General features: G+C 46.6%; 10 protein-coding genes and 2 long non-coding RNA genes across 31 annotated transcripts in view; 4 read left to right on the forward strand and 8 right to left on the reverse strand.

Moving 5' to 3' along the window:
• The first annotated feature begins 13,390 nt into the window (after positions 1-13,390).
• Positions 13,391-32,292, forward strand: LOC119448234 (glutamate receptor ionotropic, delta-2). The gene is made up of 7 exons (XM_037711650.1): positions 13,391-13,512; positions 14,011-14,101; positions 15,469-15,627; positions 22,142-22,289; positions 22,678-22,895; positions 24,174-24,463; positions 31,965-32,292. The coding sequence occupies exons 1-7, from the start codon at positions 13,391-13,393 to the stop codon at positions 32,290-32,292; spliced, it is 1,356 nt and encodes a 451-aa protein (XP_037567578.1).
• Positions 32,293-35,620: 3,328 nt separating this feature from the next.
• Positions 35,621-47,608, reverse strand: LOC119448237 (acid-sensing ion channel 2-like). The gene is made up of 10 exons (XM_049665142.1): positions 47,345-47,608; positions 45,317-45,463; positions 44,519-44,673; positions 44,107-44,213; positions 43,780-43,940; positions 41,072-41,176; positions 40,616-40,739; positions 39,765-39,837; positions 37,896-37,968; positions 35,621-35,875 (listed from the first exon to the last, which is right to left on the reverse strand). The coding sequence occupies exons 1-10, from the start codon at positions 47,606-47,608 to the stop codon at positions 35,621-35,623; spliced, it is 1,464 nt and encodes a 487-aa protein (XP_049521099.1).
• Positions 47,609-52,388: 4,780 nt separating this feature from the next.
• LOC119448239 (degenerin del-1) lies at positions 52,389-58,741 on the reverse strand. Its single transcript, XM_049666784.1, has 9 exons — positions 58,606-58,741; positions 56,930-57,090; positions 56,244-56,348; positions 55,810-55,936; positions 55,057-55,135; positions 54,554-54,605; positions 54,454-54,488; positions 54,273-54,342; positions 52,389-52,626 (listed from the first exon to the last, which is right to left on the reverse strand). The coding sequence occupies exons 1-9, from the start codon at positions 58,649-58,651 to the stop codon at positions 52,480-52,482; spliced, it is 822 nt and encodes a 273-aa protein (XP_049522741.1). The 5' UTR covers positions 58,652-58,741; the 3' UTR covers positions 52,389-52,479.
• A 3,123-nt stretch (positions 58,742-61,864) lies between these two features.
• Positions 61,865-71,714, reverse strand: LOC125944628 (acid-sensing ion channel 4-A-like). The gene is made up of 3 exons (XM_049665143.1): positions 71,611-71,714; positions 65,415-65,766; positions 61,865-62,119 (listed from the first exon to the last, which is right to left on the reverse strand). The coding sequence occupies exons 1-3, from the start codon at positions 71,712-71,714 to the stop codon at positions 61,883-61,885; spliced, it is 693 nt and encodes a 230-aa protein (XP_049521100.1). The 3' UTR covers positions 61,865-61,882.
• Positions 71,715-78,100: 6,386 nt separating this feature from the next.
• LOC119449498 (cullin-associated NEDD8-dissociated protein 1-like) lies at positions 78,101-156,951 on the reverse strand. The gene is given in 30 exon segments (XM_037712681.2): positions 78,101-78,575; positions 87,329-87,475; positions 95,556-95,727; positions 95,801-95,872; positions 96,884-97,077; positions 101,656-101,876; positions 102,383-102,450; positions 102,620-102,723; positions 103,433-103,527; positions 103,657-103,724; positions 105,395-105,553; positions 107,348-107,433; positions 108,183-108,297; positions 110,327-110,412; positions 110,741-110,874; positions 112,930-113,061; positions 124,564-124,681; positions 125,337-125,430; positions 126,597-126,806; positions 137,611-137,807; positions 139,555-139,591; positions 139,593-139,710; positions 142,752-142,852; positions 145,625-145,787; positions 146,925-147,051; positions 152,475-152,744; positions 153,623-153,735; positions 153,921-153,988; positions 154,268-154,369; positions 156,777-156,951. Coding segments are annotated over 30 exon segments (3,747 nt in total). The 5' UTR covers positions 156,819-156,951; the 3' UTR covers positions 78,101-78,441.
• A 1,979-nt stretch (positions 156,952-158,930) lies between these two features.
• Positions 158,931-164,587, reverse strand: LOC119449500 (adenylate kinase). The gene is made up of 5 exons (XM_037712684.2): positions 164,253-164,587; positions 164,145-164,190; positions 163,137-163,327; positions 160,793-160,960; positions 158,931-159,246 (listed from the first exon to the last, which is right to left on the reverse strand). The coding sequence occupies exons 1-5, from the start codon at positions 164,382-164,384 to the stop codon at positions 159,025-159,027; spliced, it is 759 nt and encodes a 252-aa protein (XP_037568612.1). The 5' UTR covers positions 164,385-164,587; the 3' UTR covers positions 158,931-159,024.
• A 229-nt stretch (positions 164,588-164,816) lies between these two features.
• LOC119449499 (ATP-dependent RNA helicase DDX24) lies at positions 164,817-167,116 on the forward strand. Its single transcript, XM_037712682.2, has one exon. It carries the CDS (start codon positions 165,012-165,014, stop codon positions 167,079-167,081), a length of 2,070 nt encoding a protein of 689 aa, XP_037568610.1. The 5' UTR covers positions 164,817-165,011; the 3' UTR covers positions 167,082-167,116.
• A 3,540-nt stretch (positions 167,117-170,656) lies between these two features.
• On the reverse strand, positions 170,657-179,890 carry LOC119449502 (protein archease-like). The gene is made up of 9 exons (XM_037712687.2): positions 179,656-179,890; positions 178,408-178,432; positions 178,308-178,318; positions 175,707-175,738; positions 175,522-175,600; positions 171,485-171,567; positions 171,322-171,374; positions 171,143-171,179; positions 170,657-170,760 (listed from the first exon to the last, which is right to left on the reverse strand). Exons 1-9 carry the CDS (start codon positions 179,747-179,749, stop codon positions 170,671-170,673), a joined length of 504 nt encoding a protein of 167 aa, XP_037568615.1. The 5' UTR covers positions 179,750-179,890; the 3' UTR covers positions 170,657-170,670.
• Positions 179,891-179,963: 73 nt separating this feature from the next.
• Positions 179,964-190,908, forward strand: LOC119449501 (succinate dehydrogenase [ubiquinone] iron-sulfur subunit, mitochondrial-like). Its single transcript, XM_037712685.2, has 8 exons — positions 179,964-180,119; positions 180,695-180,769; positions 183,249-183,307; positions 183,732-183,875; positions 184,423-184,501; positions 185,804-185,920; positions 186,992-187,216; positions 190,666-190,908. The coding sequence occupies exons 1-8, from the start codon at positions 180,054-180,056 to the stop codon at positions 190,756-190,758; spliced, it is 858 nt and encodes a 285-aa protein (XP_037568613.1). The 5' UTR covers positions 179,964-180,053; the 3' UTR covers positions 190,759-190,908.
• A 25,519-nt stretch (positions 190,909-216,427) lies between these two features.
• The window catches only part of LOC119449503 (uncharacterized), a 205,141-nt gene continuing 133,210 nt past the window's right edge, over positions 216,428-288,358 (forward strand). For 5 of the 20 annotated variants that reach the window (XM_049665251.1, XM_049665250.1, XM_049665256.1 and 2 more), the window contains exon 1: positions 216,432-218,465. In XM_049665251.1, coding sequence (XP_049521208.1) covers positions 217,977-218,465 — 489 coding nt within the window. In that variant the 5' untranslated portion in view covers positions 216,432-217,976. Of the gene's footprint in view, positions 218,466-288,358 lie in introns of all 20 variants that reach the window. The other 15 variants (XM_049665249.1, XM_049665261.1, XM_049665264.1 and 12 more) reach the window with 7 other exon arrangements.
• Positions 254,922-258,810, reverse strand: LOC119449504 (uncharacterized). Its single transcript, XR_005191215.2, has 3 exons — positions 258,001-258,810; positions 256,737-256,939; positions 254,922-256,354 (listed from the first exon to the last, which is right to left on the reverse strand). It is a non-coding gene; the product is annotated as an uncharacterized LOC119449504 (long non-coding RNA).
• Positions 262,618-269,068, reverse strand: LOC125944654 (uncharacterized). The gene is made up of 2 exons (XR_007466329.1): positions 268,989-269,068; positions 262,618-262,870 (listed from the first exon to the last, which is right to left on the reverse strand). It is a non-coding gene; the product is annotated as an uncharacterized LOC125944654 (long non-coding RNA).

Genomic DNA, 288,358 nt, shown 5'->3' on the forward strand with positions numbered 1-288,358 from the left:
TGTAATAGTTTTTTCCAAGCTGCCTTCCTTCGCCTATAGTCACGCGAACAGTCATCATTCCACCAAGGGGAAGAATTCGTTTTAACTGATTGTATAACAAATTGAGATTTTTCCCGCGAATCTTTTAAAACAGAACAAATGCTCAGTGCTTTCGATTTGAGATTAACATCAGTCAGAGAAGCCAATGCGGATCGCAAGGAATTTTGAAATTTACTGTAGTTTATGAAAGTACGCGCATTATAAAGGCAGGAGGTAACTGGACGTAAAATATCAAAAATGATCGGTATGTGGTCGCTATTTGTGGCATGATCAACAGTCGACCAGGTGGCCAGGGAAATGCTTGAGCTTGCAAAAGTCAAGTCTAAGGCAGAAGCAGCCTGACCTCTGACGAAGGTAGGTCGTCCGGAATTTGCGCAGGTAAGACTATTGTCCTGGGACCAGTTCCATAAGCGATTGCCACTCTGATCTGTTTTTAATCCCCATGTAATATGGTGGGAGTTAAAGTCCCCAGCTAGTAAAACATCTTTTCCGCAAGTAGTAATGATAGTATCCAAAGGGCGCGTGTCCTGAACACCTGAGGGAAAGTATGCATTGGCTATAAAAAATGGCCGACAGGATGGAAGGCTTATGTCTAACACTAGTATTTCGTACTCGGAGGACAGTAGCTTTAGAGCTATCTTCGCCTTATGGCAAATTTTGGAAGATATCAGTGTCAATAAACCACCTCCTCTCGAAGATCGATCTAATCGGAATGAACGATAATTTTTTAAATGAAAATTTCTATCTGGTGTAAGCCAAGTTTCTTGCAATAAGATAATATCAGGATTTAACTGAACTGTAAGACAATCTAAATCTGTATAAGCAGCAAATATCGAACGACAGTTCCACTGTAATACTCTCAAGGATCCTATTTTGAAGATAGTATTGCAGAAGCAACAACCTTCTCCAAAATGTTCTCCTTGAGAACTGTACTGGGCGGAGACTTTTTGGACTTGTTTTGAGGGGACATAGAAGAAGCTCGGTTCAACGGGGACCGGCTGCGTTTTTGAGCCCGTGCATCCAGGTCAACGTCTGTGGAGACGTGCAAATCAAGAGTATGTTGGTCAGGTTTCGAGGAAGATGCAGAGTTTTCATGGCTGTTTTCAGAGGGAAGAGCGCCAACGTTATTAATATCTCTCGTTTCTCTAATAGATGGAAGTTTAGAGGTGTCTGGAGACATTGCCGTTGTTAACTGCAGAATATTAGCGATCTGGGTATTGACTACCTGAGATATGCATTCAGAGATGCTGACTACCAATCGCTCCATTGCGTTGGCCATTGCTTTTTCAACTGCGGCGTTAATTGCCTGCGTAAGAGTCGCGTCTGTGAAAGAAGGATGACGAGCAGTAACACCAGCATACCCGTGAGTCCTCTCCTTAATAGTGGCAATAGCTTCTCTCCTAGAACACCTCCTTTTATCAATTATTTCCAACACCTGCGTTTCTTCTACTCGAGCTGGACAGTCTGAATAGTCAGCAGGGTGAGATCCATCACAAAGGCAACACTTCTGATCTTGGGATGTACAATCACTGTTAGAGTGACCCTCACCACATGTGCAGCATCGTAGACCAGATTTACATCCGCCAGCACTATGGCCATATCGCCAGCAATTCCGGCATTGTAGAGGACGTGACGCCAGCGCATCGACTCTGAAGACTAAAGGCCACGCTTTAATTTCCGATGGGCAAGAAGTGCCTGCAAAAGTCGCAATCACTGACTCAGTGGGGACTCTCTTATTGTCCACAACGCGATTGCAGCGGCAAACAGCTACCACGCCTGCCATAGAGAGCTTCTCCAAGGTCTCCGATGGACTTAGTTGCGAGTCGACTCCACGTACGATGCCCTTTGTGCATGCAAGATGTGGCGGAATATACGCACTCACCGGGACGGAAGCAAATGAGGAACACTTAAGCAGGTCCGCTACACATGCCTGGTCTGGTGACCTGCATACAATCCCTCCTCGACCGAACTGCCGGACATCAGTGATGCTCTGGTAGTTGGGAGTCACAGCATGTAGTTGTTCTTGGGTAGCTTTAGGGTTGTTCAATCTGATAGAGGCCCCACCCAAGGGCACCAACGCGACGGGAATGCTGCTCACGCCGCTGCGGAGAAAGAGGTCTAAAGGTAGATCATCATTCTGTAGAGATGCTGACCAAGGGGAACTCCCCTGTCCAGGAGAATTCCTGGACATCAGTGCAGTCGCAAACGTATCACAATGAAGAAAATGGGCTGCTTCAACCGAACTGAAAAGAAAAGAAATAAACACAGATATCAACAAAATTAATGAAAACTACCCGGCACTTGACCAACCCGGCCCAGGGGGCAAGCCAAGGAGAGAAGGAGCCAAGGAGGCAGCGGTGACGTGACGCGAAGGAGGCAGCGGCGAAGGAGGCAGCGGTGTCTGCATGGCGATGCCGAAGCCCTTTCTAGCTTCTTCCTTCTCTTCTTCTACTAGCGAAGCTGATGATGACGATGACCTTAAAGTCATTGGCACCTACCCCAGTGATGCCAACTCTAGAGAGAGAATAAAACCTTTATTAGTGAAAATTAATAGCCGTTTTGTGGTCGGACCTCCTAGTCCGGAAGACCATTGGCTTTCGCCGCCGTCCGCGCTCCGTTGACCAGGGCTTGTTGCTGTTCTGGGTCCGAGCTGGACAGGGTCGCCTCCCACTCGACTATCGTCGGATTATGGTTGGCCGATATTTTCGGATTCTGTTGGCACGCCCAGACCATGTGGTATAACGTGGCCATCTGGGGACAGAATTTGCATTGCGGATTATACGTGATAGAATCTAACTTTGATAATGCATAAGGATTTGGAAAGGACAATGTTTGTAAGCGTCTCCATGCTATACCTGCGTTGCCTTATCTAATTTGGGATCAGGCGGGGGTAAAGTGCGTCTACTCAGCCGGAGGTGTTGTAGGATGTCAGAATATGAAAGCAGGGGCTGAGTTTCGTCCTGGTCAGCGAGAAGTTGTGCTGTGGAGGAATCGGCGGAGTCCCGGTGTAGAAGTTCGCGGGCGGAGGCATGAGCAATCTCATTGCCTCGAACTCCCGCGTGCCGTGGTACCCACAGCAGCTGTTTCCACTGACCCTCTTGACGATTGGCCGCAGCCTGTTGCAGTATTGAGTGTGCGAGGTGGCCGACTTGACCTCTTGCGAAATTGCAATACGCCGCCTGGGAATCCGTGAGGACAAAGGCGGCTGTTGGATTACGCATGGCTAAAGCTATACCGGCCTCTTCCATGGCTGTGATGTCTATACCGGTGGCCGAGATGCAGTCTACCACCTGTCCCCTGTGTACAACGGTTGCCGTGGAGCGGTTGTGCAGGGGTCCGGCGGCATCTACAAAGAAGGCACCTGCTTGATCCGAATACTTGTCGTAGGCTTTGGCATGGCAGCTCTCCTGCCAACTCTAGAGAAATTTCCCTTGACATAGGAATTTTAATTATGCACAGTGCATAATTATGCAATGCATAATTATGCAATTATGACATATGGACATATGACATATGGAATTATGACATAGGGATTTTAATTATGCACAATGCATAATTATGCAATGCAGAAGCAGAGCTACGGGCTGTCCATCGGGCCCGCGACGCAGCAGAGAGGCTCGGCCTTTCTGTACCGACGTGGGAGCGGCCCGCTACGTGCTGACGCGCGTTCCGAGGGACCATAATAAAGTTTTATCATGCCAAACCATACCATAGGGATTTTAAGCCTTGTTTATAGAAATAGGTATATTTGTCAAAATTAAGGAAATTTTGCGTAGAGGCATTGAAATTATAGAAAGGCTGGCGTGACGGCGTGTTTTGATTTCAGTGACAGCACATTACCTTGGCATTAGCATGCGAAGTATACTTTTGATCGTACTGCAGTGCAGTGAACGCATCTCGCCAAGTATATAGGGCAGGCTGCAGATGCCCTGGAGTTTGTAAGAAAGCGCTGCTGCAATTTTTGCCGTTCTTATCTCTGGCTAGCTGTGCTGTCGATGACTCTGTGCAGTCTGAATCAAACATTTACCCAGCGGTAACCGACGAAACAAATGCATATGCTGCAACACCGGGTTCGAGTCCCGGACCAGGACGAATTTTTCTTCAGCTGCGAGAGTTTTCTTTCGAGTAACCCGTATGGGTTTCCTTTGTAGCACTTGATACGATTGGGTGGATGTCTCATTTTCCCTTTAACACCAAACAAAGCAGCACGGGCGAACCTGGGCGTTAGCGGACGCACATACCTAGTGCCGAGCGCGACAATACGGTCGTAGCGCTGAACAACCGACTGTTCCCAGGACCGCCCATAGGCAAAGAAACATCGGACAGGGTCCCAGTTCCTATGTGTATTCACATCATTGAGGTTGGTGTTGTGAAGTGGCACACTGCTTTGACATTGTTGCATTCTGTAAGGGAGGTCCGGTGCCCAATTTATTCACAATTCGATTAAAGTTCCTTGTAATCTTGGCACCTCGCTCTATAAAAAAAAAATTGGACAACAACAAAGTATAAACATGCTCACGTCTTCTGTGAATATGTTAAGCAGCAATCATTTTTGTTAACATAAGAACTTGCACTGCGGCATCATTTCAGCTTGGAGTCAGTGACTTCATTATTTGATTATTTTAAAACGAGCTTAGGAATAAATTTACACTATAAAATTTGTAGTCTATTTTCATAACACAAAAAATGTCTTTGCGGAAAACGATATTGACAAACTAACAATCACAGTTTTCATGAACCTACGGAAATCCATGATTTTTTTTTTATATAGGAGATAGGGTAAAACTGGCTTCGGAGGTTGGCAGCACTGCTAAGAGGGATTGGCCAAGAATCAGGCATATTTTAGATATGTGTTAAGGGAATAAATTTAGAAATCAATAATTTTGATGATAAGATAAAGAGAGTACAATACAAGACGATTTAGTGAACACTAATTCTGATAGTGCGCACAAAAAGAAAGAAATATGATATTTATAGTGATAAAAAAGACAATTAGCAAAGAATCAAATGATTAATGTGATTAACAATGAGATCGATTAGATTCACAAATGAATTGGACATCTCTGTGCGGGTGTCCAATCAAATTTTATTATTTATTTAGTTTGCAGGCATAGAAACAATCACAGATACGAGGAAGAGAGCTAACTGGCAACTGCCACCAGGTGGGGCACGACGCATGTAGACTCTAGAAGAGAAAAGGTACATAGAAAAAGAATAGTGAAAATAAGAACTGGAGAGATATTAGGAGGGAGAAGTAATAAAAATATGGGGAGGGGAGAGAAAAACAACCCAAGAATAAAACTTGCATTTGCGTCACACAATTATCGGGTGGCACTTAACGACCAGCAAATGGTCCACAAATTATCGCAAGACTGGAACAAAATGGTAGGCTATAATCGCTTACCATTTTTCTCCAAGCATTGAAACCCCGAAAGACAGCATCACCGAAGAGTTCAATGGCAGGCCGAGCTGTCACAATGTAATCTGCTATGTGATTTTCCTCAAGGAGCAGGAACGCCAGCAGTCCAATAAATAAAGTTCAACTGTTTCTAATTCGCTGCAAAAATGGCACAAAAGATAAAGCATTTGCTTTGCCTTGCTTTGTTTTGCTTTGCTTTTTGCTTTTTGCTTTGCTTTTTGCTTTGCTATGCTTTGCTATGCTTTGCTATGCTTTGCTATGCTTTGCTTAACTTGTTCTCAAGCTACGGCGGATTGGCCAAGAAGCCGGTGATCCTTCAGCCAAAGGGATGAGTACGTCCGGGAGTAAGAGCGAGAGAAAAAAAGGGTTTATTCTACATATTTAGAGTGGCTCCAAATATGGAAGCCCACTCCATGGGGGAGCACTTTGAAAGTCTCAGCTCACTACATGTCTGAGCACATATCAGAACACGTCAGGACATACCCACTGAACCAAATGTGCCTACTTAAAAGCAGTCGTCTTCCCTAGTTGACCCGACTAGGGAATCTGATGAACTTGGCGCGGCCAATCAGAGGGGTCGTATTGTTCACAGAACTCCGCCTCTAATGTGTGGGAATCCTTGGGTCCCATAACAGCCGCACGGGCAGCGAACGTCGCGTCAAGCGCATGCGTGCCAGGGAGAGTTGGGAGAGGGGAAACTTTCCTTCCGCGGGCGGCGCGCGGGAATGGATGGATGGATGGATGGATGAGGCTGAACCCTTTAAATCGGGCGGTGGCATACGCCACCTAGCCATGGCTATTAACATAATTTGTACTTTGTGGTGGGTGAAATTTCACCCCTGCCTTAATTTTATCCACCAATCAGATAACCTCTGTTTGGTTATTTCTACCCGCTTAAAGTCTATTTTGCCTTCACTGTCCCTAAACCCCAATGCTTTGAAAAAATCAGCCCCGTTGCCTTGCACTGTAGGGTTAAGCCCCTTACAGAAAAGTATGAGGTGTTCAGCCGTTTCCTCTTCTTCTCCACACGCACAGCACAACGTGTCTATACCTTGGTACTTGACTCGGTACATCTTAGTCCGCAATACTCCCGTCCTGGCTTCAAACAACAAAGAGCTTCCCCTAGAATTATCGTAGATATTTTCTTTGGCAATTTCTTGCTTGAAAGTTCGGTATGTGCCCAGTGCTGATTTCGTCTGCATCCCTGTTTTCCACAGACCCCTCTCTGTTTCCTTAACCTTTTTCTTAACCGCTGTTTCCTGGTTTGCACCCCTCCTGCAGTCCAAATATTTGATTGACAGTTTTCTGGTCAGCTTCCTCCATTTTGTATCAACATTCCTCATGTACAAATAACTGAAAACTCTCCTTGCCCACCGCTTTTCTGCCATCTCTCTCAATCGCTCCTCAAATTCTATCTTGAATCGCAAGCGCTATCAGCGCCACCGGGTGGGTCACGTGAGATCCCGCTGATATCGCCCGGCTCTCTTTGGTCTCCAGCAAGCGGCGATGGCGGAAGTCTCCGCCGCCGCTCCCGTATTCCCGCACGTGGTTAGTCAACCGCGTTCTTGCCGCGGCAAACGCCGCGGCCCCCCCGTATTCCCCAGTTGGTAAGTCGGAAGCCCTTCTTTACCTAGTGTATTATTCTCTTCGAGGGAACCCTCAGCGATGTCAACTATAGCTAGCTGGCCTGCTCGAAGTGTTAGTTGCAGTCGTAATAAATGCTTTCCGAGTGTACACGTGGTTGTCGTCTATTGTTTCCTCGAGCTTGTACCGGACCGCGGTTGATGCGCAGGCATGCGCCAACCGCGGGGCTCGGTGTGTCGAGGCACAGGGCCGTTGGCATCCCCACATATCCCGACATTTTGGCGTTCCCAACGTGGGGCAAGCTCTTGGAAAACGGGACGACGATCTGTCCGGACCAGCGTTAGGCCTCAGCCGAAGGCGTGATTGCTAGCTAGATCTGTATGTGCTTTCTTGAGGGCGAGTTAACGCTGCGCCAGTGTCGCCGAACTCGTGTAGACGCTGAGATTTGCAGCAAGTTTTCTTTTAAGAGTACGCCCGAAGCGAGTGAGTGCAGCAGCCGGCGCGGTGGTCGATTTTCCCCTGTACATATGTAAATAACCTCCTTTCTGTATCTTTGGCTCTGGGAGCCGGGCGCCGGAAACGCTGGCTAGGACGTCAGCGGGGCGCAGTCCCAGGAGTCTGCTCGGAAGCTGCGGGTTGAGCAGCGAGCGAGGACCACTTAGCTAGGCCTGCATCTCCTCGCGGCGGCTCATTGGAACCCTTTATGGGTCTTTTGTGGCATTGGTATCCGTCATGGACGCGATTAGGCCTAAGGCTCTGCGGAGCTGCCGGTCGCATGTTCGAAGACGACCATGCCATGACATTTAGCGCGTGCAACCGGATTTGCTAGTTCTACTATACTCGCCCGAGCGGAGAAACCTCGTTCGAAATAGAAAGCTTATTTTGTTCAGATGAACTCAATATTTTGCGGGCGGAATAACCGAAATCGCGGGGGACCAGAGAGCGCTTTGTTCTTACGAGCATCGTCCACGTTCGCGCTGTATCGGACCGGAAAAATTCGGTCGAAGCGAATAACTTCATTCAAACGAACTGGATTGTTTTTTTCTCGTTGCCGCATAAAGCTATGCGGTAGACGGGTGGTTCAGCATCGTGTCAGACGGCCGACGCTGCGGCGGCCTCTACTGCCTTAATTCTAAGTGTTTGTGGAGTGCATTTGAGCGACTTTGCAGAACGAGTGAAGCCGCCTCGACTTGCTATTGCGGCCATGGTCCACGTCCCTGCCTGCTGTCTCGGCCCCTCCCTGTTCGCGGCCCGATGCAGCAGCACATGGCAGCCACGAGGAGGGAGGCCTACCATCATACTCCCACGAGGGTGCGTCGGTGCGAGGTTCATCGTGCCGGCGCGCGCGCCGCTTCGAGAAAGTCCTGACCCGCTGTTCCTGGGTGGACATTGCGGCGCGCATCTTGAGGGCAAGCCATCTTCAGCCCCCGTCATCGTCAACCACTGTGACGGCTGCCACATGTGGGCGGCCGCCACACAGGACTGTGCTACCTATCAACGTGGATTCGGACATTTCCTGCCGGAGTTTACCATCGCATCTGCCCGGATACTTTGTCAATGCCGTCGTTCCAGCGATTTCTCCGCCGTAGGGCAATATTTAAGGGTGGAGGGATGTGGGAATCCTTGGGTCCCATAGCAGCCGCACGGGCAGCGAACGTCGCGTCAAGCGCATGCGTGCCAGGGAGAGTTGGGAGAGGGGAAACTTTCCTTCCGCGGGCGGCGCGCGGGAATCGCAAGCGCTATCAGCGCCACCGGGTGGGTCACGTGAGATCCCGCTGATATCGCCCGGCTCTCTTTGGTCTCCAGCAAGCGGCGATGGCGGAAGTCTCCGCCGCCGCTCCCGTATTCCCGCACGTGGTTAGTCAACCGAGTTCTTGCCGCGGCAAACGCCGCGGCCCCCCCGTATTCCCCAGTTGGTAAGTCGGAAGCCCTTCTTTACCTAGTGTATTATTCTCTTCGAGGGAACCCTCAGCGATGTCAACTATAGCTAGCTGGCCTGCTCGAAGTGTTAGTTGCAGTCGTAATAAATGCTTTCCGAGTGTACACGTGGTTGTCGTCTATTGTTTCCTCGAGCTTGTACCGGACCGCGGTTGATGCGCAGGCATGCGCCAACCGCGGGGCTCGGTGTGTCGAGGCAGAGGGCCGTTGGCATCCCCCCATATCCCGACAAATGTTGCATCCTCGCCCTCGCATTTGCCGCAACTGCGTAGCAGCCATCTGGGAAACCGAGATCGTCGCCGTTCCCACGGTAGTAATTCCACGAACTTAGCCCCTCGCATCAATCAGTGGCATCTCCGTGACGGTCAGCTTGTCATGGTCGGTGTCGGGTACTGTCGCCGTCTGGTTGGCGCTGATGAAAGGGGCTACCTCGATGGAAACAACCAAACAATGCGCTCTGCCGATTCGGGACGCCATAGTGATTCACTTAATTTGGGCCAAGATTTAAAAATATGGAAATGCTATGTAGCTGGACAGAACCACGGTAATGTTGTTTGCCGTGGCTTAGATGTTCAGATTATTTTTAGGATTCCACCTAATTACATAATTAGCCCTAATTAATTAATCAACTCCTCAAATAATATAATTAGATGAAAAGTGTCAATCAGAAAATTGCAGAGCAACATGAAAAACTCCCGATACAGCTTCCTGTTGCTCAATACGTGCTACATAAAAGTGTTTTTCCGAGTGTGAAAGATGCCCGCGAATACACGCAAAGCGTCTGAGAAACACTGTATATATATCAGTCATCGAACCATCGTTGCAACGTGCTTCGTATTTGTATTAAATGTAAAACCATTGTCGGGAATGCCATCGTCTGCATTACGCATACGCACCCCGCAATTAAAAACATTGTGTGTCGCGTCTGTATACTACAGAGCGCTCCAAAGAGTGTCATGATGCTTTCGATTTATTCGTAATGGCCGTGGCCAATTGTACGGCTTTGTAAGCGTCACCCTGTAATTAATTCAGTGATACGGCTGGCCAAGGGTCGTTGGCGACATGTTCGTAAATCAGCAAACCTTAAGTTTCGAGGAACGGTCTGCGCCTATTCAGTCGCGAAGGGTGGTGCCCTAGATGTGGACATCATTTGACGAAGGAACAAAACGCATCGATCTATAGAGAGGCAATTCGACGAAGAATATTTCAGTAAATCTCATTTACGAAGTCACCAGCGATAATCCAAACAATAGCCGCTCTGCGTATCCCTTGAGAGAACACTTTTTTTTTTTTTTACGTTCCTTAAGGCCGAACACGGTTAACGTATTATTGATGGCGTAAAGGTGATGGCGAAATGAGAGAAGTACTCGAATAGAGTAAACATTTTTCCCGTGCAAACTTCTTAACATATCTTGCTGTTCGTCGTATCCTGACCAAAGTGGTGTACGTGCACCCCCGCGGAAGTGGCACCGTGTACACAATGTGGTATTTTTGCGCAAGCTAAGACACATGATAAATACAAATGATCAACGACGTGCCTTGTACCGAATTCGTATGTCGTATAACAAAAAAAAAAAAAGGAAGTACCAAAGAGAAAGCAACTGGGGCCATTTCTCGCTTCCACCACGTGCTCATATGAAAACGGCATAAGTTCGAGCTAGGAAGGTCAGTATGATTTGCATTTAGGCATCGGGGTTAATGACTCGGAGTATCGTGCGACATATGATTGATTTATGTCATCTCAAGAGGAACAAACAACCTATTTCTGCTAACGACCAATATGTGTGTCTATCACGGAAGGAAGATCAGATGAACATGCTTATATGAGTGCCGAAGCAAAAATGGCACTTTTGCCATTACATACCCGAGTCCGCAAGGATCTCTTTACACACGACCATTCGTATGTTCATGCTCATGAGGAAGCACGTGGACAAGTGCCCCAGCAGGAACAGCGAAAATCATTTAGGTCACAGCGTTGTGAAATACAAAAAGCCGTGGATATAGCTCCACTCGTGGCAGTTCAGCTATAGGACTTGCAACTCAGACTGCTTTCGGTTAACGCGGTAAGTGTTTTCGATGGGGGGCGTCAAAACTAGTGCATTGATTTCTAACTGAGCAGTTAAGATGAACTGACAGCTTGGCAACATTCATCAATACATTAACGCTTGTCGGATGAAGATATGATGGAACGCACTGACGACGTTTAGGTTTTGCTTTCTATAGACAAATTATCGCCCGCTCTGTTTATTGTGTATGCTCGATTACCGGTGATGAAAAACGTACAGAGTACGCACTTTTACTATTTTTATTGAGATATCAATTATATGGACACTCCAAGCACATTTCTAGCGTCGCCGTCGCCGTGATGTTCCGTAGAAAGTCCAAACACGATAACATCGTCACCGTGCGCCGTACGCTGTACGTGCGACTGCAAGCTTGCGAGGGTCAGCCGAGGGTCGCGGCTCAATCTTATGCGCGCGAGGGATGAAGGCGGGGCGGAAGCGCGCCGTCTTCTTTCGCGCGCGAGGAACGGACGGGAGGCGAGGCAGGAGGGGGCGACTACAGAGGCGGCTGCTGCTGACGGCACGGCCGCGCGGGCGCCGTATCTTGAAAGCGATCTGCGACGTGGACAAAGCGCGCCCGCGCGGGCCATATCTTCAAAGCGATCTGCGATGTGGCCAAAGTACGCCACGTCGAGTGCCGGCAGGTTCGTATGCGCTGTGCTTTCGACGTTGAAGCGAGAGACAGCACGAAGGCCAATTCGCTCGCTGCTGCTGCCGCGCTTCCTAACTCCAGCGTTTTGACAGCGAGTTCATGTCTACCTGTGCGCGCGTGACGCCGTGCTTGTTAATTTAGTTATATTAAGCGAATGTTTACAAGCTTATACGGCCGATAAAATTAATATCCTTACTTTGGATAGTTGTCTACTAATTTGCTATCGCAGTCGATGCGTCGCCTTTCGGGCAAGACTAGCTGCGACATTTTTTTTATATGCGTGGTTAAATTGTTGTCGATGAGGATATTAGTAGAGATGTTCTTGTTTCACTCATGGCTCTTTCATAAATTCGTACCACGTTGCTTGCCGCCGTGGGTCCACTGTTCTCACGTCTCTCTCTCTCTCTCTCTCCTTGCGTTTTATTTTTGGGTGAGCGAGGCTAGTCGCATGCCTTCAGTGAAATTCAATTAGGTGCACAAATGATACGTAATCAAACTCTCGGACCAAAGAGCACAGAAGAACTCAAAATTTAGCCCGGTCCTGAACAATTCCAAATGTGCCCGAGCTAGAGTGGGTCTCGGCAAAAAACTACGCCCGTCTTTTGTCATCTCCTGCTGAAACGTATAACTACAAAGCACGTTTTAAAAACATTTCGCTACCTCATTTCTCACAGCTTCACACTTCGTTATGATTTATTGCCGCAGATGAACACTACTCAAGAGGTGTTGAAAGTTTCCTTCATACCAGTGAGTCAAACAGTTTTCACGAGTATATATAATCTCACAAGAAGCTCTCTGCACGCCTGCGCAGCATGTTGCGCTGTTTAGACCAGGGGCGTGCTGTAAAAGTGCACACACATTTTGTGTTCAGAACGTCGTGTATTGTTCTTGTCTTCATTCTTTCGTTATCCACGCTTTCATTGTGAGCTAACAGAACCGGCTCACAACCACTAAATATCCCCGCCGTGGTTACTTTGTGGCTATGGTGGTGGGCTGCTAAGCACGAGGTCGCGGGATCAAATCCCGACCACGGCGGCCGCATTTCGATGGGGGCGAAATGCGAAAACACCCGTGTACTTAGATTTAGGTGCAGGTTAAAGAACGCCAGGTGATTCAAATTATTCCGGAGTCCCCCACTTCCGACGTGCCTCATAATCAGATCGTGGTTTTGGCACGTCAAACCCCATAATTTTTTTTTTACTTTTTAAGCACTAAATATTCAAGCTCCGCATTGCAGACATATTACGCTGAGTTATGAAACTCAAACTTCGCCTTTGATTATTCTCAGAATTATTCGCCAACCACCACGGTGACTCACTGGCTATAGTGTTTCATTGCCAACAATATAGTGAAATAAAGAAAGAATAAAACGTTCATGCGCTCATATATCCACTCACCATCAAAAATAACCAGAGCTATACACTATGGCGTCTCTCATAGCTCATCATTGAGACGTTAAACCACCATCAGTCAATCCTTCTAATTAATCTCATTTGGCAAAGAACGCTATCGGCACCCACCTGCATACTCGTACTTGTACCACAGCCCCAACTTATGGTACGGTGCATTACGGCACTATATCCAACTGGCTTCATGGAAATACCAGCCTCGCATGCAGCCATTCGAACGTTAGCGCTCCCTTTTCTTAGTGCGCAGAAAACGGACGCATGCCCAGTGCTCATGTATTGACGCACAATGAGGACGGCGCTAATGCAGTGGCCTCCGTACTTGACTGTCGCTTACCGCGCCGACAAGCTGGCAGTGGGCGGGCCTATGGGTCAAGTACTGGAAGCCCTCACGACCAGCCTGAATATGACGTGAGTTCAGTTACTTCCGTTCCTCTCTATTGCTTTCTATTTCCCCGAAGTAAACTTCATATGTAAGTCAGGAAGGATGCGGCCTTGACTTATAATTTAGAGCACTTCATTCATGGTTGGAAGTACTGCTCAAGTATGCTATGTGTGCAAAATACTGAAACTCGGTGCACGTGCTTCCAATATGCATAGATGTAAGGGAAAGAAATACAAGCTTCCCACTAGCGTACGACTTTTTCTTACGCGAGGGAAATGACACTGAGAAACAAACCATATGACTTCAGTCACATTCTGTTTAACCATATCACTTTGGTCATCAATTTCTAAGAATTGCGAAAAGCCGCAGCGCGGGAATGGCTGCATGAAAGAAACATTTGCATGATAACAGGACACCGCGGCGTCAACTCTTGATGTTTCATGCTTTGCAGTCATGTAGAGTCGCCATTTGCAAGTGTGAGACAAAGCAAGTGGTACAAATGAAACGTTCTTCACTCGGAGCAGGTTTGAAGCAATACTTCCGTCGGATGGACAGATGGGAATCCGGCTCCCAAACGGCTCTTGGACAGGTGCCGTCGGCAACGTCCAGAGAAAGGTACGTCTGAGACAGCTGATTACTATATTTCATATATTAGATGAAGGTTGTAATTAGCACATAAACTTGCTCTCTCCGCACGCGTGCAACTTGCTTACTCGATCGTTCGCAGACAAAAAGAAATGTGCAGAAACCATCGACGATGATTGTCAATGTAAGCGAATAGCAAAACAAATATGAGTTAGCCACACCACGCAATTAATAAAAATATATCTTTAACGTAAGGTGAGGAAGTTTGCATGCGTGCAGGCCTGGCATTCAGATGCAGAGAGAAAAGTGAAATCAAGCACACAGCACACACCTTCCTAAGGAATCATAGCGTAAGTTCGAAGGAGTCATCGACCATCTGAAAAATCTCAACGCCGCCGTAAACGTGAAACATATACACAGTTACTAATTAAAAAAGATAGAGAGAGAGAGATAAAATGATAACAGAAAGATCGGCCGCTAAAATTAACTTGAAAGATTCAGACGTCCTCAGTACGTACAATGTGGTCCTTCAACAATTTATAGCAAATCATTTGATGTTAAAGACCTGTGTTGCGCGATAAATACTACAACAAAACGCGTATTTAGCCTCTAGAGGACGAGTTAGAGAACATACTGTGTCACCGTAGCCCCATAGTATCCTGGTACCGAACCACATCATTTGCTGGCAGCAGTATGTTGGCTTAGGCCAGTCAGGGATTGCCGAGACTCGGATTATTTAGCGCGATAACGACGAAACACGGAAACACAAGAAAACAAGAACACACCCCCAGGACGATGCGCATAGTCGTGTGTGTTGAATATTGTCTTGTGTCTCCGTGTTTCGCCATCCTCATCAGCTTCAGCAGCCTTATTTATGTCCACTGCAGGGCGAAGGCCTCCCTGTGGTCTCCAATTACCCCTGTCTTGCGCTTGCTGATTCCAATTTCTGCCTGCAAATTTCCCAATTTCGTCACCCCACCTAGTTCTCTACTGTCTTCGACTGCGCTTCCCTTCTCTTGGCACCCATTCTGTAACTCTAATGGTACATCAGTTATCTACCCTACGCCTTACATGGCCTGCGCATTTTTTGTCCGGCCATATTTTTCGCTAAATAACACGAGTGCCATTTTCTGACCTATAGGGGATGTGAGAAGACTGCTTTCAACGATTCCCGTTGCAAACACCAAGAGCTACTGTTTAGTTTGTACATTCAGGACTCTTTCTTAACGCACATTTGGGGATGAAAATTCTTCGTACGGTGCACAATCAGTTGCGAGATCCTTTTAAACAGCAGCTGTTTTAGCCTTCACGCAATACAACTATAGCTCTAGTTTCAACATGCTGATTCACAGACCTTGCAGACATGCTATCCTTACCCCGATTGCCCGCGTGTACAGGAGGTGGACATGACCATCGTGCCCATGATCCAGTCTCACAGCCGCATGACGGTGGGTGAGTACGGACCTCCCATCATGTACGTGCAGTTCGGCATCCTCTCAGGCAGCGGCGAGAGCACCTCCAACGTCTTCGGATACATACTGACCTTCGACTGGAAGGTGAGCACGACTGCAACTGACCCATGCTCGCGACGCGCTGAGCGGTACACGTGTTTCCGCAAATGAGTATGTAGCCCGTTCACTTAACGCTTGTCCACGCCACTAACCGCATGACACTGTATCGTTGCCGCGTTTTAGGAGCGAAGCTCCTTATAGCGGCACCCGTTCCGTCCCCGTCGTCGTAGTAGTAGTGTGTAACCAGTCTGAGAAAAATGAGAAAAAAAATTCCGAAGTTGTGTCCGTAGCGCGGAATCGAACCAGGGACCCCTCGCTTCCGAGCGCGCGGCGTTAGCCCACTACGCCACGAAGCGCACATAGACACACGCACCACGATGGCAATAAATACCCAACATTAACGAAAGGCCGCGTTTCTAGCGCGTTTCTAACGCGTTTGTGCTAGCGCGTTACGGCCCGTGTAAGAAGCTGGTGTAAGACGCTGTGGCCTCTCCGCCTTACCTTCAACGCGTTTCGAACGCGCTGCCCAAGGCGGTGGCAAGTCAAGTTCAAGTCGAGGAGCGTTTATGAATACGGGGGGTATAGGCACCATGCAATGCAGTTTGGCTGTACATGTCGCGCCACCTAGCAGCGGCGGTGAGCACCCGCGAGTAGGTCCTCACTGCCATTTCACCTTGGTCCGTACTGCGCTCAGGCGCCTAAAAGCTTCCTTTTCCAATTTTTCAATGGATTCACCGCGACCACTCGGCAGCTCCTCCGTAAGAAGTGTGAACAAAAAGAACATGCGCATATACTGCTGTTTTAGGTATTTTGACAACCGTGAAGGGGATGTCGGCATCAAATTGTGCCGCTTCCCTTCAAGACTGTGGGGAGAAACCCGGCGGCTGAAGGTGGATCGTCGCGGTTCGGCCCGTCAAGAGTCGCTCTTGCGAATTTCTGATGAACTAAGACGCAAACGCAAACTTAAAAAAAGGATAAAAAGAAAAAAAAAACACAAGGCAGCATCCGTGAAAACGCACAATAAAGCGACAACTGCATAAACACGCGTGATCTGATTCCCGCTCTTGTAAATTGGTTTTGATAATTGTTGAGCTATTCTCGCTCCAAAACAAATGCGCAGTCGTTGTTATGTGTCAAATCTAGCTTCGTAAGCACTCCACGTTGGGCCTTTGTACGCACTGTAGTTCTTGTTGTGCATTAATAAGTTAACGTGCAGCTCCTTTCTGCGCCTGGATCAAGACGCGACTGCTGAAACCGGGCTCATTCATGCCGATGCTCTCTCGCGTTTAGAACAGAACTAAGGCTGGAGTGCACCGCAGCACACATCGAGTATTCGCAAATTAGCACTTCTCTCGCGCACGCTAGCACACATTTATTCAGTCTTGGTGTTGAGTGTCAGCTGATTGCTCTCTGTTATGTTTCAGCAGTGATGACCTCTCACACTGGAGCGCGAATGACAACACCAGACTATGTTCGAGGTACTTTGTCAACGGAGAAAAAAGCTCCATAATCTCAGCAGTCATGTGATGGCGTCGGCAAACGCGGTGCACATTCCGGCATGTGTAAATGGCTGCGTAAGACGCTGTGGCCGCTCCCCCTTACTAGAGAGTACTGCACGTTTCTAACGCGTTTGTGCTAGCGTCCCCTTAAGCGGGAGATCCGATGATTCCCTCCGGAGCTTCGCCCACTCATCATCATTCACCCCGTGGATATGCTGTGATTTTTTTATCTTTACGAGCTCCAAGGTCATTTTTAAAAGCGAAGCTTTTCTTTGCGAACTTCGCCGGATTTTTGTGTTGTTGTTGTTAGAACGTTTATTAAAATAACCATAAAACGTTTCCACGCTCAGGAAATGAATTCATCATGGCGGAGGGAGGGGTAAAATAGAAGGTTCAAATATTATTATTCATTTTTGACTCTTGTAAAAATTGTAGTAACGACTGAAATATGAGGCGCCGTCTCTCGGGGGGACCAGTGGGAAGGCGCCAGGCGTCCAAATCCTGAGCCCTAAGAGTAGGGGTAAGGGTGGCTATCGCTCTTTCCGGTGCTCGGCGAGATCCGAGCAGCCCCAGAGTATATGATTCTGATCCAGCAGCTGGTTCCCTGGACAGGAGTGGCAAGTGGCTGATTGCCAGGTCTGGAGGGGCATCATGGCGCGGCGGGCTGGTGTCACTGCTGTCTCCGTGACGATGCGTCGCAGGCGTGTGGCCTCAGCACGGGTAAACTTCCCCGGCAGGGGCGTACGATTTTCCGGGAGGATGTTCCGGAGCGCGGCCCTTCGAGCAGCCTTCGCCTCTGCCAAGACTGTGTCCGGGTCGATGGGGTATGGGTCGTCAGGCACTTGTGGACGCGTCTCTGAGGGGCAGGAAAGAAGCTTCCTTGCCAGAGAGTCGGCCATTCGGTTGCCAGCGACCCCAGCGTGACCTGGTACCCATGCGAGGCGGATAGTGTGGCCAGCCTCGTCGGCGGTTCAGATCGCCTGTTGTATTAAGTGGACAGCCTAATTGCGCGAGTCCAGCCGGGCGCAGGCCTTAATGGAGGCCTGCGAGTCTGTATAAACTGTGTGATGAGTGAAGGCTGCGAAAGGAGGCTTGAGGACGGCGTCACATACAGCGGATATCGCAGCCAGTTCCGCCGTTAATGGGTCGTTGCTTTGTGACCGTGGGTGCTGCGGCGTGGCTGTTCTCTAGCCGAATAGGCCAACCAATTACAGCGGAGGACGCACGCCGTACGCGCGCTGCTGGGTTCCTTGCACCACCACCGCGCGGGTGCGCGGAGGCGAATGAACATAAACGCATCATTTTGAAAATGGGATATAAAATTGGGAAAAAGAGCATGGAGCGAAGAATGGCCAGTCCAAATTCGAACGCTGAATAAATAAATACAGTCACAAGAGTCAAGAAAGAACTTGGCAAATGGTCAAGCAAAGAGTGGTAATCTAGTGAGCTTCAAAGTGTAATAATGGAAGAGAAGGAAAGAGAAGCACCACGTTTGTTGGAAAGAAAAAAGGAAACCGAAAAGCTGGTGCAACAGGGACATAGGGGAAGCGACAGATGAACGACAGAAAGCATCACGAGAGCATAGACAGGCTTGCCTCAGGATGAGGTAGACGAAAAATGGGAAATATAACGGTAGTAGTAGTAGCACAAAAACTTTATTATATTTACCACCTTCTCGCTTCGCAACGTTTTTACATAAATACACATTTGGTGCCACAGCTAAACGTCGCCTCCCCTCTCTCCCTACCCCCCCCCCCCCCCCCCCCCCCTAAGCGGCCTTTCGCCAGACGCAAAAAGTCGCGTTTGCTCTCCGCCGCGCGTTCGCTCACCGTGAAAGCGCGCGTCCCTCCCGCACATACAGCATACGGCGCGCAGCGGCGATTTCATCACCGTTGGACTAGGGAGCCTACATACAACGCCGTTTTAAAACGGCGTTGCATGTAGGCTCCCTACGTTGGACTCCATACGGAACCTCACGGCGACGGCGACGACGGCAGAAATCCGCTTGGAGTCTCCATATAATTGCTATCGCCATAAAACGTTGGGAGGAGAGAAGGTGGTAAAGAATTCCCACGCTGCTCGACGAGTGTCCCGTTTTTATCTCGTCGAAAACCTCCGAGCCGCCCCCAGAGGCACCGGCAACAGTCACGTACCAACGCCGCGCGCGTTCGGAGCGAACGCGGGCAAAACGCCGACGGCGTCGACAACCGTTCTGCGCGTTGCTGGAGCTGCTGCATGTCCCAGTTTATCTATACAGTTGATAAAGCTACTATCCTTACTCCGTATAGCTCTCTACTAATTTGCTATCGCAATTGATGCTTCGCCTTTCGGGTGAAACTGCGGCATTTTTTCGTTCCATCGCTCTTCTACAGCGCAACATCGCATCAACTTCAGCAGCACTTGTCCGCATTGTCCGCATTGAAGTTGCAGTGTCAGGACGAGAATAGCGTCCTCAGACAGTGGTTGTCTGCCAACGCCGCAAGTCCTGCAAGAGTGCCTTGATCATTGAGTTGGTGTCAGGTCTCGAGTAGGCAATCCGTGCTTCATCACAGGAAGAGAATGCCGATCTTGCCTCACTGTCAGCGAGTTCATTGCCAATTACACCACAATGAACAGGCAGCCATTGAAAAGTGATCAAGTGGCCACCACGCTGGGCACTGTGATGAAGTTCAGTGATTTCCAGCACGAGCAGGTAATATGGTCCTTTCTTTAAAACGCATTTTAGCGCCTGCAACGCTGATTTGGCATCGCAGAACACCGTCCATTTATGAGGTGTCTGCGTTCTCATAAGACGGACAGCCTCCCGTATTGCCGCCAGTTCCGCAGCCGTAGATGTTGATGTGTGGTCCAGTTGAAATCGCCGGGTAATGCCGAGTTGTGGGATATCAAATGCAGCTGCTGTGGCAGATGCTGTGACCGAACCATCGGTATATACTTGTACAGTCCCGCTATATTGTTACTGAAGTATTGAAGCGCCAAACAGACGACACAAGAAGAGACACGAACTCTTGTGTCGTCTGTTTGGCGCTTTAATACTTCAGTAACATGCACCAACTAGCCCAACAAAAGGTTCCCATTATATTGTCACGGGGATTCACAAGTACACGGGAGAGACGGAATTGTATATGAGAATGTATACAGGCTGCTGCTAACCAGAGAATGGCTGACAGCATCTCACGCGGCATGTCTCGTCTTCTTTTTCTTCGCGTAGCACAGCTATCCTTTAACCGCAGGCTCATACGCAATGCCTCGTAACAATATAATGTAAATATATGGGACAGGGTGAGCGGCTGGGAAGTCAATGGAAGAAACGTGGTACTTCTTCGTAATTCCACGTATTTGAAGCCTCGCAAGTGGTTATGGTATTGTCCAGGGAGGTGTTTCAGGTATGTTGGCGGCCTGGAACCTTGCAGGTATCCAAACGTGCGTTGAACCATGGCAAGCAACAAAAGCACATTAGTCGTGCCGTTTACAGCCGTTGTTACCGCTCACTGAGAATGTGCTGACATTAATTAGCGACCGCAGTGTTATTCTTACAAGATCTGTGCTGATGAACTGTAGTTGGTGCCCCCTTTCTCTCTTTTCGAGGACACCGTTTTTCTTGCACTACGCGTGTCCTGACATGTGCGTATTACACAGTGTCTAGTAATAACAGCGAGCTGCCCTAACGGCCCAAGTGGGAGCTTCAACAGAAAGCGTGATTCTGCGCTACTCTTCAAACGTTTCACCTGCAGAACGCAACTGGCACGGCCGAGCTCATAAGTCCAAGGGCGCTATAACCTAAAATGATTTCAAACTCCTGACGTCAAATTTACGTAACCATCGACGCCAAGCATCGGGCGGTTAGCCGCAGCGTTGTCCGAACAACCCAATCAAACACTCTCCTCGTTTATAGGAGGTCCCCTTTGTTCACTTTCAAAACGAATAACATTGTCTACACTAAGCGGTTTTTCTTATCTAATTGGCTGATAATTGGCTGACAAGAGTCGAGGAGCACGCTCTAATGGAGAGGGTTTCGATGGGGCCGAGCCACCACAGTGAAAATAGATAACCGCATGAAGAGGGTGGTGCCGGCTTCTCCGATTGGTCCGCTTCGCCTTACTTAGCTTGCGGTGGCTCGTCGAAAATCGCGGCGGCATGCAACGGAAGGACAAGAATGCCGCTAAAACGGATCCTCAGCAAGGAAGAGTTGGCATAGCGATGTCGTATGCATGTCGAAAGGGCTCGATAACGTTTTACTGCCCTGCAAAAAGGTTTATCACGCGCAAATAAATACATGCTCACCGGCAGGTGCGAGTAGCGAGGGCCTGAGCGATCGGCGGACAGCCATCTTCTATTCCTTTCGGAACGGGGTAGTCTGTGGCTATTCAGAAAATTTTTCAGCTTTGTTCGGTATATTAATGCATTTTTTTTTCGCGTACACGTCACTTTGAAGTGGTGAGTTTTCGCGGTTTTGTGAGGTCACGTGACAGACAGGCGAATTGGGCGTAGCCAGAAAACATTGGACCAATAGCAGAGGGCTAATGGTGAAAAGGCGTCGAATCAGGAATAATTATTTTTCTTTTGTGCGGTTTAATCATGCATAATCAGTGTGCACACGTTATATAAGATGGGGATCGAGCTATCGTGGTTTTCGTGACGTCGTGTGACAGACAGACGAAGTAGGGAGTGGCCCGAAAATGTTTTGGCCAATCGTGGAGGCTGATTGCAGAAATTGGAATCAAAACAATTTGGAATCATTTTACGTTATAGCGCACCAAGCGTCTCTGCCGAGGTACCCTTTAACATAACGCAACTCGTAAGTCGTAGCAATGTTCTCGTGGGGTGCGCCGACTGAAAAGTGATTCAGTCGGCGCACCCCATGATTCAGTCCACGATTCAGTCGGTGCCCCTCGATGGTCTCCCATCTCCTGCTTAACAAGGTGCATTCGACGTACGCAAGTTTTACGAACGCGCTACCTTACATTCGCCATCGTAGGTTGTTAACTCACTTAAGGCAGCGGCTGTTTCCAGGAACGGCCGCCATCATCGCTGATACTAATTACTAATCTCCTGCGCAGGTTTGGGCTCTCCTTGTCAGCGCCATGCCCGTGCTCGCACTGCTGATAAGCCTGTCGGAAATCATCGTTCACAAGACGCCATGGAGGAAGATACCACCGAGAGTGCACGAATGGGGCTGGGAACTCTTCGGGAACCTGCTCTACGAAAGTGCGTAAAGGCCGGCGCTGCTTTCGTTTCATTTTGGTATCACTCGCGCACACATTGCACATGTTCGTTAGACAAGCGCTTAGTCACCATTGTTGCAGGCAAGGAACGCAGTAGCACTGCATGGTGTATATAAATAGGTGTAACCATCGTGTAACATTTACCTTATTGTATTTCCTTCGAAAGTAAAAGCAAGAAGATTAGCATGCATACACCTGATTGACCATGCATGTCGTTTGAGGAGTGCAACGACCATTGGAGCTTCACTTTTGAATCGTAAAGTCAGAAATCCAAGCACCGCCGTTAATTCTGCATCCTAATCTATAGTGTCCGTGTTATACCAGTACACACTTTTACGCACTAAATCACCTCCTGCCGCCCTATTTTCCAGGTTCACCGCGCAGCCCCGCACAGACGTCTGCGCGCGTCGTCCTGACGGCGTGGTTGCTGTCGGTGCTGGTGATCGCCAACTCGTTCGCCGGACATCTGAAGTCCAGCATGGCCATCAAGAACGAGCCGGCGCAAGTGGACACCATCCACGACGTAGTATCCCGGCGCGCCCTCAGGCCGATCGTCTGGAAAGGATCGCACTACGAGGCATTCCTATCGGTCAGTCCTAAAGTGCAAATACTAGAGGATGCCGTTCTATTTCAAGAAGAACACTCAGAAGCAGTAATTTAGTGTCGCTTTTTACAAATAGCATGTGGCCGTGCTCGGAATAATGTCACAAATCGCCTCGTAATATGGACAAAATTTTACACGGGTAAAAATACCCGCTTTGTCAATTGCTCTAAATGACAACCACGGTTAATATTCTCTACAGAAAGCAAGCCACACCTTTAAGCGTTGTTTTATTGCGATAGCAATTATATGGACACTTCAAGCGGATTTCTGCCGTCGGCGTCGTCGTCTCCGTGAGGTTCCGTATAAAGTCCAAGGGCGATAAAATCGTCGCCGCGCGCCGTATGTGCGAGTGAAAGCGCGCTATCACGGAGAGCGAACGCACGGCGGAGAGCAAACGCGACTTCCGTCGCGAGAAGCCGGGGGGGTATGGGAGGGAGGGAGGGGGGGGGGGGGCGACGCTGTGCTGCGGCACCAAATGCGTATCTTGCAACTGGGCGCAAGGGGAACTGGCCACTCAAACTCCCATGACAAAGGAGGAAAGCGGGAAGGCAGCGCGGGAGGGAGGGGGGGGGGCAGCTTCTACTCTGCTAACAACTGTGCTTGTACTTTGCGCCAGTGCACGCTGTCGCGCGCACCGTATCTTGAAAGCGATCTCCACACGGCTCTGGCCTTTGTATGCGCGTGCATTCGCCGCTCAGTTTCCGTTGAAGCGATAGACCACACGAACCTTCGCTCGCAGCGGCGGCTGCGCTTGCTGCCAGCGTTTTGACAGTGGTTGTCTGCGGTCATCGAGTGTGATCTATTCATGTTTGCTTGTGCGCGCTGACACCACGCTTGTTAATTCAGTTAGTAAACGAATGTGTCCAAGTTTATGCAGCCGATAAAACTACTATCCCTACTTCGAACAGCTCTCTACTAATTTGCTATCGCAATTGATGCTTCGCCTTTCGGGCGAAACTGCGACATTTTTTTAAACATGAAACAAACTTAATTTATTCAATGTTTTCTATTACATGGTATATCGCAAGTGCGTTTCAATTCAACCAACCTTCGGCTCGCGCCGCCACCTTGAAGTCATTCCTTACGTGCGTTGAGACAATTAAATTATAAGCTTGGCTTTGTAACTTGAGTCGAGTATAGTATATATTGCATGATTACATTGTGAAACGCGACTGGACGAGAAGGAAATGACTCACATTATCATGCATCCCAGCCAACTAGACCCGCCAGCGTGCTTTAGCCGAGTTTAAACAACATGCGCAGACTGCCCGCTCTCCGGCGCTGAGTTCGCTGTGGCGCATGGTGGCGCGCACCAACGGTTCCCAGCTGGGGCGCGACATGTTCCGCGACGAGCACATGCGCCAGGTGGTGGAGCGCCGCGCCGTGCTCATGGTGGACCACATCTCGCTGCAGTGGCGCACGGCCGCTTTCTGCCGCCGCACCCTGCAGGTGCCCAGCTTCCACTTCGCCCGCGAGCACGTCGACGAAAACCCGCTCTCCTTCCTCATGTCGCGTGCCATGCGCAGGGACCTGCGCCGGCGCGTTTACTCAAGGTACGTGTGTGCGCGTGAATGCATGCAGTACATATGCGAACCGCCACCGCTTAATGCATTTTGCGATGTGTGTTCAATATCTGCAAATTGTGGAGGTACTATCGGCGTCAAATGAAACGCGAACAGCGGAGCGCGTGGCCGAAGTAAAACGGAAGGTATAGTGCGCACCGTCCAGTCATCACCATTAACAGGCGCGTACATCCGGTTTGACCGCACTGCGATGTTATGCTCCCCCTTTTCGTTTCCGTTCTGGTTCTCTTTTAGTTCAAAGCAAGAAAATATACTGGCGCAGTTATGATGATGGCGCCAACCATACCACGCGCACCGCTGTTCACGTTTCACTTGAAACCGATAGTGCCGATAGCACTTACGGTTTCGCCGCACTGTGCGATACTACTCGCTCTATGCTGCGATATTTTGGCCTCTTTATTCTTCGATTTTTATTTTCTCGCTTTCAAGTAAAAGAGAACCAGAACAGAAACGAAAAATTGAAGGACACTTTGTGACTTCCAAAGTGTGTTCGGCGAAAGCCTGTGGCCATTCGACTGAGTATGCCATCTCCTTTTTTGTGTATTACACACCCAGTGGAAATCATGTTATTTCTGAGAGAGTGTGAGGAGGAGAGGCCACAGCTGGCACCGTTCCAGGGCACAGACGGACGGACGGTCGGCCGCCACCGCTGTGCCATCACGTGATTGCTGAAGAGTGTAAGGGGGAGAGTGGCGGCGTAACTGTTGCTATGCGCCGCTGTACCATCACGTGATTGCTGAGAGAGTGTGAGGGGGAGAGGCCACAGCTGGCACCGTTCCAGGGCACAGACGGACGGACGGTCGGCCGCCGCCGCTGTGCCATCACGTGATTGCTGAAGAGTGTAAGGGGGAGAGTGGCGGCGTAACTGTTGCTATGCGCCGCTGTACCATCACGTGATTGCTGAGAGAGTGTGAGGGGGAGAGGCCACAGCTGGCACCGTTCCAGGGCACAGACGGACGGACGGTCGGCCGCCACCGCTGTGCCATCACGTGATTGCTGAAGAGTGTAAGGGGGAGAGTGGCGGCGCAACTGTTGCTATGCGCCACTGTACCATCACGTGATTGCTGAAAGAGTGTGAGGAGGAGAGGCCACAGCTGGCACCGTTCCAGGGCACGGACGGACGGACGGTCGGACGCCGCCGCTGTGCCATCACGTGATTGCTGAAGAGTGTAAGGGGGAGAGGCCACAGCTGTGGCGGCGTAACTGTTGCTATGCGCCGCTGTACCATCACGTGATTGCTGAGAGAGTGTGAGGGGGAGAGGCCACAGCTGGCACCGTTCCAGGGCACAGACGGACGGACGGTCGGCCGCCGCCGCTGTGCCATCACGTGATTGCTGAGAGAGTGTAAGGGGGAGAGGCCACAGCTGTGGCGGCGTAACTATTGCTATGCGCCGCTGTGCCATCACGTGATTGCTGAGAGAGTGTAAGGGGGAGAGGCCACAGCTGTGGCGGCGCAACTGTTGCTATGCGCCACTGTACCATCACGTGATTGCTGAGAGAGTGTGAGGGGGAGAGGCCACAGCTGGCACCGTTCGAGTGCACGGACGGACGGACGGTCGGACGCCGCGAGTATGAGCCATTAAAGGCTTTCGCCTTAAAAGAGGCAGCATCACCTCGCAGTGCGGTCAAACCGGATGTGCGCGCCTGTAAATGGTGAGGACAGGACGGCGCGCACTACCTTCAGTTATGCTTCGGCCACGCGCTCCTCTGTTCGCGCTTCATTTGACGCTGATAGTACGTGCCGACTTTTTCTTGCATGTCGTTTACGGCGGATGATTTTTCTCGGACTTATCCAATCTTCTTGTTACTAATCTTTGAATGACTAGTGCATGGTGGTGCTTTATGGGCATATTTATCAATCGCTGAAACGGTAGAACATCCCGATTTGTTCCAGTGCTTTTTTTTCTGGTCAATTTGATTGTCCAAAAATATTTGGAAAAATTTATTTATTTCCGGGATGGTTTTAACCCTGACGTTGTTGAACAGTTGAACAATTTATTTGCTGAGAACCAACCAGCGATAAAATAAAGGCCAAAATTTCCAGTAACGTCCCAAAAAATCAATCCGACGACCAGCCACGATAGCTCACCAACTGTGGCGTTCCGCGGCTGAACGCGAAATCAGCAGGTTCGATGTTCGCTGCAGTAGCAGCATTTCTACGGAGGCATATTGCAAGAAAGCCAGAGAACAGACAAACTAATTCGGCGATATACATGATGAAGCTTCGTATACGTCCGAAAGCTGCACAATTAGCAATGAGAGGTGCCGTAGTATATGACTACAGATATATATTGATAACCCGATATTCTTCAAACTATACAGATAAATTTAAGCAGATATGACAGTTTTTAAGCATTTTAGCTCCCGTTGTCGGAGACCCTCAAGTGACCTTGAGCCAAAAGGCAGAGCCGTTATCCAGGCACTCAAACGAGAACATGCGGGCATCGTTGCGAGAACAAAACGAGATCATCCGGACAACCAGTCAAAAGTTAAGAAAATGCAGTCTCTGGCCTCCAGCCCTTTGTACAGGACCACATAACATACGCTCGTTACTGCCCAAACAAGTTACCAAATATATTGCTTCCGAGTAGTTCCTGTTTGTTCACAATATCACTCAAGCTGTGACTTCTAGTAAGCTGAAGTTTTAATTGTCATTTCCAATAGCGACGTTCAAAAGGCAGACACAGGGCACCATACACTTGATTGTCATATTTTAGCGCTGAGACAGGGTGCTCTTTTGAAAGCGAGCCGTCCGCGGGCTCCGCGCGGCGAGGGTTTTGCGTCGCCTCGAGTGATGGCACCACGCTGCGGGGCACTTCCTTCAGGCGCTTTTCTTCTAGCTGGGCAGTGCGCTCTCTCTCTCCCCGGCGTCTTTCGCTGCCTGTCGTGCCGCCTTCAGCCGGTTTTCTTCGTCTAGCTGGACAGTGTCCATATGGAACAATGCACAGTATGGGGTGCTGCTGTGGTGTGGTGTGGTGGGGTGTGCCGTTGCGAACTTGCACTACACCCATTTTAAGATTGTGGCTAGTATCATCTACAACCAGTCTGCTTTGCCGGTAGCCATTTCATGCTTCCATCTACTCTCGTTTACGGGAGAGCGAGCAATTTATGTATTCCGTCACTTCTGGAACGTGGAAGTCACAAGCTGAAGTAGAACCAATGCTCTCCGTGTTCTGCAGCAGAGTGGATGGAGAGAAACTTCGCTGCACGCTGAAGAACTGAACTGAACGCAAAATGCGCGGCACCAGTAGCACGAGCTGATGTCACTATAGGGGATCATGTTGAGCCTTCTGGAGAGCCGCATACATTAAGGTAATATAGGTCGACTTAATGCGGTCAGACGGTGTTTGACTGTGATGATGTGCCTTGAATTTATTTCTTCGCAAGATGCACTAGTAGGCCCAGGCGGCGAGACCCTACGATGACATATATGTGATGAATGAAAGAAAACGACGCCGACGACGACGAAGTGTGCACGCGTTCTTTCGCGAGTGGACCACGCATTGGAGTGATCCCGCCAAATCAGCGATGGCCCAGTGGTATTCCGAAGATGCATCGTGTCACGATTGGGTCACGTATGGCGATGGTGGTGGTGGTGAAAAACATTTATTTGCTGTATTTACAAGTGAGAGATAGGGACGGCCTTAAGGGCCGACCCTTTATAAACTCTAGGAGGAGTCCCTAGTCCGGGACCCCTGTGGCTTCTGCAGCGGCGCGTGCCCTGGCCACGAGGGCTATCTGGCCCTCCAAGGTCGAGCAGCCGAGCAGGGCAGCCTCCCAGCTCTCTCGGATAGGAGGGGAAGGGGAGGGGATTGGCGGGACCGCCGGGTTTGAGGCACATGCCCACACCATGTGGAAAGGATCCGCGAACGGATGATCACAGTGCGGGCATTCCCCGGAGAAGGCCGGATTGAAATGCTTAAGTATCGCCGGGCACAATATTGTGTTGGTGTATAGACGCAAGAGCCAGCGCTCCTCCGTCTTAGTCAGGCCCGGTGCCGGTGGCGGAAATCGGAGCCTATTCGTTTTGTACATATCCGTGATGTCTCGAAAGGAAGTTACCAGATTAGGTTCTGGAACGTCAGGCGATGGAAGGCGAAGCGGGTCCCGGGAATTAAGCGCTCGGGCTGAGACATCGGCAGCCTCGTTACCACCTAGCCCTGCGTGGGCCGGAGTCCAGATGACGACACGTGGATTTGGGCGGCCTAAATATTCACAGCGCTTGAGGACACGAGCGGCGTGAATAGTGATGCGACCTTTAGTAAGATTTTGACACGCACTCCGCGAATCGGTGATGATAATCCGAGATGCGGGGTCCGCAGCGGCGAGGGCTATGGCCACTTCCTCCGCGTGAGTAATGTGCGGCGCTCGAAAGGTGAGCCCTTGAACGGGTACGTTTTGATGGACTACGGCTGCTGTGTACCACCTGCCATGGTGAGGGCCGGACGCGTCCGTGTAGAAGACTCCAGGGCGGGACCCATAGCGTCCCTGCAAGGCGGTAACCCACGCAGTTCGCCTGCCTTCGTAAGTCCCCCTATAGCCATGTTGTAGGGCAGAGGCTGGATGATCAAAGCACCACGCCAGTCCTCAGGGATTGTGGTTCGCTCTTCTGTATGGCGAGCACGTGATGAAATGCTTCGTGGCGAGACACGCGCCTAGTCAGCGGGAGATGCAGGACAGCAGGCCGAAGTGTCGGACGCCGACAATCAAGGCTCCAGGGAACGCGGCCGTCCATGCAGCTGTCGCCCGACCGTTGTCCTTGGCCAAGGCGTTCGCCAGCACGAGTACTACAGCTCGGAGCGTGGCGTGGCCTGCTGTGCTACCACTTGCCGCGAACATTGCGGATCGCGGGCAAGGCGTCTCCTCGGTCAGCTGTTCGGCGGAGCACCGTTCGTGGCCTGGCTAATGGCCGCATATGCGCCGAGAACTGCGGCTCGAGCGCCAGCTGTCCGCTGGGCAGGCTGACCGTTCCTGCAGCGTGCACTGCGGCTCAGATGCATGCTGACTTCTGAGCGTCAATTCCCGATTTGTCAAGAGCCATCTTCTCCTCACCGTCCAACATCGAGGCGTGTCCGACGTCGTCACGTCATCGCCCCTCACTCCGGCAACCTCTCGTCTCCTGTTCACGTACTGTGAGCTCTTTCGAACTGTTGGTTTTTTGGACTCCCGTTTTGAACTTCTGCAGTTACTCGGCTTCAGGTGCGTGCGCGTTTGCAACGGGCAGCAATCTTGACATCAGCATATCTTCAAGCACAAGGCTTGACTGTGTCAACCGAGAAATGCGCATTGGTTGCATTCACAAGGAAACTTATGACACCATACCCAGTCTATATTAATGGACACACTATTGCCTACGGAAAGACCCATCGATTTTTAGGTGTAACAATCGACCGCAATCTTTCCTGGAGCCCTCATTGCTCGTACCTGAAGAAAAAACTGTCGTCGATAGCCCAGGTACTGAGATTCATGTGCGGGAAAACATGGGGCACATCTGTACGCTCCATGCTTCAGTTGTACAGAGCTCTATTTCTGGGATACCTACGCTACAGCCTTCCAGTGTTGTCCAATACGTGCAAGTCAAATGTTCGCTCGTTGGAGAACTTACAGGGCCAAGCATTGCGCACTTGCTTAGGACTTCCTCGCGGCACGTCAACACCTGCAACAATCGTCCTCGCCAAAGAACATCCGATCCAAACATACGTTGCAGTGGATTGTCTCAGGGCGCATATCCGCCATCTTTCCCGCGTCCCCGATCATCACTTGGCGTTCTTGCCTTCGCAGAGACCTCGTTCCACGTTTTCTGAAGTTATCGTCACCAATCCAGATTGCCTTCCATCAGGATACACCCCAGCAGCAAGGCCTTCATTACCCTTGTGGTGCCTGCAACAGCCTCAGGTTCGCCTATTCCGGGAGTAAGTATTCCGCAAGTATTCCGTTAGTAAAGAAGAAGGCCAATCACCCAAGAATAGCTCTTAAACAGATGAAGCTGCTATTAATGAATGAGACCTACTGGGACCGAATTCGCATCTATACCGATGGTTCCGTCTCATGTACCAGTTCTTCAGGTGCCGTTGCCATTCCGGCTACGAAAACCACACTCAAGTTCAAACTGTCACACGTGACATCAACAGCGGCAGAGCTTGCTGCCCTGCGTGCTGCTGTACAATACCTTCTGCAAGAGACACCTCAGAAATGGGTCATATTTTGTGATTCTAAGGCAGCACTACAGAGTCTGCATTTTGCCATTTATCACAGGACTCATGAGCAGCTGGTATACGAGATAAGAGAAGACCAACATCAAGCTATCGCTAAAGGGCATGAAATTATATTTCAGTGGCTACCGGGACATACCAGCATGGCTGGTAATGACCTCGCCGACGAAGCCGCCCGGTCTGCTCATCTGGAAGGCCGACCAGTCCCAATCCCCTTATCCAGGACCGACGCTGCAGGAAAACTTCATATGGTGTCTAAAGCTATGACATACAAATATTGATCTTCTCTTAACCTCCCGAAGTGTCATCTCCACAAAATTGACCCATCCTTGAAGCTACAAGTGCCATCAAACATTTCCCGCTCTGAGGCGACAGTCCTGTGCCGCCTCTGGCTCGGGGTGGCATTTACAAAGGCCTACTCATTCCGCATTGGAATTGGGGATACGCCCATGTGCGACTCTTGTGGAACTACAGAAACAATTGAACATGTCTTATGTCTCTGTCCCCAGTTCGACGTCGAGCGTGAAGCTCTCCGGACAGCATTGAACCGGCTGGACTCTCGACCATTTTCTGAAATGAAGATCCTTGGACCATGGCCGTATGCGTCGATGGCACAGAAAGCCACGAAAGCCTTGTTGCACTATCTCAAGTCGACAGGTCTTGGCGACCGTCTGTAGACTTCGTGCGAAGTTTCTTTGTGCGCGAAACTGTGCTCTCTCTATTTCTTTCTCTCTCTTTTCATCCCTATACCCCCTTTCCCCAGTGCAGGGTAGCAAACCGGACGTGCGTCGGGTTAACCTCCCTGCCTTTCCTCTCTTCTATTTCTCTCTCTCTCTCTCTCTCTCTCTGGACTCCCATCAGCCTTAGTTCTTCTAGTACATTATGTTTGTCATGTCATGTGCCGTAACGTTCTGTCCCGGTGTAGTTTGGCTTTTGTTATAAATGTTGTTTGCATTTTGCATCCCGAGTCAGACTGGCTTTTCCTGCGTCCTTTTTCCTCATCGCGCGGCACGACAAACAAGTGTGACGAACGTCTTTTCGTAATTAATGCATTACAATATACATCAGTTTGCACTTGTCTTGTCCTGTGGCCTGTTCTTTTGCGTCGTCCAAAGCACTCTTCGACGCATAACGTCGCAGTGAAGCAGCGTTAATTACAGTCCGTTTTCCACACGCCAGCTGGCCAAGATTACTTCATTTGTTAACCCATTGATCGCGTACATAGCCACTGCGCGGCTACCGTGGCTTGGTGCATGCAGGATTATGTGGATGTACGAAAGCGGCCTGGTGAGCAAGTGGATGGCCGACAGCCTGGGCGACTGGCAACGCTGCGTGCGGCAGGCGGGAGGCCACGCCGCGGGCGACCTCAGCTTCACCGACACCCTGGCCAGCTTCGTGCTCTGGGCGCTGGTCATGACGGCTGCCGCGGTGGTCTTCCTGGTGGAAATGCTGCACCCGCGCTCTTCCGCGCAGCGCCCGCAGAAGCAGCCGCCTGAAGGCGCCAGGGTCACTCTTGTCCAGCTGAGGAGGTCGCGGATTCCGCGCTCTAAACTACCCCCGAGGCGGCTGACTTTTGCCAAGATGTGACGAGCCCACACATCTGTGCTGCATCACTGAACACTGGGTGGGGTGGGGCTAGAGGGAGGCGCGTGCCGCGTAAGCACAGTCCGGTCTTATCATTTCTATACCATCGCGTGAGCGCATACGAGCGACGCGCCTTCCGAATCAAGGCCCATATTCACCAAAAACTATCACGCTAGAATAGTGCGACAGAAAAAAAAAATCAGATAATCCTGATGCTGAAGATATTCGCGAAAGCGGCCGGCCAGTGGCGAAGAGCGCTTACTAACGAAAAGCTTTGTGATTTTTTGGCCCTAGAAACTACCACGCCGTGAGCATAATCTTGGTTTGAGCTGGTCAGTGTGCCACACTTCAATAAAAAAAAAAAAAAAAAAAACGTTACGAGGCACTTAAGTCTCCTTACGTGCATTGAATACGAAAGCATTCGGGCGTGTCGACTATATCGACGTCCATGTCACGTGACATTGTCACATGACGTCATCACTTGGTCATGTGACCTTGCGAATTAAGGTTCTTAATTGGTCACGTCTTTATCTCACATGACGTTATCACTTGGCCATGTGCTCGAATTGGGTAACGTCAATTTTGAGGGAGGGCCACCCAAAGTTTGCGGGTGGGCCACGTAAATTGCGGGAGTGGGCCAGGTCGGTTTTGAACGTGGATCAACTCAATTTTTGAATTGGGCAAAGTCAATTTTTCGGGTGTGCACCACGGCATCCGTCTGACGCCGTGGAGTGGGATTTCGCAGTGCAAGCCGCAGAAGGCCCAGCGCCGAGAACGTGACGTCATCACTTGGTCTCATGGGTTTTCTTGTATCGGATGTTAACGCCGGACGCTCGCCGGTTTTTACACTTCATGCGGCATATAAGGCTTTCGCCTTAGTAAAAGGCGCAAAACAGACGCGGACGGAGGATAACTTAAAATGGCTACCGTCCTGTTGTACGTGTTTCTCCATCCGCGTCTGTATGGCACCGTTTATTTTTCCTGAAGTGTAGCGTGCCGTTTATCGAAACCGACAGATAGCAATACATGGGATTTTCAGCTCTATTATATACATTTCTTACGGTACGGGCTTCTACTCAACCGTGACAGTTGATCTCATATACCTAGATAAAACATTTTGTAGTCATTCAACGGTGTTAAACCGTGCATGCAAGAGTACATGCAAAGAGACGTGAAGAGTGTTTTTTGTACCTTAATGATGTTTCAAGGACGTACGTATAATGAACGCTTGCCGTTTAATTTTCTGTTTAACAAAAACTGTCGTGTTATGCTATACACAAAGCTGTACTGCACATTATGACATATGCGGTGTACAAGATACACTAGTAATATGAGCAATCTAAATGTGAAATCAACTGAAGCAGCAGAGCAATGAAAAGTGTGAATAAAAGGTATGAGTAACAAAACGATACATACGTACGAGCATATAACCGCTACTGCACTAAATGAATAGCAGGACTCACGAAATGTTTCTTGGTTATTTGCACGTAAATTGTGGGCTAGCGAATGACGTGCCCGTGTCAGATGCATCTACACAATCTTTGAATGCGCTTTGCGTATAGGCTATCCTGAGAAGTGTCATTGCAAGAATGACCTTGCGCAATAGCGTAAAGCATGGTGAAAGCTGAAAATGCTCGCAAATGCGCGGAAGCATTGTGGTAATTTATACATATCGATACAGAGAGTATTAAAGACAAGAGGCGCTGCCTCCCTCAGTTTTCTGTGATATACCACGACTGATGAAGGAAAGAGGAGTTAAATATAACTCGCCGGCGTTCATCTCTCTGCTGGGTGTTTCCCGACAACCATGACTTGTCTCGTACTCGAGGACACAACAGCAACAGCAAGCGTACGACGGTTTTCCCAAAGAGAATTCACTTTGAGATGGGGTATTCCCGACTTGGTATATACCGGGGCACCGGCTGTGACTGACGCATCGAGCGGACGTTTGCGCAGGCTGGGAAGCAGGATATGAAGAGGCACAGGCAAGCACCGCGGCCATTGACCAGGTCATTTTGAATCGGCGCCCGTTCTGGTCAGGTCACCGAGTCGAATCAGCATTTGGCTTGGTCAGCAGAGACCATCTTTGCACGCCGAGTGCTGATGACCCGTGCTTTGCAGTGGCATAGCCCCAGTGTCCTGCCTGGGCGAGGCAGTAACGCTGTTCACAACAGTGCTCCCGTAAAATTTTCATGTGCGCGAGCAAGAGCTATGGTCTCGTGGGCCGATCCCGGAGATGTGCAGAAAGAGTCCAAGCTCAATGGCACATACCCCTGTGGATTCCGGGTGGTGGGCTCCGGGACGGGGCCGGTAACGTGCCCTTGAACTACCCTTGTCACACCTCGGACCCCAAGAGGTCCCAGGCACCAGGAATCCGCGTCGACCATGTTTACGTTCGCACCTCCCTCTCTTTGTCGGCGTTCCAAGCGCTTGCGTATCTAGTTTCCTTCCGCTCTCCCATGGTGGCGGTGCCGTCGAAGCGTCACGCGTGCCAAGTTTCCTCCGGCTCCTCGGGGCGGTCCAATTGTCCACGCGAATGTATATAAACAACCAGAAATACAAGTTGCCGTTCGCTTGGCGTTTTGCGCACGATCTTCATTGGTGATGTTTGCCGCCCGCTGGCGAAGATTGCATTCTCGCCTGTGTTCCTGCCGTCGCTCTTCGTAAAGACACGTTGCTCCTCAGGAGTCCTGACTAGCTATATACGCGAATATGATGGAATAATATAATAATAACAGAGGTGATACGAGAATGTGTGTGTACCTATCGTCACGATGACATTCGATCAAGACAATAAATGTATTCGCACCTTTGTTCAAAATTCTGTACCACCTCTGTATCGTGTGCTAAACAGCTTCGCTGATCATCCCCCTTCGCAGAGCGGAATGGTTCATGATTTTTGCTCTAATTTGGCATGACGGCATGGTGGCGATAATAGAGCTACTACAAAAACGAAACCACGCATGCAGCTGTGAAGCCCCCTATATACACGTTGGTGTCTTATACCTTTCGGCATAAGACACCAACGATTAGCTGTAGGGCTCGAGTTCATAGAGCACACAAGGAGTACACAACTCAGCCTTTCTCTGTCACCATTTTGGGCGGTCTTTAAGGGTGACCATCAGAAAGTGTGCAGAGTGTAACGACACGTTCAATGTGCTTATGTACATCAGGCCTAAGAGAAAGAAGTGAGGCTGTGATGAAGCGGGGATATAGCGTTTCACTCCGCACTATACATACAGGAACGGTTGTTCAGTCACGCTGTAGCGCGATATCTCTTCGGGCAGCAGGTAGGTGTAAAGTGTTCAGTCGAGGTGTACGAGGTTTGACTTCAGAGCGCGTACATGGATGGCTGTGTAGTGACGGGATACCGCGGCACGGCCTCTTCGGGCAGCGGGAAGCCACGACGGCGCAGCGGTGCCTGGCCGCGTCTGCGCTGGCGGTTCCTCGTGTAGCGACTCCAAATGCCCGATAGCGACGAGTACGCTCCGTCTACGAGCACGTCGAGCACGTGGAAGATCTGCAGCGACGAGTAACCCAGGTAGACACCCATCAAGCCGCCGATGTTGCGGAACAGGTTCGATAGCTGCACAGAGCAAGCAAATATGTAATTTTGTGTGTGTGTGTGTGTGTGTGTGTGTGTGTGTGTGTGTGTGTGTGTGTGTGTGTGTGTGTGTGTGTGTGTGTGTGTGTGTGTGTGTGTGTGTGTGTGTGTGTGTGTGTGTGTGTGCGTGCGTGCGTGCGTGCGTGCGTGCGTGCGTGCGTGCGTGCGTGCGTGCGTGCGTGCGTGCGTGCGTGCGTGCGTGCGTGCGTGCGTGCGTGCGTGCGTGCGTGCGTGCGTGCTCGGAAGATACTTTGCTTAGCAGTTTCTATTGCGGCATAATATCACATAGTCAGGAAAGGAGAAAGCGAATTGAAGGTGAAGTAGAAACCCTGACTCCCGAAAACAGCCCCGGTTGAGAGGGGAATATATATCCTTCGTACCTGGGTAAGAAGTATATCCTTATCTTATACCTACCTCACCTGCACTTATAGTCTGGTGGTTGGTTGTAGGGTGGAGACGTACGTATGCAGAAATTACAACCCGGATATGCATTCGGCCTCCGCCAGAGCGAACGTTTTCTATCTAAGGCACAATGCACCTACGTTGTTTATGTTGGCGACGTCTTCTATGGCTTGCTCAAAGCACTTGGAGAAGGCTCGTGCCACAATGCTTCATGCCTATCAGCGTTCGCTCACAAAAGTGGAGTATCCCCTGTGGCGATGTGCTATTACCCTCTTTTGTATGTCGATAATTTACCCAGCCGATAACAGCCATCGCTTAATAAAAAAATCCCTCAAATTTATATAAGGAAACCAAGAGCTCAATAAGTTTTTTCAGTACTTCTATCATGCCCGGGAACGTACGAGAAACAAACAAACGCTAATGTTTGGGCCGCGCTTACTACGACCGTGTTATTGGACCAGTGACCTTACTTCCCTTGGTTTCGATTACTAGGGCCCGGACATCTGAGGGACATCCCGCACAAAAGTGCGACGAAGTGCAAACCGCTCTAAACATCTAGCAGCGCCCGTACAGATCGTGAACGTACAGCGCGACGGTTATACGCGGACGTAGACAGGACAAGGGCAAGCGTGAGGGTACAGAGTGGACAAGGACAAGCGCTTGTTCTTATCCACTCTCTACCCTCATGATAATGGATCACTATCTAGTCCAAACAACCCGGCCCGTACAGAACTCGCCGAGTATCCGCGTGGAAATTTACTGAAATTGAAAACCTTGATAAAGTGAAAGCATCTTGATATCGCGAGTCTAGTTCCTCATTTTTTTGTGTTCTCTCCTCTTTTCCTGAAATATTTTTTTATGATGGCTGTTCCAATTCGCAATCGAGTATGCATTTTTTCAGACACCTGATAATATCAGGTGTCTGAACAAATGCATACTTATCTCTTGTCCGCATTTTGATTGCGAATTGGAACAGCCATCATAAAAAAAATATTATCAGATGTCTGAAAAAATGCATACTCGATTGCAAATTGGAACAGCCATCATAAAAAAAAATATTTCAGGAAAAGAGGACAGAGAACACAAAAAATGAGGAACTAGACTCGTGATATCAAGATGCTTTCACTTATCAAGGTTTTCAATTTCAGTAAATTTCCACGTGGATACTCGGCGAGTATCGGGATTCGGGATCGAATCCCGGCCACGGCGGCTGCATTTCGATGGGGGCGAAATGCGAAAACATCCGTGTACTTATATTTAGGTGCACGTTAAAGAACCCCAGGTGGTCCAAATTTCCGGAGTCCCCCACTACGGCGTGTCTCATAATCAGATCGTGGTTTTGGCACGTCAAACCCCATAATTTAATTTAATTTTTTATATTAACATAGTGGTTTGTGCAGATGGCTCTCTGATTAGAAAAGAAATTAGGTGACAAGAACTCCTTTTTTTTTATTCAGGACAGCAGCCTTATAATGCGAGGGAAACCCTGCTGTAAAGGCGTTGTTAGGGACAAACGAAAGCAAAGATGATAAAAAAGAACTTCCATGCATCATGAATTCTTACGTGCAATAACATTTGTAATTTGCCATTCCGTTCTTACCGTTAGCTTCGGCTCTTTACTCTTGTAGAGGACCTTCGTGCTTCTCATGAATACCACCACCCTGACGTGAATCCTGCGAGAGGTTCGTCAATCACCGCGAGCATAGAGCATTGTTCGCGGAGAAGCGGGGCGCGGAACCGCCATATAATGGACGCCCAGAAAGTGAGTCCAGATAGCCGCAAGGTAAACAAAAGAATGCCTTATGCGTATACGGACTAGGTACCAATGATCACCGATTGACATAAAACAAGAAGCTCCGAAAATAGCCTATCCCGATGATTTCTGCATGAACACAGCTTAGCTACGCGGATTGGAAACAACCAAAAGCTGACGCAATATATCCTTCAAATCGATGGCGTGGTTAAGACAGCATGCAGAACTAGAATAGTAGAATTAATATAGAGAGCATAACCATCTCCAACATTCTAACTCACGCTGGCTTGGCAGGCGTGTATGTACCGAGGTCTTTCCTGTGGAAGCACTGCTGTGGAAATGGTGCGTTCGCTTGTTCTGCAGTATATCAGTGCATCATACTGCGTTTCTTGAACTATTCTATGCTGTAATGTACATCTCTTGCCCGAATTCCTTGAAGCCACATTTCCAACCCAACAGACTGTAAACAAGTCAACGAAACACGGCAAGTTCAGCGGAGAGCTGAATCACAGGCAAGCACTTCGGCACTTCTTTATATGGCAGTGACGCCATCATATATACATTCGAATTCCGGTCATTCGTGACCGGATACTTACAACGACCGAATGAGAGAGCGCTCAAACCCCTAAATCAAAATTAATCCACAGCTCTCCACTATGGCGTCCATGGTGGTCAACAGTGGAGCTTTGAAAAGATAAACTGCATAATTTATTATAAAATGCGTACGTTCACGATGTCGCTACTCTTGTTAGCAAATTCTCAACCTCACCCCTTTCCTTCCCTTGGCGGCAGAGACAGTTCACTGTCTTCGGGGTTCATCTGAAAGAGAGAAGAGTGGAGGGAAGAGGGGTCATGCAGCTCTCTACACGGCGTCCGCTAGAGCAAAGCGAGCATCACAAAGATGTTGGCTTCGTCATCACGCTTAGCACGAGAGCCCGCTCATCCTCATGCCAGTCCTTCCTAGAGCCGGCAATCTTATTACACGGTTTTGAGCCGGCTCTTTCGCTTCAGTGCATCAAAGGGCTTAAGCAGTGATTCTTGTTTAACGCTTGCCTATCTGCTGTACAGGGAAGTTTCTAGACACGAGAGTGTTATCCTTCGAGAAATTTGTCATGCGCTGCCCGTCTATCAATTGCATTTACTGAAGCGACAGAGGAGTGTAGGCCTAAAAAATTGACCACATACATGTGTATGCGAAGCAGTGTGCTGGTCAGCTATGCTGCGAGACGCCGAACAGAGAGCCGGCTTCTGCCGACGTTGGAAGTCACTTTCTGGTGTTGTATATGCTCTAGTCACTACTATGTTTGCTATCATCGGTAAACTCGCATGAAAAAAAAAAAAAAACTACGATATATTCGCGATTTAAAAAATGTGGCTACACCACCGGAAAGGGACCTTCAGTCACAGTACAAGATGCTTACGACTGGGTGTCGAATGGCACTTCCGGGTAAGCGAAGAGTTGGCCAAACTAGTCATTTTTGAACATTTACATTAAATTAAGTACACGTAAAAAGTATTATCCTACCACTCGGCTTGTCCACGTAAGTGCGCTTGACGTCGTCTGGTAATACTGAACCCTGCGGATAAACAATGCGAGTTGCCGTGAGCCTCTCTGAAAACGTGTTCAAACAGTATATAGCATTTGTTGTGACTGGGCAGATACATAACTTTAGTGTGAGGAAACCATCATTACAACGCGAGGAGTGATCGACTTACTCACAAGCCGTCAGACACTTGCACGTGATTATTTTCCGGTCTATTTTCGCTTCGACGGATCTTTCGCAGTCCCCTGAAAAAGCAAAGGTAAAAGAAATTGTTGAATGCCTTCATTTAGGAAGTTTTTGGGGTTTTTTTTTTTTTCTTTTTGCAGTGCCTGCCGCCAGTGAAACGTGCGTGCTAAATAGTTGCACGAGGTATCGTATGTGACTGCCAGCCCTCTAGCATGCGATACAATTCACACACGCAAGACGCAAAATGCGTATATATGAATTTCGCATGCAAGCTTGGTGGGACTCGTGCGCATATTTCGTGTACTATTCACATAATAAATTAGCCCTTGTATGTGAGGGCTGGTCTAATATGAAGCAACAATTTACAGAAGAGTGAGTTTAAACTCGCATCATTTTACGTGACAATTGTAGTTCACTCGTTGAATCTGCCTAATGGTACACTTGGCGATTTCCACGCGAAAAAAAAATAACACTATAATCAACATTCTTGGACGCAAACGATGGTGCGTTTTCATATCGGGCTGCCCTAGCGACAAAGCACGCATGAGTTCCGTGGCGTGCGCACCGCCAGCAAGAATGAATGTGACCCACCATTCTTCAGCGATAAGAAGCGACTGGTTGCGTTGTTGAAATGGCTCAAAGTGATGAAATTATGCAGTTTTTCGAAACAGCGGAGTTCAATGCTTAGTGAATCTAGCTTATGCAGACAACATCAACGTGAACAATGTAGTAAGCACCAGTCAGGCGTCGAACATAGTTCGAACTTATCCTATTGGCTATGCCGGCATATGCTTCCTGTCGGCACATGCCATTGACGTTAGTATAGAGCGCATGTACCTCGCAGGACGTCCACACAGACTGGCGACTCCATAAGTTGGGGTGCAAACACCCTGATGTGGTTGAATGACCGGCATCCGCATTTCTCGAAGATGTGCACTTGGTAGCAGTACTCGTCACAGGCCTGCACAACGAATGCACGGAACTGCGTGCTTGCACGTCACACGTATGAAGTCGTCCAGGCCTATCACTCATCGTAAACGCAGCAGCCGATTGAGTGTTAAAATTGCTTCGCGGTTTAACCGTCATGAAAACATCTGTATTCGCGTCGTTACACTTCTAACAACTCACATTTAAGCCAGCCGCGCTGAAGCTAATTACCTCTATCACGCCCAGTGTCTTCGGGAAAGAAGAAAAAAAAGGGAAAGAGAAAGAAAGGACTCACAAAGCGACCGGTTCATTCTAAAGCAGTATTAATTTCGAACTACATGCAAATTTGCATATATGCATACGTACCCGCTTTGTGTACACTATGCCTTTGACAACATATTTTGCTAACTCCGGGGGCCAGTGATCTTGGCAGGGATTTTTATACGGTTCCTTGAGGTTTTTAGAAATCATCTGAAAAAAAAAAATCATATTCCGTATATTTCGCCTGCCAATCTTCATTCTTTCTACTTGCGACCTACGACTGCAAAGGAAGTTCTTCATGTTATATCTTCGCTTAAGTCTACTGGACCTGGCTTAGACTCTGTTCACCCATCTCGTATCAAGTTAGTCTCTAATGAACTGTCTCCTATCATAGCAGATATTGTTAACAAAATGTTTAAAGCAGGCATATTCCCCAATTCTCTGAAAGTTGGTAAAATAACACCTGTTTACAAAAAAGGCGATCGCGAACTTCTGAATAACTACAGGCCTATTTGTATTCTTTCATTTTTTAGTAAAATAATTGAACGACTAGTTCATACACGTTTATCATCCTATCTAGCAAAATTTAATCTACTATCACCTAAACAGTATGGCTTTCGGCAGGGTTGCTCAACCGAGCTTGCGCTTCTAACCTTCACCGATAAAGTCAAGAAGGCAATCGACCAAGGCTTGCTGGTTGGAAGTGTATTTATAGATTTAACGAAAGCTTTTGACACCATTAATCACCAAATTCTTATACATAAACTTGAATCTTACGGCATAACTGGCCCGCCACCTCAGTTTATTTCTAGCTATTTAACCAATCGTACTCAAGTTGTTCAGATTGACGGCAAACTCTCATCTGCTAAAAACATAAATCTAGGCGTTCCTCAGGGCTCAATTCTAGGCCCGCTACTGTTTCTACTATTTATTAACGACCTACCTAACGTTTTGACAACTACTGACTGTATATTATATGCAGACGACACGACTATTTTTACTTGCGCTAATAATGTCGACGAGCTACAGCGAAATGTTAACGTTGATCTGCATAACATAACTTCCTGGTGTCGAACGAACATGTTGTGCATCAATCCGCTAAAAACGGTTTTCATGGTTTTTCATTCTTTCCCGACACTAATTTCGAAATCTATATCTGTATGTCTCGACAACAACCTAATACCAATATCTGATAGCACAAAGTTTCTAGGCGTAGTTTTAGACAGGCACCTGAAATTCAATCTTCATGCGCAGTCGCTTGTACGTAAGATTTCTTTTGGAATACGCGCCATAATCAAAACCCGCTCATATTTTCAGCCACACATTATCCATTCCCTTTATCATGCGCACATTCACAGTCATTTGTCTTACTGCATATCAGCATGGGGTAACACATACTTCGCACACCTCAGCCAACTTCAACGCCTGCAAAATCAGGCGCTTCGACTCATGACTTTCAGCCATTTCCAATCCAATGCAACGCCACTTTATTGCAGTTTAAACATTCATCCTGTTCATCAGCTCTTTCAGTTTAAGTTAACAATCGTGATATATAAGTTATTTCGTAATATTGCACATATAGATGGCTTTATCATTGAAACTTTTGTAAATACTAACGTTACTAGGTTCTCTGAACTCGATAACCGCCTTTTACCTAAAGTGCGCACCAACTATGGTAAGTTAACTACAACATTTGCGGGAATCAAACTGTGGAATTCTATTCCACATACCATTAAATCATCACCCACAGTACATATATTCAAGAACCAAGTTAAGAAATATTTTTTACAACTCTCTTCATCCTAACAACAGACTTTTGTGATTGTTATAATAATAATTGACGTAGCTATAATACTACATGGTATATTACCCCCATTTTTATTGCATTGTTAACTTGAATTGCTTGTTTATTACAGAAGTTTTCTTTGCCATTTTTTTGTCTTACTAAACAGCCTTATATTCTTGTTTTTCGCACTATACCTTATTTTTTCTAATTGTTTCTAAAAGCACCGTAACCAGTGCTTGATCTATATCTCGTTTTTTTTTTTTCATGTATGGGAGTCCCCCTGACAGTTTTTAACTTTGGGACTCCCTGTGTATGTACTAATTATGTATGCACTTCTCAGTAAACTGATATCGTTGATGAATAAACTTGAATGAACCACAACTTCAGTACGTGTGGGCAGACGTAAATTGCCGTGTGTACGTGTGTTCGGCGGAAACGTCGTTCAGATCAAGCACAAGAATAGGTTAAGAAAAACCGTAGAGTTCATTTCTCTTAATTACGCGTTGTACCTCTTTCATTACGCAAGGTTCCATTGCACGAAAAGACGAGCGTGGCCTATGAGGGAATTATTGAATGTGTGAATTGGATTATTGAATGAGTGACTGTGTACGTACTAAAATGTTGTGTTATCTAAGATGTATTAATTGTGTTAAATTGTATTGTCTGGTATTCTATTATTTTTGTTAACAACTGAAAGCGCTGACTACTGGCAAGATGCTGCGTTAACTGCGCTTGAAGTGTGACTGATTATGTTATGGTGCATGCAATGGCTGCCAGTACCACGTACAAGGGCAACACGCCTAAGGGGCAGAAAATTTACTGAATGTACAAATAAATGCAGAATAAACGTTATTATTATTATTATTATTATTATTATTATTATTATTATTATTATTATTATTATTATTATTATTATTATTATTATTATTATTATTATTATTATTATTATACACAAACACTGTATATAAATGTATCACCTCGCAAGGCGATGAGAGTTACAACCATACAGTCACCACACGCCTCTCACCTTTGATACTCCTATGTAAGTTGTGGCGCCCGGCGGAGCGTACACAGCGTTGTCAAAGACCTCCTCCTGAGCCCCGGCCTGGTGGACCATGATGTAGAAGCCAGCGTCCACAGTGAGAGGAAGGAACTCCTCGGGTTCCATGTTCAGGGACATGCGTAGACCTTTAGAAATGTGGAACACCGAAAAGGGCTAAAATATCTCAAACGGACAACGAATATTCTAAAATCGAACTCGTTTGAACTACTTTCGACATGGAGTTCCATAACTCGTATTCGCGACACGCAAAGTGTACAACGACGTTGCGATGGAAGTGGGGCTAGCACTTGCCATTTTCGGGATCCGACATCTGCATCGCCTGCCAGCTGAAGCGACTGCTGTTGCAGCCGAGGCAGTAACAGTTTCCGTAACGGGGCACCATTCGTATCTCTAGGATCCTGTGACAACGGGGAAGAGATCCAACAGAGGACTCGTCATGAACAAGAAGAGCTCAAAGTACGGCATCGCCACTGCGGTGCGAGCAGTGCGCACGTATTAGAGCGCAATTAGCTGCCTGCATGCATGAGAGCGAGCGAAAAGAAAAGCTGTAGCAGCTCTAGATGAGTTAAGCAAGTCGTTGATGACACAGTCCACGATAGGTGTAGTACACTAACAGAATGTGATACCAGAGAGTGCACGACCTAATCAGACCTACCTAACTAACCATCACGTTTGAAATGAAAGGGAGACGAGCGCTGCTCACTTGGTGCTGAGACAGTCCCCTTCGTGGACGCGGCACACCTGGATCATGTCTTCGAGCTGGTGGCCCAGTTTCTCGGCGCGGCTGAGGTTTCGCCGCTGCTCCTCCGAAATCCACTGCTTCAGCCGGTTGGACAAGGCGATGTCGTCATCGGTCAGCTTCACACAACACAGGACGCAAAGTTAGCCGAACGCTTACTTCCATGCAACTTCCAACTAAAATGGTGTGACAAGTTTGCCAACTGCGAAGACCCTTAAAAAATATCCGACATTTTAGCAAAACCCGGGCGCGCTGCAAGAATGGCATTCGGAACTCGATCTCGACGTTCAATCAACACAGTGCTCCCGACATAGCTCTGTTGCACGCTTTCGAACCTTGTGCGTCCCCAAGCTGCACGATAATTCAGCCTTCTAACGGAGCACCCATCCCGCAGACATTTGGCGCCTGCAGTTTTGCTGTGCCTAAACAAAAACTGTTGCTTTGTTTGGCAATGTTCGCTTCTTCATATAATGTAAGAGTAACCGTGATTGCGCAGGCTGTATACACGCGTGACAGTTGTCACACAATTTTGTTTGCTCCGGCGAGAGTATGCTAATTTTGAAACATATTGAGACAAATATTCAATGCTAGCGGTCAAAATTAATGTCCATCATATATCTTGTGCCGAATGATCATTTATTGAGAAGTGATTACAGGGATTCAATATTATAAGCAAAGCCTTCAACGAGCCCTCAACCAACCCGCACTATAAAATGATCGCTGCACCATCCACTGTAGAGGTTCTATTGCATGAGTCCTTACAGTGACGTTCCTGTTGGGCATCGAGCAGAGCTTGGCTTGCAGCGCCTTCTCAATCTTCCCCTGGAAGCTCTCCTCGCTGCACAGCACCGACTTCCTCCACGGGTTCATGTTGCACACAGTGATCGCTGGGAACTGGACTTGTTTTTGCTGGGTCACAAAGCGGAGGGGCATCATTTAACTGACAGGGCTGCAAGGTTCATGCAAGACCAAGGGATCAATGGATACCGGACCAACAATGAGTGAACAAGGGGAGCTATAACGTAAAATGATTCCAAGCTGTTTGGATTCCAATTTCTGCAATCAGCCTCCACGATTGGTCAAAACATTTTCGGGCCACTCCCAACTTCGCCTGTCTGTCACGCGACCTCACGAAAACCGCGATAGCTCCCCATCTGATATCACGTCTGCACACTGATTATGCATGACTAAAAGAAAAATAATCATTCCCAATTCGACGCCTTTTCACCATTAGCCCTCTGCTATTGGTCCAATGTTTTCTGGCTACGCCCACTTCGCCTGTCTGTCACGCGACCTCAAAAAACCCCGAAAACTCACCACGTCAAAGTGACGTGTACGCGAAAAAAATGCATTAATATACCAAACAAAACTGAAAATTTTTCTGAATAGTCACAGACTGCCCCGTTCCGAAAAGAATAGAAGATGGCTGTCCGCCGATCGCACATTCCCTCGCTACTCGCACCTGCCGGTGAGCATGTATTTACTTGCACGTGATAAATCTTTTTGCGTGGCAGTACACGTTATCGAGGCCTTTCGGCATGCATACATCGCTCTACGGTTTTCTTATGAGGCACGCCATAGTGGAGGGAAAATCGCCCATGGCGCATTATTTACAGTAGCGGGCTCCTGTGCTTGAACCTGGCCCTCGGGCAATTTATCTACACACGCATATATATATATATATATATATATATATATATATATAAGAAAGCCTTTGTCTGCAAAAAATCTTCGTGCCGTATTGGAGAAAAAAGATTCTTCACGGGCCTTCGTTTTGTTGCTTTTCGTACTTTGATTGGTCAGATCCAGTGTGTTTTGTACCACGTACGATCTGATAAGTGTCATACAGTCGAATACCCTGAAGTGCTGTACCGTGTAAAAACGCCGTTGGTTCATCACATTCATTTGCAAGTGCTACCTGATCGCGTGGCTGGAGTCTATTAACATTTGGCTGCAATGAACGCATCCCCACCGACATCAGTAATTAAGTCACCGTTAGCATACATAATTCAGTGCGTGCTATAATCTTTCCTGACATACTGCTCAGGAAGTAGGCAGCTAAACTGATGAGAAATTTCTCTTGAAAGACAGCATGATAGTGCCGCACTTCGCCCTCACAAAACATAAACCAGCCCACCAACACACCATTTTCAATCTTTCGTTTAGTTTTGTGTTGTCATGCCTTCAGCAGCAGCAATATTCTCGTAGGTTAAGCTAGAAGCTCATCTTACAGCAAGATTTCATATTGCGCACAGGTCAAAGCGCGCTCCTTGGCTATACAGCCGGTTGACATGCACCCGCTAGTTAGTGCACAAGCGCGCAAAACACTTATTTAACTCATACACTACACGCGTCCCATAGTCATAAATATATGCAAAACAACATGCATCCTCCGAAAATAAATGAAAAAGAAAAGAACAGGCGCAGACCTATGTGGAGGTAGCGGGCGCGTACCTCTGCATGACACGGCTAGTTGGGTGAGTTGGTTTAGCATTACGAACGTTTAAATGCGTTTAACAGACGTGGACAATAAAAATGACTGGACACATGATGCGTTACGTGTACCTCGTCATTTCTATTGCCCATTTCTGTTAAAAAAAGGACGGGACACATGATGTGCTACGTGTACCTCATCACCATTTCTATTGCCCACTCATGTTAAACGCATTTCAACGTCTGCGTGGACATGTCCATATGATCGCACGTGTAAGGCAGAAGTGAGCAGCGCTATACAAGGACAAGGACTACACAGCGCGCCAACACACAAAAGACGTCACACGAAGTGCATGCCTCCAGGATCTCCTGGTTGACGCGGTCGTCGTAGGCGTAGTACTCGGTCAGCAGCTTGTGCGTGTCCCGCATGGTGAGGACGAAGAGCACGGCGTACACGGCAAGCCAGGCGAGTCGCCTCAGAGGGTGCCGAAAGCCCAGCACAAAACGCAGTCCCGGCAGGCCGGACTCGTCGAACAGCAGCCGATAAGTGGTCACCGCGTCCTTGAGCTGCGCCCACACGCCCGTCAGCCGGCCGCTGGTCTGCGCCGGCTTCGGGGCCATCGAGCTTAGCCATCCTGCGTTTCCACAACCTTGTTGCTCGCCAGCTAGCTCATGTTGGCTCACCGATAATACTTATGCGCTGCTGTGCGAAGACTCCGCTACATGGGAAGGAAACAAAAAGTACACGGCACGGCGCAGACTACTATTTATTACGGGAATCAAAATCGATTGATTGATTGGGTGTTGCTTGCTTGCTTGATTGATTGATTGATTGATTGATTGATTGATTGATCGATTGTGTATGATGTCCCAAACCAACACAGATGCCGAGAAACGCCGTAGTGAGTGACTTCGGTTTAATTTTATTAGATGGTGTTCTTCACACCCAATGGTCAGAGCACGAGTGTTTTCTCCATTCTACCACCATCAAAGTTCCGGAGTCAGTGGCCGGGAATTGAACACACCATGTCGTGATCACAGAAAAAAATGTCATAGTCACTCTCCAGAGTCACCGATCAGAGAAACAACGAGCGACGAATGTGGGCTCACCGAGGCTTCGGTGAGCACACAGCCCACGGACCAGCCTAGGTCTAAGGTTTTAAGTCACCGTTGCCCCTTAGGTATTATGGAGGAGCCAACAAATTATACCAAATAATGACACGTTTAGTATTTGCGCAAATTCTCTCCTCCCTTCACCGCAATACTAAGTGTATTCTTCATGGCATTACACAATTGTACTGCGGTGAAGCCATCATAAAACGCATATGAGACTTGCGTTTTGCGACGAGAGATTTTCCCGCTTGCCTGAGCAAGAAAAAAGCGTTTTTATTTGTGTTTTTTTTAACGCAGTAACTAAGGCAATTACAAAGTCTTATCTCAGAGAGCGTGCTCTAATGTCTCGCAAGTGCGACTGTCGGTCACCCCAGTGCGAAATTAATTCAAGAAGCGCAACGTTTCCTACAACCTTATAGGCGGTTATAGGAAGCGTTGAATCTACGCGGATTGTGAAACGCGCTTTGAATAATCCAAGAAGAAGGAACATTCAAGGACCATCCTCGCCGCATATGCTAAAATGATTAATCGTTTACGAATGAACGCACGTGATGCGCTTTTATTACCGGCTAGCACGATGTTTATGGGCGCGTCTTAAACAGCCGAGGGTAACATGAACGAAGCAACGATTTGAATGATTAATGATGTTTAACGTCCCACAGCCGCGCAGGGGCTATGAGAGACGCCACAGTAGAGGTCTCTAGATTAATTTCGACCACTTGCGGTTCTTTAACGATATAAGTACAGGAGTGTTCTTGCGTTTCTCCTGAATTGAAATGCCGCCGCCGCGGCCGGTAATCGAACCCGCGACCTCGTACTTAGCAGCACCAAGTCATAGCCACTAAGCCACCGCGGCGGGTGGCAATAAAACAGGATAGAAATAGCAATAACAAACAGCTAAGATTAATTTAGCTTTGAGATCAGGTGGGGAGGTCAGAAGCGCTTGATTCCTGCTACTCCATTCAACTTCTATATGGGCTAAGATGTGAGTGATGAAAACCACTTGAAAGAAAAAAAAATCTGATAGACGTGGAAGAAAAATGAAAAAGAAGCAAATAGTGAAGGACTGAATGTAACATTTAACCGCGACATTTAAAAAAATACATTACATCACATTTGAGTACTCTGAGGCTAGCTAGGTTGCGCTGAACCAAGAAATGTCACATATTACGTGATGCCCTCAATGCGGTGACTGGCAAAACTGACAAATCTCACCTTTCGCTGGCGTAGTTGTTTCCTTCTCTAAAGGGGCACCATGACTGGTGACACGAATTCGACGATCCATCGGAGGAAGCGTGGGTACCCAAGCAAGATGGACGGAATAGCCGATGAATACTGCAAGCTTAGACCGCCAAGATGGCGACGACGGGGATTCAGGTCGACTGTATGGGTGCTTTGGCATGCAGGGTTTCATGGCAACACCGAAACCCTGCACTGAGGCTAGCCGCACATGAGTCAACTAAAACAGCAGCAAATAAAAGGTGCCCAATGCATTCGCTGTTCTGCGAGAGTTACTTAGAGGTAAAGGATAATAGAAGAATCAAAAATCGATGCTCCAGTGGACTTCAGTCTGCAAAATCGACCTCTGCGGCAGATACGCCCACCACACGCCTCTTAAACTCCTCCCATAAAAGCATGGCGGTCAGCTGTCAATACTAAAACGGGGAAAAAAAGAAAGAAAGAAAAAAGAATATCGGGTCTATTTTCCTGATACCCTGATTGTTCAGCTGCTATAAAAATGGCGGTGTGTACCAAGGCACTGCAAATTTTTCCGGTGCCAATGAACAAGAACATTCGCTAAAATTTGGTTCACAGTTTTCAGATTGTGTGTACACCATGGTGTCGTTATTTATGAGTATGTTTTAATGTAACACCGAATTACAGTTTAATTAACAAACACATTACTTAATAAGCGCCAATAAGTTGGGCACCCGGTGCAGTTAATGAAAAATAAAGTGCAGGGCGATTTGTAACTCCTTAAAAAAATGCCGGGCATCGATAATGCGAACTACAGCTTTATGAATTGCGTTGTGTGTGTCCCGTCTTAGCCATTTATAAGTATTTGGGGTGAAAAATGAAAACCGCGAAGGCCAGCGGCCGATAAACGAAGAAAGTGTTGACAATGTCTGGCAACGAGAAATAATAAGCTGCAGTAGCAAACGCATTGTAGAGAACAAACTCCACAGGCTGACAACCGAGATAGAGGCACTGGGAAAGTGCAGATCATTTCCTTTGGTTAGAAAGCAGTTTCAAAGCAGGATCGATTGATTGATTGATTGATTGATTGGGTGAGTGGAGTGAGTGAGTGAGTGAGTGAGTGAGTGAGTGAGTGAGTGAGTGAGTGAGTGAGTGAGTGAGTGAGTGAGTGAGTGAGTGAGTGAGTGAGTGACAGACAGACCCCGTGAACGAGGCGCGGACGCCGGACCAAATTCCAAAGCCGACTTATCAGCTTCCGAGAATAATCCCACGAAAGCAAGGACAATTAAGAGTGGGCCCTCTGGTGCGCCAGCGAACGCCGGTTGCTGTCCAAAGACCGAGTCAGAGCCCAGAGTTGTCAAAACACAACAAAATATATTCTTCACACAAGGCAGTTACACACACACTTGCACACTTAGGCTAGACACAACACAATACAATTCAGATGGGTATTCACAAAAACACAGGAAATAATTAACGACAAGCACTAAGAGTCCCACACGTAAAGTACGAAATCAAATGGAACACGAAGTGTCCAATCGTATTCACCCGTGCTGGTTGGTCTTGGAGTCAGACGATCTCGGCGTAGCTCGGGGCAAATCTCGAAGAAAGAACTTCTTCCGGAAATGCAGACGCTCGATGAACTCGTCGAATAGCTTGCCGAAGAATCCCCTTCTTCCGCAGACGCTCGGTCTTCACGTTACATCACTTCACCGGTGCGGGCTGAACTCCCTAACTCCACTGAACGATTCTCGCACGGCGGTTATATAGCTTCCACAGGCATTCTCGAACATTCTTATCGGAGTCGTGATCTCGTAGCATGGCCAAAGCTTGGAAATCTTCGAGTCTTTTCTCGCACCTTCGACCGCCGTCGGAGTGTTGTCGAGGGGGGGGTGATGACTCATGCTGTTGGCGCACGCTCACGCTGTAGTTCTCTCTTTCGACTCGCCGGGTGAGAAGGTGTCTCGGCGCGCACGTGTCCTTTCTCTCTCTCTCTCCGGTTAACGTCGCTTCGTCGAGTCTCTTCTAGACGTTTCGGCGCCATTGTTCGCGTTGTTGTTTGAGGCGTATGCGCTCTCCCCCTCTGTTGAAGTTGCCGCGGGGCCTGCGTGTTCTTTCGCTGGCTTGCGTGACACGTGTGGCGCGCGCTTGGATTAAGCGCTCTTTTGTGACAGAGTGAGTGAGTGAGTGAGTGAGTGAGTGAGTGAGTGAGTGAGTGAGTGAGTGAGTGAGTGAGTGAGTGAGTGAGTGAGTGAGTGAGTGAGTGAGTGAGTGAGTGAGTGAGTGAGTGAGTGAGTGAGTGAGTGAGTGAGTGAGTGAGTGAGTGAGTGAGTGAGTGAGTGAGTGAGTGAGTGAGTGAGTGCATTGCAACTTTCCAGTGGCCGAACAGGAGCACTCAGAAAAGCTTGAAACGAGCTTTCACGAGCATTCTCGTCGGCACAACAGAAGCTCGGCGGCACAACAGATACCAGCTCGAGCACACGCAAGAGCGCTTTTAGTGCACCTCTAAGGGCTTCCGTTCGCTCAGTCCATGATGGCCGTCCATTATTAGCAAACGGGGAGCCGATGTCAGCCTGGAAAATGATGTTCCGCTCTAACAAATCGGACAGGAGGTATTAAAACTCAGTATCTGCAAAACCTCATTAAACGCAGCAATTATTGAACTAATTCAACAGCCTGTGGTTGCTGCAGTTGCACAGATACGCAAAACTGTGATAAAGTAGTTGCGTGTAAGGAACGCTTTATTTTGCTCGAAGACGGTGACTCTACTCCCGATCCCCTATAGTCTGGGCGTAAGCATACTGTTGTGATGGCATGCTCATTGTCCGTTAATATCTGTAAGTGACGAATAACGGGATGTTTCTGTTACCAGGGCCCATATTCTCGGTCGATAACGTTTGTAGATAATTTCGCAATTGTGTGACACAACGTCCAGCGCGGCGTTTCATTGGAGCGATGGGCATTCTGGCCACTGGCTTATCCAATGAATACGCACTAAAAACGATACCCCTGAAAGTGATCGACGGTGTGAACACGGCCTCGTATGGCGGACACAGATGAGGAAGCAGTTTCAGCTCATATGGGCGAAAAATACATATTTTATTTCTTTGGAAGGTTCACGAAATAAGCGACAGCGTAGGCTTTTTCTCGTGAATAATTCCCGCCGGTCAGTCGCGGCAAAATCAATTCCAACGCTGGCGCCAGTCCTTCGTCGAGATCCACTGAAGAAGCGCCGTCGCCAGGGCGTCGACCAGGCTGAGTAGTAGCAGCACGGATATGCCCAGGTACATGCCCATCAGGCCTCCGGCACGGCTGAGCACAGTGGCGAACTGCGTATCGCAAGATGACTGGCTCAAGGACACTCACACTCGGTGTTCCTTTTACTGTGGAATTCAGTAAAAGGAGCACCTTTTGGCTCCTTTACTGTTTGCTCCTTTACAGTTAGTAAAATGAGTAATTGCTCCGTTTACTGTGGAAAAGGAACGTACATTCACAGAAACGTATACAGTCGTGAGCCCTGTGATAGGAGACACCGAACGTCTTTTCAAGCATCTATACGTGGCGTCCAAGTACACGCCCCAGCGATGGCTCCCTCTGAATGATCGAAACCAATCCCAGGTGCTATGCTTTTGCTGCAGCTACATGCACCCAAAGCGATAGCAGGAGCCGGAAACGCGTCATGGCTGCCATGTTTTGGACATCAGCCATTGCACCTGATGCGCCGACTCCCCTGGTCATGTGAGCATGTACCAAGTAACATTCCTGTCACGCCGAGCATATATGTACTTGTGTGATGGCAACCTCGTTTTCAATGCAAATTCAAATGTTCCCTTTTATATTGATCACGGCGGTGCTGCACTTTGGGAATTATTTGAACACGGAGTCCTTGTGAGAGGCATGTTAATGGGGAAACGACGTGCAATTGAGTCGACCTGAGCGGTGTGCATCTAGCCTGCTGCACCGTGCTGCAGAAGAACTCAGTTTGGCGTAATGTCAGACAAGGTAAGGAAGATGAGAGCGGAAGGTGTAAGCGAAGATGATGATGAAAGAGCTGCACAGTCTGCTATAAGTGGTGTCCAAAACCCGACGTCTATGACCTGTTTCCGACTCCCACATTCGCGTGCGCTGTATGCAACCAGCAAAAGCATATCCTTTAGGATTTGAATCTGTTATCCAGAGGGCGCCACCCCTGGGGCGTAGATTGAGCAACCTGCGCTAGCAAGCGTCACAGCGTATTCTTCACCTTAGTGGACAGTGAACGACGCTACTGAAGCCTAGTGCAGAGAATATCTGCGGCGTACTTGTTTTTCGCAGTTGTTCGCGCCATGGACGTGTTTCAATGAACGAGCAATCACTGTAAGGCGGTAATTGTATCTGCCACAAAACTTGGCCTCACCTTCAATCTGAATCTGAAACGCGAAGCACTCGATTCTGCGCCGTTCCTTCTTAAAACTTGGAAGTTGCGTCTTGCCACCATACGTCCTTGTGCTTAACCGAAGTCATACAGGGTCGCAAGCTCTTGTATTACGAGAGTTGTCTCACCATATACTGAGCAGCCATACCACCAGTGCACTTTCAAACGTAAAGAACCAAGACAAACAGAGCATGTAAACGAAAAGTAGATTAAGCCAATTTCTAATGAACAATTGAGATGCGTAACGATGACGAAATACATGAGGGGGGGGGGGGGGGGGGGACTACAGAAGAACGGCTAAACATTGCCTGTACGTCATTGAGTTTTGACCTCCTTGTGCTTTCCGGGTTCTGGAAATGAACTCCTACCGAATAATCAGACAGCGCTCGACATTACTGAAACTAAACATGAGCGCGAAAGTCACCTTGATACTCTATAGCGGAGGAATAAGAACAGTAAACATTGTTAGATATAACACTCATTCATTTCCTGTACTGCTGTTCTGGCTCGTTAAAAACAAGACGGCCACCTTATCGTTACATCGTTGCCGGTCAGTCTTACCTGCACTTTAGGAACCCTTGCTCTGACTCGCGTCCGCAGCGACTGTCGATAAACGGTGACCATTGCTTGGCTGCTGTCAAAAATGTCAGGAGCCGTAGCATTTGTAACATACATCCATTGAAAATTAGGAGCATTCCTCAGAAATGAGGAAGCCGAAACATAGTTTCGTAATTGCACTGACCTGTTATTGGCATGGTGACTTGAATAATTCAACACCTGTGGTTTACATAGCGAAAGTACAAAATGCACGTCAGCTGAGAGAGAAAGAGAAGTAACCTTACCTCATTCTTGCGCAAAGCCGTAGCACTTGTTGAAGTCTGGTACTCAATATCCCTGTTTAAAACGAAGAAAACAATGTTCCGACGCAACCAGCTTTCGCTTCTGTTGATCATTCATACACTCGAGCTGCTGGTTCAAAACGAGGGATACACAAACAGTAAAACGAAGTACGTACGTCTTACGCATGAATAAGACATTCCTAAAAAGTCAGTGCAGCGCGCTCGGCCATTTATTAATCTGAGGTCGAGGACACTTATAATTGTGTACAAACCTTGATGAACAAAAGGCGGAGGTATGGGTGGGAAGGAAAGAAATGTTATTTGCTGTGTCCAGCTTCTCAGGCGACTATATTCGGCAAATCTAGGCAATTTAATCAGTGATACCATTTCTCACATATAATGACTTTCTTTTCTTCTTCTTCTTCTTCATCCATTGCAGACAATTCTCAAAAGCAATGTGATTCTGAAGTTCCAAGAGTGGGTAAACATTACAGAGTCGGACTTACAGGCACGGCTGGGAGCACTCGCACTTGACGCCTCCACGACCAATTTTCATTTCCATCGCTTTTGCGCACGTGGCCAGTCCTGAAGACGAAAAGTTCAAACTCAGTCTAGCTTCGATTCTATTAGACATTTCACTAGTGACATCAACCAATATTAAGTCTTTGATAAAATTGGTAACCGATAGAATTGGGCGTTCATGAAGTTTTCAACGTGCCCAATCGCCGGCCTTCCGTTGTTGAACTGATCGATCGATATATTTATTGGTTTTCCTGCGTAACGTATTATGAAAGCGACATAACGTAACGTTTTGCAGCGGTGGTACTGGCCTCAAGACGTTGTCAGCTCTTATGACAACAAAAATATAGAAACAGCCGATGTTACACAGCCGGACACTGGGCTATGGGGAACTCCTGTGGGGAACGTTCCGTATTAACTATGGCCATTTCGGTTTCGTTAACGTGCACCTAAATCTGAGTACACAATCATTCTTGCATTCCGCTCCCTTCGGAATTCGGTGGCTGCTGCTGAAAATCGGGGGCCTCGACCTCCCGTTCAGTAACCTGCAGACATGTCGTAGGCATGCATGCAGCCGTCTATAGACATCGACAAAAAGGACACCATCGACAATAATGGCAAAAGAATTGCGACGCCATCAGCAGCTACAAATATTGCCAACATCAAAGGCCAAATAGCAGCAAAAACAACAACAATCTGCGAGGGCAACAAGAAAAAACAACGCACTATGAAGTTTTTACCTGCTGAGTTTCCAGTTGGGCAAATGGGAGCGCCGTTAATGGAGCCTCTGTCCGGGCGGATGTAGAGGGAAGAGACGCAACCGCAGGCTTCGAAGATCCGCACTTGATAGCAATAGTCACGGCATTCCTGTCGAGAAAAATAATATATCGTACATTCGCAAGCGGGTTATTTATCCTGTGGACATAAAACCAGGGCGTGCCGCGGCTTCTTTCCTTAAAGTGTACTTCGTAATTAAATAATTCCGCTTACAGTACATTTCCGACGTCAACGGACATACATGCTCGCTCGTTCGTTCGTTCGGCCTATTCTCTTTTTTGAAAATCATCGTCGATTGTTTCGCAAAATTCCATTTCATACCGAATGATTTACCTATAGGTTATAAGTCACAAAGTTACATAGCCTTGCTGTGTTTCTATACATGAACTATACTCACATGTGCGGTGTAGTGCTTATCACTGTCGACGTAGTCACTGATCTCAGGTGGCCACTGACTGCGACACGGGTTCTGGTAGGGATGACCCAGCCTACGAAACTCAGCCTGCGCGGGAGCATAACACGCACACAACTGACACTGACCGTAACGCTCGCGAATGAGGTTAGCGTGAGCCTTCAACCTTTTATTCAAGGCAGTTCAATCCAGTTGAACCTTACTCAGCATTTTTTTTCTGCAAAACAAACAGGAAAGCTGATTTTCAAACGGCCGTCTAATCTGCTACATATGCATGCAGTACTGTATAAACCACCACTACAAAGAAAGTCTATCGCGAGTGTTAATTGTCGTTCCCTTTACTCACATGTGTCTATTTCCGATTGTCTACTATATTATCAACTAGTAATAATTAGCCAAGCGTGTCCCACGTAATATGACAAGCATCAGCAAGGCGCAATAGTGGTGCGCTGTCGACCAGGCAGAGCATGTTGTGACGTAAGCCGCATCGAACCGCGACGCCTTCCATTTGAGGGTGCAAATGTACTTCGGAGCTACATAGTGTCGTTGTAATGGACGCTTCGCTTCCGCCCTCTGTGATAAAGGATGACAGGTGCAGTGCGCGTGCCTGTGTGACCTTTGGAGCAGAGGTAGAAAATGCGTCTGTAGCCGTGTCACCCTACGAAACTTACGCGGTCGACGGTTATGTAGGTGGAGAAGCCGGGGGCCACCATTGTGGTCTCCATGGCGACGTTGATCTCGCTCCACGGGTGGTGCACCATGATGGCGAAACCGGCTTCGACGCTGAGCGGCAGGTACTCATCCAGCTCCGCGTCCAATATAAGGGTGAGCCCTGCGTGCACACGGGAATTATGCGCCAAAGGAGACGAAGCGGAGAATCATGACGAGTCGACACAAATGTCATTTGTTCAGTCCTTTATACAACAATGCGACCTTACTGCGCACAGCTTTATGCAAACCGAATGCGAGCATGTCGAGTCAGTAATCGGGCTCAGATGGCGTGACTCGACGGAGTTTACAATAACTCGTGACGCTCCCATCGGGCCGAGATTGCAGCGGCAGCCTGCGTCAAGGCGAGATGATAAACACGCGCGAGCCTGTTTCTTAGTCTGCAAATTGTCGACCCGACCCGCCCCTGCTTCGCGTGCGCCCTCGCTCAGACCAACAGGCTAGCATTTCCATGAGCGGAGGTACATTTTAGCCCGACAAGCGAAGTACACGCGCTTTTGTCGAGTTCCAGTAAACGCCTTGCACAAGAGAGCAGCGGCTCATCATAGTTTTAGAGCCAAGCTCTATATGACTACCCCGGCAAATTTTCTGCCTCCGTGCGTGTAGACCGTCGCGTCCAGAAAGAACTATTCTCGTCTCCAGAGCTAGTGTAATTTTGAGTTTCCGCGTAACAGAATTACGTTTTCTCGTATGTTTAAATTACAATCCGATGCTATCATGCCTGCAGGTGTGTGTAAGCCGTACTTTACAAATTTTGTGACGCACTTTACTTTGAGAAATTGAATTAGTTGAATAACGCACTTGCGCCAGACGGAGGGTCTACTAGAATGAGGACATATGCTGCACTCCGGCACACCTGCGTGCGCGCGTGACGAACTTGTGCACGCGATGCATCTGTCCTTCATGAGTGTGCGCTCTGTCCGTTGCATCGGTCGCGCAGAGTGCTGCGACCGTAATCGACATCAGGGCAAGACTGTTAAAAAATTACAGTGACGGTCACTTCGTGAACGCGGGTCACGCGCAAGCGAACGGACGCCGCGAACGTGCACCGCGGCGTCGAATCACGAACGAAAAGGACGCGAACGAGGTCGCGGACGCTACATTGATCTCGACGGTGCGACGCCTTGCGGTGGTGGCGCTTGTGTGACGTAGGCAACAGCTTCGCTGTACATACACTTTCACTGGGCGGGATGGAGTCGGAATTGTTTCCATGAGAGCTCGTGCCCCACTCTTCTGATGAAATTCAGTGTCACATCATTCGTCAAAAGGGCACTGCACAAGTACACACGTTTATTTGGCGACCATGCAGTTGCAATAATCTTTACCGAGTGACATAGTAAAGGGTGGCGCGGACGGATTCCGGGAATGAAGGAAACAATGTGCTACGCCAATTCAATCCCGTGAGCTTCGAGCACGTGATTCAAGCCAGTTTAAACACGTACACTGCGTTTGGCCGAGTTGGTTCTTTACGTGAGGCCAGAATGTGCGTTGCGCAATGGCCTTTGCGCAAGCGCCTTTCCACCCAGAAAAAAAGGCTGTATAATATCGGAAAAGTGAGTTTCCAAGATTGTGCAGTATGCCTGTAACACGCTTTCCTCTAGTCGAATGACATTCTTACCATGTCTGCATCCGACAGTCATGTCTGTGACGTACTCTGTGCCCATGTTTGGATAGCAACCCACGCAGACGCAGTCTCCGTAAGCAGGCACCGACTTCACACTCAGAACGCTGAGCAAACGTTTACAGTGACGTTAAGATTTGCTGGACTCATTACACTACATGCAAAAATATAGTGTAAAAAGGCAAAAATACTGTCTAACAACGGTTACAAGAACTTTCCAAGGAAGCGCACAAAAACAAAATTTGGAAAAGCTGCAAGAGAATTCAGCGTCGAACATACAGGGTGCTTCAGCTTAGTCGGGCCAAACTTTAAAAAGTCCACTTGTGACTTGCGCGCATGCAACCAACTTAGTATTGTTCCCTGTCCTCTTGAGCAACTCAAAGTATCTTTCATAATGAGCTTGAGTAATTAATTAAAAATAATTATTTAAGCAATTTTTAAAGTATCAATTTAAACGCAAAGTCTTAAATGTAGAAGTTGTAGAGCACACTGAGAAATGCTCTACAACTTTTTTTCCGTGATGATAGCTGCAGTGGTTTTAATTTTTCCGGGCTGCAAAGAAAGAGCACGAGAGTTTTAAAAAAAGTACCACATGAATACGCACTTACGCTCAGCAACATTAGGGCCCTCAAACACGCCACGAAAAAATGATCGATGCTGCACGCAAGCCGAAGGCATGGAGAGCAATGAGCAACTGAGATGGATCGAATACAATGGTATTGGCTTTCACTTTTGCCGAAACATTGTGTCGGTTGAAGCGATGGGATATGTGATAAATTAGGTATGACAATTCTTGAAGCTCTACCAGTGTTTTTGTTGTTGACAGGCCGCGTGAAGGCCGAGGAGGTTTTGGCGGCGGATGGCGATGTATCGGAAGCGACTGGTTTTTGGCCATCGCCGATAAATTTTTATCTTGCAGCCTATCCATGCCTTCGGTCTGTGTACACATTTGATCCTTTGCTGGTAGAGTGTTTGAGGGCACTAATGTCGCTGCGCGTAAGCGCGTAGTCAAGTGGTTGTTTTATGCCGGGGTCACCAAGCCGCGAAACGTAGTGGTTAGAACAAATACGAGAAACCAGAAGAGTTCCACAAACATGTGGAAATCGACGAGTCCGCGACGATCGCGCGATTGCGCCACAAACGCATTTGCAGAGAGCTACACAGACGCGTGTATCAGGAGGTACTGCATTATGGCGGCAGTGATGGTCTTTCGATGCCGCATTCGAAGCGCTGGCATTACCAACGCCACCTTGGCGTTCACCGTACTCGCCTCCGCTTATGAAAATGTTTCTTTGATCGCGGAGGCTGCAATTGCACGCGCTGATGACATGCGATTCTTCGCTTTGTCTTGCGCGTTGTACACAGTGTGTGTTATCGCTTGTGCTGTGTAGTAGTGCTTCCATATGAGGGCGACTAATGTGCCACCAGGCGTCAGCGTGGGTGCGCCTAAAGCAATAGCGTAGTGAAGACAAGTGGATTTTTTTTTTTTTCAAATATCGCGCACTGTACTTACAGCCCGAAAAATAAATCAAAAGCCACAGTAGCTATCAGCAGGAAAGAAATTATTTGGATATTTATCAATAAGCTGTACAACTTCTACACTAAATATTTTACGTTTGAATTATTGCGTTACAGGTTTGTTAATTAATTATGGTCAATTAATTAGCTAAGTTCATAGTAAACATACTTTGAGTTGCACAAGAGGACAGCGAACAAGACTAAGTTGGTTGCATTCTCCTGACTCACGCGTGGATTTTTTTTTTAATTTGGCCCGACTTAGCTGAAAAACCCTGTACAGTGAAGTTGAAAGAAGGCTTTAGCTCGGGGCGAACTCCGATTTTCCTATTCAAATACACGTAAAACGCAGAAATGTTTTTATGAAACAACCGCTGAACCGATTTGAATGACATTTATTGAATTTGAGAGAAAGGGGTAAATTTTAGTGATCTAGGAGGCACAATTTTGATTTGGGACCTGCAATGTTTTTGAAAAATTGCCTAAAATGTGTAAGCTCAAAAAAAGGGATCAACGAAGTTTACGAATCCGTAACTCTGCATCAAAAACAGATATCGCGGTTCTGTAAACTACATCCGTTAGAGCACCTAAAGCGGAAAATTTTGATTTATTAACTTACAGTCTACATAAAATGGTAACACTGTTTACAAGGCTTTTGCAAAATTCCTACTCAGAAATAAGTGGTATATTTCAGAGCGGTGCATAATACATCAATTTTGTCCGCTCTATATGTCTTAATAGATGCAGTTTACAGCACTGTAATGTCATCATTTATTACTGAATTACAGTATTGAAAACTTGGTACTAGAGTTTTTTTTTCTATTTTGCAAATTTCAAGAACATTGTAAATAATGACGGTATGAATACAAAAAATTGCTTCCTACCGTCACCAGATCTTAACTTTTCCTTTTAAATGCAACCAACCTCATCCAAATCGCCATGGTAACTGTCGACAGAAACAATTTCTCTGTTCCTACGTATTAGGTAGGAGCTTTCGAACTAAAGCTACCTCTTAAGAAAACCGCGACATTCGAAGCACGCTCATCATTACAGTACTTTACCATAGCGTCAGCGTTCAATTGACTATTACCGGTATACTGCCGCCAACTGCGCATGCGTAGTCGGCGGCAGGTGGTTTTGATAACGTTAACGATAGAAACGTAACGTTACGATAAATTACTTGAAGACATAGACTCGCGAAATCAAAATAAAATATAATATTGACGCGAAGTAAGCTGCCCACTAAGGCACCGATCGTCAGAAGTCAGCTGCCCACTAGGCACAAGATCGCCAGAGAGAAGACGACGAAGGGCGCAGGTGTGCGCGCGTTCTCTTGAATGTCGGCCATCATTAAAGAAGGCTATTCTCTTTCGGCGAGCTCGAATTAATCATCATCGTGACATTTCTTCGTGCCAATATTGACATCTGTACTTGTTAATCTTTCACCGGTGACCGCTTTTCAGCGGCTAAACAATGCGACAACTACAACGTGACAATACCGATTCCTGACGTAAGAATATACGCTCGAAAAATAAAAATAAAACATAATGTCAATTCCAGGATCAACATTATAGTTTAATTTTATTAGGTGAGCCTGTGTTTTACTTCAGTTCCTTCCTCGCCACACAGGTATCCGTCGAACAATGTAAATTGATAAACTACAGCACCTGCACGCGCTAACATTCCACTCGCCACTCTAAGTGCGCCGTTCCGTAAACCTATTCTCAAATAAACTCTTTTTAGCTTGGGTATCAAGCTACTAATGCCCTTTTGTTCCCGCGAGTAAATGCGTTGCCGCCGTCGCATGTGCGGGCAGCAAAGCGGCCATGAGCGGCGTATACTCAATCGCCCTGCAGTCTTGGCCGTTGAAGGCGCAGTGTTGCAGCATGTTGTCCACTTGGTGTCCCAGGTGAAGGTCCGCGTATCGGGTGTTGCGGAACACTGTCCGGGTCCATTCGGCCAGCTCTCGCTGCAGTTCCAGATCCTCCTTGCTCAACTGTAAAGTATAGCATGCAAACTAACTAATAAAAACAAGATTGTAATTCTATCGCGAACTTGACACAGGGCCCACACTTTCACTTGCACATCCCTCCAAGAATGCAGTATTAATGCTCTGCTCTTAAGAGATGACACATGTATCCTCTAGGGAGATTTGCCATGCAGGAAAAAATTTAGAGGCTAGAATCAAAAGTCAATATTTGCAACAAAAAACAAAAACAAGAAACAATTGAAGCGCAACCTTAATAAGAGAAAAAAGAAAGTAATAATTAAAAGACAATGTGACAAAAAAGAAACGCGGAAGCAGACAAAAACATCTCTTAGCAACGAAAAATGCTTCGATGAATTTGTCCAGTGTGGCGCAAACTACTCCAAGGTTTCGGCCAAATTTTAGGCGCCAGAAGAAGTGAAATTTGGGTTCGATTGTGGTTTCAGATTCATTGTGGCGTCTTAGGCTCCAAGCAGAGTACAGATGAAAGAGGGCGGTCAATGGCAATGTTGTCCGCCCTATTATTTTGTGTTTTGCTTTACGCCAAAGGCACCACGATGATTCGGGAATCAGCGCTCCATTCTCAGATTTAACTCTGCCTCTGTGTCTACTTCCTGCGGTGATTTGCGAGATTACAAGAAATATACATATAATGATAATAACAACTTAACGCCTTTAAGAAAAAGAGACACCGTGCCGTTATTCTTGAGCAAATCAATTTCGTTGATAAAATTAGCGTCTTGGAAGCTAAAGGAAACAAACGAAATTTTCGCAGAGTAGACCTGTGCAATTGAGTAAACCCTGTCGAAAATCAGTTGCTGGATGCGCAGACGTGACGTTGGCGCGAAGTTTTCTGGCTGCACCTTACCATCTCATCTTCCCATGTTTTCTTGTCATATTGTCTCGTTTTGCTGTTTTTGTGTTATTCTGCTTTTCTGTAAGTGGACCAAGCACCACAATCAAACGAAGGCCACCTAGTCGAAACGTGGTAGGCCAAGCTCGCCCTCGGGGACCTGGAAGACCAACGACAACTCGTCGCCAGGGCCAGGAGGCCAGTCGAAGCCAGAGAGTTCCTGGACTAAGGAACCTTCCCACCTCAGGGTGATACCAGGCCTCGCTCGGGACACTGTTTCTACAATAAACGTTTCTTTCTCTCTCTCTGTAAGTGGACTTTGCCCGGAGGAAGAGAAGCCAGTTGAGAAAACGCTATTGCTAATGTGTCTTGCAAACTACCTATTTTTTACAGTGATATAATGTGCAAACACCGGTGCCATTAGTCCATGGCACAGCGAAGTAATCGCACGCATCTCCAAAGCGTCACCGCTGAAATTACCAGAACGAGGCCGGCAACCGACATAAGCCCGACATTCCACAAGGTGGTTTTCTTAAGCTGCACATCTGTCTAACAGACAAAGCACGCTTTACAGGGGAGTAGTACACTGGCCGTGCGATCCATTCGTAAACCGAACGCTGTCAATTGAAGTTACACTTCGTTCATTTATTATCGCGATAGCAATTCTGTGGACACTCCAAGCGCATTTCTGCCGTCGCCGTGATGTTCCGTATGACGTCTAAACGCGATAACATCGTCGCCGCGCGCCGTACGCTGTAGGTGCGAGTGAAAGCTTGCGAGGGTCAGCCGACGGTCGCAGCACAATTTCGCGCGCGCGAGGAAGGCAGGCGTGGCGGAAGCGCGCCGTCCTCTGTGGCGCGCAAGACACGGGGTGGGTCGTTCTATTCAGGCGGCTGTTGCTTACGGCGCTGCAGTGGCGCACCGACCGGGGGGGGGAGTGATTCGGGTTGTAACCCCCCCCTGAGGCCCACTTAGCCCCCCCCCCCGCCCCCCCTTTTGTTTAACCCCTTTTCTTTCCTTACGCATCTGAGTACTGCAACTACGATGCAAGGCGCGCAATCGTCTGCACACTCGTAAAAAGCGCATTTTTTGACAATGTCCCGTGAAGAAATCGAAATTAGTGCTGTTTAGATGGTATTGGCAAACTGTCAACCCACCCCCCCCCCCCCCCCCCCCTGGCAGAGATCCTGGGTGCGCTACTGCGGCGCAGCCGCGCAGGCGCCGTATCTTGAAAGCGATCTGCGACGTGGACAAAGTTCGCGCCCGCTGGGCCTTATCTTCAAAGCATTCTGCGATGTGGCCAAAGTAGGCCACGCCGAGTGCCGGTAGCTTCGTATGCGCTGTGCTTTCGACGTTTAGTTCGCGTTGAAGCGAGACACAGCACGAAGGTCAATTCGCTCGCTGCTGCTGCCGCGCTTCCTTACTCCAGCGTTTTGACAGCGAGTTTCCTCGGTCATCGAGCGAGATGTCTTCATGTTTACCTGTGCGCGCGTGACACCATGCTTGTTAATTTAGTTAGTAGGCAAATGTCTGCAAGTTTATACGGCCGATAAACCTAATATCCTTACTTCGTAGAGCTGTCTACTAATTTGCTATCGCAATCGACGCTTCGCCTTTCGGGCGAAACTGCGACTTTTTGTGTGCTTCACTTGTGCACAGATGCTTCAAATCCACCCCACGGCATACCCTTCACGCTGCCCGTGGTGTTCCGAGAAAGCCACTCTATTCCACATTACATGGGCGTGATCGTGCAATTACTGCCTTACCCCCCATCCAACACCCGAAGCGCGGAGCGGTGGGAGTCGCTGTTGGCCAGCGAGGCCTTGGACGATCAGCTTAGCCTGATTGACAGGGCACGCAGGGCGGCGACGGCAAGCGGAGCCCTGGACTGAGGCCCCCCCCACCGCGAGACCAAGAGCCTCCGATCTTCTAAGACTCACCGCGAATCTTACCATCGCTCAATAAAAGTTTCTATCCATCTATCCATCGACGTAATCGACTCACTTACAAAATATATTTTGCTCAGGGCTCACGTTGACTCAAAGTCATCAAATTCTACTCTAGCGGACTCGTTCAGACTCAGACTCACGGGTCGGTCTGAGCCTGAGTGAGTCGACTAGTGAGTGAGTTTGCCGACCTAGTAGACAGGTGAAGATGTGATGCAGCAACCACGTGGGGCATCTCTCCGACCTATTTTGAGCGTGGAGTCGTCCGGCCTCAACGCGTCGTACGCTTTACGTCGCGCAAAGACACCGCTGCTTTGCTTTGTTATCTGAATATGTGCCCTACGGTATCTGCTTTTAGAAGTTAACATCACAAAACACATTCTGGTTGCGAAATCGCACATTTCGAAACGTATGAGCTGACACCAGGCAACGCCACGCTGAAAATTCGCCGAAAATGCGTTCCACGTGGTCACCAGTCGCTTATACAAGGGACGCCGAGCCTCACCGCAATGTTCGGGTAAGTAGTGGAGTTGCAGAGGAGGCGTCTCCAGCGCAGCAGTGCTGGGTCGAGCGCGTGCAGCGGCCGCCGGTGGTGGTCGCAAAGCGCCGACCGGCGCACCCGGTTCACGTTGCACACGGTGACAGCGGGGAAGCTGGGTCGCGCCGGCTCGTGCACCGACACTGTTACGATATCGTCGAAGCGCAGGTAGTCGGTCACGACGGCGCTTAGGTCCTGCGTCAGGAGCGCCCCGAGCGACAGCCACACCAGCAGCCACGTCACTCGCCGCAGGCGAGGCAAAGGCGCGGGGCTCGCAACCAGCCGAAGACCAGGCACCGAGCTACGCCGCAGCGCCGACCTGGACAAACGCCGCACTCGTCCACGCTCCTAGTCCTAACAAGAGCGCGAGCCTCGCTGGTATTCTAACGCGGAGTTCATGCGTAAGTCGCGGTTTTATTTTACACAAAATAAAGAGCGTTTTCATTTTTTCGCGAAGCAGAATATGATTATGAAAATGTAAAGGGAGACGCGGAAACACAGAGGCCTCGTAAGCAGAAACGCGCACATATATATAGTATATGAAGAACTAAACGGCGCAGAGTGCTGAAAGCTGTGGTAAGTGTACGGGCTATAGTCGCACTAGCAGCTTCGCTGGCTATTGGGTTGTGATTCTGCAAAGTCGCACATGCCTGTCGGTAAAATTGAGCGATCGTGATCATTCTACACCAACTGTACCAACCTTGGCGATCGACCATCTGCAATTTCTTTCTAAAAGTGGGCGTTAGCTTACAACACGAAAAGTCATTCCATGAAATATTTTTAGCGAGAAAGAATTTCAACAAGCTCAAGCGCCATCCGAACTTTCTCGTAAGCACCAAAGTACCCACCATAAAAGGCGTTGCCAAAAACTGCCGTTCCTCTAGTAAAAAATCAACACTTACCTTTCTCAGGAGACTGAGGATAGGCCTCCCACTTAAAATTGCATACATCGATTATTAGCAAATATTCCGTTTTTAAGCCTTTACAAATGGAACAACTTGCTTATATTTGAAATTTCTACAAAAATTGCTTCATACAGAAACACAAATTTTATACAAGCTCCCTGCGGTCCCCCTTTATTTTAATAAAAGTTTTCTCTCAATATATAAACAAGGTAAGTGCCCAGGAGCCGTACCTTACGCCATAAATGTCTTTAGGCAGATATATTGCGCAGCAGTGCGCACATACGATGATTAATATGCAAGAGACCCATGTCTGCCTATGTATAGCCGCCACTTGAACACAAAGTCGGTCCTAGCGAAATGCGCAAATTAACGCTCCTGGTGGTGCATTGTATTGTTTCCAAACTGAGAAAGCTTTATAAACTTACTTTTTGTTCTGAGCAAGAGAAACATTTTTTGAAGTTGTAAAAAAAGATTAAGCCCGCAACCAGACGAGGACTGTGAAAGAAGACGGGAGAAACACGAACGCTTAAAGCTCTTTTTTTTTTTTTTTTTTTCACGTCTCACCAACACGCCTAAACAGCAACATTATTGAATTTGCTTCGTCTTCGCCACAGTCTTTTGGCAGCAAATGTAAAACGTATGGACGCGAGCGTTCATGTCCCGATAGAGGGGTGTATATAGGAAGCCCGCACTGCTTCTAAGTTAATTTCTTCAGCCTTCATCCATCCGTCCGTTCGTCCGTCTGTCTTCGTCTTACAATGTTGCGGTATGAATGAGCCCATCAGCGATCAGACTCGCACTTTGCATGAAGGCACCCTTGGGTGCCAAGCAGGATGCTCAGAGTTTCTTGCTCGCCTGAGTTTGCTCGGTGGCAGTTAGTGAACAAAGATAGCGCGGACCGTGCGGAAGCAGCAGACAATAAAATGTCGAGGTAAAGCAACGCATGTCAACACACCCTGCGCAGGTCGCTTCCGCGTTTCGAACACAGAAGACTGGACAATGTTACGCGCCAGCGCCGCTTATTGTTATCAGCGCTATCCCGCGACTGTCCAGCTATTACACACTCGGCGCAAGACACTTGCCACGCCTTTCTGGGGCTCCTTCCGTCGGCCATTATCTCTCTATCCACCGCCGAATGCGGACATCGCAGACGTGGCGAATTCTCATGCCAACCCTTTCCTTTCTTTCGAAAGCGTTAAAAGATTTTAAAAATATATGTAACTTACTTGCACAGGTAAATGCACTGCGTGGAACGATAAACAAATGAAGGAAGGCACCGACGATTCAACCACGTGACTCCTTCTTTTTCGGCTGCCCATGAGCTAACGCCCATGAGGTAACGCCCATGTGATATAACCCAAGAGTGAATCTAGATAAGCCAATGAAACTGCCGAGTGTTGCATTTTATGTCTTGATATCATTAGCTCATTCATCTGAGGGTGTCGCCATAACTCGAGGAGACCCCGAACTATGTCAAACTCGGACCTTCCTGCATAGCACCCATGAGTCCCTATTTTCGATGAATCACTTTCGGGGATCACTTTTGTGCCACGCTATGTCCAGTTCGATGTCTTGTTGCCACTGTGGTTATTATGTGAATGGATTAGTCAGTATAACCACGCGCTTATATCATCCTCGAAAGTGATCGATGGGTAATGCAGCCTCTGCTCATCGAACCTCCTGTCAGGCTCAATATTTGCCGCTCCACAATACGCCGCTTAGCGCGGAAATCACCCAATCATAGCTAATAACCCTGCCGCGTGCTGAGTCGTAGTAATAGCTCATACTGTGGCATGGCCGCATGCGTTTGCCTCCTTTGCTTCAAGCACTATGCATGGCACGACGAAGTGTTTGAAAGAAGAGCTCAGTAGTAGGCGATACTTTCGACACTCGGACATGCACGGTCGTCGTGTATATACAGGATAATTCAGCAACACCGTGCCGCGCATTGCGTTTGACGGGGCCGACTACATAGTTCTTAAATATGCGATAGAGGAGGATGGCTTGGGACAAGCGGAGGAAAATTGTATGGCTTGCTCGAAATTTTAAGTTTTCTAGCAAATTTCGCGCGAAATGCAGCCGCAACAGAACTTAATTTTAAAAATTGCGCAGGCAATTATAGCTTTGCTTAATGGAGAGTGCCAGAATATTCCTTACCGTAGTAATAGTAACGCTGATGGCATCTCAATTCGTGCAAGGCTCTGGAAAGGGTGAACCAGCTGAACTCCCGTCGAAAGATCTAACTCAAGAAGTATGAAGCTAAGCATTCGAGCACCGTACCACAAAACGCAGCAGTGCATGGCAACGAATTCATCTCGCACGGCACCGTCCCATTTCCTGGAAACTTGAACGCTTGTCATTAATAATTGCGCATGAACGAATCCGACTAATGCCTTCCCAAAGAAAGCGGTAGCACGTCTGCATCACGCGAGAAAGCGTTCCCCGGCTTCCATTATTCACGTGACCTGCTCAAAAAGCTCGCACCCGATCCGATGTTGGGCAGTGCCGTATTGAGCAGTTAAACGGCCCGTGATCGAACGACAACAGTTCAGCAGTTTATGCGGCTAGCTCACCAATCTATACTCCCTTCCACAACAATGTGTCGTTTTGCGGCAGCCAATCAGGAGCGTGATCATGTAAATACACAAGTCCTCGCTCCACGTGTACATCCTACTAAGCGTCTAACATCTGTTCAGCCTCAGCGCGCCCTCCCACACCAGTGAGAGATTATTATGAAAGAGTTTCATGCGAGCCGAGTCGCACGAATCGAGTTCACGCGACGTTCGATTAGCCGAACGTTGCAACGCAGGTGTAAAAGAAAACTTGGAGGACGCTTAAGCTTCGCCGTTAAGAGTGGAACGCGATAGCATTGGAAGATCCCTGACTGCTTCTCGTGCTTCCCGACAACTGCAGCTTATCTATAACCGTAATGCTTACGAGGAAACGCGGGCAGCGAACGCTATAGATGCACGAAGGCGAGCTTTCTGGTAGAAACACGGCCTCTTGCCTGGGCCGATCCCGGAGGTGTGCACAGCCGCCAAAAAAATTGCATCATTTGCAGGTTTCTGTTATTGTTTCGCACTTTTAATAATTACGTCTAAGAATATTTAACCTAAAAGGCATGCGCTATCGGTGTTTTTTTTTTCCATTACATTTGTTAGTGGGCTATCATTCTCAAAATTCCGAGGAATAACATTGTCAAGAATGTAAGACAAATTAAGGTATGAGCAACTATAGTGATACTATTATCCTTACTTCGTATAGCTCTCTGCTAATTTGCTGTCGCAATCGATGCTTCGCCTTTCGGGCAAAACGGTGACTGGAACTTTTTCCTCTCTTTTGGTCACGGAAAACGGGTACGCGTTACAATCGAGGGCGCGTTAGAATCGAGTAAATACGATAAGCGTTTCTTTTTCAAATTTTCGTGCCGAACATGCATATAACGAAATCCTCTTGATAACGAAGTTTTTCGGGAATTTGTCAATTTCGTTATATCCAGGTTTAACTGTAGAATGGTTTGGCAATATAAGCCTGGTAGAATGGTTTGGCAATATATTATCTGCTTATTAACGCTTTCACGTTAATAAGCAGATAAGCAGACTCCCAATAGGGAGGGTGTCTTCTCGTGACGAAGAAGCGTGACGACCATGGGATGACGACGCTGGCCGGAGTGGCAAAGATGGTGTGACGACCATGTGATGACGACGGCGGGGTGACGACCATGGTATGACGGCGATGGTGTGGCGCCTACTGCATGATGACAACGTGATGGCGACCCTGGAAGGATACCCATGGTATGGCGGTGATGTAACTAAGGGGATGACGACGACGGCGTGTCGACGAGCATGAGGACAAAGGGATGACGAAGGTGCAATCACAACGACGGCGTGACGACTAATATATGACAATGGGTCGACGACAGTGCAATCGCTGCGACAAAATGACGATGATGGAGCGACCACGACGACATGATAGCGACTATGCGATGACGACGCAATGGGCCTCTTCGATTTTCCTCTTCTGGCTACGATTTTTTTTTTTTTTTCTTGGTTGCTCCGCCCACCGCGCGACGCACTTCCGCCGCGCGTTCGTTTTACGGTTCTGGCTACCCGCGGGCTGCCAGAACCAGCCAGGACGATTTTGGTCTGGCTGCTCTCTGGAAATTCTCTGGCAAAACAGGCGATGAGCGCTCGCCGCCATCTTTGTGGGGACTTGACGGATTGCAACGTGGGCGCTTGAGGACTTTTTCCTCGCTCAGCCAACTGGCTACGGTTGCCTTCGGGTTGCATTACTTATAGCGTTAGTTTTCTAAGGTTCTACCAAATCGTTTCGCCTTGCGAGGCGGTGCCATACGAGCGGCGGCGCATCATTTGAAGCTGTCTTTTGTGTGTGTGTGTCCTGTGAAGGCTTCTTCACAGCCGTGAACAGCGCGCCGCGCTCTCGATCATGCATGTATGCCATCTGCATCGTGTTCCGCGTAAGCTGTAGTCCGCGAAGTTGTAGACGCTCATTCCCACACATTGCGGTGCCTTTTCAGTTCATCTTTCTCTGGTGGCATCCCTTTTCATTGCATCTCTCGCGTATATGCGGCGACATCTCCTTTTTCTGCAGTTAGCGAAGGCGTTGCAGTTAGCCCGTGTTCGTTCCGTCTCTCCGTCGTCTGCTTGGGTGGCCCGGTGGCAGCTCGAAACCAATGTGTTCAAATTATAGGCCATTGATGTTAATAAAAAGAATGCACTGATTGAATAATGACCGCACGTACGCTAGCTTATTGCTCTCATGATCGACCGATACTACTTCTCGTGTGCAACTTCTCGCTGGTCACAGGCGGCGTGCATTTTCATGTGCCAACCGCAGCCCCATCTCCTTCAACACAGGGGCCAAAGGGAAGCAGCAGCAGCAGCAGCTAAAACAAACTTTCTGAAATCGAATTCTAGCTTGTCGGCACGAAGTTTTATGGGTATAAGACGTACCCGATATCAGTGGTTTTTCGTGTCTTATGAAATGATGACAAAACGGCAACTCATGAATGTCGCCCGTGGGCGACATTCATGTGAGCAGGCATCCTCGAGCGATCGCTTTCACGATCACGCGCGATTTCGCGTCTTAAACATCGGACGCGTCGGAGGCCGTTTGCTGTGCTGTATACAGTGCACTGCGCGTCCTATGCCGAATAGCGCGAAATCTCGTAAAAGTGATCGTATTCCCGAATGCAACTATATATTTTCAAACTAGCAACGCATAAATGGGCCGACTACGACGAGCGCGCGTTGGCCACGCCGGCCGCGGCCAGCGTTGGCCACGCCGGCCGCCGGCCGCGGCCACGCCGGCCGCCGGCCGCGGCCACGCCGGCCGCGGCCATCTCGCGGCCAGCTGGCCCGGCGTTCGATTTTGCAAGCTTCGGGTGTCATCGGTTGCCTCTTACCGTTACCTGGAAAAGCCAGGAGTGCGGCGTAGCGCGTTCACGCCGGAGAAAAAAGCTAACAAAGCGGAAAGGCGTCGACAACAGCAACGTAAATACAGACAACATGAACGCAGACAGCGAAAGTGGGACCGTGCAAAAGCGGAGAATGCATCGAAGGACCATGAGTCCGAGGAAGAACGTCACCGTTTGCAGTCGCTCACACCGGAGAAACTTCAGGCAGCTTCAGGCTTCAGGCGTCTTGCCGCTCCTCCACTCGGCGGTAACATGCAACATAACAGCCTGCGCCCTCCTCTGCGCCCACTACAAAACCTTCTAGGACACTGTAGCCGGACCAAGAAGAGGGACGCAGGGCCGTACCAAGCTGAGACCACGCCGTCTTCTTTCTTTGGGTTTTATGTTGTCTTCTGTCAGAGTACCCCAGTGTACAGTCTAATCTTGATCAGTTTAAACAGTAAATAGACCAACATAATATGTCCCCCTGTCATTCAGAGTTCGTCTGTCTGCCCCTCAATGACGCGTAGCGACGGCGCGTAATTTGGTGCTACAATGTCACAGGAAAGGATATCGGCAGCCTTAAATCGTATGTTTCAAGGTCGCTGTGAGGTACAGAAAAAGTGAGCGAGCTCGCCTCGCGCTCGTGCCACTACTCGTTCTTCATCTCCAGAGCTGGCTCCGACGCCGCTCATCAGGCCAGCGTTCCCATATTGCCCCTCGCGCTCAACGCCCGAGGGAAAGGGCAACAGCGGCACTGGGGAGGAGGAGACAATTGTCAGTGGTGGCTTGGGAGGGCGTTGACGGAAAGGGTAATGTCGGCGCTGGCGAGGAGGAGAGAAATGTCAGCAGCACCGCAGGGGCGTTGAGGGCAAGCGCGGTGGCGACACTGGGGAGGAGGATGGAAATGTCAGCGGTGGCGCCCGTAGAAAGTTCCAGAAACGGCGGCAGCACGGGCGCCTTGTATACATCGCCGCGTGGGCTCAGAACTTCATTCCACGTCGCTATGGGTCCAAATAGGCTTTCGCCTTCATATTCTTAGAAAATTATAGCATCCCCGTAATCTTTTTTCGCCTGTGTCCAAGCGTTCGTTTCAAGACGCTAAAGCCAGCAAAGGTAAATATGCGTACAAAAAAAAAAAAAAACGTACAACTACGCTCTTTGTTTTACGGGTTTTATTTGGTTTAACGTAAGTCACCACGAATGTATATAAAAACCAGAAGTGAGTACTGAGTACGAACTTTATTGAGGTCCTGAGGAGAAAGAATTAAAGCGGGGCCGGAGGTCCCGCCAATCAATCCGGTGGCTACACCCAGGTCGGGGCCGGTAGACAGAGTCCTTCGGCGACGGCCCGGGCCCTCTGGACAGCCTTGAGCTGAGCGATGAGCTCTGTACTTCTGAGCGCTGAGTCCCAGGAGGACTGGTCAGGAAAGTCCGTGCCCGCGTTGGCAGGGCACAGACAGAGCATGTGTTCGAAGTTGTTGTATTCGTGGCCGCAGTGTGGGCATGCAGTAGGAAGGTCAGGGTTGATCCTGCTTAGTGTTGTTGGTGTGATGTATGTCCTAGTCTGCAACTGTCTGTAAGTGACGGCCTGTGCTTTTTTGAGCTTTTGGTGAGGAGGAGGAAAAATTCTTCGTGCAAACCTATGATTTGAAGTGATTTCGTGGTATGATACGAGCGGGTCTTTGTTGTCTAGATCCCTGCAGGCTGGGTTGAAGCGAGGGGGCGGACCGCAGACGCGGAATGTGAGTTCTCGCGCCAGTTGGTGTGTCCGCTCGTTCGGATTACACTCAGGAGATCCGGAAATGTTGCCCATGTGGGCCGGGAACCATGTGGCGTGTGGGGACGTGAGATTGTCTCCTCCCGGTTCTTGGAAGATTTTGTTGACAACCGTAGCTGCTTTCCTAGAGACGAGGGCCGCCGAGAAGGTTCTGATGGCTGTTCTTGAGTCCGAGTAAATGACGGAGGCTTCTTTGCAGCTTCGAAGGGCCACCGCGACGGCCATTTCTTCTGCTTCGTGAGTGAAGTTGGTAACCACCGTGGCTGCGTTGACGAGTGAGCCATGGGCGTCCACCGCAGAGACCGCGTATGCGCCTCGATTCCAATATCTGGCCGCGTCAACGAAGAGGACTTGCGTTTCGTTACACTTGATGTTATCAAGGATTGCCTTCGCTCTCGCTTTTCTCCGTCCTTCGTTGTGGGTCGGGTGTATGTTTCTTGGTATTGGATCAACGGTTATTGACCTCTTGGCATTTGTGCATGGTTGCGACCTCTCTGGTGGCATGAAGAGGGGCTGTATGTCTGCTTCTAGTAATATCTCGATGCCCGCCTTTGTGAGTGAGAGCCGACTAATTTGGGCGTTTCGCTGTGCTTCAAAGAGTTCTGTTGCCGTGTTGTGTAGCCCCAATTGGAGGAGTCGTTCCGTGCTAGTGTTTCTAGGGAGGCTTAGGACCTTTTTCAATCCTGTTCTGATTAGTCTGTCGATTTTGTTCAGCTCCGTCTTCTTCCAGTTGAGGAAGGGGGCGGCGTAGGTTACGTGGCTGATGAGGAAGGCATGAAATGCTTTCATGAGGTTGTCCTCTTTCAGTCCGTCCCTTTTGCTGGCGACCCGGGATATGACCCTGGTGAAGTTGTGGGTGCTCTTTGTGATGCGCTTTAGTGCCTCCGCGTTGTCATTGCTGTAAGCCTCAATGACCATGCCCAGGGCCTTAATTGTGTTACACCTGGGGATGTTTCCTCCGTCCCTGGTGTGTAGGTGAACGGGGAGGCAGCTAAGGGGCTGTCTCTGCCTGGGGCCTTGTTTGCACAGGAGGAGCTCTGATTTGCTGGGGGAGAGCTTCAGTCCCGTGTTTGTAAGGAAAGCTTCCGTGGTGTCCAGCGCTTGCTGTAGGTTCTACTCCAGAGTGCCTAGCGGGCCGCTCGTGGACCAAATGGTGATGTCGTCCGCGTAAATCGCGTGCCCTACCCCCGGGACTTTCGAGTTTGTTTGCGAGATCGTGCATTGCGATGTTGAAATGAAGCGGCGAAAGCACTGACCCTTGCGGGGTGCCGATGTTACCTAGCATGTGCTTTCTGCTTCTGATTTGTCCGACGTTTATGGTGGCCGTTCGGTTATCCAAAAACGATCTTACAAAATTACAAAAAACGATCTTACAAACCAGAAAGACAAGTTGCCGTTCTCCATTTTGAATTTCACTTCTCTTCTGTCGTAGTAATGGGGAGGTCTTAGTGCAGTGTGCTAAACAGCTTCACTCGTCATCCACCTTCACAGAGTTGAATGGCTCATCATTTCTTTGCTTCACATGAGTTCTGGCCAGTGTTACGCCAAAAAGTTCATACCATGTTGTCACGCAATCTGTATGTGACATAAATTGCATCGTGAGTTTCTACAAAAATAACACAACTACCCAGCCCGAACCTCACATGTATGACGAGCCTTTGTCAATTAAATATAAACGAAGCGAGGTCCACTCATCACTTCTCGCTGTTGCCCTGCGTAGATTGTCAGGTAACTCAGGGATTGTCAGGGAGCAAACAGTGCACAAATGCAGCAGTAATATTTATTGCGATAGCAATTATATGGACAATTCAACCGGATTGCTGCCGTCGTCGTGAGGTTCTGTATAAAGTCCAAGGGCGATAAAATCATCGCCGCACGCCGTTGCGCGAGTGAAAGCGCGCTATCACGCAGAGCGAACGCAAGGGGGAAAGCAAACGCGACCGTCGTGCGAAAGGCCGTGGGGGTATGGGAGGGAGGGAGGCGGGCGACGCTGTGCTACGGCACCAAATGCTTATCTTGCAACCGGGCGCAAGGGGAACTGGCCACTCACTCTCCCACGTGAAAGTAAGAAAGCGGGAAGGCCGCGCAGGAGGGAAATGGGGGGGGGGGGGGCAGCTTCTACTCTGCCAACAACTGCGCTTGTTGGCTCTGACCTTTGTATGCGCCGTGCATTCGCCGCTCAGTTTCTGTTGAAGCGAATAGAGCGCACGTACCTTCGCCCGCTGCTGCGGCGTATGCGCATGCTGCCAGCGTTTTGACAGTCGTCTGCGGTCATTCAGTGTGATCTATTCATGTTTGTGCGCGCTCACACCACGCTTGTTCATTCAGTTAGTAATAGTCGGGCCACATTTTCCAACGCACGCTACACATGTAATGCAGCCCGGATCGGCAGTGCAGCGCTACAGCCCTTCGCACGCGCTGCCCACGGGAAGCGCTTCTCATCAACACCACCGTTTCACACGCGCCTTCTCGTGGTCATCGAGGCTCTCTTCATGTCGGTCTACTTACGCCGCAGCACACCTGCTTACTTAATCAGCTTATGTTTACTACAATTCATATTGCTACAAAAGCCGCTCACCTTACTTCGTATGACATTGCTGTGTTGCTATCGCATTCATTGCTTCACCCTTAGGGCGAAACTGACATTTTTTCTTTACTAAAATGTGTATTGTCAATATGGTGAAGGGCTTCTGTCTCGCTAAGATGTACATGTGGAAGACCACTTCACATTTAATGCTTAAAGGAAAATTGTTTCTGGCTAAAAAAATGTATTTGCAACAAGGACCTTCCTGTAAACTTTACACTTCTAAATACAAGCACTAGTAATTGATGATTACCAAGGTTCAACATCCTAAGATTCTCCTGAGGTGTGTTATGCTGCACAGCACAACATTGGGCTCCAATTAATTTCAACCACATGCACTTCACACCTACATCCGACACAGTTAATAACCTGGATCTCTGCAACCTTATTAAGCACAGCAGTGCGACTCTGCAATTTACCGTGAAGTTCATAGCACATAATTCACTGCCCACTCATAGAGCACAGCATGAAAGCATTTCCTAGCACTTTTTTACGCTCTTTTTCACCCAGTGGCAAGTGCATTAAAAAATAACAGAGCCAGCAGTCCCTAAGTGTAACCTTGGCTTTTTAGTTGATGCCCCTTTAGTACTGCACCCAACCTCCTCTCTGGTGTAACGAGTTGCAAATCAAGAATTTCAGAGATCAGGGCAGTCTAAAACTTCACATTAGTATGCAAAGTTTAAAAACCTTGTGCACTGCAGGATCTTAAGCTTTTGAGCAAATGCATAACTTTTGTCCAAGTCGGCATCTCTACCACAGCAATGTAACTGTTTTAAATGGACAGAAACAAAAGATTAAGCAGCTAATTTTATCGCCACCTTTTCAACATAGTTGTGGTTGGCCACCTTGCGGACATCAGGCTCAAGATGATCCTGCGTTGATTTTGCTAGGTCACTTTGGTTCCCTCTATTTTACATATTTTGAAGTTGTAAGCTGTCCTGCCCAGGTGACACACACTAGTACACCGACATGCAAAAACCAAACAGACACAAACCTTGCGCTCTATTTCACGCTTACATGTCAGCATCCCTGTGTGTCATCTAAGCAGCACAATCTATGCCATCAAGTCATGTCATACCAACAAAGCCCTATCATTAGAGTCGATCCTGGATATAAAAAAACCCAGGACATATGGAATTATTGCTTATATCGAACTGTTGTAACTTCCCCTTAGAAATTCCGTGCAAAAGTAATCGAACTCCAGTTCACCGCCACACTCGATATATCAAACACTGTGCCATGCTGTGCTCCTCCAAGTATGCAACAGATTTACTTTAGTTAGCTCCACTGCTACATAGTATATAATGCGGTGAAGCTTGCCGATAGCAGAAATAACTGCAGTGCAGCAAAGCATACTAACTGCGGCCGTTACCAGAAAGAGGATCCCGATGCTGCTTCAAGAACGCAAAAGGCCTCCCAGTCGGATACACACGTTCCAAGAGAAAGCATGGAAGCCACTTTCGAATCTTAACAGCATCTGGTTGGTCAACTCCTTACCAGTGTTTGACGTTTGGCCGTTATAATGGCGTACTGTAATGGGCACGCGGTCGGGCACGTTCACGTGCAATTCACTGTGCAAGTGTGCTGATGCCGGCACAGTGAATATCCATGCAGGCTGGTTTGCTTCCCTACAGCATACATTTCTACTACATTCTGAAAACGTGCAACCAGCACGAGCAAACCTTGTGCATTCGACGCGGGCTTGTAGGAAACAAATCAGTCAATTCCTGGTTGTCCGAGACTTGCAGTTTTCAGATAAGCTTCAGATAGGTATTTTATAATTTGAACTATCGATATATCGAACAATTTTGTGATCCCCTTCGAGTTCGATATATCCAGGATTAACTATATATATATTTCAAAACATGCAAAATAACCAGTATTTCAGTTGCAACTTGACGCTAATGTCTTTCTTGTGCCACCCACTTGCGAGCAGCTTTCTTTCCGTTTTGAAGAACCACAAACACATTCAGGATGAGACAAATGGTATGATTCACACCAGCAGCCCTATTACGCATGTATTAAAAAAAAAGTGTAAACAGAGGCTGTCCAGGGTCATGTGTAAACTGGCAGAGGGGGGCGCACTTTCCCTTGAGTCTTCACAACAGTCAACAAGGCAACAACTTGGCTCCCTTGTCTTCTCCACTATACTTTTGGCGACACAAACAAACCCATGACACTTGGTACACACGCACACATGCCAGCTGCCCTATTCATCAAGAGAGTGCACAGCTCAGGCATGCCCACTATGAACAAGGCCGGTGACATGAGCGCGGTGCGCCAGCAGTCCTGGATGCCACTTGGGCTTTTCAGCTGATGTCCATCACATTTGCAGAGTCCGTGACATTTGCACTGGTGTCTTTCTGTATGCTTTCATATAGAGCCTGCAGATCTGGTGTAGACTTGATGTGGGAAAGGAACTCATTCAGCAGTGGGTTTTTGTCTGGAATGCAAACAGAAGTGGCACCAATAAGAGTGAGCTCGCAATGTGATAGCACAAACACCACCAGCACTATACAGTGATCCTGAAAAGTGCAAATGCGACACATATTCTAGAGTGACAGAAATATTGACCAGACATCACAATTGTATTGCTGAGATACCATATTTAACCACATAAGGTCCGCACGTTTTTATAAATTTTTTTGCAGGGAGCAGGACTTGCATGAGGCAGGCTTATGGCGACTTACTGAAGCCTCAAACTGCACTCGGACTGCTTATGAACATTTTTACTACGTCCTCGTCACGTCCACTGCCCTATAGTTTGAAGAGCCTGCTGCATCAACGTTCTCCGAAAGCTGGTTGTCCTCCATGCCATCCATTACTGCTTGAGATTCCTGTGACCTTGACACTCTTGAGCCTCGAATGAAACAGTATGCCACGCATTCAAAATCGACACACACACTTCTTGCAGCAATGTCCTCTTAATGTGGCGGAAAGTATGATGCAGCTATACAGTGCATCAGCACAGCTGATACAGAGCATACTGGATCGATGACGTGTGATAATGATCCAGTGGGATATGCTGATGACGATGCCTTCGTCGGCATGACAGTAACTAGTACCATCTAGTAGCAGCATGAAGAGGTTACCCAGCACATGCGTATGGACCTAACACTTAGCGAAATGTTTTTCCAAATTGTTGCACCCCAAAGGGGGTGAGGGCTTTATACAAGAATGGGCGTTGCACAAGTAAATACAGTAATATGAGTATAGTGATACCAGGAGTGTGCATGGCGTATATGTGCATTAATATATGTACTGAGACAGAAAAATACAGTAGAACCTTGTTGTTATGTCCCCAGGCATACGATTTCCCGGCACCAACATTCACAATCGAGAACGGAAAAATTACCCTATACAGTTATGCTTCTTTTTTTTTTACCAGTTAATATGTTCCCAGAAAGCACAATATTTTGGCACCAACGTTCAGTATATCGCCAAATTGCGAGTGTATAATACGCCTTCCGGCTGCTAGATCCCATGTGAACAAGATAAGATGCGAGGCACACGTAATTGAGAGCAGTAGCCACCCGCAACGGCATCACACGTCACCATTCAAAGCAATTGCCACCAACCCACTGCGATTAGCATCTTTCTCGATGTATTTCCCAGCATATGAGGCATAATGCTATTGGACGCATACTGCACGCTTTTAATAGGCAATAGCCCAGACACACCGCCGTCCCCTGCTGCAGGCAGCGCAAAGTGAGTGTTATGTTTCACTCTGGCGGCATCATGGCACCGTATTCGCGACTCCAGCAATTCATGCAACACCTGGCGGCAAGTGCACAAAACCTCACATGAAGGTCAGAGCAGACGCTCTGTTCGTAGCCGTAGTAACGGTAGTACTGCGATCGGGTGAGCTTGTAGAATAATGGAGCTGCCACCTAAGAAACTCTAGATGGATAAGCAATTCTGCTGCGTTTCGCAGTTTTCATCAGCCAAATAGAAAGGCAAGTTTTTTTCTTTTAGAAGTTTCCCCTTGCACAAAACGATCGGAGCTGAGAAGCCACATAACTTGCAAATCTCTGCATCGCAAAGCTGTTACGACGGCAATGTTTGTGCTCTCGACATTTTGCTCAGAACAGTTTTCTTTTTTTCCAGGCAAAGATCGGTTCAATCTTAGTGTGAAGAGAACATGCACATGTTGATTTTATGACATGTTTTTTGCAGTAAAGTGCTCCAGCGAACTTCAGGCAGTTTGCGTTGAGATGCGCCATTGTGATAACGTTCAGCACGAATGTTGCAACATGCAGTTTCATGCGAGAACCAGCGTGATAATGCAGTTCGTGATAAAAATGTCTCCACGGCACTCAATCTTTCTATGAACGAGCTTGCTGTATCAGATACATGCAGCACACAGGTACATCAGCGAAAATTGTAACATCGGAGTTTTAGGTGCTCTTGAGTAACGTCAGTAAATCGTTCTGTGTTATTAAGCAGAACACATACGCAGCAGCATGTAAAATAACTACTGGGTGGCATAGCAGTATGGCTTCTTTGTGGCCTCGACACACTACTGGATTAATCAGTGCAAGTTAGTAGGCGCTCATTTGAAAGTGTGTAATTATATCGAAGCAACTGTTATCTCATAACAGTGTCTGAAGGAAATGGGCAATTCAGAGGCGAACACTGCTTCGGCCATTTAAAATTCAGGATACTTCTAACTATATAGCAACATGCAAAATTACTGAAGATTCACACATCAGTTTACACAGCAGCCATAGGCAGTGATACTAAGAGAGTGGGGAGCAATCAGTTACAATCAGGCCATGCACAAGCCAAACCTGCACATGCTGTGCAAATGTGTGTTTTTATTCTAAGCAGATCCTCCGGTTTCATTTTTCTTGTTCCTGTTCTCTACAAGAAAAACAAGGGCCAAACCACAGCTAGGCGAAGTAGAAGTCATCTTGCGTATATTTTGAGTGTAATATGATAACAGAAGCTTTAGTAGGCAAAAGTAGCGGGAAAGCTTCACCGCAGCCCCGTCGCACATGCCGATCAAGCTCGCCTTTAGATTCGCTCGCTCCTTAGAATGAAGAGAGCGTGAAGAGTTAGCACCTTCGCCAGACAAAAAAGTGCTTGCTTGCTGTGCACTTATGCATATGTGCAGTGGCAACAGCTCATTGAACTGATCACCGCGCTGCTGCGGGCCACAATGAACATGCTGAACTACAAGTCGCAAATTTTCAGCAATCCTGGCATCGCCAGCGTGAAATATCTGACTTTGCTGGCCACGGCCTCACAGCTAGAAACGCTGGACTATATCCATGCCTTAAAGGGATACGGACGCAAAAGTTGGCGGGTGTTTTTTGTATTGGAACAAAAGTTGAACTGTGGAAATAGACTAATACAGCAGGGTGCTTTGAAAGAAAGAACGAGAAACATCTTGTTTTGATTTTCTGTTGCACCTTGCCTCCAAGCGGCCGCCGGCAGACGCTGAAATTTGACGTCATAACGCCCAACCGCGAACGCTCGCGCGGCCAAGGTCGGACACAGCCGTCGCAGTGTTTCCAGGGGTGTCGGTCCCTCGCAGCCTTTCGGCGATTTTCGAACGTGGTCCGTCTGAAACATTATCACTGTCGGCGCTCCACGCAGGTGGTGCGTCTTACATGCGCCTTCCCATGGCTGTCGCTTGGTATTGACGCGTTCGTCGCGGCAGAAGGAAATGCCCAGACACTGCTGTTATAACAGCATCGTCGGCCGTGACACGCCATCGCACACGTTTCCCAAAGACGAGAAGGTGCGTAGACTTTGGATACCTGCCTGTCAGCCATCACGCCCAGCCTGGTGACCTCTAAAAATGACTTCATTTGTGCGCACCACTTCGTCGATGATGCTTATGTGACCAGCCCGGCTGTGCTGAAAAGCCTCGGCATGCCGCTAAAAGGCAACGCCTAAAGCCCGACGTTGTGCCATCGGTCTTCTCACGAAAACGCAAGAGAGAAATGATCAGCGGCGCGTTAGAAAAGAGGAGGCGAAAAGATGTAGGTACTGTTTTCGTTCACTTGCAGCCTTCTTGAGCAGCGTGAAGGCGAGGCTAGGACGAGATGCCCGAGGCTTTGCCAAATGTTGGCAAAGCATAGTAAAACAATACAAGGCTAGCACACGCAAGCACGACTCACGGGATGAGTGCTACATGGCAGCGGGGCAGACCACTGATCTCCACTAGGGGGTGTAGTGGAGGTCAGTGGGGCAGACACACACACAGCTCTGCTTCTCCACAGGCTAAAAGCGGGAAAAACTGGGGAGAATGCCCGACAGGTGCTGCCATCTGTCGGTCGGCTGGCGAAGTGGACGTGAGAGTCTCGGTTGCTCCCGCCGACGGCATAAACTACTATTCAGTCATCCATGCAGTGCTGAAGTACCCCGCAGCTGCCTCGTCTGCGTGCGCTCTTGAAAAAGCAAGTTTACAGAGGAAATGACAAATAATTCTTGCACAAGTGTCTGGTGCAGAGCAAAATCGTCGCGCTACTGTCCGCGAAAACCTGACCGGCAAAGCCGCCTGTTCTTCTTTGTCGCTTGACACGGAAGGCTCGTAACCGTAAGCGGTAATATTTCTTGCCAAGTTGGAATGGTCCTCGTCTTGAGACGTGTACTCATGGCTGGTAGAGGCACCAGAACTCGAATCCATGCTCGCGATGGCGGCGGCGGCGGGCTTCGAATGACCGCGGCCGGCCGACTGACTACCGACAAGGGTGTCATGACATCATACCTTCCAACTCCCGCGAATCGGGCGGCGAGGTGTGCGCCCACAAAAACACCAAAAATAAAGCCATCGGCTCAAAAATGAGCGAAGTGATTACTTCTTTTCGGTGTAATCACACACTGAGGATTCATTTCCAGCATTTTCGTAAAATTTTCAGATTTTGTGTCCGTATCCCTTTAACAGTGAACTGAAACAGCAGAAACATGCCTGCACTTTTCCAAAAATCCAGCAGTACACGAGTACTTCGCCTCCAGGACCACTGGCCCCCACAATAGTAAATCAGTGTTTTTCATCGTAATCTCGTGCGGGTCCGCTGTCACACCAGACGCTTGTAAACACAGCGCGACCACTTCAGCTTCATTTTAAAATTAAATTATGGGATTTTACGTGCCAAAACCACGATCTGATTATGAGGCACGCTGTAGTGAGGGACTCCGGAAAATTTGGACCACCAGGAGTTCTTTAACGTGCACCTAAATCTAAGTAAACAGGTGCTTTCACCGCAGCTGCTGTGGCCGGGATTTGATCCCACGACCTCGTGCTTGGCAGACCATGTTAACACCATAGCCACTAAGCAACCACAGCGGGTTTTCAGCTTCATTACCTACTGTACCTCTCGTATGCAGACTAAAATTATGTTCTCGGTGTCAAACACCTGCTTTCCTTCCACAAAACAATCCAAACTGATATCACATTGCAAGGAAATCATCAAACACAGTGGTAGCGGGGATGCAGACTTCAGTACACCCGCCACGACTTCACAGTACCCCCTGAAGTTAATTTTAGTTGTGAATTCCAGCATTGCCCACCAGCTCAATTTTGTTTTGGTTTCCTATCACTGTCTTAAAATGACAACGCATGTCTCAGTTTTCTCGGGCCCCACAAGCTCGACGCACGTCACCGTCTCGTGCCGCAATGATTCTTGCCGGGCATGCACATCAAAACTTCTTGACAAAATGCTCCACCCAAAGAAACTGCTGACTCGAGTCGAATTCAAGGAGTGCGAACATACCATATTTATTCAAATATAAGGCGAGATCTTTTTCCCCAGAGTCTTTGGCCTCGAAGTCACCCCCTGCCATATACGTGAATTTTGCCATTAGGTATAGCTTCGCGGCAGCGCGAATTTTACCGTGTAATGTGGCTTCACGGCATCGCAACTTTCGCCTTATAATGTGGCTTTACGGCAGCACACGCCGCGATGCCGTGAAGCCACACTGTAAGGCAATAATTTTTTTTTTCTTGAGTCCTCCAACTGGCACCCTCGCCTTATAAGCGAGGACAATGCGCTTCTCAAGCAACTTCGGCCCCACCAGAGTGGTGCGCATCCCCATCTCATGCTTCAACGTTTCACAGAACAGTTCACCTTTTGTACTTGTCAACTACTGTCGAGTCTGCCGAATGTTTTGGCAACTTCAAATTGTACGTTTTCCCGATTGTAAAGTTTTTTTTCTTGTTTCTTCCCAAAATGTACAAACGAGGTTCTACTGTATTCGAGCCCAATTATGTATACAGAAACTGCAGCAGTTGGTGGTGGTCTGATGTGATGTGCGTCAACCACTAAACAGTTCAGTACAGGCCTGAAGCCAAACTTTGGTTGTCTCATCCCGACTTCAACATAAGGAACAGCTGTTAGGGCTAACTGCATTATTACCAGTACAGCACGGAACACTTTAGCGTAAGTCGCCGGAGTCGTGAATATCCACACTTGAAGTGGTACCGCACTACTATAACCAAAAAAACTTTTTTCAGAGGTGGCACGTGTGCAATACCAGGCAGCCCGCGCATATTTGGGAATCGAAGCATGCAACAGAGATATTTGTGTCTGTTTAAACTTACGACTGTTGAAAGGTTAGTGTCTGACCTGCGGTCTTCGCATGAAACAAAGTAAAAAAATAAAGAAGACAACAGAGAAAAAAACCTGCTTGATTATTTGAAATTCCCAAACACTGTCACCAACTCCACAGAACTAATGTAGAACAGCGACCGAGATTTCTGACGCCGTATAGCCTCTCTGATACTGATCGGCGTGCACATAACATCCAAAACATGGCGACCAAGTTGCTACCATTCGAGTGCTGCCAGCGACCCCACTTTCATTTTAAAGGTGGTTCCTTCGCCTTCTAAATGCCATACAGCCACTGTGACATGTTTCGTTGACTCGGCACAAAAGTGCACCTTTGGTCGCCGACCTCGAGCGAGGCTCGGTGGTTAGGCCTAGGCAGCAGGAGTGTAGGACGGTAGGCCGTCGCCGAAAGCTCACCCTTGATTATGTTCGTATTCGTAGGCGATTAAATAGAGATTAGGCGTGCAATGTGCACTGGCTGAATTGACAGCAATGGAGTTAGTTGACAGCAGTGGTGACAGCGGAGTTTGGTTTCTTGGGCAATCAGCCATGGCAACTACTAACGCCAACCCAGTTTGTATGTGCGTGTACTGATAAAAACGGCGGAAGCCGTGGACACAAAGCCTACAAGATCTGAACTAAATATGCAGAACCCCGTTTTAACTTATAGCAGTCAAGGTCGCACATGTGATATCCGCACTTGACGACAATGTGCATCGTGACAAGCACACACAAACTAAATTCGTGCTTAGGGCAAAGTGTGCACCGCTTGGCTGATCAAAGGCTTCTCCATCACCTAGGCAACCACCGTGCGCTCGCATTGCACTGCTGCTGCTTTATTTCAAAATTTTTTTGATGCGACAGCATCAAATGATCCATTGAGCAAAAAAGCCAGCGCCTGTAGCAGCAGAACGGCACCTAAATTCCCACTGGCTGCGATGCCACATTATGTGCACGCCTCAACAGAGCAGAGCATGAGGGGAGAGGTCATTGCCGCAATGCCACATCACCCTCGCTCTCGGAAGCCTGCGTTATCGGTGCATTCCTTGTCCACGCAAGCTCTCGCCTGCGTTCCAACGTCTCGGTAATCGCTATAAAGAAAGTAATGTATAAAAAAACTGAGTAAATTCTAAAGGAAAAACACTGGCGGTAGCGAGTTTCGAACCTATGACCCACGCACAGAAGCCGAGTGTCTTACCCACTGGGCTAAACCAGAGCCTCCTACATAGCAGACGTGTGCACTCTGCTTTATGACATCATGCCACCTGGCCCGAAATTTCCATTGCCAAGCCCGGCATGACGAAAGCAGTGACGTCAAAATCACCGCGGCTTACTCGGGAGCGTCCCCATAGATTCTATGGCAGTCGGGCAAGGTAGCATGACGTCACTGAATCAAAGTGCACCGGCCTTGTGCTATCTAGGAGGAGTTGGCCAAGCATCTCGATGTGCTCGCTTGCTCGCGAGGAATTCACAACTCAAAGGACTGCTGAATGGCGTTCAAATGGACATTAATGCTTTCGCATTCACAAATCATAAGTGCTTAGGTGTCCTTGAATTTTTTTTCATTCCTTGTTCATGCACTCCGTCTGATCCTCCTCCTCCACATCAACCTCGTTGCTCTCTCCCCTCTTATCGGCTGACACTCGCTATCGCGCTTGTCTACATTATAACTGTAGGATTTTCCCACGGAAGCCGCATTATAACTGGTATTTCCTCTCATGCAGCTGCACCATAGGATGTACACCTGTGAGCAAAAGTCTACGGATCACAGGGTAGCCGTAAAAACTGAACTTCTTTTTAATTAACATGCATAAACTTAAATTGGCGAGTAAACCGGAAAGTTCACAATGCCAAGTTTGGACTGCAGTCCTCAATTTCAAGTTTCATCCGCAGGCAGTTGAAAAAATTGTATTTTTCGCGCAGTCACTGGCCCGCATACTTTTGTTCATGGGTGTACAGGCATGCATTCAAACCTCAACATAATGAACCTCAATTTAACGAAATTCACGACGGAAAGAACTATTTTCATTGCCCCATCATATTTCCGTTAACCACCATGCATTTTGTTTCCCGATTTATCAAAGTAATTTCGTGACACAGTTTCGACTTAATGAAGTTTTCGCCCATTTGAAGCATGTACTTGGAGCCTGTATAGCTAGTAAATCTAGCAAAGGACTATAAAAATGTCAGCCGAGAAAAAAAGTTAATATCAAGCGTCTTTCCACATAAAAAGTTTGAGCGGCAAAAATGCTGTCAAAGTGCTTGCGCCGGGATGCTGTATGCAGAAAGCACCGCTGTGCCATTTGCTGCACTGGTAAACTTGCGGAGGCCGCGGTGCACGCGACAGCTCAGAGAAATACGAGAGCTGATGACTCCTTCTGCGCAAGGAGGATAGAAGAGAATGAATACCCAGTAATGTGACCATACACATTCTAGGGGGGTAGAGGCAGAAACATGCATCTATCTTCCCTCTCCTCATGGCGCGTGCGCCTCCTCCACACGTGCATCCATACGGAGGCAATCTCTCCACGGCAAGTGCAAAAGCCCAGCCGAGACGGTTGGTGGCTTGATTTACATTGGGTTCCCATGCGTCTATTGTACGTAGGGGGGGAAAAAAAGAAACAAAGGGAGGTCTCACCAGCATCTGGAATAGCTAGCAGAGCAGTGAATGCCCGCATGGCCGCACGCTTCAGCTCATCTTGCTTTTCAAATTCCTGCTTAACCGAGTTTGCCTTTATCTTGCTTCCACAGGTGGTTTTAAGTGGTTCCACCAGGCGTTCCAGCCCTGCAACAGGAAGAAAGAAGAAACAAATTACAGTATGTACAGGTCCCATATGCCCTCCCAATTAATGCAGCACGTACTTATCTAATCCAGCACATTCACGAGTAACCTGTAAACTAAACTGCAACACACCCTGTTCTCTAAGGTCAGCTAACGATAGTGGGCATAGCCAAATATCATAGATTTGGCTGTTACTATGTACTTAGCCATTTAACTGGCAAGATAAGAAAGACTTGACCTAGAATGGTTGTATTGCTTTAGATCTTTGTTCAAATACACACCAATTGAAATATTAAACGGTTGCTCTAAAAAATAAGCGAGATACAGTAGGTCAAAATTACTGTTGACCAGGTGGTGACAGGTAAATGCATGGCCCAAAACTGGTCTCTGGCACTTGCTTTGGCAAGGTTCATGTGTGTTTTTGAGATGTACCTTTATGAAGTTAAGAATTTGGAGCTTGCTTAAAAAAAGAAAAAAATTTTGCATTGACGAGAATATGACCCCCACTTGCACTAAGAAGATAATGACGAAGCCTTCAGGTTTTGTGACCACTACATCTGCTGCTGCTCACGCTGGGCATTTTATTGAATACCACTGTTGAGCAGGTACATAAATAAAGGTAAATTGAAAGGCACAGACTGATATTTGGATTTGTCTAGTTCTTGCAGATGCTTTTGTTAGGTCAACAATATTGTTGAGCTGCCAGTTAAAGGGTTAAAATGGGACCACCACAAAACAGAACAGAGTGCCACTATATGTGGATTGGTGCCAAGATCTACACGTTTGGGCCATCACTTCACGCTGAAGGATTACTACCACAATATAGAGTTCTAGCGTGACCGATATTCCGGTAAACACAGGCGGACTGGGCATTTTGCCCGATGAATGAAAGCGCAAACGTGAGTGGCCTGCAGTGTGCAGCCCCCACCTGGCAGCACAAAGCTGAACAAAACACAGAGCAAATATAGTGGTAACCCAAGTGTATTCTACTGTGCTCCTGGTTTAAATTTTAGGCAGCAGTGTAATCACGAGCATGTTCTCCTTTTCTAGCACGACGTTGCTGCAAGTGCATGGGCAGCCCGCGCACCCTGTTTTAAGTTAATCTGCCGCATACGCAACAAGTGGGCAAGCCCAGATGATGTGGCATCATACGCGCAAGTCTTCCGGCACGTTAAGTACTGGAGGTTGCGTTATCTCCTAGTTTCAGAGACGAACTGAAGCGAGGGGCAGGTGAAGCATTTGCTCCTCGCTTCAGGTGCTTTTCATGATAGCGTCATCTCACTGTGGGCGACAATATCAGCCGCAAGGGTGGAGTGGATGCTAAAGCGTGGCTGGCTTTGCTTCGTACGTGCCGCCAATGTGAAGATATCCACATGGCATCAAACCAGATCTTCTATCCATCTTTCGTTGCCAACTCACAAATTCAACAAAATAAATTTTTTTCTCAGACAGATTTGCTTTTTCCGACAGCCTGCTAAATCGGAAAATTTTGCGGCCCCTTCAATGTCTGACAATTTCATTCGTGAGTGTACTTATTGCATAGAAGGTTGAATTTCAATATAGTAAAAACTCGCTAATTTGACCCTCGTTAATTTGGAAAATTGGATAATCCGGACTCATCCTCTGGTCCCCGACAGCGTATGCATTATTCAATGCAATCAAACTCTTGTTAATTCGGACGTATTTGGCCACACATTGGCTAATTCGCACAACTTTGGCGGCGCAAATGTGCGACGCAAAATAGCAAAAACGGTGCTAGCATCCAACTGAAGCGGCGGAGTCTGCGTCGCCATAATCATTAGCGGAAACCGTACACGATTGACAGCAACCGGAACGCTTTGTGCTTATTTATGCTTTTAAATCCTTTATTCTTGTGTTTACCCTCGCGCATAACACCGCATTGGCCACGGGCTTTCATAATTGCGTAGTCGCCATTCATGATCGCGTCGATAGCAGCCGCAGTTTCTTCCACAGTGGTTGCAGCAAACAGTAGTTTCATTTTGACTCGGTACGCGCGTCAGCCGCATGCCTAAATAACTGCATTGTCGCTATCCATGATCGCATTTATAGCGACCGCGGTTTCGTCTACAGTTGTTGAAGTGAACAGTAGTTTTGTTCTGACTCCGTGCGTGCGACGGCCGCGTGCCTTCAGCACCGCAATGTCACCATTCATAATCGCGTCGATAGCAGCCGCAGTTTTCTCCACAGCGATTCCAGCAATCCGTTGTTTCGTTTTGACTCGGTGTAAAGCTGTCGAGGATGAAGAGCACCGGCTACATCGCGATCGACGGACCATCTGCTGGCGATCAGCTCACTGGCGAAAACATGATCGGGATGTGCGTGCAGTTGTGCAAAGCGTGTCGCAAATGAAGGCGCACGCTGCGGCAGTGCTGCGAAGAAAGTTGCAAGGCCTCGATTGTTGCTGCAAGAGCCAATGAGTCACGAGATGACCAGAATTTCAGCTTCCACTCTGCTTTTGTGCAAAATAGCAACAGGATTTGCTCAATTATTCACTAAATAAAAGCATGTTGACATAGTAAGCATTTGCTTACTGTTTTCTGGATACCCCCGATAATTTGACATTTGGTTAATTCGGACATTTTTTTTCAGTCCCGTGAAATCCGAATTAACAAAGTTTTACTGTAGAACAAAATTTTGATATAACGAATGAAATTGTCCATTTTACCGGCTTCATTATATTGAAGTTCAACTGCGCCACGATTATAAAAGTTGCTACGCCTTATCTTTTTCGAATGCTCCTCCCCTCAACTCTCTACCTCTACTGAAGTAAACAGTGGTGGTGCCCCTCAGATGACCTACAGTGGAACCTTGATTATATGTCCCCTGGTCATGCGAGATGACCCGCATTTTACGACGAATTTGTTTGGTCCCGGCAAAACCCCTATACAAGTATTGTATTTAAAACCTCGATTATACGACGTCTTTTGTGGCTCCATGCCGCCTTTCGGCTTCTTCGATGATGCGCAGCTTTTCGCCGAGCGACAAAACTGCGCGCTTTCGCGACATCTTGCGTAGCCGTGCGTGTCGAGACGATCGCGGACAACACGAGCGAAGACCACGTTGTTTTCAAACGGCTGCTCGCAAAGAAAGAAACGCTTCCCCGGCGGCGTCTACTGCGCGACGAGAGCGGGAGAGAGAGTTCGGAAAGGGTACAGCGAATGGGGGAATACCACAACCTCGCCACTCCACCGACTCTACGGCCGCTAGGAGGGCGAGGGGAAAAACGAACGGCAGCGGAAAGCCGGAATGCACCGGTTTTCTGGGCGCTCGGCTTGCGATGGGGTGCCCTCCGCGATTGCGTGCCCTCCTGAAAGAGCCGTCGCGACGAAAGACGCCTGCATCATTTCCCTCTTGTTCGCCGTTCGGTCCCCCCCCCCGTTCCGCGTGGATCGTCGTGTAACGCGGGTTCGGCGTAAAATCACGTCGGATAATTGTATTTAAAACCTCGATTATACGACTCAATTTTACGCTGAACCCGCCTCGTACGACGCATCTCTAGTGCCGCTCGAGAGGAAAGAAAAAAAAGTCGCAGTTTCGCCCGAAAAGCAAAGCATCAATTGTGATAGCAAATTAGTAGAGAGCTATACGGAGTAGGGACAGTAGTTTTATCAGCTGCATAAACTTGGACACATTTGCTTCCTAACTGAATTAACAAGCATGGTGTCAGTGCGCACAAGCAAACATAATAGACCTCACTCGATGACTATAGAGAACCGCTGTCAAAATGCTGGCGTGAGCAAGCGATCCAAAAATCCAAAAAAGGTTTGGCGAACCATTAACCATTACCGTAACAGTGAAATCACATTACTTGACTCTTCTAGGGAAGCAATCCCAATTGCTGACTACCTTATAGTGTTAAATAATGTATTTTGTTGTAATTTTGTTACAAACCTCGCCTACAACATTTCCCAACGTGCAGTGCTTTGATTCTCTAACCATAGATACATTAATTATTCAATCCTATGGCATCGAAAAAATTATCGAATCATTGAAAGTGTCCTCAAGCCCAGGAATTGGTCTTATCAATGCTAAATTCTTAAAAAGTACCAAGATATATTCTAGTATTATGCTATCCAAAATATTCCAACAATCAATTGATGAATCCACACTGCCATTCGACTGGAAAGTCAGAAAGGTGGTTCCAGTTCATAAATCAGGAAGTAAAAATTCACACTTAAACTACCGCCCTGTTTCATTAACTAGTATTCCGTGTAAAATCCTCGAACATGTCCTTCAAACAAACATTGTGAATTTCCTTGATGCTAACTTGTTCTTTTCGAAGGCTCAACATGGTTTATGCTGATCCTTTCCTGTGAAACACTGCTGGCTTCCTTTACACACTAACTACATACAATTCTTGATCGTCATTCTATAGCTGACTGTGTTTTCCTAGATTTTGCAAAAGCTTTTGAAAAAGTTTGCCACAGTTTACTTCTCTTTAAATTAAGCAAATTGAACATTGATAGGAAACTTCTCTCTTGGATCGAATATTTTCTCTCCGGACGCTCACAATTCGTGTCTGCTAACACTTTTAATTCCCCGACGAGACCAGTTCATTCTGGCGTGCCCCAAGGTTCAGTACTCGGCCCTCTCCTGTTTTTCATTCATATTAATGACTTATCCCAATGCGTGACCTCTAGCATTCACTTATTCGCCCATGACTGTGTAGTCTTCCGAGAAATTATTGACCAAAATGATGTTACAATCCTTCAAAACGATATCAACTGTATATCTAACTGGTGTAAAGTCTGGTTGATGGAACTCAACACAACGAAATGTAAGGTACAGTCGAATCCCCCTACAACGAATGCCGCTACATCGAAATTTCCACCATAATGAAGATTTTCCAATTCCCCGTCAGCTGCCCATAGAAAGTATAATACAAAAAAAGTCCCTTCATAACGAAGGCGTTTTATTTGGCATTTCCGCTTGAACGAACTTTTCGAGAACGAAACTGGGACTGAATTGCAATTGAAACTGCCGAGTAGTCAAATTAGAAGGCCCTTCCAAAGCTGTAACGATCGTACGTCCGCTTGAACGAGGTTTTCGCGAGAGAAATCAAAGTAAAAGTACCAGTTTAAGCCACTGCAATCCATAGCCACGCGTGATCATCACGCACCTGCGCGACACTGCAGGGGATCACCGCAATCGCTGGCGTTTTCTATGGTCTGTGTCCGGTCGAAATGGCTATGTCAACAAAGAAGCGTAAATTTCTCTCTCTCTCGAGGAGAAGGCACATACGATCGCCGAGGCAGAAAGCAGAAGGAAAAATCTCGCAGTTTCGCCCGCAAGGCGAAGCATCGGTTGCGACAGCAGTATAGTAGACAGCTATACGAACTAAACATAGTAGTTTTATTGGCCGTATAAACTTGTAAACATTCGCTAACTAAATTACCGGGCACGGTGTCACACGTGCACAGGTAAACATGAACAGATCTCACTCGATGACCGCGGAAACTCCGTGTCAACACGCTAGAGTGAGACGCGGCAATAGCAACGAACGAATTGACCTCCGTGCCGTCTCTGGCTTCACCGCGAACTAAACGTCGAAAGCACAGCGCACACGACTCTACCGGCACTAGTTGCAATTTGCCCCCATCGCAGATCGCTTTGAAGATGAGGCCCACGAGCGCGCTGACTTTGTGCACATCGCAAACTGCTTGCAAGATAGCGGCGCGCCGCAGCCGCTGTTGTCAACAAGATGCTAACGTCTCGTCGTCTGGGGAAAATGACTATCCACTAGACACACCGACTCCGGTGACTGCTTTCAAAGTAATGGATCCTTTTCGCCTCATCAGAAAAGTTATCAGAACCCACGACAATTGCGATGGCTCTTTTAATGGACTCTGAGACTCGCGTAACTTAACGCCTTTGCTTGCCGTGAAGCGTAAGAAATCCAGGCTGACCGACTTCAAGAAATAAAACTTCCGGTAAGCACAAGCTTGCCGACTTTGTCATAAATATGCAGTGAAATTGTGATAATTAAAACTGTGTCATTGCGACAGTACATGTGCCGCAAAATGAGTGTTTCGCGATCGGCCGGGCACGCGCGTTAGGTTAGGCGTCGGCCGCAATGTACGAAAAATGGTGTAACAGCGGCGCAAAATGTATTTTCTCGTGAAGTTGACACTTTATCGAGTGCCTTCGATACGTCTCAACCTTTGCCACCCCCCCCCCCCCCTCTGCCATCGCGAAGATTACCCGGACAATGGTTTCGGTTTCGTTCACGGCTTTGCCGTTTGGTGTACGTATATACATACCAATTTCGCGTCAACAAAGTTCTGCCACAACGAAATTTTTCGTGTGTCCCGTTAATTTCGTTGTAGCAGGACTCGACTGTACTACGTTTCTCTCGTACAACTTCTTGCCCCACTTCCTACTTGCTCGAGAACTCCACTCTCGAATTTGTAACGTCCTATTGCTACCTAGGTGTCCACATACCTACTTCTCTTACGTGGACTCTTCATATTAGCAAAATAATTAGCAATGCTAACCGCTCATTAGGTTACCTCCAGCGCAACTTTTCATCAGTTTCTGTTTCTTTAAAACTCCTCCTTTAGTCAGAAGTAAACTTTAATATGTCGCTTCCACCTGGGACCCCAGCACTGATAGATTAACCTCTGCCCTCGAGCTAGTACAAAATAACTCTGTCCGCTTTATTCTCGGAAACTACAGTCGTACTGCCAGTATCACTTTAATGAAAGAGTCTTTACAGCTTGCATCACTCGCCTGTCACCGCAAGTGTTCTCACATATGTCTCTTCCACAAAATATACTATAGTCCCGCCCTGCACAAAGACCTTATTCTTCCTCCATCATACATTTCCCCTCATTTCGATCATGCACAAAAGGTGGGAATAATGTTGTGCTTAATGGAAACATGTTATCAATCATTTGTGCCCCGCACCTCCCAGGACTGGAACCACCTTCCGGGATCAGTCACGTCCACCGTTCACTATTCCCAGTTTCATAATGTTTTTAACATAAGTGTATTGGAATGGAACTAACCAAGTATGTAATTATGTTTGTTCTCGGTCAATTGCTTGAATTTTTGTTGTTTCCCACTTATTCATCTTTTCAGCTAACATTGTATTAACAGAACAAAGCTTGTATCATGTTTTTTCCCCATATGTTCCAATCCCCTGTGTAATGCCTTTGGCCCTTAGGGTAATACTAATAATTAAATAATTAAATAAATACGAAGACACGACAAACGCGGACCGACAGACACGGTTTCTTCCGCGTCTGTCGTGTCTTCTTCGTGTGTATGTGTACTTATCTGCGCCTATATCTGAACGTAACTACCTACTTGGAGCAGTGCAGGTTCGTGCCGTGGGCTTATTCAAGTGGTCTGTACTCGTTTTTTCGGCAAGACTGAGTGTCACTGCATATATTCTTAGTTTTTCGATTATACGATGCTTGGATTATACGACGGCCTTCCGTGGTCCCCACTAAGTCGTATAATCGGGGTTCCACTGTATTTAGTGGTCTGCAATGACATTCCACAGAAATAAAGACAGAAAATTTTATAATCATTGTGAGGAGAGAGTGCACGCTGTAAGCAGAGCAAGAGCTCCAAGTGAGGCGAGGCAAGGCGCGGTTCTTGGAGGCTGCGTGCACGGTTGACTGTAGTTTCCAGAGAGAGGACCAGGTGGCACGAGTTTGGTGGCGAGAGGGGAAGGAAGATGCGGGTGGTGCGAAGTGTGTGCAGTGTGGTAAGCGTGGTTGGACAGCATGTGGACAGCGTGGGGGAAGAGTTGCAGAGTGCGGTGATAAAATAAATGTTTTCGACGAACGTGTCAGCCTGTAGCTTGTAGCACCATGCCCTCTTCGTGCCTACTCAAACACACTAGAATGACAATGCATTTCTCAAGCAACTCTGCATCGTAGAAGTCACTGAAGAGCGATAGTGAAGTGCACCACCTTGCTCAGAAATAGCAGCACCTTGCTTTCACTCAATGGGGCGAAGTAAGAGGCTCCAAGTTGAGGCCCATTCATGAGTACAAGGATGACTAGTGCAAAAAAACTGTCAAGAAAACAGGCATAAGGAAGTAAGGCCTTACTTTGTAGAATGGCAGCAGGGCAAAGAGTGGACAGGCGCACCAGCATCAGGTAAGTGAGCATCTTGATGTCATAGTGATCCTTCAGGCCTTCCTCCACGTGGTTCAGGAACTCAAAGACATCCAACTGCTCCAGGCATGTGTCCAGCAACGTGTACATGCATTCGTATGCTGCCTGCACCAATGACGGCACAAAAGTTATGAGCAATACGACGTGTATATTGAAGCAGTGATCCTCCACACATTACCTTGCGAATGTCCAGGCCATCATCAACAGTGTGCTTGAATGGGCCCATCTCAACCTCGCGAATAAGTTCGTTCTGGGAAAAAAGACGCAAAGGTAGGGAACGCATGAAAATGCACGGTAAGAATTGGGGTCACTGTTCATGAAACTACAGCTTACATGCTACATTTTACTTCGATCACTCTGAATTAAGAAACTTGCAGTATTAAACTGCGTACTCTACCTGACATAAAAAAAAAAAAAGGAATGCACAGGTGATGTCAAGAACCATAATATATGAGCCTTTAGCACATAAAAAACGTAGGGACGGTGTACACACACAGACAAAGCGCTTTGTGTTCTAAAGGCCTAAAATGGAATACCATAATGCCCAAACTTGCATTCTTTAAAAATCCATGAATCTGCTGTAAACAGCCACTCATCTACTTGCCCATACAAAGACTGCTTGATCAAGGTGTCACACCAAGTGGCAATCTTATACAAAGACTGCCTGATCAATGTGTCACACCAAGTGGCTATCTATGCATATCACAGACGGAAAAAAAAATATCTTGACCTGACGTAAGCAAGACACTGGCGCATAAGCAAAATTAAAGTAGCCAAATTAAAAGATTGTTAGAAATCTGCAAAAAAGCAGCAGAGCAGTCTTGGTCATTCTTCCATAGTGGCACTTATTTGCCCACGCAGTCCCAGAAACTCATGTTCTGCCCTTGCAGTGTTTTCTGGCCGAATTTTGTATTCTTATCATGAGAGCAGCACACTTCCCAAGATCTGTTTCTACAAAATGCTAATGGTGCTTACGAAACAAAACTTAGCATAATTAAACTTATTTTTTCACATCTCTGCCCATCTCCCGTGATACTGGCCCACAGACGAGATCAAGCTACACTCAACAACACGAGTGAAAGGTGATTTGACTGATTCTTGAGGGTAAACTTACCAAAGTAATACTGAAGCTATGACAGATTCCTAATTAGGCAGGAACTGAAACTGGGACCTCCTGCTCAGCAGCAGAATGCCATGGCCACTGAGCCATCACAGTGGGTACAGATCAACAATCTGTTCAAAAGTCGTCTTCTGCACTCACCCGCACTTTGGTCTCTTGGTACAGCTGTGGAAGAAGCGAATCAAGCAGGTCGCGAACCATTTGGGGCCGATTGTGAGCAGCAGAGTTCAGAGCCAGCAGTGCCACCCTCCGCACTCCAAGATCTGGGTCTCCCAAGGCGCCCAGGAAGCGTGCCAGCCGTGGCCGCAGCACTGCTGACGCCTCTGAAGGTGCCCCTGCATGAACCCCATTTGCGCAAATGTGAAGCGAGCTCTTCAACATGCAGCCGCAAAAGGTAACCCCCCGCATTATGCTGCAGAACTTCTGTAGTGTGCTTTTATGGGACTGCAGGAATAGAATGTATTATCCCAGAAAAAATATCACTTGAATGTACAAAATCTCATCTTACTATCACGAAGGGTGGGCTTTTGCGATGCAAAATGGAGAAATGAATACAGTAGACTTCTGTTAATTCGATCCCAACCGAAGGTCCCAGCCAGCCAGCAGTCATGTACTTCTATGGGCCCAAACTTTAATTATTTTGATCTTAAAATTGGGCTTCAAAGAATAATTCAAGCTTGACCAGTGAGCAGTTACATGCATGACCCTTAAGATGACCCCAATAGCAAATCCTTTACTGGTAGCGTCCATCTCCGCAAAGTTCAGCAGACAGAAGTGTTGAACACATGTCATCCCCGGTCAAAAAGCCTATTTTCCGCCTACCCTAGGAAGATTTTCAAGAGATAATCTGCACAGCCTTCACTGCGAATGTAGCCATAGAAGGATGGTTCAATTCTTCTATGTGGCCATCCTCACACAATATTAGCTTCTTTGTGCAATGATAGGCAGCATGTGTAATATGACATGATTGAAATGATTCTACGGGATATTGACAAAGTTCCTGTGTGTGATGTTGAAAATTTGATTTTGTATGGTACAGCTGTTGTTGCTTGTAGTGTTCGGTGCCTGTAATACAATGCTCATTTATATATCTGCGGATATTCTTCCGTAAAATTGTCATAATTAAGCAGTTCTATTTTCTGGTTTGATTTGTGTGGCGCTCATGTTTGTAGCGATCTTTAAGCTTATTTTATGATTTTGCCACCCTGTATCGGCCTTTGGGCTAACAGTATCAGTAAATAAATAACAGTAGCGCACAATGTCTGATTATGGTATTTGCCGATTCTGATGCGGGCCTGTTTTTTTCCATGAAAGTTTGAATTCATGAATTTGAACGTCGCGGTTGAAATTGACCAATCGTGTGCGGCTCGATGGAACGGAACGCCTCCGTTCCATTTTGGAACGCGTACAAGATCGCGCCCCATATTCACAATGTTCATATGCTTTGCCACTTAACACGGCTGTATTGCAGTAAAGCTGACTTTAGGAAACTGTCCCCCACTATGCAACACATTAGACCCTTGCCCATTTTTCTTGATAAAAAATCAGGTGTGCATTAGATTTCTGCCTTGTTTAGGGGCTTTACCCCCACATTCAGAAAGGCATCTTAACTAAAAGGCATCTTAGCCCATGCTTGACTTGATCTAAGGGGGGAAGTGGGTTCTAGAAAAAGAATTTTATTCATCGAGATATGCCACTCAAAGGTTGTACATATATGTAATGATACGTGCTCATTTTGAATATGCAGTCCCTTTTTGGTTATCTCTTCTGTTTCTAATTTTATGCGAGCTTCCTTTAAATAATTTTTTGCTAAGGTTTGCAAAATATGTGTTCATTCGATTTCGCTAAACAGGGTATGAATGGCTTCTGTATGAATCGAGGAATGCTGCAAGACCAACCTTAATGCTCTGCCTTACCTAGAACACGAGTTGCGAGACTTCAAGGTTGAGCACCAGAAAAATACTGTTTCGAGTTTCAAATCTGAAACCTTGCAACTCACATTCTAGGTAGGGCAGAGCAATAAGGTTGGTCTTACGGCATTCCTTGAACCATACAGAAGCCATTGACACCCTATTTAGCGAAATCTAAGCATAAGATATTTTGCAAATCTTTGCAGAAGATATTTAAAGGACAACAAAAAGGGACTTCATATTTGAAATAAGCACATCAAATGACTTATATGTAGAAGTTTACAGCACCACAGCTCAACGAATAAATATTGAAAAATTTTTCAATCCAAGACCCACATTTGTGACACATGTGGTGAACGCGCCAAAGGAAACGCAATGAGTGTCTTGGGCATGTTCACTGCAGGCATCATTTCGTTCAAGTCAAACATGGGCTTCAAGTTAAGATGCATTTCTAAAAACGGGGTTTAATGTTATCTCTACATTAGTTTTTTACATTGGACACAGTCAGCAGGCGTGCGTTTGATTTGGGGGCATGTTAGAATCAGGTAAATACTGGCAAATGAATCAGCGGTGTGTTCTAAAGTTTTTTCAGCATTTTGCTTAATTCGACCCGCTGGATAATTAATTACATCTATTTTGTCGGCTCCATCAGGGTTGATGGAGCCCTGATGGAGCACTAACTAGAAGTCAACGCTAATAGTTAGTGTCCACTGTACAGTGGAATCTCGTTGATACGATTCTGCACAATACGTTTTTCAGGGTAATACATTTCATTTTCTCTTCCCGATAATACAATTTAGTTGGATAATACGTTAGATGATATTATTTTCAGATGATACGCTTTATTTTCTGGTTCCCGTGAAGATCGTATCAAATTCCACTGTATTTGGCACCCCAATACAAATACCGTATTAACTCGCGTAATGAACCCACCCCCCACTTTTGTCCTTGAGGAAATACCTGTGTATGTGCATGTGCGTGCGTGTGTGTGTGTGGGGGGAGCACCCCACTTCAGAAGTTGGTGTGTAATATCTGCTCACTTTATTTTGGTGTGATCGCCGGTGCCGTAGACGATCGCAATAACGTAAAATCACACCGTTATATCTCAAGCAACGATGCAAAAAGTCTAAAAACAGTTTAAGAACCATGCTAAACAGTCGCCCTAGACATGAGCGCAAACGACGTGGGTCACAGTTTTAAAATCGCGCCTTTCTGTGGCGGAGCGCCATCTGTGGAATTCTTATGCGTCGTCGAAACTTTTTTGTTTTCTCCCATGTAATGCACCCTCCCCCAAATTTACGTTACCTTTTCTGATAAAAAAAAAAAAGGTGGGTTCGTTACGCGAGTAAATACGGTATACAACGAAAGATTTATTTTCATAGAAGAATGCCAACCTTAGACAAGGTGCTATTCTCCTATAAGAGGACTTCCCTGAACAACTAGAATGCAAAGTGGTGCAGCATGGTGCAAGTTTAGCATGAAAGCCAAAGTGATAAGCTCCTAAGCAAGAAAATCCAATTAGCAAAAGGATGGCCTTGCAGGCAACAGTGACTCTGCATGTTGAACAGCCAGGCCATTTTGAATATTGCCTTCAATATCTGCCTAAGAACACATCTGCATGGAAAAACTTCTCTGCAACCTCATAAAAATACAGTAGTTAAGGTGAAAACGCAAAGAAACGCACTACAACCAAGCATGCAAGAACACACAAAGATACACATACTTGTAACTTGATACTTGTACAGTCGAATCCCGTTAATTCTAACACGCTTAATTCAAACTGACGCTGTGGTCCCGTCAAAGTTAAGTGTATTCCAATGGGCGAAAACGCCCGATAATTCGAACGCGCAAGCATTAGTGATGATTAATTCAAACATACCGCACTCCGACAATGCTCTTAGCAGCGCGCCAAATCACGCGGCAGCACCTCCGACCCCGCCGTAGCGCAAGAACTTAGGAGCGACCCTTCAACGCCACCCGCTACGAAAGTGAACAAAAAAAGAAAAAGAAAGAAGAAAAAAAATGCGGCGAAAACTTCACCCTCTCTCAAATGGCAAAGTTGTCATTTCTGTGTCACGCTGGAACACACGTGTGCGTACATCTTGGTGGCGTTGGTGCGTACCTACGTCTCAGCCACGCGGAGAAAATGGCAGTGAATCCTTCTCCTTTCTGCTTCCTCTATTTTCTGGTCACGTGTTGACCTTGAACGCTGTGATCCAAAGGAAAGCAGCGGTGGAGGCCCAGTCCTGCCAACAAAACTTCCCACCCCAGCCAACACTCGCTTCCCGATAATGGCAGGAAACGAAACTTCAGGGAGCGGGCTAGGCTGGCGCCGGCACGGCAGCAGGCGGGCACGGAGACAAGCGAAGGTGGGGTAGTTGAGAGGGAAGGCGAGGGGAGCCACCGAAGCGGCGGAGTTGCCGAGGAAGGAAAAGTGATTCGGCATGAGAAAAGAAAAGGTTGGTGCTATCTTCTGCAGCCCTTGAGGGAGCACAGCTCAGCACTAAGCTGCCGAGGCCATATCCGCTTCCCTCTTCCCCACCTTCAACGGTCTCCGCACGTTCCCGCCGGCCCGGCGCCAGCTTAGCCTGCTCCCTGACGTTTTGTTTTCTGCCGTTATCGGGAAGTGCAGTGTGGGCAGTTTCGTGGTCCTTGCTCGCTATCTGCTTGCGCGCCACGATATTTCACAACTCGCACCATTCGTGCATTGTGCCATGGTGCACGAATACTATAAGAATAAATCCTCCTTTTAATTCAAACTTCTTTCATTTCAAACAAATTTTCGGGCCCCTTAAAGTTCGAATTATCGAGATTCGACTGTATTAGAAATAGCTGTCCACGTGCCTGTACATTTTTAAGTTTCTCTTAGCTGAGATGCACCAAATCACACAGCCTTTCATCCCGCTCCAGCAAGTCTCTTAATCAAAGCAAAATGTAAACTAATCACATCAGCATGTCTGCCAACATAATACAGCCTTTGCAAATAAAGTGGTGAGCACTTACCAGCAGAGCCAGCATGTGTGACACTGGGAGAGCGTTCGGCCAGTGCCCACTTGGCAGCAGCTACCACTGTGGCACGAGCCAGTGGAGACGGGCTGTCCAGGCAGGCCTCCAGGCGCGGCACCAGAAGGGCGGGGCGCACCAATGCCAAGCGGCCCAGACATTCTGCTACAACATTGCGTGCCCCTTCTTCCGGGCACTCCCAGTGCTGCACTAGAAGAGACCTGCACCAAGCAAAGTCGCACACCCAGGGGTGCAATGAGTGTCGCGGCGACAGTGCTTTCAGTGTTTTCTGAGCCAGCTGTGCTATCAGCACTCTAATTAGCAAATCAAATCAAATTATGAGGTTAAATGTCCCAAAGCAACACATTAGCTGCGAGGGATGCCGTAATAAAGGGGCTGGAGATAATTTCAACATGAGTTCTTTACCCAAATCTAAGTAGATGACCATTTTTGCATTCTAACCCCATTGAAATGCATCTGTGGTGGCTTGGAATCAAACCCAAGAATTAGTGCTCAACAGCAGAACGCCATGGCCATACCATGCGAAACAGATCCAACCACTTTCTCCCTCTCTTTTTCCAGCCAGAGTGCTTAATTAAGGCACAAAAGTTTACGAAATGAGAAATAAAAATAAGAAATGCTGACAGAACAAGAAGTTTTCCTCATTACTGCATAATATAGATGATTCACATCAGGTTATTCATCATGTTTTGGTGCCCATACTAACCAGATTGACTCAATAAATGGGTCAAGGGCCTGAATGCTCTCGGGGCTCGATGACAGGCAGCTTATAATCTGCAAAGAAGTGAGCAAAAGGAAACCATCATTGAAACACTGAAACGACAATCTGACTGATGCACTGAGCACTTATAAATGTCTAACAAAGTTATTCTTTTATGCCCCTCGAGTTGTGCCAATTTATTCGTGTATCAGTGCCCACTGTGGTACGTTAATGCAAACTTACCTCCTTGAGCGAGTGCAGCAAAAGGTACTGCCTCCTGGGCTGCTCTCCAATTTCCTTCAGCACAAAAGGCAGGTACTCAGTCAGATTGCCAACACTCACGCTACCTGTAACATCCAGGTTCCACCATCAGAAGCCAGAAATTGACAGAAGAGATTGTGATTACCACAGCTGCCTAAATCTCGCATTATGGCAAAACGAAAAAGTGCTACTCATATGAATTCAAAGGGCCAAAGCTATCAAGAAAATGTTCAGCTGTAATGAACTGTAGCATGCGCATAAAAGAGCAGGAGGCCATCGCCATACTGGCCACTATGATCAACCATGTAGCCAGGCACAAGCGCATATGCTCTGGAGCAACTGGCTGAGCTTGTAGCCATTTCTGGAACTAGCAGGCTCTAGGACCACAGCAAATATTCACCCAGATACCACATAGTAATCTGTTGAATCCCCCAGTTATGCAACATGGTGGTAGCAGTGGAACTACAACCATAGTGGCAAATTTGTGTTAAGCACAACAGTGCAAGAAACATGTCCCCACTTCCAATCATCATGAGAATGGTGCAGTTCATGTGTATGCAAAGCCACTTGTGTACAAGAGATGCATGATGCCATTACTGCTGCAGGTAAAAGGCTACAATGTTACTACATGATGTTACAGGCAGCATGAGCATTACTGTTGATTCAATGCCTATTTTATACACAGTTCTGAGCATGGTGTTCTTCAATGTGGGATATGACATTAGCAAAAGGGCATGCATTAGGACCGCACCCACATGGTATTAATTAAAAGGTTGAAAAACAGTTATAGCAAACCTAAGGCAAAAGATGCTGCTGTCTTCACTTCTTCACTCTGCGATGAGAATGCCTCAAGGAGCACAGGATTGAGATCTGCAACGGTGCTCAAGTCTCTGGGAAAATAAAAACAATAAGGCTCGGTGTCACAAATAAACCCATTGAAAAAAAAAAAAAAAAAAACAATATGGTTAACATTCAGCACCCTGCACTGTTATGTTCCCAAAAAACATGCGAACACTCACATATGCCGGCCAATTTCTCCAATGGCGAGCAGGGCAAACAGCTGAATAGAGTCCACACTGCGATTAGCCTGCACAAATGAATGCCACAAGAAGGTAAGAAACTTGTTTTGCTGCAACCATCTGCATAACCTGAAATGTCTGCTGCTAATCATCATGATTAATGAACTAAGAAAAAAAGCACAAGGATGACATTAACACTGCACTGTTCAACAGTGGCTGTATACGTCACAAATAGTTACATTCACGGGTCCCTCCAAAATTAAAATCAAGCTCCATTAAGCACACGATGGCAAACATCAGTGACCAAAAATATACCCAAGCTTCTCCAAGTGCACGATCACCACAAAAGGAACCATCACATGCTGATGAAAGCTAATTAGTGTAGACAGTAGACCTTACAAAACGAATGTTGCGAAATGAGTGACGCCCTCAATAACCCCCATTTGTGCTCTTTCTTCTCAAGGAAGCTTTCTTTAGGTGTTACACCAACTATGCTTGGATAGCTGTCTCATCAAGTTGCTGGGCCGATCCAGGAAACTGTGTAATCAAAGGCGGCAACATGGTTTGTCAAACCTGATACCAGTATATGTACCCTCGAGGGAGTCTCAACGTGGTTTCTAAAGCAGGCTGATCCAGGAGACACTGCAATGTCACAGTACCCACACGGACTGACCTAGCCTGACCAATAGAGCTAACCAATAAGTGTCCTCAGCAGCATACCTTAGCGAGCCTACCAGGAGGCTATTACATTAATACCTCGTTAACTCAAAGTAGTAAAAACAGTAAAAAAATTTCGAGATAAACGGATTTTCGAGATAAGCAAAGTTGCGGAAACTGCAGTGAAAAGTAGAGTTATTTCTAAAGAATTCACTACTACTTACCAGCCTTTCAACAAGAGCTTGTAAACTTCTAAATGTGCAAGGGTAAGAACCTACTGCAAGACCTTCAGAGATAGTTTATGCTGCTCTTTTACAGCAAAACCCATCAACTTAAGTTAACACTTTCGTGACCGCGCCTATTCCCGTCGACAGTATGTTGTCGATGGTACAAGTTGAATTTTCGCGCCTCTCCGAGCGCTTCGGACAGCTAGCGCCATCGAGCGGGTTAAAAGAGAGACTATTTTATCGGTTTCGGTTTTGTGTTTCTCTTTTCCACCGCGCGGGGATTTTTAAAGAGCCTGCATAGTCGGGGTGACGAGCGCTCGTTGTTTCCAAGATGGCATCTACGTCGCGCGCGTCCGCTCCACGGAAACGGTGAGTTTAGACGGATTCTGACGCATCTGGGCTGGAATTTTCGAATGATAGCAGCATCACAGACTCTGAAGACGACTTCAATTCGCCGGGACTTCAATACGGACGACGAAAGTGCGGCAAACCGCCCCGGAACATCGACAGGTATCCGCCGGTGAGTTTCGCTTTGTGCATGCGAGTAGGCTATATGTATACAGTGTTATCTGAAAAATAAAACAGTTGATCATTTGCGCTCGGGTGTCGTGTTTTGTTTACACACTTAAGTCCTGTCCCTTTGTCACTTTGCACAACAGTTTTAATTGTGTGTAACCGACTAGCCCAACGCGGAATTTTCCTTAATTATTTTGACAATCATCCTTCAGTGGTTACTGTCAAATTTTTTTCTTTTTTGTTTGTGTACACTGTTTTAGGTTTGTTTACAAATGAACTCGGTGACCCTAACAAAACTAGCTCAGCTTTTTTTCACTTTGCTACAGATTTCTTCTCACCTGAATGTCATGCAAAAACTTCTGCACCACAGGTATCGCTTCCTGTGGGCACTGCAGAGTTAGTGCAGCGACAGCTTTGGCCATAGAGTGGTAGGCCTGCCGGTGAATGGTGGCCACGGCGCCAGCACCTCCAGACTGGTACACGGGACCACTCACCTCCTGCGACCAGTGCAAGCCAAAACCTTGACCTAACAAAATTTTCCAACCTCTGAAAAACATTTGCCTTTCCCACAATTAAACTAATTGAAACATACACTAAACAAAAGCCTTCACACCTCACATGCAATTACCCAGATTTTGGAAGAATCTCTTCAAACCAAAAACATTGCTTCTCACATAGCACATTTTCCTCACAATGGTCTTGCATCCCCACCATGAGTTAAAAAGCCACAGATAATACTTCAAACATTGTAACCAATGATGCAAGGGCAGTTTTTCTTGGAAGAAGACACTGAAAGAAAAAGAGATGAGCAAAGTGTTTCTTCTTGGTGCAAATGGTGTTACGATTGGCATTTAGCACTGTTGTGCACGGCGGCCCTTCTGGACAAAGGACGCACAGCGACGAGCGTACAGCTATGGAATGCCATTCACGTTTGATTGTCTTTGCAAAGAGCTGGCAACTAAACCAGCATCACATCAAGATAATCAACAATCAATTATGTATCGCGTCTTTGTCTGGTCAAAGACCTGGAGCTGATAGACAAGACGAGTTCTGGGACGCAAAACTGTGAAGGGGTCACCGGCCTTGTGCAACCTGCAAATTGCTGCAAAGAGCCTATACTGACAGACTTCGTGGCAACAGCGTCGACCCCAGTTTCCCATGAAATTGCATCTGCATTGCATCGAGGGCGGGTCGAAACTTGGGCACCAGAGGCGGAGTCCAGCGGTGTGGTGCATCACCAGGGTGGGATTTTGCAGACTGTGAGACAGTTCCAATTGGCCGAGAAGATAGAGATTGAATTTCCCCGACAAGAGAAAGGGGGAAATGAAGTGCTTAAAAAGCGGATCTTGAGTGTGAGTGTGCTCGAACATGTATACCATCACCATGGAAATTTGTAAATAAACCCTTTTCTCATTTTTTGGACATCGCTCTGCACTTCTCGATCGCCCAGCACCTGGCACATCATCAGCCATGGAACTTTATTGGGCGCTCGGACCCCCGACATCGCAACAGTGGGTGACCAGTTACGCCCAGCATCTGATTGTCTAGATACTGCGAAGGCTAGCAGTTGATGGCAACCGCCTAAAAGGCTCGGAAGTTGGCACCTGTAGCCTTAAAAGTAGGTAGAACAGCAGGCAGGTAGGTCACTCAGAACAAGTTCTATCAGGCACAAGAGCAACAATAACAGCAATGAAAATGATGACTAAGAAAACTGATACCAATACACCTGTTCACACAGTCCTTATTTTGTTTAAACTGATGACATTTATATGGGCAGTCGGTAAACAGTACGACAATTCTACTATCACTCTTCTTGCTCTACTGTGACACCAGATAAACAAATATGCAAGTTGGAAGTTCTTTCTTATCACCTTCAAATCAACTTTATGAGATAGGGGGACTACCTTTCTTCTGTATGACAATGTGCAGATCATAGTGTCTCCCGGCGCCTTTGTGTGGCCGTTTACCTGGTCGGTTGTCCCTAGGTTGTGAGTCAAAACTCTGTTGATTTGTTTTACTCTGTATTATGCCCCTCGCAATAATGCCAATGGCGCTGCGAGTTTTGTTTGAATAAAGAAATAAAGAATAAAGAGGCTCGCCAAGCCTGATCCTACGATGCTCGATACTCTTACGAGACCAGACCCCCATAGCCTCCCATCTTTATTGCGCCCCATGCAGATGACATAACAGTGGAAGGGAGGAGAAAAAGAAAAGCCACATCATTGCAATCTTAGGAAGAACACTGAGCAGTTTTTAACTGCGTGGTATCTAAGTGCAACCTCTCTACTCACATGCAGCAGCTCCTTGAAGCCTAGACCAGGTAGGCTCAGGGAAACCAGTGCCCGGAGGAACTCCAGCATGGCATTTAATGCACCACCTGAAATATTGCGCACTAATTACAAATTCTGTAATGTGCCACCACAAGGAAAAATATGTAAGAACACAAGGACTTCTTCACGAGTAATGTAGAAAATTAATCAGGACTAAGACCAGCGAGCATAGTTCACAGCATAATAATAAATGACAATCACCCATACCTAACAATGTCCTGTGCAATAGGGTAGGGTAACTCCTAGAATACCTAACTGGTGATAAATGCACTGTAACTGCAACATTTGCTCGAATATCTCACAAAGAGTGGCTAATATGACACATACAGCAGACATCCTAGCATAATAAAAAATAATTTACACGCCTCCATTCACACGTCTCCGCTGTAATTGATGGCCAAAAACTAATGAGTTCCCTTATAAGAGTGACACATACCATACAGTAATAAACCCTCATTATGATGAAACTGCTTTATTTGAAATATCATTTCATTCAGTCTTTCACGGTTCCAATTGCAGTGTATGCACTATAGACGGAATTATTCAAAGAGGAATGGCATCAAACTCTTCATAGTTCTAATAAGTGGCTCCATGTGTGCTAATGCGCCACTATGTGCCAATCAATGAAACAGTGTATACAACCTGTTACTTTATTTTTCCCTCTGGTACTGCAAGCTAGTATCTCCTTGGCCCTATGAAGCTGTTACTACTTTCCTGCCTAAAAAAGCTACAAGCATTTTCTTGTGCCAAAAATAAAATTGGCTGAAAACACAACAGAGGAAGCAAACATTATCACCCTGCAGCAATGGCGATCGCACCAAGACCAAAATCTCGGGCAAAATGGCACAGGGCACCAGAGACAGGGACTGCTGGTGCACCTTAGAGATGGACGTCAGCAAGTTCAGCGTCAGCTGGAAAAAGAGACACATACTTTCTCAAGAAAAGCTGTAGTTCGTCATGTTCGTCGCATAATGATACACTCCTGCAGCACTTTATGGCAAGAAGAAAGCAGTATGTGAACACTGAAACTACAAAGTGAATTCAAACTGATTGGTGTTGAATAGTTGCAAACAAAACACAAATGCAAAGTAGACAGGTTACCAGGAAGGCGGAGACATCCAAGTGATGAACAGTGGCTGAACAAAGGAAGCCTCAGTTCGAAGTCAACGTTTTGACGACGGGACTCGTCTTTGCAAAGGTCATGACCTTTGTCGAAATGTTTGCTCCAAGCCGAGACTTCCCTTGTGAGCCACTGTTGGTCACAGATGCAAAGTGACATACTACTTATCAACAAACATTTAAATTGAAATTAAATTAGCCGAGAAAAATTTGGCTTGCGCGGCATAAAAATGCACGCGTTCCTTTTTCACCAGGCATGTTTTAGAAAGCGTTGCCACAGCCGCCGATCAACCAGCGAGAGACAAACAAATCGCTCTGCACAATATGCTATGACAGACAGTACATACTCATTATTAGACAGTGCTAGCTCATTAAACTTATGCAGATCTCTTCTTTTCAGAGAGGTACACAGCACACTTCACTTCATGCAAACTGCACGAGCACAGAAGTGAAAATTGTGGCAGAAATATAAAATGGTAAGAAGAAAAAAAAGTGAAGTACTCCACAAGAAAAGAAATGCTAATGGTGCAAAGCATCACTGCCTCCTTGAAGTGTGCTGCACTGGGAAAGTAAGCGCAGGAGATAAACAGCATGTGAGGCACCGCAAAGCTCGATGCTGTGCAGGTGTGGATCAATTATCGATGTCAAATTCAAACCATGTTTCTCGCTTAGTCATTCGAAGTGAAAATCAAATTCACATACCGCATTTACTCGACTGTAACACGCCCTTGATTGTAATGCGCACCCGTTTTCCATGACCAAAACACAGAAAAAAAAACATTACAGTACCGCGCACCTCATGCTTTCATACAGAAATAGAAGTTTCTCTCATTGGGAAAAAAAAATAATAATTTACTCCTAATGCACTAAATTCGAGATGAATTTAATAAAAAATGTCACAGTTTCGCACTAAAGCCAAAGCATCGACTGCGATAGCAAATTAGCAGACAGCTATACGAAGTAAGTATAGTACTTTTTATCGGCCGTATAAACTTTTAAACATTCGCCTACTAACTAAATTAACAAGCATGGTGTCACGCGTGCACAAGCAAACATGAACACATCTCGCTCGATGACCGCGGAAACTTGCTGTCTAAACGCTGGAGTGACGAAGCGTGGCAGCAACGGCGAGCGAATTGACCTTTGCGCTAGCACGCCTCTCGCTTCAACGCGAACGATAAGCAGCGAAACCACAGCGCGCGCGGACTTCTCGTCGCAGATCACTTCCAAGATAGGGCTACAGTGTATTAGAAGGCTTTAAAGCTTCTAGAACACCGTAATAGGGCTGAGGCGATCGTATCGCCGAAGTGGATCGTTGCAGAATACGTCCTGCTTCGGGCCACTGAAACCCTTCCTCTTTGCTTTTCTGGCAAAAATCCTCTCCTGTTTGCGCCAGTCCCGCACGCAGGTTTCGGATTCTCCAAACTCCCGTGACGCGGCCCGATTTCTCTCCATATCCGCTCACATGATCACTTTCCTTTTAAATGCGGCATTACGATGAACTCTGCACTTCATGCTGATAGAGCAAATGCAGAAAATGGGAAGACAGATGAGATTAATGCCTAAGCACACGTACTACAGCACATGGAGGAAGCTACGGCAGCTAGGCTCGAAGCGTGTACGAGGCGGCCATTTTGAAATGCCTATGGCGATATGGTAACACAGATTTAGGGTCGTACTCGATTCTAACGCGCACGCGATTTTTGGACCCGTTTTATTGGAAAAAAATTTCATGTTAGATTCGAGTAAATACGGTATCCAAGAGCGTGGTTTGTGTCCGTTTAGACGCATAGTAAAAGGACGTCGACAGTTCCAACCAACCTGTGAGATGTGGAGGTCTGTTTCGTTGATTAGTGCTGGAAGCTCTTGCATAACAGTAGCCACCATATCCTGAGAGAGGTAGGTACCTGCACGATAATCAAGGGTAAACTTACAAAAATTCCTATTCCATAGTTCCATCCATCCTTCTTCTAGTTTACTTATCGCGTAACAAAAAGATACGAGCATGGAATGAGTATGTTTAATGAACATCAAGTTTTAAAGGCATTTGTACAGTTTTCTTTCTTATTTCTTGCAGAAGCAACTCGCCATTTAACAAATAAAGTTGAAGACATAAAAGAAACTAAATGACAAAACATCTATTTGAGCTAACATCCCCCCCCCCCCCCCCCCGCAGATTTATGTGAACATAATTGCGTAACCCAAGGATGCTAAAGGCCTAAAGCAGAAGCTTACTGTAATTCCGCACAAGCGTGTCCAGCAGGGTCAACGACGCCAGTTTCAGGGCCCGCTGGTTCTTGCGGAGAAAGGTTGCCAAGGCGAGAACACATTCGCACAGTATGGGACTGAGGTCTATGCGCAGGGGTGATCTGTGTGGAAAAAGCAAGGCCCCAGTGGATCAGAGAACACAAATCTTTGAGCACACACAATGTTGGTTGATGTGGCTTTAACGAGTGCTTTCTGTTAGCTAAGAGAGCTTGTGCCTTCAGACTTCAAAACGACCTTAATACAACAATTTGCAATGATTATGTATGCATGCGGAAACTTATTGCCTTCATGTGCTTAGCTGAAGATAACTGCTTGGAAATGTAGAAGGATAATGTGTAAGAACTAAGTAGCAAGAATGTTTGAAGCCAAAAGCATGAAACTCAGACAAATCCATATACGCTACCCATCATTCCCATGGCAGCTGAACAATCACAGCATTCTGTCATTCTAGTAATTTTTGTGGGAAACTATGCTTCAGCCAATGCAAAATATTCATGTGAAGCTGACATTTCTGAAAAAGCATACCGTTACAAGCTGTGCAGTTGATTACGAGAGCTCATTGTAAGGAGGAGTGAGTCATGCAACTTGAAACTGCCACATTCTCCGACTAAGTTTCTAACTACCTGTGTACACAAATGGACAATATACAGGGGAACCTCGATTATACGACTTTTGAGGGGACCACGCAAAACCGTCGTAATCTGGGCATTGTAGAATCGAAAAACTAAGAATATAGGCAGAGACGCTCAGTCTTGCCCAAAAACGGGTACAGACCGCCTGAATAAGCCCGCGGCACGAACCTGCACTGCTTCCAAGGAAGGTAGATTAAATTATTAAAAATTACCGTATTTATTCAATTGTAACGCGAGTTTCTTATTTCACGATTTTGTTGCTTGAACTCGACCCTTGCGTTACAGTCGAATAACGACAAAATTGACCATTTTAACACACACAATCTAAATCACGCAATTTTCAGCGTTACATTGGCAACCTGTAACTTTACGTCTCGATCCAATCCATAGACAAGTCGACCGAAGTTAGAAATTATTTTTGGTTGGAATCTATGCTGTTTTCAGTGTGCTTGTGGCTGGTTACGATGCTGCAATACTTTACAGCATTTTGCGGTTCGACTCCGTTCATTCACAACGTTATGGCGACGCAGTGCATTCGGTATGACAGTCGCTTTGAGAGACGAGCAATTTTGATGACCAAGGAGCTGGGAAAATCCGCCGACGTCGACGATATCCAGATGGCGGGACCAGTGGCAGACCCACTTTAAATGTGAGGCCAGTCGGGAAAGCTCGGTGCAACTTGAAGTGGCCTGGTATTGGCCCCGAATGAAATGATTGTGTGGTCTTTTAAGAAGTACTTAAATCTCATGCAAGCTCGATGGTACAGAAGATGATGATTCTCTGGCGATCACTTTTGGAGATAGTTTCGCGAGTCTCGCGAAACCCCTCGACTTATACTGCCGACAGCTCTCTTGGCGCTGATAACGAGCTTAGGGCAGTGCCGGAAACACTTGTTGGAGACGCTTTCAGTGCCGAGCGTGAAATTTTGCGAAAGTGAACCTATCTACGAAAGTGATCGCCCGAGAAGACTGCAAAAGGAAAGCTCCGTGTTCTCTTCAGACGACTGTGATGAGTAAAGAGAACATTTCGAAATTGGGATTCCTTGGAATAAAGATACCATTTCGTTTTCCGTTCATCTCATGTTACATTAGCGGTTTTGTTTTCTTTATTTCGTACAACTGGAAAGTCGCTACTCGTGTTACATTCGGGTAAATACGGTATTGTGCGCTCGTTATCAGCTGGCTGCAGCGTGCGCATGTGCCAGAATGAGTCTGCTTAAGTCTTTTTTTCTCTCTCTCTCGGAAGGTACTAGAGAGGCGGCATATGAAGCGGGTCGGTGTAAAATTGCATCGTATAATCGAGGCTATTAATACATTTTTTCCATGGGGGTTTTGCCAGGATCAAACGAATTCGTCGTAAAATGCAGGTCATCGCATGACTGGGGGACGTATAATCAAGATTCCACTATATTGGCTTAATAACGTCATTCAAGTGTACACACATTACAAAATAGGTGAAATGAGCAATTCATAAGGGCTCCTTACAGAAATTTGGATCATATTAACAGCAGCAGTTCTTTCTTACCCAGCCACCTTTGTAAGTGCTTTGACTGTGGTCAGTCGTGTGATCTCGTTACGAAGCCGATCCAGGAAAATGGGCAGGCAGACTGCTAATTCAGCCTGGAGGCAATCACCCAAGTGGCAAAGAATGTGGCCCCTGTAATGAACAATGCATGCAAGTCCATTAAAAACTGCGAGAACTGGGCACAGGAAGGGAAGGAGAGGGGGGGGGGCGGGCAACCAGGTAACACTGAAAATATGCCCTACCGTAAAATTCCGAGCAAGCGCCCCCCCTCGAGCAAGTCAAAATTACCGGCAAAGTTAGGGGGGGCGCTATCCCGGAACGGCACCAAAATTCAAGATGGCCACGACAAAATTTTCCCGCAAAAAAAAAAAGAAGCGCAGTGGGAATAGCATTAAAATTTTATTGAAAATGAACTTCAATAAGCCAAATATGTGTTAGTGGTGTTTATCACTCTCAAAACCACCGAAAGAACTACAGAAAGAGCGCATTGACGCTGCACCGGCACGTCGACGCGACCGGCGACACGAACATTGATTATGCAGCTTCTATTCCAGGCAAAATTATGTCCGCTAGAGTAAAGTTATGCGTAATGTTCACTTTATTAAAAACCATGTCCACGGTGAAACGTTTAGCACTAATGAGAGTTCCGATACAAGTGAAGCTCAGCTGCAGTGCATGGCTACCGACGGCGGACAGCGAACCGTGGCTCGGCCATGCTCGCATCGCAGCTGGTGGCGCCGCAAATATCAGCATGTTTTCTTCATCGTGTGAAATTATTGCGAGGAGAGGGTAAAGCGGCAACGACGGTAACAAAACATTGCTGCTTGGGAGCGTCGGCGGCTCGTGCTGAAGCGCCATCCGCTACAGATTCGAAGTGAACTGAAAAAGGCCTAGCGACGATATCGGTGGCGAGTGATAGCAGCGGTGAAGCTGCCGGCGATGCCAGAGCGTAGCCGCGACCACTCCTCTGTCGCCGAGTGGTCACGTCGCCGTGCTGCAGGGATCTCCTCTGTGCCGTGCGAGAGGCAGATCTCACCGTCGGCCGGCGGTCCGTGAACAACAGACCGCCAGCTGCAGTTCGCCCCGATGCACTCGTGTGCCCACTGGGGCGCCCGGGTACGACCATGATTCGATGAAATGGCTCATCGGGACGCCCCGATGCGCACCGGTGCGATTTGCCGAATTTGCCATTATTTTCCTGGACTGGATGTGGCAGGCCAGTGTTGGTACGGAGCAGGAGGGGGGGGGGGCTCTTTCCCGGAACGGCGCGGAAATTTGAAATTAGCAGTGAAGTTAAGGGGGGGCTCTTGCACGGGTGGGGGCGCTTGCTCGGAATTTTACCCGGTATGTGTAAAACTTTCTCTCCACACTTTGTACATGTCCTGTACTTGTTGCGGGAAATAAACTCAAACTCAACTTGAAGGGAATGCCCAATTAGTATTTGAGGGCTAATTACAGCTAAGATATGACGGCTTGTGAATTATTTTCACTTTCTTAGATAGCTATAGAATGTGTAATACTGGTCCCTATCTGTCAATGCAAAGCCACTATGGGTGTAATTTTTGCTTGAATGCTTATTTGTTGTGCAATCAAATAACAGTGGCAGGACTGCCCTAAGTTATTTTGGAGCAATTTCTGGAACAAGTAAAATTGCATTTTGAAGCAGTTTGCAGAAGACGAAATTTCATTTTGGAGCTGCTTGGAGCAGGCCAATCTGAATTTTGGTGAAATAATGGAATATGGCAACACACTTTGAAACCACAATGAAAAAGAGAATAAATCAAAACAAAGACCGTAGTAGAAGCACACTGTGTAGGTACAGCGTACTAGAATATGGAAGAAAAGAGAACAAAGGAAACCGAGGAGCCCACTTTTTAATAATCATATCATAAGAAGCCAACAAACAGACACCAAGGACAACATAGGGGAAATTACTTGTACTTACTACAGTATAGACCACTTATCATGTAACCGCTTATAGTGCAGGATCGGATATAGTGAGGTCTTTTCAGACTCCCGTTAATTTTGCCATAGCACTCCATGTATACACGTATCGCTTATAGTGCAGTTGCAGGAAACGAAATAACGGTTTAAGTGCGGCTGCCTGGAAGTACGGAAGTCAGAAGAGACGGCGAGCGCTCCCTCAAACGGGCACCCTAAGGAGTGCTCGAGGAAGAAAGAGAGACGAAGTGGAGGAGAAGGGCACGTGGTGCGAACGAACAGCCAGTGAGGCTGAAACCAGAATCTTGAGTGCGAGTCGTAAAATATCAGGGAGCGAGGGCCACGAAGCTGCCAACGCCGGCTAACGCTCGCTTCACCCGATAATGGAAGTAAACGAAACTTCAGGGAGCGGGCGGCGCCAGCACGGCACAGCGAAGGGTGTACGTGGAGACCGTGGAATGTGAGGAAGGAGGGCGGCAGGGAAGCGGATTTCGCCTCGGCAACTCTGCCGCTTCAGTGGCTCCCCTCGCCCTCCCTCGTAGCTCCCTCACTTTCAACTGTCACCGTGCGCGCCCGCCGCCGTGCAGGCGCCGCCCCTCCAGCCGGCCCGGCGCCAGCTCCCCGAAGTTTCGTTTTCTGCCGTTATCGGGAAGCGGGCGTTTGCCGGCGTGGGCAGTTTCGTTGGCCGGCCTGGAACAGCGCCGCTGCTTCCCTGTGCGCCGTAGCCGCAGCGTGCAAGGTCAACACATGACTAGAAAGTAGAGGAAACATAAAGGAGAAAGAAGGGTTCACTGCCATTTTCTACGCGTGGCTACGGTAGCGTGGCTGAGACGTCGGCACGCACACGCATGTTCCGGCGCAACGCAAAATCGGCGACCTTGCCATTTGAGAGAGGGTGAAATTTCCGCCGCGTTTCCTTTCTTTTTTTTGTTTTGTTCACGCGCAACATTGAGGGGTCTCTCCTAAGCTTTTACTCTATGGCGGTGCCAGAGCAATGCCGGTCGGAGGCGCCGCCACGTGATTTGGTTCGAATTAACGAGATTCTCGACTGTAAATTGAATGCAAACGTTCTAGCCGCATTCTTCGACTGTCGCATACGCGTGGCAGCTCGGTGCACATGTTTTGCATATGTGCGGGCCTTGAAAATTGTCGCTTTGGTTATAGTGCGGTACCGCTTATAGTGCGGATATTCGCGACTCCGGCGACTTACGTTATAAGTGGTCTACACTGTACACGAATCAAAGAAATGATAGATTAATGGAAATAAAAGGTACTTTCATTTCGATTAATCTTTTTAACTTCCGTTAATCTATCATTTCTTTAATTCAATTAGTAAGCAGAAGTAATTTCCCCTATGTTGTCCTTGGTGCCTGTGTGCTTCTTATGATACAATATAGAAGAGTGGGTCGAGTGGCGGCACGGCGTATGTTTTCCTGTAAAGCCGAAAACATTGGTGGAACTACGATCGAACTATATATTCCCGCACCGACGCTCATGAAGCTAGCGGGAAATTTTCTCAAATTATGTGGTTCAGTCGACGTGCTAACATAATTTCTCTGTCACCATAAGTCACCGCAGAACCAGAGAGCATAGGTCGGCGCACTCACTCATGAGTGCACTCACTCGCACTCATTTCAATGGCGTGAGTGCGAGTGAGTGCCACTGAGTGTGAGTGTAGGTGAGTGCGAGTGCGCGTGAGTGCCAGTGAGTGTGAGTGGAAATGAGTGCAAGTGAGAGTGAGTGCCAGTGAGTGCGAGTGAGTGCCAGTGAGTGTGAGTGGAGGTGAGTGCCAGTGTGAGCGGAGGTGAGAGCCAATGAGTGTGAGTGGAAGTGAGTGTGAACGTGGTAAGTGCCTGTGAGTAGTGGAGATGAGTGTGAATGTGACTGAGTGCTGTGTGAGTGGAGCTGAGTGTGAACGTAACTGAGTGCTGTGAGTGTGAACGGGGTGAGTGCTTCTGGGTGTGTAGAGGTGAGTGTGAACGTGAGTGTGAGTGCAGGTGAGCGTGAACTTGAGTGAGTGGTTGTGAGTGGAAGTCAGTGTGAATGTGTGGTGAGTGCTTGAACGATAAGCAGAGGTGATATCGGTTCACCTTGCTTGCGGAAAAATGGAGGCACATTATTTGTACAAGCTCACTCACGGTGATGACTTACCGCACTAGCAGATTGTGCACGCCTAGATAGAAACCACTCACTAAGGTCGTAATAATCCAAGGATCAGGCATGAGTGAGACAATGTATAATGAGATGAGCGGATATATTATATTGCGACAGCAATTATATGGACACTCGAAACGAACTTCTACCGTGGTCGTGGACGTCGTCGTGAGGTTCCGTATGAAGTCCAAACAAGGTAAAATCGTCGCAGGGTGCCGGCGGTACGCTGCGTGTGCGAGTGCAAGCTTGCGAGGGTCAGCCGACACTTGCTGCTCAATCTCGCGCGCGCGAGGGAAAAGGTGGGGTGGAAGCGCGCTGCTTCTGTCGTGCGTCAGGCATTGAGGGGGGGGTCTTGTTCCGGCGGCGGCCGCGTGAGTGTCGTATCTCGAAAGTGATCTGAGACGTGGAAAAAGGGCGCGCGCGTGCGCCGCCTCTTCAAAGCAATTTGTGACGTGAACAATGTTCAACTAGAGCCGGTAACTTCGTATGCACGGTGTTTTCGACGTTTAGTTCACTTTGAAGCGAGAGGCGGCACGAAGGTCAATTCGCTCACGGCTATAGCTGCGCCTCCTTACTCCAGCGTTCTTACAGCGAGTTTCGGCGGTCATCGAGCGAGATGCATTCATGTTTACCTGTTCGCGCGTGACACCGTGCTTGTCTATTTAGTTTATAGGCGAATGTTTACAAGTTTATACGGCCCATTAAACTACTATCCTTGCTTCGTATAGCTCTCTACTAATTTGCTATCACAATCAAAGCTTCGCCTTTCGGGCAAAACTGTGACATTTTCTTTAATACACCAGGGAATATCCAAATCATGACCGGCAAATTTTGCCATGACTTCCACTCAGTGAAGACGTTAATTACCGTGTGATTTGCTACAGCTTCGCTGGTCATCCGCCTTCAGAGGGTGGAATGGCTCCTCATTTTCTTCCTGCTTCCCTCTTAAACGTACACGTACAGGCTCCTTATATAAACAGGTAGAGCGGAAGAGGGACTAGCCAAGTTAGCACAGAGTAACAGACACGCACGTTCGCATACGTGGAGAAAAAGTGAAGATGCAATGGTAGATACCTTTTGTGTTTGTTTCGGCGTTAAGTGGTTGACTAAGTATACGGACAGTCAATCTCTCCCACTATTTCCCGCTCTCTTGGCTCAATCCGACCAAAGGGGAGCTTAGCGACCATGGGCGGCAAGCATGCACACGTCTAATGTCAATGACAGAGAGATGGACAGAGAGAGTTTGGGGCTGACGTGAATGTTTATGTCACCATGAATAAAATGAAACGAAAGCTTTAGTCGTGCTAGTTTTGCTCTACTTTGCAGTGTTAATAAACCAGCTCTCTTCAATAATTTAGTCAATGAATCCGTTAATTTGTACTTATTAAAACATAACCTTATTGCCTTCCTGTGCATCCATTCCATTCGTGCAATGAGTTATTTTGTGTAGGGAAACCAAACAACATTGGCGTGCTCCAGCACTGTTCGAACAAGCATTTTGTAGGCCAGCAAATTTTATCTGGGGGCGAAAGACGAAGGTGTCTTCTCAGAAAGAAGAGTCGCTTTAGTGCTCAGCATGTACATTGATTTCCACTTGAGGTTATTTTGTTAACATGGCTTTCCCATCGGAAAGCGTATGTTAAAGTGACACCTAAATATTTACGCTGAAATGCACAAGTGAGAGGTGTGTCATTAATAAAGTAAGTAAACTCAGATGTCTGTTTCTTTCTTACTGTTAGCGTTACAGATTTTTCGGCATTTAGAGTCATCTGTCACTCCTGACACCAAAGAAAAGGCAGAATTTTGTATATGGTGATTATCACTGTGATTAATTTCGCGGTACGAAATACAATAGTCAGCGAATAGACGGATGTTACCATGTAATCGGGAAGGTAAATTTTTTATGTATATTAAAAATGAACCTGGGTCCAAAACACTGCCTTGGCGCACTCCCGATGCAACATGTGCTAAATTGGAAGCTTCGTTATAAATATACACGAATTGTGAGCGGTATAGATCGGCACAGTGACTCATGAGTGCACTCACTCACACTCGCACTCATTTCAAAGGGGTGAGTGCCAGTGAGTGTGCGTGGAGGTGAGTGCGAGTGAGCGCCAGTGAATGTTAGTGTGAATGCGAGTGCGAGCGAGTGCCAGTTAGTGTGAGTGCAGGTGAGTGCGAGTGAGCGCCAGTGAATGTGAGTGTAAGTTAATGCGTGTGCGAGCGAGTACCAGTAAGTGTGAGTGCAGGCGAGTGCGAGTGAGTGCCAGTGATTGTGAGTGCAAGTGAGTGCGAGTGCGAGTGAGTGCCAGTGAGTGTGAGTGCAGGTGAGTGCGAGTGCCAGTGAGTGCCAGTGAGTGTGAGTGCAGGTGAGTGCGAGTGCGAGTGAGCGGCAGTGAGTGTGAGTGGAAGTGAGTGCGAGTGAGTGCAGGTGAGTGCGAGTGAGTGCCTGTGAGTGTGAGTGGAGGTGAGTGCGAGTGCGAGTGAGCGCCAGTGAGTGTGAGTGGAAGTGAGTGCGAGTGCGAGTGAGTGCTGTGAGTGGAGGTGAGTGTGAACGTGAATGAGTGCGGGGCCTGGAAAAAATTATGGTGAGTGAGTGTGAGTGAGTGTTCTCCCACACTGCCGACCTATGCCAGAGAGCCACAATCAACCCGAGTTGGCATAACGTAAAACTATTCCAATCTGTCTTTATTGCGATAGCAATTATATGGACACTCCAGGCGCATTTCTGCCGTCGTCGCAGTCGTGAAGTTCCGTATAAAGTCCAGGGGCAATAACATTGTCGCCGCGCATCATATGCTATATGTGCGAGAGTAAAAGCGTGCGAGCGTGAGCCAACAATGGCAGCTCAATCTCGCGCGTGCAAGGTCGCCGTCAGTCGCACAAGGCACCGTGAAGGGAGAGCAGGGAGGGGGCGTTCTCTGGCGGCTGCTGCTTATGGCGCAGCAGCGCAACCTTATCTTGAAAGCGATCTGCGATGGGGACAGAGTGGAAGCGCTCATAGCTTCGTACGCACTGTGTTTTCACCACTTAGTTCGCGTTGAAGTGAAAGGCCGCATGAAGGACAATTCGCTCGCTCCTGAACCGCGCTTCCTCAACCCAGCGTTTAGACAGCAACTTTTTGCGGTCATCGAATAAGATGTGGTTTTGCTTGCTTGTGCATGCTTGACGCCATGCTTGTTAATTTAGTTAGTAAGGGAATGTTTACAAGTTCATACGGCCTGTAAAACTACTATCCTTACTTCGTATGGCTGTCTACTAATTTGTTATTGCAATCGATGCTTCGCGTTTAGGGCGAAACTGCGAGTTTTTATTCAAAATCTGCCATTAGCCCTTCGCGATATGTCAAAATGGCTCAAGCCTCACCCATATGGGCATAAAAACAGGTTGGAATATTTTTACGGTATACTGGCCCTGGGGTCAGAGACGCCCGCCCGCTGAAGCCGCTGCAGCGCATGCCTCCCTATCTAGTTTGCGAGCAGTGCCCTCAGCCTACTTTTCGTTGTTTTGCGCCTTAGCTAGTGAGCGTCGTGCTGCTCAGCCCACTCAACCGTATTCTAGTACAGTCTACTCTCGTTACAACGGACCCTCATAATCTAGCAAGAAATGGCCGTTTTATCCGAAGTCCGTAATATCCGAAACGCCTCACTTCCGAAACTTCAGTCGCGATGTATAACACCATTATTGCAAAGAGTGAGTGACGAACGTCCAAAGTAATAAAAAAGAAAGTCGCAGTTTCAACCTAAAGGCGAAGCGTCGATTGCGATAGCAGATTAGCAGACAGCTATACGAAGTAAGGATAGTAGTTTTATCGGCCGTATAAAGTTGTAAACATTCCCTTACTAACTAAATTAACAAACACGGTGTCATACACACACAGGTAAACAAGGGAACATCTCGCTCAATGACCACGGGAAGTCACTGTCAAAACGCTGCAGTCAGGAAGCGCGGCAGCAGCAGCGAGCGAACTAGCGCATACGAAGCTACCGGCACTGAGCGCACTTTGTCCTTTCAGGATAGGATCGCTTTCAAGATACGGCGCCCGCGCCGCGCAGCAGCAGCCGCCAGAGGTGAACGCCCTCTCCCTCGCCTCCTCCCCCAGATTTGGCGCGCTTCCATCACTCACTCACTCATACGCGCGCGCGAGATTGAGCCCTGATCGTCGGCTGACCTTCGCAAGTCTGTTGTAAGCCCGTGTCGACACGGCAAAAGTACGCTTTATACCCCCGATTTTGAAAAGAATTGCCGCTAATTTCGTCCGCTGTAGCTGATAATCTGTTGTAGCACGGTCTGTTAAAAGCGAACTTCGTTACATATCTAAAATACGTAGAGCAAACTATGGTTGAAATATGGTCCATTATATCCGAAAGTCTGATGTACGCGGGTCCGTTGTAACGAGCGTTAGGGGGTATTGGTAGTTGGCGGAAGAGCCGTCGTTTGGGGGGTATTAGTAGTTGGCGGAAGAGCTTTTCTTTGAGAGACGATTGTTTTCGACGGCCGCTCGCATCTGTCACTTCTGCTGTTGTGCTGAATCGTTGCGCCTGTCATGAGTGCCAAGAACTTTCGGCACTCGTTCTCAGTAGCTTTCAAACGGGCTGCTATCCTCCATGTTGAGGAAACTAACTGCGCAGTGGGACGCAAGTCTGGAGTCAGTGAACGTGTGGTGCGGCAGTGGCGGCTTCAGCGCGAGAAAATTTGGCCTCTCTGGCTACTGTGTGTGGGTGGGTCCTCTCTGCGTGGGGGGCTGTACCGCGCGATGTCGTGGTGCGGTCGTTCGCGAAGTGTGGACTAATTTTTGATGACGACATGCTTTGGGACCGCAGCAGCTATGACTGCAGCAGTACCACTGAGGTCAACTCTAGTGACAATGAGTAGTCTTAGCAACCCCATCAATAAATTTCCCTTGTGTGAGGCTGTACACTCTAAATATAGCCACCCTGGCCATTCCAACAGCAGTGACAACAGCCCAAAGTGGCGGCGCGCGTGCCGGCCACTCACCTGAAGCGCCTTAAAGTCCAGTGTTACAAGCACAAAAATCATGAGAACTGTGCTGCACAGTCTGCGGTTGCACAGTCTGCGGAATAAATGGCTGCACTCTTCTTTGGAGAAGGAATCTGCACGTTGTTTGCAGGCGCTGTCGGAGCACAAACACCGAAGCCGTTCTGGCGCAGCGTGACGCAATTTCAGTCAATTTTCTGTTTGGCGCAGTTCGGCGCAGGAATTTGCGTTTGTATCAAAATGGTGCGATTGGCGCAGGAGTCCCACCCCTGAATTAAGTTTGGAACCATTCTGTGTACCGGGCTGTGCTGGCTAAGGCAAGTTAACAACAAGACATAAGTATTCTAATCCTCTGCAACACTTGCCTCATGCTGAATATATGTGATCACAAAACACAGCTTTCAATATATTTCATAATGCTTAAACTGCACATCCCAAATCAACAAAAGCTTTTGTCAAGCTCAATAACCTATCCAAAACGTATGCAATAAGATACCCTCATACAAATGTAAAAGCACTTACAGTTTTAGTTCCCCATGAGCTATATTAATAAGAAATATGAATTGATCCCACAAGGAATCTTGTTACGGCAACCATAAGAAATCGGGCAATAAGCTGAATGTGACATGAAGGTTTCATTCTACCAAACTGGCCTTATCCACACAGTTTATGTACAGTTAAACCTGCTTCTAACGAACCTCCATATAACGAATTCCTGGATATAACGAAGTTTTTCTATTCCCCGCCGTTACTCCATAGAAGCACATGTATTTGAGACCTCTAAGTAACGAAGTGGCAGCGGGAGACCCCCTCGATATAACGAATTTTCCCCTCCGACAACCTAGAGATTTCGCCTCAAATTTTGTCATTTTTGCGCGAGCAGCAACCGGAAGCACCTTCTCCGCCGCGACGGAATGCGAAGCGAGCGCACGTGTGCGAGGCGGGCCTGCATCCCTCGACCCGGCGATCTTGCCGCCACGGGCGTTGCCTTTCCCCCTCCCTTCATTCAAACCTGAGTGATCCTGCCACTTGCTGCATCTGGCCTAGCCCGCCAAGCCGGCACTCTCTCCTTTTCCAGTTGATGTTGCCAACGTCCTGGTACACGCTGTGACACATCACACTCGATGAGCGCGGACACGCGCTGTCAAACGCTGGCGGCGTGTGGAAGCACCACTAGAGAAGCGAGCGAAATGACCTTCGTGCTGTTGTCTATCGCTTCAACGCAAACTGAGCGCCGAGAACACACAGCACGCACAAAGCTACGAGCCGCCGACGCACCTACACTGCTAGACTCTGCCCCAACGCAGATCGCTTTCAGATACGGCCCGCTCGACCGCGCGCCGCCGCGCAGTACGCAGTTGATGCCAGAGTACAGTACAACGCCACCCCGCTATCCCTCCCCCCTCGCTCCCTCGCCGGTGCCTCGAGCGCAATGGAAGAAGGCGCGCTTCCTCCCTGCTTTACTTGCGCACGCGAGATTGACGCGGTCGTCGGCTCCCCTCGCACGTTTTCACTCGCACATACAGATACGGCGCGCGGCGACTGCGTTATCGTCCTTGGACTTTATATGGAATATCTATGAGCCAAAACTAATTTTAGGGCCACAACGCGTCATAGACACCATCTTCATATAGCAAATACGGATCTCAGGGGCCATACTTTTGCTGGCGGAAACCAAAAATACGTCATAGTTGTCACCCCCGATACTTTGGGCGGCCAATGCCATCGTCAAACCACCAAGCCAAGCGGCATGAAAAGTCAAAATGGCTGCTCGGGCCGGCGCGGGGTGGCAGTTCGCAACGTATGATGCGGGAACGGTCCCACAGTTGCGACGCAACAGTGGGGTTACCAATGCATTGGGTTCTATGGGAGCTGTGCCGGGACTGGCCGAAAACGACGTAACAGCCGGGAAAACGCAGCCCCTGGGAACCTAACAGCGAGGTTCTACTGTAACACTATACGACGCTACGACGCCATCGTAACACTCGCTCTTCGTTTCCGATGCCTCGCGCTTGTGCGAAACGACACGCGTCCACACATCCGGTACCTGGTGTGACATTCCAAGGATGAGTGCTTCAATGAAAACGGAAAACGGGTGCGCGTTACAATTGAGGGCGCGTTAGAATCGAGTAAATACGGTAAGCGCTTCTTTTTTGAATTTTCGTGCCGAACCTGCATATTACAAAATCCTCTTTATAACAAAGTTTTCGGGAATTTGTCAATTTCATTACATCCAGGTTTAACTGTACTTTATATGTTATACAATAACATTGGTTTATTCGCATTGTCAACTAAAAATAAGTTGCAAGTGCTTTGACTGTAGTCAGTCGTATGATCTCGTTACGAAGCCGTTACTTTGTGCTATTGTACCGGCAATAGAGGTTATCTACATTAGCACAGTGTTGTCAACATGGTCACACCCATAGATGTAACCCGTTCACAGCAGATGCAACGAAACAGGTGCATTCTGCAGCCTAGCTAGCCAAACAATGTCGGGCCCACACACGAGAAAAGCACATGAAAAAGAATAGCTCTGCTTACATGCAAGTGATGGCCCTTTCCTTGACCTCTTGATCAATGTCGGCTGCCTTTAGTTTTGTCAAGGTGCACTCAAAGATGTCTTTCACATAAGGCTCGAACCTGAACGAGCTTTCCTGATCTGAAGGTTGAAGAAAGAAAGAAAAACCAGAAAGCTCAAATGAGAATACATCAGCATACCTTCCAACCTGCGATCTTTAAAAGTCACAGAAATCATGCAGACAAGGGACAGGGCGAAAGGCACACTTCTGTAAATATTTTGCCCTTAGCACACACTTTTGTGGCATACATATGCACTTTATTAGGATGATCAACCTTTAGCACAGAAGCAGTGGCAAGCTTGGAACAGCAGACACTCATAAGCAATTTGCATTTTTTTTTAGACCATGCTAAATATTTTCATCAACATTGCTGTCGCCAACTTCCCTCGCATTAAGAACACTCAATAGGCTTGCTCGAAGCAACTACCCATCTACAATACGTGCCGGCACCCATTTTTGAACACCTTAAAAATATTTTCATTCACAGAATTCCGTAATACATACACAACATTCGTAAAGTTGTAGAACAAGCCCAAATTCATAAACTTTACGGAAAACTCGGGAGAGCAGCAGCTATGCATCAATGCTTAACACTTTCAATGCGTATAGTTTCCTCGACAAAGCTTACTCAGCGGCCATAACTACAAGACTACAAGGTTAAGTTATAATTTTTCTATGTTTATTTCTTTTAAAAAACACAAGGAGATCTGCAAGTGGAAAACACCAATTGCTTACCCAATGGTCTGATGACTTTCACCAGTTGCTGAAGAACTAGCAGAGCTTCTGATGTAATCTTATAAAAGCTGTCCCCAACAGCTACGATGATAGGCTGAAAACAGAAGTGGTTGCTGACTCAAGTGAGAGTTCAAAGCAGCACTCGTCAGCTTGCTGCAACCTTCCATAGCTCATTCATAACCCTTCCTTAATCACACCACTGTGGAAAAGAAAACTGCCTACAGAACTGTACAAACGGCCAATACAGATTCCGTTGTTTTCAAACTGTACTATTCGATGCACGGATATTGAAAGCAATGGAATAGTCATATAGTTATGTTCCACACTGACACAGTACCATAACAACGTGCCATTTTACAGGCAATAGAGAATATCTACATTAGCACAGTGTTCTCACCATGGTCAAACCCATAGACTAACACGTTCACTACAGTAGTACTTTTTGAAGTCTCAATTGCTGTGCGTCATGGCCCACAGGTGGGTCACCTGTCGTGTTCCTCTAGTGCCTCGTGACCCACCTGTGAGTCACCAAGGAGTTGTGCTCCTTAAACTTCCTCAAGGTACAGACAGCGCCACAATGTGCCAGATCAGAGGGAACAAGAATTTCCCCTCTCCTTTGATTTCTAGCAAAGATGTCGCTTGCTCACTGCAGGAACGCTCTTCACAGCTGTGCTGTGAGAATACAGTGGAATCTCAATGATATGAATCTCTCAAGAGGGCAAATAAGTTTGTATCATCCGCTATTTGTATTCCTCAAAAATGTAAAAAATTGGGAAATAGGGATATTGGCAATGAATTAGCCGTCTTGCTCCAATTATCCCATCTTTTTTTTTAGTTTTCACAATATCTTTCCAATTTCATTAGTTTCTTTTTTTTAGTATCATTCTGCCGTGTCACGACGGGCTGACATAACCCAACCAAAAATGCGACCGATGCATCGGCGCGGCCGCTCTGCCGGCCTGACAAGGCGCAACAAGCACACGGAGGCATCCTCACGCAGCAGCTCGACTGTTCGCATCATCCGCCGCGGTGCAAAAGGTGGTCGCAACATTCAAAATTTAGCACATTCTAAGCTAATGAACTTGGGCCAGGACTTCAGATCAAGTGGGATCGCATCATTGAGATTCTACTGTAACTGCCATGGCCCACCCGTGACCCACACTGCAGTGATCGTGTTAAGATGAGTATTGTCTAAAGGCATGACACCACGTCAGCTCAGCAGCCAGTGGTACACCAATGTTTCCCAGCACTAGTACTCACAGGCAGCAGTGTTTCGATGTGCGGGTGGAACACCTGGGGACTGTGGTGCGAAAGCAGACACCCCAGGAAGGCAAGGGTGTCAATCTTCATGTTGGAACTGGATGCTCGGTCACTCAGCGAGAAGTGTAAACCAGGTAGCAGTGCTGGAAGATAGTCGGCCAGAGCACCGGGCAGCAGCAGCAGCAGCTCCGTCAGTAGCGCCAAGCAACCCTGCATGCATTTTTTTTTTTTTCATTTTTACTGCACCTTTACAAGCAGTAAAGTACCAAAGATTTCACAAAACCCACACTGAAATTAAAATAAATTATGATGGAAGCTCAGGTCACTAGGCAGTCACCTTGTCAAGCTACTAAACGTTGTAGCATTTATGTAATAAATAAATAAATTTAAAGATATTTCTTTTTTTATAACAACAGTGCTCAATGGGATTCATGCGACAGTGATGTTAATTTTACCCCATAGAAGACACAGCCATCCATAATTACTTTTAATTTTACACCACACAGAACACAAACGCAGCCAATAACGCGATTATTGGAATGCGCGACACGCGTCCAGTCTTGCCCGGGAGCGAAATGCTTCTGCTGATGGTCAAGCGTCAACTGTGCAGGGCCACGCTGCACGTGCCGCCTCGCTGGGTGCCTACCCATTTCTTCCACCTGTGTTGGCGACATCTCCCCTCATTTGCCATACACAACCCGGCAGATGAGTTTTTGTTTGCATGATTCCAATGCTGACGCAAAGAAGCCCGCAAATACACGCAAAATTGTTGCAAGACTGGCTGCTTTGTATGTATCCGCAGGCTTCTTTCCCACTCGAAAATACACTTATATAGCACGTATTGAGAAACAGGAAGCTGTATCGGGAGTTTTTCATGTTTCTTTATAATTTTCTCATTGACACTTTTCATCTAATTATAGTATTTGAGAAATTTATTAGGTAAGACTAATTATTAGGGGTGGTCATTTGAAATATTCGAAAAATAGATAATTAAAAATGTTCAAATATTCGGTTGGATATGAATATTTGAATCAAATCAAATATATTGCTGGCTGGGCGGGAGAAAACATGGTTCTTAGCATTTGTTTCTATCTAATATAACAATATTGGGGCGATATTGTACTGAATTTTATGATTATTTCGTGCTGCTAGCAAAATTTCACCTGTAAAGCACACTTAGCCAGCCTCCCAGTAGCAAGAGGCACGGGTTAGCGGACCGCGAGGGAGCACTTTTTTTTTTTTTTTTTCAGTGCCACCCACAATTCTGAGCTTATTGCTCGACAGCAAATGCGATGAGTGAAGACTGGCACAGGGTCAAATGGCTCAGAGTTTAGGGGCATTTGATGCGGTGTAATAAGGCACAGGCTGCCAAGGACAGCTACTGGGAATTACGTAAATTTCCAAGTTAAGGGGGGAGGCGGGGATGAAAATTAACTTTTTTGTTTCTTGGCAGAAAGGGCTGGAATTTGGCACACACACTGTACATTGCAATAGAGAGGCAAATCTAAAATTTCATTAAATATCTTAGTTTCTGTTTTATAAGAATTTACAAAGTTTACAAGTTCCTTGCTCGTGGAAAGCCTGGCACAGTAACGAAACATGCCAGGGAGCTGCCTTTAGTTTTAATCTTTGCTCAAAAGAGTACTACAGGGTACAACAGTTTCAAAATTTTCTTAATCCCTTTATTTTTTTTTTTACACAGAACATCATGTTCACCTTCACTAATTGTACCAGAACTTGTCACTCACAAATTAGCATGTAGAAAAAAAAGTAAGCCATCAACAAGATGGCTTACTTAAAGGAATACATAAAAACAAACGGGATCAAAATCGGTCGAGCCATTGTTGTGCTATGCTTTCCACGAGCGTGGTGACCAACAAAAAAAAAACACAATTGAGAAAACGGGTTGCAAAGTTTTGCAAGCAGCACAGATTTATTAGAATGCATCAAGGCTGTAATATTTGGCATCATTGCTGTCAGGCATCTTCTTGCACCTTTGCCTCGCCGTTTGGTGGGCATTTAAAATTTCATAGCCTGGCTGGTCCATCAAATAGAGCTTCCGTTCAGTTGCGGACACCGCAAGAAGGGAGTCGCGAACGCTGCATGCTCGCGCTTCTGCAGTCACCGCTGACACGAAACGTGGCTCGAGGCGTGTCCGACTGGTGCGCCATTCGGGCGGCTATTTGTCCGGTGAATCTTCGGTTATCACACTGTAGTTCGTCGACGGTTGGGGTTCGCTTGGAGGCGGCATGTTCGTGTCACACGATGCATCAGAAATTGAGTGCACCATCTTTGCCGACGATGGTGACCTTCGACTCGCGTCGATACGATCTCGGCTGATTCGCGTGGCCGTACGCCGAGGCGCGGGAGCCTTCGTTGGCGCGTCTTCCGTCGACTGCGTTATCAGTGCCGATCACACAGGGCGATTGTCGGTTTCGCTGCTCGAGTCACACGGTGCAAGATAGCGCGGCACGTAATCCACCGTGCAAGTAAGGTGGCACGTTCAGTCGGGTGCTCCTCCGCTTCTCCCACTAATTGCCGTATTTTTCTCGCCGTAGGAGGCTCGCGCTTCCGTATTCCGAAGGCGTGCTTCGTCCAAAATCTATTCTCGAACGAGCGACGGTCGATCACTAACCTGGGAGCTCTCAGAAATCCCAATTCTGCGTGTCAAGTGGAGACGCCGGCGTGGTTTGCGAAGCGGACAACTGCGGTCGCTATCATGCCCGCTGCCGCAGCAGTAACCAATGGGGAGACACCTTTCAGCACAGCAGCCAATCGGAGGCCCGCTTTCATCGGAGGGCCTGTGTGACTACCTTCAGCAGACCCATGCTTCTTTTGTGCTTGTGCGTTTGTTACAAGATGGCGACGACCGACGAATTGAGAAGCGGAACGGCGAAACTTTAAGCTTTCGAACGATACCAAGATGGCGGCGCTCGGTGGCGGGAAGTACGAGATATGGCTCCGTGAACTGCGGTGATTTTGCGCGATTTAAAGCTGTTTTCTCAGCCTGCGCACTAACAAATTAATTTTTTTCGGGCACTTTTTGTGCGTTTTCATCCAAACCATTTTGATACAACATAGATTAGGCGTTGCAGATACCGAAACACGTGGTTTCCAAAAATTAATTTTTCTCGCGATTTCCGCAATCTGATCCCTGCGTCCCCCCTTAACATCAGCCAAATACACAGTGCTTTTAGTATCTTCTTCTACTTCTTTCTGGGATTTTAAGTGCCAAAACCAGTTCTGATTATGAGGTACACCGTAGTGGAGGGCTCTGGATGAATTTCGACCACCTGGGGTTCTTTAACGTGCACTACAACGCAAGCACACAGGTGTTTTTGCATTTCACCTCTATTGAAATGCGGCCGCCGCAGCCGGGATTCGATCCCGCGATCTCGTGCTCAGCAGTAGCTGACTGAGCCATAACGGCTTACTATTCTAGTTTTTTAACATTGAAAATGTAATTGCAATGTTGCAATACAGTAGCCGACCGATTTTCCGGACTTCGCGGGGACTGAAAAATAGTCCGAAAAATCGAGCAGTACGAAAAACCGAACAGACCGAAAAACTCGCCCTCCCTTCCCCTCCAAGAGAAACAAAAATTATGAGGCTTAGAGCGGCTTAAGAAAAATGTCGCAGTTTCGCCCAAAAGACGGAGCATCGATTACGATAGCAAATTAATAGACAGCGATACGAAGGATGTTAGTTTTATCGGCCGTATAAAGTTGTAAATATGCGCTTACTAACTAAATAAGCACGGTGTCACGCGCGCACAGGTTACATGAACACATCACGCTCGATGACCGCAGGTAAATTGACCTTCGCGCTGTCTATTCTCTCGCTTCAACGCGAACGTCGAAAAACAAAACAAAAATGAAAAAAAAAAAAAAAAAAAACGGCGCATACGAAGCTAGTGGCACTCGGCGCACGCCCTTTGTACCCATCGCAGATCGCGGGCGCACACTTCGGCCACATAGCAGATCGCTTTCAAGATACGGTGCCTAAAGTCCCTTGATGTAGGAAAGTACCGCCACTCTTTGTACTCTGCCGCCGGCGCGCGACCTCCTCGCCTCCTCCTCGCCCCTCGCGAGTCCCCTCCGCGGCAGACGGTCTTGCGCCCGTTTTCCTGCACGATGATTGGTCTCCCTGCCGTTGCCCTTGGAAACGAGCGGAGCTTGCGTTTTGCGTTTTCGTTCGCGCCATTTTGCGCCTCAGCTCGGCTGGCTCAGCGTATAGAGAACGTCGCACGCTAACATTGCACGCTGTTTCGTGCACTCTGCTGGCGCTATGCCGTGCTGCTGCGCATATAACTGCAACAAGAAGCGCGATGATGGATATGCAGTTCTTACGATACCGCAAGGAAAGCGTGATGGCTTGCGCAAGAAGTAGTGGCTGCACAACATTGACCGGAAGAACTTTGTTCCGACAAGGAACAGTGTTGTTTGCGAGGTAAGGGGCCTTTCTTATTGCTCGTATCAAAGCATCCCCTAACGCTGCATTTTTCCAATTCTTCCAGCCTGCTCATTAGCGTTTTTGCTGCGGCAATTTGTACGTTGCATAAAAATGGGGTTCTCCTCAGAATGCTGAATATTCTGCTAGGACTCCATCACCTCGCACGTCGTCAACTCTCATTCAATCGGAAACGGCATATTTGTACACTAGCATTGTTTCTCATTCTGAATATTATATGATACTCTTCTACGTTATCGGTATCTTGTCAAATAACGTTTTTTGCGCGTGCACGAAAATAAAGCATCTTACTGACCATTCTTTTTGTTTTTTGTGTGATAACTGTTTTTCTGATGTTTAATCAAAATCACAATTTTAACTATCCGCCTACTACACAATTAAACGGTATGTTGGTGTGAACTATCAAAATACCTTTTCCAGAAGCGTTTCTTTTGCCTAAAAATATAGAATGCCTTCTCCCATAGGTATACCGATTATTTTTTAAGCTTCATTGACACCGACGCCTAAAGAATAATCTGTAAATACCTTTCCTCAGATTTTGTTATTGTGGGTGATGAGTGGCTGCCGGCACCGTTTCATCGCACTGAAATTGCGCAACCGTCCTATTCAATGCAGAAACCACAGCGCAAAAGCTACCTTGACATTGAGACAAACACATGGATAGACGATGCTCTCGCCAGTAATTCATTATAAGAAGGCACACTGAATATAATACCTGGGGTGCACATGCGCGAACATACAAGAAAAAACTGCCAAACATAGAGCGATCTGTCACAAGCAATACTAGATCAGATGCAAAAAGCAAAGCGGCGTATCGAGGGGCAGTGAGTGAGTGAACTTTATTGGGTCCACAATAGACGCGAGTAAACTCGACGTCACCTGGCTAGGCCCACTCGGGGACCATCAGGTCAAACCTGATGGCCCTCTCGCGGGCCCTCTGGACTGCCAGGATTTGAGAGGTCTGATCCTGGGCCTTAATAAGCATCATCATTTCCTCTTGGGTGAAAGGGGGACCGGCAGATGCGCAGCCCCACAGGACATGCTCGAAGTCCGCATAACCACCACACAGGGGGCAAAAAAATAACTGGAGTATAGAACTCGCCTCAAAGCACCTTTTACATCAGTGTGGGACATTCATACGGCTTAATGCCAAGATAAAACCAACCTCCTCATAAACGTTGCCTTCAGCATTCTCCATGCTGTTATCACCATTTTTCAAAACATTCTACGCCACTGGGGCGCGCAACTGGCCCAAAAAATGCGCCTCCATCGAATTCTGCGGCCCGTCCGCAGGAGCCCAGGCGCAATAGCGTGCCGTGCGCAGCGCGCGCAGCCGGCGGGCGAGGAGAATTGAGGAGGAAAGCGCGCGCGCGGAGGAGAGTGTCGCTACTTTCAAGATCAAGGGGCTTTAACGGTGCCTGCGCGGCAGCTCCGTCGGCAGCCGCAAGAGCAGAATGCAACTCCCCACCGTCTCCGCCGCCTTCTCCCCGTGCCCCGCGAGCGAACGAAGTCCGCGCGCGCGCGCCTCCGGCCGCCTTCCTCTCTCGCGTGGTTGAGATTAAATTGCAGTTGCCGGCTGACCCTCGCAAGCTTTCACCCGCACACAGCGTACGGCGCAACCGAAAGTTAAAAAAAAAAAAAAAAAAAAAAGCAAGTGCCGCTTTTTGGATCGTTTTGTCGGCCATGGAAGCGTGGGCATGGCCTCGGAGACGAAAAGATAGCATGCGTCTACTAATCTTGAAGGCTATACAGGGGGGCACTAGAAGCCAAGCCCGGCCAAGCCAGCGAAAAATCCAACATGGCGGCCTCCAAGATCGGGTAGCGTGGCTCGGAGGGAGCGATTTAGTCCGGAAAATCAAACATTGGCACCTAGATTCGTCCGAAAAATCGGTCGCGAAAATGCATTAGCTCTATGGGAATCCTGCCGTACATGTATGAAGTCCGGAATATCCAACAAGTCCGAATTTTTGGAGTCCGAAAAATCCGTCGGCTACTGTATACCAAACTAACCCAACTTGCTAATAAATGCATGTGCATATCATTATACGATGTTCGATCAATATTCAAAGCTAAGTATTCGTATTCGATTCGAAAACTTTGATATTCGCACACCCCTACTAATTATGTACCGTATTTATTCGAATCTAGGCCGATAGTTCTTTTCAAATAATCACATACGAAACTCTACGGTCGGTTTAGATTCGAGGATTTTAAAAAACGCGCCAGTTTTTAACTGAAACTGATAAATATGGTGCATAGTTAGCGCCATCTAGAAAAGTCAGTATCGCAGCCGCTACTAGCCGCGCCAGTAGCCAGCTGAAGTACACGATCGACGTCGCCATTTTGACCTGCGTCGTATCGGTAGTATCGGTATGGTGCAGCATCGGCGCGCGGTGTGGCGTTATCGTAATTGCACCAAATGGGCGATGCCACTATAGTGCCGCTTTCTAAACGAATACTGTATTTACTCGAATTTAACGCGCACTTTCAACACAACCCTAAATCTGCGTCGGCATTTCAAAATGGCCGCCTCGCACGCGCGTCGTGTCTAGCTACCGTAGCATGCGGAAGCTTCCTCCGTGTGCTGCAGTACACGTGCTTAGGCAATAGTCTACCGTCTGTCTTCACGTTCTCAGCGTCTGCTCTATCTATCAACATGAAGTACCGAGTTCATCATGATGCCGCATTTAAAAGGAAAGTGATCATCTGTGCGGAGACGGACGGAAATCGGGCCGCATCACGGGCGTTCGGAGAATCCGAAACTTGCGAGCGGGACTGGCGCAAACAGAAGGAGAGGATTTTCGCCAGCAAAGCAATGCGGAACGGTTTCAGTGGACCGAAGCAGGTCGTAATCTGCGACGATCCACTCCGGCGATACGATCAGGATTGGCCCTATCTTGAAAGCAATCTGCGACTGGTAAAGTCCGCCGCGCGCCGTGTTTTCGCCGCGTTGAAGCGGCGAAGAGGCATGCTAGCACGAAGGCGCGCTTCGTCTCGAGCGTTTTGACAGTTCGTTTCCGCGGTCAACGAGCGAGGTGTGTTCATGTTTGCTTGAGCGCGCGTGACACCGTGCTTGTTAATAGCGGTCTACTAATTTGCTACCGCATTCGATGCATCGCCTTTCGGGAGAAACTGCGACTTTTTTTATTCATCGCAACAACAGTGCATCGGGAGGAAATCTATTTTTCCAAATTTTTCCTCACGGAAAACGGGCGCGCGTTACAATCGAGGAAGCGTGAGAATCGTGTAAATACGGTAGTTGTGCTAGCCGTGGAGGCATCGTCAAACGTTCAAACCGGGCGGAACTTCGGCATCGGTCTGTCATTGGAGGGGGCCACGGGAGATGGTTTTTGCGTGCGCCGCAACGTGCGCTCCTTCCAAAAATGCAGCATCTCTAATGCGCTGGATGGTACTGAATATAGCGCACTGTTTGAAGATGTCAGCAATAAGGAAGATAGCGAAGAGGCTAGCAGCGATGGTGACATAGAATGAGCTCGGCATGTTCAAATTTAAGGGGGGACGCGGCTTTCGCATCGCGAAAAATGGCAAAAAATCGATTTTTTGAAAATCACATTTTCAGTTTCTGTAACTCTTATTCTATCCGATTCCGAAATATCATCACTGAAAACCAAGTAGAAGTGCTCTAAAAAAATTGTTATATCAGCCAAGGTGCCGAAAAATTGCGCGGAAATCGCGAAAAAACGGCGTTTTTCAAGCCACGATATCTCCGGAACGGCTCAGCCGAGCGCCGCCATCTTGGTCTCGTTGGAAAGCGCATTTCTCCTTCTTCAAATCTGCCGCTTAAGCTATCTCCTCCATACAGAAACAAGCACACAAAAAGCAAATGATTGAAGGTCGTGCCGGAGCCACCGATTGGCCGCGCCCGCCACGTGACTCCAGCGCGGTTCGCCATTGGTCCGGTGCTCGCTCCGTGATGGCGTCGTCTGCTCCGCTTGTTGCGGTCTCCTCGTGAGCTCTGGACAGTTTCCATAATCTCGACGAGTGTTAAAGCGGGCGCTACGCGGACATCGCAGTAGCGTGGCCGATTCCGCTTTTTGTGGACGTCTCAGACCCGCGGCTAAGCATTCCGAGCATCGGTGACGCGGACTTCGCGACCGAACTTCGGGCACGGAATGCTCGGCTACGCGGCTAAGCCTTTCGCGCATAGGCGTCTCCGACTCAGCGATGAAGCACATCGCGCGCGAACTTCTCGGATCCTTGCCTAAGCATTTCGCGCGTCGGCACCTCGGACTGTGTGACTAAGCTAATCGAGCATCGACTCGTCGAGCCCGCGGCTAGGCATTTCGCGCGTCGGCACATCGCTCATCGAGTGTCGACTCCTCGGACCCGCGGCTAGGCACTTCGCGCGTCGGCACCTCGAGCGTCGACTCCTCGAGCCCGCGGCTAGGCAATTCGCGTGTCGGCACATCGCTAATCGAGTGTCGACACCTCGAGCGTCTATTCCTCGGACCCGCGGCTAGGCATTTCGCGCGTCGGCATCTCGGACTGCGCAATTGAGCTTACCGAGCGTTTGGACCCGCGACCAGGCATTTCGCGCATCGGCACCTCAGACTGCGCGACTAAGCTCGTCGAGCGCCTATTCCGCGGACCCGCGACGAGGCATTTCGCACATCGCGCGCCGACTGTATTATCGTAATGCCACGATATCTCGTAACAATACCTATCATACCACCCCTTTAATTCATAAAGAGAACCTCATCATGAGCTCTATTCACTAGGCCACTTCGGCTGGCACAGACACCTGGCTGCAGAAGTGAGGCATGATACAAAAGTACAGACTGGAAAGCACCTAGCAGCTGCATTGCTGCCTATCTATCAGTGGCTCTCCTAACCTCCATAGCCATTGTCAATGGAAGATGATTCAGAAGCCTGCTGAGAGCCTTCATTCAGTAACATGGTCGATTCTACCAAAAGAAAACAATGCCTCACTGACTGCACTAGAGGCTGCTATCAATGAGGCAGTCTGCAGATACAACGCTAGAACTACTGTATATTTATGCCCACATAGTTCTGCACCTCACTTGGTTTGAAACCCAGGCACCATGCTCTTTGTAGAGCAGCAGTAAAGAATGCCATACAAACATGAAAAAGGCAGAACGAAGGCTCAGCAGACCAGAGGCCACATGTCCAAGAAGCCCCACGTCACAAAACACATCAAAGATTACAACTTTGGTGCGTTTTAGAGAACTGAAGAGAAGGTGCAACTTTGAGAGCCGTTTTCTCAAAACTGTTTTTTCGCCTTTCTGCTCAGTTTCTGGAGCTGATTTCTTCGTTACTGTTTAGCCTATTTTGATTCAGTTTTTTTTGTCACGTTCCTTGGACTACAGTGCAGGTCGAGACAGTCTCGCATTTTTATCTTGACTTTTTATAAATTTATGGCATGGCTATTCGTTCACCCCGAAAGTGTGCTTGGTGTGAAGGTAACTTGAAAAATGGCTATCTAAAAAGTTTGTGTTGCGAAAAAAAAAAAGTAAGACTGTCACGACCTTCAGCACGCATTGAGCTATGCAGTCAATACTCAACGAGCCTTCCATCATGTTTTTTAAGCTCCCTAGGCCCTCCAGAAAGTTCAAGAGAGAAAAATTCTGCTCAATAAAATGTTCTCAAGTTATCACTCTGAAACTTTTATGGAAGTATCAGGGAGACATTCTAAACATTTGTGCCAATTTTCATCAAAATCCATGAAGAAATCAGGAAGTTGATTTTCAAAGCCACGTCCCCCCTTAATAAATGCTGTCTGTTTCATTTTGCGAATGCTGTCCTCGCTTTTTCGTTCGGCCTACATTCGAGGTAAGTTTTTTTTTTGTTTTTTTTTTTCGGACTTCGAACTTTTGGGGGGTCGGCTTAGAATCGGAGTCGGCCTAGATTCGAGTAAATACGGTAATTAGGCAGAATGCAAAAAATAACCTGAGTATCTCCAAGTGATGGCAAACAACATTACCTTGGTTCTGTCGAGCTACGTGGCATTTGCATACTTTTATTACTACAGTTTGGTGCAAGTTACTTGGGACAACCTTTATATACAGTTGACGACGGATAATTCGGACTTCACAAAAGCAAGCAAAAGCAAGCAAAAAAAGTAAAAACTGATGTCAGATTCGTTACTGTTGCATCGTGCGCACAGGAAGTGTTCCTATTGGCCGACACAGATGAGAATTTCTGGTGTGCGTTTCGCACGTATTTTGACAGCAGCACGCAGGGCATTTGTTTATCCCATTGACATATGGCGATTACCATAGCTGCGTCTCACTGACTTGCATTTTTTTCGTTAGTGCGTCCAAATTGCAAAATTGTTGAACAGTACCAATATGACAGAATGGTCTCATCAAAAACAATTTAAAAAATCTTATTGCATATGTATTGAAAAATCGGATGTTGACTGCAGTGGAAAACTCATCAAACGTTATTTATGAACCCAGCTCCAAGATAGACTTCTCTCCGTGAATTTGTAGTGTGAGCAGCACTATAGGCATGCTTCACCTCGGAGGCAGCTTCACCTCGGAGATATATGGGGATGCCTCACCTGGCGGGTCTTCAGGGCACGCTCACGCAGGGGCCTCTGAAGGCCCCTCACCAGAGGTCCCACTTGGGCCGCAACCAGGGTGCGTGGGTCGTCACCACTGAGGGGGCCGCCAACACATGGGGTGACGAGTGGTCGAGTCTGCCGCAACAGTGCAATGTAGGCTTGCAGTATGTCCACTTTCACATTCTCTTCTCGCTCTGAAACAGCAAGGACAACGACGGCGATGAGTTAGCGCCGCAACCTAAAACACAACGAAGCACATCACACAGGCCTTTGCAGAGATGACCAGGTGCTGGCCCCATCTGTACCGACTGTTGTGCCACTCAGAAAGATGGGTGCAGACAGCTCTCCTGGTTAAGCCACTAGCTTGTCGGCACCACAAATCTTACTCGCAAGCAGCATCCACTGATGCATTTTTACAGCGTAAGCTGTTATGGGCTTATTCCAATAGCCATTTCGGGTCGCGATGATGCCGCCGCCGCCGCCCCGTAGCCGCTATCGCCGGAAATGCGACAAAAAAGTACCCGCTCTCCGCCGGGATCGAACCCAGGCCCGCTGCGTGGGAGGCGGATACTCTACCACTGAGCCACGCAAGTGCTTGCTATCCGCGAGCGGCAAAATGTACTATAAACGCGCCCTATGCAGGCGCGCAGGCGCAGACGACGAGATGCGATTCAGAAGCGGAACGCAAACAATGCGATCCCAAGCCTCCGCCGGTATGGTGACTCCATCTAGTTAAGACGCCGGCAAACGCGACCTCTCAGACACTGCAAATTTTGCTGCCGCCTTAACTAGATGGCACTAACACACCAACGGACGCTCGGGATCACGTTGATTGCGCTAGATTGGGCGCGTTGCAATGGGAGCGAATGTGACAGCCGTAGTTGCATTGTGGGCTGCTTGGCTGGGCCAAACGGCGCTAGCCATCGGCGAAGGAACGCGTTGGCTTGCACGCGCGACGGCGTCCCAAGCGCATTCCAGATGCATTCACTCAAATTACTAGGTTGTATTGTCGAAACGCTCGTCTAGCTTACGCTGTGACTGTGCTGCATGTGCCGAGCAGGCCTGGCATTTTTTGTTAAATACCACATCTGGGTTGCAGTACATGCCTATTTCATTCAGACTGGATGATAGTATGCGTCTGCAGTGACACTGTACCAAAGAGGTATGCAGTGACTGCTATCTGTCCTGGGAAAATGAACAACCAACAGTCACGGGCAAAGTCACCCTTGTAGCAGAAGATTTCAGTCGCCATCCTCTTTTTCTTGAAGAAAATCTAATTTCCCATTCCAGCACAGCAGCAGATGACGCACACTGCAGTTTCATTACAGAGAAAATGGGCAAATACTGCACCCAAATGAGGTATAAACCCAAAACACTCTCAATGGATCTCCTATGAGAAATCTGGGCACTGACAAGCCAACAGTTTGGACAGGAAACCCATGTGCACCCATCACTTCAGGTGATGCAACAGTCAGTATATGCTAAAGACAACTTTGACACTGTCATGCACATAAAGGACAACAGCAAAACCCTACAGACTGCACAAATGGTCACTGACACCCCACCATTTTGTTACTAAAATAAGCCTGGTCAGAGTGAAAGCTTGACAATGTAACTGCAATTACACTCCACTATACCCATACATAGCTGGCGACTGGCAATGCAAGCACACAAACAGTACTGCAACACTACAGCACAGATCAGAATGGGAAGCGTTGGCTCCTTCAGGAACCCTGGTTGCGGCCCAAGTGGGACCTCTGGTGAGGGGCCTACAGAGGCCCCTGCGTCAACATGCCCTGAAGACCCGCCAGGTGAGGCATCCCCCATATATCGACTCCGAGGTGAAGCATGCCTATGAGATCGCATAAGCTAATGCAGATCCCAAGAATTTTATCCAACCATGCAAATTGGCATTGCATGAATAGATAGGGCAACACAAACCTTTGAAGCGTGCAATCAATGCAGGTGAAACTACACGGATAGAATTCTGAGAGCATTTCGTGCCTGGTGGCAATGACTGCCTCCAGGCATTTCGCTGCAGCCCGACGTACTTTCCAGCTCATGTCATCATCATCACTATATTCATCTTCACTCTCCCTGCAAGTAAAAAAAAATAAAATCTGGTGACATCTCTGATGGAGATACAATGTTCAGTTACCAAAACTTTTTCGCAACAAAGAACTTGCAGGAGCCAATGACTTAATCTGCAGTTGTTTGCAGTAATTTGAGATTTCTGGAAATCCCACAAAAGAGCACATGCTTTTGATGTCTTCACCTCTCAAGGTTTGCAAAGTTCCAATGCAAAGCATCCATGTAACAACAGGGTTGTGCAGAAAGGCTGCAACATGAGCTGAGATAATCCATGAGACAATATATAATAATGAATATCCTCATTACAGTTTGTGATAGTCACAGTGTCCAAAATTCCATGAAGGCCTGAAATCTATTATTAAACTGCAAGCAAACCTTCTTGCTTGTCTTAAACTAAATATAAACCCTGCATTCAAAGTGTCAAGACATTTGGGATGTATTTATGCTGCCATGAATGTATAACAGCAGTTATCAAAGTGTTTAATATCACTACCCACTTCTTTAGGCAATACAGTTGAACCTCGTTATAAAAGAGTTGCATCGAACACAAAAATATCTTAGGTATATCTGATATCCATTATAAGCATATATTCGCAACATGCTGATATTGGCGTAATGTTGTGGTTCAACAGTATTTACCAGAGTTTCAGAATGAAATGTTTTTCATTCTGGTTTTAGTTTCGTTCCACTGAAAAAAGTTCCGTTCCTGTTCTGCTCCGGAACGAAAAAAAAAAATCCGTAACGGTTCATAACGGTTTTAGTTCGCATGCAAAAATTTTCAAAGCAAATTAACAATAAGAACATAGTATTCTTTTTTCTCACTAATTGAATTCTGAATTCTGAGATCATGCTCAGTGCCTTGACTACTGCCTTGAGCCAAGGCACTGAACGTGATCTCAGAAGCAGCACGTCATCGAGTGTACTCGCCGTATTTCGAGACCACTGTTCCGATAAAACAAACTTAAACGAACACAAACGAAGGATGAAACTTTGGTAACAAAGCGTTGTACCCATAGAAAATGAAACGATAAGGGTTAGCATGCAAGCCCTGGGTTTTCTACGATGCCGATCTGCTAGTGCAGGGGTTCTCAGGTACGTTCATCCCAGAGAACCCTGCTAAGCTCCATAAAGTGCCAAGGAACCCCCCCCCCCCCCCCCCCCGATTTAACCGAATTATCGAGGGTATCAAGAAAACAAACAAATGCTGCACTACGTCAACACGCTTTTATTTACTCAATGAATCGTCAAGTCTTGTTTCTATTTAGCACAAGACCAGTGCAGAAGCTGAAATTCTCTTCATCTCATGACTGATTAGCGCTAGCAGTGGCGAAGGCCTCGCGACATCCTTCGCAGCGCGCGTTTTCATCTGAGACGCGCTTTGCACCAACGGGCGCACATCCCGATTATTTTTTCGCAACTCAGCTGCTTGCCAACAAATTGTCCGTCCATTGCGATGTAGCCGGTGCTTTTTATCTTCAACAGCCTTGCACTGAGTAAAAGCGAAACTACTGCTTGCCGCAACCGCTGTCGACGAAACCGCGGCCGCTATCGACGCGATCATGGACGGCGACCTTGCGGTTCAGAAGGCAGGCGGCTGACAGACGCACTAAGTCAAAACGAAGCTACCTTTCGCTGCAAGAAGAGCGGACGAAACTGTGGTCGCTATCGACGCTGCCATGGGAGGCGACTACGCAGTTGTGAAGGCACGCAGCCGACGCGCGCATCGAGTGAAAAAAACTATTTGCCGCAACCGCTGCGGACGAAACTGCGGTGGTTATCGACGCGATCAGAGATAGCGACTACGCACTTACGGAGGCACGTGACTAGCCGCGAACGCGGTGTTACGCGTGGCGGTAAACGCAAGAATAGAGGCTTTAAAGACACAATTAGGCACGAAGCGCTTCGGCGTTGCTGTCAGTCACGTGCCGCGTACAATTGCCGCTGCGGACCACGGTGCAAGCTGAGGACCACGGCGATGCGGACTGCGCCGCTTCGTTTCGGTTGGACGCTACGCCGTTCTTGCTCTTCTGCGGCGCGCATTTGCGGTGATTCCGCGTTTTTTTTTTTTTTTTTTTTCCTCCAACGTATACGTCAGTGCGCACGCTATCGGCACCTACCCTATCTACAAATAGGAGAAAGGCGCATGGTGGTAAGTTACGGCCTCCGAGATTCAAGTGCAAAAGCTTAGGCGCGCTGCCCGTTCTCAGAGGTTGGGTGGCTACAAACTGCTTGCGTATTTATTGCCCAGTTCGCGCGTTGCTGTTACGCACTGTGATGTGCTTTTTGACACTTGGGCACCGTAACTCGGACATGAGTAATGGAGGTTCTTTGGATCAAGTGCACCTCATGTTCGCCGTTTTAGACACTTGTCGAGAGCGGGACCAGGGAAAATTTATCAGTGGCTCGCGGAACCCCGAGCAGGGGCCTGCGGAACCCGTAGGTTCCACGGAACCCACTTTGAGAACCCATGTGCTAGTGCACCGAGTGGCAGGCTTAGATTATGGAGCGCTTGACCGGCTATCACTCACACTAAGCCTGCCTGAGATACGCGCGCTTATGCGGACCCTCGAAATGCACGCTAATTCTGATGGTGCCTGACGTCGGTTGTTTCGGATTGCTGACTTTCCCCTTGAACCGAAAACCGATCAAAAAAAATTTGGTTGCACTCCGAAACAAAATAAGAAATAACGTTTCAGTTACGTTTTCGTTCCGATCAAAAATAGTTTTGTTTTTTCATTTTCGTTCCCACACACTGGTATTTACAGCTTCAAAAATTAAATTGCTATATTTTAACTGCTTCTTTGCCATGATGCTTCAGAAGTGTTACCTTATAGAATCAGCTGGACATAAGGTGTCGGTGCAACGACTGTTGGAAGGTAAGCTTAAGTTAGTAGGTCACTTTTCTTTCCATTTAGCATATGTGACAATATTTTCCATCTAGTTTTCACTATAAAGAAACAGCTCTGCCAAGAAAAAGGCACAGGCACACTATACAGGTTCAACTCGAAAAATCTCTAGCCAATAGAAAGCACTGGATTGCAGCTCACCCGCCAGAATCTCTGTCCATGTCCATAGAATTCTCATCATCCTCATCATCATAGTTGTAGTTGGGGTCATAGCAGATATACTCCAGGCAAATCTTCATTATCTACAAGTCAAGCAACAATGCATTGGTTTATAAAAATGCACACACGGCAACAAAAACATATCAGACAATTACATGACAGGTGCGGCAAGAGCTATCCACAAACACGGAATATTCCTTGAATTTGCAGATACACGACCATACGGCAAAACTGACTGCAATCCAAGCTGCATAAAACAAACTTACTTTTCTTACTCAAACCATTCTTTGGCATAGCAGTTATAACTATTTCCTGGCTTAGCAGTATACCAGGAAGAGTGCCTAAAACATATATATATTTTTGTATTTGTATGAATCTCCATAATGACAGAAGTAATAAAACAAACTAAACAGAAGCATGCAGGTTAAATGTGCATAAGTACAGTCGATCCCGGATACTATATCAAACTCGGATATATCGAATTGTTGTCTACATCACACAGTTGCAATATTCTGTTGGAAATCCCATGCTAAAGTATAGCGATGTATAACACGTACAGTCTGTTTCACACTTAGGGGAAATCTCGGAGCGCATTGCATCGCAATGCGGCGAGCTCTGGAAACGGGCGCCGGAAGCAGCTCGCGCAGGCTCAGACAGTCGAGACGCGTTATCTTGAACCGCGTCGACTGCTACGGCGGCGCGCGCTGGCCGCATCATCGGGAAGCGTGCTACTGTCAAGGGCAGTTCATCGTTACTGCGGGCACTGATCCGATAATGTTAACTAAACATTGTGCGCACATTTTTGTGTCTCCTTCTTGTCGCTGCGTATTACGGTAGCACACGCAGTGAAGAAATATGCGTGCACGCACTCAGTACATCGGCCTTTCGAAAGAACGAAGCGTGCTGACAAAAGAAGTGTGTAGAACCCCATTTTTGCCAATGAAGGCTCAGAGGTTGGCCTCGCCCAACGTTTAGTGAACATTATCGGCTCAGTGCTCGCAGTAACGATGAACTGCCCTTGACAGTAACACGCCTCCCGACGATGCGGCCAGCGCGTGCCGCCGTAGCAGTCGACACCCCTCGGTTCAAGATAACGCTCCTCGACCGTCTGCACCTGCACAAGCTGCTTCCGGCAACCGACTCCACCGCTCGGTGCATCGCGATGCAATGCGCTCCGAGATTTCCCTTAAGTGTGAAACAGACTGTACCTTGAACTCCCATTCACCACCACATTCGATATATTGAACGCTGCATGACGACACATCCCTGCAAGTGCACTTCTCCTAACAGAGATGCAATCACTTCTCACGTCGTCGGACATATTTAATGCCAGCAAATTTGAAACAGTACTGCATTGTATTGTATAGATGCAGTCAAACACAAGATTGAATCTGAAAGGCAGTACATGATACTGATAAAAAATGAGCAGGGTGCTCTCAGTTTAGCTCGCTACGCATGTGCATGACTCATGCAAACTGCAGCCATTAGTTATTGGCAAGAGCAGATGACCACTCTGCTTCGAGAACACGAAAAACCTCCTGGTCCAATATGCGTTGTGATCATTACATCAGCGCGACCAACTCATGTTCAAAAAATAAATAAAAAATAAGTGAGCTTTTGAGCATCCGAGATGGCCTTGGAGAAGCAAATCAGTAAATTCCCGCTTTTCATGATCTCGGGAAACTGTCTGCAACATGCAGAAGCCTCAGAAAAGCTTCAGATAGGCATATTTATATTTCGAATTATCAACATTGCAACTATTTCGTGATCCATATCGAGTTTGGTACTCGGAATCAAGTGTACTGCAGGAGAGCCTATATAAAGAAATTACCAACCCTTCCGCTACCGGAAAATAGGGATAAGCGAAGCTTGTCTTGGGTGCACCTCCCCTTCCCTTGTGTTATTCCGTGTCATTCTTTTGATTCGCTGATGTATTCTTTGTGTTTGACAGTTACGTTACCTGTGGGTTACCCTGACCAAGGGGTCAGGTGCACCCAAGACAAGCTTCGCTTACCCCCATTTTCCAGTAGGGGAAGGGTTGGTAATTTTATTGTCGTGTTGAGAACCATTAAAGACACAGGTGAAGTATGGCGGTGAACTACATGTTTATTGGTCGTCTACCACAGTGACAGAGGTCCCTGTGGTAGACGGCTATTGGCGGCATCATCTTTATGTTACACTCACACTCCGAACCATTTCGTTGCATGGGAGAATTTCACAAGGGGATCACCATCACCACCACCTCTATCAACACCACCATCATCGTCACCGTTGTTGTCTTCCTTGTTTTCTTCGTTGTTCGCATTGGTGCTAGGATTGCCTCGGCTTGGGCGGCTCGAACGGTAGGATCAGCGTGCCGACGACGGGCCCTTTCACGGGCGAGCTCTCACCAGCGCTCGTTGAAAGCTGCCCATTCTTCAGGGGTACGCACAACGCACAGCCGCCCTATCTGTTTTCAGAGGTTAAACTGAACGAAAATGAAGCCAGCACAGCGCATGCGAAGCCCTTTCCTACCCTTTCCCTCCCCGGCAGAAGCGAAACAGCTCCGATTGGTTGCGCGCCTATGCAGCTGGAATCTTTCTTAATGACTCACGCTCCGTAAACGCCTCGATGTTTTTGCGTGACTACGCCGCCACCAAAATCTGTAACGCAATACAGGCTTCGCTTGAAAAATTTAAAGCAATTCAGCATACATTTCCGCAGAACCTGCTGCTGGTCACAGCCAGTTTAATTGTAATGAGAAATGTTGAAGCTTTAACATTTCTCATTAACCTCATTCATCAGACAACACTCCTCAGGGTGTAGTCACGGTGGTGATGGGAATCTGAACACGGTCCCTAGCGCCGGGCACTCACTGTGGGCACGTGGGGTGCCAGTTCCTTGGGGCAGCGACGAAGCAAGCTCTCGAAGCCCTGCAGGCAATGTTCCCGCAGTTCATCATCTTCCACTCGGCAGTACTCCACCATCAGGGGCATCAGGCGCTCCAAGTGGTCGCCCATGCGGTGTCCTGCCTGCCGACTGGTTTGTGAGCATAATAAATTAAATTCTGGGGTTTTATGTGCTAAAAATGCAATCTGATTATGAGGTACACCATAGCGGGGCACTCCGGATTAGTTTCGACCACCTGATGTTAACATGCACCAAAATCTGAGTACATGAGCGTTTTTGCATTTCACTCCCATCAAAATGCAGCTGCCACAGCCAGAATTGAACTCGCGACCTTGACCTCAGCAACACAACACCATAGCCAATTCACCAACGCGGCTGGCATTTGTGAACATGGGGGACAGGTGAATGCCATGCTGATGCACACCTTCACTACATGCAGCTATACACACATGCACATTAATACCCTAGTTATGCCAGCATACTAACTGTAACTGAGCTGAAGTTCTGATTTAATTTATTTTCAGTTGGTAGGTCAAGCTAGTGTGTGTGATTCTTGTAATGTTGATTGCCCTTTTGCGCTGCTTCGAAATGATGAGTGTCAACCAGCTCGCCTAAATTGCCACCTTACTTTATGAGAACTAACACCCACAAGAACGAATGAAATAATACTGACGTGTATCTCCTACTCCCCTCTAACAGCGTAAAGCCAAAAGTTTTAAGTCACATGTTCAGTAAACAAATACTATGCTCAGTAGTCAACATAATGAGCAGGAAAAGGTATCTGCACTCAGTCATCTGACAAACAAATTAAAATTGATGGCGCTGTTATGACAAGCACAATCATTGCCATTTAAATTTAACGCAGAGATTACTACCAAAGTCATGGTAGTAATGTGGTAACTTTGCAACCTGAAGTTTCAAATGGGAACATCATAAGAAAGCATACGACATGCAGTACAAAATATCCCAATTTAAAACGTAGCGAAAGGCAACATTGGCATCCGGCTACAAAAAAAACCTACAGGGATTTCTCAAAAAGCAAGTTTTGCGGTGGATTAACAATTCATTTGTTTCCAAGGATTCAACCATGCAGAATTGCACTTCCTATCTAGTCTCTCTAACCAAGCTAATATGGAGGCTAATAATATGATTTGCTACATGAATTATTCAAAGTAAAAGGCATTATGATAACATCTATGGCATTGAAAGGAGCGCCACTATCACAAAATAGGCTCAAGTTTCCAAATGTGCTCAAGACGCTCTTACCTTATAGTTCCTATGCACTGGATGTATGTCCTCGTGGTGGATGTTGAAGAATTTTTTGCCAGTTCTTCTAGCAGTGTGTCCATCAGCTTATTGAAAAGGCCTTGACTGCAGCTCATCACCAGATACCCTGAACAAAGGCACAAGCATGAATTTGAAACGCTAAGTCACACCATCAATGCAGTTGAAACTTTGGGCAACAGCGCAAACGACGACCACAAGAAGGGACACACGTACACACAAGCGCTCGTCCCTATTGAAGTGCCCTGTTTGGCCCCGTAAAACCTTCATAGGAGCACGTGAAAAGACTGCAAATTAAGCCGCTCAGAACTGTGGCGTCAAGTTCAACTTTTTCAGGACTGGTTGCGTCTTTTGTGTTCGAAGGACCATCCTGACTGGCTCGCGATTAAGAAGCTCGCATCTTTGAAGCGCCTAGCGGCACAGCTCATGGAGTGCAGGTGGAGGTGCATCTTGAATGACTTGCTTCGGTGTACAGAAGACAAGAAATTGATGCAAGATGGAAGCAATGTCAGCGTCATGGGGGACGTCCACATACCAGAGAAGATTATGCGTCTTCTGCAGAAAGGGCCTAAATTCGGGGCCCAACCTGGTGTTCCCGCCCATGATCTCATTGCACTTAATCGAAAAGTGGCCGATAAGGCTACAGATGATAATCGGGACCGCTGCCTTCTTGAAGGTGTTGACTGCCTGCGAAAGTTTGCTCCCAAAGCCTCGGACTCGCACCAATGTACATTGTTGAATGAAGTAGTATCTTTTTTTAAGAGCAACAACCTGATGCTCACGCAAGCTGATAAGGAGGGGGGGTTCGCCGTTTTACCCAAGGGTATTTACAATGAAAAAGCGTTGGCAGCGGTTAATAAGAACTTTGTCCCCGTAAGGAAATGTGAAGTGCGCGTTAAAACCAAGTTTGTCGAGTTTTGTAAGCAGTTAGACCTCGGCAGGCTTGCCAGGGACATTTCTAACAGCAGAGGAAACACCTTGAGGGTTTTTTTCACTGCCAAGACACACAAGCCGGAAGTTCCGTTTAGGACTATTGTTAGTGAAGAGGGATCGTGGCAGAAGTGTGTCAGCCAGTTTTTGTTAAAGAACCTCAAGACGCTTGTTGTGAATGACCCATTTCTTGTCAAAAAATCAGCCGCAGTAGCACAGTTTTTAGAGGGAAATGATCATGATGGTTTCAGTTTTTCTGTAGATGTGCAGGACGTGTTTTATTCGGTCCCGCAGAATTAATTGTTAGTGTGTGTCAAAGAGAGCATTGAAGATAACGGTGACGTATCCTTCCAGAACACCGTCGGTGTGTCTATTGACAATTTTATGTCTTTATTGCAGTTTTACCTGAACTCTACTTTTATTGTATTTGACGATCAACCGTTTTTGCAGCGCAATGGCATCTGCATAGGGCCTTGCGTAGCCCCTATTCTTTGTGATATTTTTCTGGCCAAGGTGGACGATGCACTAGAACAGGTGTTTAATGGGGGGCCGGTTTTAAAAACCTTTAGGTATGTTGACGATTTTTTAGTGCTTTTGAAAAAGCAGTCCTCCTCCACCTACTCCTTCCTCTATTGTAGGTGAAGTTTTATCTTCTTTTAGCAAACATGGACGAGGGTTGCGTTTCACCCATGAGCTCCCGGATTCTTCTATTTTACAGTTTTTAGACCTTAAAATCACGTTCTGTGAAGAACACGTTTGCTGGGGATACTACCCACGGGCTAAGAAGGAACTGCTGCCCTATGACTCGGCACATTTCAAGACAATTAAGAGAGGAATAGCGGTGACGTGTATGGAATCGGCTCTCCAAAAATCGTGCCCACATCAGATGACGCCTAGTTTTAATAATCAGGTAAGCCGTCTTTTGGCTGCAGGGTTCCCCGTCTCGGTCTTGACCGCCATTTCTGAAACCCTTCTTCAAAAATTCAAGCGTGGAACGGGAAGTACAACGGCGGAGGATCACCGGAAGGCACATAGACCTGAGGTGGTCCCTTACCATCCATAAACTTTCCCACAATCTTAAAACGGTGGCAAGTAGGCACGGCGTGCCAATTTGTTTTTCTGCCCCAAATCAGCTGGGACAGTTGTGCCCACGTATCTGCAACACCAGTAAACGTGGATGCCAGAAGAACCACCAATCGCCGTTCGTCAAATGTTCCACTGGAGTGGTTTATTGCATTCCCATGTCATGTGGGAAGGTTTACGTTGGCGAAACTGGTCGCTGCGTCAATGACCGTTTAGGGGAACACGCTCAAAAACTTAAAAAACGAGATGACAAATACGCACATATAGTTGCGCACGTTAGCATGTGTACTGATTGTGAGGCCCGGTTAAAAGAGACAAAGATTCGAGGAAAGAGCAGTGACACAACCGCACGCACCAGTTTAGAAGCCTACCACATTAGGAAGTTCGGTAGCAAGTGCTTCAGCACCCCTTCCCTTGCTCTCTTTGATGCTGAATTTGATCTTCTCGATACGGCTATCGGGGTTTCAGATTGGAAATAAAAATAATTGTTTGCGTTTTGTTGCGCTTGGTTGGCTGCTTTGCGCTTGCGTTGTTGGCACGAGTTTACCCTTGTTATGTTTTTCCCCTTTCCCTTGCTTCAACCTGGCATATATAAGGTGCGCTATCCTTGCCAATAAAACCAGTTAGTCAGCGTGTGTACGTGTCTCCCTTCTTGTGGTCGTCTGTTTGCGCTGTTGCCCAAAGTTTCAAGATGTACCAACTCGTCCAAAAAGAAGTATTGATCAATGCAGTTATTGGAATATTATGTGGCAACTCGAATATGATGAGCAAAGCACTGCAAAACATCACAGGAGATTTTTAAAAAAGCAAAAAATTGAGTACTCGGCACGTCGTGTTGAGAACAGTATACACCATAACTGCCTACCGTCCCAACTTGACCCTCCCCCACCCCACCGTTTCGTTGCATGGGAGAATTTCACAAGGGGATCACATCACCACCACCTCCATCAACATCACCATCATCGTCACCCATCTGCCCCATCCTGTTTGTCTTTCCGTTCATAGCCATTTCAGCCATGAGGAATTCCAGCGACAGCTGGAATTATGTGAATTATTGAACCCCTTTTTTGCTACCTTCCACTCAAAACGACAGATTTGTCAACATTTATAAAGCAAAGTAACAAAACAAAACACACAGACACACCACACACAGAAAACACAGAATATTTCACATCACCAGTCAGTTATCTGTTACTGTTCCATAATGGATAACTCTTTTCGAGATTAAGGCCCTATAGATATAATTTGAAAGTTATTTTTATTTACCTTTCTTCAACTACTAAACACCGTTTGTTACATAAAATACAACCAACCTTTAGAATGAGAGACATACTAGTATAAGAAATAAACTTGGAAAGAGTCAATTCTGTAACACTGTAACAGTGAACTAACATGAATTTGATGAATGCAGTAGTTGTGAAGAGCATATGAATTTACTATAACTTCTTGTCTAACTGCACCCAAATGGGGCTATTGGTTTGCCTGAAGCGACAACACCCATCATATAGCCAGTCACCAGCCCAAGTTGACATACTATGTGATGTGCAGTCTGCAGTTAAAGGATGTTCCCAAATTGCTGCCTCAGGGTGTATTTCAATTCCGGCCAGCATTGTAGAGAGCTTACATTACAGTTAAGATGACAGCTTCAAGCGTAAGCAACGGAACGCACCTGGAACTGCCTGTGAAACGTTTCTGCACTATGACGCCACCTCGCATCGACAAGAAAAGGCAAGCAAAAGCTTATACTATTGCTGTATTTTACCCCTTTATGTATCCAAACCTATGAAAAACACAACATCGCTTACATTAAGAGCATAAGAAAGGGTGACTATGTTTTCCCAAGAGTAGACAACCTTCCCTTCGAGCCGCCATCTTGTTCGTACAGCAAAGTAGCCCACATTGTTTTTGACTTTGATGCTGTCTACAGGAAGCTGTCTATTCAGCCATCTACAGCTAGTATGAGCCATGAGTGGTGCTGTGGGGAGACATTGGTGTATGTCCTCGTGGTGGATGTTGGCACAAGAGTGACAAGATCTACGGGAAAGCAAGTATGGCTGTTAGCCAGCATGATTATGATTCCCCCCCAGTACAAGAATTTGCCTAAACTTCGTCCTTCTGACTTCTTGTGACTGCAATTGATCATACACACATTACATTCTGAGGTTTTACATGCCAAAACTCATTTTCATAGGAACAGCTCCCCTCATACTTTGTTCGCTTGTAATGTATCTGATGTGATTATTATTCTGCCTTTGTGTATCGTTAGGAGTATGTACTGTACAGCCTGTTCCATTTTTACAGCAAATGTTAACATTCTAAAATTCAGTCTCATGCTACATTGTATACCTGGTGTTACACTGTTTTGTATGGCTAGTATTGCTGTAGTAGTGTTGTATAAAATGCATTGTGTTAAAACTTTTCCAAATTCTGGTAACTCGCCATGATGGAAATAATGTTTGTCTTTCCATTCATAGCTATTTCGTCCATGAGGAATTCCAGCGACAGCTGGAATTATGTGAATTATTGTACATGTGCACACACTGTCTGCTGTAATACTGCCTTGCCTGGTCTTTTGGGTCACATCAACCTATATATGTAGCTTTTAGCCCAGAATGACCATCCAGCATGTAAACTGGAGAATAGAACTGATTTGATATGATTTGAAAACCACAATACGATTATGAGGCACCAAACTGAACATATTCGACAGACTACTGCATTATACATGCAACCATTCGCTATGATTACACATGCACACAGATACTTATTGCCTTAATGCATCTAGAAAAACATGACTGCTTGAAAATTTAGGCAAATAAAGACAGATGAAGCGCAATAAATGCCACAAGAACATCTGAAGGCACAAGCACAAAGATTAGGCAAATCCGCCTACTATTTATCATTTCCATGGTAGCTGAACAATCCTAGCGGCAGAGTTCCCACTAGTAATTTTTATAGGACTCTGTACGAGTGTTCTAGTATACATATAAGGTAGCTTGTCTCCGCAAATGGGTGTGTTCTGGCCTTAGACGGCTAAATAGACAGCAATACGGACAGCTGCCATCTTAAGTTTCACTCCTATTCCAATAAAGCAGGCAAGGCAGCTTCGGAAAGACAGCACTGAAGTCAAGAACGACGCAGGCTACTTTGCTGTTCTAAGAAGAGGCTACTTTGCTGTCCCCCCCCCCGGCTCAGCAGCCTACGAAATCCCAGCAAGAAGTTCGCCTGTACACAAAAACATATTCAAGTTTTCTTGTGCGCCGAAAGTAAGCTACATGTTTCTTTTCTTTTTTCATAGCTTCACACACGCAAAGTTTTAAGATGCAGTAATAATGGTTTTCTCAAGCTTGTTTCGTCGACATGAGGAGGCATGATGTCCCGGAGATGTTTTATAGATGTGTTCCATTACTTGGACTCGGAGCTCTCTTCTGAGCAGTCTAAGTAAGACTGGCTTCAATGCTGGCCATAAGTGGAATGCACCTAATGTTAGGAGCTCAAACTAATGCGTAGCAGCCTTACCAATGGCAGTAATGGAGCGCTTCCGCACAGCCAGTCTCGGTGAGGCCAACTGGGGCAGCAGGGCTTCTTGGATGGCTGGTTGGCTGGGCAAAAGCAGGGCACCAAAGCGGCTCAGCAAGTCCCCCAGAATGTCCAGGGCCTCCAGCTGCACAGCAACGTCCTCTTGGCGCCCAATGGCCCGGCCAAGCCTCCCAGTCATCTTCTTGCACACCGACGCCACCAGGGTGCCCCCACTGCAGGCTGGCAGCTCCCCTATGACTGTCTTCAGGCCTGCATGTGGAGAATCGGGCAGTGCAGCTCATAAGCAATGCCGCACATTCAAAAATGTTTCAGGTGGCACTTCCTCCCTTAGAATTCCTGTTCTTTCTGAATGCAGTGCACAACACCACAAACTGCACAATACATATTATGGGGTAGCGTCATTTTTAACTACAACAGAGGGTGCAAGCAATGACACTGGTGGAGTTGATCACAAACCTACTGGGATTTAGTAAAGCACTCTCAAAAACTCAGTTAAATAGCTGCGCCTTCCCTATTGGAAGATACTGATTCCCACGTTCCTTTAGGAATTTCGAGCAATGACAGCCCCGTCACCATCAGGGCAATAGCAGAGGTCTCATTTCTGTGTCACTTTCCTACACAACCTAGGTACCCCGCACTGACACTCCACTGTCCATTCCCTTCCACCAGAAGACAAATAGTCTAGAGTGGAACCATTAAATGTAAGAAAAATGTTTTCAAACTAAATATTTTGGCTTCGTGTCAAATAAAACCGAGGAGCAAGTCATTACTCCCTATGAACACACGTGCACACAAACATACAGTAACCTCAGTCTCTAACATTTCACTAAAACAGTCTGCATGTCGTTCAAAAATACAGCTAAATGAGCTGTATATTTAAAATGCAAGTTCCTGTAGCAGAAATGAGATCAAAGCCGATAAAGGTGAGCATCAGAATGTAAAAGTAATCAGTCACATATCACAGTTGCCACAGCAGCAGTTGGTAATCAGTATGAGATCGAATTTACCGGTGCCGTTTCGTAGTCAGGTTTGGAGCAGTTACTAACAAAAATGGCAGTTTGGAGCAGCATCTCTCTTTTGCAGCAGTTTGGAGCAATTGGAGCAGCACTTCCATCACTGGAACTTACCTATGCTAGAGATGTCGCGCAGCTGCTCCTTTTCAGACATCATATTGTTACAGAGGCTGTCAACTATAGTCTCGACTTGGTACTCCTTCACCTTGTTCACCAGTGGGCCTAGGCTAGATTAGAACAAGCACCATTAGTTTTTCACAGAACTTTAAAATGCAGACCACTTGCTAGACACAAAGCACACACAAAACAAGAAGCTATTTGCACTCGGTGCTGTGTTTCAGGCAGTATCAATAGTTTTAAGTTATATATTCAGCAAGTTCTTCTCGCTGGAATTTTTTTTTTAATAGCTTACCATTTCACAGCAAGATTTTGTACTTCTCCATTCTTATCTTCCAAGAGTTTCAGGAGCATCTTCACTACCTGAGAACGAAACATGTTTTCAAACAGTGGTCAACAGTCCATACCGCAGTGATGTGTTATGTACTAAGAGGACACCAAAATTTCTACAAATGGTACAGCTGTGGAAAGATGCAACACACGTGCCATTTCTTAAATATTATCGTTAGCACATTTGGCTACAAAATCAGAAGCAATCAACTGCTCTCGGAGAACGCACTATAATGGCAAAACTGTCTTGTTTGGCACCAGCTGATGTGTATGAGCAACTTAAAGTAAAAGATGCAATGTGCAATCGCTTGCCTTCCTTTCACTGTCATCATCAAGTTTGATCGAGTCTTTTTGCAGTTCTTGCATCAAATCATTTGTGGCCATGAAGCGGTAGTCCTTGTCGCTGGATGTCATCTGTAACCGACAAATGTTGGTCAACAGCTTGTACCAGTTTCCAGCATTGAAAAGAAACTTCATGCAAATGCAGTGTGCTTTACATTTAGCTCCAGCTTGAGCAGAGGTGCGTAAATACTATGAGTTTTGGAGTAATACAGTAGAATTTCATTATTGCAAATTTCTCCCGAGTCCTTGGAAAATACTTGTACAACCCATAACAAAAAACAATCACAGCTAAAAAGTAAAAGCAAGACATTCCTCTGATTACTTTCGATGGTGGTGATTACTTATGGCAATTAATTTTGGCTGATAATGTCCTAGATTGCTTTTAGGACATTTTTCCTCTCAATGTTGTCAAGGAGACTTCATCATGGACAACCAAGATTTCTACGCCAACTTCCTATGTATGCTGTGGCCATGCTGCCTTTAGAAGGTCTGACTGTTGGTCTAGTTGGTCTTGCATGGCGACTATGGTACTTAGCGCAAAGTACTTAGCCACTTTGCAATAAGTACCATAGTCAAACTGCATACTCCCGCAACTGAGAGAGACCTTGAAAAGGCTTGGAAACTCGCATCATCCACCGAAACAGAACCCATTGTACTTAATGCATTCTGGCCAGGACTTAAAAGGGGCACTAAAGCTGAGCAATATATCAGTTTAGACTAGTAATCTTTTGAATAGATATTTACATTAACTTTGTGGCAATAGTTAATCATAAAAAAAAGGTCAGAGGTCTTTTTTTTTTCTTTTTTTCTTATTTCGTGCTGGAACCTCAGCACCAGTAAAATCAGTGTAAGGTCACAGAGTTCAATGCATTTTTTTTTTTTTTTCGTATTTAGAACATTGTGGCTGAGTAAAAACTTGCAAAGGTCAGTTTTTGGCTTGTTTAGAATATAATGTCATCCATCTTCACCAATAAAATATTAACTAGACCCGAGGAGACAACAATCCATGATGTCACGCCGTGCTAATGTGGGAACTTCCAAGGCAGCATTGCCCCTAGCCCCCCCTTTCATTTTTTGCATCTTTTCTCACTTACCAAGCCTCCTTAACTGGTAAGAGTGGCTTTTTTGGTAGTGTAGAATTTACTAATACAGCTCAAATTATTTTCATCTTAGTGTTTCTTTTTATTCAAAATTCATATCACCATGAAATTGTATCAACTGTGATCGTATAATCAATATCTGACAGTAACTGGACATCGTGCTATACTATTTCGTATTCAAACCAAGCAGACGGCATTTGAAATTTTGAATACTTAAACAGTATTTCAATTTTTATTGATGTGGCAATTAATGATTGCTACATCTGAAACGGAGGGATGTTAGCCATCTGCCAGATAGAAACTGATGTGAACCAGAATGCATACAACTGTATAATGACATGCAGCTAGATGAAATATGGAGACTTGTCACTTAGAATGCAACTGTTTAGGCTTTGCTGAGGTGCTGAACAAGAATGCAAGTTCAAAGCTGACAATGCCACTTTCTACTGGACACTCCAAACAGAGGGCAATTATACACAGTCCAAATATACACAGTCGGTGTCGTCCTTGGGGTGGTTATGTCTGTTGTCTACTCCTAGAGGTCCAAGTGATCCTTTAGCTGCAAATTATGCTTACCAGATTTAGGTGAATACAGTCCTACCTTTTCTCTTCTTTTTTTTTTTTTTACAATATGCAAATACTGCCAGTATAGTTGGAAAACTATTCAAGCAGCCTACGCTTAGCCCTCAAACTATTCGACTCGGTATCTTTACTTGTTTTGATCCCAAAAAGGAAATGACATAGCACACTCCTACACTCCAGTGAAGAAATGCATGTCAAAACCATAGTAGATATCAGGTGTCTCAATCTGCGGCTCCTCGCAGCCGCTTCACTTCGATGTCCTCTTCTCACACGTCGCTTAACCTTTTTGAAACACAATCACATGTCAACAGGGGCGAAGTTGAGGCAGGACGGTGCGCCGAGAGCGACCACGCTTTGCAGATATGAAGATTAAATACGACACGCAAGCTGAAGATTATTTTTTAAACTGTCCTTAAGGTGTCTTAGTTTCGTGCTGTAAATCGCTTGCTTCTAAATGGCGCACTACTGATCAAAAGTTGTCATGCAAATAAAATGCAGAGGGCGTGACAAAGACAATTAGCTGTTTACAAACACGCGTTCCTGCCGGCATCGAGCACGGAACCCGGCAAGTCAGTTTTTGGTCGCTGCATGCATAGTGCTAAATAATGCACCCTGCCAGCTGGGAACTAGCCGCGAATCAATGAAAGACAGCTGATGCAGCAATCTTGATGCGAATAATGACAAGTGCACCGCATATTTGCTTTCAATGCACCGATTAGGCTTAAACGCGATGTCACACTCCTGAAACCATCGGCTGCACGAAACCTGCGCTCGCCGAACGAGTGGTGTGAACTTACTTTTTCCAGCAGATTGGCGATGTGGTACGAGACACCCGCCATCTTTGTGTATTATTTGGCCGAAAATAAAACGATATCTACCGGCGTAAACGCCAGAACTTGGATTGTTCGTAGCAGGGGCAAAGCGCTCCGCTGCCTTCGAACTAACGTTCCCGAGAGCACTGCAGATGACCAGAGGGACGATATGCAAGGCAGGAGATTGCACGGGGGTGGTAACGCGCGACATCACCCGCTGACGCCGGAATCCGGAACTGTCAAGCCAAGCATGGCCAACTCTTGTGTTCGGTGGCGTTAGTTGAGTTGGTGGCTGGTTTCGCGGAGAGGAATAAAAAAGATGTTGATTCTCTCTCCAGCGGAGAGAAATGAAAAATGGAAGCTGTGCCACTACCACCAAGGCTCTACATCTACGTCTACATGGAAGCTGTTCTTCACACTGCAATGAAGATAGCAGCGTTCTCGCACGCTGTTTCGGCGACATGAAATATGTAACAGTGTAGTACATGTCAGTAGGTGTAAAAACTTTACCTACCGCGGGATCTGGGAAAACGCTGAATTTCCTAGAAGTTTCTAGGAAACGGTACCAAACTGTGTTCGCGTATGTTAGTGCAGATTTAGAAATCTGAGTATCGCAGCTGGGTGCCCAGGTCGGCTGCCAAACTATTTAAGCTTTTTATCAGATCCGTTGGTGCGCAAACTTTTGATGCCGACTCCACAGCAAGTCTCTCCTAGCAGTATGTGGGCCCAGCTGCCGTACACATTATATTACTGCAAATGCTGCTTACAAAAACGGATTGTCACACTGTGCTGTGCTGGAAAGACATGCTGCTGTCGTATGAATCAAACGAGTGTGTAACTAATAGCAGTGTCACACGGCGCATTTTCGATCGCGATCGGCTCCCTGGTGCAAGCTTGTGGGAGGTAACCAACCGCGGTCGAGAATTTCGATCCGAATCGGACTCGATCACGATCGAAAGTGGCCGTGTGGCACCGGTGTAAAGCCCTACCAAAATTCTGCTTTTCGGCTGCTTTCAGTATGTCAGGCTACAGCCAGCCCTCTACTGCAAGTTTAATTATAAAATGAGGTCGGCCCAAGTGTGCGCTGTAATTTGCTACTCTGCACTGAGGAAGGGGAATGAAAGAGGGATATATTGGTACAAAGATCCTAGTCGTCAACACAGCAGCATATATTTAGTCTCAAAGCTAGTCCTGTGTAACTGCTACTCTGCTCTGAAGAAGTGGAATGAAAGAGGGATAGAAGATGTTGATGAGAAGGGATATTGATGCGAAGGTCCTAGTCCTCAACACAGTAGCATATATTTAATTTCAAAGCTAGTTCTGTGTCGTGTATAAATTGTAGCATGGCCCAGTGAGTTCTATATCCCGGGTGAGGCCGACGACCCAGAATAAAGTCGCTTGAGAATGGCCTGGCATCCACGTTTGCCAGTGAAGAAGCTAAAGTTGATCACTCCTGTTCTTGGCCAATCCCCCGAAGTGGGTACGAGCCATGTGCTGAGGACATCATCATCATCATCTGTCTGTGTGTTGGGCCAACTGCCTCCTTGGTTGAGCACTAGTTGAAATCTGCAGGCAGTTGATGGCCGATGAAGTGTGTAGAGTGCCAAGTGAATGCCACACTGAAGTATCCTGCACTCTATCAAAACTAGGTTTAGGCTAGTTATAAGTTGGTTCGTTAATCTGATAGACACATAAACAGCATGGAACAAAGAAGAGTGCAGGTGTAAAAGCCCTTATAGAACACGCATATGGGCACCAGTGTGCGTTTTATACATGCCTGTACACCTCTGTACTCGTCTTAGTTCCGTGCCCGTTGCTAATCTGTTGGAGCAAAGTATCCTACACACCAAACCTGTGTCAGTGTTTGAGCTTCAGTGGCCTACAAAACTTTATTTCATTGTCAAGTTCATAGAGGCACCTGTGTTGACAATCTGGTTGAGCCCAGTGATTGGATACGAAGTTACACATCACATAGGCAAGCAGAGACTTAACAGGTCTGGAAAAAATAATGTGCACTATGGTGCCATTATGCAAGGCAACTCTTCTGCTTATTTGGTGTGGCATGCACTGTACATGAGATGTGCACAAGTGCATCATTAAGCTGCAGGATTATTGCAGAAAAACTCGAGGCAACAATCAGTAAGAAAACCCATAGCAAATCATTTATTTCACTATACCAGCTATTGACACGGAGCCATCATATCGTTTCCTCTTCAGATAACCCAGCTCTTCATCAAAGAAAGATCACATGGTCCTTGCTCTTGGCAGTTTCAAAAACCTTTTTGATGTTCTCAAACACATTCTGTGGAGCTAAGGTGGCATCGATTCTGGTGTGAAGCCCACGTTTCTGGTAATAGCCAACGAGTGGTGCCGTTTGCTTGTGGTAAGCCGACAGGCGTTTCTTCAGCGCTTCCGCATTGTCATCAGATCGACGCACCAGTGGTTCACCGGTCACCTACAAACAAATTGTATAATGGCAACATCGGTACAACAGCAGCCTGAATGGACTCTCACTAAAATACAAGAGCAACTATAGTCGGATACAACTTTAGAAGGCAGCGGCATTTTCCCCCTCAAAGGCGGATGCATACGAGCCTCCACCAATGGGCGCGCACTAAAGACTTGCGTCATAAGCCGGACGGCCGGTGTCCCCGCTGACGGAGAACATGGCAGCGGGACTATTTCGTTAGTCGCGGTGGAAAGCGGCTGCTGCGCTTCGGTCATCTGGGTGGGGCCTCTTCTGTCTTCTTAAGTTGTACCCGACTATAGGCAACAAAAATAAAAAGAGCAACAAAGCTAGCTACAATGATTTTAATACCGTAAACCAGTAAAAGTAACCATGACTCACCTGCTTCTACTGCACAAGCTACACTTTTTAGTATTTCCCATTGTCATATGGAACATGTAAAGTGAGATTTACAGATCTAAATATATTCGCTGCAAACTAGAAAAAGAATCAAAGGCCTCCTATACAACACTACAGAAACTAAACAAACTCCTCTCGCTTCCCACATTTGCAACCAAGAAATCGCACGTCACATATGAAAGAAAGACATCAGTATGCGTTATGTTATTCGATGTCGCAAAATATGTAATTATTACATGGAAGGTGTCGCAAGTCTGAACTTATTTATCACCATGCAATCAAGCATTGCGACACATTTCTTCAACAAGTGGTTACAGCTCACTGCTTGCACTCATGGCCAAAACATAGTGTCGCTTACAGGCAGCACAAAGAGGGCACAAATAATATGCCATTTGACGTAACATTACATCCACAAGTTGTAGTTTTAATATATGAAGTAGTTATTCCGTAAAAAGCACTGACAATTAAACACAACTGCACTGCAAAATGTGTGGAATGAGACTTCTATAGCCACACTACTTGCATATTAAATGACGGGAAAGTATGAAACAGAGTACAGCTCGTGTCACAAACTATTCCATAAATAAAAGGCCTGCTAATGGTTCTCTGCCACCAATTATAGGTGCCTGGTGGTTAAGTCTGATGCACAAGAAAAAAATATTGCATGCTCCCCTTTAGGCTAGACTGGGAGTCGCACAAAAAATTATAGCGTTATATTGATGTCTGTAGGTGCCACTTATTATTTCTAAACAACACCATAATGGATACTGTTTTGCCACTCGCCATAGCCATTTTCTGTGCAGAATACAATAGATGATGTTCACAACATGGTGACCTTGACTTTGCTTTCAGTAGCTGCAGTAAGCAAAACCGTAGCCTTCAAGATTGGGTTCCATTACTTTGAGGGAGCAGTCGGAGGAGGAAATGTGGACACTAGCTATAAATTGCTACATAAATTAGCATACTCGCATTTAAATATTGCCCAAAAATATTGCAGCCATGTGAAGGTGCACTACCAGCACAGTCATAAAGTGGAGCGAGCCATAAAGTGGAGCAACAAATTTCCTATAACACTTTGCCACTCGTTTTTCACAAACACGAAAAAAAAAAAAAAAATAGAATAAAGTGCTCTCACGTCATCAGTCATGGGCTTTTTTGGTGGGCTGAAGATCTCATGGTATGAGCGCCCACTCGGCAAGTGTGTCAGCCGGCCTGTAATCCTTCGGATGAGTAAGCTGTCGTCAATGCCAAACTCTACCACAGAGTCCAGAGGGGTGCGCCTCTTCTCCAGCATTTCATCAAGCTGCCAGGAGAAAAGAAGTTGAAAGCAGTATGAGCACGATCATCCGTAAACCATGCAATAGGTACAAAAAGTGCCTCAAGTACGAAGGAATAGATAATGAAGCGAGAGAAAGCATAGGGAAATCAAATGCTATGTTAACTGAAATGTAGAAATAATAAGAAAGGGAATTCTTTAGTAGCGTGACCAGCAGTGACGGGCCCTACTGCATGTGACCTGTACTGTGTGTTCTACTTTATTCTTTGAGATTTGTCATCTCGCTCCTATCCTCCCCTCCTTCCTATCTTCCATTTCTATGTTTCTGTCTCCTCCTTTCTGAAGTGTATGCAGGCGTTGTGCCCCTTCTGGTGGCAGTTGCCAGCCTTGCTCCTCGCTTTCCCTTTCCTGTGTATATTTTTTCAAATCAAATAATAATAATAAGAAGAAAGGGAAATTAAAAGTGCATAGAAAGATAGCTTGCAATAGGTGGGAGCTGAATCCACATCTTCAGCATTACCCATGCGGTGCTTTACCAATTCGGCTACCACGGCAGCCATCCTTCCGTTCACTTTCTTGTGCATTTGTGGATGTGTACAAGATTATCCATGGGGATATTAGCAGCACAGTTCGTGGCTGTGAAACATGCTGGTTATGAACAGAGAACTTTGCTCTGTAGTTTAACATGAATTTGCCATTTAAGTAACAATATAGTTCCTCAGTTGCCATTTCATAATGTTTCTAAGTTGCGGTAAAAAATGTCACCTTTGAGGCCAGGAAGAATCAGAACACAGACATTATGTGATTAGTACAAGTGTACGAAATATTTGCAAAGTGAATGTTCTAAGGTAATAAACGTGTTAGATTTCCTAAGCTGTGCAATAGTGCATCAAAAGCCACACAGCAAATGCTGTTGAGACATGCTAGATAAGAAATAAAATGCACTAGAGGCACGTTTTATCTCGACCAGCGGGTCCTATACACATTGCAAAAATGGGTAGTCGCATGCTATTTTATGTTATCACTTGTAGACTGTCCTGCACTGGTGCACCAGGCTCAGTACACAAAGCTTGCATGCCCCCCACTACCTCTGCACACACAAGGGGGAATGGAACATAAACCTACTTTAATTTTAGCTTTCATAATTTTTCACACAAACATGTGCCATTTTACTTTCAACATATCTGGCCTCTATAACTTCACTGTGGCATTGATATAATGCTGAACACATGTCCAAGACAGGAAACTCTCCAACTAAATCTGGCACTAGTGTCTACAGGAGCTGGTAGTATGGTGGTTGAGCTAGCACGGGAATGGTGGCTAGTACATGGATTTGCCTAGACTTACCCCTGTATTCTCAAACGATCGACTCGAAGCTGCCATCCACTAGTCGAATTGGAGTGCCGAGTGGAGGAATGCTCTAAAACACGGAGGTTAGTCCTTCTGGCTTCAGATAGCTTTGCGACTTGGCAAATTGATCATATTCAACAAAATATTGCAGTATACATACAACAATTTGCTACGACTGCTCATGTGCACAGATGCTGCCTTCATGTATTTAGAAAATGTTGATTGCTTCAAAATTTAGAAAAATAAAGTGTAATATGCAATGTGACAAGAATGTCTGATGCCACCAGCATGAATATTAGAAATTCACATACTGTCCACCATTCCCATGGCAACAAAACAATTGTAATGCCAGAGTTCCCTCTAGGAATTTTTGCAGGGAGCTCTATGCGTAGTGATTGGATGGGAACTACGGTTGCAGCCTCTACCACTTCTAAAATTCCCTGGCAGAACCCACCATGCACACATCCGAGTCTGGCATTTTCCTCAAAGTTGCGTTGAGCTTAAGTGAAGCGGAAAAGCAATGGGACATGCCAACATTTTGGCATCGACAAGACACACATGCGAGCACTTGGATCATTGTGGAATTCATATACTTGGTAACTTATGGATCAATGTGTGCATACAAGAAAACATCAAAGAAGTGCCCAATCTTTAGTCTTCTGTTATACAGCAAGCCAAATCCACAATATGCTGAACCAACTGAGTCGTCTGCCTGTACTCTTTAGATTTCACTGGTAACTTGACAACATAACCAAGGTAACAGGGAACTCGAAAGAAAGCACTGGAAACACATGCACACCGATACTTATACAATTGCAAGGCATTTCATGTATTTACAGTAGCAGTGACGTACTTTTTCAGCCTGAACAATGGTACGTGGAAAGCCATCCAGAAGGAAACCATTGCTGCACTCGGGTTTGTCCAAATTTTTGGCCACCATCTCAATGACTACATCATCGCTCACCAGATGCCCGCTCTCAATGGTGGACTTGAGTCGCTTGCCCAATTCAGAGCCTGAACTGATCTCGCTACGTAGCAAGTCCCCTGTAATAGCCAGTGGAGGCACAACATGAGATTAGTCGGTGTAAGCTTGAGGTTTCACTACAATGCAGACATGCTGAGCCTTCTAAATATACAAAACTGGGCGAGTTGGTATAGATGCATATTTGTGAATGGCGCAGCAAGACAGGACACTCAGCAGGACAGACAGTGCATTTGTGTGCCTGTAGTTCCCATCGTTCGTCCTGTGTTTTTTGCACCATTCACGAACATTAATAATTAATTCCTAAATACGCATTCATGTTACATGTGCCTTAATATGCATGCTACTCTGAAATTTATCCCCTGTATGTGCAAATTCAACGGCAGTTACACACTCACTTTACACATACGACACAGCTATATCCGCCATCCCAACTACATGAAACAACGGTGGCACTCGCATACGCTATGACCAAATGCAAGCTGAGCCAAATAGCCAATGTATGTGCAAAGAATCGATATTATGCATAGAAATAACTTCAGGACACAGTTTCCACGCCTCTCAAAACATGCACGCAAGGCAAAGAAGAAATGCATTTCAATTTGCATGTCGACACTGCCAACGTGTTTTTGATATATGGCCATGCCGTTCATGACGCAAAATCAAGTTTCAGAGCAGAGGTGAGCAAGACTTTATTAATTTGCCAGTAAAGGCACACGGTTGAAGCATAAACTGGACGAAAATGAGGCGTGCAAACTTGAGTTTGATCCATGTTGGAATTCACAGGAAAGCACCAAAGTAGCCGAGCATAATGTCAGTCTATTATTTACAACCCATATGCAAATTCATGCTTGGCGCTCTTAAAATCGCAGCACTTACCGGTAGCCAAGTGGCACACGCAGTACTCCTCCTTTAACTTCGGCGCCTGTTGCAAACGAATACTGCATGATTATCCAGAGCAATAGGCCAGACTCTTAATTACTCTACCTGCGTGCCCTTGCCAGATCCCGGTGGTCCAAGGAGAACGGCGTTGATACCTTTCCGGCTCCTGCTTTCGTTGGGCACGTAGCTGCCGGCATACAGATGTTCACTCTCTTTGCGTTTTTGTGAAGGAGCCATGTGCTGTGTACTCGAGGTTCTCTGGGCGATACTTCAGCCGGACGATGTAGCGGTCCTGTCGCGAACCTAGTTCACCAAAGACAGGGTCAGCAGCAAATGCTCCTCAACCTTACACAACCTCGCCGGCCTCACACACCTCACACCACCACGTCGGGAAAGGGCGCAGAAATCCGCACGCGAGCAAGAGTGGTCTGCAGAGATGAGATAAGCAAGCAATAAAAACAAAAAAAAAAGTAAGAAAAATTGTCACGAGTTTATTGTGCTACCATGCCCCGGGCTACTAGTTTTCTTACGTAAGCAATGTTAGCATTGCAGACAGTTTTCCAATTCCAACTGACATAGAATAAGAAACTGAAAATAACGACGGTTACAGATAGAACCTTTCACTATCACCATCACCATATGACCGTCTGCTGCTTGCTGCTTCCGCTTCCGTCATAGGCTGCACGTGGTGGTGCGAAAAGTTGTCATTGATGGCCGTCTACGAGATCGTGGTCAATTTTCTTTGCTGTTGACAGTTGAAAACCCAGCGGTTACTTGTGCGGCTTTTTCATCGAGGTGTCTGAGTGGTTATGCGACTGTCGAGAAGATTCTGAGGAACCACTTGCGTGCTGTGCTATTTTAGCAATGCCGAAAAGGTCTGTTGTCATCCGATCCAAAACACGATGGAAGCCTGTTGAAATAGAGCCTTCAACCGTTCAAAACCTAGAATGGGAGGGCTTCTCGGGCCTCGAAGAGCTGACAAGCTATGACATTGTGCGTCAGGAGGAGTCTTTAAAGCGATCTACCGATACTCCCGACAGGCCTGCTAAGAAAAAGAAGCGAAAGCGAAAACGCGATGGTAAGCCGGCGGGAACCAGCAGCGGCTCTGTGCACAAAAACGCGGAACCTTCAACAGTAGCCCGTGATGATGCAGGGAGTGACGATGAAGGTGCAGCGTGTCTGCGTGAAAAAAAGCTCAAGTGCGAGGGCCCGGACATGTCTTCATGGCTCAACTGCCATGTTCCAGAACCGGTGTTGCGAGCGTTGGCCGAATTGAATTTCACCGAGCCCACTGAAATACAGGCACAAACTTTGCCAGCCGCCATTCGTGATCACTTGGACATCATGGGCGCAGCAGAGACCGGCAGCGGCAAAACACTCGCTTTCGGCATACCTCTCCTGCACCACATCATGGAACGGAAAGCACGGCTGTCCACAGAGGGCGATTTGAAGGCCATGCCTCTCCAAGCTCTGGTCTTAACGCCTACGAGAGAGCTCGCCATTCAGGTGACGCGGCACATTCAAGATGTGGCGAAATACACAAACGTGCGCGTCATGAACGTCGTCGGAGGTCTTTCGGCGGAGAAGCAGCTGAGACTTCTTAAGCGCAAGCCCGAGATCGTAGTAGCTACGCCTGGCCGCCTCTGGGAGCTTGTCGACCAGGGAGCGCCCCACGTGTCCGACGTGAGCAAAATCCGCTACCTAGTCATTGACGAGGCTGATCGCATGGTTGAGAAGGGTCATTTCGAAGACCTTACACGGTTGTTGGAAATTATGAATGCACCTTCCGAAGATGAAGAAAAACGCCGCCGCCAAAACTTTGTCTTCTCGGCGACCCTGACCATGGTCCACGAATTACCGAGGCGCATGAAGAACAAGCCCAAAAAGCACAAGCTGTCTGAGAAAGAAAAAGTTGAAGAGCTGATGCACACCATCGGTATAAGTTCAAAACCAAAAGTGGTTGACTTGACCCGGAAACTTGGAACTGCCGAGTCACTGTGTGAATCGCGGATTGTGTGTCCCTCAGTCGAGGACAAAGACAGTCGGCTGTACTATTTCCTCTTGGCACATCCAGGGAGGACGTTGGTGTTTTGTAACAGCATCGACAGTGTACGCCGTTTAGTATCTGTGCTGGACTTGCTGCAGCGTTCTCCACTTCCACTGCACGCCTCCATGCAGCAGAGGCAACGGCTCAAAAACCTTGACCGCTTCAAGAGCAATCCATCTGGTCTTCTTCTTGCCACAGACGTGGCAGCGAGAGGCCTTGACATTCAGGGCATCCAACATGTCATTCACTTTCAAGTGCCGCGAACAGCAGAAGTCTATGTTCACCGTAGTGGCCGTACTGCACGGGCCAAAAGTGGTGGACTAAGTGTGATGCTCATGGAACCACGAGAGTTGCATTTGTACCGCAAGATTTGCAAAACATTAAACAGGGATGAAGATCTTCCTGACTTCCCTATTGATCTGAGCATGCTGAAGGCAGTGCAGAATCGTGTTGAGCTGGCAAGAAAGCTTGAAGCCGAAAGTCATAGAGTTCGCCGGAGCAACTATGAGGACAACTGGCTGCAACGTGCTGCCAAGGAGATGGAGATCGACCTTGACAAAAAAATGCTTTCAAACACCGATGAAAGAAAGAAGGCGGACACAAAACGCAAGCTTAAAGCAATGCAGTTTCAACTTTCTGAAATGCTGAAGAAGCCTCTGTTTCCTTCTGGTTTCTCTGGGAAGTACTTGACAAAGCAAGGGACTCTGGAAGTGCCCAAGTTGCGCATGGACGAGGCAGCACTGGAGGCTATAGAAGCATGGAAGAACAAGAAAAATGCCGTGGCTGCACCAGCAGAAGGTGCATCCAAGATTAAGCAGAAAAAGAAGACCAGAAAATTTCCCTTGTGGAAGCAGAAAGCAATTGGTAATAAACAAAGTAACCAATAAAGTGCAGAGGGCTTAGTTATGAAGGCCAGTGTGGAGGTATGTGTTTTCTGTGTGCCTTTGAGTAACTGTTACCCAAGACTTTCAAGTACCTATTTCATCTGCATGGCCTTGAGTGATATCAGTTTGCCACGGCAAGTAGTATAGACAGGACAGCTTATTGAGAAAATATTGACACAGTTCTTGTTATCCCTACAAGTTGGCACTAAATTTTTCCATGCCCGTGTGTGAAGACATTTTGTGCAGTACGAGCATGTTTTGCATGTCGGAACTGTGCATGCACCTGGGGAGGTATTCTGTAAGTGTCCACTTAGCATGTCCGTTTCATCTACTGCTGAAGTGCTGATTGGCTGAGGTTGCCTGCCTCCTCCTGACGCGTACACCAGCCCAGCCAGTCAGAACTTCAGCAGCAGACATGTCCGCAGAATAACCCCTCCCCTCCCTGGAAAGGTTGGTAAATAATCGTAAAGTAAGCAATCAGTTGTTAGTGCTATTGCATAGTACTCAGTAATGCAAAGCTTTCTTGTCAAACAAGCTTAGAGCTCCTAGTATCACTAAAAACTGACAAGATTGATGAATAATGTGGCTAACACATTTGAAATTAAAAAGGTGCTTTAATGCTTCTGTACCATGTGTTCCATAAATTTTCAGTTTATGCGTGTCCTATTTTCCTATTGCCATTTCATTTGATTTATGCAGTTTTCATTGGCAAAAAAGTTCCACATGCCTTAGAACCAGCAAATAACTGATGCTGTACAGCTACAGAAGTTTTCTGCCATTTGGCAAGCATGTTTCAAAGCTATTATTTGTAACTAGATATAGGGAAGCATACATTAAAGTAATGCGTTTTTGACAAAATTTGTATTTCTTGAGCTACACATCTGGGGATGTAAGCCAATTTAACTTTTCATCTTGGTTTTACGAAAATGGGTACCTGCCTTATGAGGTCAAATGTAACACAAATGCGTATGCAGGGGGGGGGGGGGGGGGAGGCCAAACTATCCTGCAATGCATCCTCCCCCCCCCCAATCCAACTTTTCTTGTTTGACAGAAGTTTGATTGGGCCACTTGCTTTTGTAATGGGGTCTGTATTTTTAGAATGATAGCTTTACTACTACAGGTACAGACCCAGAAAACGCCTGGTTCCGTAAATGTGACCTTCAAGCTCAGCCAAGGTGAAATTGGGACTTAGCCTGCCACTACCGGCGGCTGTGTACGCCGCGTGGGCGCCCATATCTTGAAAACGATCGGCGATGTGTACAAAATGTGCTGAGTGCTGGTAGCTTCGTATGCGCTGTGCTTTCGACGCTTAGTTTTCATTGAAGCAAGACGCAGCATGAAGGTCAATTCGCTCACTGCTCCTGCCGCGCAGCATCTGTGTGTTGTCTTGTGGTGCAATTGTAGATGCGGTGGTTGCTGACGGCGCCAAGCAGCGTCCGTGTCCTTTCCCAAAGCAAGCAAAACCGTGCTATCGGTCGACAAACTTGGTTTAACCGCATTCAACCATGGCAAATGTTTTCATATTTAGCCCGCATTGACCCATTAAATGTTTCCAAAGCTTGCCATGTTCAATCTTTGGCTCCTTTGGAACACAATGTAGTCTATCTTTATTGTTAAATAATTAACTAGGCCCTAGACGACGCTGTTAAAGTCCATGATGTCACAGCGAGCTGGTGCAGGAACTTCTCGTCTCTTGTTATTGCGCTTTTTCTGGCTTACCAAGTGTCTTATCGTGGTAAGAGTGGTGTTTTTGATATTGTAGACGGGTAATTTACTGATACAGATGAAATCATTTTTCTCTTTTTAAGTCAATTTATTCATTCTTCCCATTCACACAATATCAGCATGTCATCGTTGAAAGTGGAAATCACGTCTACAGAGTCACTGGTCATCTGTTGACTGTTCCTTTAAATGTGGCACGTTATGTTTACAAGTTTCACCACGAGCACGAACTACTATTTTTCATGTCTTATGCTTCTTGCAAGAAACTGGAATGACCTTCCAAACGTCATCTCTGCCATCGCAAACTTACCCAGTTGCCTTTGGCGAAGCCTTTGTTTTATACAGGAACCAGTCATCACACACTCTTTTTAGCTATCCTGTTCATAAACCACTGTTAGCTGCAATGCCACACATTACAGTTACCACATTAACCACCAGCATTTTCCAGGTCTTGAAGCAAAAGTGTTAAGGAAGTGAAATAGTTTTTGGAAATGACACTGCAATTTGAGCATATTCCCTACACCTAACATGTGAAAGTTTCCTGAATTTAGGTAACCAGTCAAGTGATCAATTCAATCTTCCCTTCAATACGTGTGCATTTGTCCATACAAGTCAGGTGCAATGTGCGATCTCGGAAGCCTAAATCACCAGGCTATGCAAAGTTCTTCATGCAAATAAAATCAGTTGAAAGTGCGAATTCTCTTCCTATCCCCTAGTTTTTATAAGCACCTGTGAATGCCATTTCTACATATGCCAATCACAAATCGTACGCTGACCAACATGCTTGCCATGTATGTCTCCACCGATCACAAAAACTGGGATTCAATCTTGCCATTTGTTACGTACGCTTACAATACTGCCAAGCACGAAGTCACCGGCTATGCGCCTTTCTTTCTTCTCTATGCTCGCAACCCCCAAAGCTTTATCGCCACCATCCTTCCCTGGTCCCCACATGATGACTACTCATTAAGCCAGACTTTATGCCGTGCCAAAGAAGTGCGTCGACTGGCCCGCCTCAGGACTCTCTCCTCTCAAGATCGTGCCAAGACTCGTTATGATGCTCGACATATGCTCGTCACATATGCTCCTGGGGACTTTGTTTGGCTTTGGACACCTGTGTGGAAAAAGGGGCTTTGCACGAAGTTTCTGTCTCGATACACTGGCCCATACGTCGTACTGAAACGACTGAGTGACGTGACCTAAGTCGTCGCGAGAGCGACTTCGCACAACCGGCGGTCACGTAACATGCAAGTCGTGCACGTCGCCTGACTCAAACTGCACCACCATCGGGCTATGTAACTCGCTCGGAGAACTTCGTCTGCCCCCGGAGAAATTGTCGCGCTGCTGTGTATCTCACTTGGCGAGCTTCGTCTGCCCCCCGGAGAAATTGTCACGCTGCACGGCGCAGCCGAAGGAGAGGCAGTAGAAGTGTGCGCGAGGAGCTGGCCGCTGCCTGTTGGGCTTGGATGACAGTCCTGTCCCTTGTGCTACGCTAACCATCCATCATTCTTGTAAATAAATCCATCCCATCCGTTACAATATGTATATCCAATCCCAGTGGAAGGCAGCCAACCTGGCTCAGTTCGGGTTAACCTCCCTGCCTTCTTGTTTTTTTATTGCGGCAACCACATGTAGAAGCATAGTGCCACATGGTACTCCTCTCAGCTCATTTCAGTACAATCAACATGTGTCTGCCACAGTTAACCCTCGATTATGGTGATGTGCATCAAGCTTTTTATGAAAGGGTGTGTATAGGCTCCCCTTCATGACATACTAGTAGCTTAATGAGGTTCTCGGGTAGCTCATGATTGCAGGCCAATATTTCACATAACGAAAAGCAGAGGTAAAATGCAACGGGCGCATAACTTATTTATATGTCAATAATTACAAACACCTCATGCTGGTTTGGGTTGTCCCAGACTTGCATGTTGGAGTACGTGATCGCCTTCACTTCAGTGCCCTGTAACAAGAAAATACAAACATGACATACCATGGTGCAAGTATGAGAACTCTTTCCATGCCTCAACTCTTTGGACCACATATCCAATGGTGATGTACATCATGTGTGGCAGGGGGCGGAATGGCTATGATGTCAGGAAGGAAAGCTACAAAGCATGCTATCATGGAATTCACATGCTCACAATGAGCCTCCATCGACTATGACATCATGCTGCATAGTGTTAGCATAGCTATTGCAACTAAGCACAACTTAAGCTAAACAACAGTAATGAGAACAAGGCATTTTTCAAGTGATCATTACTTGTATATTTACACATTACTTGAATTCATATAGGTCAGATGGCTATCGTGTAGTAGTACAGTTGTCAAAAAAGGATCCATACCTGAGGGTGCTTGCCAAGGTCGAACACTTCACCAAATCTGTAAGAGGGAAAGAGCCCACACCAGAATTAAATCTGGAAACATGCATGAATTGACAAATCACTACTGACCATGACATCAGCAATGAATGCTTCCAGAGAAATATAGCCGGACCCTATTACCAATGTAAAATAATACTTACACTTTGGCTTTTATCCTAAAAGCTTCCTTGTCAAATTCAAGAATCTTGACTTTCTGTAAGGAACAACACATAGGATCGTAAAGGCCAAGTGTGCTAATAATACAGGAAAATCAGATAAAAGATGGCGACATTGTTTCATCATAACGCTTAAAGGATGACTCACTTTTCCAATCATAAATGGTTCTGCACTAAAGACAAAGAGCAGCTCATCTAAAAAATGGTACAGCAGGCCAACCATGTCTTCAGCTGCAATAAGGAGACAATTCCAATGTTTTATATAAAATTAAGCAAGAGCCTAGCCATGATATGCCAATTCTGCAAAGCTACCCCATGCATCATTACACAACACCGCACGCGCTGCTGAACACAGTATTAACAAATTTGTGAAATGTTATTGAGTGCCAGCAACAAATGTGCAAACTATGCAAAGATGACCATTAGAACTACTGCGTACAGCTGTTACTTTGTCTGGTGTACTTAGAGATGATCCCACCAGAATTGATCAGTGAGCGAACTGGTTCAGCATTGCACAACTTAATTGCTCAAGCAGGGGCACAGACAGCACCAGTGCCTATATCCCCATTTGTAACATCGTCTGCTTGCACATTCATGCTTTACAATAATCGCATCATTTGGCTATACTGTGCCACTTGTGACATTTACACTGGCACATGCTCACAATGAGCCTCCATCGACTATGACATCATGCTGCATAGTGTTACAATAATCGCATCACTTGGCTATACTGTGCCACTTGTGACATTTACACTGGCACATGCTCACAATGAGCCTCCATCGACTATGACATCATGCTGCATAGTGTTACAATAATCGGATCATTTGGCTATACTGTGCCACTTGTGACACAGCAACAGGTATTGTGAGGTACTCCAAGGCTCAAACTGGTTATGATGTTGGATGTAACCAACATCAACACCAGGTTGAAAAAAAAGGAAGCAACCGTCCGAGCCTGCCTCCGAACTCAATCTTAACTGCCATATTTGCCTGTTGGGTGTGCCATCGTAGAACTATTAAGTGCTAGGTGCTTCATAGGCACCGTGCAAAATCACAAAAAGTACAGATGCATTCTCAATAGAGATGGGCGAATATCAACATTTTTGAATACAAATCGAACAGTCAAATGCAGAGACAGGTATATTTACAGCAGAAATACTTATTTTGGCATAATTAGGTACCACACTCGTACTGCCTCACGAAAAAAAAACCTAGTCAGCTATCACAAAAAATTAGGATCAGTTTAAAAGGCGATATCACCAATTGTCATTAAAAGAACTGCAGAAATAGCCTGCCATCATCTTTACAGCTTGGCTGCAAGGAAGGTTACCAAAAAGTTGTCGCAGTTTCACCTGAAAGGTGAAGCATCAATTGCGATAGCAAATTTGTAGAGAGCTATACGGAGTAATGATGTTAGCTTTATCAGCTGTATAAACTTAGACATGCAGCAGCACCGGCAACGCGCAGAACTGTTGTCGACGCCGTCGGCGTTTTGCCCGCGTTCGCTCAAAATGCGTGCGGCGTTGGTGACTGTTGCCGGAGCCTCTGATATAAATAGGCACTTGGTGCCGCAGCTAAACGTCGCCTCCCTTCCCTCCCCCTTCCCCCCCTCCCCCACGGCCTCTCGCGCATCGGAAGAAGGCGCGTTTGCTCTACATATATGGTGATTGTAAAGGAGGAAAGAGACGCCTACTTCTGCAGCCCTTAAGGAAGCACGGCGCAGAACGCGCGTTTGTTCTCCGCCGTGCGTTCACTCCCCGTGAAAGAGCGCGTCCCTCGCGCCCTTTCACTCGCACATACAGCGTTCGGCGGCGCGCGGCCACGATTTCATCTCCATTGACGTCATACGGAACCTCACGGCGACGGCGACGGCAGAAATCTGCTTTTGAGTGTCCATATAATTGCTATCGCAATAAAAAAAAAATCAAAGCCCCTTTTTTAAAGAAAGATAGTTGAACACGAAGCTTTCGCCCATGCAAACTGAATCAAAGTCGAAAGCCAACGACCATGCAACGAACCCAAGAAATGCTGAGCAACCTGATGCATATGTGATTTGACTGCTTGATTAGGATTGCATTTTTTTAACGTTGAAGTTGAATCGAGACACATTTTGTTAAGTTGCATAGCCTTTATTTTAGATCATGTAGCCGTTGACTACACACACACACTCACACTTTCATAGACAGCATGCCGTTGCCGATACACGGGATCGGCCTCATGGAGACAATCGCGCTCGCGCTTACATTCACGTACGGCAGCCTCTTCTTCAACCGTGCGCTGCACTCGTGGCCTACCCATGGTAACGGCCGGGAATGCAGCTCACGGCAGAAGAAGAGGGTGCCGTACGTGAATTGCGTGATGCACGTAATGCAACGCAGATATATACAGTTTGTCTGGGTAGCATGGCATTGTAGTTCCAATTGTTCTTATCGGTACAACTGCGAATGTAAGCTGTAGTGTTCTACGATTGTGTGCGCAGATATTTTCACTGTGTAAGTTGGCTTTCCAGCGGTGCATTTTCAGCGCTCACGGACAAATCAGTGAGACATGGAAAGCTTCGCTTTAAAATGAATGCTGCTGAACGACTATCTTTCCAAAAACCCTAAATATATGGTTGTTGAAAAAATATCAGGAGCTGTGGAAAAAGAAAACAAAAAGCTGCTGAAGGACTTGTATGCTGTAGAAACATGTAAAAGAGCCTGTTGCAAATAAAACCTCACTGGTTGTAGCGTAAAAAATAAAACTGCTACGTGACTAGAATGCAAGAAACACTAACCTACAGACTACAAGCAAAAATCACAGGTTGTCATGTAGGCTTCCATCGTGAAATTAAAAACAAAGTTTGCATTAACCATTTTATTTCTGCATTGCTTTGAAAAATTTTGGCGTCATTTCACTTTTGATAACTTGTGGTATTTTGTTTAGCAGGCAGAGAACGGCAGCCAGACTTTGTTTAACAGTCAGTTGTTGCAAAATAATTGGTTCGTTATAATATTAAAAAATACCATAGTTTTTTTAATTCGCATCTACCGAGTCACTGGTCATCTGTTAACTGTTCTTTTAAATGTGGCACGTTATGTTTCCAAGTTTCACCACGAGCACGGACTACTATTTTTCATGTTTTATGCTTCTTTCGAGCAGCAAGAAACTGGAATTACCTTCCACACGTCATCTCTGCCATCGCAAACTTACCCAGTTGCCTTTGGCGAAGCCTTAGTTTTATACAGAAACCAATCATCACACACTCTTTTTAGCTATCCTGTTCATAAACCACTGTTGGCTGCGATGCCACACATTACATTACCACATCAACCACCAGCATTTTCCAGGTCTTGAAGCAAAAGTGTTAAGGAAGTGAAATAGTTATAGCGCTCATATAGTTATACGAATGCAAATAGTTAGTGTCTAATATTCGTATTCGAAACTTAAAATATTCGTCCACCCCTAATTCTCATATCTCGGGCTCTGACTGAGAAAAAGACCAAATTGCTAGTGCTGTGCATGCTTGACGTGCCAAATGCAAAAACATGTAAACCAAGATTAAAATTAAATTAAAATAAATGTGGCTTTCCTTGCTACTGCATTTACAAGTCTTAAGCCGCCCCCAAAAAAGCCAGATGCTGACATTATTAAGTGTTACTTGTGCTCCCTAATGTGCTCAATATGAAACACATTAACAAAGAAAAGTAACACCTTGTTGACACTCAATACACTTCCTTTACTTCTTGTACAACTCCTTGCTCACATGAATGCTACCCACATTTGCTCAACTGCGAAAAAATTTCGAATCTAGTACATACTACTGAAGCAATCTTTGCAAAGCTGCAGGTCTGGTAATTGTCTAATTTTGTTAGCAGCCTTTAAATAGTGCCTAAGCAGACTAGCAGATATGACAAAAGTCCCAGCACATCAGTTCAGAGATTTTTGAGCATGCTGCCGGGTGTCATCTAATCTAATTAAATTATGGGGTCTCACGTGCCAAAACCACCATCTGATTATGAGGCATGCCGTAGTGGTGGAACGCGGATTAAGTTTGACCGCCCAATGCACGGTACACAAGCGTTTTTGCATTTCACTCCCATCAGCCGACCAAACTCTGAGGTAATGCCAAGGAGTTACACATTCGAATCGTGTTTCAGTAATGAGGCCAGGTTTTCTTTTTTTTTTTTTTACCTACATACATACCTTCTGCTTTGATGTCACACGTGGCATGAATTTCAACTTTGTCAATTTCTGTCATGTAGGCAAACATTGCAACAGCTACCTGTACAGGCAAAAAAAAAAAAAAAAAGAACAGTTGAGTTGCCATCTTAAGTAATAAGAACAAAGTTTGCTTTGCTAGTTACCTCAGCAAAAAAGAAAAGGCTTACCTGTTCAAAAGCTTCTGTCAGGTCATCACCCCCTTAGAAGAACTTGTTAAGTACAACTGAGATCAATGTTTTATCACACATTTCACTAGCCATGTCTTTTTTTTTTTATGTAACTTAACTCAATACCCTGTGTAGGAGGGTCCTGAATTGTGGAGGTGTGTTAAACGCTGAGAAAGCACTCGATTTATTTTGCCTACAGCTACAGAGAAATAATTTCACAAAAAAAAGTAAAGTAGTTTGTGCTTTGTTAGTTAGCCCAACTGTTAACTTTCATGACACTGCAAAACATGTGAAGCGGCTCCAGGCACATAGGAGTCGGAAGGTAGTTAAAAATATGTATTTTTTGAAGAAAATGTATAATGAAGAAAATTCAAAGAAGCCTTTATACTTCTTCACTAGCTACAAGGGCTGCTGCTGATAGCAAAAATACAGTGTTATGTTTCTGATGATCCTGGTTGTTAATTCACCAGTGCAGGTTTTCTGACAGTATGAGGGCACTGAGACGTCTATGGGAAACCTGCACGAAATATCTTTCTGGAGCAAAATATTAATCTGCACATAAGGCAGTTGAAAAATGTAAAACTTGAATCTGAAATCTGGAGATTAATAAATGCTCTTGTCATAATTTATTTATCTGCTTTGCTTTCTGGCAATTTCTAATGGCAGATTGAATATGCACTTTCATGATGCCAATTTATTTTTGATGTATGACATACCAAATTTCTTCCACAATCATTTGCCTTCAATGTTTATTTTTTTTTTTTCGTTATTCCTGAAACACTTGTAAACATATTGTGGCACTTCCAGTTGTTTATTCTAATGGCCAGTCTATCCAAATTTTGCTTTGCGATTCATGTACATTTTCACCACCAACTTCTCTGTTTAGTTTCACTTACGTACAAATACATAAATAAATGTACAAAATGCACAAGTGCCATGCAGTTCTTGTGCCACACAGCTACTCAGCACCTATAATATCAGATTGAATCTGACAAAAAAAAAAAACTGCAATTTCAATAACTTGCACTGAATCCTGATTCTTAATCCTTTACTGAATAATTTCTTTTTCTCGTGCAAAAATTGGACAAAGCTTTGCTCAGGCCAGAAATGCCAAAACGAACTTAAACTTTTTAAGAAAACATATGGTTACGATTTTATGGGAAAGATTGTCGCGTATCATACATGACACACCATGCCCCAGTTACAGGTATATTTTACAACCATACAGAAAGACGTTTTAATCAGAGAAGATCTGCAAAATGCATTAGTCATTGAAAAACTTTAAGCTTTGGTGAAACAAATGGAGTGTATTTCTTGCAGCTGAATTTTCACAACTTTCATTAAAATTTTATTATCTCATCCTTGAGTGACTAAATTAGAGTGTCAATTAGCCTAGCCAGATCCCCAAGTACACTTAATTTCATGTGGATTTTTGTTTTGTATAGGCTTTAAGAGCTTGACACAAGCAGAAAGAATACAGTTTTTCTGGTCCACCAAGAATTGTTTGTTGCTGCCCTTGTCTTTAGCTCTTAGAACATGGCAGACCCCACACTGTGTTTATCATAGAAACAGCTGCAATTCTTATTTTCTTATGCATTTATCACAGTAATGGCACTAATCAACAGTATAACCTGTAAAAATTTGATATTTTGCCATCAAATTTTTCTCGCAAAGAAAAATATCTGCTCATTGTATGGTGGCATCCCTACTGGGACAAGCACTGAAAAACAGGACATGCACCGATTTCTACTTCTTCCTACTGTCCTGTTCCAACTTCAATCCTTGTTCTAGTTGCAATGCCGTCATACAACAAACGTTCACCAACTCGCCCAGTTTTCTGTTCCGATGCAAATCTCTGCTCTCATCCACAAAACAAGCCATAAGTGCATGCCGCATCATTAAAGATACAGCAATGAATGCTTGCCTCACAGAACCACCAGAATGTCTTTCTCGTCTCAGACGGCACAGTAAACTGAGAACAAATAAAGCCGATGCTATTTTTTCAGCGCCACTTGCAGGTGTAAGAATTGGGAAAATATCCTGTTTGTTTACAATCTTTTTTTCACATTGCGTGACAAGCAGCGGCACACATATTTTGAGAGAATAATGCAAAAATTATTTCCACGGTTACAGCTACTATATTTTTCATTGCTAGAGATAACCCAGACTCCAGATAAGTATGTGTTGATTTCTTTGAGTTGATTCCATTAGGTTAGAAGCAGTTGTTCTATGTATATGTGTATCATATATGATACACCATGCGGTAACGAGCTAAGTTCTGTAACAATGAAAGGTTCCAAAGCGACTTGCTCTTGGGGAAGTGCAATTGAAATGCCTCTCCCCCATTGTACAAGATCTCAATGTGTAATTATCTGCACTTTTCTTGATGAGAGACAGCTGGCATATGTGAGACCACACCAGCGTCCTTGAGCTCATTATGACAATACAAATCATTACGCTCACGTGCACATTAGCATGTTTTTAGTCATGTTGTACACTAGGAGCTATATCAGCACATCACTTCTGTTTAGCCAGTGCCTGTCAGCAAGAACATCTGCAGTTCACAGACACTCTTGTTGAAGAACTTTCAAGACAGGATACATCCATGAAGCCTGTAACAGACAGTAAAAGAAATTCATAGCTTTGGGTTGATTCAATACCTTTATTTTGAATTTACAGACAAAACTAAAAAGGAGCTTACTGAACATCAGCAGTGTGATCAAGATCTGCAAAAAAGAAAAAAAAAGTGATTACAAGCAGCCACACATTTAAAAAAGGTTATTTAACTGTCATGAGTAATTAACAAAATAAATAAATTAATTAATTAAACAATGTTCTAAGAGCACAAAGAGTATGTCATCTGCCTTTTAACAGCACCTGTACAGCATGCAGGTTCTTGCCCCCCATGCCTTCTCTAACCTTCTGCATAATTTCGACAAAATTCTAGAAGTAGAACATCTAAATCACCTGCACATTAATACTAGTCATGTGGTTTTCGTATATTTGTTGGCTATTGGCCACAACGACTTGCTAAACAGTATATTTAATAGACACCATACCAACAAAAACCCTCGACCTATGAAAAGCAGCAGAAAAAGCTATTGACGATAAGGACACCGCAAGATACGAGTAAACATCTGCCTCAGCAATGAAGTATGAACGCCATTCTTGGTGTTTAGCAGGGTTTGTCTTGGTGCAGCTGGTACATGGACACCTGGCAGGACTGTTCAGAAACATTCAGATACCCTGACTGTTGACAGCCAAAGGACGCAGGAAGTGTATCGAGCATTTCAATGTGATGTACGAACGTGTACGGCGAGGACGAGAGCGGATAAATCAACCATCCCAGGCAAAAATTTGCTGCAATAAGTGGAACCACTTGAAGTGGTTTATTGAACAGGGACCACTTGGCAAGTGGGACCATTTGAAGTGGTTTATTGAACAGGGACCACTTGGAAAGTGGGACCACTTGAACTGGTTTATTGAACAGGTCACCACTTGGCAAGTGAGACCACTTGAACTGGTTTATTGAACAGGGACCACTTGGAAAGTGGGACCATTTGAAGTGGTTTATTGAACAGGGTCCCATGCGAAAATTTTGAGTGAGATAAGCACGCTTCAACGCAAGCTTCTGCTAGCAACGATAAATGAGAAGTAGAAGGAGCAATATTATGCGAGAACACCGACGGTCCAATACTGGAGGGATGCGCTTCAAGAAGCAAATCCCACAATGACATAACAGATTTACAGATTTGAAAATGGCTCCACGTGCGTTTCGCTCTCTGTCAACATGCCGGGAAGTATATTACAAAGCAAACCGTAGGCAGTAAACTAAACCGTAGACTACCGAACACCTCACAAGGATAAACGAGTCTATACATAACAAGACACTCTTACTGGTAAACAGCCTCCGATTTTTTGCTGGAAAGTGAGCAAGATCCACACTTACATTCGTACTTGATGGGCGGTATCGAAAGCTCCTCCTCTGAGAAGTCGTCTCGTTCAACCAACTCGTACCAGGATTCCTCATCACCAAAAGACATGATGATTTACTTTGGACACCTGCTACAGGAAGCATACGTTTTACGAAAAATGAAGGATGCTAAAAGTGGCCCTTAGCGACACATTTCAGCGGGGTAGAGTCATCTGTTGCCGCTCGCTTGCATTTAGATTGCAAGCGTACTTGTCCTGTCTTGGCAGCGACTGGCAGCGAGCGGCTCAGCAATCCAATGTAGTTGGCTAGCCTGAGGCCCTCATGTAGCCGACAGCAGCGGAGCCGAGCCTTACGCCGGTTTGGACAAGTCCATTCGTTTTCGTGGTGCTGTAGTGGTACTGCGTTTCAGAACCATGGCTGCATCTGTGTATTTAAAAAAGTCGGCCCTTCTAACCTCGTACACAGCTAGATTAGCTTCTGTAAGTTGTAATCTCTTATCGTTTCAGCGCTTATGCCATTTAACAGTTTTTTTGAAGTGACAGAGCATGCTCATCGCCGCCACTCTCCGCGGCCATCCGGTTTAACATTCGAGGTCACGAAATTATCCACTTTCGATATTCACCGTGCGCTGCCTCCTGTTTTAAATGTGAGAGCAGGATATGCAGTGAGACTTGATGTCGCGTTTCGAAACATTGCGTTAGTCACTATTTGGAAACTTTAGTGACGTCTCGACTTTCGCCCATCAGCAGGCTTCAGCGAAGGTTATTAGTCTGCTCTGCATGCATAATGTAACAGCATGCTAAATGACTTGTTGCCGTCATGCTCAACATTGCAGCCAATCTTGTTCTGCTTTGTTAATATTCTTCCGGGCGTCTCGTGCAGGAAGCATTTGTCCTTCACGTAGGCTGTAGTTTCACTGGGGGACTTGACCTGTTTTGCTTAGACGGCTTTTCTGCATCGCCTCGTGACTATCTCAGTGAAAACGCTTTGTCTGAATTGCGAATGCAGTTTGACCCTCATTTCTTCATTTCTTTCTATCTTTTTCTATATTCAGCTGAGACATGCGGCTGCTGCAGCTGCGGCCCCTGCTGGAACGAAAGGAGTTAAGAAGTTCGAAATCTACAGATGGGTGAGCCAATTATTTCCATCGTTGTGATTGTGAAAGAATCGCTTCGTGGGCCTAGCTTGCTTGGAACGAGGACTACCGTCGTAGTTTAAACCTCTTTCGAAATATATATATAATTTTTTTTACCGTTCTGCTAATTGAATTCAAAAATAGTTTTATTTTTAGTAGCTTCTGAAAAAAAAAAAGTTGAAATCTACAGAAAATAAGTATGTGCAAACTTGCCCAACATTTGTTGTACTACAAGAAAAGTAAGTAAAAAGTGTGTGTGTGGTGTTTGTGTGTGTGTGTGTGTGGGGGGGGGGGGGGGGGGGGTATCATGCGTTGGGTGTGTTATAAGCCCTTGTGTACTACGAGGGACGTTCCGAAAGTAAGCTTCGTCAATTATTTTCACACGGAAACTTTGCCAAAAAAACAAAAAAAAAAAACAAACATGGCATCATAAACTATACACCTTGCACTATTTTTCCTCATAGTCGCCACCGACATTGAGACATTTGTCATAGCATGCAATCAGCTTGAAGAAAACATTCTGGTAAAACTCGGTGCCCTGCGATGCAAGAAATTGTCGCACAACCTGCTCCACCTCAGCATTGTTTGGGAAGTGGCGTCCCGAGAGTGCGGCTTTAAATGCAGGGAACAGGTGAAAGTCCGATGGGGCAAGATCGGGGCTGTAGGCTGGGTGATCCAATCTCTCCCACCCAAAGCTGACAAATCTGATCTTGTGGGAGTCTTGATGTGTGTGGTTTTGCGTTGTCGTCCAAGAGCATAACACCTTCATTCAAGAGCCCTGGTCTCTTTCGTCGAATGGCAGACCTGAGTTTGTGAGGGTGTCGCAGTAGCATGCCACATTGTTGGTCCTTTCATGGAGGAAATTAAGGAGAATCACACCATTCACGTCCCAGAACATTGTGGCCAGAACGTTGTGGGGTCTCACACATGCTCTTGGGACAAAGGAACGACAACACAGTAGTGCAAACAATCTAAAGGGCATTTATTGCACCTTTCATACACTAATGCACACTAGCCGAATTACTACCAATAGAACATTCACACGGGTGCGCGACAAATCAAGGAAGTCCGACTCACCTGCGACCCGATAGCGAGCGAATACGTTTGCCCCATGCTATGACACCATCGCCTAGTCGTTCACGTGTACAGTCACGCGAACTGTGGCGCGCTCGAACGATCCGTGTTCGTCCATACCGGTGTCCTGCTCTTAGCCTCGCGCGACGGTCGCGCGAAGCGGGCCGGCGCACGCGCAAAGCGTTCGTGCGTGTTGGTCGCCGATCCCAAGCCAAAGAGTTTGCAATCAGAAGAAGGGGGACAAGCCACATCTCCAGCCTTTGACCTTTTCCTCCCAAGTCACCCCGCCGTTCGGTGGCGTTAGCATAGTGACACTCGCGCCATCTCTCGCAATGCGCCGCAACCACCACGACCGCCGCTGGCACTTAGCCACGCGGTGAAGCCGGATTACCGGAGACGCGCGAGAGCGCACATCCTCACAACCTTTCCTGCGGAGGATGACACTTCCAATTTTTTCCTCACTGGGGAACTGGGATGCTTCCACTTCATTGAGGCGGCCTTGGTTTCTGGGGTAAAGTGGTGCACCCATGTCTCATCGCATGTCACGATTATGAAAAGTAACTCATTTCCTTCTCGTGCTTGCCGCATCAAGTGATGATCGAGGCTGATTCCAATTCTTGCACCCTTGTGATCTGGTGTCAGGTTTCTTGGCACCCATCTTGGAGACACTTTTTGGTAACCCAACACATCATGGAGCATGTGATGGGCCTGAGACAATACGCAGTGTGGACACCACGTCTGACACCGTTATGCGCCTGTCCGCTAACATCATGCTCTGTACTCTTGTAATGTTGTTTTCATTCGTGGATGTGGAGGGATGCCCACTTCGACCTTCATCCTCCACACTCTGCCTTCCTTCACTGAACATACAACACCAGCGACCAACCATTTAACGAGACATGACCTCTTCACCATACATGATCTGTAGGCGTTCATGGATGACGGACACATTAGTCCCACATGCCCATTCATACCAGATAACAGCACACACTTCCATTGGTGACCACGTTGTCACCACATGTCTGTCTGCCATCATGATTTGTACTCGAATAACCTCGGGCACGCCGGTCTGCTGCTACTCTCTCTTTACTCCTCCGCTGACGCTCCACCCATCATTGAACAAGCAACAGTCATGGATTCTTATGGCAATTGTTTGTTTCACTTGGTGTACCATGTTCTCTTTCAAAAAATTGATGAAACTTACTTTTGGAACGTCCCTCGTAATATCTAGGTGCATGTTAAGGAACCTCGACTGGTCAAATTTAATCCGGAGTCCCGCACTGCGGCATGCCCTATAATCAATCACAGTGTTGCCACGTAAACCCCAGAGGCTATTTTTTTTTTATTTTCTTTTTTTTAATGATGATCTTATGGCTAATAGTGAGAATATCTATTACAGGATCCTGAGAAGAAGGGGGACAAGCCGCATCTCCAGACGTTTGAAGTCGATCTCAACAAGTATGCAAATAATTGATTTGCACTTTTTTTTAGTGTGTTGAAGAGGGTTGTTTGCATGTGGGGGAGATAGGGCAGGGGTACTGCGAAAGTTCAAAATTCAAATATCGAATAGAGCTGATTCAGCATGTGTCCTTCTCTAATAGAATCCTTGCTGCATGTTGCTTAACTTTAGTACTAGCCTTTGCTTTTTTTTTTCTTTTGAAATGTAATTCAACAGGATATAGTTTTTGGTAAATATCTGCAAATAACAGATTTTTGTGAATCAGCCTTAATTTTTTGTTTTACTCACTATGTACATCAGCTTGTTATAAGTCACGAGTGCATAATTTACACAAAAAGGAACTTGTACACATTTCATCATCAATGCTTTTATTTGTTACATATCAATTAATTGTCACGCACGTCATTTTGGCTCTACTCCCAGATGTGGTCCTATGGTTCTGGATGCTTTAATCAAGATCAAAAACGAGATTGACCCGACACTGACCTTCCGGAGGTCTTGCAGGGAAGGCATCTGTGGCTCCTGTGCAATGAACATCAACGGCACCAACACCCTGGCCTGCATCTGGTACAGTGCTCTGGGCTGATAGGTTCACTTGCCAAGAAGCATCCTCTGATGTTTTGTTTTTTTTTTTTTTTTAATGTTTTTAGGAGTGTTCCAGTGAAATAGATTGAGCATGTTAGCTACTTTAAAAAAAAGTTACTTTGTAACTTTGTCTGTACTGCATGGGAATGGTCTAGGGCTGTGTGTGTGTGTGCATTAGATGGCTTATACTGATGTGATCATGTCCACTGCACTTGAGGTCCTTTGGCAATAGGTTGATTGTATTTTTATCTTGATTTTGCATCCCCGGCAGAACTTAGGAGCTATGAATGATGCCCTAGTCAGTCAAGAACTATTGTATGAGAGCTGCTTGGTTAGCCACGTTAACTAGCCATGTGTCATTTTGCCTCCTTTATGTTGTCTGTAAATTTACGCTGTATGTTACAGTAATTCAGTGCAGTGTCTGTGACAACACATGCAAGCAAGTACCGTTTCTGTACTAATTCAGCATTGCATAGATTGCAAGTGTATATTGTAGAACGTATTTGTTACTTCCTTTTTTTTTATGCAGCAAGATCGATGAAAACACCACAAAGTCTTCAAAAATCTACCCGCTCCCTCACATGTATGTGGTCAAGGACCTTGTTCCAGTGAGTACATGCAGACATCACAAGCATGGGCTGTAACAAAAGTACCTGACGTTTATATTTGCACTTATCTGCAAAGGATATCATTTCATGGAATGCCTGTTAAATGGCACTTTAGTAACACTTCAGTGCTGTTTCCGTGTATTTTGACTACATAGCACCTGGCTTCGGGAAGCTGCACATATAGAAATATGTGTCATGTTTGGAAATCCCACATTTTACCATGTTATTATGAATGGCTTATTTTTATTTCGTTTTATTTTCTCTCAGAGTTGAGGCATTACAGAGGGGAGTGGGTGGGTGCCATCTTAACAAAACACATTTTACCATCGTAGTAGGGTTTCAATAAATTGTTAATAGACCATGTTCATAATTCCCTAATGGTAGCACCAGTCATCGTTGAAATGAAGACGAAGGGCTCGATGCGCATGCTGGGGCTTGTCTTTTGAGCTTAGTTTCATCACAAGAGCCATGTCTACATTTTCCATGTCATGATACAAGCAAACTGGGCTTGTATCTCATGGTTTGCAAGAATGCCTTCACTGCCATTAGTTGAGCATACTGCTTCGCAGAAGGGCTAGCCTTACAATTATGAAAAGGGTCAATTCATCAGCATCAATAATGGAAACGATAGGGTGTACCATGTGAAGCGTAAAGAAAAGGCAAATGTTTTGCTGACTATGCCAGTTATAGTTTTCCTAATTCTAGTGACATAATTTCCAGCACATAAGGGATAACAGGAAATACATACTAAAAGAAGAAAAGACAGCAGGACAGGGAATGTGCTGAGAAGGTACAAGAATGAAAAATAAATTTATTCTTGAATCCTGTAGCACTAAATATGAGTCCGACATATGTGTTAGCACTGTGTCTATCAAATTGACAATGAAAGAGTTCGATTATCTGGGTCTTAAAAAAAAAGCTTGGGTGCCACACATCTATGACAAGTGGCTTCATGTATGTGCCAGGATTCATGCTTTTCCGTCTGTTGCCCCATGATCTATGGGTGTATTTTTCAGGCAGTAGAATCCCTTCAAGCCAGTGTCCTCCCTGTCCTGTTGTCTTTTCTTCTCTTAGTACTTTGTTTCCCCTTAGCGGTGGAAATACATAAAATGTCAAAATGTCAAAGCCCAGCTCTCTGCCATAAGTTCTGGTGGTGTAAGGATGTCTGTGCAATTTTTTTCTCACCGTGCAAGAAAAGAGTTAGCCAGCAACTGGTCATTCAAAATGAAGTGTTTGCACAGGCTGTGCAATGGCATAAGAATGTACAGCTTCTGACTCATTAATTTCTTGCACACACTGCAGGATATGGCTCTGTTCTATGAGCAGTACAAGTCAGTGCAGCCCTGGCTGCAGAAAAAGACTGCCGTTAAGATTGGCGACCACCAGCATCTCCAGAGCATTGAAGACCGGAAGAAACTGGTGAGTTTTTCTTCCACGCTCTACCTTCTCATTGCTAGAGGGGGTGTCGAAATTGCACCGTGCAGCTTCTGGCTCCCTTGTGTAATGCATACCTTTTGTATGTATCATCAGATGGATGCAAAACATATGTAGGGGCAGATTTCAGCTGTGTGCTTATGGTAGGAAACAGGTCTGGAAGCGATGTTCAGCCACTGTGCTTTTATTACACACTGCACAACTTTGTAGCCCGATGACAAAGTACTTAAGTGCTGCAGTTTCTGATGGTTAGGAGAAACTGCAAAGGAAGGGATTAAAGACAGAAAGGGCAAAACACGAGCATTAGCTGAAAACTGAACGTTATTTCATGCTTGTCAAAACAATCCCACAGAAAATGTAAAGGAGACATACAAAAGAAACCATACAAAAACATATGCAAGAGTAATGGCAATTCTTGTGCTATTCTGTGTTTGTGTGGCAGCACACCGACAAGTTATCCCAAGCATGTTCACACGCCTCCAGCCAAAGATAAAACTCTACTCTAAGGTTTTTATAGGTATTTATATTGTGACGTGTTGTTGCTAACTGTAGGGAGAGCAATGCAGTCCTGGAGACTGTGTGTCTTAACATCTGGCATTAGTCACCACTTATCAGCTGGAAAATGGTATTTCAGACAAACTGGCATCTACAGCAAAAGCCGTCTTTATTGCTACACAAATTTGGAACGAAAAAATATTGAAAAGAAATTTGAGTGTTAAATGAAGGGATAAACTGTGTTCAGTGTAAAAAAAAAAAATCCATCTTGCCTTGTCAAGAGTGAACTGCACAACAGCTGTTGATATCACCTTACCAAAAGCGGCGACACACTCCAGCAGGCACTAGCGCAGGGCAGCACTGACGAGTGGTGTATTTTTAACACTGGGCCTATTGTCATAATTAGTGCAGTGAAAGGAGTAAGGGCTGTTTTCAAACTCAGGCAACCACTACTCTTTTTTTTTTTCATTTGAATTGGCACCAATAAAGAATGTCTCCTCTTGCATATATTTTTTGCTCTGTGGGGGCAAGTGATGGCAACTTGTCTGGCCTCTTCTGCAGGATGGTCTCTACGAGTGCATCCTGTGTGCCTGCTGTTCCACGTCATGCCCCAGCTACTGGTGGAACAGCAACCGCTACCTGGGACCGGCCGCGCTCATGCAGGTCTACCGCTGGGTCATTGACTCACGCGACGAGAACACTGCTGAGAGGCTGAAGCGCTTGGAGGACCCCTTCACCATGTACCGGTGCCACACCATCATGAACTGCACTCGGACTTGCCCCAAGGTGGGTTGTCCTGTTCAGCTCTCCTTTTCAAGAACCTTTGGTCATGTTCAAGTGTTCCTAGAGTTGCCCGTACATTTCCATGCATGAACAAGCTTTGTAATTGTATTAAACAGTAGTAGTTATTGGGGTTGTTTATCTAAAACAGAATACAGTAAAACCTTGTTCATTCGTTTTGGGAAGCACTGTGCAAAAAAACATACTACCATATTTACTCGCATAATTTGCGCACTTTTTTCGCGATTTTAGAGCTCCTAAACGGGGGTGCGCAAATTACGCAGAGATTTCGCGAACACATCCGAAATAACGTGCAGTATGTAGTAACGCGCGCGGTATATACATTAAAAAAGAAAATTAATTATAGCACTAACGAAGGGTACTTGTTTATTTAACAGAATTAGCGCCTACTTTAACCAGCCAGATCCAGTCATGCACGGTCTAGTCGGAATCACTGGTCGAGAGGTCCGACTGGGAATCATCGTCGCAGCCGCTGTCACCGCCCTCCCGAAGCGCATCATCCTCGATTCCGTCGAGTGTGTTCGACAGCCTCATCTTCTTGAAGCTCTTCTCGACAATGCATGCATGTGTCACATGCATGCATTCTCATGGCTGGAGAGAAGGGAAAATAGAGGGTGGCAAACGCTCGAGCAGTTCCGACAACCCGTGAACAGGTTCACGTGTTCGGGTATGGTCCCTAGAATATAATATTCTAGGGACCATAGTTCGGGGGCTTCCGGAGAAAAGAACGAAGTCTTGTTTTAAGGTGGTGACGGGAAATCGAAATGAAATCGAGCTGCTGAGCAACACCGGAATACGATATTGCCTTCGCGCCAGCGCGTTTGAGTTGTCACCTATCAAAATCATGCAGTACATCTCTAACGGCACTAGGCCACACACGCCGTGAAACAGATGTTGAGGATGTGCAAGACATTGACAACGCCGACGAGTCTGCCAAAGAGGTGCAGGAGCTTGAGGATGTTACGGTATCGCACAAATAGGAGCCCGTGTAACCTATCATAAATGTGTTCTGCGATGATGGCCTAAAGACATAACCGCTGATCGTGTCAGATATAATCACCGATTCCAACACGGCTCACGAAGTCGAAAATAAAGAGGACGTGCACTAACCCACAAGTCACCAACTTGTGGCTTAATGCAACAGCCTACTGTTCGTCAGATGCAGCGCCCTCATCATCACAAGATGGTAACAGAACATGTTTTCATGATGGTTGCTGTGTGTTCGTTTTGTGCTCTACTACGATCTGGAGCTGTATTCTCGGTAAATCACTTTTGGAGACACTATCACTTTTGTTAGATTTTGCGCGGCTCGGCACCTGATGCATTGGCATATACGGCCACCAATGTTTCCAGTGCTGGCCCAAGCTCGCTATCTGCACAGTGCCAGGAACACTGTCAGCCGCATACTTCAACAATTCTGATGCAGACTCACGTAAAATCTCGCAAAACTGATAGTGGTAGTATCTCTAAAAAAGATCGTTCGCGAATACCACCCCTGTGTGCTTGGTGTCTGTAAGTGCAAATGGCAACAATGACATGTCGCTTTGCTTATGAAAGCTCATTAAAAAGAAGAAAAATCCCTTCTGTGAAGGTAAATTCTGCACGTCTCATTTTTTTTGTTTTTTGTTTTTTTTTGCAAACGTGGGGAGCATGCTATATTTTCTTTTATAAATCGGGGGCATGTTATATTCAGGTGCATTTTTATTTTCTTAGTTTAAACCTACGTAAATGGTGGGCGCGTTATCATTTGGTAAATACTAGGGCATATCCAGGAGTGTTGCTATGTGGACTTACTGTGGGTTTGAAGCTGAAAAACTTCCATCTCAGTTAAACAATGTTAACATGAGCTAGTGGATAAAATCGTATAGCTGCCGACTCTCCCGAAATTTTTGTAATCTTAATGAATTTGAGCTCGTTTTGCAATTTTATGGATGTTGCTTCAACCTTTACAAAAACTAATTTTGTTATGGAAAAAGTCTATCTCGTCAGTCTCCAAGCCTTCCTTTGGAAGTCTTCTGATGGTGAAAGGATGCCAGAGGGGTCTTGCTTCGAGTTCTTGTTCCTGAAGCAGGCGAAACCGGCAACAGTAAAGTCCCTGAAAAAGTCACTACTATTATCTAAAAAAAAAATGTGTTGCTTTTCAGTCCCTGCTGTTTTAAATTTGCTGCGGATTGTGTGCCGCGTTTAAATGTTTAAAGGTAAATGATTTAGTGAAGTGTGTATGTTCCCCACAAAAGGTGTGTGCTTGGCGCAAGCTTTAAAATAGCATGCTGTGCTCCCCCTCCTTTCCTTCAGTGTCATGTCCACGGGATATTTGGGAATTTTAATCTTCATAGGTTGGGCAGGTATGAAAATATATTAATTCCACCTGGTAACTAATAAACAGCAAGAACCTTTATACTGCTGCTGCTCATGCAACTCACCTTAGTTCTTCAACACAGTCCCATTCATGTGCCACTGTCATTCATAGCAGTGATGTTTTTATTCTGTCATTTTCTTTCTTTGTTCTTAAGTGTGAATCTCGTTGATACAATCTTCACGGGATTTGGAAAATAAAGTGTATCATTCGAAAATCGTATTATCAAACGTATTATCCAACCAAATCGTATTATCGGGAAAAGAATTGAATGTATCATCCCAAAAAATGTATTACGCAGAATCGTATCAATTAGGTTCCACTGTACTTTTTCTACTTCTTAATTAAAAGACATCTGCATACCAAATACATTACGTTGTGTTTTTACCACATTTTCTGTGTAGCAGACAGCAGCGACATAACTTTATGCAACTGCTTTGAGTGGATATTAACCCTTTATTGACAAATGTTGCCTACAGGCAAACATACCGGAATTTTTTTTTTTTTTCTTGCTAAGCTTCAGTATTGAGTACGAAATTTTTGGCTAAATGTCTTACATCAACACTGAATGGCAGGCAGCAAGCATCATTTGTTGGTTTAGAGCTGGAACACAGGACGAGGTAGAAATTTGGCACGTAACTTGCATTCTTTTGAAAGCGCGGCCAGAGGAGCGACACCGATCTGCGATCTGCATTGGTGCACACTCATGATGTAAAGCAAATTAAATATGCACCTATGGTTCACATATGATGAGAGCTGTCTGTACTAATTCCAAAGGAAGCCATAGGTGGCTTGGGGTGAAGCCCACGTACAGTTTTCTGCTTGGGGTTTCCCCCCTATTGCTGGAGGAAGTTCCCGGAAAAATCTTTTTTTTATTATTATTTCATTGATTATGCTTATCGATGTTTTGCACATTTAGATAAAAGCTAAATATTTTATTTTTTTCAGATAGTATTTATATGTGCCATCAACAAAGGGTTAAGCCATCTGAAAGACATGCTTTGAAGCACATGCAGCTTGTTCAAATCGGAAACAGACCTAACCTGCAGTAAATGTATTCTTGTTCTTTATTTTCCAGGGATTGAATCCTGGCAAAGCCATTGGTGAGCTCAAAAAATTAGTCGGTGGATTGGCACAGAAGCCAAAAGCAGACCTTACAGGCACTGCATGAGCACTGCTGAAAGTTGCTTCTGTTAAGGACTTCTGACCCACCCCTGCAAGAATCTTGAAAGTGCACGGAAGCCCACTATGTAGCATAATGGTGTCCAGTCAGGAAAAGCAGCCTTTCAGGTGAAAATAAAGTGCATTTTAAAGCGTGAAAGTGTGTTGCAGTCTACGACCTGCGGTGGAAATGTGGACCATTCTCTACCAGATTGACGATGTGATAAAAACAGGTTAATCAAGCCAGTGTGTTTCAAGACAAGGCTAGACAGTTTATCTCCATTATGCTTGTAACACTGATAGTCATTTGGTCAAAACATAACAAAATTTAAAAAGAAGACATGTTGAGGGGAGAGCAGCACCTGTCTTTGACGCATATGTACGAGGGCAAATCAGAAAGTCTTTTTTTATTAGCCAAAATAATGGTACATAGAGGTAATTACTAATATACATACTATTCAACATACCTTACACTATTTTTCCACATACTCCCCACACTGGTTCAGACATTTGTTGCATTGCAGTACTAAATTTGAGATGCCCCTGTGGTAGAACTAATCCGGCTGACTGTGGAACCACCATCAGACTTCACGGCCTTTTGCGAACTCACCACACCACCACCTCACACTTCTCAAAGCGAGAGACCTTTCCTCATATGTGGCCTGCATTTCCCTTTGAATTTCGATGGGCGTTCGTCCCTTGCTCCATAGAAAGCGAATTGCACTTCGATGCTTGTACGCCGTGCACGTGTGAAGCACAACCACCATCTTCAACAACTGACAGCATCGCCGTGCCGTGGAGCTACCGGCAGATAAGGCCAGGCCGGTCCAAGAAAGGTCCACCGCTGGGAATGGATATGTTGACTTCGCATTTGCAGCTGTAATTTGGCTAAAAAAAAAATAGGGACAAGGACTCTCTGATTCGCCCTCGTAGCTCATAATGCTTGTCTTGAAGGCAAGCTGCTTTTCTGCACGTATTAAGTACAAAATGCTCTTCCTTGTATGGGACATTTCTAGAATGAGCCCACAAGCCAAACAAATGTAAACAATGCCACTATGAGACGAGTGAAAGTAGTTGAATGTGTGTGAGAATCCAATGCAAGTTACTAGTTTGTCACATGTTAAAAGAAACATTGTTTGTCAATGGGACCTAGGTCATACTGCCCAGCTACAGCTTGTAGCTCTGCATGCTGACCAGAGATGTCTGCCATGTGGTTACAATGAAATGTTTTGGGTAATAAGTAGGCACACAGTAATGTGAGGGCTCTGTGTCGTGCACATGAGGACGTCATAGTCGCTGGTAAATTGCAGAGGCTTAAGAAGACTGGAAATACGAGCCACATGTTTTGTGGTCCAATGTAGGTAGGTGCTCAAATGTGTAGGTGTTTGTAATGAATAGTAAAATGAAAATTAGAATGGCAATGCAGAAAAATATAATCTTTGGATATTTGGCTTATGGGGACCATATTCAGTACTGCATAACCTCGATTTAGAAAATGTTTTCAAACCAGTATTTCGTTAAATAAATGCTACTACGTCCCAGCAGTGGAAATAACATTGTACACATCCACAACAGCCCCTATTCCTGACATGTGATTAGGCACCTCAAAAGTAAAACTTTAAGACAATTCACGCTGCTATGATGTGACTGAAAAGCTGAGAGTTGATCTTTTTGTATATCCACGAAACAAAGATATGGTTAAATAAATACAAAAGATGTGATGCCTTATGGCAATCACCATTCAAATACTGTGCTATGCAACTCATTTTTTGATGCCACACCTCAAGTGCATATTTTTAAACGATGCCTACGCCACTTCTATTTCTAACCCCACGCTAGTTCTGCCTGTACCTCAGCAACCACACCTCATCAACCACGAACTGTCACTCGATGCGACCCTCGGGCAAATCTCAAGGATGCGCAATTAGTGTGTGACGTTTTCGATACGCGCCCACCTGTCCCTTCGGAGCAGCACGGCACATAGGCGCCGACTACGGGGGGGCTCCGGGGCTCGAGCCCCCTCCAGAGTTTTCAGGGGGGGGGGGGCAGGTGGCGGTAGTCGACACAGAAACGAATAGAACCATCTTTTTTTCGCACTAGCACAACTGGAGAAGACCACGGACTCTGGGATGGTTGAACGACGCCACGCTCCAGCATGTCATTCACTTAGTCGTTGATTATACGACGCTCCGCCGCTGAAACGCGATAGGGCCGTTGCCTGAGGGGAGGCTGGGACCCGGTGTCGATGTGGTGGGAAACACCGTTCGTACAACCCAAGGCGTGTTCCGTACAGTCGAACGAAGAACGGAAAGTATCTAGGAGAGACAGGAGTTGGCGTCAACGCACGAATCAAAGACTTCGGTAGCCAATCGGGAGCTTTTCGGAAACGGTGTCATGGCGTTCAGAAGAGGAGCCAGGCATGTCCAAACACTCAGACATGTCAATAAGCTCGACACAGCTAAGGCACTAGTCGCGAAGCAGAGTCAGCGGGTATGTGAACGGGTTGTCCACTAGCATAACTGTTGTACCAGCGGCTACGTCAAGAACGGCGAATGGAAGTGGTAGAGGTTCGCGGTGAAGAAAAACAGATGAAGGCGTGAACAGTACCGAGGCGTCGGGCGCCGATGGACACAACAAAGCGACTGGTGTTGAAGTACTTGGCGGCAGATCAGTATCGGCGGTGGTAATAATCTTTAAGGGGGCGGGAGAGGCGGCAGGCAGAGTGGTGTTAACGACCGACAGAGCAACTTCGGCACGGGCACAGTCAATGACGGCACGGTGGCGCGAGAGAAAGTCCCATCCCAGGATGACATCATGGGAGCAGGAAGGCAGAACAAGGAACTCAATTGTGTAAAGTACGTCCTGAATAACGACCCTAGCGGTGCATGCGGCTGAAGGTTCGATGGGCTCCGTGGTGGCAGTACGAAGTACAAGGCCAGAAAGTGATGTGGTGACCTTCCTAATCTTACGGCAAAGAGTCTCACGTATGACGGAAACTGCAGCGCCTGTGTCGACGAGTGCGAATGCAGCGGCTCCTTCAACCTGTATTTCTAAAATGTTTTGCGGTGATAGCGGCGGTCTTGGGCATTTCGACAAGCGTGCAGCTATTGCCTCCGAAGCTGCAGCATTTAGTTTCCTTTGTTGGAAGGTGGGCGACGACGCATCGGCGATATCGAACGGCGACGCGGTGATGGTGAGCGACGGGTGCTAAAGTTCTGACGATCGGTCCAGAAGTTCGGCGACGGGTTTGAATCGGCATGCTGGTGGGCTGCAGGTACATGTGGCTCAACGACGACGTCCTGACGCGGCAGGCGACGGCGACAAAAGCGCGCCACATGTCCTGCGATACCACAGGAGAAGCATATCGGCCGATTGTCCCGCGTGCGCCATGGATCTTGCGGCCGGAAGTACTGAGGGGACATTTTAGGGACAGGGAGAAGCGCTGGGCGTGGTGGCGGCGTCGAGTAGGGGAGTGTCGTTGGTCTAGGATGCGACACGACTTCAGCGTATACGTCAACGGTGCAGCAATCTGAGCTGGTGCAGCGATCTGTTGGACTGGTGGAAGGGCATCTGCAACCTGCTCGCGGATGGCCTGCTGCACGGCCGAGGACAAAGGTTGGACAGGCTCCTGGGTGAGAGGGAGCAGCGAGAGCTGGCGGGCCACCTCTTCACGAATGAAGGCTTTAATCTGAGGCAGCAGAGACCCGTCATCAGCCTGTCCGTGAGCAGTCACCAAAGTGGAAAGGGAGGCCACTTGAGGAACGTACAGTTTGGCGGGCGAGCGCTCGTTGCCGGCGTAATTCGTCGAAGCTTTGGCAATATGTGACTACGGCTGCAACGGTGGTAGGACTCTTGGCCATGAGCATTTGAAAAGCGTCGTCGTCAATGCCCTTGAGGATTTCTTTAATCTTATCTTCCTCAGTCATCGTTCGGCTCATGCTGTTGCAGAGATCTATGACGTCCTTGATGTAGCTAGTGAAAGTCTCGCCCGGCTGTTGCGCTCGGTGACGAAGGCGCTGTTCGGCGCGAAGCTTTCGCACCGCAGGACGGCCAAATACCTCGGCGAATGCCTTAAAGTCTTTCCATGTCCTAATAGTTGCTTCATGGTTGCGGAACCAGAGCTGGGCGACATCCGCAAGATAAAAAATAACGCTGGTGAGCTTTGTCCGATCGTCCCATTTGTCGTGGTTGCTCACCCGTTCGTACGACGAAAGCCAGTCGTCGACGTCATTATCAGCGGTGCCACTGAACACAGCTGGGTCTCGTTGACGAACGGCACCGCAGGTGACTGGCCCAGTTGACGAAGTGGGTCGCTCACCGGCGTCTTCTGGCATGGTCGTGGGGGTAGCGGAGGGCAGAGTGCGGCTCTGGAGTTCCAGGGCGAGTCGTTAGGATACCCAGCACTTCCACCAAATGATATGGAGTTTATTGGCGTTTAAACCCAGTCACGCTAGGTCCAGTGCAAAGAGCACCCGGGCAGTGCTCGGGTGCTCTGCTCCCGAGCCAAAACGAGACAATAGATGTAGATGTAGATGTAGAGCCTTGGAGTTACTGGCACATACCCACTCTGGGGGATTGGCCAAGAGCCGGGTAGTAATTTGAAATAACAATCAGAAAGGAGATGTATAAAACAATACAAACATAAATGTGGGAATATATACTCATCTGAGAATGAATAATTAGAATATATCAAATGACTTGAATAGAATAAAGGAATAAATGATGACTAAAAAAAAAAAGAAGTAGACAGCTAGTCATCAAATTTGTAAAAATATTTCGGAACCCTAAGCCCTGATTTTGTCATCTAAATCCTTCTGACCCTGCAATGTAATTCTGGATGGCATCGACAACCTTCCCGTCGCTGTGCCCAAGGGTAGATGCCCCCAATGATAGTAAATTTTGAACATTTAATTCTAATCTAAGAAGGCGGAACGGTGTTTCTAAGGTTTTTTTACGCAATTCAGAATATCTTTGACAGACAATGAGAAAATGATCTAATGTTTCATGTTGTCCACAATAGGGACAGTTAGGTGAGGGAACCAGACCAGCTCTGTGTAGGTAAAAATTTAAAAATGGAATTCTGCAGCGTAGTCTAGTGATTGCGACTTCAAGTGATCGCGTTTGACAGAGTTTGCTATTCTAATAATGCGACAAGTGCTGAAAATCTGACGAGTTTGTTAAAGAAGGGGCATGAAATTCACGCAGTATCATTTTTCTCCGAAATGTAGCCCCTATGATGAAAGCTGCAATCGGTAGTATATCAATTACCGGGCCATTCAGGGACGCTTTCGCCAACGAATCTGTCATTTCGTTTAGAAATAGGCCCTTATGCCCTGGTACCCACACCAATCTAATCAAACCTAAGTGAGGGGGCACTAACGATCTGAAAGCTCGCAAAACCGGGGAATTATCGGAAGCTGTGAGGGAGGAACACAGAGATAAAGAATCTGTCACGATCACTGTGGAACGTGTTGATGTATTGAGTTTACGGAGGGCTAGAACGACAGCTAAAAATTCCGCTAGAAAGATCGGTACGAAGTCTGGGAGACGAAGAGAGTACGACCAATCAAGAATAAGAGAAAATATTCCAATTCCACATTTTTCATCATTTTGACAAGCGTCAGTGGCAATAACTGTCTCGATTGGAACGTGCAAAAAGTAATCATTTAATATTGAGCTTAGCATGCGGTAAGATATAATGCCTTTGCATTTTTAGGAAAAATATCATCATACTGAATATTAATGGAATAGGTGTTGTAAACAGCAGGACTCAAATCACGAATTTGTATGTTTAATTGATCTAGGAGAGTTTGAATAAAAATAATTTGTGGTGTGTGGAATCGCGGCCAGTACAAGCCGAAAAACAAGTCCGGCTGGGAGATAAAAACTGTTTGTGAACGCCTTATAGGGGATTCATATAGTCTTAAATATGACTGCACAGCTAATAATCGAAACCTCGTAACAAGAGATGGCATCCTAGCTTCCAGATGTAAAACTTCATTTGCTGCAAATTTAGGTAGCCCTAAACATTGTCACAAGGCCTGCCTCTCCAGAAGAACAAGGGGGCGAAGTTTATATGCAGGAGCTCCAGAGTACAGTACGCATCCAAATTCCAATACCGGTCGAACATACATGCGGAATATCACGGTGACGACGACAGCGAAAATTTGCCTGGAGTGTCGATACAATTGTTGTCGCAATAGAAGGAGAAATAGAAAACAGGCTTCGAGCTCGCTTCTACCGCGGCTGCGGACGTTGCAATGTGCACCGGCTACAAAGACAGCGTGAGCACCAACGATAAAACCAACAGTGGGCGCCTCGCTTATCGGTACTTCGCATGTACTTCGCCAGGACACGTCTGACGCTGAAAAGGAAGCGTATTTTCCACCGTATAAGCACCAGCGGAAACATACGAGTAACACTGGGCGCGCGGGGAGACAGCGCACGCGAAGGGACCAGCCATCTCGGATGGCCCAAGCTTGAACTCGGCGCAGATTAACTCCAAAATAAAGCGCGTGACCCACGTATGTATGGCAGAGGCAGGAAAAGTATAGAGTTGAGGACCCGTGTATTCTAGCTGCTAGGCAAGGGAAGACTCCACGCCGCTATCAAGAAGGTTCTTCAGCTCACGTCTTTCCATCAGCGAGTGACATGTACCGCCAGAGGTCCTATGAAGTACTTGACACAGTGCTGTCTTCGTTAAACAACAGGTATCCACCTGATATGTGGTAGCATAAGTCCCACATTGAGCAGCTTGCCATAGGGGAGTTCTACGGTGATAGCGTTCTACGGTGACGACCGTGAACCAGGACGCCTGACTTTGCACAGAGATATGCTGATTGACATTTTAAGCCAGCAAAGGTCGGCATCATTGCACACATTTGGGGACGTCGTGCACATGTTTACGGGGGGCAAGGGCGAACACCTGCGAAACGATTTGCCGGAAATGGCCAAGCTAAAAAAATTGCGTTGGCCATACCGGTGTCGTCGACCACATCCGAGAGGTCCTTTTCTTGCCTTCGGCGACTGAAAATCTACTTGCGATTGACGACTGGACAAGCCCGTTTGAACCATCTGGCAATTTTGCCCCCTCACAAAGAACTCTCCCGCAAAATCAATTTGAATAAGATTGCCGACGACTTCATTTCCAGATCAAGTGCCCGAACGAACACTTTTTCAATGATGGTGAAATCATCGCATCAGACAACGAACTGATGCCTTTAATAGGAGAGAGAAAGAAAGGCACCAACTTATAAGTCAAAGCAAACCACCTGGCTTAGAAAACAACGCAAAAAGTTATACAAAAGAACGAAAATGGGGTACATAACAGCGCAAGCAGAGTGAGGCCATTTGGGTAAGAAAAGACGCGTGGTTGCACTATTTGTAACACTCCCCAGTCCATGCTGTGCATTTTCCTTATTAATTTTTATTCGTCATATGCTGCATTTGCCGGTCACTAACATAATCCACGCTGTTCCTATATTTGCTATCGAGCCCTTTCGCGCTTTTGAGATATCGCTGTCTTATTTATTTGTTAATATGGTTATTTGTTGGACACCTGATGATTTTTACTCTATAATCCTTTATTCTACCTCCGGAAAATAAACGAAACCAGTGGCAAGGCATGCTTTGAAATGTAATGAAACTATTGCGTTATGGAATCACATTATACTTATGCTAATAATTCGTCATAAGTTGTGTTCAGAAATTGTTACATATCGTTTAATTTTTATATATGTTGTCTTATCTTCTCAATAACTTAACTTTCGTCAGGAAAATATTTCTTGATTGTATCTTTTGTATTAAAGCATTTACAAGGCGTTACATGGCTTTTTTCATTAATGTGTATTTGTGTGACGTAATCTCCAATACCGTCTTGCGCTAGCTGATTCCAACTTGCGCCTGCAAATTTCCTACCTTCATCACCCCACTTAGTTTTCTGCCGCCCTCGACTGCGCTTCCCTTCTCTTGGTATCCATTCTGTAACTCTAATGGTCCACCGGTTATCCATCCTACGCATTATATGGCCTGCCCAGCTCCATTTTTTCCTCTTAATGTCAATTAGAATATCGGCTATCCCCGTTTGCTCTCTGATCCACACCGCTGTCTTCCTGTATCTTAACGTTAGACCTAACATTTTTCGTTCCGTCGCTCTTGGCGCGGTCTTTAACTTGTTCTCGAGCTTCTTTGTTAAACTATAAGTTTCTGTCCCATATGTTAGCACCAGTACAATGCAATGATTGTAGACTTTTATTTTCAACGACAGTGGTAAGCTGCCAGTCAGGATTTGGTAGTGCCTGCCGTATGCACTCCAACCCAATTTTATTCTTCCGTAAATTTATTTCTCATGATCAGGGTCCCCTGCGAGTAATTGACCTAGATAAACGTATTCCTTTACAGACTCTAGAGGCTGACTGGTGATAGATCTATTGTATCTATTGGGACCTATAAACACAAGTTTATATTGGGACCTATATACACAAGTTTATATCATTACTTCTATCGCTTCAATTGGTTACCCGGCCATAAAGCATTTATTTGTCTTATTGCTTGTTTATTTGTCCACTGTACTGCCCTGATACAGGACTGGCAAAAACACCGCATATCCACGGGGTGAATGATGATGAGTGGGCGAAGCTCCGGAGGGAATCATCGGTAAACCGTGAATATTCCGTGTAATTCGCCCAGTCTCGCCGCACTAAATCGAACGATTGACTTCCACCAATGACACGCGCCACATGTGACGTCATTTCTGTTTTATAACAGCGCCCTTCATTATAATTGCACCATCTCCCGCTTAAGGGGACGCTAGTACAAACGCGTTAGAAACGTGCAGTACTCTCTAGTAAGGGGGAGAGGCCACAGCGTCTTACGCTGCCGTTTACACATGCCGGAACGTGCACCGCGTTTGCCGACGCCATCACATGACTGCTGAGAGAGTATAACCCCCGTATTCATAAACGCTCCTCGACTTGAACCAATGCCTCCTTTAGAAGGCATTGCTTGAACTTGACTTGCCACCGCCTTCAACGCGTTTCGAACGCGCTGCCCAAGGTGGTGGCAAGTCAAGTTCAAGTCGAGGAGCGTTTATGAATACGGGGGTAAGGCGGAGAGGCCACAGCGTCTTACACCAGCTTCTTACACGGGCCGTAACGCGCTAGCACAAACGCGTTAGAAACGCGCAGTCTTTCGTTAATGTTGGGTATTTATTGTCATCGTGGTGCGGGTGTCCGTGTGCGCTTCGTGGCGTAGTGGTTAGCGCCGCGCGTTCAGTAGCGAGGGTTCCCTGGTTCGATTCCGCGCTACACACGTGTAACTTTCGGATTTTTTTTTTTTTTTTTCATAACAGTAGACGTGGCTACCTACTACGACGACGACGACTACTACTACTACTACAGAGGAGGGACAGACCCACAGTGTCCCTAAGGAGCTTCGCCCCTAAAATCTTTATGGGACCTGTACATTCTGCTATGGGACCAGTAGGTTTTCCAATTGGACCTACATATTTCGTATAAGACGAACAGCGATTTCTATTGGAATTTTTCCCGGGGTTTCGATCAGCAAGAAACTGAAACAGCCAGGGGCGTAGCCAGGGAGGGGGGCGAAATCCCCCCCCCCCCCTACTGCACTTACCCACCCTTTGTTCTAGTCGCTTTGCGCTGACATAATTCAAGAAACCGGTGCTACTATCACAATTTCATTCCTGGGCGCTTCCATTTGGGTTGGTAATTTACAGAGAATCATGTCTGCATATGGAAAAAACTGTCACTGTGTTTGTCACGGCTTTGACACTCTGTGAGGTTTTGGGCGAGAATGTGGCGGCCGCATTCTGAAGCAACAAATGCGCAACAAATGAAGCAACAAATGCGGCAGCCGCATTTTAGATGAAGGCGAAAATGCTCGAGGCCCGTTTACTTAGATTTAGGTGCACGTTACAGACCCCAGGTGGTCGAAATTTCCGGTATACATTTCCGCCGCTTCCCTTCAGGTGCCGGTCAGGCCGCGCTCGCACAGGATCTAACGCGCGAAACGTCTCTTGTTTGCGATTGCGCCCCTACGGAAGGCTGGTAGTTACTGTTGTGTTGTTGAATCCCAAACCAGCAATTACGGAAGGCTGGTAGTTGCTGTTGTGTTGTGGAATCCCAAACCAGCAATGTACACACGAAGGGGTTGATGCCGGCAGTGAAATTCCACCGACTCGCAACAGAATGCACGAAACAGACAGCCGACAAGCCTGGATTACTGCTGTGCGCAGTACAGCGTAAGTAAACTCTTGTTGCAGGCACTGACAGTTCTCGTCGGTGTTCACTCGTCATGAGAAATTGATTAGGTGCACTATGCATTGAACAAGACCGGAGTTAATTCCTGCATCACTAGTACACCATGCAATCAGTCGAGATTCTGTGAGATACAAGGCCGCTTCCTGTTTGCGCCGGCGTAAGTGAAGCAGAAATGAGTTGCACGCACTACTTAAAATGCGTACACATGCCATCTCTATGTTGTGCGGTGAAATATTCTGTACAATTCTGAGTCTGTTGACGTAAAGGCGAATGACGGCTTCATGCTCGCACACAGCGGAAGACACAGGGGCCCATGCACTTGCCGCAGAAAATGCAACCCTCTGGTATGAGGGAGCAGGGCGACGAAAGCTTCGAAAAAAAAAAAAAAAGCATTACGCATTTTTGCGCGTATTTAAGTTTTCTAGCGCAAACACGCAGCGAACAAGCTATTGCTATTGGAGTAATGAGTAGGCCTGGTCACACGTGCATTTTCACGTGCATAGCCGCCCTTGACTTGTGAAACGCACTTCGCCCCGACGAGGACGACGCCATCTACGCTAAACGGAGGTTAACAATTAGTGATGTCTTCTCCGATCAGGCGGGTCGTCTCAATGATGCGTTTTCGAAGACTGGTCCATTTAGTGGCGCGATGAGAGACCGTTGCTCCAAACGCTCACTGTACCTGTCGTGCTTACTGTGTTTTACTGAGATTACTTTACTTTTTACTTAATTTCTTCACAAGCACGCGGGAAGGGGGGGGGGGGGGGGGGTACCATGTCTTTGATATACATGTATATAGATATACATGTATACCGATATTTATTATCGATCACGTCGCGTAGAGGAAAGCAGACACTTGATCCCCCCCCCCCTCCCCCCCGAAAAATTTCTGGCTACGCCCCTGGAAACGGCCTTCCACACGTCATCTCTGCCATCGCAAGCCCAACCAGCTGCATTTGGCGAAGCCGTTGTCACCCATATACGTGTATTATGAACACTTGTTTACAGTATTTATTTTTACTATCCTGTCCGCTTATGTAATACCCCTTATAGGGTCTTTAAGCTATTAAAAAGAAGTGAAGAACTTAATGAGACCGCGATCACAGTTACCCACGGTCGGGTACCCAAGGGACATGTGGCGCTGTTGCTGTCAGCTCGCTCTCATACGTGGCACTCACTTGTTTCTGATCGTAGAGTTACTGTGTAGGCTCCCTTTCCTATGCAGTGACTCTGCCTGATCGAGTTACCCCGCCCAGAACGGGTGCCAGCAAGCTGCCAGATTGGCAAATAACAGCGCAGTGTCTCGCCTGTTGCCTCCGCTTGGGCCGATCACTCTAGCAGAGGCGTCCGAATACATGTCTTCTGTGGAGGCCTTATAAGGAATCTAAAAAACAAATGTGTTATCTTTAGGCTGAGTTCGGTTCGGCGCTAACAACTAATAGCAAGAACCACGTGAGGACGAAACGGTGTTATTTCTCGTGGTTTCAGACTGCGAGCCCATGTGTCGACACGCCAACGGCAAAGAAATCGATGTCAGTGCAGGCGGAGTATACATTATACTGTATCACCTGCTTAGGTTATCGGAGGACGACTTGCACAGGTTGGGATAAAACCATATCCCTGAACGAAGTTACGATAGGGACGTTGAAACATCAGGTCTGGGCTAACTTGGTACCAACAGGCACCATTGATGAATGGCGAAATTTCAGTAGGGGTGAACATGGAAAACATTGGAAACTGCTTGGCTCCAGCTGATAGTTGTGCGATAAACAACGCAGGTAAGGTGGTTAAGATTAATTGTAGATGAAGATCGGTGCTCGGTTTTCCTAGGGCAACCTCTTTCTTCGATTTCAAAGCCAATTATTTTTGCTTTCGAGGCTCCGTTGACCCGTGAGTAAATTAGGTACCAGCAGACAGCTCCTAAAATTGCCAATGGGTCGAACATCGCGACGACAGTGTTCACCACAATTGTGTGCTCACTATACCAGCATACACAGTGAGCATGCCTTAGCACCTATTTTTCACGGTGCTTGTCAGGCGGCGTATCACCACAATGACTTGTCAGGTAACGTGTACACTGCGCGATACTGGCACAGTGCAGGAAACGTTGTGCTATCGACTAAAAGTCGGCTAGGTTGTATCAGGGACGCAGCCGCAGTGGGGTATATGTTAAACGTCTTGTATGTGCTGCAGATGGCGTATGGGCAGTAGGGTACGAAAACGTTGTAACCAAGTGCAGAAGTTACATTTAGTCACGCATTACAAACCTTACATGCCTAACTTATCTGTTACAGCTAGTGGACGTCTTGCGGTCTAACCTTGCGATCGTGCTCGCTCCCAATTCGTAGTAGGCCCGTTTGTTTAGTCGATGGTGTTTGGGCACTAGGGTAAAGAAATGATCCCCGTACAGGTGGCGCCAGGGATCTTTGAATGTTATCGCGTTCCACTCTTAAAGGCGAAGTTTAAGCGTCATCCAATTCTGATGGTGTTTCACTGTACTTTGGTTCTAGGCAACATTGAGGGGAATGTTGAAAACCAAGCCTTTCTAAATTTTGATCGGGCCCCATGTCGTAGAAAATACGGTGTCGGTGTCGGCGTCAACGGCGTCCAATAACTTTATCCACATCCACTCTTAAAGGCGAAGCTTAAGCGTACTCCAGGTTTTTGTCATCCACGACACTGCTCTATAGTAGTAAGAGAACACTGAACTGAGCTTATCAATAGTGATCACTAATCACTCTTCACTATCAGGTAGCAAGGAGCAGAAAAATGCCTATTAAATGGCATTTTGATCGATCAATGACTACGTGCATGATTGATGGCTACCGCTTCTCCATACCAAACAAACTAATCCGTGATCACTAGTGACAAATTCGTAGCATCTCTGGCTATTAAACTTGAATTGCCATTTGAATTACTTTTAATTTGATCTTATCACTAGTGATGACTAATCACTCGGCATTATAAGTTACCAATGATAGCAGAAAATGCTAATTTGATGACATTTTCAGAGATGACAATGATGACGTGCACGAGTGATGGCTACCACTGTTATACAGAAATATGTTATCCGTGATCACTATAGTGACTGCATCCTAGCATCTCCTAGTTATCGTAATTGAAACGTTGTTTAAAATAGTTTTCATTTGACATCCATGCCGCTATGATGCATAAATGTACAAGAACACCGAACTGAGCTTATCACTAGTGATCATTAATGACTCTGCGATATCAATTATCAATGATGACTGATTAAAACTCTCATTTACTGACACTTTCATTTAGACAATTGACGACGCGCCCAAATGATGGCTGTGACTGTCACACTACACAAAGTGTTTGGTCATCACTAGTGACTCAATCTTAACATTTCCTAGTTATCATGTTATAGTTATTGAATCGCCGTCTGAACGACGTTTCATTTGATATCCATGACGCTATTGTGCATGAAATTAGGAGAACATCGCTGTGAGCGCATCACTAGTGATGACTAATGACTCGGCGTTATCAGTTAGCAGCAGTAACAAAAAATGTGCTCATTTTGTTGCAGCTTGATTGATACCAATGATGGCATTCACGAGTGAAAGCTACCGCTGTGACAGTAAGATAGGTGAATAATATTCACTAGTGACTTAAGCATGCGAGTTTATAGTAGGCATAGTTGAGTCACTCGTTTTATGACATTTCATTCGACATACATGACGTTATGGTGTGCAAAATAGCAGCAACACTGAAATGCGCATTGTATTTCACTGATGCTCACTAGTGACGCAATCCTATCAGTTAGGTGTATTGTGCAATTAATTGTTATTTCATGAGCGCTTTAGTGGTATCGATCACGAGGTGTTTGATTGGAGGCTATGGATATCGCAGTAAAATAGTGAATCGTATTCGCTGGTGACCGAAGCCTGCCTGCCAGGGTCTTGTGATTATCAATGAATCCCTCTTTATTGTTCCGTCTGATCGATAGCCATGACCAAGTCGTACGTGTGTCATTAACTCCCTTAACTGATCTCAGCTGACGTTTCCTCTCAATTATATTCGAGAATTGTTATCTGCTGTGTCGTGCTCATGACAAAGAAAAAAAAAAAAAGACCCTCCAAAAGTTTTCGCTAGTCACGTGGCAGGAAAGCTACAGGTCTCTCATCCCACTCTTTTATTTTAAAGGTATATCAACCCATAATATTTTCAAAAACTTTTCAGCTGTCTTAAATTGAAAGGTTCTTGAATTGCGTTATGCTTGGATTAAATTCACTGGCGTTTGGATTATTTCGGCTAGCGTTTGGAATAAATTCAGTGGTGGTTGGATTAAATTGACTGGCGCTCGGATTAAATTGACTGGCACCTGGATTAAATTGAGCGGGAAAACCTGTAGTTTAAAGCCATCCAGGTTTTACTTGACTTTTCAAAAAGGACGTTCTTAAATCTCCCTCACGTTAAACACATGGCAAAACGCTGGAAGTACGAGTATATGTACGTTGTTTCAACGGACGCTCGCGCAAGTTACTTCGAAGAAAGGAATGGTAAACCGCGGCGTACCGACGTTCGGCCATGCAGGCGACAGAGCATGGGACGTCCTTCACTGAGTGCGAGATACGCGAGCGTTCTAGCTCAAATGTAGTTTCGATGCAACATGGAAGTCGTGAAATTTCCTCGCCGACTTTCACCTTGCTCTCACTCCCGGAGAGCTAGGTCATAACCAAACTTATATTTATTGCTCAACACGACACCAGCTGCCATTATGAGCTCCAGCGTCCCGTAAAACTGACGGTCATGACCACGTTGGTTTATATATCTACGGATAACCAGATTGTCTATGTGGAATGCCGCGTCACCGAACCAGTCGGCTATAGCTGACAGCATTCGGAACGACCGGGAAGCTCCCGTGACTGAATCAGAAGCCGAGCTATACAAGATAGGGTATTTCCAGAGCAGCCTCTGTGGGGGGGGGGGGGGGGGGGGGGGGGGAGTTTTCAAGAGGCTAAACTAGCGATGAAGCGTTGCAGGCGCGCTGGGAATCCCCGGTGCCCGAACTGCTACAGCGCACACATAGCCAACGTCGACACAGCTAATCGCGAGGGGTTCTTCGCCTTGCGTCCTTAACAGCAGCGATTAGTCTCCCGGCAGGGAAGGGGGGAGGGGGGAGTACTCACAGGATGGTGGCAGTACCGGGAATGTATATAATATATAAAATATATCAAGATATATATATATATATAAATATATATCTTATACAGGTGTTTCAGCGAACACTTTCAAAATTTATTACGGTTAGTGTGGCAGACTATAACAATTATAGTTAATGAGATGGTCTACCGACGAGGCGGACATTACTTGCCCAAAAAAAATGAAGTGCATAATCGGACTTAATTAACAAAAATTCCTAATTAATTTTAACAATTACATGATGGCCCTATCAATTACATTTGTAGCCGTGGAGTTAGCAAGGCAGATCCACTTGGAAGGAATTCTCGGGTTGACACCAGTTTCGGGATATAATTCCCGAACATTGCGGGAAAATGCATTGACGTTCCAGTTAAGTTCGTGCTTCCAATGCTGAAAGCGACGTTTTGTCAAGAAACTAACTGGAACGCCAATGCATTTCTCCGCAAGTTCGGGAATCAATATCTCGAACTGGTGTCATCCCGAGAATCATTCCAAGTGGATCTGCCTTGCTAACTCCACGGCTACAATTTGTAAATTGCAATATGGGCCATCAGGTAATTAGTTAAAAAGTTCATTAGTGAATTTTTGTTAATTAGTCGATTATGCATTTCAATTTCTTGTGCAAGTAATGTCCCGCCTCTTGGAGTAGGCCAGCTGATGAATTAGAATTGTGCTATCTGCCACAGGCAACCTTTAAGAATTTTGAAAGTGTTCGCTGAAACACCCTGTATATGCCACTGGAACGCCATGCATTTCTCCACAAGTTATAGATATATAATATATATATATATATATATATATATAGTTTGAAAATGCTGCTCTTTGAGTTAAGGTGGTGCATTGCGGTGAAGTTCGACAGCTGGCCGGAATGTCGATGTCCCAAATTCCTGCCCATGCTTCGCTTTCAAACCTGGCCTTTAACTCGCTATGCTTCATTTCTTTCCAGCGCCAGCGCCGGCAGCCCTCCTTATTTGGAGCTCGGATTCAAGCTCCCTCGTCTTTGGTAAGACTTAGAATGCCGTCATCGTCGTCATTACGCCTTCTTGCTTCAGTCGTTCTAAATTTTTAGGGGCGAAGCACCTTAGGGCCGAGCCTTGTCCCTCGTAGTCCGTAGCTCTGGTTTGCATGTATACTGTGTATATACCAGAGCATGTACATGTGTACTGCACACATGTACAGTATATATATATATATATATATATATATATATATATATATATATATATATAGTAGATGTATGCCAGGCTCCGGAAGCCGTCTTCCGGTTCCGGCTCCGCTTCCAGTTCCGGCTTCCGGAGAACGCTTTCGGCGTTTGGCCCGAATGATCCCCCGGTGCTTGGCCCACTCATCATCATTCACTTCGTGGATATGCGGTGATTTTTTCAATGTGCGCAACAAGGAGCAACGCCGTGTTTTGCGACGCTTGCTCATCATGCCCTCCGAACCACGCCCACACATTCTCCTCTTGATCCGTCGCGGTGGTTCACTGGCTATGGCGTTCTGCTGCCGAGCTCGAGGTAGCGGATTCGATTCCCGGCCGCAGAAGCTGGGGGCGTAACGCGGCCTCCGCGGGATGATCCTGGTACAGCACATAAGAAAGGCTGAATCTGGAGGACTATACAGTTATGTAGACTCCGGACCTGGAGCAAAAAAAATCTTTCTCTCTCTCTCTATCTCTCGATGGAGGAGAAATGTAAAGAAAATATTGCAGAAACGATCTACAATGGTTGTCAATGTAAGTGAATGGCCGAACGTTTCAAAACAGCAATTCGCTTTATTAAAAGAATGGTGCGCTTGACGACATATACTTGTTGCAATGAAGATATTTAGGTAGTAGCGTTTGCTGTTTTATTGCACAAGTCCATAGAGAGCACAACTGTTAAAAAATCAGGGTAGCTTGCACTAGTGGCGCAAGGCTAAAGACACAGCGGAGCTGATCGGTTCCTAGCTGGTCCTGGCTATACGAAGTGATGCTTAGTTGTACGAAGTAATGACAAGTGATGCAAAGTTATACGAAGTGTATAAGCATTTCCTCGTGGTCCGTGGCATCGGGGAACGCCTCGCGAAACACGTGCAGTCCGAGCACACGTAGAGGAAGTGGGGCGAAAGCTATGCACAGTGTACGGGCAGCGCACAGCAGATGACAGCCGGGATGACGTCACGGCGCATGTGCAGTAGCGCGCAGCTGGTGGGAGCTCGGTCTAGCCGCCGCCAGAGGCGCCTGCTGCAGTCACGGACACCGCGAGCGTTCGGCGCTACTGCGGGGAAACGGAGAAGCGCGGATGGCGGCAGCACCTCTGCGCGTTGCCTCGTTGGTGCTATTACAATTTATTTCTCTCTCTCTCTCGCTCTCATTTTCTTTTTCTCACTCCCAAGCATAGCGCGCGACGCTCCGCGAGGTGGTTGCTAGGCAACGCAGTTGCAGGCGGCACACATTACGGCCGGCTTAAACAGCTCCGTCGTTAAAAATCTGAGGACACCTAAGCACGTATTATGAGTTGTGAATGAGAAAGCATTCATCTCCAATTGAACGCCGCTGAGCGCTACTTCGAGTTATGAACTACTCGCGGGCAGGCGAGCGCGTTTTTATTTCGCCTTGCCGAGGCGCCGTTAGAACGCAGGCGAGAGTTTGCGCGAACAAGGAACGCGCAGATAACACAGGCTTCCGAGAGCGAGGGTGATTTGGCGTCTCGGCGATGCCCTTTCCCCTCACGCAACACCTGGCGCGTTACTACAGCAGTAGGTGTTCCCTTTCGGCGGCTCTGTTCCATCGAGGCGAGCTCCTGCCGTGGCGTAGCAGCCAATGGGAACTCCGTCGAGGCACGCTCGTGATGTGGCGTCGCAACCAATGGGAATTTATGTGCCGTTTCGCTGCTACAGACGCCAGTCGCCGGATTTTTCGCTCAATTAGCCATTGGACGCTTTCGCATCAAAAGCACACCTCTATAGCTATAGTACCTAGAATATACTTACTGTACTATATCAGTAGTATAGGTGGACAGCAGGTGCATTTCAAAGAGCCGTGACAGTTGGCGTTCAGCAACGAACGCGTCCCCGCACCCCGAGCGCCCTTTGTACCGGCGCCTTTGCTCCAGCATCCGTCCAACGAAAACAGGCGAAAGAGCCAAAGAAAGCTATTCGCTTTAAAATTGTGCACATCCCACGCACTGTAGGAATCGACGGTATGTGAAGCAATTTGCCGTTAGTTGGCTATCCAGCACCGTCTGGCCGGGTTCCGCGGAGCGTTACCAGGTGGACGAACAGGTTTGTGTAAGGCGAGCAATTGTGTGTATGATGCGAGCATGTGTGTGACGACAGCATCAAGACGACGATGGTGGCGAAGATTTTATGACTGCGACGGCGTGGTTTGTATACTCCGGTCGTTCGACGCGACTTGCCGATTGTTGGGTTCTTTATAGGTATACTGGACGGACGTAAGTGAGAGAAACAGATATTGTAACGACGTCTGCGATAAGTGTTATACAATCGTACCAGCCTATGTCTGTGTTATGTGGCTTATGTTAGGAAAAAGACGGTATTTGTACTTCGGCGAAGAAGCGTTAAAACCTGTTGAAGTACAGCCCGTTCTGGCGCGCACTAACTTCTTGAGTCACTCGCCTCTCTTTCTCGCAATATATCACTGGAATAAAAAGTCACCAAATGATATTGTATCCGCTCTAAGTCATGATAATTTCCTAGCAAAACTAAAACATTATTTTGACGTACATACATATGATTTTCTTTCTCAATCGTTCAAGACGTCATTGTGGTCTAGTGATCTTTTTCTCATTTCACTTTTCTTTATCTTCATCATCATATTTTGAGAGAGAGAGAGAGAGAAAAGACTTTATTCCAGGTCAGACTAAGACCTATATATATATATAGATGTTCCTTGCGCAAATGGCTTTGTTTTAGGTGAGCACCGAGTTCGTTGTAGTGCTCAGTTTTTTTTCTGGTACTGTTCTTCTTTTTTAGGTGCATGCTTTATCTGCTGGTATGTGTACTTATTTTAACAATAATTTTTCTTTTGAATTACTCATTTTAAGTAACCTTGATTTTGTGTAACACCCATCCTAATGGCTATAGGTGTCTTCAGGGTTTAGGATGTGTCGTAATTGCTTTTACGGTCTTTGATTTTTTAGCTTGTGTTCTTGTTTTTATTTTAACATGCATTACCTGTTTAATGTCTCTACTGTCACTATTATTGATTTATTGTAACACCCCTATGTAATACCCTATGGGCCTTTAGGTTACTCGAAAAAATAAAGTTGGGCCTGTCATGAAGGCTGTACATTGGCGCTCGTACAGCTTTTACAATAGCGTTAGCTGCTACGAGAAAAAGGACTGGGGAACGTGGGCCAATCCCGAAATTGGTCTAATATACAGCATCCCAAATCGCTAGCTGTCACGAGGAAAGAACAGAAGAAACTGGCACTTGACGCACGCGCCAAACGTATCAAAGAGCTAGTCCAAGGAGGTTTACAAAAAATAAAGGCAACTTTCTGTGGCAATGAAGGGAAAGCTACGGAGGCAAAGCGCGCACAAGTGAGAGCGCTGCTGAGAAGAGTCCGGCGTTTTAATCCACGTTGGTTTAGGCTGGGGAAGAGAAAGCATGAACACCTTATTAGCAACAGGTAAATAAGACAGTACACACCACTGAGTGTAAGAGTTTGCTCATTTTGCGGCTTTTCCCTTCCGCGTCTGCGCAAACGCGAAACCGTCGCACGTGGAAGCTGCGTCGATTCAGCGCCTGTTCCGAGCAACCGAAAGCCCTGTCAAACGCTGCCGGACTGCTTGACGCGGTAACACATGTGCAGCATCCACGCGCCCGTAGCTTTCCCTTCATTGCCACAGAAAGTTGTCTGCGAGTATAGTCGGCTTGGCACGAAATGATGTTGATTGTGTCAGGCCGCAATGATATAGACGAGAGCAGAAACATTGTGTTCTGGTGAATTGATCACAAAGCGTGCATTAGCGGACGAGAAAAGATATGCTTGTCAAAAGGATATGAACGAAATAACTTAGAAAGACGAAGTGATGTCCAATCCTAATACAATTCGCCGAACATTTGTGGGTTGTTTCAATGAACTTTTAGGAATTAAGCAAAAGACCGACAGAGCCGGCTTTAAAAAATGAGTTGAAAAAGATGTAAAAGCGCACATTGATCAACAAATTACCATCCGTGAAATTGATGGTGCAATAGATGAATTAGCTTCCGGAAAGCCACCGGGATGACCTAATGGGCAAAGTGGTGCCTTTTACAAAGCCTTTAAGAACCATCTTCCTCAGGCGTTGCTACGATTTTTGGTTGAAGTGTATGATGTACATGTACCCCATTCATTCGCCTCGTCGGATATTGTACTGGTTCCGCAAACAGATTACCCTGGTCGGCGACGGTTGGTGGAGTCTTATCGTCCAATAAGCCTCATCATCGTCGATTAGAAAATGTTTCATAAAAGTTTCAGCGAGGCGGTTATATAGTGTCACGCGGATGCTAGTTGGACCACATCAAACATGAGGTATCAAAGGTCGCTATTGCTACATATACCCGCGTTGCTCGACCAATTTTTCAATTTTGTGACGTCTTTGAGGATCGGGTTGCTTTGTTGCAAGTTAATCTTGCAAGGACATTTGACCGCATACCCCAAATACCTTTTCGCTATCCTTGATCATATGAACGTGGGCCGTGTCATTTCTTAAGGCGTAAGGATGTCCTTTGCAAATTGTACTACGTGTGTCATTGTTAACGGTGACGTGTCAGATATCGTGCTTGTGCATTCAAGTATTTGTCAGATTCCCAATATCGGCTGCATACAATGAACCACCGTGCCTTTCTATCCTAATCAGTGATATAAGGTAACTGGCCACAAACTACAATCGGCCCACGTGAAGGTACTCGTGTTTGTTGTTGGCATAGCTGTATTTTTCTCAGATAGGGAGACGGCATCCGCGAGGTTGTATCAGCAACTGGAAAATACAGTAAACAAACAGGATGTCAGATAAACTGGGAGAAGAGTTGTGGTGTCTTGCACGCAAATTGTGATGCTATACACCAGAATATTTTGCGCAGATGAAGTGGTCTCACCCGACTAGTCAGTATCTTGGAGTGCCCCATAATTGTTGTTATCAGGCCACAGAGATGCTGTAGAACGAGCAAAGGAGTATGATGAAAGAAAAAGCTAATGGGTGACAATATTATGATTTTTCTCTGTTTGCCAGATCTGCAAACGTAATATCTTTTTTTGTCTAAAGTGTGGGATTTAATTAACGTGCTGCATATATCGCGAGTCAATGTGCCCTGTGTGTAGCGCTCAGGGGGGTACAGCTGGGCAGTAAAGGGGGGGGGGGGGGGGGGGTGAAAATGGCAAAATTTGCCAAAGAAGTGAAAAGGCGCCGGGAACCTTTCGCTGATTGGAACAGTAGCACTATGTAGTGATTATTGAAAAAAAAAAAGAAAATAAGATGGAAAATTGTAGGAGGGTGCCCTTAGCAGAACGTAATTGCTTAGGGTGCGTTAGAACACGGAGTTAAAATAAATTAACGATAGATACGTCGTCACTGAGAGGCACATAAAATATTTAGCAGATACACCCGCATAGCGCTCGTTGTAGCCGCTGTAGAAATAATTCCCCACCGTCGCCGACTGCGCTAGTGGGTAGTGCGAGATTATATAGCATAAATTTCTGCTTTCATTTTCTTTTTACGAAAGCTCCTTTGAAATACCACACGTTCTGCTGAGATCGTATTCTTCTTCGCTTATAGTCGCCTACTATTTCGGGTTCGTCTTCACTGTCCGCTCCTCTAAAGCTTTCTCATTTCGATGTGTTTCTTTAACTATCGCTTTAAAAAGGCAGACAATCTATTCTTGCATACATACGTATACGCGGCTACGTATATGCAATGTGCACCGCACGTGGCTATGCATACACTGTGCATACACATACCAGATGTTCAAAATTAAGCTTTACGGAATTTTTAAAAATCGCCTGGGGCAGGTAGCATAAATCTTATAGTTGAGCTGGGTTATTCGAAGAGGCGGACATTATTATCCCGAGAAATCGAAACGCATATTCAACTAATTAACAAAAAATGACTAATGTACTTCTTAGTTAGTTACTTTACGACACATATTGCAATTTACGAAATGTAGCCGGTGAGTTTGCAAGACGCATCCACTTGGAATGAATGTCCAGGATGACAATTGTTTCGAGATATTATTTCCCAAAGTGTGGGACGAAATTCATGGGCGTTCCAGTTACTTTTGTGCTTCAATGTATAAAACAGCATTTTGGTAAAAAAAGTAAGTGGAACAACAGTGCATTTTTACGGCAGGTTTGATGGCGCATATCTCCAAACTGGTGTCATTCTGGAAATTCATTCCAAGTGGATACGCCTGACAAGCTCACCGGCTACAATTCGTAAATTGCAATATGTGTCGTAAAGTAATTAACTGAGTTTATTAGTGATTTTTGTTAATTAGTTGAATACGTGCTTCGATTTTTCGTGCCGCTAATGTCCGCCTCATCGAATAACCGAGCTCAATGAAAATAATTATGCTACCTGCCACAGGCGATTTCTAAAAATTGCGTAAAGCTTAAACATGAACACCCTGTATATCGCTACAAGTCTTTCTACATGCTCAAAGTTTGCATTTCTTGCGTTTTTTATGCGCACGCTTACTTTTAAGATGTTAATCTGGACATTCATCGGACAAAAACTACTTGTTTGCTCTGTTTAATTTTTTTTTAGAAGTGTTCTTTGTGAAATAAAAAAGAAAGATTGCACAATCCTGTTATAAAGATTTTTTAAATATCTGAGGTTTTAAGTGTCAACACCACGATTTGATTTTGGGGCACGCCGTAGTGAGGGATTACGGATTAATTTTGAGCATCTGTGCTTCTTTAACGTGCTCCCAACGCACGATACACGGGTGTTTTTGCACTTCCCATCGAAATGCGGCCGCCGCCGAACCCGCCCGTGCCTTCGGGCTTAGTAGCGCAAACGCCACTAGCTACGCCACCACGGCGGATACTCCGGTCTTTCTGCCAGCTAATAACAAAATAAACACGCAAATACGCGCTTTCGATGTGATGACGTGCTGAAATGGGAGTTACATTGGGCATTTCGAAGGGGAAGAAAATTAAATTCTGGGCTTTTACGTGCCAAAACCACGATCTGACTATGAGGCACGCTGTAGTGGTGCAGATTAATGCTGACCCCCTGGGGTTTTTTAACGTGCATCCAATGTACAGGACACGGGCCATTTTGCATATCGCACCCACCGAGATGCGGCCGCCGCAGGCCGGGGTTTGATCCCGCGACCTCGTGCTTTCCAGCGCACCGTGCACCATAGCCGCTAAGCCACCGTGGCGGGTGGTGTGCACTTTGCTCAACACCATCACATGCGAGCTGTGCCAACACCACCTAGATAGCAAAAGGCCTACACACTCCGATGTACGACGTCATGCTACCTGGCCCGAAATTTCCATTGCCAAGGCTAGCGTGACGAAAGCGGTGGCATCAAAATCACTGTTGCTTACGCGGGAGCGTCCCCATGACGTCATGGATCGGAGTGTGTAAGCGTTGTGCTATCTAGGTGGTGTTGGCTGTGCGCGCCTACGTATTCTCTCTTTCTCTCTCGTTCTCGCTTATTTCCCCTTTCCCTCCTTCTTCAATCCTCTAGAGGCTCGTGGAGTAGCTATATCGAGTCACGTAGAGGAACCGCTATATCCCAGTCTAACTACCACGTAAGCCTTGAAAGATGCTCCTTTCGGAGCATTTTTGAATACATAGCGCAGCATCATTCCGTCATCAAACCTGGGACTGCGCTCGACACCCAAACAGTAGCCAAAAAGCCAGACGCACCTTGCCCAAGATACCACTGTCCGCTTTCTTTTCTCGAGTGTTTCCGTGAGCTATACCTGTATAGAAGTACAGATATCAACACGAGACATATCGACGCCCTTCCCGCCTGCTCTCAAATGTCTCAAGTTGCTGCCTTCTATAGTTCACGACAAATATAATGAGCACATTGATAAATTGATCCACTGAACATTGTCGGAATCGAGATTAGTTTCCTGCAGGCGTCGAGAGATTACACGATGCTCCGCATTCAAGAAAATAAAAGCGGCTCGACTTCTTTGAAGGAGAAACCGTCTGCTACGACACTTCCATGGGCTTCACTGTATAAAGCAGCGCGAAGCAGTGGCGAATCGTAGCTAAACGCGCCGCCCCCAGCTCGGCAATTTTAGCCGCGCGTCGAGCCTTCGTCGTATGTTCCCCGCAGCCGCAGTGTTGTTCGGCCGCCTCCGCGCGTCGGTCACGCTCTTCTCAGGACGGGTGATTCCGGTATGAGCCTTTGTCTAGAAGAGCGAACGAATGCAAGCATGCCTTTTGCCATATACGTAACTGTCCCGTGCGGGCGCTGATTGATCACGCTGGTGCACATTCCGTGCATGATAACGCGCACACGAATACCGAACGCGTGAGTGCAAGAGAACGAAACAAGAACGACAAGGCGAGCGCATGTATAGGCGAATGTATTTAAATGGTGTGACGTCCATTAAACGAGCGTCGACCTCTTATATATATAGGGTCTGGCGCTAAATCGCCTTGTTTATTCGCTGCGTTGTAACTTCGTTCTGCTTAGGCTACACGTGCCCGCCACGCGACTCTGGAAGACGTAAGCAAACCTGCCGACACACCGTCGTCTCTTGATCAAAGTAGTGGCCCGCCGGTGGTTTCTCCGTAGTCAACCGGAATAAAAAGAAAATACGTCCACGGGGCGACTTTCGAAAACAGTTTGCATCGCGGAGAAGCTTTTCGAAGTCCTGTCACGCCGCGTAATTGTCGCGTTCTCCTTCGGCACGTGGGCGAACGGTACATACAGATCTCCCATGCCCTTGATGTAAAACGGGGGTGTGAGAAAGGGTGTCCCGTCGAGCGTGTCTAATTCTCTGCCGTCAGCGGCGCGGTTCGCGCGGGGCACAAAGCCGTGGCGCGCAATCGACCGAGCATCAGGTAGTTCTTGTCCGGAAGCTGCGGTGCATGACCCCTCCCCCCCCCCCTCCCCCCTCGCATCTGGCGGTGCCCTCGACAGGACCCACAGGTGACGCGGTCGGGTCCGGCCGCCGCCAGACAGCACGCGTCGTTTCCATTATACTGATTCTATGTTTATTTTTTCCTTCCTCCTCTTACTCGACCGTCCCCTTTCTCCCACCGTACTGTTGGCGTAACTGTTGAATACTCGAAAAAGGAACAGGAGACGAGGAAAGAGGAAACCAAATGCCGGGGTGAGGGTGACCGACGCGTATTCGGTTGCCCCAGGTAACCATCGGAGACCCGGCGCTTGTCGCTTCGATCGGAAGACTTATGCAGCGGCACGAGCTCGAGTAGGGAGCGTAACGAGATGTTTTCCGGGCGCCGGCGGACCAACAAGCGTCGTCCTTGTCGTCGTCAATGACCTCCTCCTGGAAGGCCGGCCAATCGCTGCCGGAGCAGTGATGCTGCTTCTTGAGCGTCGTTAACCCTCGGAGTTCGTTGATGCGCCTCCTCTGAGCCACTGAGGGATCACCCGTGGCATTGCTCGTTGCATCGAAGGTTGTAATTCGGATATTTATAGAACCTTTCTTGACGACGGCAGGGCTGGTGTGTGCGCGTGCGGTAAGAGTTGCGCGGCAGGCTTGCAACCGGGAGCAACGTACTTGACCCCTCGGACTCGCCAAAGCAGGAAATGTCTGCGGACGCACGTGACACCGAGACGCCTTGAAGGTGCACCGGTGATTATATACGCATGTGCGAATTCGTGCGCCAGCCATCCGAAACGACTGCGTCGTCTTCATTGTCCCGGTGAGACCTGCTATAGACCTGACCGCCGTGGAAGCCGGAAATAATGCCCCAGCCTGCCCTTCATATGGAGTGCTCGTGACGATTCCTACCCCTAAATGGACTCGCAGCTGCATGGGGGAAGCCCAAGATGAGTAAGTTGTCCTCGTCGACGCGGACCGGGTTCCATCGCTGGTCGTGTGACATCAAACCAAGCAGAGCGGAAAGCCAGCTAACGAAGCCAGTCGTGGCTTCTATAACGACTCTGCCACGTCTAGACACCACCGCGTAGCAGTGTACAGACGGGCATGTAGGTGAAGGTGGTGGCACGAGGAGAATTGCGCAGAGCGCGAGCAAGAAATTCGTCGCCGGTAAAAAAGGGTTTCCCTTGCTTCACTTTTTCTTTTCTCCCTTTCTCTTCGGAATGACGTACGCGAAAGAAGTGGCGCGTCTCTACGGCGCCAAGGTGCTTGCAGCAATCTGTTCGCGGCGACAGAACTTCCAGGCGTGATGTCCGGGGTAGTGTGTAGGTGCCTGGCGCTCTGACACGATCGGCGATTGTGCCGCCTGAACGTCACCCGCGCCACGTCGGGTCCTCCGCCGTCGGTCGACTCGTGGATATCGGAACTGCCGCTTAGGACGACGACGGCGACAGTAGCAGCGGAGGCGCTTCCGCCGGACGATAAGCAAAAGATAGTGCCGCCCCCTCCAAGCGCACGCGAGTGAGCGCATCGGTGTCTGTGAGTGTCTCGCGGGAGCCTCGAAACAGGAAAAACCGAGCCTTTTTCTCCGCAATATTTTTTCCCCTCTTCTCGCGCGCGCACTTTCGAGGAGTACAGTCGTCCGCCGTCGCATCCAACACCGTCGGTCGTCGTGCGCATGCCCAGGGGGTGTGCGTGAGTGTGTTTGTGTGTGTGATACCGCGGCCGCGCGTGATTGCCGCCCGAGCCATGCGTGCATGCCGCCGCTCGGGCGCTTCCGATTAGGCGTCGAATACCACCAGCACCGCCACGGAGCGCGCGAGCCGACCGCGCAAGGCGACCGTCGGCAAAACAACAACAGCGGCGCGGGGTCTCACCGCCTCCGGCGACGTCGACGGTGGCAGCAAAGACGGCGGCGACTTGGCCAACCTAGACACGCGGACGTCAGCAGCCTTGGCGGTGGCGGCGGCAGCGACCAAGACGACGACGACGCTCCTCCTACTCAGCCCGCGCCACCTCGCCGTCGAAGCGCGATGAAGGGTGCCGCCGTTATAACGTTCAGCGTGCTGCTGCACCTGTGCGGCCCACTGTGGCTGGGCGCGAGCGGTGTCGTGCGCAACAGGACCGAGGACCTGCCCATCGTGTTTCCAGACGACGACAACGTGGCCAGCGCAGGCGACGCGACGCCGTTGACGACGAGGACGGCTCGCAGGCTGCCCGACCCTCCGTTCGTCCGCAGCAAAGGGGTGAGTGAAAGTGCGTGGCGCATCGTCGATCCCGGAGCGTGCTGCGTGAAAAAGAAAGAAAGCGCCGAGTCTTGTGGTGGTTCCGGAGGTGTCCGAGGACACGAGGGTTTGCTCAGAAATCGGCGATTGGCAGGTTTGCGCGACTTTCGAGAGGAAATTGGTGCAGGATAGCTGAGTGTAGACACGGACAGACGACGTTGAGACGAGTTTCGCATTTTTGTATCTGTGCCGGTGTCGACGCGGCCTCGGGAAAACGCTGTCAAGGTAGTACAAGCGGCTTCGTTGTCGGCGCCGGCCACGTCTCACTTGCGTCACCCGGTATATTTGCGCAGAACGAGTTTCCTATAGCGCATGATATGCCGCCGCGGCAGAGAGTTGCCAAAAGGAAAACAAGCCTCGTTCTTTCTTATGGTCGCCGCTAAAGACACGTGCCTCCGATCTTCGCGAGGTGATACTCGTGCGCTCTTCGTAATTAGCGTTCTAAGCAGAGGTGCATGAAGGCGCTCCTGCAAGAACTGCGCGATTAGTGTTTCGAAACGGCACGAACACGAGCAAATGAGAAAGAAGTGTAGTAACAGCACAGTTCGACCACATTCAATGCTCTCTCTCGTCTCGACGCGTACGGAATGTGAGGGCCGTTGCTTTCTCCCGCTGCCTTGAGCATAAGCTTTTAGTACATTGATGTTAGGCAATGTAGCAAATCTAACAGAGCACGATTTCTTAATCTATTGAAGTTAATTATATATAAAGGCCGTGAAGACGCTCCAGGTTTGGAAGTCGAAAGTTATCATACGTAAGCTGGCAGGTTTGATACCATGCATTGATAAAATATAGGACACCTTACGCTCGAAAGGCGGCCTTCTGCAACAAGACAGTTTAAATGTAGATACTTTTTGTTTTCTGAAACAGCTTGTGCTAGACGAACGAAGCCGCAAGAAACAATTATACAGAGTTCACTTCACTCTGTTAAAACCAGCGTGGAGTATGACCAACGTGAGCGTGGAGTTCATCAATACTTCTTTTTGGGCGAGTTGGTACATCTTGAGACTTTGGGTAACAGCGCAAACAGACGACCACAAAAAGGGAGACACGGACACACAGGCTTACGTCATAAGTGGCGCATGGTAGGCCTTGTGAATACATTCTCGTTTAAACCATGAAACGTGTATCGCATGCTGAAGATACTGTATACTGATCAGACATGGGCATGGTGTAACGTTGAGTGCCAAAATTAATCACGCGTCACAGCGAATATAAAATGAGCTGACTCTGTGTCCTGCCCTTGTCCTATAGTGATATATTGCAGCCATTTAAGCCGTCACCACGACAACGGTTTCATGGCTGCCGCTGAGCACGAGGTCGCAGGTTCGATTTACGGCCACAGCGGCCACTTATTCGAGCTAGACAGCGCGAGGGCCGTGTTAGAATAAAACCACGCCGAGGAGCGCATCTCTCGCAAACCAGTGTAGAATGAATGTAAAGCAATGTCATACTTGCACTCATGCACTGGCGGATCCAGAATAAGGGGGGACGCTTTCTTTATGACGCGGAAAAAACGATTGCGCTATTGGTAGAAAGTTCAATAGTATTGCCGAATCGGACGTCTTCTAAACCGATCTACAACTTTCTAATGTGATGTTTCTTGCAACCCTAAGACTTGCGAAGTTAATTAAATAATCTTCTCCTATTATGCAACTTAACGGAATGCAGAACACCCTGTGATTTTCTCTATATGTAGAGTGGAAAACAACGTGCTTTTAGTCTCTTATAGAAATCCGAATATTTTTAGAATCGATATTCGGTAAAACTTGCTGGAACACCCCTTCTAGGAGGCGACCACGCAGGTTCCCCTCAAGCTGCAGATGCCTGGCCATCCTCGCAACTTTGCTGCGGAATAAATTTGATTCAATTCATATTCCCACCCATGTCTATTCCCACAGTGGAATGCCACCTTTGCTGAGGGCAACTACAGTGTTTTAAGAAACTCGCGTGTAGTAAAAGTAGTTGTATCAGCGCAACCTCCCATTTTCTAGGCGGCAGGGAGGTATTGAAGTATTTCTGGCTGCGTTGGTCACGTGTTTCGGTGGAGACGGAACGCTAAAACGCCCGTGTATCTTGAATCAGTGACGCGTGAAAGAACGCTAGGCGGTATAAATTAAACCGCGATGCCGCCCACTGTCCGTGGGTCTCTCTCAAGTCAAATGTGCAGCTTTTGGGCGTATAGATGCCATAAATTATTGTCACCACCATGAGATTTGAAACGCCACGAATCAGTGGCGAACTCGGAAAGAAAATAGTGAAAGTTTGTCCGGATAAATGCGCAAGTTAATTATTTCGCCCTTTGGCCGCAGAAAGTTGGGGGAACGCACATATTCTTACTCCATGCTCGCATAAAGTACTCGCGCGCTCTTGAGATTGTGGTCGCATCGCCAACCGAAAGATAAAAACTGAACTTGCACGAACATTGTTTTTTCTTTCTTTTAATTCTTTTTCCACTTCATTGGCGTTATCACGCGTATATAGGCACACAATCGGACAAAAGTGTTGCCCCCGTCAGGCGCTTTTTGCAATCAGCGCTGTTATCTTCAATTACAGTGAAATCAGAAGTGTGCGGGAGCTTTTCCGTGCAGTATATCGAAGAGAGACGCCCCCATCTTATGCGTAATCTCGGAAGTAACATGTGACCGTTGGAAATCACAGGGTTTTCCGCAGAGAAAAAAAGCAGTGCTGCACCCAGCAGGAATTCTCTCTTTAGAAACATACTAGCGTGCCCAATGATGATCTTGAAATGAAGGAGTGGTGAAAAATCTTCACAGTAGTTTACAATATAGTTTAGTTTGCCTCGTGGATTTACTTTCCCACGTGGTTTAGTTTGTCACAGTTGTTTAGCTTGCAGTAGTATATGTACTAAAGAGTGAAAGACACTGAGTGTGAGAGAAATAGAGAAAGCACGTACGGGAAAAGCAGGGCGGTTGTAGCGACAGTATGATCGGCACAGTCGTGTTAAGCGGTCAGCGGACCCAAGGTTACAACTGCTAACGCTGGCGTGCAGAGGTGCGCGCGCACCTCTCAAAAAAAAAAAAAAAAAAGAAAGAAAAATAAAACCAACTCGCGGACAACTTTTTGTGGCTATGAAGGGAAAGCTACGGGCGCGTGGCTGCTGCACATGCGTTACCGCGCCAAGCAGTCCGGCAGCGTTTGACAGTGCATGGCCCTCTTCGATTTGTCGTCCGGACTGCCAGAAACGCTGCATGCAGAAATGCTTATTGACTGAAAGCACCGCTTCTAGCAGTCCGGAACTGTCAGGGACGAATAATCGAAGAGGACCAGTACTTTTGGTTGCTCGGAACAGACGCTGAATCGACGCAGCTTCCACGTGCGACGGGTTCGCGTTTGCTGAGACGCAGAAGGGATAAACCGCAAAATAAGAAAACTTTTACACTCAGTGGTATGTGCTGTCTTATTTAACTGTTGCTAATAAGGTGTTTATTCTTTCTCTTCCCCAGCCTAAACTAACGTGGATTTAAACACGGGACTCGTTTCAGAAGCGCTCTCACTTGTGAGCGCTTTGTCTCCGTAGTTTTCCCTTCATTGCTACAGAGAGTTGTCCGCGAGTATAGCTTTTGTCAATCCGACGAGCGTTCGGTTTGCTACCCTACATACGTGAGCTAAGGACAAAATAGAGAAAGGAAAAGAGGGGAGAGAAAGAACACTGCACGCAGGAAGCCACACCACAGGACTATACGAACAGTCAGGCCGATGCTCTTCAAGGACTGTAAGTAGCACGCGCGAATATGTATGTGTAGTTCCTTGCGCCAGCGACGGATGTGTCTACGGTCCCAATATTTTAGTCTCGGAAAAATGTTCTGTAGTCCAGCCAGTTTAAAGCAGTCTGATGAGAGAGAAAGAGAGGCCCTAGACGTAAGTTATATCAAGAACAGGTGCACAAGAGGCGTTCGATTAAATTTCCTCTCATCGACAAGATTCGCACGTTGCATTATCAGCTGGAAAGAAAGGCGCTGAGAGTTTCATTATCGCCGGTTGGAATGAATGAATGAATGAATGAATGAATGAATGAATGAATGAATGAATGAATGAATGAATGAATGATGGCTATATATGGCCAAAATATGAAAGGGCTGTAGAGCGTGGGAAGGTGGTTATGGAGGCAGGTGTGAAAGAGGGATGGACATAGAGGGAGGGAGTCAACGACGGACGGATCCCTGGGAGGGAAAGATTGCGAGGCCACTAAGCAGACAACTCGTGGATCGGTTCACGAGTTCGATTCCCGGTCGTGCGCATGTAGCACTCGGACAGGATCATGAAGACTCCGGGGTAAAGGATCCATCCCCATATGTCACTCCGCCACATGTACACGCTTGTACCTTAGGGGGCCCGCTCTGAAAAAAAGAAAAAAAAATAGGGGCAGCTTCATACTAGTGGTGCGAAGACTGGGCAAACAGCGAAGCTGGCGACCCCACCTAGCTTTATCTCGGTTCGGCCAAGTTTTTGGGAGGTTATGCTTCGAGACTCAGCCAAGGTTTACGCAAGATCACCCTGGAATCATCGACAGCCCAAGGAGCAACGAACACTCGGTCATTAAAGTATCTGGACGCTCAAACGCTTTTGCTCGGTTTCGCGGGCTTGTAACTCCGGATCTTCTGCGAATCACCTGACGTTTCGCTGCCGCTTCGGCGGCGCGATACTCGGGATCGAACCAAAGTCGTCTCAAGCGCGAGACACACGATGCGAGTTTGCGTGCGATCCGTCGTACGACGCGCCGCATCGGCCGCCGCACTCAACAAGTTCTCAACGTATTCTGCCGCATGCGACGCCGGATCGCACGCGCCGCGTCGGACGGCCGCCGCCAATGACAGCGCCGCCAGCGTGTACGTCATGGTCACGTGGTAGAGCTGGCAGGGCGGGGCCGGCGAGCAGGCGCTCCGGTCGTCCCGGCGCTTTTTTTTTTTTTTCCTGGTCGAGACGCTGGCCTCTTTGCCGCTGACGGCGACACAACAATCGGGTACACTTTGTTTCTGACACGAAATAACTTATAGAATGAAGTGAACTCAAAATTGTGCATGTTATAAAATGTTTCGCGAAGTAGTAAATCGTTGACGTGGTATCGATTCGCAAGCGGTCAGTGCAGACGCCGCAGCAGTCGTCTATGCGAAGCGGCTCGCCTGACTGGCGTGTTTTCTCATCGCTACCAACGGCGTCGGGAAAACTAATTGTTTTGCCACTTATGAGCGACATAAATGTTCAGACGTTGACTGTGCTGACGAATATGGGCGCTTTATAACGAGCTGCGGACGGATCGCAAGGGCTGTCGACCCCGGAACCGACGGCCAGCGAGCTCCCAGCGATCGCAAGCTCGCCTGGCTTGCTCGTTCGCTTCCGTCCGCGCCGATAAAATCAAATGTATTGCAATTTAGGCGTGACATAATTGTGTACACGTTGTGCTGACCAACGTAGGAGGTTTATTACGAGCTACAAGCGGTCGTGTCGAAAGCGACACCGGTTTCGGATTCGACGGCTCAGCGAGCTAGGCCTGGCAGCTCCTAGCCATCGGCGGCTGTGGACGGAGCCCACACTGCGGACGCGGCCTTGCGGAAACACGTCTACGCTGCTCGCACAGACGCGTTTTTATTGTGATCGTTTGTGCGAAACTAGAGAACTGTGCAAAGACTTTTGTTTTCAGTTTGCGAAGTTACGCAGTATTCCGAGCGTCCATGCAGGGCCGCCGGTTGTGGGCGGAGCTACGCACCGCACGCCGTTCGTACCATGTGTCCCGAATCGTCGGACTCCGACGCGTCGTACGACGTATCGCACGCAAAATCGCACCGTGTGTCTCGCGCTTCACTCGCTCTCAAGTAGCGTGGCGGCGACTTTCGCGCCGCGCTTCCTCTTCTTCGGTAGTGACGCTCTTCGTCGGCCGCCCCATCTTCGCGGAGACGGCGGGCGGGGCTTTGGTGTCGCCACTGCGGTGACGCAGAGCTATATATCCCGTGGGTCGGCGCAGTGACATCATGGCTTAGCTCCGTGTCTGCTCAGCCGTGGCAACCACTCCGCACGGCGCGGTGACGTCATGGCTCGGCAAAGCTAAGGCGAAGCGATGCGGTTCGCGTGATGACGTCACGGCCACACAGCTGTGACGAGGCTCGGCGCGGTCGGCACAGCTGGGGCGAGCGTTGCTAGGCGACGCATGGTGACGTCATCGCCAGGCGGAGGTTTTGCGGCGTACACTCGACGGACCATCCTCGAGCTTGAAGGATAGGATAGGAATAAATTTATTTGTCCAACGGTTATTGCTGTTGGTGCCCGTGTCTAGGCTGCCAGGGGTCCATCGCTGGAGGAAAATTTTAAACAGCTTCGCTAGTTCTCAGGGTTGTGCCATTGCGCTTGGACCCTTTCTGCACTGCCTCCAGGATCGGCCCACAGTTTTTTTTTGTTCGCACTACGCGGCCTAACCAAGAGCTTAAACAGCTCCGCTTGTTAAAACCTGAAATAAACTCCTGGCTAAGCCACCGGTACATGGTTCATGTTCACGTACGCAGTTTCGCTGAGGGCGACGGCTCTTGATGCACCGAAGACGGTGGCCTCGGCGCGGGATCATAGAGAAGTACAGTGCGGTCCAATGCTAAAGGTGTTGTACATGCTCGTGTACATGTGGCAGCGCGTGCTCTTCTTCTTGAGATAGAACACGTCTGAGAGACCATTAAACGTGTGCGTAAGGGACTCCTCGTCTGGCCGTCTCGCTCTTCCTTCCTGACTACAACAAAAGGCTGCAAAGAGCACAGAGCACGTGCGAATGTTTCCCTCTGGCAAGGGTATAATCACCAGGTTTTACATCACTTTTTGTTCGTGGCCCTTGCACGTTTCTACACACCTACGTAGTGTATCATCATTGCTTCAGCTGCCACTAGCAGCTAGAGCGCCAGTGAAGTGAGAGCCGCACTTATACATATGTACTCTGGGACTAAAGAAATGTATACGAACCACAAGCTTGCCGAAAAAAAAAGGGGGGGGGGGGGGGCAAAAAGAAGAAGAAAACTGAATTAATTCGTAATTCAAAAGCACAAACCGCAATTGCCAATTTCGCTAGAAAATTCACAATGCCAAGTTTCGAATACAGTTTTAATTTCAAGTTACAATTTCAAGTTAGGCGATAAAGCCGATGAAATCGGCTTTATCGGCTATCGCGTAATTCCTGGTCAGTGCACTTCATACACTTCGTGACGTACGGCGGAGCATCATTGCGCTACCAGCGACAATCGTTATCTCCGATAAGCTCAGCTGCGGCACGCCGAGGTCTTCGGTAAAAATGCGGTGCGATATGGAAGAGGTTTCGACAGAGCTAGTTCGCGCGAGAGCAGCGAGACGGCCTTGCGACTCCCGCAGCGCGCGTGGCAACCGAATTTCGGTCGGGGCCGAAGTGCGGGAAAAGTTGCACGTGAGCCGAGTTCTCGCGCACGATTCATCGAATAACTGAGCGCAGCAGCTCGGGTGGTTGATTGCCAGCGCGTTGCTTTGATGCAGCGAACCTGCGCCTGTTCCATGCCTGCGTCGTGTTCTTATGTATGTACTTGGGCCCGTTGCTGCATGACAGTATACTACGTGGTGCTAAACAGCGCAAACACTGCAGACAGAGTCAGAGAGACGTTCGGATAGCTCTTCACCGTTAAATTGCTGTAGTGTGCTAAAATGATTTGATCTGATTCATTTACTTATAGTGGCTGTCAACAGCTTCGCGGCCTTGGCGACAGCCCGCTACGTCATATACATCGAATTTTTTGCACAATAGGAAGAAAATAATGCAAGAAAAGGAAGAAAAAGAAAACATTTGTCAAGTGAGTAACAGTACAGAGGACAAACAAAAAAGCGATGAGAAAGCTGACCATGAATAATAAGACGACAAAATCAGACAAGAATACATGTAAACTTTCATGTGAATTCAGAGAAAAAGGTCACTGTTCATAAACATAGAATCATGTGTTTCCTGCAGTCATCACAATGGGCACGGTAAACAGACGTCAGGATAAATGCGCACGCAGACAACTAAAAGTTCTGCGAGAAAGCGCAATGATGGGAGCAGTGTGGCAGTCGAGGTCACCTTGCACAACTTGGCGTGCAAATTTTATCCTGTAACGATTAAGCCGTCTTTCACGCAGATTCACAAGACCCAAGTCTGCCAATATCAGTTCATAACTATGTAAAACCGGCGTCGGCCAATGTACCTGTCGTAGACAATGCCCACAAATTTATGCTGCACTTTGTCAATTAAGTTTCTGTAAGAAAGTGAGGCACAGTCCCAAATAACTGATGTGAACTCTAGCAATGCAACGCGGATACGCGGGCATGTGAAATTGACGAACCCTGCGATATCCATATATGCACAAGAAAACTGACCGTCAGTATTGTTATTTCTACTGTACACGAAATATTATGCAGTGGTGAACGAAAGCTGCTGCCACTGCCGAACTTACTTTTGTTTCCTTTTCTTTATTGTGTAGAATTTTTTTTTGGCGGGGGGGGGGGGGGGAGGGCATTATCTAATAATGATAAATAATAATGATGTAATAATGTTATTATATAATAATGTTAGTTTCGTTGTATTCTTCTGTGACCCGCCTTGACTCTGTTTATTCCCGCATACCTATATAGCTGTGTCAGGTGTCTTTCGTGTATAGTTGAGATCGGCACGCTTCTTAATTAAGCTGTGAGCAGCTTTTTACATTGAAGATCATCAAGACTTTCCTGGAGAAAATGAAACCTGAATTTGATGGCAAAATAGGCTTCATCTCGGCGGCGGCAGCTTGTGCGAACGAGCTTGTGCGCGTAATTAACTCAAATAAGGACAAGATCTGCTGGCGTAACAGGTATACTAGATGAATACTCGGATGAAACTTCTCAAAATGTTTCCCTTGAATGACTTGGTTCAAAGCAGCGGAAAGCAATAAATAAGCGAGAAAATCCGTTCGTCCGCTCTTTCGTACTATTTGCAGAACACTTGACTGGACTCGAGGCTTTACGTGTCACGTGATTATTATATACGTGCACAACCCTTCTTTACGTCATCATCATGTTTCATCATTATCTTAGGTCCCCATGTGCAGACTAGCTATAGCAAGCTATAGAACATAATAACTCAGACCGACCTATCTGCTCTTGTTTTAATAAATTATTATCTTGATCTTTCTGCAATTCCCGTCGTAGCGCCTCTTCTTTATTTGCAAAGACAAGTGTTATCTATAGGGGGTGTGCACTGACGTCGCCCTCGCGGCGGCCGCAATATTGGCGCAGGACCAGCTCGGTCAAGAGCCAACAATGTGGTCTCGCTGCATGATTATCAGCGGTCTCGCTTATCGTACGCATGGTTTTGATTCCTGCCGTCAGTTATGAAACGGTCAGTTTCACTTGTACCGCAGTGAAACCTATTGCTAAGGGAACGCAACAGTCAGTGTATGCAAGATACCTGAGAGCACAGAAATTGTTGCAGAAAAAAAAAAATCTCAGTTAATTGCTCCCACACGAATAAGTGCACCTCCCTCCTCAGTGTTCAACACCGGCCTTATATACACTTGCGTGTATATTTTATTTCTCTCTCCCTCACCATTAAGACATAAAGAGAAAGAAAAGGAGAGGCGGGGAGATTAGCCAGGTTGCAGCTGGTTTGCCACCTTACACTGGGGAGGGAGAAGCGGGAAGAACAGGGAAAGGAAGAAGTGATTGAATAAGGTTTTCGGCATCCTATGCACATCTGGGCTTTCGCCTGAGTGAGCACGTGTAATAGCACCGGCCACATGAATGACGAAAGACAGAAGCAGATTAAGAAAGAAAGAAAGAAAGAAAGAAAGAAAGAAAGAAAGAAAGAAAGAAAGAAAGAAAGAAAGAAAGAAAGAAAGAAGAGAAAGATCCTACACTGTTCCGCAATCAGCTTTTATGCAACAATAAGCGACCTCAAAAAACCAAGGGCGGAGTGGATTCGATGCCAGTGTATCGCGGAACACTTCAAGCCAAAGGCTTCTTTGGTGTTACAAGGAAACACTGCAGTATAATTTGTCCTCAGTCGGCACTGAGCTTGCATCGCATGTACTGCAGGGTCGGCACACGTGCATGGCACATCTTGCTCTGAGGATATGCTCTTTGTTATAATATTGAGGAAACTGCGGCTAACACATCACAAAGCCAGAAATGCTCAGTGGAGCAAAAGGGCTTTCAGGTGTCTTCATGGCGTCACGTATTCTTTTTGACGTCACGTGTAATATCTTTACTGTATAAATCACCGCACCTTAATGGAACGCTTACGAAACGAACGGAGCACGCCTTTGCTAGCTTCCGCGCGCGTGCTTTCGTCGTGTCGATTAAAAATTGACGCGTTTCTTGGGTCGCTTGCCAAACCAGGAACTCCTTTTCTGGCGCGCTTACGGGAGACCGGATAGAACGGAAGCGGCGTTCTGTCTCTCTCCCCCTTCCTTTGCGTGCCGACAGGAAGCCCCGCCTGTCGGAAAGGTGCGCTGGTTTTGGGCCCGGCGCTCGGGACAACCTGGCACCCGTCACGAATGTGCCGGATCTAATATCGCCTATAGACCACTGTTCATTATGTCGGCTCCCCTATTCTAACGGGAAGTACGTCATATTCCTTCTTGGACGCACACCAGGAGGAGACGTGCCATTCGCGGTGTCGAAGCTTACGTCATCGTGACGCGATCCCCGTTCTACATCTGGCTTGTCCACCCTGCCTACGGTAGCCGAGTAAACAACACCAGGAACGACAGCCGCGACAGCAACATGCAACGCCCTACATAGACAAAAGAAAAAGATTAAGAAAGAACGGCAACAAGGAACGCATCAAAACATAGCAGCAGCGTCAATAAAATAAACGGCACAAATGGCGGAAGCTCACTGACGTCGACAGGCGATAAACAAACCGCTTTGTTTGTCGTTACATGAGGAACTCGCAGTTGTATTTCAACGCGTTTGTCAATGTGCGCTCGCCTCTGATGTATTTTTGAACGTCCCCGTGATGACGCAAGCCCTGTGATGGAAGTCCTGTGTTGCTTGCACGATGTGACAGCGATTGCGCTTGCGCAATGTGGAATGCATTTTCGCGTAGATGGAGAACTTGCTTTTCAAGCTAGCGCATTCTTGACGATCGATATTGGGTGTTCGAAGCACAACGCCTTCGCTGACTTCCTGCCGCTCTTAGCGGTCTGCAAGCCCTTCTTAAAGATAATTTTTAGGAGTCTATTGTGTGCGCAAGGTTTCATTTTTTAGCTGTATGATTTCATTTTGTGCCGCCTTAATTCAGACAGTGGATATGCATCACGGGAATACGTAAGGTGATCTCTACGATTATTCCATGCTTATTCTTGGTGGTTGCTCTCTGGCCGGTGCTGGAGCGAAGCGCCAGGCGGGATAGAGATTTATTTGTATTCACAAATAGAAGCAAAAAGGAAAAAAAAATGGCGGAGGCGAGGCGGGTAGATGCGCATATATAGTTAGTACCATTGGTGCATCTTAGAATAATAGAAAGAAATCAGAAATAAAAGAGTTGCACAACACAAGATGAAGCACGTCTGAAGTAAATCAGAAGTACAGTGGCAGACGACTACGCCCTTAGAATGACCAAGGTGGCGCCAAAGCCTGATTTCATAAATATCCTCATTGCGCTCATTTCTCTATTACCGTATGTATTCTTATCTTGTCTTGTAACTTATAAAGTCTCGTTCATTTCTTTTTATTTCTCGCACCCTACAGCCCGTTTCTTGTCATATAGCTTTCGCAGTAGGCGCATTCTGTTGTTATATAGGGGACAGCGACGATTCTAGCTTCAGAGATCGCTAAACGAAGAGAGGTTGAGACACCCGCTTTGAATAGCAGAAGATACGGGGCAAGGGTAAATATTAAGCTCAGCGTACGAGTTTTGTCAGACCTTCGATGGGTAAGCAGAATAAAGTGAGATTGTGTGACGAGCATGATTATTGTCCGGCAATCCAGATCAAAGCACTGAACATTCGCCCCCTGTTTTTCACCCCACGAGCAGAGTAACCAACTCGACGAAGCCTAGTTAACCTTCTCGCCTTGTTCTTTTCTTTTTTCCCTTTCATTCTGCCCTTCCTCTCTCTCTCTCTCTCTCTCTGCGTAAGTCACGAGGACGAGTGCAGCTCGGTGCTCGAAGTCTAAGAGGGCTAAAAATAACACACACACACCCCACACTAGCATCACTCTGCCAGGCGGCCACTTTCACCTAAACCAACACTGTTCGCTGGTGGTGTGGCCGGTAGAGCACGGCGTGTAATGGATTTCTTCAAGGCGCAATACGAAAACAGGAAAACAGTGCGGAAATTTTGCAATGGGCGTTATTATTCGCGACTTTCTATTCGCCAAGGTTATTCTCTCTTTCAGAATCTGCGGTAACTGTATTGCGGCCCTATAACGCAAACTTTGTCCCATTAACTTCTCACATAAGTTTTTTTCGTTTTACTCGCGGTCGTTGTGAAAAAAGAAAGAAAAAAAAAGAGAGAGAGAGAGAGAGAGAGAGAGAGAGAGATGAAACGAAACTCCGCGCACGTACTTTGAAGTCATGTTATTCATTCGCCCGCTCTCTTCTTAAATAAAAATATGGGCTGCTGTTGGCGGCTGCTGTTGGCTTTCGCCAACTGCCGTTCAGTACTTTATGGATGATGTTATAGCACACTTGTTGGAGACTGTAGATGACACTGCGCTGCAGCATAGCCTCCTCTATGCTGCATATTGTCCATGAATTGCAGCCTCTTCGCCTGCACGATATATATTTAATTTAATAAGAGTCTATATATTACTTAGACAAGACAAATATTCACAGTAAAGGATGGAAATGATCAACAGTGGACGAACAAGAGATGCCTCTGGAGAAAGCAACGTTTGTCAGTCCCATACTTTCGTTTTGATCAACATTTAAACGTTTGTAAACCAGCCACTCGAGGTAACTAATATTATAGAGTGTCTGATTGGGACCAGTGTCTCGAAGCAAAGCGCCTTCGTTGCGCTCGAAAAGCTATCAGCGCTGCTACAAGATCCAATCACGTGGTGCCACTCGAAAGGGCTGACACGTAGATGTAACGCAGACTTGAGAATATCTCTCCTGGCCGCTCAGCGCATGCACGTGCGTATGAAACGTGATGCAAGTCATCGCACACATTGCACGTATTAGAGTAGTAGTCGTTTCATAAACTTGTAATTAAGATAAAAAAAAAGCATTGGGAGTGGCCCGCTGCGCGCTGAGTCGCGTACCTCAGGATTTTCATTCAAATTTTGCATCCATCCATCCATCGCAGATGTATGCCAATCTGAGCAACTAATATATCAGACAGCGTAGTTGCATATATATATATATATATATATATATATATATATATATATATATATAGGGGTGTCCCAGCTAACGTTAGCCAATTGTGTTCAACGAAACAAAATAAAAAGCTAGATTTAAAAAAAACCAAGTGCAAGATACAATTATAAGACCTATGGTGTTCGGTCATGAGAGATTTCAACACCTTAAACTAGCTTTTGAAATTGTATATATTGCACCGTGTTTTGTTAATCTTTTTGTTGACCACGGTGTATATAAGCGAGTTCTCACACCTTTCGGAAGTACTCGGGGCCTGTTTTCTGGCTGTCCTTAGTGATGACTCATCGTCACCGATGCCCTGGTCATATACGGCCGCTTCGCCGCTCCTGGCTGCGTTGGCGGACTACATACGGCCACCACCCCGCCAGCGTTCACCGCCGCAGCCGTACAAATTCCCAGCTGCAGACCTCCAACGTGAAGCCGATAAAACACGACATGATAAACATAAATCATGGATTACTGGCTAAAATAAACCGAGAGAAGTTGATGTATATTCGACTGAGTTATACGGAAGATAACATTTATTTTAAAGTCATTGATTGTTATGTTTCAAAGCTAACATTCGGGACTCCGACGCAAGTTCTTTGATTCATATTTGATACCGAGCACTATACGCCTAACGAGAACGGTTTCGGAACTGCCCTCAACAGCTTCGCTGTAAAAGTAGAAAACCGTTTAAGAACCCTGTCTTTCCGTATGTATAGACGGCGTCGCCGCGCTACACGGCGAGTGTATGAACCCGGCTCGCCGCCATGTTGCGTCGCAGTCAGACAGACAGGGCTGACCCTTGTTCTCGTTTATGCGCCGCGCGCTCGAGAGCGATATGGCAGCTAGGGCTGTTCATGCATCTTCGTTTTTGTAATCTCCTTCTTCGCCGTCGTCTCTGCCCTCGTGGCTCCGGGGCCATGTTTCTCAAGTGTCGCCGTGGCATATATATATATATATATATATATATATATATATATATATATATATATATATATATATATATATATATCAGCGACGCGCTGCTTATATCAGCGACGCGCACATTTGATCGGGTTCTCAAGGTTACTTCGGTTGCTGCCTTCTTTCACGTAATAAAGTAATCATTCTTGTAGCAACCGCCGCGTGCTCGGCGGACGGCAGTCTTGTGCACTTCACAGAAAAATGAAGTAATACCATCTGAAACTAGTAGACCGCTTAATAAGCAGCGCGGTTACGAAGTCGTGCCTTCTTCAGGGCAATGAATTTCTTTCCAGCTTGAATGGTTCCTTAAAGTAAAGCACGGATCTTAAGGGCCGATAATAAACGCTCTGAAAGCTATAAATAACGGGGTTGGTGGAATCGAACACCACCCCGTTTCAAATGGGATGCTCACGTCATCCATCTATCCATACAGTATTCGAGATCTGTTGCGGGAATGAGTTGGCTCTAACAGTTGCAATCAGGCTTCGTTATTCAGGTTGGAGTCGTATTATGCGACCTCTTAATAAAGTTGCTGTTTTACAAGGTCTTTTGTAGCGATATCAGACAGCTCTGCAACGATTGCGTCAAGAGTTCAATTAACTGTTTGCAATTAGCAGACAACATTTTACTCGCTCTAAAATTTTAATTGATTTATGATTTACATCTCGAGAAAAGTGAATAGGCGGGTGCACGTTAAAGAAATCCAGGTAATTTAAACCTATGCGGGTCCCCCCGCTATACGGCGTTGCTTATGAGATGTGAAACCTCATAAGTTATAGGCAACTATAATTAATCCATCACATTACACTACTTTCATTCAGTAACTTTTTTGTGTTTTTGGTGCGTGCATTCGTCAGCTGGTCGTTCTGGAACTTCTTGCCAAGGATCTACGGTTTCTTTGTAGAAGCGTCAGATACAGCACTAAAGACTTCCTCGGTTTATGCGATTTCCGTGCGTTCCGCGGCCTGCATATTCCTTCGCGACGAAATATCCTCGCATCAGGTATTGACTTCGTTCCTTGCGTTGCCTTTACGAAAGTTTTAAAAAAGAGTCCAGCTCGCTTGCACTGACCACTCCACACGCGAGGCTTCTCCGTGAGGGCACCGTTGTTATGACAAGATGAAACTTTAGGTAACACTGGCAGTACTGCTCGCCACCAAGTTGATGACATCGGGAATTGTATCGCGTTTTCAGCACGCCTACTGGGGAAAAAAAAAATACGTGCATTACCATGAGCGTTACCGTACGGATAGAGTCATCGCCCAATGTACAAAATTATTAATGAAATGTAACCCAATACAAGCAACCAATTTCTCGTAAGGTGTTACGTCAAAGCCTGGCCGACAGCTGCTCTGCAGAGCGGCGATCGCGATTCGTGCGGCAGAAGTTGAGCGCTTATAACCTTCGCACACGCGTGATACGCAAGTGCGCACCGGTTTTGTCCGGCCGCTCCTCTCACCATTCTAAATCACCCTGTCACTTTACCTTTTCCCGTTAACTTTTCCCCCACCCCCTTTCCTCAGTGCGTTGTAGTAAGCCATGGAGCAACCTAGTTAATCTAATGCCCCCTTGCAGAAAGGATGTTGGATAACCTACCTCTCTTTGCTTCTCTTCTTCTCTTCGAAATGCTCGTTGCCCATCGCTAAAATGTACCTCGAAAAGAAACTTCGTGCGCATGGAATCGAAGCGAGCGCGTCGATTCAGACGTCGAGCTGACTCAACCCGGCTCAGCCGCGCTTACATGCGTCTTGCCAAGCGGCCGAGTTGGCCGAGCAGGCCGAGTTGGCCGATTCGGCTCGACGTTCGCTTGGCTCGACGTTCGCTTGGCTCGACCCGCTATAGCGTTTACATAAAGCCGACGGCAGGATTTCGGCCAGACGAGCCGACTCGACCTGACTTCAGCGATTTCACGTAAACTTAGCTATATAGAGCAAGGAAGGAAAGGCAGAAAGGGTACAGCGTCGGCCTTGTTGGTTCCTACAATGACTACTAGAAAGAACTCTGGTGCTGCGATCGCTCAGCCAACCATGGGAATGATGGTTAGTACATGGATTTGTCTGATCTCCGTGCTTGTGGATTCAGATGTTCTTGTGGCTTCGTTTATTACGCTTTAGCTTCTTTAAATGGCCTAAATTTCAAAGCAATCTACACTTTTTTTTTAAGTGCAGAAGGCAATATGACTCTGCGAACATGCATAATTGCTGCTAATGGCTGTGGTACCGCTTGTCCATACGTCCGTGCCTAATGGTTTCAATATCGGGCTTCTGTGCTAGAGGTCCAGTGTTCGAATCCTGCCGTCGGACAATTTTGGTAATTTTTGGTTAATTATTTATAGCAGAGTGCTTCCTTGAAAATGATCAGTTTGCAAAGTTACGAAGCCGTTCAAAGCCAGAAGGACGAAGTTTAGGCGAATCCATGTATACTAACCCTCACATGCTGGCTGAACCGCCCTGCTTGCAAGTCCCATAGACACTAGTGGCACAGTTCTCTCTGGTAATTGTATGAAACTCTACGGCGACGACAACTTTTATCGTGTTTAGCTCAAAAACCTGACACAGGGGCAGACAAAAGGCAAGACACATATGAGCGCTCGTGTGTGTCCTGCCTTGTTCCTGTCTGAAGTTTTTGCGCTAAACGCTAGAAAGAGAAACGTGAAAGCTGAGACGAAAGAGATATACTCGTGTGAGAAACACGTCAAAGTTTCTGCACTAATTCAATGCTCGTTATCCCTATAAGCCTTGATCATTAGTCAACAAATTAGGCGGCTAGCCCCCCGCCGCCCTTTTTCGTACTCACTTTCGTTTCTTAGAATACTTAAATGTCACAAACGAGTGCATAAAAAAAAAGAAATTCCATCGCACCGTTAACTTGCACGTCGACAGAGCGAATGGCGCTTGCACTATAGCGCGTATAGTCGTATGGTGCCCGCACGCATAAACTTCATTATTCTAATGTATACGGCCTATTTTCGACTCTCACTTGTTGAGCGCTTGCAGCCGACACTGAGGCTCACGTGGAGATTGCATTCATCAATGTTTCATAGACTTCCGCCGTTTGTTCATTCCGTTCTTCTTTCTTTCTTTTCCTTGCCCTTTTTTTTCCCTACCAATTCTTTCCTAGCCCCGACACCACCGACGGTCTTCTAGCTTCGTAGGCGCGTGCACTCAGAGAAAGAGAGAGATAAAGGAAATTGGCGCATTGTTTCCAATCGATTGCAAGAACGACGTAATTAAAACTGTCTGGCCGTTTCCTGTCGAGCATAAGCAAGAAAAAAAGACGATTGCGTCTTCCGCGCGCAACGACGACTATAGGAATCGATGCAGTGACGGGCTTACAAGTTCAGCACGTCTCCATTTGCAACGAACGCGAAGCTAGGATGGAAGCCAGGTACCGATGCGAACGAGCTGCCTTGCAGGGTGACATTTAAGGTGACCTTGGCGTGCACGCACCCGTCAAGTGCATTCGCCTCTTCGCGTATTCTTGGTGGTGAGCTTTGGCTCGATATCTTCGCTGAAGCGGAACTATACTTTGAAAAAAAGTTAAAACAATGACGTTTTGAAAGAAACAAACAGACGCGCCTCACATCAGCAAAAATAAACGATGAATGATAACCGGACACCGCGCGTATACTTGGTCATATTAGCGGTCGTATTAGCACTTAAAGCAGAGGTATTGTACAAAGCGTGTGTGCACGTGCGTGCGTGTGTGGGTGTGTGTGTATGTGTTCTTTCTGTGAGGGCTAAAATCTTACGTGTTTCACTGCCCAAAATAGTCAAAAACGAACTCTTTGTTTTCGCATTCCGCTTGCAGCTCAGAGTGACTTCTACGTGTCACACAATCATCTCAAGCGACCTTGTGTCAGGCAATCAAACGTATATCGGCTCCGAACGAAGGAAATAGAGTAATAGAACGAACGGCATTGGCAGCTGTCCCTTCTTACGTCCCCAGGTCCACGCAGCAGAGTTGTCTTCCCGTCGTTGTTCTGTGACCCGCGTTCTTCTTTCACGCCAGGCGCGAAGTAACGCGTAACTCGTTATCTAAGGTTAATGTGTTCTCGGCCATGTATTTCAATAATCAAATCAGCTGCAGGAGCGCCCTCCTTTGGCGTTGTGGCAAACGCGATAAGCGAAGCGTCTGCAGCGCAAATCGTGTAGACGTGCCTATCGAGCGTCTATCTCTGACGGCCGTGGTTCGATACGCCGCCGGACACAGTTTTGTTCCAGACTGCGACCGCTGATCACCAGGCAACTTGTACTCGCCTTCCGGCAAGCCTGACTTCTCCCATCGCCGTGCAGCAGAATTGCTGCTGTCGCAGTCGATACGGCGGCAGCACGCGCTCCATGCATGCGCGGAGGCTTGTACATGGGCGTCGGCCAATTAGAGGCTGAGACCGCACTATACTGTTATATTTTCGAAACGTTGCACGTTACTGTAGAAACAGGGCGTAGAAAGAGAGACAGGAGTCGACTAGGCACAGAATTGTTGGGTAGTGAACAAGCTGAAAAGTAAAATATATGCTGTATAAAAGACAACGCACGTCCCCGGCGTTCGCGTTCGTACAAGGCACGCACGAGTCGATACCTTATGCGGCTTGGTTCTGCAGTTTTCCACGAAACAGCTATTGTTCAGCGCTCCAGCGTGTACGTATGCAGGTACGTGCGTTTATAAGCGTACACATGCGACAACATGCGGTGTTTTGGCGCTGAGCGATCGAATCCGCGTCGCACGCGAATCAACAAACCCATGCAGTGAAGGCCTTCGGTGGGCGCCGGAAATAGCTGCGGTCTTGTTGATGCACTCGGTGTCGTTGGCGGTGCGTGCCACCGCAGCGGTGGACTCGCGAATGCTGCACGATGCGATGCCACTGGGTTGCGTGTTGTCCGCTCTTTGCTGCGCCGCTGCGTTTGCTCATCGCCAAAAGGCCAACTCGGCCGTCGCGCGGTGGGCGTGCGACTTGCAAAGCGGGACACGCGTGGCGCATGTTTTGCACAAGTGGCGCAACTATACAGTTATATGCCACTGCTGCATGCATACGAACGTGGACATATATATAAAATTAGATCTTTGTGTATGTAATGCTAATTTTACCCGCTATTCAGCGGATGAAATTAGTAGACTGGTTTTCCGTAAAATACACGCTGTCGTGTGCTAACCGCGGTGGTATATATATATATATATATATATATATATATATATATATATATATATATATTGGAATGATCGATACATGACTAGCTGTAGTACTGTTTGAAAGGAGGGGAAAACAGGAAGCCAATGTAGAACGGCTGGCCGTCCGGTCCGGGGGTAAGGGGTTAAGGGAATTAAAGATGATCGAAAAAGATAACCAAAGAAATTACTCCTTCTTCTATAGCCAAGGAAAGGGAGTAAATTTAAGTATGTAAGTTGTTTGAGAGCTATGCGTCTGTATACTGCATGCACTCATTTCAAACAGTGGCCAACGAAACTAGTTGCCGTTTCACCTCATTCTCTGATGACACAAGTTAAGAGGGGCAGTGAATTCGTGAAGAGTTTGAACAACGACTGCGACTTGATACCCATGCAGCCAGCTATAAACAGCTTCGGCCAAACAACAAGTGCCTGTTGCGAGTATACTGCTCATCTGTGGAATCGAGTGAATACATTCTGAAAGACTCTAAAGCATATCGTGAAAGAAGAACTCGATACAAGATGAATATATAAACCCTCTGTAAATGTAATTTGTCTTTATATAGCCCCCAGGCATGCACTGTCTTTCAAAGCAGGGCTTATGTCCTCGATTTATTATCTTTCTTTTTTTCTTTTACCTTGATTCGAATGTCCCTTTAAAAGCTTTTTCATCAGGGCTCAGATATTATCGAACAAAGGGACTGGGAGGTAATGGATACGCCGCAATTAGTTGCGCGCAAGCTTTGTTCACGCCTCCGGTTTTTTTTTATCCACAAGCAGGCCTCCTTTTGTATTTCTCTTCGTGTCCTTTTGTTTTGTCCATAAGCACAGGATGCGTCACTCCGTGAACGAGGTCAACCAAATTCCTTTCGGTCAATATGCTGGGCATTCGTGATTTCTTTAAAATTTTCCTTACAGCTTTATAAGGCACGCTAAGCACGCTTTATTGATCCTTTTCATAGACACGAATTATTTTGCTATTCACACGACGTTCTGGCATTTGCGCCCACGTGCAGGGAGAGATATTTTTCTGCACTTGTGCATTTTGAACGAGTTCGGCAAAGAATAGATAACTGCCAAATACATAGCTGCCAACCTGCGCTACTTTCATCATTTTTGCAAGTTTTGCTCCAGGCTCGCTAAAAAGCATCGTTCGGGCGAGTTAGACATTACGAGGAAAAATGGAAAGAGAACGCGCCTTGTAGGGAGTGTTACTTAGCCGTTCCAAAGAAAATGCTCATATGACGATGACAATCAACCCCATCATTATAATCATAAACACACATGCACGTGTTTACGCTCGTCTGCGGCCAAAAAATCACCTCTTCGTTTAAATTTTATCATGCCACGTACATGGCTAGTGCTATAATAGTCTGCCTATTTATAAACGGTGCGCAAATTTTCACGAATACTGAGGATCTACCGCGGCATGACATTAGCTATACCCGGAACCACCAAGTCATTTTCGTCAAGAGTGATGAACGCCTGCTGCGCAACACCTTCCACCGGCGTCGCTTGTCATCCTAATGTGCGGGCCGTGAACGAATGGCGTCGAATGTCGAAACGAAATTCGTCGACGTCTAAATAAATAGAGATCGCGCAAAATGACGCGTTGATATATAGAGTTCTCGAACCCGGCCGGGGGTGGCGTAAGCGTAACGGTAATCGATCATTGTCTGCTGCGCACATGCACTGCGCCACTGTTAGCGACAACGCCGTGTTTTACTTTCTTTCGTTTGTTTGCGTGGGCGTGTGCTTGTGGGCCTGTGTCCTTGCGTGTGCGTGTTGCAGATACAGAGAAATAAACTTTAAAAAAATTTACTTGCTATCCCGGTCCTGCGAAAGTGGATGTCAAGCAAGCTGTCACAGTAATGGTAGTAATGGTAATAATGATAATTTAGAGTAATGGGACTAATGGTAATATTGGCAGCATGCCGCCACGGGTCGTATTGACGTTTGTTTTTCCTTTTGTCGCTCCTCATATTCACGCTGCTCCTCGGGAATCCTAACTATGCGTTGCCTACCCATAGCGGTGCCGCAACAACAATGAAATCAGCTGCTAGGCTGATTATTTTATGTACGAAGGGCTAATGACGTCACTCACCACGTCCCAAGCTGCCGTCGCCGCGGCAGCTTGCGCGGCGGTAATCTTTACCGGCAAACGTATGCGGGGAGCGCTACGTGCTTCGCATTGTTATCAGGAGCGCCTTGTCATCAATGATGTGGTTTGGATACTTGTTTTGTGCTTGTTCTTCATTGAAACGAATGCTGGGCTGCGTGTTGTATGCGTGATACCAAAGAATGTATGCACTTCTCGCTTCAATAGCCGCAGTTTTTTTTTTTTTCTTTAATCGCTAATGCTGAGTCCATGGGGTTGCATAAACTTCGTCCTTCTGGCTTCAACTGGCTTTGTGACTTTGTAAATTGATAATCTTCAACAAAGTATTGCGGTATAACTGCGATAATCCGCAATGATTGTGCATGCATGGCTTATTTCTTTCGTGTGTTTAGAAAAATACAATTAGCACGTCTGAAGCCACAAGCACGGTGATACTCATATGGTAGCTGAACAATCACAGCGCCAGAGTTACCGCTATAATTTTCATACGAAACTGTATGATGTGTAATGCTCTTCAGGTGCTCGTGTGTGTCGTCTGCTGCGTGTCATATGCTGTGTGACCTGTTCTGAAGTACAGTTTGTCTCATTGCTCAAGTATACGCTCCAACCGGTCCCCAGTTATAAGATTAGCGTACGGCCGAAGTAACGCACGGGCTGTTCCAATAGGGTGCTTGGAGCAGCGGTTCCATGCAAGTGCTTCTGTTCTCGCAATTGAAAGCGTAGAAGCCTAATAGGAACCTGAAAAAAAAAATGGTCGAAAGCGAGAGAGAGAGAGAGAGAGAGAGAGAGAGAGAGTAAAAGGACTGTCCAGCGCCTTCTGTTACGCACGTAACGCATGCTTTTCCACAGTGGTTTCAATCACGCCGGTGCAGATACCTTCGCTGTTTAATGGTCTGCATGGAGATGTATTTATGGTGGGTGGGGATGCATGTGGAATCTCTCGTCGGTCGTTCACCAAAACAAGTTCTACACCACTGTCAGCCTATAACATTATTGACGAGTTTGGAGGGTTCCAGTACGAGTGTCCGTTAAAACAATGAACGATCCTGCTTTTCTTCAGTGTTAGGAGCAGTTCTTGAACTTTCAACTTTAAAAAATTAAATTATATTATGGGGTTTTACGTGCCAAAACCAGTTCTGATTATGAGGCACGCCGTAGTGGGGGACTCCGGAAATTTACTTTCAACCTTAGTTTAGACATGGGGGGTACCGCGAAGATAGCCGCACTTCTTGCACAATACTTCCTTTAAAGCACTAAAAAATGACGCTGTTCGGGCAATGCAAATTGGTCCGGTGCAAAATTCAGGCCGCTTTGGCATGCCGCTGCCACTGGCGCAGCTGCATTAACACAGGCCCGACAACGTGGGGTCGAGTCGGTTTGTCGGGTCCAGATCAATTTATCGGATGCAAATGGCGACAGGGTCTGGCTGTAGGAGAGACGAGGCGGGTTGAACCAGCCACCCTGCGCTGGGTTGGTTTAACTTGATCGACCTGCTTGGCGAGATTCATGTAAACGTGGTCGTGCCGATTTGGGTCGATGCGACTGCTGACTCGACGCGTTCGCGTCGACTAAGCAGTCGCATAACCATCTTCATTTAGATGGTCAGCAGTCAGCAGTCGCATAATCATCTTCGTTTAGCTGTACTCGACGCGTTCGAGTCGAGTACATAGTAAACGAAGATGTTTATGCTGCGCGCGTGCCAGTCGAACCACAACTCGCATGCACAGTAACCCACCGCTTAACAATATAACAGGTGCGGTTGTGATAAACAGATCCATTACACAGTTATAGGTGAACGAGAGTCCAGTTCCGGTGTGTGCTTGCGCAGTAGTTCCTAAGGCTTTTCTGCGCATGCCCACACCAGGCGCTATATATATACAGTGAAACCACAATCCAAGACGTTAGGCTGCGACGTTGGAAGCTCACTCATATACGGTTACCTGATGTTTTTACTTTTTCCTAATTGCATGTCATTTAGTTATGTTATTCCCCGTGAGCAGCCCTATAGCTTGCACCGGGAAAATAGAAACGCAAGCACACAGAGAACCTGTTCTCACGTTTCGCTGCTTGTGGTCAGCGTTCAGACAAGAAAACACGTCATCAAAGCGCTATATTACTACGTCATGCACCGTCCTAGCAGGGCCGGCAAATAGGTTGCGCGACCAAGCACTAATGGAGATTAAAAAAAGAGATACAGGAGGAGGTCAGACGGAGACCAGCCGAGCGCGGTCAACATGTTATTTCTGTTAGCATCGGGCGGTGTCGGAACACACGCAACACAACCTGCTTAAGGAGAGAGAAAGTAGATAGGGAAAACGCAAGGTAGTGCGATGTCAATGCGAGGGTATCAACCCAAAGCATCGATCTCCTGCCTACTATAGGCGCTGGAGAGGGGATAATCCCGGCCTAGTAGCGCGGCAAGATAGACGCGCGGCACGCGAGTGTTGGAGGGAGCCAGCGAAGTGGAGGGCATATCGCGTGAGAGAGAATTGGGCGGCGGTCGGCGTCGGCCGAGCGTGTCGACCCACTGTTGAGGAGAGGCGCCACGTTTCGCGTGCGCGGCTAGCCTCCCCCATCGGCTTCCGTTATGAGGTGGAGTATGTCGAGCGTGACAACAGGTCCGCCGAGCGCCGCCGACGCGAGGTCAAGTTCAGCACCCTGCCTGCCGGCGCCGACGGTCAGCGACGTTGCGAGCTGCTCGCCCAGGAAGAGACAGCTTGAGGTCACGTGAAAACACTCTTCCTGTGGTAAACTAAATTTGAGGGGGAGAATGCTGTTCGTCGTTCGCATGCAGCTTCATTAATTTTGTTATTATTATTGTTTTTTTTTTAATTTGTGGTTGTTAGAAGAAAAAGCGTAAAATTCTGATGATCGCACCTTAAGGGCCTGACCGACGACTGGCGCGTGAACATTGGCCAGTACGGAGTTGTAATGATAGGGTAAAAAGTGGACAAGGACAAAGTATTAATGATAAGGATTATAGGATAAAGTGTAGAGACGGGAATAATGGCGAGAAAAGGAGGAATTATTTATAACATCTACTTATGTCCGACCTTTCGAAACTGTTGCACACCCTTACTCTGAAAAAAAAAAAGATGAACAAATGTGCAGGCGCATTTATTTCACAGCTTACTAACCAGAATAACGAAATTGCCGTGATTCACCGAGAACAGTGTGATGGGCGCGTTGCTTCGATCATAACGCGACTTATATACCGTAGTATACGGACACATGTTCTTCGCGTACCAAAAAACTGTGCTCACCAGCATCGAGGTGGAGAAGGGTATAAACTTTCATCGAGTTCTTGCTAAAAATCAATGTAACGTATCACTTCACAAATCATCATCCCCCATTCAATTAACAATTTATAGCTCTAAAGAAGTTGGCGTCATTTTATGCTTAATGCCAACATATACAACCCTCAATAAATCCATCAATCACTCAATCATTTAATTTTAACATGCCGCCAACATATACAACCCTCAATTAATCCATCAATCAATCAATCATTTAACTTTAACGTGCCGACATGCAGCCGATGCCAAAGTAAGCAAGACCAAACGTACCTTCATCACATCAGGCTCAACGTGGCTTACACCAACTACTTAAATGAAAGCTTCTGTTATTAGATTCACCGATGTGTTCATTGAGCAGTGTTCGTGGGGACCTATGGCATGTTTTATGTCATGACCGTCGTTAGAGTCATCAGACATGCAAAACCATGAAGGCTGCGCTGCATTTTTATCGCGACTCAAGCTCGAAGCTTCAGGACAGGATCTTGCATGGTCCGTGGAGAAATACTGCTTGCGTGTTGTGCGCAACAAAAGAGCTTCTGATGCTTATTTAAAACGTACTACAAGCCTTAATGAGACTTTATGTACAGTTTGAGTGTTTATGCGTGACTGCGAGTGTATGTTCCGTTTGGGTGTTAGTGTAATCACTGTGTGCATCAAATTTTTCACCCAACACCTGGAGTAGCACACCAGGCTGTCAGCAAGGCAAACATTTCCAGCTTATTATTAAAAACAGCGTCTCCCTCTTCGTGTCCAAAAAGTAACGAGTGGATAAAGTCAAGAATGGATCCCTTTACTTTGGAGATTAGAATCCGCATGCACGCATATATATAGCTTTCGCTTTCAAGAATGGTAACTGTGCGACATTGACCGGCTATATTCACTCACTGTGTTTGCTATCAATTGACAGGCCGGTGCCTGCAGTTTTTTTTTTTTTTTTTGCGAACTGCTTGAGCGTTTGAACTAATTTGCGAATACGGTTCCTCGATCAGCTCGCTTTATTATGAATGCCTGTTACCGTCTGCAGATCAAGCAAAACTCGCGTCATAGAAATCCTGCTGGATACTATGGCCAGTTCAGCTTGACGTAACGCACATCAGCTCCGAAAAGGAACTTACATCTGTTCACGTGTGCACTAGTTAATATTCTAGTGACTGCGACGTTGTTATAACACCAAAAATGTCAGTATATAGGAGTGATAAGATTAACTTTGCCAGGCAATGTTGATGATATCGCACATGCTACATATTCTTTTGTCGTTTACAGCTATAACACCGAACTAACTGATACTGAATCTCTTGCTTGGCTTATCTTCCCATGCCCACTGAGTATACTTCGGCCCCCAATGTTCAGCAACTTTCGAGGAAACAGCCTGCTCTTGTTTTCTCGACACGACGTCCCTTGAAGTACAGTATCAGCGCACGAATAAATTTGTTGCATCTATACGGCTAGATAAATGAGGAGAATAAGAAAGTAAGAATTAAAAAAAAACAGAAAGCGTGATACTTCTGCTACGCAATTCACCGCAGATTTCTCGCCGCAGCTGTCCTCGAGGGTGCGTGTGTGCAGAAACGAGCAGGCCGCGCTCGGCCATTCTTTATTTATTTTTTTTAATTCTCATTTCTCTTTGGCGTTCACACAGCGTGCACGCTTATTCAAAAATGAAATGGTCCGGCTCGAACAGCTACAGTTGCCGCAGTGCGGAGTCACACCGCAAACCGGGCGCGCGCGGATCCAACGGGATCTCGAGACGCACCGGTGCGAATCGGGAGGCAGTTCGCGCGCCGTCAGTCGCTTGCGGCGCACGCACGCGTCGCGTGGTCTGCCACGCGCAGCTGCCGTCAGGATGTTGGGCCCCCCTCTCAACTCTTCGCCTAACTCAAACCCTGACCCCCAGAGCAGTGACGGGCAAAGGGCCCTGGCCTCCACCTGCTTTGTAGAGCCACTCGGCGCGACCAATGCCCGGCCACTCTTTTCTTATTTTCTGCAGAGGACAGACAGTCCTCGGTTGGCCATCTGGGAAGCACGAGTACAAGCGACCCGAGGCTGCGACTCGCATCCGGTCGAGGAATTTTGCGCCGCGTTGAATGAGAAAGCTTCCGTGCTTGTATTGGGTCCACGCGTTGACACATTGCTGCGGGATTCGCTCGAGCGTGCACTCGCCGCGTCGTGTCGGGAGCAGCGCCACATGTGCTGTCTTGACTTTAAGAAGTTTGTACGGAACAAAGTCTCTGAAAGTATGCTTTGTCTTTGCTGTATACCGCGCTCGCTCACTCATGGCAGAATGGGGGGGCCGCATTGCTCTGCAAGTGTTAACAGCGTCCAACATTGCGCACTCTCTTATGTATATTTGTTTATTCGAAATGGCTTATAGGCCCGAGGAATGGGCATTGGGTAAGGGGAGCTTCAAAATAAAATTCAAAATATGCTTTTTAATGCGTTATCATTAGGAGTGTCAAAGTGAAAAAAGTATTGCGTGCGTGCGTGTGTGTGTGTGGCACCCTGTGTGTTTATATATATATATATATATATATATATATATATATATATATATACAGGGTGTCCCAGCTATCACGCTGCACAATTTAAAAAAAGAGGAACGGCGTTACGCGAAGCAAACCCAGTGCGTATTGTTTCCAGTGCAGTGGAGTAGCCGCCAGTAATTTTTTTCGTTACTGAGGTTTAATTCGGTAATTGTAATTTATTATCTAACTCGAGGAGTACTGTCCTAATTATCAAAGTGTCAATGAGAAAATTGTAGAGCAACATGAAAAACTCCCGATACAGCTTTCTGTTGCTCAATACGTGCTACATAAATGTGTTTTTCCGAGCGTGAAAGATGCCCGCGAATACACGCAAAGCGCCTCGAGCGGCCCGTCGCACGGTAATTCTGCGTGTATTCGCGGGCATCTTTCACGCTCGGAAAAACACATTTATGTAGCACGTATTGAGCAACAGAAAGCTGTATCGGGAATTGTTCATGTTGCTCTACAATTTTATTGCGATAGCAATTATATGGACACTTCAACCGGATTTCTGCCGTCGCCGTCGCCGTCGCCGTGAGGTTCCGTATAGATAAAATCTTCGCCGCGCGCCGTATGCCCGAGCAGAAGCGTGCGGGGACGCGCGCTATCACGGAGAGCGAACGCACTCAATCTCCCACGCGCAAGCAAGGAAGCGGGAAGCCAGCGCCGGAGGGAGCGGGGGGGGGCACTTCTACTCTGCCAACAACCGCGCTCGTCGCTCGCCCTCACCGTCTCTTATCTCCACACGGCTCTGACCTTTATGCGCTGTGCATTCGCCGCTCAGTTTCCGTTGAAGCGATAGACCGCACGTAGTACCTTCTCCCGCTGCGGCGATTGCGCTTGCTGCCAGCGTTTTGACAGTCGTTGTCTGCAGTCATTCAGTGTGATCTATTCATGTTTGCTTGTGCGCGCTCACACCACGCTTGTTCATTCAGTTAGTAATAGTCGGGTCACATTTTCCAACGCACGCTACACATGCAATGCTGCCCGGATCGGCAGTGCAGCGCTACAGCTGTGTCCCTTCGCACGCGCTGCCCACGGGAAGCGCTTCTCATCAACACCACCGTTTCACACGCGCCTTCTCGTGGTCATCGATTCTCTCTTCATGTCGGTCTACTTACGCCGCAGCACACCTGCTTACTTAATCAGCTCATGTTTACTACAATTCATATTGCTACCAAAGCCGCTCACCTTATACTTCGTATGACATTGCTGTGTTGCTATCGCATTCATTGCTTCGCCCTTAGGGCGAAACTGTGACGTTTTTCTCATTGACACTTTGATAATTAGGACAGTACTCCTCGAGTTAGATAATAAATTACAATTACCGAATTAAACCTCAGTAACGAAAAAAATACTGGTGGCTACTCCACTGCACTGGAAACAATACGCACTGGGTTTGCTTCGCGTAACGCCGTTCCTCTTTTTTTAAATCGTGCTGCGTGATAGCTGGGACACCCTGTATATATATATATATAGACGGTGGTCTGCTCCGGACCGCCGTCAGTTGCAGTTCGCTCCTCGCACAACGTGTGTCGAGTGAGATCCTGCACAAACGCTTGGTAATGTGGTGAACGCGGTTTAAATTATCGATCCGGTATCTCAAAGGTGTGCGACGTAATGCTAACGCATTTCTCTCGAATTTACCACTAGATCGCCACTGAAGGTTTTTTTTTTTTTATCTGAAGAATGGCCGGCACAATTAAGGCCGACAACTTTTAAATGGTGGCTTCTGCGTTTGAATCGGCACACGAACTTGCGTTAATGCGTTGCTTATGATCGATCCATAAAAATCCACTGACACTTACAATCCAAAATGTGCTTTCTCTTCAGTCCTCGTATGTCACCGATGTTAATCTTTACCGCGTTTAAAGATCAATCAAGACATGATGTCAGAACAAAGCAGCCATATTTTTAGGGTACTAGCGACAATATGATGCTACAGAAGGTGACGGGGTGGCTGGTAGTACAAGTCGCTTACGGCATCATTCACTTCGATTTAGCAAAACCTTGGAACGAACTTTCATACTTGACTGATCGAGTAAGTGAAGATGACTATTAAAAATTCCTCTCTCTTTCTCTCTCCCTCTCTTTCTGCTTGCATGCGCACGCGTGCGCTTATGAAATGCGGGAAAGGCAGGACACAAGGGTCGAATTAACAAAGCGTTTTGTTCTTAACTGCGCTTCGCCGTTGGCCGGCTGCCTTTGTTAATAATATCTCTAATGTAACGATTTGACTGCCAGTTGCTCTCATACGAACAGTACTAACTTAAAAATTTTGTGGCCGAGGTTTGGTCGATTTTCAACCATGGATGCAGTCGTCGTGTTAGACACCGAGCAGCCGTGTATTTCAGTATCTCTTAGTTCTCGTTTCTTCCGTTTCCTTTTTTTCCTTTTATTATTGTTATTCATTTGCTCCACTCGGTAGCCCTTATATAGCATATAACTTTGTGGTCCAAAATAGACGAATAAAAACCTACCGCATGGTTCACTTGGCGCGCTTCCCACATGCTCATGGTCCGCGCGCAATGCGCTCTCTACGGTCCGGTCTCTTTCGTGAACTTCACATCAAATGTGAAAGCCTTTTTTTACCGCGTTATTTTTTAGTGTTCTTATCCTTTCTTTCCTCTCTTTTATTTTCTTTTCCTTTTGTACATAAAAGCGGTACATGCAGCGCTCGGTTACACGATAGCATAATCACCGAACTCGCGTGGCGCGAGGTTGGTGAGAGTGCCTGATAGCCGGTAATGAAAAGATGCTGTTCTTTTGCGCGCTTCCGTGCACGCTCTCTCGAGTTTCTCTGTAACATGTCGTTAAACGTTCCAACGTTTGTCGGACCGGCCTGGTAACAAGCTCTTGTATGAATGATCGTTGCTCTTTATTTGACTTATTCGTTTACACCAACAGCTAAAACCGTTCATGCCACTGGCAGTATCTTGATTGATTGATTGATTGATTGATTGATTGATTGATTGATTGATTGATTGATGAACGAACTGGACAGGATGAGCAAATAAGTGTTCGGGCGGGTTGGTGAGCATAAGTATCGATCGGTGGGTGTGGTGAGTAAGTAGGTGGCATTGTGAGTTAGGCACTGAAGAAGGGTGTCGGTAGGCAAATTGTTTGTTGGCATGCGGCCTCATTTCGGTAAGATTACAAAATCCTTTTTAAACCAAAAGTTCTCGCTACCAAATGGCATCGTTACCGAGGCTTTGCAACTTTCTCTTCGAATTGAATCAATGTTTTCATGGGTTCATGGACGACATTTGCTTAGTGCACATTGCACAATTTGCTTGGAGTTGAACATTTGTGCGCTACATTGAAAAAATAAAGGAAGCGCATTATAATCAACCATCTCAACATTTTCATTACATTGTTACAGTGTTGCCATTGCAGTACGTGTTACAGTGTTAGCATTTTGGTGGATATTGCGTTACATATATTTGATTTAGTGACCGATTCGAGGCAGAAAGGCGATTTGAAGGTACTGCGGGCTTCATAGTTCGAATGAGATTTCAGCGGATGAAGGTGCTTATATAACGAAATAGAAAGGATCCTAACAGTATTTTCAGTGGAGAATAATTGCGCTTATCATACATTTAGATGACTAGAAGTAAGCTAGAGATACCCCTGTATAACCATTAGAAGTAAACATTTGTAAGTGAGCCCACTATTGAAGGTAGTCGAAGTAAATGATATCAGCGCAACGGAGATATCAAAATGCCGTAAGGCTAATAGGTGGTGTGGTCTAGTCCCTGAAACGGTTTTTCTATACATCCCCAAAGGCGATCCGTCGATTTCGATAGCAAATTAGTAAACAGCTAAACAATAGTAGTTTTATCGGCCGTATAAACTCGTAAACATTCGCTTACTAACTAATTTAACAAGCATGATGTCACGGGTGCACAACCAGACATGAACATATCTCACTCGATGACCGCCGAAACTCGCTGTCAAAACACTGGAGTGAACAAGCGCGGCAGCAGCGATGTAATTGACCTTCGTGCTGCCTCTCGCTTCAACGCAAACTAAGCGGCGAAAACACAGCACACACCAAGCTATCAGCGAAATGCGCCTGGAGTGTCCATATAATTGCTGTCGCAATAAAAACAACCAAATGGCGTTGCGATCCGCACTGCTCATTCCCGAGTGTCATGGCCGCCACGGCGCAAATGAGCCGTACGGCACGTTGCGAAACTTAGTAGCCGTTAATATGCCCAATGTTCCCGATTCGCGAACAATTGGTGCCGCGAATTGATAGGGTTTTACCGTAGTTTCTTCCTATTGGTTTCTGGGCCCCTTTAATATAGCAATGCTAAAATCCCCTCAAACTGCCCCTTGTACGGCTATGACTGTAAAATTGAACACGGAAATAGAGGAAAGTGCATAGAGGAAAGCGCTCCGATTGGGATATCAACTCAACTGATTTATGCATCCTAAATTAATTTTTCTCACACATATGATCAGTTTAACAAATTTCCTATCATTCGCCGCAGTTGCTAAGTGTCTATGGCGTTCTGCTGCTGAGCTCGAGGCCACGGATTCAATTCCCGGCAGCCGCATAGCGACAACCGTAATGGAACAAAGAATGTGTACCATGCTTTGGGCGCACGCTAAAGAAACACAACAAGCCCTCCACCACGGCCTCCCTCATAACCCACGGTGCAGTTTGTGCATGTTAAACCGCACAGTATACTATTTAAATATTCTATTGTTCACACTAGGAACGACGTGTATATGACAGCAATCAGCATTTATGCCAAAAGAATTTTACTGGCGGTAGCCTGCAGTAAGTTGGCATGAAAACGTCGTCTGTACGTACGTAGCAGGCGCCTGTAGAGCTGGCTTCTCCACATTAAGAGTTCTTGCGGGGGGAAGCCCGCTTCGCTGAGCACTTTCGTATCGAAACCGATTGCGCCTTTGGTGCAAGTATTTACGCGTGCGTGGAGCACATGACGTCATACTTTGTTAAATGCCCCACTTGCTCTAATGAAACATACAAATTGCTTTCAAAGCCAAAACATAAATTACACTGTCCTGGCAGTCAGAACTTTCTGAAGTTCAGATCCATGATCATGTATTACATCGTTACGCCATAAAAACTCGCATTGCACAATGAATGTTTCTACCAAAGCTTTAAATTATGAAAAATAAAACGCTTCAAAATGTACATGATTCAATTTTTTCACAAGGTCAGAAATAGTTTACACAGAGAAAGGCCTTGACACGTGTTGACAGAGCAGGAAAGAAGAGACTACGTGCCGTGTTTGCGTTAATGCATTTAGACGAGCTTTCTCTCTCTCTCCCTCTCTGAAGACTTTCGTACATTCAAACTCAACGGAAGTGTATCTAGGCTCCAGAAATTAAGACATATGTAATGATAAAGATTCTTAATGAAAGACCACGAGACATATGGAATGCGGGAAGCAGCTGCTTGAAAGGTCGGCAGCGTGTTCAGTCTCGCCGCAAACACGTTTAAACTTGGACAGTGCGGCTAACGTCAATGTATGCGCATGTAAATTGTATTCTAAAGAAAGAAAGAAAGAAAGAAAGAAAGAAAGAAAGAGTGACGGATGTTAAATGGGGTTTAACTGGAGAGGTTGCAAGAAATACGCCTCCGGCTACTCCATCTCACTTCTATGAATAACATAGGTTTGCTTTAACAATAAATAAATAAAGAAAAATACTGATGACAAAAAGTATTCTTTAATTGTCACACCTCAACGCTATAACAAATACAAGCGGTGAAGACAAAAATGGTTTTAAAAATGGCGGAAAATTAACTGCGGAGACGAGTCACTGCATAATATCGCCCTTATTATTTTGAGCGCATGTTCGTATATATATTTCACTGCACTTAAAGCTGTCCTTTCAAGGCCGCTAGCTGGCCATGGTCCAAGTATCGTCCCGAGTGATGATTGTCCGGAGCCCTAAGCTTGAAGCGCAGCTTTTGTTTTTGCTGGGCATGCAGGGGACAGTCCAACAACACGTGGGCTCTCTAAGTGCATTTCTAAATCGGCAAGAAGGAAAATTCAGCTACACCGGGCCCCCGTCTCGAAGCGAAGGCGCTCGAAAATTCCCGCGGCCGCTTCCGTAAGCGGTAAACACGCGCGCACACAGTCGGTTTTCCAGCCTGTCCGCGCGCCCCGCAAGCAGAGAGCCGTACCCGGTCGGGGATTTCAGATCGATGTCTTTTCCGTTCGACGGCCTCTGCTTTAGTGCGGGGCATCAACCAGAAGCAGATGATTGGTTCGCGTGCACGCGCTGTGTACCGAAGTCTCGCGGCGCATTTGTTGGTTCGTAGAAGTCCCTCCGGGGCTTGCGCTGCTGCTCGCGTGACGAGCGGCGCCGACGTTTTGTTTTGTTTTGTTCTTAGCCGTCGTTTGTCGGTGCAAAAGCTACGCTTCGCTACCTCAGCTCGTTTTCTCGAACAATTATTCATACAGCAACCCAAATGAGCAGCGTTCGGGTGCAATGCGTTCCTGCGTTTTGGTTGTGTTGAGTTTGGCGCGTGTGGGAACGTTGCTTTGTCGTACGCATTCAGGACTATCATCATCATCATCGTCGTCGTCGTCGTCGTCGTCGTCGTCGTCATCCTATATTTATGTCCACTGCAGGATGAAGGCCTCTCCCTGCGATCTCCAAATACCCCTGTCTTGCGCTAGCTGATTCCACCTTGCGCCTGCAAATTTCGTAACTTCATCACCTCACCTAGTTGTCTGCCGTCCTCGACTGCGCTTTCCTTCTCATCCATTCTGTAACTCTAATGATCCACCGGTTATCCATCCTACGCATTACATGGCCTGCTCAGCTCCATTTTATTGCGAGAGCAATTATATGGACACTCCAAGCGTATTTCTGCCGTGGGGGTCGCCGTCGCCGTGAGGTTCCGTATAGAGTCCAACGGCGATGAAATCGTCGCCGCTCGCCGTATGCTGTGTGTGCGAGTGAAAGCGCGCGTCCCTCGCGCGCTTTCACGGGGAGCGAACGCATGGCGGAGAGCAAACGCGACTTCTTCCGTCGCGCGAAAGACCGTGGGGGGACGGGAGGCAGGGAGGAGAGGCGACGTTTAGCTGCGGCACCAAATGCGTATTTATATAAAAACGTTGCGAAGCGAGAATGTGGTACAAGACAGTTTTAGTTTGGCGTGTTTACCGCAATTGCGGGCTTAACGAATAGCGGGATCGAAATGCGCATGCGCAGAACGCTAACCGTTGACGCTACCGTCTTTGCGTGGTTTACGTAGTTTACGTAAAACGTGGCGGCGGTCCCGCCCGCTTCGAACTGAATTTGGCGCTGTTTTTGTAGAATTCACTTCGTTCGTAGCAAATGACTGCGTAAACGGCATGCCGCTTCGCCGAGAGAGTGTTATGGCTAACCTTGAGGAATTTTCGAGATTGCTTCTCGTTTCCAACGCGCCTAAGCCTAACGAGAGAAATTTTCTCTGAGATGCGAGCGCCACTTATCGGTAAAGTCAGGAGATATGCATAACGACGGCATATGGCCTCGGAGATCGGAAAATTTCGGAGGCTGCGGTAGACGCTTGTACTGCTTGTCTGTTTCGCTGCAGATCGGTGGACATGGGAGGTAAAAATACAACGCGCTCCTGGCTTCCATTGCGCTGCCTATCGAACTTTCCGGCCGCACACACAAATAGAATTAGGTGCCCTATGTATGCGAAATTCAAAGCGTAATGGAATAGCCTCCCGCACGTAAACTACCCCAGGTAGCACAAACCCATCTAGAAGACGTCTACATTTGGGCTTGTTCAAGCCAAGAGGTTGTCTACTATCCGGCTTCTACAAGCCGAGTAGTAGCCTTAGAACTCCACAAGCACTCCTGAAGCCAAGCTAATGCTCCCTCCGTATTCGTCTTGGGGAAGTCTTGGCAAGCTGTTCGTTAGACTATCTGTAGAACTTTCGTATAAAGGATTATTTTGCTTGCCGGAGAAATTATGCAATCCACCTTGCAAAAAAAAGGTTAAATAATGCATATGTTAACCATGCACTAATGCAGATCGCTGGTCCTGATATGCTTTTCTTCTAACCAGTCTTGTGATTCAGGATTTCTAACCAATGTAGATATATTGAATGTGACTGGCTTTAACTTCAAAACTAAAACACACCAAAGCTACTAAGCTGAAAAAGTTCAGTATAATGGTCTAAATGCATGCTTTTGCAAAGGCATAAATATTAAAAGGAGCCACATAGATTTCACAGTTTGTAATAAAATCTGTGAAGGTATAATGTTGAGAGGCCGTGTGCGACATGCAATTTCTACAGTGCTGTTCACTTGCAAAGTGTATTAATGTTCTTGCGAGTCTATTCACTTCGGAAGAATGTTATTTCAGTGCATAAATGACATTGTTGGCATATGTATGTATACATGTTTGCATGTCACAGATGGGCTCTCACTATTATACCTTGACAGATTTCATTACCAAACTATGGAATCTATGCAGCCTTTAATATTTATGCCTTTGGAAAAGCATGCATTTAGCACATAATACTGAACTTTTTTCAGCTTAGTAGCTTTGCGTGTTTTTATTTTGAAGTTAAAGCCAGTCGCATTCAATATATGTACATTTCCTAGAAATCCTGAATCGCACCACTGGTTCCAAGAAAACAATAGCAGTACCAGTGATCTGCATTAGCGCACAATTAATTTGGGTATACTGCTAACACAAGCAAAATTCATGCAGCACACAAGGGTGTTGAATGAGGCACATTGAAAAGACATCTTGTAAAATGCCTCTTCTGTAGCCAGCATTTCATAACAATGTTTAAGAGGCAGCAAAATTAGCAAAAAACAAAATTTTATTCTTGCAAATTATGTACATGTGCTTGTCCTGCTTTGATTCTGACTAAATATATACATAGGAAATGAATGGCATGTAATGCCGTGCACTGATTGACTAGACTGCATATATTATGGATTGCATGTCTAGAAAAACTGAACCCATATCTTAACAGAACTAAGGAGGAAGAAAGGCATGTCAGCTGGCGACAGGTCCAGTATCCTTTGATGCATCTGCGCCAGTCGAAAAAAGGGAAAAAAGACCAGACTCACTTATAGTAAGGCCAGTAAAAGCCAAATGCTTAGCATAAACATGACTAAGAAATAATCTCTACATATTAGAAAAATTAGCGAATACACTTTGTTTTCTCTCGGTGACTACTGTTAAGGGCATGTAATGCGCACACCACTTTCAAACATTATAGAACTGATGCACTCATGATGCATAGTTATACTTGTTTTAAGCCTGGCCTTTCAGTGGCTGTCCCCACAAGACTGAACAATGGCATAAAAGAAACAAATACAACACATAAAAAACTGCTTAAAATCTGCAGGCATAAGCATAGTGCCAGAAGACAGGTATAATTCATTCTATAATTTAAAATGCCTTTTCACGTTCACCTAAAGCATCTCCCATGTCCTTTTGCTGCCTGGAAGTAAATATTTATATCTTTCTTTTACACTGCATCATGTAAGCAAGTGGCCCTGAACGCCAACTCTACTTGGGGTTCCCAGAATTTATTGTCTAAAGTAAAATTCTTCAGAATGTATACAAGTTTCCCTATGGCCACAGTAAAGCATGATGTCACAACATCATGCATAGATGGTCGTTGGAAGTTATCTGGCGATTGAGAACAGACTGATATAAGTAGAGTTTAGAACGCCAAGACAAAATGTTAATCCCATACCATGCACTTCTGATCTAGAACCAACAGTCGATTTTAATGAGATGTAAACATGCTACATGATGCTGACTCAGTTAAAAACGTAAGTATATCTTAAATTTCTATATAAAATTACCTGAACACTAAGCTTAACGTAACGTGCTGGCTTTTTATCCGCTCGCAAACTGCAATTCTTCAACCAGGCAGTTGCTGCTTGGCGAATGGCATCGGTCATCACATTTTCCCACGTGGTATTGCTATGAATAGCTTCTGGAATACCAAACCATCTAGTCAAACAGTGCAAGTAGCACGTGTACACGGTATCAGCAGTTGTGGCTGATATCCGAACCATTGCTACATACGAACAGATTTGCAACTCGTAAATAAAATTTGTGGAACATCAGTTCTATGGAACTGCAAGGGGGAGGAAGGCTTATAAAAGAAAAAGATGTCCACCCGACTTAGCTACACTGGATGGATATTTTTTTTTCAAATGTGTTCATGTTTTTATTTATTTTTTTCATTCAAAATAGCATGTATTTTGTGAGTAAGAGTCACTGCACTTTATCTCTAGGCCCAGTCAAACAGCAGCCCTCTAATCTTACCTTCCATGACACTGTAGACATGCACGTCCCTGAAGCTCTTTTTCCGCCGCTGGCCTAGAGTCTAGCTTAAGTTTCCACCAAAACAGTCTGAAAATAGTGGGTAGGATGCCCGCAGTAAAGCTTCTTAAGTACCAGCCCCCATAACAGAGAGCCGTTGTGTCTGAAAAAAAAATTTGGAAGAGAACAAAAGGGATTCAAAGCCGAAAACACCAAATATACACACTGTGGATATTACAGTGGCTGCATGAAGGCGGGTATTAAATCCGCAGAAAAGGTAAGGCAGATGACACTAGATGATTATGCATTCCAGAGAAATTACTGCAGCAATATTTACACACAAAAACTGCCAAGATGTAAACAGCCATAGTATAAAAAAAGTATTAACTGAAACTACTGCGTATACAACTCAAAAACATGAAGCCACACAATTTCAATAAAACAATGAAGTCAATTTAACATGCATATAAAAGGCATTAGTTACACCTGGCACGAGTTATTATAAAAATGTGCTCATGTAGTCAATTAATAAAGCTTTTACTTACAAGGTGTCATCAGAATGCAGGATTGGAGCTCTGCTCGGATTCTAATGTGGTCACGTTTTTTTTGTTCACCAAAGGCAGCTTGTAATCAGCCACTGCCATTCTGCCAGTTTCGTTGGGAACACTGAGAGCTGCTAGGAGCCTTTCATCTTGACGTCTTATAGTCTTCCCATGTCTGTGATTAGTACGTGAATGTCTGAAAGCACCTAGAAAAGATAGACAAGAGCCATGCACACTTTGACAGCTTGGACGGTAGCTAATAACATGTTGCACGACGCAACTTCTACATGCATGAGTATACTCCTATATAGCTGCACATGTTCGATCCTGCTCTGCTCGTGTAAGTACTTCAAGTCCCATCCAAGCTTTTGGGAACTAGTGCCATCATTCCCTATCTGAGGTGCAACCTGGCTCAAGATTATGTCACTATGGTTGGTATTCTTCGCTGAAATCATGGCCTCACTGCACTACGGGTAGCATTCATCCATAGAAGTGCTTGCATTGGGCAGGCTGTCATACTTTTGCTGTTCAAGGCCTTGGGTACTACAAAAAATGAATCAAAGCGTATCTTATACAACGGGCAACAAGGGAGTTCGCACAAAGTCTCATTTTGTTTTTGTGCGCCGCTTTGCTTTTGGATAACGTAGGTACAGCGCAACAATTTTTGGAAGGGAAACAATTAGACAGGAAAACGCTGGTACAGCGTATCCGTTTCCTTACAAAAGTTGTTGCGCTGTACCTACGTTATTCAGTATGTACCAACTCGCCCAAATCAAGCTGTTGTTGCTTTGCATTTGTTCTTCACAAACTGAATGCAGCGGACGTATATAAAACGCACGTGCTTACGTCTCGATGCAATCAGTCGGGGACGCAGATATATTATTCGCATAGTGATGCAGTTCTAAGACCATCAACGAAGTAATATAAGTCAATAAGCGGCATAGCTCGCGTTTATATAATTACAGCACCAGCTTAAAACATTCGCAACTTTCGACCACGAGGAAACTAGGCGGCGATTCCGCGAGAAGTGGTTCCCGATGTAACAATTTTAGCACGGTCAGTCGATGCTAACGGCAGTGAATGATCCCACACCAACCAAAATGTAATCCCAACCTGACGAGCTTATATATAGTGTCCGTGACATCGGACGTGCCGCGAGGAAATTCGAAACAACAGCCGTTGCATGAGAAACAATCAACCAAGAGGGTCATGGTGCTACAATCGTGTGACAGAGCTTTCTAAAGAGAGAAAAACTTTAACCACTTACCAAAACGAAGCTGAGCCATCAACGCAGGAACACACAGAGAATGCGATGTACGCACGAAAGCGACCCGTTGAATCCTTTGCAAAGTGCGGGCGCGCGGCCATGCGCGACACTGCAAGCGCGAACGGAGACAATGCACGGCAACGGCAGCATGGCAGGCGCGGGAGCTAGCGTTGGAAGCGGCCAAGCCATAGTAGCGCACCAACTGTTGTGCCGCACCATGTTATACTAGCCTGTGAAACTTCGTTCAAAATGTTTTATTAAAGCTTTTACGAATTGTGTAATAACGGCACACATTTTATTGAAAGGTTTTGTTGTATTGCCATCACGGGCACACGAAACTATGGCGCGGCTTTCAGTTTGAGCTGACGCGGTAGGTTTGAATTGGCCATGGAGGAAGGTACCTTCCTCAATGGCTGATACTTGGTACGCGCGCTGTAACCGTCTAACTAGCGGCCTATGCGAAATCGACTCGAGCATAAACCTTGCAGTACGCTGGTAATACACTGTTTTGTGCGGAGAGCTGTTATATGACGATACCATAACGATGTAATCATTCCACTGATGGTGCTGTCGAAGGAATCGTTGCAAGCTGGTAGTAAAAATGTGCGCAAGTTTTGCTTGCAAGACTTGGAGATTGACTTTAAAAACGTGTACCAGAGCCTGTACGTCTCCACCAGGTCTTACAGCAGAAGTCTTCAAGACTAGACATATAAGCTATACAGAAGACGTCTAATTTGGAGCTTAACTTAGCACTAGCCGTTTCAAGCTGGGTCAAGCCGAGTCAGGAAGGCTTGTAGCCGACTTTTGCTTCCTGGGCACACGTCATTCTCAGGTCGGACGGCACGCCGGATGGCCGTACCACGTTAGAGGGTCCGATGAAATTTGGCCTTCTTTGAGAGAATCAAAGTGTGGCTTCTGGCGTGTGTAGTGCTTGTTGCTGGGGCGATCTTTGAACAGAATAAAGCAAGGCGAACTTATCAGTGGGGATCACGCTAAAAATTGCGAAATTCTGTGTAAATAAATGTTTTCACTACTATACATGTTCTTCCTTTCTAACTCACGTTTAACCTAGATTGTTTTTCTAGCTCGTAATATAACGCTCTAGTGGGGTCGGTGTCATTATTTTTAATCGTGCCTTCTTGCAAAATCATCATGTGCTTAACGGGATAGCCTTAAGGGCCCCTTGTCACAGAAAATTAAATCGGCGTCGGCGTCAGGCGTAGGTGGCGCTGTCCGTTAGAGGAAATCAACCGACATTTATTCAGGTATATGTATATGCCATGCCTTGCTATATGACGTGCGTTTTTCGATGTATGCCTCCAGTGCATACATCGAAAAAGTTACGCGACGACACACGCGGGCGTATCATTCAAAAAAATTTAAGGAATTTTCTTGCAGGACTAACACCTACAAGCATTCTTTTTTTCCGCGAACTGTAAGTGAGTGGAATGGTCTCCCGAGTGATGTTGTGGATGCAGCAACAGTGCCTTCTTTTGTAGCGCAGCTGAAACAATTGTAACAACCTCCTCTTTTTTTTTGTCATCGTATCTGTTCTAATCCTTTTGCTGTTCTGACTTTGGCACATCTTTCAGTATATGTTCTGCATTGTGTAATTTATTTGTATTTCTCTAAATATGTTCCCAATTGTGTGTTCAGTGTTTTTCTTTTTTTTCTCAACACTTTTGTTTAACATTACAGTGTGCTATAATGTATTCTGTTCAACCAGAGAGACATTGTCTCACTGCCCACTCCTGCTTACGGCCTTATTCTAAGGCTAGCAGAAACCTTGTAAATAAATAAAATAAATAAATATACTGGTTATATTGACCTTCCATTCTATCGGTAAAGTTGCTCATACCTTGTTTTAAATTCTTCACAAAGTTATTCCTCGGGATTTTGAGAATGACAGCCCACAAACAAATGTCATGATACAAAACATCGACAGCGCATATCTTTCATGTGAAATCATCTCACACTGAAATAGCAAAAATACTAAACAATCAGAGAAAGCTGCAAAAGATGCAACTTCTTTGGCGCGGCTGTGCACTACCTACGGGAGCAGCCCACTGTGGTAATTTCCCTTAAACGGGGGAAGGGAGTACTCTGACCCCCCCCAGAAAGCTGCTGAGGGGGCTCCGGCCGCGGAGCCCTACCGTAGTCGGTGCCTATGCCCAGATGTCCTGCTCGCCGGTCACTCTGTTCAGGGTGGGGACCACCGCGGCGTTTTCTACTGCATCCAATCATGGCCCACAGCAGGGTTACCATGCTGCAAGCACACGAGCATACCTCTAGCTTCCAGTCCGCAGACGCAATTCGGGCTGACAAAATTACTTGGAGTGGCAGGGCTTAGCAAAGGATTTGGAAAGCTCACTTTTTCATTGTATAGTTTTGGTCAACCTTTGTTGTGACGTGATACCATCCTATACACGTTGTATGTTTTACTTGGAGGTATAGTACTGTAATTGTTGGCGCAGAAAGTGGGTGACGTGGATCACTGAGTTCTGGCACCACGCATGGCATATGCCGTAGTTGACTGATCTTTGACTTTCTTAACACTCTGACCTATAAGCACTACAAAAAAAAAAAAAAGACACGACGGACGCACAGCAGTGTGCAGTGCCTTTAGGACTGAGCGTTCTCAAAATAGACGTGCACCAACTATCCACAATTTTTCGTTCTGTTGACTGATCTTTACTGGCGGAGTGTAGGCTCATTATGTTCAGCGTAGGCGAACTCCACCTTCCACAAGCAAAGTGGGCTGACAAATGTTTCGTTGTACTGTACTAAAATGTCCTCACGAAGCCCTAAAATTGGAATTTGAACTGTTGTTAGAATACAAACAAATACCATAATGAACGGCAATTCTTGTATTTATGTGAGTGTTGGGAAATATATAATGCGGACCAATTTCCACGTGATCTCCAAATGCGCCCGTAGTTTGAAAGAACAAGCATAGTGAACCAACTAAGCAACCTTTTGAAATATTTTTTTATTGCACTTGACCACTGAGTCTTAGCCAGAAGGGGCAAAATAGCTCTGCAGCATAAAATGCAAATAATTAAAAACACGATAGTAAATTCAAAACATAAAGAAAATTGTATTGAGAAAGGAACCAGGATTATAACATTATTCCTAAAGTAAAATGAAAGTGCGTATGATGTGGCAATGTAAAGGCCACGATAGCCTTATTCCTGCAAATTTCTTGTTTCCATTTTCACTACATACTCTTGCTCCGACGTCACTAAGACGTAGAGCAGCGGGAGTCTCGCCTTGCTTGAGATGAGAATCTCCGCGGCATCCCTGTGCTGCTCGCACGTTTACTCGATTGAAACGCCACATTTTGCTCGTTATGCACAGAACCAGCAATGGAGCTTTTATGTTCAGCGCGCTATCTGTCCTGGTGGTGAATGATGATGCCCCTGAAATGCTTTTCACAAGATTTTAGGATGCTCATGACTGCATAGCACGGATAGTGAAGGTTGCTGGCATCCTAAACATTCAGTGCTGTATATGCACGCTCGCTGCTGCTGGACCCCCAAGACTGCAGTCTTGCACTGTTAACACGAGTGAACCACTTTGATAGCGCTTGACATTCGATGCTTTACACGCTTGATTTTCGCGATCCACTGAAGCCCTCTTTTCGGCTGTGTTTATAAGTGAAACATTCTCCAACCATCTGTGGAGTGGTTCGTGCACAACTGCAAACAACGCCCAGGCATTTTGCTCCGAAGATTACGGCCAAGCGGCCGCGCAATATGAACACGTACTGGCCCCACGTAAAGTGGGCTATGCAATGGTGGACAGTGGCTACGAACACGAGTCGGGGAGTTTGACAAGTTCTTCAAAGAATGTCCCCACCCCGAACGCAGCGGTGTGCGATGGGAAGATCGACGCAAGTTTGGTTTATTTGGCGCGCCCTTGTTCGGGTAAGTTGCAAACTGCTCGATGCACGCGCACATTTTCTCGCGATGTGCTTGTGAAACTTCGCTCGTTTATTGCAAATCATTCAATTACCGTATTCGTAGCCACGCAGCGCTGCTAGCGCAGCGGCGGATGAGACTAAAACTTACCGTGACATGGTAACGTGTTGCGTGAAGTTTTTCTGGCTTTAATTTTATGTCATCATGCTCCCTCTCAGCTATTTCTACTCTTCGTGGTTAAATGCCTCTGCATGGGCTGGATCGGTGTAAGCAATGCGCTCGTAGGGGCTGCGCAGAGTTCTGGCAGAGTATTCAGCACAGTTATTGAAATGCCAATTCGTGAAGTTGTGCTCCACTCCAGTAGCACCGACTTCAAAAGCTACGATTGAGAAATGGTATAACGTTTAACATCTATAATGGTATAATAGCCCACCCCTGATTTAAAACCATTTCCACTGGGGCCTTTGAGGTATTCTATGTAAGTAAGTAAGTAAGTAAGTAAGTAAATAAATGCTATTTAGTAAGTAAATAAGTGAATAAATAAATTCTACTGACGTAGACCACAAGGAGGTCACTGGCTTCTTATTTCGTGAAGAACCTCGGTAGGAAGGGCGAAAAAATAGTTGCGGCTGAGAGCAGGAGAACGTGGGGTTGTCAAGGATTCTTATGAAGGATGCGGTGAAAACAAAGAGACGTGTTCTTTGATTTTTAGACATGCTCCATTTTACTGCTACATTCTACAAAATATACTTTTCAGATGATTTTTTCGCTAAGAGGCTTATCTTCTGAGAATGTTCCAGCTCAATGTTTTCAGGCGGAAGTCTTGCAGCTGGCAGAATAAACGTCGTGTGATGTTCTTCCAGTAGTTAAATCATTGTATTTTTGCATGCACTCCGAGTTTGCTTCATTAACTTTACTATCCCATACGTGCATTTCGTATTGATCCTGGCCTGTAACACACAAAAAGAAAACGGAATTCATTATACACAAACAAGAAAGATCTCCCGTTATTTCTTAATATACTTGTATCCTTAGGGAACTAAATGAACGTGTCATCAGCGCCCACAGTCTGTCTCGAGCCCATCAGGTGTATTTTGGTTTCTTGATAACTCTCTATGTAGTGTGGAAATTCAAATGGAAGGTCCTGGAGAGAAGGTCCTTTGAATTTGTTCCATGCCGTCAAGACTAAACCACTGCACACAACCACGTTGCCAACTAGATAGTTAGGTAGCGCTGTGCAAAAGACAAATGCAAATTAAATGAGTGTCACATACGCTGCTAACGCCTACTCGTATACCAAAGCAAATTCCACATCGGAAATATTTTTGACACTAGTAAAAAGATAAGTCGCGTCACCTGCTACATTGCAAATCGTCGCCGATGGTCAAGAACCACCTATCTGGCATAACCACATTGGTCTAGCCTTAATTTCTTTCAGACGATGTAAGAGAAGAGCCTCTGCACTAATAACATTTCATTTATGACACAAAAACAAGGTTCTGCTTGTCAGAAACGTCAGAAGTGTCAGAGATGACATCGTTACGCGTGCTACTCAATGAGACAATGGCAGATGTTCAGAAGCACCCGGTTTATTTATTTATTTATTTATTTATTTATTTATTTATTTATTTATTTATTTATTTATTTATTTATTTATTTATTTATTTATTTATTTATTTATTTATTTATTTATTTAGTTATTGATTTTTGATACACAGCAGACTCTGGCGTACCAGCGCAGGGGCCACTAAAGTTATAGACGCAATAAAATGCAAAACAGCAACAATGAAACTCGATATTGGTCAGTTTACAATACTACGTTAAGAAAAATATCAGTTAAAGGAATTCAACTGATTGTATTGTACAGGGGTGTCAGCTGCGGGTCATGTTGCGGAGCAACGTGATTCGGATTCTTTAAGGCGCAGGAACGGGCGTAATTTTGCTGACAACTGAATTCTCACGAAACGCAGCGATGAAGCCGAAAGTACATACATCTTAAGCAAAGCAACTTGTAGAACATCCTGTGTATACCTCGCAGTTGACCTCATTGGATTTCCCCGCATCCATTCAGAAAATCTTACGCATTTTGATGGGGAAAATATCTAGTTTGTCACATTTTGGCAGCATAGTACACTATTAAAATCGCAGAATCAGTGGTGTAGCTTGTTTTTCGGTGGAGCTTTTAGCCTCTACTTGGTCGGGATTTTTCGTGGCGTGCTCACCCGCAAAACTGCAGCTGAAAAAGCTGTTTCTGTTTGAGTTTCCGGGTGACGAAATGATGTTTTCTTGTAAATTTGAAGCACTATCCGAAGCTACCAGGCCTGTAGGTTGCGTGTAGATTGTGCTATACAATTTTTCTGGCAGATTTTACTTTGAGAAATTCAGTTACTTGAATTAGGCATTTCCGCCTGGAGGAGGGCATACAAGAATTAGGATGTATGCTGTGCTAATGGTACCGCCCCCTAGCATCTGCGGCCGCTAAGCCATACCTCAAATGACAGCTGAAAGAGGACTTTCTCTTTTTCCAGATCCCGAGTAACAAATTTATGTTTTCTCGTATTTTCGAAAAACAATCCGAAGCTATCATGTCCACAGCTTGTGTGTAAATGGTGTTTTACGCATTTTCTTCCGCAATTTACTTTTAAACGTTAATTTAGTTCATTAACGTACTTGAGCTTGGTGGGCATCCTAGAAGAATGAGGATGTATGCTGCACTTCTGCACCACTGCGTGCGCGCGTGACATACGTGGCTTGGGGTGGCGATGCTTGCGTAACGTCTTCTAACGTCAGTTGAGGCGGTAGTACTTGTCTAACGTCCGCACCAGCTTCGCTATAGATCCACTTTCACACGGTGGAAAGGAGGTGCAAGATTTTTTCAGCTCGGAGTCTTATTCTATTCCCTTGAGTGTAAATTTCTCCTACGTTAGTTCAGTCCACACTGCAGTTCGCGACGTGGTCAGGAACTGAGACTGATGTAAAACGAGTAGCTGTTCAAGAACGTTGTGGTGTGAAAGTGCGGTGAAGGTGCGATAACAGTCGAGTGGGAAGCATTTATGCTGAGTAAGCTGCTAACACCTGTAGTTGCCGATACTTGCGATACTAACACCAGTACTTTGGATGGCCGGTATGAGGCGATTGGAGGTTTGGTGGCAGAAAATTAGAGAGACCACAAACAACGGATGCGTACAGAAAAGGGGTTGCCAGTAATGGCTCAAAAAGTCATACTGGGAATTCTTTGTGTTTGTGTGTTTTCTCAAAAATATAGGTAGAACATTGGCAGAATAAGAACAAGAGCTGGGTGGCGCAACCCACCACTCCATTTCAAAGGGGACGCTCAAAGCATCCCTCCATCGATCCAGTAGCGCCGCATGGCTAAGATTGTTTTTCCTATAGATATCAGCGACAGCATTCGAAATGATTTAATAGATTACAATGGAATACAATGAGCCACGCGTTGATTTTGCAAGTGATTTTAGCCGGTGAAAAATAGTTACCAGAAAAATACAAACAAGTGCCATTAGAGAAGTGCGTGCTGGCGGGCTACGAAGCCGGTACAAGGGTGTAGTACATGACGCCTTTGACTAATCTTAGCAGACGACTGGTGTTCGAACGACGCCGCAGCGCTGTCCGGAGTTGTATGACGTCATCAATGGTCCATCGCATTAAGAAGTAGCTAATAACTCGGTGGCCAGGGTGGCGCAAATGCTACAAGTTTGGAAATTATGCAGAATCTGTGGCATTTGAAACATATGTGCCGCACCGAGCAATGAAGGGTTAACAATGCTTGTTGGCGCTGCAAAGATAAATGGCACGAAAACATTGAGTAACGGAATGTTCATCAAGTTTGTTTTCAGAATGTTTGCCATACTACCACGAGAGGACATTGCAACCTTTAAGTTCTTACTGACTTGCTTTCAAAAAAATTGCGTGAAGGTTTGGTCACTGTGTGCATAGTCAACCCTGTATTTCGAATCCTGAGGTATACAAAGACTGCTTCCATGCTCCACAGCCTTTTATTTTCTACTCCTCGACACGGTTTCAGCTCCTGCTCTTTACGCCTCTTGAAAATGATTGTGATCTGTGTGTGCACTCAAAGGTATTTCATAGACTCGTTTGTGGAACGCGCATTCAACTTCCCCACAACGAGGTTAACATATTTCAATAGCTCTTGTACGATTGCTTATGCCTTCTCTAGGTAGGTTTTCAGCACATTCTATCAGAGAGGCACTGCTAGCCTGAAAGCGGTACCGAAAAAGCACGTGCTACTAGCTATAAGGAAATGAATTGCACTGAATATAGCTGAATCCAGATTCAGCAGGTCTCACAACCCGCCGTGCTTTCTTTTCCTTCTTTATTCTGTACCGCCCGATTTGTATTGACGATCAGGACAAGTGAAGTCACCGTTTCTGGCGACTTTTATCCTAACGCTAGAGAATCATGCACATTGTTTTCAATAATAAAATTTCTTCTTCCTCTGACCAGCTCAGCTGAAGCACAGTTTGCTGCCCATGGTCAACTTGCATTAAACAGTGTCTGAGTGAATTTCCAATTTCTTCTCACTGCTTGTACGATTTTATAAGTAATATGTTTAAGCACGGTTAGGCTTCTTCGTTCCTTTGTCTTGCCTTCACGTACGCATGCCCTCTTGTCGAAACGTTGGCTACAGTGGGATTCCCTGTTTAACTACTTTTGATCACGTTGATCCGAAATCATTTATGGTGACAATTTTCCTGCATTTTCGCACATCCTTGCAAGCAGAAAACTTTGATGTGTAACAGGGCTTTATTTTTCTGCCGAATAACGTATGTGCAGTACTCGAGCAGTATTTTCGTGTATTCATCAACAATAGCAACCTTTACAGAAAGGTGGACTTAACATATTGTCGATTGACGTAGAGATTTTCAAGCTTTATTAAAACCAAAGGAGCTGGGTCATTGCTGCATGGCAGAACTTTCAGTTTGCCATATAGAACATTACAGGGTTGGGTGCAGAGCGTCACAAACATAGTATAGGCAGCGAGGATAACCAGTAGAATTTGCAGTTTGCTACCCTGCACTGCAGGCTAGTTATAGATATAGGGATATGAAAGAGGGCGGAGAGAAAAAGAAATAAGAACAGGAAGGGAGTTTCCATAAGAGGCGTTAGCATGGTACGATACATCGCAGGAACCGCAGTAGCGCTTGCACAGCCCTGCGATGCGTTGATAAATGTTGCCGATGCTGTATAAAGTTTTCTTCTGACGGAGGATGATTGTTGAACTAGAGGAGCGCCATGGAGAGTGATTAACTCCCTATACTGTGCTGCGGGCACTAGCAAACAACATCACAGAGTGTTTATATTTTAAGTGGGCGTGTGTGCGAATGTTGCGACGAGCGAGGAATATATTTATTGAGCTCGGAAGAAACATTTCTTGCGGTGAGAATGCGGAACAATAGAACTTGAGAGTTCCTGTTTTTATATATTGCTTCTGCTGTTCTTTGCATACCCATGCGTACTGACGTTATTTTATCGGTGTCTTCTGCAAGTACCCGCTAAAGTAGCTGACGCTTGAAGGATTATAGAGAATCTCGAGACGCAGCTAAGTACCGCGCAACCAACGATAGAAGAGAATTTGCTCAGTGCGATATTAAGGTAAACGACGACATTAGCCTCCAAATTGGGTAGCCATGTACTAGTTAAAATAAAAACGAGAACGAAAAGTCAAGCAGTCCTTCTATGGCGATGAGCCAATAAGACGCGGTCTATATTACAGTTGCAGAATAAGGGAGAATGAATGAAGCACCGCCGAGGACGGCAAAACAAAATTCTTTTTCGCTGAGTCACCGTCATTTCTGCTGAGTCTTGCTCATGACTGTGACTTCTGCCATCATCCTTTAGTGTTTCCTTCACTTATTGCCCACGTACAAACCCATTCCAGTGGTTTTTGAGCGTTGATCATTTTTCGCTGTGTCATCGTTATTTTTGCACAGTCATGCTCATGACTGTGACTTCTACCATCATCAGTTAGTGTTTCCTTCAATTAGTGCCCACGTCCAAACCCATTACAGTGGTTTCTGAGTATTAATATTATTTCGGTGAGTCATGGCCATTATTGAGTCATTATTGTATTCTGCTATCATTATCGTCACTATCTTAACCATACCTGCACCCATTAACATCATTATTTCTACAATTTTTGCCCTTTTGGGGGCTGTTTGACCCATGAGAGCACCAATACGTAGGCAGGTTTCATGACCTACATGACACGCATGCCATGAAAATCATGTCATGACCAATCATTTATGTTCCTCATACGCCCCTGTCATACTATGCCAATTTTGGTAGATACCAAGTTAACGAAACGACCATGAGAGCACCAAGACGTAGGCGGCTAGATAGATAGATCTATAGATAGATACTGTCAAAGTGGCAAATGTTCCCCAAGACATGCTTCGCATTTAAACATGATTTGAGCAACATTAAGCGCTGGAATCAAATTCTCCGCTGGTGTAGTTCCAATCTAGCGCTAATGCAGCTCCACTAACGTGAAACCTGGGGAAGGGCGAAGCAGTGATGCGCCGGTGTTTCTCTTATGTTATTCTCGTGCTATTCTTGCACAAGGGAGGAGGAATCGAGCACTTGTGGGGTGGTGGCGCCCTCTCTTGCGCTGCGCTGGTAACAGACTTGCGTTTCTGAAGCGATTTTCACGAGTGTCTGCTAATTCCCGGATATCCCTGGCTCATACGGGCATATCTAATCCGGATATGCGCCACACATACTTTTTAACGCTACAGCGTTAAGGGCCCCGTCTCGCAGAAAATCCAGGGTCGGTCTCGGCGTTGGGGCCGGTGTACGCAGCCGAGAAAATTATCCCCAACCACGCAGGACCTCCGAATATATTTAGGTATATGTATACGTTACGCCTTCTTATAAGATATCCGGTATAGGCGGGTTATATTGTCACACAACTACAGGTTAAAGGTGTTAAGAAAAATGTACCTGTTCGCATAATATACGAAGCTTTGCTGATGAGGAAAACTTGCGCAACAAAAGGACAACGCACCCTTGACTTGACTATAGGATGCTTACCTGATAGACGTGCTTTGAGAATACCACACTTTTCATTTCCACTCCAGTACTGTAGAAAGTATTTTAAGCCAGTTCCCCCTAGGAAATAAAATAAGATGAAAGTTACGCAAGAAACAGGTCTTCAGAGTAGGGGGAGGAGGAGAAAGAAGAAAGGAAAGGCAGGGAGGTTAACCAGACGCACGTTCGGTTTGCTACCCTACAGGGGGAAGGGGTTTAAAGGGTAAATGTCAGAGTAAATGAAAGCAACTCCTACAGTAGTAAATATAAACTTATGCAGGCGCATTTTTGCGCAGTCGCAGCATCTCTGCTTCCTCATTTATTGTAATGGTGCATAGGTTGTGGAGTTATTACTTATTTAATGACGCTGCAGTCCGTTGGAGTTACATGGTACTGTATTGTTTCTAGCCGCGACGAGTTTACTTAAAGAGCCTAACAACTTGCCAGAATGTGTGTTGTGAAAAGTTGATGAAAATGAAATGATCGTAATTTATAGTGACATAATCCAGCACGCTGTTCGTGATTTAAATATGGATTTATAATGTTCAATTGGCAAAGAAAGTCTCAAAAACTAGTAAATGGCTCGAACTGGTGGTGAAGCCATAGTACTTCGGATATAGTATATGAGATTACGATACGTAAGCCAGTGGTTATTAGGTACCGAATACTTATTGCTTAAAATTGCAAGTCGTACATTAGGCTTTTGCGCTTTGTTCTATGCGTATAACGAAGTAAAAAAATTCTACGCTAATGAACGGCACTCGCGTCCATCAATGCATGGCGGCACACAAATTGCTGTTGTGCGAGCGCGATAGTATTATTCTGAGCAGGCATTTGAGCTAAAATCCTTTGTTCCTGCTCGTTCAGGTCTTCGAGAGACGAAAAAGCTCACGTTTGGCTACGTCCGCACGCTGAATTGCGCATCACGTATATAAGCATCGTTGAACTTTTGAGAACTTCACTTGTCTTCGATAAAAAAAAAAGACTTGAGTTGGTAATGACAAAAGCTGCCGGGAAGGAAACCACGACAGCACGTAGCTATTATTGTAGACGTAACTTAACACTTCGGAAAATATTAATCGCCGTAAGGTTGGCTTGATAAACAAAATCATGCTTTATCATAGCTACGACCGCACTTGTCACATGCCTCCCACCAATACCGGCGTGTAATCGCTATCGCGCTCACATATCGCTGTTTCCAGCAGGCTTCAGTAAATAACTGCTCCCTCACTTCAGATCGAAAAATTCTGATAAATAATGTTCCAACGAGTTTTCCACTTTACCACAGCAGGTTTCGACACTCTGACCGGTTAGCTTCGCATTGCACGAAAAAAATGGATGCTATAAAAATTGGTTGTTATTCCCTTTAAAGTGTAAAGGAATAGTGATTTTATTAGATATTTCTATATTACGCCCCACACTAGGTGGTCCGTGTCTATGGCATCTTGTGATTGCATGAATTCGTGGGTTCAATTGCCGAAAGCGGTCGGCCCATTTCTATGTGGGTCAAAATTAATATTATTGTCCGCTCTCGCTTAGCTGGAGCAATTAGAACCATTTACACACACTGTGCAAAACCCCAAGCAGCTATTGACACGTGTACTTGTTCATCCGTATTCTGGGGACTGCAATTTACCCGGTAACTTTCCTCAGTGCCAAGAGAGCCCGCATGCATCGGAACTTTCTCGAATGGTATCGTTGTTTCTATCTGCTGCCTATCTTGTCACCGAACCTCTGTAATCAGATTGTATGCACAACGTGAATAGCGCTGTTCTTTTTGGAAGATACGCGGGCACCTGCGATCGCGCTTGAACTTTTTACGAGTCAAGTACGACGTGCCTGACCAGTAGATCAGATTTCGATGGTCAGCGCATGGGTGCTCGTCAATCTCGTTCTGCACGGGTGTAACTTGTCTTTGTAAGCACAACCTCGCCCCTTAAATGGTTTCGTGACTCTCAGCTGTAGCTCGGGGTGATTATTCATCATCAGCGCAACGTTACGATAATGTTATTTGCTTCCTGCATAGGAGTCTCATTGGTTATATTTGAAAAATACGAGGAATGCTCTTACGCTGTATATTTTTAATGATTTGTACGGGGCCTCTCAACTGACGTGCACTTAGCTTTGCAGAAAGAGTAATAATTCTGCGGATACAAAATAATGTGCAGCGCAATCATCGTGTAATTTAAAAATAGATACCAATTAGGGTTTATAACGAAGAAAAAAGATAACTATACCCTCTAGCCCAACTTTAAACATTTCCTCTATTTGCCCACGCGTCAAGGACGAAGGGTGCTTAGCCACAAGCTACACTAATCATCGACGTTTTGCAGAATGTGCACAAACGTGTTCTTTTTCTTCCGCATAATGAAGATGGCTGGTAAAACATGAACGTGATTTCCCGCTCTGAAGCGCAGAATTTACCCACCCTCTAAAGGGCTTTGTGGAAGCATTTGCGCTTTATCTCAACAACCAGTTCCGGACAGCCCGTTGACATTGTGCTGCGGGAGCGGCCAGAGCTGCTTTCTTTGAGCCAAGGGTAAGAAATTAAAATGGCATTTTTGATTACGTCATGATGCTTCTCTTGCAGCAGGGTCAATATAAATTATCCTATAAACGAATACTTTGTTATATATTACAGAGAGATGGGTTAAGTAGAGGTTTGTTTACACTACACAGGTAAAGCAGGCGGGGCCACAGCAACAAAATGCGGACCGCGCAACAATTCGTCATTTATTCACCGCTGCCGTTCAACAGTTCATTCTACATGATAATGGCTCACAAATTATTCTTAACACAACCCTCCAGTGGTGAAAGCACCGAGTCGATGTAGGCGAACGAACACAGCATAAGAGAAGTACTACAAAATGTATTAAGGAGTGTCCGGGTGTCACACATTACGGCTAATTAGAGATACAGAGACAGGTTCCACGGCCAAACCCACATTTTCAACTACAAAATAGAGACGATACAACAAAATCCGAAAACAAACTGCACCCGCGCTAAGAGCAGAAAACTATAGAATATATAGAGTCCTATACGTAAAGTCCTGATCATTTAGTCGTCTTTAATTCTATTCAGTTAAATGCCACTACATTTTCCCTTATAACACGGAGAAAACACTCGCATAAAAGCTACTGCACTAATCCGTTTGAAGGAGCAGCCTGCAACCTTTGACAGCAACAGTCAGTTTGACAACAAAACATGCTTAGGACAGGTATCTATAACGAACACAAAGTTGAGATAAATTGCTTTAATTACATCCATGTATTAGTACATGAATATTTTTATGCAGACACGTGTGTTGTGAATTAGATAAGGTAATGGCTGACATGTGGGGTACATGCTGTAGAGTTCCTGACGTTGCTGCTACAGAGCCAGCTTGCTGCCGTAGCCACAGGACGGTGCTGAGTCGGTTGATAATCACTGTTTAACCACACGGGGCCCCATGTGTGTAGATGGCCGCCGTAGCACAGGAAGGTGCCCGGTGAGTGATGGCAGGTTTAGCATGTGCTGATCTCAGCGGCAAACAACACGGTCCACTCTAAGAATTTCCCGTTGATAATTCCGATAGCAGGAAAGTGCCTGGATACTTTGGGGGACGTCGAGCCGCTGCGTTGGGGGTGAGGCTCCTCTCCGAGACAAATTTTGTGACCCACCCGCAGCCGTCTCTAGACCAACAGCTGGAGACGAATGCCACACCACCCACTGCCATCTCACCACAATCCTTTTTTCTCAAGTTTATTTCTTCTGCTTGCAATTTCACGCCAGTTCTCTGTCTTCATTTTCGCTTCTGCATGCCTGGAGGGACACTTATTCTTCTTTTTTATGACTTCTTTTGATTTTACTTGCCCTTAAAGGGGCCCTGAACCACTTTTAATTTCAGTCGAAGAATGCATTTTTATTAAAATCGACTACTTCAGAAATACTTTGCCACAAGAAGTACTTCAATACGTTCAGCAGAAGCAGTTATTGGCAATCAAAGGTCCCCCTTCGCGGCGTTCCTACTCCTTCTCAATGCCTTTCACTGCGAAGGCTACGGCGGAGCAGGGCGTGGCCAGAACGCTCCTTTTTGAGAACATCACCGTGGCGCGCAGTTCAAATTTGATTTTGGGTGTTCACATAGATGCCCTTATTTCTAATTTTGGCACCTACGACGCACCAAACGCAGTTGCTCTTAAAGAGTTTCAGCGCACTCAACAAGCCAAGTCGTTGCGGCTACACGCGACTGCAATGCGTATGTGCATCGTTTGCTTTGTGCACGACAGTGCTTGAATGTGACCGACGGATAGTAGCAACATCCCACTTGCGCTTTTTCAAGTGCTATCAATAGCTCAATGCGAAGCGAAATCTGTCAAAGCATCTAGCCGGGAGCGGCCGATTAAGCGCTCGCTGGCAAGCGTGCATGTGGTTTGACCTTAAGTTTCGTGTGGTTCGAGGATAGTTTGCTCAATACTATAAACGAAACTATCGAGACCCGACAGCTAGGACACCGATACGCAGGGTGCCCACGCGGGCGGCCGCGGCCGACCGTGAACAGACGATAGTCTGCTGCTGCCGGAAGTACTCAATTCTTATCGAAATTCGAAACCAGGTATTCGCTTACTTCAGCCTGTTTATTCAACTGCGTCAATAAATACACGCAGTAACTGCGGGAAGAATCGCACTGGCCCAAACATACTTCTTTATTGACGTCAGCTATTGACCTATAGGAGCCGCGTATGGGAATATGTTATATGGCAAAAGTATAACTCCCGAAAGTAGTGAGGAGAAGGCTTCTTTCGAAAACAGAGTGTTTGAGACAATGGCGACTTCGCGCTCCGCTTGCTGGCTGAGATGTTCGCGACAGCGTATGCTATCCGCAGACTGCGTTTCTTTACCAAACCCAAGGGGTTGTTCAGGAACTCTTTAGGCGTCTCTTTTCATACACGAAAATAACTTCACTAGATACGCGTTCACTTATTTCAGTAAACAGTGTTTTGTTTTTCCCCTAAAGAGGAAGAACAAAACAAAACACTGTTTACGGAAATGAATGTAAATACAAAAAAATTAAAACAACGTCTGCGTATATCACAAATTTCTAGGCCGGGACATGGTACGAGGTTTCTGGTGCAATATTTTGTCCGACATGTATATTAGGATTCCTTTTCTATTCTGGTAACCTTAGTTACATGACCATACATTCATACGTCATACCTTACGTCATAATTTCTCCAGCTTGAGTAGAGCGGCAATACCAAATTTAATGATTATTCATTTGGTAACCCACATTCTCACGTGATTTCACTCCTGACAGTTTATAATATGTAAATACTGTGATTATGATATGGCCAATACTTGTTACACATTTTCTTGAATTAGCAAATACTGCTTCAGACTTGAAGCATTTTCTCAATAAAACTATTTGAAGTGCAGATGTTAATCCGCTTTAACAATACGAAAATTATCTTCTCACCTTGCTTTTGGCTGACTTTCATCCAAGGCTCACTCCCATCCAGTCCTAGCGTTGCGTACAGCGTGTGCTTTTTTCTAGAATAACATTGATGAGGACAAGCAATACACTTATATGAACATTCCAAAATAAGACACGCATTTCATTTTCTGCAATGAATTATTATTACTTGCAATGGAAGCACAAATTTCGTTAAAAATTATGTCGACTAGATTTTAGGTTAACTCACATTACCATGTTCAGCCTACTATAATGTTTTTATTAGATTAAGTTTGGTGAAATAAAACAACAAATTATGGCTTTGGCACGACATTATACAGAGACTTTATCAAGTTCTAATTCATATAACAAGAACAGTTATACAACCGCATATACCTAATAGGCTGTGGCATTTGCGGTAACGGTAATATTGCCACAGTTATCATCTTCAAATGCTGTAGATCAAATAGTAAATGGGCAAACATGATCAGCACTTGAATATTCGGATTTGTGGATGACTTCCCATCAGCTGGTTTCTGACACATTCGTCTGCCTTCGGTAGTCAAACAGTGGAAACCGAAAACTAATTCAGCAGGTAGAGTTACGTCGTTCCAATTACAATCGAATTATTAGGTTTCAACTACTTATTTCAAGTCCAGGGACATAAGGTTAATTCGTAATCATCATCACGATGAGCCTAAATTAATGTGCACTGCAGGACAAAGGCCTCTCCCTGCGATCTCCAATTACCCTTGTCTTGTGCTAGCTGATTTCCTCTACTTCATCGCGCCCCACCTAGTTTTCTGCCGTCCACGACTGCGCTTCCCTTCTCCATTCTGTAACCCTAATGGTTCACCGGTTATCCATCCTACGCATTGCATGGCCTGCCCAGCTCCATTTTTTCCGCTTAATGTCAACTAGATGGCGAATATCCCCGTTTGTTCTCTGATCCATACCGCTCTCTTCCTGTCTCTTAACGTTAGGCCTAACATTTTTCTTTCCATCGCTCTTTGTGTGGTCCTTAACTTGTTCTGGAGCTTCTTTGTTAACCTCCGAGTTTCTTCCCCATATGTTAACACCGGTATAATGCAATATAAGGATAATTATGCAATGTAAAGTTACCTTTGTAGGTCAATGGGGAGTTTAAATATAGTGGGGCACTGCAACTGATTCGGCGTTTTAGTCGCAGTTTGAACATAGGGATGCAAAAGTTAAACTCTATTTACGTGAAGAAATTAGGGACCTTTTAGTGGAACTTGACCACTTAGCCAGCATTCGAGACTAGCAGGAACTTTAATCATTTTAATTATTGCGATGGAGCTGCTAGTGACGTGGATTATTCTGCGCTCACAACAGCCTGAAGTCAACAACCACGGCCGCTGGATAAAATCCAGCGGCCGTGCAACAACCTGTCAAGAGCACGTTTTACTTCACGAACCTCATGCATCGCCTAGGTTCTTGCGAATCTGCTAAGTGGACGTTCAATAAAATTCTACGGTTAGCATTTAGTTGTAAAACACTTACTAAATCACTTCACTAGCGCTTCGTATCGAATAGATTTCAAGACTGGCGTTGGATTAGCGTATTTCTTTACGGCGACGCTGTTAAAGGCTCAGTCTGCAATGATCGTGTCTGCGTGTAGAAAAAAAAACTCTCATTGGCTCGAGCATTTTATGTTGTGAGGGGTTGCAGATGAAAACGAGAACGGGGAGGGGGGGTTGACGTAAGTCACGCCGTCTAATTATCGCGTTAGAGGGGGAGAGCGTGAGGCGCGCCAACCATTGGCGGAGTACGACAAATTAGGTCAGTGGAGGAGTGGGGTGTGACAGGAGTTCACGTTAGCGTCGGTTGTCTATATGGAGCTTTGTCCAAGGGCTCTTCTCTGAGAACGTCCTAGAGAAGCGTGAGGAACGCTCTAAGGACGCCGTGGACCGCGAAAGCAGACGCGTCCCATTTCCCGCAATCCGCTTGGAACGCCGTCGCCCGTCGACGCCGAGCCAGTTCTTTCAGAGCCGGGCATTGTGTAGCTATCGTCTAAGTGTTAAAAAATACCCCATTGTGCTACCCGGAGTACGCACCGAAGCCTCTTTCCCGAGTACGTAGCGAAGGGGTCGGTTTACCATTTTGTAGGAACACTCAACATAGCAAACTCCCAATATAGCTAAACCCCAACCATAGCCTCCTCTATAACAGAGGAGGCTATGCCCCAACATAGCAAATCCCACCTTAGCGCCAGCTTCGCTGGACTTCCCTCTTCACAGGCCGGGAGGGCTGACAGTTTTTTATCATCTCTTGATGGCTTGAAGACCACACATACCCATTTTTAAAATTCTTCCCCGAATAACTCGCCGGACAATCGATCTTCTTCTTCTTCTTTCGTGAAACTCGGGAGCACCATTGTGTTTCTACAGAAATAAGTTGAATATGTTTTCTCATAATTATTGGCAAACGAACGTGAGCCGGTCTGAACCGATCTGAACCACCATTTCATCGCTCCGGCGAAAATGAACTTTTTTTTTGCTAAACCGGAACAAATACTGCAAAAAAAAACATTTTCGTTCGACACTATGCTCCTCCGTTTTTTTTTTTTTTTTTAATAAAGAAGAAAGACGCTTTCATGGATGGGGCTCCTACAATGACAGTGGTAGAAAATGGTGAAGCGCTTTCGCTATTGAGCCTAGAATTTAAGAGAACACTGCAGCGTAAAGTCCCGTTTTAGTGGGAGGAAGCGGCCATGTTTTCTCAAGCGAGTGATGAGTCATTGTACCCTATTGCTTTGTGTACCCTGGACGCATGCTTCAATAGTTTCCACTTTACCACCGATTTCACTACTATTCCGTATACATACGCATGACGTAATTTTGCACATTCACGTTTTTAAAGTGTTTGGTGCAACAGTCGACTGCCAGTCAGAGACGTTAACAGTAAGTGGTCTCCCGTCGGAATTGTCGTACGAAAGTTCTTGCACCCAGGGAAGTCCTTTCTGCACGCTTGCATATACCGTCGTGGCTGCCCTTACCGTGGTCCCAGTTCTAGTCACTTGCAGTTGTACCCTCCACGACACTTTTTTCGCCACGGTGGAGCCAATTTTATTGTCCTGAGTTAAAACAACGTTGTGATCCTCCATTGCTTAGTTTCTGTAACAATAGTACCTTCCTAGAAGATGCGCCTATATCAGCTGCCGCGGTTAAAGATTTCGAGGCCGAACCAGTAACTTCTCGGCCTTAAAGCTCCCATATTTTTCATAGTTATCAAGTCGCTCATCATAGAAGATCGCCATGTCTTTGTAGACGTTATATTGAAGCACATGTCACTACTTGACTTCTCTCGTGACGCCAAAGCAACATTCATCTCCGCGTCCCGAATATCGCCCCTGGAGAGCAGGATCAGTGAGCTAATTCACGAAGTGCTCAAAATAGGTGTCATTCAAGAATCTTTGGGCAGCTCAGGTAATACTCGTAAGAAAGAAAGAAAGAAGAGAACGTCTAGATTTCGCGTCAACTATCGTTGCTTAAATTCAATAACTAAAAAGGACGTTTACCTGCTTCCGCGAATTGATGGCCTCTTAATTTTTTCAATTGACCTGCGCTTGGATGCCATTGCGGTGCACCCAGCAGACAAAGAGAAAACCACGTTCTTTGCTCTAGATGGCCTTTTGAATTTCAATGTCATGCCACTTGGGTTGTGCGATGCCATTGCAACGTCTGAGCGATATATGAACACCATTCTGCGAAACCTTATGTAGGAAATTTGCTTGTGCCACTTCGACCACTTTGTAATATTTAGCTGAACGTTTAGTGGATCTAACCAGCGGCTCGATGTTGCCTTGACGTGTTTTAGGAATGATGGCGTCGTGCTGAATTCAAAGAAGTGATGCGTTGGGGAACGGTAAACACTGGTGTTGTGTCACCATGTCGACACAGATGAGTTTCGGCCACATTCCCAGAAGGGTGCGGCTGTTGAAGATCTTCAAGTGCCAAGATCGCTCAAAAAAACTCAATAGTTTCTTGGGATTTTGTTCCTACTTCCGCTGTTCCATATCGTGATTAGCCCACATATCCTGTTCTTTGATATGTCCGATACGCGTAGATGTTCCAGTCAGCTGGAGCCCTCATTGAGGCGCGTCTCTTCAGCAACTCAAGATTTTGTCGACGTCCCAACCTATTCTAAGGCACTTGAATCCCTCAGCACCAATGGAGGTTCTCGCTGATGTGAGTGATTTTATCATCGTTGCCGTTTTCGTCCAACGTTATGGTGACAAGCGAAACGTTATGGTTACGCTAGTCCCTGCTTGAGTAAGCTTGCACCTAATTTAAAGTGTGGCGGAACCAAAATGCCTTGCTCTAATCTTCGCTGTTCAGCGCTTTTGTTCCTACTTTTGCAGACGCCCTTCGGCACCCTTGAAACCAAAGATAGGGTGAGCATTTACGCAAGTTGCTGAAACGCGGTGTGCACATAAATAAAAAGCTTAGCATCACACCAATGCGATGCTAAGCCTAATGATCACATGAAATCATTACCGATTGTATTGTGGAGCTGATCTGTGGTACATTTTTACATTGCACTTGCTTAGTGTTGAAAAGTATAAAAATTAAGTGCCACTCATACAATTAAATTACAAAAGCACGTTGGTGAACCTTTTGGTACGTAATTTATGCTGTAGACCTTTCAGGATCCAGACAAAAAAATCAAATAGTACAATAGCTGCTTATGTCATCGCAATCGGAAAGGCAATCTATTGCTCTTCAAACAATTTATCATGTCCTAAGAAAATTTAACTGAAAGGAAACAACAAAAAATTCTCAGCCCTTCCACTGTGGGTGAGATGGAAGACCAGCGAAGCTGTACTATGGTGGGCATTATGTATTTCCAATTATGACTATTCAGGTGTGATGGTGTAATTGATTATTTGAACCATTAAAGAATTAGAAATATATATGATCCGGTGGTTTTCATTTATTTAGTGACCACAGGGATCATGACCTTATGGTTGCTACGGTAAACCGCCATAGGGTGTAGGGCAAAGGTTGGCACGTTCTACATACTTCACCAACGCCGCGCGCGTTCGGTGCGAAAGCGGGGGAAACGCCGCCGCCGCCTACAACAGTTGTGCACCACACAATCGCTGTCAAAACGCTAGGTACGTGACGGAACGGCTACACGCCGTTGTCGACACTGTTAGGGGAGAGACGGGCGAGAGCCCAGAGAGAGTAGGCGGCACAGGCGGCAGAGGCCAGCAAGGCTGCGCGCATGCGCCGCAGTGGGAGAGCGGGCACGCACGCGCGCATTCTAGGGTGGTGGTAAGTGGTTCTTGAGGGAAAGGGAAAGGTTCTCGATGCCCTCCTGGCCCACCGCTCCCCTTCCACTGGGACGTCGCGTTTGCTCTCCGTCGTGCGTTTTCTCCCCGTGAAAGCGCGCATCTCTCGCTCTCGCGCGCTTTCACTCGCACATACAGCATGCCACCAATTAGAGTTTTTTATTGCGATAGCAATTATATGGACACTCAAAAGCAGATTTGTGCCGTCGCCGTCGCCGTGAGGTTCCGTATGACGTCAATGGAGATGAAATCGTCGCCGAACGCTGTATGTGCGAGTGAAAGGGCGCGAGGGACGCGCGCTTTCACGGGGAGTGAGCGCACGGCGGAGAACAAACGTGCGTTCTGCGCCGTGCTCCCTTAAGGGCTGCAGAAGTAGGCGTCTCTTTCCTCCTTTACAATCACCTATATGTAGAGCAAACGCGCCTTCTTCTGACGCGCTAGAGGCCGTGGGGGAGGGGGGGGGGAGGGAGAGGGAAGGGAGGCGACGTTTAGCTGCGGCACCAAGTGCCTATTTATATCAGAGGCTCCGGCAAGTCACCAACGCCGCACGCATTTTGAGCGAACGCGGGCAAAACGCCGACGGCGTCGACAACAGTTCTGCGTGTTGCCGGTGCTGCTGCATGTCCAAGTTTATACAGCTGATAAAGCTAATACACTCTAAAAAAAAGGGAGTGAGAATGGAGCAACGGGCTCTGTTCCTCCTTCAGGCCAGCGAGTTCCTCCTTCGAGCAAGGTTCACGCGCTGCGCCCTCTTGCGGCAATCGTAAATGGAGGAACTTTCCTCCCTTAGCGCGAGCACCCCGGGACCTGAAAATGAGTTGCGCCGTGATCCCGTGTAGCGCATTGCGATTTCATCGGCTGCGACCGATCGGTTCCATCTCTACGAGCACCATAGGCGATCACTTCACCCACTGACTGTGTTTGAGTGCCTTCAATGTGCTTCATGGATACTTCATCGCGCAACGATGCGCATGCGATATCATGAACGTCGGTGGAGGAAGGTTGATCGCAAAACAGGCAAGTTATTTTATTCTCGATCATTGGTATGCGCATACGAATTGCTCTCAGCAATAGGCTATATACATTTTAGACGCAGTCCTGTTAGACAGTATTTACTGCACCGAGATGCAAGCAAGACCTTAAAATGTATCGGTAATCTAGATATTCTTGCTCATGTAGGGGATAATGCTTAAGGATATTTCTTTTCTTAATTCTCGCGGTACATGCGGCTGTCGTGCGATTATTATTAGTGCGAAAGTGCCTATTAAGTGGCGTTAACAAAAAACAAATATGTGGAAACGCGTACGTGTAATGAAAGCGGTGCAGAAAGTGACCGATAGTATCCCGAAATCGATCGCCACTGAAATTTATAGCCGCAGTGGCTATGGTGCTTTATTTCCTTATGGTCGCGGCTTCGACTCTGGTTCCTGTGGCCGATTGCGGTGGGGGCGGAATTTGAAAGCAACTGTAGTCTCTTGTCAAGTTTTTATGCAAATTGTAACATATCATTCTACAGCTATTTAACTATATGTTGTTTACGTGGTTCAAAACAAAGGCCAAGTGATGTGATTTGTTTTTCATGCACCATGCTACATCATACTCGGTTTGAAAAAAACTTTGTCCACTTTTTTCAGTGTCATGCGTTACTGCATTTGAGAATGACATTTTCACAATTCAATTTTTTATTCCTTTTAGAATACATGGCTAACTGGAACAAGCACTGGACCTTTATATGTACATCATCGAAGTGGAAGTTCAGCACATCAAAAGACGCGACTTAATTGCTTCTATAACCTGCATGGCTTCTGAAAATAAATACAGACGCCAGAGCAAACCATAAATGACATAATTGCCGATTTTGTTGTGTTTGCTGCTTTGTTGTGATGGATGGATGGATGGATGAATAACTTTATTAGTGTCCTTTAGGGCGCGTGCTAGCGCGCAGCGGGCCGCTCCCACGTCGGGACAGAAAGGCCGAGCCTCTCCGCCGCGTCGCTGGCCCGTTGGACAGCTCATAACTGTTCTTCGAGGTTGGGGCTGCGTAGAACCGCATCCCAACGTGAAGAACTGTTGCTTTCATCGCCGCGTAACGCGGGACACCGCCAGAGCATGTGAGGTAAGCTCGCTAAGTCATTGCATAGTGCACATGTGTTTGTTGTCTGAATTTCGGGGTACATTTTGTGAAGAAGTAGGGGGTTTGGGTATGCCCCCGTCTGTAGAAGTCTTAGTGTTAAAGCCTGAGGTCTATTGAGTTTACAATGCGGGAGGGGGTAGATCCTACGAGCCAAGTAAAAATGCTTAGTAATTTCGTTGTACGAGAGAGGAGAGTCCCGATAGTCAGTACCCCCAACGTCATGCTGCCCGGTGGTACTCGTAGCTACGCGGTTGATAATTCCTCGCGCAGCATTGTGTGCCGACTCATTGAGGTTGGGCGGGGCACCCTCGATCTGTCCCATGTGGGCTGGAAACCATATCACTGTGTGTGGCTTGATCTGCTTGCTTCCTAGTATCCCTAGGGCCAGCTCGGATATGGTTCCTTTGGCAAATGCCCGAACGGCTGATCTCGAGTCACTGTAGATTGATGTCCTCTTGTCGTCCAATAAGGCCATCGCTATTGCAGCCTGCTCTGCGGTCTCAGAGGACGTCGTCCGAATCGAGATTGCGTTCGTTACTTTACTTTCATGGTCTACGCTAACCGCAGCGAAGGCCTGTCCGTCGGCGTAGCGAGCTGCGTCTACAAAACTGTTCTCCGAAGCCCGTTCCCGAGCCTTTTCCAGGAGGGCCTTCGCGCGCGCCCGACGTCTTCCCACGTTGTGTTCCGGATGGACGTTTCGTGGGATCGGGGCGACAGTGATGCGGTCCCGCTGCTCTCGAGGGATGCTGCAGAACTTTGTTTTGACTACTGTGGGGGGAACGCCCAGCTCCTACAGGATGTGTCTTCCAGCTTGTGTGGTAGATAGCCTGACGAACTGGGCCCTCTCCTGCGCTTCCGCCAATTCCTCGAGCGTGTTATGCATGCCGAGTTGAAGTAAGCTTTCCGTGTGTGTGTATATGGGGAGGCCGAGGGCTCTCTTGATTGCCTTCCTGATTAATGCGTTCAGTTTATCCCGTTCCGATCTTTGCCAGTTGTGCATGGCCGCGACGTAAGTGAAATGACACATTACGAACGCATGCACCAATCTCACGAGGTTGTCTTCTCCGAGGCCTTGCTGCCGGTTGGCCACTCTTCTTATTAATCTGATGGCATTGTCCGTCTTCTTAGTGAGACGCAGCACTGTCTGGTTGTTAGAGCCACTCGACTCGACCATCATGCCGAGAATCCGGATGGCATCCACCCTCGGAATATAGCCTCCGTCGTTTGTCCGTAGTTTGATGTCGCATTCGGCGAGTGGCTTCCATCCCTTTGGTTTGGGGCCTCTGCGCTTGGGTCGATATAGTAGCAGTTCCGACTTGTGAGGTGAGCACCGAAGGCCCGTGGACTCGAGGTATCTCTCGGTAGCATCAATCGCCTCTTGCAGGGCCGTCTCTACCTGTCCATCACTACCTCCCGTACACCAGATGGTAACTTCGTCTGCGTATATGGTATGACTGATACCGTCGATAGCAGAGAGTTTCCTGGATAGACCAATCATGGCGAGGTTAAAGAGGGTTGGGGATATGACTGCCCCTTGTGGCGTCCCCTTAGACCCCAGCTTGATCATGTCTGAAGTCAGGTCCCCGATCTTTAGGGTGGCTTCTCTGTCTGACAGAAAAGATTTCGTGTAGGAATGGAAGTGCTTCCCCAGGTTAAGGCTCGAGATTGTGTCTAAAACGAACGAGTGAAGAATATTGTCAAAGGCCTTTTCCAGATCTAGACCTAGTATGGCTCTCGTGTCCCGCGTATTAGAGTCAATAATGTGATGCTTGATGAGCTTCATCGCGTCCTGCGTCGATAGTCCAGCCCTGAAGCCGATCATGTTGTATGGGTAAATGTCGTGCTCCTCCAGGTAGCGAGAAAGCCTGTTTAGGATTGCGTGTTCAGCAACCTTCCCCACGCACGATGTGAGCGAAATTGGGCGGAGGTTATCGAGGCTGGGCGGCTTGCCTGGCTTGGGGATGAGAATGGTGTTGGCCGACTTCCACATTTCCGGAACTATACCACTGCTCCATGCTTGGTTAATGATGTCCTTTAGGAATTCGATGGACTTGTCGTCCAGGTTCCGTAGAGCTCTGTTCGTGATCTTGTCCGGACCCGGAGCCGATCTGCCGTTGAGGGCGTGGAGCGCCTGCCTGATCTCCTCAATCCCGAATTCTGCGTCAAGTTCAGGGTTCCCGGAGCCGTCGTAGTCAGGTGAAGGTGGTGTAGGGCCCGATGCGACAGACAGGTATTTCTTCACGAGTCTGGATAAAATTTCCTCGCTTGAATATTCCCGCTTGGCTGCGTGTAGGGTGCGCGCCAGTGTGTTGTGTTGGTTGGTTTTAGTGTTCGTCTCGTCGAGGAGATGCTTTAGGAGGTTCCAGGTTCCCCCGTTACGCATCTGCCCGTCGATCGAGTTGCACACCTCATCCCATTGCTGTTTAGAGAGGGCTCTGCAGTGTTCCTCTATAGTTCTGTTGATTTCTGCGATCTTTTTTCTGAGCCTGCGGTTGAGCCTTTGTCCCTTCCACCTGGCGAGGAGGGACTGCTTGGCCTCCAACAGGTGAGCCAGACGACTGTCCATCTTTTCCACCGGGAGGTCGGTACAAACCTCTTTTGTGGTAGCTTTGATGTCGTCTCTAACCTGTGCCACCCATTGTTCGAGGTTAGGCTTGCCGTCACTCTCCGTTCGCTCTTCCCTAATCTTGCGAAACTTGTCCCAGTCTGTGTACTGGAACATGCGCTGTCTCTTCTGCCCGACCTGGAGGTGTGTGGCCAAGATATAATGGTCGCTACCAAAGTCTACCCCGAGGTTCGTCCACTTAACCGCTGCGATGCTCCTGACAAAGGTGAGATCCGGTGTCGTGTCACGGCTCGACGAGGTCCCGCATCTGGTGGGGAATGCCGGGTCCGTGACTAGCATCAAGTTTAGGTTTAGAGCCTCACGCCAGAGGTCCTCGCCCTTGTTAGTGTTGTATGGGTAGCCCCAGGTGTGGTAGGGGGCGTTGAAGTCACCAGCTACGATCAAAGGGGAGTCTCGCGCTAGTTGCGTGGCCTTGGTGATTAGGGCTTTGAAGCGTTGTCTTGGGTTTTTGGGACTACTGTATACATTTAGGATGAATATACTGGCGCGGTTCGCTGGGCTTGGGATGATTTCTATCATTATATATTCCACTTTACTTGCGGTCATCCTAAGGTCGTGAGTGATGTGGGTCAGCTTGTTGCTAATCAGTACAGCGACCCCCCGTCCTTCTTCGTGCTTCGCTACGGGCCTGTAGCCGGACAGCGTGACTTAGATGTGAGTGTTCTTGTATAATGATGACATGTGGCTTCTCTGTGTGTGATCGAATATATTGCTGCAGGGGAGCCCTCTTGGGAAGGAAACCCCTGCAATTTCATTGCCACATCCTGAATGAGCTAGTTTGAGTGGCCATCGTATTGCTGTGGAGCTGCTGTGCTAGCCTTCGGAGGCCCGATTGCCCCCCGTGCTGTTAATAGTCGATGCTGTTGTTGGGGGCGTAGGAGCTTTAGGTACCAGCACAGGTGCTACGACGTTTTCCAAGAAGGATTCAATTTTGCTGATGCGCTTATTAGTGCGCTCCTCCATGGAAGCCATGTTGCTTTGGAAGAGCGAGAACTTCTCATTTATCTCTTTAATGCTGTCACTGAGAGCGGAGAGCATCTCGTGAATCTCAGATTTGGCCCTACCTGATGCTCTTTCTGGCTCATTAGTGATTGCCCTCTTTTTAGCTGGCCTCTCCGTATCGCTCGTCTCAACCATGGGGACTTCAATTGGCTGGCGAGCGGCCGGTTGATTATTCGTATCGTTCTTCTCCGCCATGGCGACTTCCATTGGCTGGGGAGTGGCAGGTTGCTTGTCTGCCATGGCCGGTTTCCTATTGCTGCCCCTCTTAATCTCGGCAATTTCTGTCATGAGTCGAGCTATTGTGTTCTTCATCATCTCGTTTTCGCGCTCAAGTTGTGCTAGTCTGTTGTTACCTCTATCATGCTCTGGCGGTGAGCCCCGCGTTACCTTTTCCGGCGTTCCTCGAACTGGGTCGGCCCAGGTCGGGTGGTACTCGGGTCGGCGATCCCTGGAGCAGGACCTCGAGCAGGACTTGAACCGGACTTGACTGCCTCGGCGCTGGGATCCGGAGCGACCCCTGGAGCGGGATCTGGTCCTGGTTCTGGAACAAGAGCGCCCTCTGGATCGAGAGCGTCTCCGGGAGCTCCCTCTGGAGCGAGAACGTCCCCTGGATCGGGAGCGTTCCCTATGCTCGTGCGGTGGAGCTTGCTGCAACTTATTTTTGATCTCGCTGCTCTGTGGGGGTGGCGAAGCCCCATTTCTCGAAGCTTCCATAGTCGCTCTCTTCCATCGTCTCCTTCTGACGACGTACGGGATCTGGAATCTCTCCTTGCATGTTTTGTCCGCCGTAGGGTGTGGGCCCCCGCACAACCCACACTTTGGCGTGCACTGGTGTTGATCGTCCGGGTTGACTGCCCCACATCCCCTGCAGGTGGACTCTTCAGGAGTCGGGCAAACTTCGGCACGATGGCCGAGCTTGCCGCACGCGTAGCAGATATCGACTTGTTTGCAAAAGAGAAAGCACTTCACAAGGACTGGGCCATAGCGTACAAAGTTCGGAACCTTGAGCCCGTCGAAAGCTATGATGATTGTGCCTGTGTTCTTAATTCTCTTGACCGCCAAGGCCAGCGGGTTTCTCTCGTTGACCATGTTGCGTTCGAGGTCCGATTGACTGTCGTTCAGGTCGATGTGTCTGATTATTCCTTTACACGTTGTGCGGGGAGCGGCCTCGTATGCACTGACTTGAAACATTCTTCCAGCCACATGAAGTGTCCTGATTCTCGTGTATTTTGAAGCGTTGTCTCGGTTGGGCGTGCTGGCCACCATAATTTTTTGTTGTATGTTAGGACAAATTACGTCCGAGCTTATCTGCGTCGGGGTAAGACCCGCCGCTTCCACGATCGCCTTACCGATCACGGTCGGTCCTGTCTTAGCAATATTCAGCCCTTCGCGGGGTCGTATGATAATTTTGGCATGTTCCTTGGGCATGGGAGGCATCCGCGACGCCCTGATGATCTTGCTCTTGAGTTTATTTCCATTGTCCTGTGTTCTGAATAAGGCGCCGGCGTTAGGCCTATTCTCCCATATGCCGCAGCCAGGGCGGTTGGCCGAGTCCACCTTGGCAGACATACGCTTCGAAACTGCCGACTGCGATCCAAATTCTGGCGAAAATTCTTCAGGAGGAAGGTCCTCCCCTTCAACCGTCATCTGCATAGTCACTGACATCTCGGAATCGTTGCTCTAGCAACACTTGGTGGCGCCGATCGGCGCTACGCCGGGCTAGGCTTGTCGTTAGGGCCAGCAAGGCGGCAGCGTGGTCCGAGCACAAACACGTTCATAAAATGGAAAAGAGACCACCCACCGGAGAAAGTCCGATATCGATGTGATCCTCTTCCTCTTAGACGTGCGTTGGTACCAACATTTTGGAGATTAGAAGCGACAATCTTGCCGAAATCATTCAAGAGTGTGGGAGCCGAGATGGAACCCTGGCGCTTGCGTTCTTCTTCCTCCTTGTATCCTGACGCGTGCAGATGATAGTGCGAAACTAGAAACAAGCGGTCGGGCGGGTCCGCATGGAACCAGTTTTGCCGCAGCACGTCACGGAAGCGGGCCGCTCTCATTGGTCTCCTTCTCCGCGGCACGCGGCAAACCGCAAAAAAATCGGTCCAGGAGCTATCCATGCCGCGGCAAGAAAAACTCGTTTCGCGGCTGCTTTCGCGGCGCGCGTCTTGCCGCCGGCGGCGGGCCGCGCGCGTTTTGCCGCTAGTGTGTACGTGCCATTAGACTCCTCTCTAGGCCTCTTCATTCCAGCTGGACTATGCCGTCGAGAAGCTACCATACTTTTTCGAATATGGCTAGGAGTGGCCTTTACTAAGTCTTTCGCATTCCGAATCGGATGGGCCGACGACGCCTCGTGTGATGACTGTGGTAGCGAGGAGACCCTTCAGCAGCTTCCCTGTGACTGTCCTCGCTACAATTTACAGAGACGATCGCTCGTACACACGATAGGGCGTTTGACCAAAGACCTCTAACAGAGGAAACCATTTTAGCATGCAGACAACACAAGCCATCGCAGCGGAGGGCGACGAGGGCACTGTTGCAGTTTATTGCGATAGCAATTATATGGACACTTGAACCGGATTTCTGCCGTCGCGTCGTCGTCGCCGTCGTCGTCGCCGTCGCCGTGAGGTTCCGTATAGATAAAATCTTCGCCGCGCGCCGTATGCCCCAGAGGCAGCGTGCGGGGACGCGCGCTATCACGGAGAGCGAACGCACTCAATCTCCCATGCGCAAGCAAGGAAGCGGAAAGCCAGCGCCGGAGGGAGCGGCGGGGGGGGGCACTTCTCTGCCAACAACCGCGCTCGTCGCTCGTCCGCACAGTCTCTTATCTCTCCCACGCGCAGCAAGGAAGCGGGAAGCCAGC

Source organism: Dermacentor silvarum, chromosome 4 (genome assembly GCF_013339745.2).
Source record: "Dermacentor silvarum isolate Dsil-2018 chromosome 4, BIME_Dsil_1.4, whole genome shotgun sequence".
Lineage (NCBI taxonomy): Eukaryota > Metazoa > Arthropoda > Arachnida > Ixodida > Ixodidae > Dermacentor > Dermacentor silvarum.

Coding starts and splice junctions, on each gene's coding strand:
- LOC119448234 (XM_037711650.1), top strand. CDS start 13,391: ATGAGGACGGCGCTAATGCAGTGGCCTCCGTACTTGACTGTCGCTTAC. Junction 13,513..14,010: donor ACGACCAGCCTGAATATGAC/GTGAGTTCAGTT, acceptor CACTCGGAGCAG/GTTTGAAGCAATACTTCCGT. Junction 14,102..15,468: donor TCGGCAACGTCCAGAGAAAG/GTACGTCTGAGA, acceptor CCGCGTGTACAG/GAGGTGGACATGACCATCGT.
- LOC119448237 (XM_049665142.1), bottom strand. CDS start 47,608: ATGGCCCCGAAGCCGGCGCAGACCAGCGGCCGGCTGACGGGCGTGTGG. Junction 43,941..44,106: donor GATGTCGGATCCCGAAAATG/GCAAGTGCTAGC, acceptor ACATTTCTAAAG/GTCTACGCATGTCCCTGAAC. Junction 41,177..43,779: donor CTTACATAGGAGTATCAAAG/GTGAGAGGCGTG, acceptor TTTTTTTTTCAG/ATGATTTCTAAAAACCTCAA.
- LOC119449502 (XM_037712687.2), bottom strand. CDS start 179,749: ATGTCTTTTGGTGATGAGGAATCCTGGTACGAGTTGGTTGAACGAGAC. Junction 178,433..179,655: donor ACCGCCCATCAAGTACGAAT/GTAAGTGTGGAT, acceptor TCTTTTTTGCAG/ATCTTGATCACACTGCTGAT. Junction 171,180..171,321: donor TTTAGGATAAAAGCCAAAGT/GTAAGTATTATT, acceptor TCCCTCTTACAG/ATTTGGTGAAGTGTTCGACC.
- LOC125944628 (XM_049665143.1), bottom strand. CDS start 71,714: ATGGCCGCGGCCGGCGTGGCCGCGGCCGGCGGCCGGCGTGGCCGCGGC. Junction 65,767..71,610: donor GTGGCCAACGCGCGCTCGTC/GTAGTCGGCCCA, acceptor GCGTTTGTCCAG/GTCGGCGCTGCGGCGTAGCT. Junction 62,120..65,414: donor CTACTTACCCGAACATTGCG/GTGAGGCTCGGC, acceptor TATACTTTACAG/TTGAGCAAGGAGGATCTGGA.
- LOC119448239 (XM_049666784.1), bottom strand. CDS start 58,651: ATGGGCACAGAGTACGTCACAGACATGACTGTCGGATGCAGACATG. Junction 56,349..56,929: donor CCTACATAACCGTCGACCGC/GTAAGTTTCGTA, acceptor GCTCCCGCGCAG/GCTGAGTTTCGTAGGCTGGG. Junction 52,627..54,272: donor CAAGGGTTCCTAAAGTGCAG/GTAAGACTGACC, acceptor TGCGATACGCAG/TTCGCCACTGTGCTCAGCCG.
- LOC119449499 (XM_037712682.2), top strand. CDS start 165,012: ATGCCGAAAAGGTCTGTTGTCATCCGATCCAAAACACGATGGAAGCCT.
- LOC119449500 (XM_037712684.2), bottom strand. CDS start 164,384: ATGGCTCCTTCACAAAAACGCAAAGAGAGTGAACATCTGTATGCCGGC. Junction 163,328..164,144: donor CGTGTGCCACTTGGCTACCG/GTAAGTGCTGCG, acceptor TGGCTATTACAG/GGGACTTGCTACGTAGCGAG. Junction 160,961..163,136: donor CCATTGTTCAGGCTGAAAAA/GTACGTCACTGC, acceptor TTCTCCTGGCAG/CTTGATGAAATGCTGGAGAA.
- LOC119449501 (XM_037712685.2), top strand. CDS start 180,054: ATGGCTGCATCTGTGTATTTAAAAAAGTCGGCCCTTCTAACCTCGTAC. Junction 183,308..183,731: donor TTTGAAGTCGATCTCAACAA/GTATGCAAATAA, acceptor CTCTACTCCCAG/ATGTGGTCCTATGGTTCTGG. Junction 187,217..190,665: donor GCACTCGGACTTGCCCCAAG/GTGGGTTGTCCT, acceptor TTTATTTTCCAG/GGATTGAATCCTGGCAAAGC.